Source organism: Talpa occidentalis, unplaced genomic scaffold (genome assembly GCF_014898055.3).
Source record: "Talpa occidentalis isolate TD23 unplaced genomic scaffold, MPIMG_talOcc4v2.1 talOcc4.6, whole genome shotgun sequence".
NCBI classification, from domain to species: domain Eukaryota; kingdom Metazoa; phylum Chordata; class Mammalia; order Eulipotyphla; family Talpidae; genus Talpa; species Talpa occidentalis.
Window position 1 is genome coordinate 100,278,607 of NW_023604972.1, and position 288,358 is coordinate 100,566,964.

Genomic DNA, 288,358 nt, shown 5'->3' on the forward strand with positions numbered 1-288,358 from the left:
CCCCACATTTCTGGCCTGTATCCCAGTTCTTGTATGCATAAATAATAATTTTTTTTTTTTTAAACAAGGGTAAGCTGTGGTTAGAAGCAGAATTACAAGTTGTGGGTAGCTAAAGTGGAGCATGAATTGGTCTTGAGTTCCACCCAATTCAGTGCTTTCCCAGGGACAGCTAAATGTGGATGATGTTCATGCTGGCACTCTCTCTCTCATACCTCTACCTCTCATACCTCTAAAAGAAACTTAAACATTTTGCCACTCTCCTCTGTGGTTTCTTTTTAAAATCTGAAATTAGAATTGTGAGAGATGTAGTGGAATGATATAAAGAGGGAACTGAAGTTCGGGAATAAAGATTACAAAGGAGCCAGTCCCCCAAAAGTTGCAGGTAATAATGCCAACATACAGAAAATTAAGCCATGTTTTAATGGAACTTCTTGGTTTATAACATTACTTTTAATTTTATTAGCTTTGATTTGGAGAATCTTTGTAATCAAGGATTTTTAAATTTTGAACTTAATTTATCTTTGTATTTAGTGGATCTGATTTAGAGCAAAAGAGATAAGATTATAAAGAGATTTATCCTCTATATATTATGACATATGATAATAAAGTAAATTTAAAATTTTTTAAATTAATGTGTCAAAATATGCATGTAAAGTATTCATCTGGGAGATTATGTACTTATTTGAATCAAATAACTTCCCACAATATAACTTAGATACTTTTTCTTCCCCCTTTTCCCTTTTGCTCCCCTATTTCTTTCTTATCATCCACCCGCTCCCTCCTTTTTTTCTTCTCTTCCATCCTATTGTCCTTGGAATCTATTCTTGGGACACATTAGAAAATGAACATCATTAGGTTGTTTTTTTTTTTTCAAATAGTCTTTTTGAAAAAAATATATAAAAGAAATATATCAAATTAAATATCATTTTTGTCTGCGGCAGGTATGCCTTGCTAAAGAAGGTCTTGTATGGTAGCTATTTTCTAAGATGTTGCTTTGTTGTTATAAATTTACCATTAATTTTTTTTTTTAATAGAGGCATGTTTTATTTATTTATCTATTTATTTATTTATTTATTTGTTTGTTTGTTTGTTTATACATGCACTGGGTACAGTCAGAAGCACGGGAGGGTGAGAGAATTCACCAGAGCCAGAGCGGGGAGCAGAGCAGGCAGAAGGACCGAAGCACACTGCTGAGGGGAGCAGCGGGCGGCAGGAGAGGTCTGCACGCCATGTGGGACCCTCCTCTGGTGGCCGGGGAGCAGCCGGGGATCGAACCGGCGCTGCAGAGGCTGCGGGCAGCTTCGCAACCCAGCGCTCAACCGCTGCGCCACCGGGGAGGCCCTTTACCATTAATTTAATGTTAAATTAAAATAGATGCTACCATAATATTAAATACTGACATTTCAAAGTTACCAGTTTGAGGTATTTGGCATTGCCATTTTTTAAAAAGATTTATTTATTTATGCATACAAGAACTGGGGTACAGGCCAGAGGTGTGGGGGTGAGAGGATTCACCAGAGACAGAGTGGGGAACAGAACAGGCAGATCTACTGAAATACACTGCTGAGGGAAGCAGCGGGTGAGTTAGGAGAGGTCTGCTGAGCCATGTGGGTAGCTCCCTGGCCGGCTAGGGATTGAACTCATGCTGCAGACTGTGGACAGTTTTATAGGTTGTGTCTTAACACCTTGCTTGGCATTGCCATTTTTTAAATTTAAATTTTATTTTTATATTCCCCATGCAATTACAACCCCCTTATTTTGACCCCAACCCTTCCTTTCCCCACCCCCCAGCCCCCATAGAGTGTCTCTGGTTTATAGTTGTTTGTTGATTTTGATATTTTCTTTCTTATAGTTATTCTTTTTCTGGTCCCTTATTTAACTTTTCTAGATTCCTGCTATGAGTGAGACCATCCGGTATTTTTCTTTTTCTTTCTGGCTTATTTTGCTGAGCATGATCCCTTCCAGCTCCATCCATGTTGCTGCAAATTGCATGTGTTTATCTTTTTTGAATGCTGAGTAATATTCCATGGTGTATATGTACCACATCTTCTTGATCCAGTCATCTATTTTTGGGCATTTATGTTGTTTCCAAAGCTTAGCTATTGTAAATAGTGCTGCTATAAACATAGGGGTGCAGGTGCTCTTTGGAACTGATGTTTCTGTGTCCTTTGGGTAAATACCTAGGAGTGGAATTGCTGGATCATAGTAGGTCAAGAAATTTCCACACAGCTCTCCATAGTGGTTGGACCAGTTTGCACTGCCACCAACAGTGCAGGAGAGTTCCTTTTTCTCCACAACCTCGCCAACATTTGTTGTTGCTAGTTTTTTTAATATGTGCCATTCTCACTGGTGTAAGATTGTATCTTGTTGTAGTTTTGATTTGCATTTCCCTGATTACAAGTGATGTTGAACATTTTTTCATGTGTCTGTTGGCCATTTGCATTTCCTCTTTAGAGAAGTTTCTTTTTAGTTCTTCTGCCCATTTTTTGACTGGATTATTTTCTTTGTTTTTGTTGAGTCTTATCAGCTCTTTGTAGATTTTTGTGATCAGTCCTTTATCATTAGTGTTGTGTGCAAAAATGTTCTCCCAGTCGGTGGGGTTTCTCTTTGTTTGGCATTGCCATTTTTAAAATAAAGGGAGGCACAAGATCTGGTAAGACAATTAGCAGTAGGCACAATCACAGCACACACACACAAGGGCCTTGAGTGTTGTCATAGCCTAGGAAAAAATGTTCATTTGCTTTGTAGTCTCACATATTATAGTACTGCAAGGAAGCATTTGTATTTTCATGTAAAAATATTCCTAGACTGCCTTTTGGGGTGGCTGAGATTTTGAGTGTAAAATAGTTTTGTCTTCATAAGTTACCATGTATTGAGTTTTTCCTGCTTTTCTCCTTCACCTACCAGACCTAGCTAGCTCTCTTGCCTTCTTCTAGTCTTTCAAAGTCCAGCTAGCTCTCTTTGCCTTTCTAGGTAACAATTGGTTCATATGCTAAAATGAATCCACATGAATGTGTTGATGATTGTAATATGTCAAGATCCAAACTAGGCCATAATCCCTGCAAATATCCCAGTTCAGATGTGAATTCTAATGAATGTTTTGGAGGGAATACTCTTGATTTTTTTATTTTTATTTTTTTTAATAATCGATTTTGTTGTCTAACTTCAAGTGGTGGCTGCATAGTTAACTGTATAGGCTCCTGCTCAGGCTGGCCTGGTTTCATGCTTAAATTCATAATGGCAATTTTGGAAAAAGCTCATTAGGGTAGGACCCAAATCATACATCTCTGGAGCCTAAGCCTGCTGAGTAAGAAAAATGTCAAAAAAAAAAAGTGAGGAGAGTTGGAAGACCAATTTCTAACTCTTAGACACTAATTTTTAAAAAAGATTTATTTATTTATGCACACAAGAACTGGGGTACCTACCAGAGGTGCGAGGGTGGGGCAGGGAATGGAGTCACTAGAAACAGAGTGGGGAGCAGAAAAGGCAGACTGACTGAATGAAATACACTGCTGAGGGGAGCAACGGGGGAGTCAGGAGAGTCTGCTGCACCATGTGGGTAGCTCCCTGGCCGGCAGGGGATAGTACTCGTGCTGCAGAGGTTGCAGATAGCTTCACAGTGCTGTGCTTAACCCTTTGTACCACCAGGGAGGCCCTTAGGCATTAATTTTAAGAGAATATTCAATGACAATTTAAACTTTGGGGCTTGTGTTATAAAAACTACTTTCCTCCTATGTCAAAACCACATTCATTTCATTTCTTTTCCCAGAACACTTTCCTCATAGCCTTTACAATCACTGTTCCTTATGCCTGGAGCACTTTTCCCAGAAATTCATATGACTACATCCTTCTCATTGCATTTTCAGGAAACATTCTTAGACCAAACTCACTATCCCATCAGTCTGCCTCTGAATATTTATATTTTAAAAATATAATCTACAATATTCTGAGGGAGTTGCTTCTATATCTGGTTATACTTTAGGGCACCTGCTTCTCCTTTACTAGTATAGACATTCCAAAAGGTCAGAGATTTTGCCCCCCTTTTTCCCCCATATGCCAGTTATTCAGTAAATATTGAAGGAATGGTTACATGCATGGGCTTACCTGTATTGTTGATCAGATTTTGGATAGCTCTATCATTAGCCAGCCTTCATTAGAATATGCACCCAAACTCCTTGTTCAGGCTTGCTTTTTTTTTTTTTAACATTTTTAAAAAAAGATTTATTTATTTATACATACAAGAACTGGGGTATAGGCCAGAGGTGGGGGTGAGAGGATTCACGAGAGAGAGTGGGGAGCAGAACAGGTGTATCTACACTGAAGAGAGCAGCGGGTGAGGCAGGAGAGGTCTGCTGTGCCATGTGGGTTGCTCCTTGACAGACTGGGGATTGAATTCGTGCTGCAGTGGGTGCTGATAGCTTGATAGCGCTGTCTTTAACCCCTGTGCCACAAGGGAGACCCCAGGTTTGCTTTTTGTAGAATACATACACATTCCCTGAACTAAAAATGCTTTTGGAGAAGGTAAACTTGGTTTAGAAATTAATGCTGAAGAATAACAAATTGGAAGAACACATTGCTATGAATGTGTTCAGAATGTCTTCAAAAGTCAATTTCCCAGGGCCTCTCCTAGTGGTGCAGCGGTTGAGCGCTGGGCTGCGAAGCTGCCGGTTGTATTCCAGGCCGCTGGCGAGGGTCCCACATGGCGTGCAGACCTCTCCTGCCGGCTTCTACCCTCAGCGGTGTCTTTTGTCCGTCTGCCTGTTCTGTTTCCCGCTCTATCTCTGGTGAATTCTCTCACCCTCCTGTGCTTCTGACTGTACCCAGTGCTTGCATAAACAAACAAACAAACAAACAAACAAATAAATCGTAAAAAAAAAAAAAGGGAATCATTAAAAAAAAAAAAAGAAGTCAATTTCCCAGAGGCAAAGGATCATGTTGGGTATGTAGATTATATAAAGTTTTAAGAACATATTAACTATTGAACACTTGCATTCATTATTCATTAATTCGGCACACATCCAGAAATTGGCTACTCTGTGGCTGCTGTTTGCATGCAGAGACAACTTACAAGGTTCCTTCCCAGCCGATTTAGAGCAGTGAGGTGCAATCACCACCCTTTCCTGCAAAACTACAAAGTCAGGGAAAACTAACTGCAGTGCATCAAATACTTATTTCATTTGCTTTCACTCCCCCTCCTTCTTCAGGTGCTCTATGTATCAGGTTCTACTTGTTCTTCAATCGTTTGTAGAAAAGAATATGATTAAGGTTCATACTAAAAGATAAGAATTACATTGGCTACCTCCTAGAGATATTTACATTTATTGAATTAGAAAGTAAAACACTCTCTGATGATGGATTTTCCAAACCAGAAATGAGAAAGTAGAATTAATTTTAAAGCCAGTGTCCTTGAAATCCTAGGAATATTTGGGAAACCTTGGCTTTTTCATAAACTTTAAGAACTTAACACTTAACAACAGAAGGATTTTCCTATGATATCTGATCTGTGAGCCTCCATGGATATATCTTAAGCCAAGTAAGAGTTTCCTCAATGCTTTTAACATTTGGATACAGGATACTTCTAGTTCACGCCCTTCCTTTTTTTGTTTTTCCTCTTTCTATTCCTCCCCTACCACCTCTCCTATTCTCCTTTATTCTTGTTCTCCCTGTCTCTTTCGGAAGCTACAGGAAATGTTTAACAACAAAGCTGCTTCTGCTAAAGCAAACACACCACAAAATAGACAATAAACAAATTTTTCTAAATATTTATGTAGCTTACCAGTTGCAGAGATATTTTATGGAGGATTAATAGCAAATTTTTGCTAAATTAATTTGTGCTCATTCAATTAAAAATGTCATATAAACACTTCATTAAGAATAATAAGAGGTGTGGAAACTTACCACTCAAATATATTGAAAATCATAAGCTTGAGTGTTGTCTTAGTTCCTTCAAGCTGCTGTAACAAAATGCCACAGACTGGGTACCTATAAACAATAAAAATTCCTTTCTCACAATTCCAGAGGCTGGGAATGCCAAGACCCAGACAAATTCAGTGTCTGGTGAGGATGCACTTCCTGGTTCATAGATTATAGTGTTTTCACTAGAGCCTCACAAAGCAGAAGGGACAAGGGATATCTCTTGGGTCTCTTTTATAAGGGCACTAATCTCATTCATGTGCGGTCTGCCCTCATGACCTAATGACCTCCTGGAGGCCTTGCCTCCATATTTCATCATTTTGAAGATTAAGTTTCAACTTTTAAGCTTTGGGTAGACGCTTTCAGCCAAGAGCAGTCCTATTTCCTTTTTCTTTAAATAATTACTCTTTTCCTTTGAAGGTGATATTCTGACATCTCTCATTTGGGAAGATTGGTGATAGTAACATCTCTGTTCCATTAATACCTTTGTCAATTTTAAAACATAATATCTATCACTGCACTCCTGGGCATTTTATTTTTCAGAATATGAGTTTGCAGAGAAATAGAATGAAATATCTTTCTGGGTACTGTGTTTCAATATTCAGACATTTCCTTGTGTGAATTTGCCAGAGGCAGATCTTGTATGTTTTCTTTCAAAGTCTTGCACATTCTATACACTAAACCTTTAAGCATTTGAAAACTTGGGGGTTATGAGCCATCTGTTTATTCAAACTTTGAAGGTGAGCAAGATGAACAAAAGGGGGTCTCCCCGGTGGCGCAGCGGTTGAGAGCTGGATTGCGAAGCTGCCTGAAGACTCTGCCGCACCAGTTCGATCCCTGGCCCCTGGGCGAGGGTCCCACATGGCGCGCAGACCTCTCCTGCCGCCTGCTGCTCCCCTCGGCAGTATGCTTTGGTCCTTCTGCCTATTCTGCTCCCTGCTCTGGCTCTGGTGAATTCTCTCACCCTCCCGCGCTTCTGACTGTACCCAGTGCTTGTATAAATAAATAAATAAATCTTAAAAAAAAAAAAAACTAAAAAAAAAAAAAAATGAACAAAAGGGAATGAAGACAAGTGGAGAGTGAGAGAGGGAAAGAGAGCCAGAGATATTCAAGCCTTCACCAGTCTAAGTAGGCAGAAAGTGACAATGAAGGAATTGCTTGTGGGGAGAGGTCATCCTGGGGAGCTATTCAGTTGCAGCTTCCTCCCTTTGGCCTGACTAGGAAACTAGTTAGTGACAACAGCAGGGCTGTCCTAAGCCTCAGGAGTTGAATTATTCATTAATCAAATGTAAATTACCATTTAGAGGCAGGTGACACACATGTTTTCTTGAACAATTATTATCACTAATCATCATTTTCTATAGTAATTTGTATGCTCTCATTATTAGTCCTTGATTTCTATGTAAATCCTTTTCATAAAACTGCCACAAGATGGAAGTTTTTTTATTGGCTCTCTTTACCTCTTGATGTGTTTCTTGGCATTTTTGCACTCCTCATCTGGCACTTGATGGTTGGGTTTTCAGATTAGGCTGACTGTTGACATGCCCAGATAAAACATTCTTTCATTGAGCATATTGCATTCATAGGGGAGGCCACCTTCTTTCACCTTCTGCCATATTGTACCCATATTTTTTTTATACCAATTGTCCAAACATTGACTCTCACATTTCCCCTTTTTGATTTTCATTGTGCACCATATTTGACACTTTAGCTACTTTTACTAGTTGTCCATGCCTTGTCATAAAGACCGAAACTGACACGGGCTTTGCCTAAACAGTGCCTTGAATAAGTACATTTGCCATACGGATTTCCCCTTCAAATCTTGTAGAACATCTTGGATATTTTCTGATTTGTCTTTTATTACAGATATATGGGTTCTGGAAGTTTACTTGGAGATAACTATCACTGTCCATAACATTTCCTACCTCCTAAGTTCAATTTTTAGGTGAACTTCCAAAAGAACATTGGAGATTAGCTAGTTTGTGGCAGCATGGGTCCTGACTGGTGCCTGAGCAAATGATGAAGATTTGCATATAATTCCACTGGTTTGTAAAGCTCCACCCTGATCTAATATAATACCTAAAATTCTTACATTTATTTATTTATTTATTTATTTATTTATGCATACAAGAGCTGGGGTGCCGGCCAGAGGTGTGGAGGGTGAGAGGATTCACCAGAGACAGAGCAGGGAACAGAACAGGCAAACTGACTGAAATACACTGCTGAGGGGAGCAGCTGGTGAGTCAGAAGAGGTCTGCTGTGCCATGTGGGTAACTCCCTGGCCTGGGATCGAACTTGTGCTACAGTGGCTGCAGACAGCTTCATAGGTTGCATCTTAACCCCTTGCACCACCAGAGAGGCCCCAATTCTTACTTTTTAAAGATTTATTTTTATTTATTTAGGCCAGAGGTGTGGGGGAGGGGTGAGAGGATTCACCAGAGAAAGAATGGGGGGCCGAACAGGCAGATCTACTGAAATACACTGCTGAGGGGAGCAGTGGGTAAGATAGGAGAGGTTTACTGTGCCATGTGGGTTGCTCCCTGGTAGGGATTCAACGCATGCTGCAGTGGCTGGCTATAGCTTAATAGCACTAAAAGTGTAACCCCTGCACTACCAGGGTGTCCCCAAAATTCTTAATTTTTAAAATGAACCTCATTGACGGGGTGGGCAGGACTCCTAGGAAGGGCCAGTACATTATTCCCAGCATTACAGGTTAAGGGCTACAGACTCAGACCATTTCATTCAAGTCTGGGCTTTTTTTTTTTTTTTAAGATTTATTTATTTATGCATGCAAGAACTGGGGTGTAATCCAGAGGTGTGGGGGTGAGAGGATTTACCAGAGACAGAGTGGGGAGCAGAACAGGCAGATCTACTGAAATACACTGCTGAGGGGAGCAGTGGGCAAGACAGGAGACGTTTGCTGCGCTATGTGGGTAACTCCCTGTCTAGCAGGGGAATCGAACTCGTGCTGCAGTGGCTGCCAATAGCTTGGTAGCGTTGTGTAGTGGTACCTCCCCGGTACCACTGGGGAGGCCCCCACGTCTAGACTTCTTGATTTACCAATCAGGTGACTGTGTGGCAAGTTTCTTAGCTCTTCTGTGCCTTAATGTTTCTCACCTTAATGTATAAAAGGTGTGGCAAGCATATGCTAGTGTTATCAGTCTGGAGGTCAAACTCAAAACTGAAATTGTATTTTTGAAAAGTAGGAAATTAACTGGAGATGTCCCAGAGGCACCATCATTCTTAAATCTTACTTAATGATGGTGCTTCCCTCGTAGTAGTGTGCTGTGAGGATTCAGTGAGTTAATATGTGTAAAAAACATATTGTCGGGCCTCCCCAGTGGCGCAGCGGTTGAGCGCTGGGTTGCGAAGCTGCCCGCAGCCTCCGTGGCGCCGGTTCGATCCCCAGCTGCTCCCCCGCCACCGGAGGAGGGTCCCACATGGCGCACAGACCTCTCCTGCCACCTGCTGCTCCCCTCAGCAGTGTACTTCGGTCCTTCTGCCTGCTCTGCTCCCCACTCTGGCTCTGGTGAATTCTCTCACCCTCCCGCGCTTCTGGCTGTACCCAGTGCATGTATAAAAACAAAACAAACAAACAAATAAATAAATAAATAAAACATGCCTCTTTAACAAAAAACAAAAAAAAGTATTGTCTGGAATCAGTAAGCACTTAGTAGTTATTATTGTTATAATATTAATTATATTAAGGTAATAATTATACGACTTCCTATGATTATACATCATATACTAATTATAGTAATTATTACTATTGTAACATGGATTTGTTTCTTGGAACAAATAGGTGAAATGGACAGAGATGTTTAGATGTTTACCCCCGGAAGTCTGATACGAATGGCCTGACGCACAAGTCTCGAGCAGGCATAGGTAGGGTGGCCAAGAGAAAGTGCTGGGTGGCCCCCAAATCCTTGTCAAATGCTATGTTGCGTGCCCTTCACAAGCATTCAGGACAAGTCTTCTGCCTAAGCTCTCCTAAGCACCATTGCCTAGTCAAAACGTGGAGGCGAGGGAAGTTTCATGAAGGCTTGACAACTTTTCACCTGGGGACATTTTGTGGTCATAATAAAGCCATGCTTTCCACTCCCCTTTCTGGAACCAATGCTAAGATTGCACATTATGTACATCTGGACAGCTCAGTTAATTTCCTACATTTAAAAAATACTGTCTCTGTTTTGAGTTTTAATTCAAGACTGGTTGCATCAGGCTCTTGCTTGCCATGTTTTTGATTCATTAAGGCTGGATTCCAGCTCGTTGTTGAGTCTTGTCATTTTGATCAGAAGATGTAACTGCAGTGTTACTACACAGTCCTGATGGTGTCTTAATTTAAAATACAATTTTCTTAAACAAGGAAGAGAAACAACTGTAAAACTAGTGATACCAAGACTGTAAAGTGAGGGTTTTAACTTCAAGACCTATCCAAACAGTTGTCTGTGTCACCACACACTTGTGTGTGCGTACACACAGACTTCAGAAACACAGGCAGGGAAAAACACAGGATAACATTCCACATTGTTACAGAGCTTCCAGAAACGTGTAGCCGAGTGACTCAATATTACATCAACGTAGACTAGTGTCACAATATCCAGCCTGCCCCTCCTCCTTTTGACATTTCTGAAGAAGAAAAGGAGCTCCTGCTGTTCACGGGTGCTGAATGAGAGGAACATGCACTAGATGTGCCCAAAGGGATTTGCAGAGCAAGCTGGGTTAAAATAACTTCGCTGCCTCCACTTGGCAAATTAATTTCTTTCTACATAAGATAAACACAACACAAAAATATGTCATTCTAGGAATGCAGTATTTCATAGACCCCTACATCATTGCCCTCATAATTTAAAACTCAGGGCCTCTCTGCTGGTGCAGGGGTTAAAGACAGTGCTTTCAAGCTATCGCCAGCCACTGCAGCACCTCCGAGGCCAGCTGGGGAGCTACCCACATGGCGCAGCAGACCTCTCCTATCTCGCCCACTGCTCCCCTCAGCAGTGTATTTCAGTAGATCTGCCTGTTCTGCTCCCCACTTTCTCCGGTGAATCTTCTCACTCCCCCAAGCCCTACCCCACACCTCTGGCTTACACCCCAGTTCTTATATACATACATAAATAAATCTTTTTAAAAAATAATTTAAAATTCAGTTCTAGCATGCTGAATTGAAACACACTGGAAATAACCAGTTAGGAGTAGTACAAAGATACAAAAGCAAAGCATAAGAAACAACAATGCAGTCATTAATATACAGCAGGTAAGATTTCCTTAGTCAGATACCTTTGTTTTTGGGAAACTATCACTCATTTAACTGAAGTAGAAGAAAATAACCTGTAGCATTTTGTACACTAAAAAGCTTAGTTTTCTTTGTAGTTATCACAGTTCCCTTTTTGTTTAACTTTAAGTATATACTTACATATTTAATTTTTTATTGAAGTAACATTGCATTATAACATTACGTAAATTCCATTATGTAAATTCTGCATCATTGTAAGTTAACATTTATATACAGTGTATTATATTCATCATCAAAAGTCCAATAATTTTATATTTATTTAGACCTCCACTTTGATGATATTAGTTCTGATACCACCCATGTGTTACCACTATTTGCTACCATACAAACTTAGTTGGTTCAGTTGGCAGAAGATGGGAGGAAACCAGCCAAGATGCTTCGTTGGATTCCTGTCCAGTAGAGACTGATTGCCTTGGCTCTTTGCCACACGCCAGATGAGATTTCTAATTCTTCATGACATTCCAGTTTCAAAATGCCTTGACAACAGGATATTTTATTTTCTAATGCACCTAAAATACTGGTGTTCTGCACCCAGGATTTGATAATTATGTGCTTATTGAGAAGAACAAAGACATAATCATCATAACCATTTCTCAGTCATGCCTGCAGGTCATGGTGACTGAAAAGACCATCTTTTTCTTGTTCAGTCATTGCCTCCCTCAATAAAGAAAAAACACAAAATAAAACCCGCTAGAAATCCTTATAACTACCATCCACTTTGGATATATTCTTTGCTTAATCTCTCTTAAAAGGAATAGGAAGTTATAAATAAGCTGTCCCTTCACCTTCAAACTGCTTCTCTTCTCCTTTCTTTCCAGAGGTAACCACTATTCAGAAATTTGGTTTTTATATATCCAGAAATTTGATTTTTCTCCGAAAATTATATTAAGATTTTTCTGTGTTGATACATGTAAACTGTGCAGCAGTAGAGAAAGTAAAAAACTAGTTTATTTTTACAACATGAATAAGCAAGATCTGAATGTGTCAATATACTAAACTATTTTGGGCCTCCCTGGTTGCGCAGTAGTTGAGCACTGGGCTACCAAGCTGCCCGCAGCCTCTGCAGTGCTGGTTCGATCCCCAGCTGCTGGCGAGGGTCCCACATGGCGCGTAGACCTCTCCTGCCGCGCCCGCTGCTTCCGTCAGCAGTGTATTTCATCAGTCTGCCTGTTCTGTTCCCCACTCTGGCTCTGGTGAATTCTCTCACCCTCTCGTGCTTCTGACTGTACCCAGTGCTTGTATAAATAAATAAATCTTAAAAAAAAAAAGAAACCTTAAACTATTTTAACCAATTTAAAGAACTAAGGTCATATGATACTTTATAGAACTCATATATTATTGACTCAATAATTAATATATCTTTGTTGAGAGTTGATTCTATGCCAGTCACTGTTCTAGTAGCTTAGCATGTCTCAGTGAACTTAACAGATAAAGCCCTGTTTTGGCTTGGTTGCCATTGGGAGCATGTAACTGGTAGGCCAGTCTATGGTTATTATTAGTGTAAAGAAAAAAGTATCATGCCCGGTAATAGGGTGGAGTTCTAAATTCTCAAAACAGTATATACATCCTCCCACTCTTTTCTGATCATCACCCAGAATCAGAAACCTTTTTGTGGGGAGCAACATTCAGTGACTCCTCTCTTACTAAGATGTGTTAGTAAGGTGGTAAAAGTTGTGGAGTCAAAAATCTTTTGTGTTGATTTTTGAAAAGGCTGTTCCAGGGCTCAACAGAATCAAATGTCTGTGAATGGTTTGGTGCATGGGCTATTCATTAAATACCTTGACTTTGGCCCATTGTTGTGTCATCATGGAGACATAAGGCCTACATTTCAGACTAAATGGTTTTGAAAGCTGAAAACTACAGTTTGATTCCAAGGGTCTCAATAATGTGATCAAATTATCTGGTTACCCTGGAATAGCAACTACACAATCGGAAAAGATATCAACTGTGGTCAAACATCAATAGTAATCTCAGGAGCAGGTCAAAGTCTAATGCAGCTAGTTTTCGAGGAACAGGTAAGGACACCTGTTGAGTACAGTGGTTTCCTTCACCAAAAGACAAATGGGCCAACTTTTGTCAGCAGGCACAAGTCTGGTATCTGCACCAAAAATATTTCATTCTTTAACTTGTATCCCATTCCATACAGTGGCAATGTTGCTGTATGTCAAATGCTCATGGATCCAGGTGACAATAGTAACTATCTGGAGAGTGCAGGCTTGATCAGAAGTTTGATTTAATCTCATAAGAAAATGGATCCTTACAAAGACATCTATCTGAGTGGCCCAGATTATTTGATTGACAGCCATAATTTGCTGTCCATAGTTAGCTGCCCCTAAAGAGGGCTGTCTTTGCAGTCTGTAGCCTCCAGGTGCCAGACCAGATGCTCAGGCCACTGCCTACACACCACATGGCAGTAAAAATAATACCTCCTCCTTGCTTCTTAGAAGCATTGCTTAGAGCAAAGATGATGGTTTTCAGTTCAGCTCAGTGGTGACAGGTCCTAGCCAGTCTTCCAGAGCTGGCCCTGAGCCTGGATAGTGGACATAATTAACTTTGAACTTAGCCAAATCACTGAGTTAGGCCCAAACACTTCAGGAAACTTCGATGAAGAAGACTTCATTGCGCTGTTGGTTTTGTTTCCTGCAGCAGCATGAGATAAGGGAGGCTCACAAAGGGGTAGCTGCCACTTTTCTTTCTCTTTTAAAGATTTTATTGATTTATTTTTGCATAGAAGAACTGGGGTGCAAGCCAGAGGTGCAGGGGGTGAGAGGATTCACCAGAGACAGAGTGGGGAGCAGAGCAGTTGGATCCATTGTAATGCACTGCTAAGGGGAGTAGCGGTCTAGACAGGAGAGGTCTGCTGCGCCATGTAGGCCAGGGATGAAACTCAGGCCATTGTGGTGGGCCCTCATGGTGTTAGTGCTGAGAATTTACCCCTAGGACACCAGGGAGTCTCCACTTTTCCATAGAAACCAAAATGCTACTAGAGCAGCATGGCCTCACTCTTGAATCTACCATTTCTTTTTTTTTTTTTTTTTAAAGGAGATACACTTACTACGCAGATCTTTATTTATTTATTTATTTATTTTTATTTATTTATTTTTTTTAGAATTTTTTTTTTATAGAGGCATGCTTTATTTATTTATTTGTTTGTTTGTTTGGTTGGTTGGTTGGTTATACATGCGCTGGGTACAGTCAGAAGTGCGGGAGGGTGAGAGAATTCACCAGAGCCAGAGCGGGGAGCAGAGCAGGCAGAAGGACCGAAGTACACTGCTGAGGGGAGCAGCGGGCGGCAGGAGAGGTCTGCGCGCCATGTGGGACCCTCCTCCGGTGGCCGGGGAGCAGCTGGGGATCGAACCGGCGATGCAGAGGCCGCGGGCAGCTTCGCAACCCCGCACTCAACCACTGCGCCACCGGGGAAGCCCTTTATTTATTTATTTTTTAAAAGATTTTATTTATTTATACAAGAGCTGGGGTACAGGTCAGATGTACGGGAGGGTGAGAAGATTCACCAGAGACAGAGCAGGGAGCAGAACAGCCAGATGGACCGAAGACACTGCTGAGGGGAGCAGCAGGTGAGGCCGGAGAGGTGTGTGGGAATCTCCCTGACTAGCCTGGAATGGAACCCGTGCTGCAGAGGCTGTGGACAGCTCACAGCATGGCGCTCAACCCGCTGTGCCACCGGGTAGGCCCTGAATCTACCATTTCTATTTGACTAGTGAGACGTGTGAAGAGCTTTCTCACCTTGACAGTGGTCAAGCTAGAATTGGCCCACCCCAAAGGGGTGATGACAGTCACAAGCTTGCAGGTCAGTCATTCAATTTCAGCAAGAGCTTAGTAGCAGGCTAATATCTTGTTTCTTTTAAAAGTAGTGTTTGCTGACTCTGTCAGGGAGGTTATGGTGTTGTCTTGAGAAATGATCTCTCTGAGTACCTGGTAGCTATTAAATTTTTAACTAAAACTGTGATTCTTTTTCTCTTTTTGCTATTTTATTGTTCTTGACCATGCTAAGGGAATAGTGCATGCAGCCATCACAGAAAAGATCTTGCTTATCACTTATGGGGCAGGGAATTGCAGGTATAAAGCACACTGATTCCATTTTTTTTTTTTTATTAAATTATTATTTTATTTTATTTTATTTTTTAAGATTTATTTATTTATTTATACAAGCACTGGGTACAGTCAGAAGCACGGGAGGGTGAGAGAATTCACCAGAGCCAGAGCGGGGAGCAGAGCAGGCAGAAGGACCGAAGTACACTGCTGAGGGGAGCAGCGGGCGGCAGGAGAGGTCTGCGCGCCATGTGGGACCCTCCTCCGGTGGCCGGGGAGCAGCCGGGGATCGAACCGGCACCACAGAGGCCGCGGGCAGCTTCGCAACCCAGCGCTCAACCGCTGCGCCACTGGGGAGGCCCCACACTGATTCCATTTGACATTTTACATGCAGATGTGGAAGCCACAGTAGTACTTATACCGGCCTAAAGATCCCATGCACAGGTCACTCTTCAGCTTATCTTCTCATTGTGAACACTGCCCATAACCCATCAGTTGAATTCAGATGCAGTTTTCCCCAAGGGAAACATAAACCAACGAGTCTAATATGTGTCCATCAGAGGGTATAGTGACAGTCGCTGGAAGATCCTGCTGTCCCCTGCAGAGAGTGTAGTCTAACCAAGAAGGTTAGCCCAGTAACATTGATAGGAATGGTGGGGAGAAAACTAACTCTCCATAGCCTTTTATTCCCCAGCCTGATTCTAGGACTCATGTTTAACTTTGCACCAGTGTTGCTCTTGCCTTGAGTACCTTTTGCTTTGGGGAAGAGTCTCTATCCAGGGACCTTGGCATGCCACTGCATTTTGTTTGCAATCTTCCAGCCACCCAGGATCCAATTCAGAAAGATCCCTGGAGGACTATCTCCCAATAATAATTCTTCATACAAGCCTTACTTTCCAATATTTTGGAAAACACTTAAAACTAAATCTCAAAATGCATAATTAATGTGCACTTACAATTACTTTAATATTTAGTTCATTATTCCTAGTAGTTGGTTGCAGGTAAAGAGAATATTCATTTACTATTCCCATTTACTTCCTGGAACCTTTTAGCTCAAATGGAGATATAGTTATTTTTCACTCAAATGCTGTGAATAAATATGCCATATAGTGCACTAAAATAGTCAAGTAAACACTGAGTCCCTGATTGATATACATGTTTGTACCTGCACTATAAACACATGTGTAAGATAGGCACATATAACTATATATAAATGATGTGTACACAGTTGTATATGTACATACACACATATATATAGGATATACAATTTTTCATATCTTTGTATTTTCAAATGTAGCTATTATTCCACTTATAGATGATGAAAACAACCTACAGAGGCTATAAAATTTTCACAGAGCTTGTAAAGGGGATATTCAAAGATTTTCTGGCTTCAACATTTGTAATCTTTTGTGATCATATCATGCTGCTGCTTTACCAATGTCCACACGCTGTGGATGAGACCGTAAGGATTTAAGATATTTCTAAATACATAATAAGTTACGTCATGTTCCTAGGACTTAAGACATTACTTGTTACATAATAAACATAGCACAAGACCAAGACTAGAGACCATTTTAATGTATATGACAATTTAACATAACACTACTTGGGCCTCCCTGGTCGCAGAGCCAGTAGAGCACAGCGCTGTGAAGCTGTTCATAACCTCTGCAGCATGGGTTCGATTCCCAGCCAGCCAGGGAGATACCCACATGGCGTGACAGACCTCTCCTGTCTTGCCCGCTGCTCCCCTCAGCAGTGTTTTTGGTCCATCTGCCTGTTATGCTCCCTGCTCTGTCTCTGGTGAATCCTCTCACTCTCCCGTGCCTCTGTCCTGTACCCCAGCTCTTGTATAAATAAATAAATCTTTAAAAATAAAATAAAATAACACAACTGTTAGTTATTTAGTATTTCTGTGGGCCCCTTGTTTGCTCTCCCTTTTTACTCTTGTAGTCATCTCTTCTTTAGTGTGAAGAAGCAGGATTTGTACAGCCTTTTAGTAGCAATAAGACAAAGGATGCAAAGGCCAACGCAGAAAGTATTTTGCTCTCTGAGAGCTTATGTCCTGAGTTAGATATTCAGCTGGACAAAATCAGGGCATCTTTTCTGCAGTCTTATTGTGTCAGTCTAATTCATGTTCATGGACTACATAATATACATTATTTTGATTCGCGTTCATGAACTATAGATACATTAATTATGTGTGTATGTATATAGGTGTGCGTAATGGATGAATATAGACATATATATACACACACATATATTTGGTTAGTGGCATAAAGTCTTTAATACTTTATGAAAATATTTTTATTTTAATGTTTTGGGATTTTTTTCTTAATAGTTAAGAGAAAAATGCAATGTCCCCTCTCTGGCAGCTTGTGTGTACTTAAGCAGATAGAACTTTGCACTTCATTTCACTAAGTGCACCTCGAAATGCACCTGAGCCCTTTATTTTCATCTGTACTGACCTTTATTGAACCTTCAAAGGATGGTAAATAGATGATCAACTTTATAGGAATGAAATTTATTATTATTGGTTGTATTGACTATTTTTTTTTTTAATACTACACATACTGCAGCTTGAAATTGTTTCCCTGGGTGAAATCAAAACTCTTTTTCAATAGTTTAAAGACAGAAGATAAGCATTCTAGCTTTCTTATTCTTTCCTCTTTCAAGATTTAGCATTATATTGAGAAAGTGTTGGTAAGCCTATAAAGATCTTTGATAGTAAAATAATCCAATTATTTAAGGTGTAGCAGTAAATAATGGCTTCATTTTTGAAGTAGACAATTCATTGAAGTCAATTTGTTGCATATCATCATCAGCTTCAGCATAATCACGTGAATTTCCTTCTGCTACCTTAGCTTTTGCCATCATTTGGTCAGGACTGAATGGAAGATTACCTACCATGAGCTATGAATGTTGGGGATATTTGCCAGTGAATATGAGAGAGTATGTTCAAAGGCAGAGAATGAATCATTTTGAGTGACTTATCTTGATTTGAATGATGGCTGATGGCAGTGTGACAGTTGCCTGTACCTATGCAGTACCTACTCTACCTCAACAGGAAGCATTGTGGTTAGCCTACTCACAGTTCTTATATACTGTTCTGAACTTGAGATTTTTCTTTACATAAGCATTTTTAAAATTTACAGAGTGAAATGCAGAGACCTTAGTTAGATGAATTTTGACAAGGTCTCCCAAATGAGTTATAGAACATATTTGTCACCTTAGAAAATCCCCTTTCCTCCTTCCAGTAAACCTCTACCCTCAAAAGTCAACCACTGTTCTGATTTTTATCACCATAGATTAGTTTTGTCTGTTCTTAGATTGCATATAAATGGAATGATATAGTATGCTCCTATTCTGGCTTGGCTCCTATTCTGGTTTATCTCATAACTAGTTGTACCTAGTTTTCTAAATGCAGAAATTCAATGCATCATGTCTCTTATTTCTTGATTCTGTATGTCTTAGTGACTTTCTTCAATTCTCAGATTTTACAAAATGCATTACTAAATGCATACTATTGTGTATGTTTTCATATTGTTGTCATTACCTTTAAAGAGGATCCTGAAGGGAACACACTATTTAAAAGTAACCATTTTTCCGAATCCTTTCTTAATCATTGAATTCAATGGAAAAATACCATCACTGAGAATTTAGGGATAGAGGTGGTGGTATTATCCTTTTATTATCAATAGAACTCTGAGGTAGATAATGACTTTTAATTTGGCCAAGTAATTTCATTAACTTTTTTTAGAGATTTATTTATTTATGCATATGAGAACTGGGGTGTAGGCCAGAGGTGTGGGAGATGAGAGGATTCATCAGAGTCAAAGTGGGGAGCAGAACAGGCAGATGGACTGAAATACACTGCTGAGGGGAGCAGCAGGTGAGACAGAAGAGGTCTGCTGTGCCATGTGGGTCAGCTCCCTGGTTGGGGATAGAACTTGTGCTGCAGTGGCTGAGGATAGCTTCACAGTGCTGATACTTAACCCCTTGTGCCACTAGGGAGCCCCCCAATTTCATTAACATGTTTTAAAGGTAGAATTTTTTGAATGCTGAGAACATAAACCAGTGTAATAAATACATAGGACAGGAGGTATGGAAAAAAAATCAGATTCCATATCTTACTTGGAATTTAGCAGTGAAATAGGAAGTATTAGAGTGACATCCTCTCCATGCCATTTCTGATTGTTGGGACACAGAGTTAGTAAGGATGACATGCTTTCCGTGTTCTAATGATATAGCTGGGTTGGTCACATGCGAGAGAAGTTTGCAATAACAACGAGCAAGGCAGCTGCAAGTTCGACAGAAATCCAGCCAAGATTCCTAGATTTTTCAGTCTTAAAATTGAATGGTTCAACAAGATGGATTCTTCATTAGGCACAGCAAATGAAATAGTAAGGGATGAATTCTGAAGTCAGATAAAAAATAGGCAGGTAAGTGACTGGAAAAATGGCACAGAAAACCATAATATTCTTAAAAAGTAATATTTGTGAATTATGGGAAACTGTTTTAGTAAGGCTTTTTGACCAGCTTGCCTATCTTGCATATTTTAAGGTTTTATTCCTTGTCATCCAGTGAAGTTGATAACTGAGGGCTTCTGTGTCTGGAGAATCCTTAAGGCAAGATCAACGGTCCTAAGGTTTGCCCTGTACACTGGCATTTTCCATTTCCATTTGCTTGAAAGATTTTTCTAAATTAAAACTTTTTTTGTTTTGAATAAGTGGCATGTTTGTATAGTGAAAAAAAATCATAGCACAATTAAAAGATAGTTCTTGTAATCTTGTTTCTTCTACCTGTTTACTACTTTATCCACCCTCTTATCACTTTGGTAACTACTCTGTTGGATTCTCTGTATATATTTCCAGTATTTCTTTATGATTTGCAATCTGTATATACTGTTCTATTATTGCTCTTAATCTAATAATATGTTCTGAAAATTTTCCGTATTAGTACATAGAGGTTTTTTAAGTGTTTCTTTGAAACGGTTGCATAATATTCTGTTGTGTCAATGTACCACAATTTATTTAAACTCTTTTATGACGGACACTTTTCCAATATTTTCATTCATAAATAGTACACTTACATACTTTCACACAAAAAATAGTTTTGCATTTTCTGTCAGAGCTCTCATATGAGAAACAAGTATACCACGTGGAAGTGCCATGAATGCTTGGAAAATATCATCTTCCTGTAACTATTGCTTCTAGAAAGTCTCTGATATTGATATATTTAGCACCACTTCTGGAAAGCTTTGGGATGGATATCTGAAAAGCAAAGTAGTGCTTTTTCCATAGGTAGAGAATATGTTTTAAGCATCAGCAAAGCAGAGTATAGCAAACAATCTTTGAGGAAAGAATGTGATAAAAAAATGTGAACAATTTAAAGACATATTGTTGTTATCATAGCAAAACCCCGAATTTTGTTGACTTCTTTTACCATTATTTTACAGAATAGGGTCACATTCATTTTGAGTAATCTGGGTGAGAGTAGGGATTCTGATCTTTGTGGTAATTAAAACCTAAGAAGATTTTTACTAGGCCTTAGAGCAAACCTGTGAATTAGCAACAAGGGAGAAAATCAGTGATTAGAGAGAAATAACGTGACAAATGCTACTTAACTTGTGAAAGGCAAAATGATCTGGTTTTCAAACAGGACACCAGATCACTTCTGAAAAAGCTGTACCCAGTGTTATCAAATAGGTTAAATAAAAGAATGTAGGCCAAGTTCACTACAGAGACAGTGTTCAATATATAAGTGTCTTGCCCTCAGTTTCTGTTTTCCCAGGCCTATGCTTATGCCATCACAACCATTGGACATAGGGGCTGTTTTTGTGGAGTGGGGTAGGATGTTCTAGTAAAGCACTTTCTTTTTTTTTTTTAAAGATTTATTTATTTATTTATTCATACAAGCACTGGGTACAGTCAGAAGCGCGGGAGGGTGAGAGAATTCACCAGAGCCAGAGCGGGGAGCAGAGCAGGCAGAAGGACCGAAGGACACTGCTGAGGGGAGCAGCGGGCGGCAGGAGAGGTCTGCGCGCCATGCGGGACCCTCCTCCAGTGGCCGGGGAGCAGCCGGGGATCGAACCGGCGCTGCAGAGGCTGCGGGCAGCTTCGCAACCCAGCGCTCAACCGCTGCGCCACCAGGGAGGCCCTAGTAAAGCACTTTCTTAACTGCTTTCTTTTCATTGTGGAATTGTTCCATGCTTTCCTTCTTGCAGCCTTATTTTTATATAAGTTACCATATGCAAAGTGGGACTGTCATCTCCATTTGGCTGAGAACAGAAATTGGCTGCTAAGAGTGGGCATTCAAGGTTCTTTCTCAAGGTTGAGTTGGTCAAAACTGGGGTTGTGATGGAGCTGAAGATCTGACAAAGCTGCCGTCAGAACCAGAAACTATTCTAGGGTTAGAAAATAGGAACATTTCCCTAAATGTTTTCCTAACTGGTATTCTTAAGCAAAAGACCCTTGGGAAGAAGCTGTGCCTGGGAGAGGATGAATTAAAGGAATAGCTTCATCTTTGGTGGTGGAGACATTTTTTCTTGTGAAAAAGAAATAGTGGCGGGCCTCCCCCGTGGCTCAGCGGTTGAGCGCTGGGTTGTGAAGCTGCCTGCAGCCTCTGCAGCACCGGTTCGATCCCTGGCTGCTCCCGGCCACCGGAGGAGGCTCCCACATGGCGCGGAGACCTCTCCTGCCTGCCACCCGCTGCTCCGCTCAGCAGTGTACCTCAGTCCTTCTGCCTGCTCTGCTCCCTGCTCTGGCTCTGGTGAATTCTCTTACCCTCTCGTGCTTCTGACTGTACCCAGGTGCTTGTATAAGTAAATAAATAAATAAATCTTAAAAAAAAAAAGAAATAGTGGCAATTCAAGGGAGATACACACAATAGGGAAGTGAACTTGAGGATTGTGTTTATAAATCAACCCATAAGGGTAATACATAAGAAAGATGCTGTAGAATTATGCAAAGTGGAAAATGGATTTCCTCAATTCACAAATGATAACTCAGATTCTCTTTTCCACATAGTTTTTCATTATCATATTGGAAACTCTTTAATTCAGATTCCCAAACATTACAGAAATAATGAGTCCAAGGGGACTAAACGTATAATGCCTTTGGTTAAGATGGTTCATGTTTGTGTTCTGCTTCCTTCTTAGGTCTTTCTGGCTCATAAATAAGCTCAGGTACCACCTAAACTTTTAACAAACTTTCCCTTGCTCCTGGACCCTGCTATCCCTCATACCAGCTTTTCTTTGAATCATCAAACACTGCAGAAGATTAATATATACTTGTTGCCTGAAATTTCACAAATCTTCAAGACAACCTCTTGTAAGATCTCTCCTCTTTCCCAGATATTTTTATTGAAATGACTCTCAGGATGTCACCCAAGGTCAACCCTCTTTGACCTCAATAAGGCATTTGATATTGTTGAATGCTTCCTCTTTTCCTTTAAACCTTTCTTGCTTTATCTTCGGTTTTCCTTCTGACTGAATAATCATTTAATCATTCTTGATATCATCACTGGTCCTTTCTCCTCTAAGTCTTCCTTTTTCTACATTCCCTTTGAAACCTACTTCTTCCTTCCCCTGACAAGCTTATTCACAGGCACGGCTTCCTGAATGATCATCTTGCTAGTAACACTCAAAATATCATCTTCATCTTTTAACTGGCATACTGAGTTCAAATCTGTATTTAACAACATTCTCACATTCTAGTTGGGTATAGTCAAACTCAACATGCTCAAAATGCTCACAATGCAGTGACCTCTCCATTTCCAACTTGGACATTACAATGTTAATAATTCAAGCTTTAACTGTAAACTTTAACAACTGCCACCTATTGTTACTCCTACCATTAGCCTAATTATTTGCAGAAGCTGAAAATTCCTCTGCTTAGTCTTTCAATTAATTGCTTAAACCACATACCTTTAACTTGCAATTATACAATCTGACTCCAACTAACATTTGTTGTCTCTTAGTGCTCCCCATACATTTGGCTACACTTTTTCTAAACAATGGTCCACCATTCCTGCAAATCTGTCTCATGATTTCCCAGCTCGGCGCCTTGGTATCTACTATTCCTCCTTGTTGAATGCCATCACCCAGGACTGGAGTCATAATTTTTTTTTTTAAAGATTTATTTATTTATTTACACATGCACTGGGTACAGTCGGAAGCATGGGAGGGTGAGAGAATTCACCAGAGCCAGAGCGGGGAGCAGAGCAGGCAGAAGGACCGAGGTACACTGCTGAGGGGAGCAGCGGGCGGCAGGAGAGGTCTGCGCGCCATGTGGGAGCCTCCTCTGGTGGCCGGGAGCAGCAGGGGATTGAACCAGCGCTGCAGAAGCTGCGGGCAACTTCGCAACCCAGCGCTCAACCGCTATGCCACCGGGGAGGCCCTGGAGTCATAATTTGTAGGGAAACATCTTTGTTCAAAAAGCAGGAGCCAGGCACAAGTAAAGGTACTAAAATGAAAGTTTTTCACATTTTCCTGTGTATCTCCTCTGCTTGCATGCATACTCTATCCTCTCATGGGACTTTCTTACAAAGCCAAAGCACAAAGATACAATTAAGAATATCAAAGGGTGACAGAAGAGGGTGAAATTAAGTGTGGGACCATGTCTGCCTGCAGAAGCACCATGTTCACAAATTAGCCCTGTTCTCATTCTTCTGAACCTTTCTCCATTCTACCTATCCCCTAAAGACAAGTCAAAAGTTTTTGTCCCTGGGCAGATTATGAAGGATCCTTACCCCAGGCTTCGGCTCCACACCAAAGAGACCAAAGTGGAGCCCTCCTAGTATTCTGTAGATAAATTGCAGGAGACTTTCTACTTCTTACTAGTTTACACATATTAAGAGCAAGGGCTACGAATTCACTCATTTCTACAGCCTGCCAGATAAATTACATATACCTAATTGCACAATAAATATATCTGTTAGATTAATCAAGAGAACAAAGAGAAGAGCACTGCTGTTTTGGAAGCCACATGCAACATTTCCCCAAGCTGCCCTCCTTTTTTCAGAGCAGGAATGACTACTCCTGCAAAAGTCCAACTTCTCCAGTGGGCTGGCCAGTGCCTTCTCCCTTTCAGCTTCTAAATTAGTCTTTAGGCTGATCTTAAGGATATTTCCTTTAGGAATTATCATGGAATTTTGGTAATGGATGTATTTTCTAAATTTTAAAAATGTATGAATTCACTAGTATTCTTATATTTAGATGTGGGCCTAAGTTTTCAACCATTTTTGGTTAAAAGAAACCACTGGTGAAGAAAAAATGATATAAATCTGTAACCTACACATTTTAGCTTGAAAAATAATTCAACTTAACACATTACCAGTAGTGTCTTTAACAATGACTTTGGAAAATTCTGTGTATTTAAAGTCTTCAAGGAATTGCTTTGATAAAGAAGCTGAAACCCTCAATAAAAACCTTGAACTTCTCACACTGCTTGGATACATACATCCCCCCTAAAGACAGGGACCTACTTCACACCTCCCTGTCTTCCAAAACACAAATATCCATTTTTTTGTGTGTGTGTTCCTAGTCGAAAACTGAGTAAACTCACTTGTGCTTGCGAGAGAAGCTGCTTTTAAAGAACACGATAAAGTAGAATAAATTTAAACAGCAAAACAGTAATTTAAAAAAAATGCACCACGGACACTGCATCACTAAGAAAGCCAGTAACTTTACTGAATTGTCTGCAAAATACAAATTATACCTTATTTCCAGCAGGAGAAACTTTTGAAAATTTCCCACTTTTATTCACTACAGACAGCTGAATGAAGTCCCTTGAGATACACAGATGTGGTTTAACTTAGTTATAACATCTTGTCATCTAGTGGCGACAAAGTCCAGCTTATGCCGCTGTGAGCCTCTATTTGATTATTTGTTGCAAATGCTTGTATGCCCTCATTTACAAGCTATTTTAATAACTGTCGTTTAATGGAAACAAGTCCCCAGAAAAAGATAAAGAAGAAAAATGATACAGCAAACCATCTGAAGCAATCCAAGTCCTATGCCTACAGTGACCCAGGTCTACTTTGCTCCAAGAAAACACTGGTACTGCATTCAAACCACAACAGAATCCATTACTTAGCTGACCTCTCTGAATTAAACTGAGGTATGAATCAATTTGAGGTATGACAAGGGAAGGCAAAATGCTATACCCGATTATTAAAATAACCAAATGGGCAAATTTAATGTAGAAGATATGTGGCTTGGATTGCTCCACATCTTTGGTTAAAACATAGGAAGAAAAGCCTTTAATTACATCTGTAGTCTGAAGCATTCTAACAGACACCAGTATTCCATCAATCTTCAAAAGATCTGTAGTGGCAGGAAATTAACGCCATATAAGTGACGACATCACAGCAGATGGCACACACAGAAACAGATGAAGTGTGCCTTGCTTAGGCAACAGCCTTTATTGAGGGTTCAAGTGACTGCTTCTTTTTTTTTTTTTTTAATCCTTTTTAAAGATAGAAATACAAAGCATTTACTCTGGAACAACAAAAGGATAAAGGGGGCAAAAATGCTATCTCTACGTGAAAAGATGGGTTATGTAAGAAAAACAAATACGGCAAAGTGTGAGAGGGCAGACATTCTTTTGAAAGTGTGTTGGAGTTTTTTCTCTAATTCTCACTTTAGTTGACCTTAAAATGATCTGAGGATGATAGATATTTTCGTATTCATCATTACAAAATGCTAAATTCCACTTTTGGGAAAAAATAAGCCATTTACTAAAAAACACAATTTTTAAAAAGGTTGAAATGAACAGCCTTCCACACACCAATGCGCATAATATACAGGTTGTGCTGTCTGTGTATATTGCATCAGTGTTACCAGGATTTTAGCTTAATATTACCAAAAATCTTTTAAAATAGGATTAGCTATAACAATACTAGTAGCTGTGAAAAATGCCACCTTTTACTGGAAATGAAGAATGTTGCCTAAAATGTTACTCTAGGATGGGTTATGTAAAATAATACTCCCTTAGGGCTCTGCCCTTAACTTCTGAATACAAAGGATTTACTGTGATAAAAGTCCAAAACCATATAACTTTGCAAATACAGTAAGTGGTAAATTACAGATAAGGTATAAGTGTAAAGATAGATAGCGATTGTTTACAGAAAGTGACTCATCACAATTAAAATTGTGCTTCTTTTCATTAAATCATCTTTAAAAAATTCTCAGATTATCCCTTCGCTATCTTACCACCACTTTACGTGAATTCAGTAGTGGGAACAAGAGATGACTGGCATCCATTTTCAAGTGATTCTGTTCTTTTCATGTTCTTATAAAACTATTGTCAGAACTGCTATAAATAGCCAAGGCTTCTGCTGGTACTTTAGCTTACTTTATCTTCAGCAGTAGAAATTCACTTTTTCTTTGTTGCTGAGGCAAATTGCAGGTAAAAAATTAATATGGCTATTTTTTTTTCATCTTTTCACATAATGACTCTTTCCCACCCAGGGGCAAGTTTCTACTGATATTGATAAGATGTTTTGAAATGACAAAGAACGTCCATGACATGTTTGCATATTTTATACATATCAAGTTTCAAGGATGGGTTATATAAGGATGGGATTGAGTCTATGGTGAGGAAAATGATTTTCTTTGTCCCCCCCCCCCAATGTGTGTGCATGTGTGCATTTCAGGGATGTTTTCTGTTGTATGATATCTGTTTTTCCTCTGCATAAATGTTTTTCTTTCATGTTCCATGGATACCTTGAGTAGTAGGATATATGAAATGGTTGCATTATTTTTTTTTTTTTTAGTATACAAAACGTTAGTACAAGGCAGGCTAGCATCCTATATGGATACAACCAAAGGTGCATTCTGTTCTAATTGTGGATTTCAGATCAAGTTAAGAAAAATATAGCCTAGCTAGTAAGGTTTCTTGGCTTTTGCCACCCAGCGGCAGCCTTTTACGAGAAACACTTAATCAATTACGCAAGTAAAAGAAAAAAATGGGTAAGAATGTCCTACATGTGATATAGCAGTGTCGACTTTACTGTCTATATCTTTTTGCTGTGAACGTCAATGCGTATGATTGGAGATGAATCGACAGATCTTCACATTCCAAGAGAAGGAAAATCATTCCTAGACTGATATCTCTTTTAAACACTATATCTCAACTTTTTTTTTTATGGCACTCACTTTTTAAAGGGTCTGAAAATTAATCCCTTATAGACAATTATTAGACAAGAGTCATACTTGTTGAAAAATTATAAAAAAAGGGACATAGAGAGGTTCTTTAATGGGATTTCTTGAAATGGCTATTAAATCTCTTTATTGAAGAAAAAAATAGATGACATACATGCTTTATGCAGAAGTGACATTTGGGGGTCCTGACACACCGGGATTGTTCAACAGTCCTATATTGCTGACAAGATTGTTAAGGGTCAGTATATAAAATAATTAAAAACAGATGACAAAGCAACTATCCCTTTACCTGCTTCCTTCTTGTCTAGCACCCAGGCTTTCACATTTTTCTTCTGTGGGAATTTATAACTTAAGCATCGAGTAAACTCCATATCACCTGTTTCTAGGGCCGTTATCTGCAGGACATGCGCCCCAACACAGCTTCTCTATTCTGGGCATGTTTCTAAAAAGCGTTATCAAACTTTAGGCTGAAAACCAACCAGATGACTTAGGGGACGGGCAAGTTAGGGTATGCACTTACTGAATTCCAAGATGCATGGTGAAATGGTGAGATCTGAAAGGGGCCCTGCATTTGATAAAAATGCAAAAACAAAAAAAATAGCATGAAAGAAACTAATTAGTATATACAATGGATGTCAGTTGACCCAATACATTGCCAATGTATTAAAAACAATTTAGGGTGCTGCAATGTGTTAATTCTAATCCCACAGGTTATCCTTTTGACAGCTGACCTTGAACTTTAAAAATGTATGCAGAGTAAAAGAAAACAGAAAGAAAATAGTTACTCAAATGTGCAACTGCACAAATATACCCCCTCCCACTATTAAGATAACAAAACTTCTGCTATTACCATAATATTATATATATTAGAAAGCTATACACAAGCATGTTAATTTCACAGATTTTTTAAAAGATTCTTAATATTTTATATAATTAGAAATACACATTTCAAAAACAAAACTTCTACAAAGAGAAAACAGTTATCTTGGTTAGCAAAGCATGGAGTTCCTCATGGCTTAGGGTAGTGCTTTCTATACAAAAAGTCCTTTTTGGTTTTTTACAGGACTGTTTAAAATATTAGCGAAGCTATCAAGGGGGAAAAACACATTTTGGCTTAATTTAACTACAAAAAGCCACAAATGCTTTGCAAACTCTGTCTTACCTTTTATATGAAAATAAGCAAAATGTAATGTACATATTTTTATATTTTTATTTAATAAGAGATGCAGACCCAGATTTATTTCTTTATTTAATTAAATACGTTAGCCCTCAAACTCCACTTTTTTTTTTTTAATAGGTATGGTCCTCTTTTAATGGTCATCGATCCTTTTTAATGAGTGCCATACGCCAATGATATGCCTGCAGGTTTGTGAGCGTTCTTGGGATGTTAGGTGACCTGGCGTGTTCCTAACATTTACCAGTGGCCACCCTTTGCCGGGTCTGTCCAAGACATCTATACATTTTTCTATATGTTGCATAACAGCTGCTCTCTCTTTCAGTAAAGATCTGCCGCTTTTGGCAAATGTTTCCTTTTGTCTATTTACATGTAAATAACGTTGAACCTGCAACATGACACTATCTATTGTAACATACATTTTGCAAAGGAGCACAACAGTGAAAAGAAGTTAGCCTTAAAATCTATTTTGTACAAGTGTTCTGTTGTACAACTCAAGTGCTAAGCTTATCTCAGCATTTCTGTTTATCTTTATACTGTATCACTGAGGCAATTTAAAAGTACTTTTACAAAACAGAGTACCTGACTTTTTTTTTCCACACACAGCACATATAATGCATATCGACCCCCCGTCCCCATTAAGGTATAGCACACACACACACTGCAAGAAAAAAAAAAAAACTATTAAGTAATAATCTGATCATGTTGCCCATCCTTCAGAGAGTCGCATGCGCTTGACTGAGGGACTTTCCCTTTCGTCCGGCGAAGGTCTGGTGAGTCCAATGGGGGAGTGGAATTCGTTCCGGTGATCCTCTCGGTCGCTCCCGTCGTACGAACTGCTACAGCTGCTCAAGCTGTCAACAGGAGATCTCCCCGCCTCGTGGCGCGTGTGTTGTGGGTATCTCGAAGGGGTGGTGGTACGGTCTCTAGGAGGAGAAACAGGTTCTGACTTGATGCTGAGGCTTTGAGTAGAAGGCAGGGAGAGATTTGAACTCTGAGATAAATGAGTGCTAGTGCAAGCTCTGTAGGAGGAAAGGAAACCCAGTTACAGATGGAGGAGGCCTGGAGCCCCCAGGAACTCACAATTACATAAAACATCATCTTAAAGACTCGCATAGACCCCCAGAGCATGCCCAGAGGGAAGGGGTGATCTTGGGGGCACTGTGGGACACTGTCTTGCTAGGCTGATTTGGGATGTCTTTGTTGACTGGCCGGGTGGTAGGTAATTACAGTATTTAACTGGTCCTAACTGGTCCAGGCCTCGAGAATCATATCGTTAGTCTCTGACAAGTTCCTTAAATGTCTAAGTTACCACCTGAGAAATGTTTAACAAGATGCACTGGAAAAAGCATTTTCCGTGTCTAGGGAATTTCTTCCTAGACTAATTCCAAAATATAATCTAAGGCTTATGATACTGTGTTTAGCTTTTGAATTGGACTTCTTTAAGAATGCCTGTTTGAAAATAATCATACAAAGCCTAATATGGACATAAATGTTTCCTGGATTTCATATGCATATACACTTTAAGTTGCCCAGTCCTCAGAGAAAGTGAAGAAAGTTCAAATTTCAAATGAAAAGAACGCATAAAAAGCTACCTATCACTCCAATGAGTGAAAAATCTGGGGGAAGGAATTTGAAAATTAGAGGCAGAAATTTTTTAAGCATCAACTTAAAAACTCTTAGACATTCTACCCCACTAAAACAGAATTTGACTTTCTTCATCCTTTCTCAGTTATAGAGGTTGAGAACTGCCATTTTCTGCAAAGTTCTCCACTTTCCCATTGCTAGTCACTCCCTACTGGGGCCGTTAGGGTGCCACTTCTCTCGGTTATAATTGGTATTAGTGGATGAGCCTGAATTTTCAGATGGAAGGGTGGTTGTAAAGAAAGATCCAGTGTGATTTTATTGTGTCTATAATCCTTAATCCTCACTTAATCCCGGAGAGCATAATTTGCCCTTCTTCCGAAATGTGGGAGAATTTAAAGACCTGAAATTCTGGAGGGAAAAGCATTAGCCCTTAAGTGTAGATTAGCAATTACATTGACTTTGATGAGGATAAACCAGAGTAACACTGCTGACATCAATTTAAGATGCTTGTATTTTCTTATATTCTAACTGTGCTGACACTGAAGGCCAGAGTCAGCGTTATTCGACCAGAGTATAGACAGCTCTTACTGAGGAAGAGTGTAGGAGAGAATTATGCATATAGAGACACACCCACTTTAAACAAAGGAAAGCAGAACTCCCCACTCATGTATGTGAGGAAGTTACTTTCCAGGGGAGAGAATTAGATGGTATTAAAAATGTCATAAGCTGTGAGAAAATGGGTCTATATTTCACAGGAAAAAGTGGAGTAACTTGGGCCTGGCTTTGGGGGAGATGACACACTGGCTCAAGATGTATAGATACATAAAATTAGTCAGGAATGAGTTTATCTTTGAGTGATGTTTTATACAAAAGCACCACCTACTGGCAAAAAATTACTTTCCTTCTCTTATTAATAGATGAACTAATGTAGAGAATAACATAAAGGAGAATTATTTGTTTCCCTAATAAGCCTTTCTTTCTCTGGCTTTTAAGATCTTAAAGATTCAAAGCAGTCTTAGCATTTGTATCAAGATATTAAATTGAATTATATAATTTTTTAGTCATCTATTTATACTTGGAGTTCTTTATTTGTAGTTTTTACTTTACAGTCTATATTAGCATACTGTTTTTCTAAAAAATTTAATTAAATACTTTTTTTAAATCAAAAAGATATGAAAATGAAGGGAGACACCTGCATTTCAAAACGGTGCATAAGGGTGGGCTATTTTATCTCAGTTCAAAGTTACTTAGTGATTGATTTTGGTGTCAGAGGAAATCATCTTTTGATATCTCAAAGAAAGAATTTTCCTGCTCTGGGCAAGAAAAACTATTTCACTAAAATTTAATTAAATGCTGCTACTATGAATCACACAACTGTTTAATAATGAATGTCAATTAAGAGTATGAAAATAAAACAGCATTATCAATAAATACTTTTGTCTACCCGTTGACATTTAGACTATGTCTTCACAGGTAGGGTGGCATGGAAAATTAGAAAAGGAAAAAAAAATTGCTGACCTGAGCCAGATTAAGTAGTCAATCTGGATAAGTTAAGCAAAAAAATAAAATCATCAAGATGCTATTTCTTTAACATAGCTTCTGGAAGCTCTACTACCTGCTTATTTGCTGCATCTCCCAATGTCAGTCAGTGTGTATAAGTTTTTGCATCTCTTTCTCAAAAAAAAAAAAAAAAAAAAAAGACACAGCACTCTTGTTTTGTCCCTTCTTGTAAGTGAATAGTTTGTCTTTTGGGGGTATTTTATTTGACACTGAAAGCACATATGAAGCATTTTGAGTAGTTCCGGGGACACGAGATCCACACAGTAACAAAATGTAAGTGCTCTCTTAGGTTGAACTCCATCATACTGTAGTATAAGATTTGAAATGGAAAGACATTTAATTGACTCATCTCTTATCCAAGAAGTATTTTCTTGAAAAGAAAAATCACTTAGCTGTATAGATGCTAGACTCATCCGTAAGCATGTTGGTCTACTTTTTCTTGAGAACAAAATTTTTACCAACACAGATAATCGTGAAATGCATATCTATGTGGGTGATAAAGAGGTGGGTGAGGAGATAAACACCACATACGTAAGCTCTGCTGCTTATTTCCATCCACTACCCGAGTCCTCCAACTGGGAAAACACCTACCAGGCCCTATAATTGTTCAGAACTGAAGCATGACTGGAGAGTTGTATTCAAATATCTTCCTGCCTTGCCTGGAAATTAGACTATCCAACTATATTTAACCTAACCTTTACTCAATTTTATCTCTCAGTACATACTGAACACCCACACCAACAAAGATGATTTATACAAATGCTTTCAGAAAACATGTCGCCTTTTTTTTATTAGGTGGTGGGAGCAAAACACCGGAAAGTTGAGGGTCATATTCTCAGATGTTAGTATTTGTATGACTTTCATTAACCCTGATGTCAAGTTCCTTCTGCAATAATTTTTGCACTCGACATCAAATCAGTTTATGCTGTTGATTTATTTTGGTTAGATAAAATCAGGTAATAGATAGGGTAGAAAGTATAGTTTTGAAGATGTAAAGATCTCTCCATGAACAAAATTTGAAGAGCTCTATTATACTGTTTTACTGCTGAGAAAGAATTGTGGTGACCACCTTGCGCTGCTGAGACTATCTACTCTAGTGGAACTGAAACATGTTTTACTTTGTTTTGAACACTCTAGCCAAAAGAATATGAAGTCACCACTCAAGTGTATGAGACTACCACGGCTGGGAAAAGATCAGTTTTTAAAGTGGATCTACACTGCAAGGAATTAGGGAAGCTCATATTACTTACGTAACATAAATATTACAATTTAGGATTAAAAACAGTTAACGTTTAATTGTGTAAGCAGGGGTTAGGTTATTTGGAGAAATTTACTTTTGAAAAGCTACTGTGTGTGTGTATATGTGAGAGAGAGAGAGAGAGAGAGAGAGAAAGAGAGAGAGAGAGAGAGCTGGGAATTCGTGGTTGATAGGGAGGGAGGGAGGGAGGAAGGAAGGAAAGAGCCAAAATTAGAAGGACTGGAAGGGGTATCCTATCTATTTGAGGGCTAAGGGAAGTGATTAAGTGCAATAACAACTCATAGACTAAATTCAGATTCAATTTATGCACCATGAAAACTGGTGTTGAAAGAAACCGGAACTAAACAAAATGCTTCATCCCTGGCTGTTGTAATTCAGCCCCTTGCTAGCCCAAGGCTATCACTCCTTTCTCATTTCCTGAAGTCTCTTTCTCAATTTTTTTTTTTTAATTGAGGTAGCATGGGTTTACAACACCGTATGTGATTCAGAGGTAAAGTATCACACCTCCTGAGGCCTCATTTAAGGCAACAGTTTTCCCCTTGTAATAGAAGATAACCTAAGAATTGTAGTGTAGTTAAAATATACAAAAATGCTTTATAAAGTAAAAGTGCTTTAAAAAGTAAAAATGCAAATTCTCAGGTGCACTGAAAACAAAGTCACATTTTGTAAAAAAAAAAAAAAAGGGGCCTTTGCCATCAATCATTTCTAAGGAAATTTAGTCCTCTAATTGATGAATTTTGTGAAAAATGAGAGAAGCAGTTACCTTTACATTTGACAAGAAGTCTGTATAGTGGATTCACTGCTAAGCCACAGCAGTCCAATGCCATATGTGTGTATTTTAAGACTGACTGAATGGTATGATGGAGTTAATGATAATTACCTAAAAAGTTATTGTGACTAATGTCTATTTGGACAGTTAACATTTCACAGAAAATGGAAATGCCATCTTAAAGAGAAATTCTACTGCTGAGCAATATTCAGTGTATCTTCAAAGTTAATATTCTTTCAAGAAAGTAGGGCAGCCATGTCCAGTGGATTTATTTTATTAATTACATGAAAGACTAGATTTTCAAGGATGGGTGAGTAGGGTGAGCATAAGTAGCTGGTAGAAAGGCAAAGATGCCATAACCAGCCCATTAGCTGGGCAGGGGTGGGTTAAAAGATGAGGTTGTGATAGCAATCAGTGAATTTTATTTTAACCAGTCCTTTAATCTCATTATCTTTTTTAGAAATATAAAGACAGAACTAGTTAACTATTCTAACTAAATGATCAGCAGAAAAGTAAAAGATAGCCATATGGAATGTTTCTAAAATACAAACGCTTTATATTTAAAAAAATGTTATAGCCACCTGAATTTTCCTTTAAAAATTCTTTTACGGTTTTGGAGTTATTAGTGAAACTTCAAGTAAGGTTGTTGATTATTGCTTTAAACCTTTTTTAAAAAAATTATTTGTCTTATAAGTGATGTTAATTGCAAATGTGGGACTTTTGAAAGATCCAAACATTTCCAGAGGTAAATGACAGGAGTCATTTCTATAAAAAAGACGTATCTCAAAGGTACCACAAGGGGGCAGAAATACACATCTTCTGATTTCAGAAAATGACAAAAATTATTTTTTGTACACCAATTTAGATAATTGGCAGTATGTACAGGTACTTATATATTTATACTCATACAATATATAAATATATACCTATACACTGAGTCCATTATAAATATATGAAAACTGTCCATGGACTGGTTGGCCTATGAGTATTAGGTTAACATTAGCACAGATTAAAGTGGTTTATGTTAAGTGAAAAGGATTCGTAAATATCTCAAAAATTTAAAGAACTTATAAATGTTTTATGCCCCATGTCAACTATATGAAAACAAAATAAAAATTTATCATTATAAAAGTGAAAGCAAATACAGCCTGAAAGATTAGGGAAGTAACTGATCTTATTGTTGCAGAGCTCCCTGTCCTCTCAAAGAATAAAGAGAGTGATACTTAAACTAGTTGCAAGGTATTGATCATGTAACTGCTTTTACATTTTGATAAAGCAACATTTCACCTTCTTTCACGAGACATTTGAGCACACATTTAGAGACCGTCAATTCAAAATACATTCTGAAAGCACATTATAAAATAAATAGCGTTGCTTACCCCAGCTGACTGAGGGCAGATGGCGGCATGTTATGTAGGTGTTGCTGTTGCCAACCAGTTACTGACCCAAGATGAAGAGCGCTGGCGGTGTTAAACCCAGACAAAGATGATAGGTCTGCACTGCTCAGAGAGTACTCTACATCAAAGAATAAGACAGTAATTGAAAACACTTAATTTTGCAAATTATCAAAGGACATACAGAATAAACATTTTCAATTTTTAAAATATCCTACTAGTATTATACAGCGATTTTTAGACTTTTTTATGTGGAAGTGAAGATAAAGCATCAGGGACAATTTTAAAAAGAGATATACTATATAACAGGATAAGTAACCCAAGAAAGCTTTGCAGGAGTACAGTCTGCATTTCTAGTTTATTAGAATTACAATCTGGTATTACAGTACACACATATTCCATGATGCAGATTTTTTTTTTAAACAATCCTCTGGAAATGAGTTTTCTTTATATCCAAGAAGTAACAGTTCAATTTCCTTGGAATTGTTCTTCTATTTTGAATAAAACTTTCAGTTACTAAGAAAGAAAAATGTGGATATTCACTTTGTGTTAGTAAGGAATATTGATGGTATAGTGTTCTGGATACCACAGGTCCCAAATAAAGCTTCCTACCAGATTCAAAGGTGTAATCTTTTTCACCTTGCTTTTTATTTATTTTTCAAGATTTATTCTTATTTATTTATGCATACAAGAGCTGGGGTACAGGCCAGAGGTTGGTGGGGGGGGGTGTGTGATAAGATCCACCAGAGACAGAGTGGGGAACAACAGGCAGACTGACTGAAATACACTGCTGAGGGGAACAGCAGGTGAGACAGGAGAGGTCTACTGCGTCCTGTGGGTTAGCTCACCCGGTCAGGTATCAAACTTGTGCTGCTGTAGCTGCTGGTAGCTTCACAGTGCTGAGACTTAACCCCTTGCACCAGCAGGGAGGCCCCTTTCACCTTGCTTTTTAATAAAAAGTATTTTGTCTACTATTTGAACATGGCAAAGCTACTCACCGGTACCATATGTTGTTGAAATGGCTGATGGATATCCTCCCATCCCTTGTCCTGGTAAAGTAGGAGTTGCTACGGAAACCACTGGGGTAGCCAATGACTGAGCAGACTGGGAGTTATTTATCCTTTGATTCTTTTAAAGTAAATAAAAAGACATTAGTGATGGGATTTTGTTAAAAGTTAAAAATATTAGATTTCAGTATTAGTTTTCCACATAAAGAGATAACTTGGTACAAATCTCATGAAATTAATCATTTAACATGTGTCTCTATGAACTCTGCCAACCCTATCATTTACAATCCTTCAAGAGACCAGTTGTTGCCATAGTAACCCATTACATCAGTATCTCCTAGGCAACTGAACTAGTAACAAGTACCATAGCTTTATTATGGGTAAAAACAGACTATGTTGAAAACTGATGAAATATGTATACTGTACTTCCATTGTTTCAGTTTTTATTCAAATGCAAATTTAAAAAAATTAAAATCAACCATGGTGGTTTCTATGCTCAGTTCTATATACAGGGGAGAGGGTCATGCTATATCCTCACCAGCAGGTGGTGCTCTGACCACTTTTTTTCAGATTGGTCTAAACTTCCCTCAAACTAGATGGCAAAGCAACTACCAGGCATTATTTAACTCCTTACAGCAAAGAGCTTAAAGACTCACATAAATGAGAGATCATGAGCCCTCAATTTTCAGAAAAAAGAAGTATCTTCATAGTTTTTAAAAACTAAGGAAAGTTTTTTGGTGTAACTGATTATAAATTAAGTCCTAAAATAAATTGAAAACATGACCTTCACTTACAGAGGTTGATGCAGAAAAATAAATCACTTGACATCCTTTTCACAAATGAGTGATATTTAAAATTAATGGTATTTAAGTATAACCGATATGACACACTATGGTAACTTGTGTGATCTTTCCGAGTGTTCCCGCTCCGCCTGGAAGTTGCCTGGGGTTTTTCGCGTGCCTGTAAGGGAGCACTCTCGCCACTTACCAAAAGCAGGTCGACATCCTCAGACTGAGAGCATGGGGAAGGAGTTTTATTAATTAGTGTCTGTAAATATTTATAATTGGGCAAAATCTTTTCAACAATAGAAAAAGCGTCTTCTGATAGACACAACAGTTTAAACAGTTTTAAAACCCAGACTCTAAAGATAACTCCTTACAAAGCCATTCTTTGTTTGCCTTAATGAGCTGTTTGTCTCAAATGTGAAGACAATCCACCCAGTTTTCAGCACAGGTCAGTGTCTCGACATTCATTATTTCACCACCACATTTTGAAGGGGAAAAAAGATTGTACTTTGAAAGCCCACTTGCTGGAGAAGAGGGGAAAACGATACCTGGCTGTCAGGGAGCGACCTAACGGACCACTCACAGCATCCCTGGGAAAGCATCAGTTTTAAGGGACTCGGAATAAATCTGCTGCCAGAGACAGCCTGCCACGCATGGCCCACACAGCTTGGCGATGGCCCTGTGGGAGGTTTTATTTATTAGACCCAGTCTTTTCCTAAGAGAATGCTGCATATTATGTGATTTTGGGGGGTTGATATTCAAAATTAATCTGCACTGTGCCATAATAAACTAATCAGCTTGCAGGACTGTTTTACCCTGAAGCTTGCCACAAAGCACAGAAAGAAAAAAAGAAATGTGTTTGCAGGATGATCTAAATTTGTCTACTGAATCTTGGTTTTAAATGTTCTCTCTCTTAAGCAAAGCTAATTTGGAGAACACTGATGTAAGTCTCTTTGTTGTGGAATTTGGTTCCAAAATATTATCTTCATCTTAGCCCTACAGATCCAGGAGAAAGAAAATGATAGAGTCCGGGGGTAATATTTATATTTTATATTTATTATTTTTCTTACAATTACCACAACTCGTTTTTGATGTGAAATACAACCTTTCGTCTCAAAATGCTTAGGATTTGAAAACAATTTGCTTTTGAGAGGTAGCTATTTGCGTGAAGCACGTAGATGGAAAGATGAATTGAGGCAGTGTGTAGGCATGCGATGTGTTAAATGCTCTCATTGCCATATACGTAAGAAAAGAATTGCCAATTAACAGGAGAAAGTTCATTTAGAAATTATGAAAAGATTTTTCATTGTCAGCACTTTGAGGATATAAATAGTTCAATATTATAAAAATCTATTATGAAATACCTCATTTCTGCGAGTTTGATTCTACTACTGGACAGACCATATGTCCCATATGCAGAATAAAAGGGAATGGCTTTTTTCTAACTATAAATTGGAGGTCTTAAAAATAAATGTTTTCTTTGCCCCAGAACACTATTCCTATAGTAGGGTTTATGAGATGTTGGTTCTTTTTTACACGGAGAAGGGAAACACAAACTAGTTACCTGCCATAATAACTAAATACTATCAGGGCTCCAGCAATAGTAGTGATGTATTAATTTTCAGGGAGCACTTAAACAATTCATACAGTTAGACAAGTACAAAATCAGCAAAACATACATAGCATTATCAACATTTATTTAAAATATAGTTTTGCATTACCACTGATGGCATCGTATTCTTGCTGCCTGGTGGAATAAGAACTCGGAGATCTGGTTTACGGTTATTCATCCCTAAATTCATGGGGGGAGGAGATTTTGCTTGCATATTCTTGTTCAAGTTACCAGGTGAGACCAGCAGACCTGGTGAGTTTCGGGGATTGCCATACCCGTTCCCTGTTAACACAAAACAGGAAAAAAATGAGACTTAAGTTATGTTTCTAGGGAACACACCGTATGAGATGAATAATAAAAGCTGAGCAGGATAAGACATAAAACAACGTATTTTGCTAAAAATCCATAAGATGACTGACTTAACTTCCACTGAAGGTGGAACTCAATCTCATTAAAAACTTTTTTTTAAAAAAAGATTTATTTATTTATTTATACAAGCACTGGGTACAGTCAGAAGTGCGGAAGGTTGAGAGAATTCACCAGAGCCAGAGTGGGGAACAGAACAGGCAGAAGGACTGAAGTACACTGCTGAGGGGAGCAGCAGGCGGCAGGAGAGGTCTGAGCGCCATGTGGGACCCTGGCCCGGAGGCCGGGGATAGAACCTGCACGACAAAGGCTGCGGGCAGCTTCGCAACCCAGCGCGCAACCGCTGGACCACCAGGGGAGGCCCTCATTAAAAACTTTTAACAGGAAGACAGAGTACACATCACCTTGGCTTGTAAATCAGCATATACTGTTGTTGATCTATTAAAAGGGTCTAAGAAAAGCGAAGAATTGGTCCCGCACTTTAATTGACGAGCTCAGCGGTGGCCTGGCTGGTATGACTCACTCTTTCAGTTCAATGGTTTGGGTTTTATTTTGTGCTTCTGTGTGTCCTTAAATGAAGAAAGGGCTTACCAGCAAGACTATAATTTCTAGGACGTGCAGGAGGTGCCTCTTACACATTTTGCCATTCACTTCCCCTTTTCTTTGGGTAATTTCTCCCTATAGTTTTCTTCCATCTGACTCGCCCTCTTTGCTAAGTTCAGAGTATGCTCTCAAGGCTTGCTGTCCCGCACACACACAGCTTCATAAAGCAGGACTCCTGCTCTGGGGCAGAAATGAGGAAAAGACTAGGCCACTACAGGGCTGATTCACTACTAACTAGTGAGGGATACGAAAAGGATTCACCAAGGTCTCTGGTGTTCAGCCCCTACAAAGAGAAAAATAGGCATCTATAGGTCTCCACTTGTCAAAATTCCAAATATACTGCTCATATTTGAAAGGAGCTGTGAACAAATTCCAAAACTTAACTTTGTACGGTGATGGCTGATAGGCTTATTGTGGTAATCATTTTACAATGTATACAAATGTGTGATTGTTATGTTGTACACCTGAAATTGATGAGCATATTGTATTTCAATTATAGCTCAATAAAAAGATAAATCTGTGTATATATACTCCTTTGTGACAGGAAGAGCTACGGAGTTGACATTAACCTGAGCTGACACAAAATCATCTGCCAGTTTCCTCCACTGCCTCTGACTGGAGAAAAAGAGAAAACAACTACCAATGATCCTTGTTGGAAAACTAGATATTTGTTTTCTGAAGCTCTAAAAAGAGATGCTCAGGCTTCATTATGGCAAAACACAAGTATCTGTTACCCCAGGACGAATGATACTCTGTACTATCCAGCAGGGATGCAAAGTCAAGGTCCTGGCCCCTAAAGGCCCTGTGATCCCTTTTGCTAATCCAGTGTAGACACAGGCAGTGTAAACATACATCCCAAGCCAAGGCAGCCCAGTCAGGTACCCACAGGGTAATTCAGATTAAGTGTTACTGAATTTCCAGGAGGGAATAGATTATCCAATAAAGATTCAGCAAAGAGGCAGGTATTGATGTGGTTCTTGAAAAAAAGAGAAGAGGTAGTAAGAGGCCTGGGACTTGGGGGCTGGTACTGGCTAAGGGCCAAGATGGGAATTTATAGGGTCCCATCAGAGACTGCGAGGAACCGGTGAAAAGTGAGCAGTGTCGAGACCCGCTGTGAAGGAATGTGGAGGCTGGGTGGTGTAGACCAAGAATTCAAAGCTAAGATGACCTGGTAAAGGGTGTGGTGAAGGGTATTTGAGGCAGTGTGACCATGTGTCACGGAATCACATACAGTGTTGTAAACTGTTACGTCAATAAAAAAATAAAAATGATGGAAATGCAGGCCCTTATAAAAGTTACAAAGCAGAGGTCCAAGACAGGGTCTAAGTGGACAGTGGTCCACTGGCATTGGAACACCCTGGAGTTAGTGAGGCTGGGGAGTGTGGAGCAGTCTGGAAACTTCTGTGAGGGCTGGAGCTACAGGCAATGAGGAATGAGGAAGCAAAAGGCATGGGTTTATTTCAGGAGATATTTATGGACACATCTTTTGAGCTAGAATATATTTGAGGCACACTGGTAGAGCACATTTGTTCTTCATATCCCATTCATTTACCTGTCTCATTTTATGCATGAATAAACAGACTGAACGTATAACAAATAACTCCAAGATTAAATCTGTCAATCGGATTATGCATAAAATTCTCCACGTTACATGGGAAAAAAATAAAACAAACGAGACACCCCAAAACCTGTGTCAAGTACACAGTAGCTGCTAAAGAAGTGTTGGCTGAATATGAATATAATTTTGAATATAAGTGACTCATCTATAAAAAAACTTCAAGAAAATTAGTCAAATTCTCTACTCACTTAAATATGTCAAGAGTCACATTGTTGTTTGTTTTTTTACAGTTAATTTGGACAGCTTCTAGTGACAGAATTTATAGGAAACAAATACATTTACCTTTTATCACTAGAAGAAAAACAAAGAATATATCCATTTAGAAAAATGCTCCAGTAAGATGGAGTGTTGAGGGGGGTTTCTATTTAACGTGAGTGATTACTGTTAGTATTTTAGGGCTTTAATTTTAATTACTAGATTCGATTGGATTAAAAGGAGAAAAGGAAACCAAGACAAAATTTGCACTCTGCTCTCCCCTGTCAGCTGAAGTTCAGACCCACACACTGAATACACATGTCACTTATCTATGAAGTCTGCGTGAGATCTGGTTTAAATAAACAATCAAATGGAAAATTAGCAGGGTAATTTCAAAAGAAAGGAGGGGGGGGGAAGTCAGTTAGCAGTGCAATGAAGCTTGAATAGATCAGAAGAAACTAAAACCCCGGCTTGGTAGATGCCGATACTGGTTTGCATGGAGGAGTTATTTTGCTAAGCGGAAGTAAAACCGCTTCGTGAAATGTGTTGTCCTGTGATATGACAAGCACTAGGCCAGTGTGCGAAAATGGAAAATGCTTCACCGAGGCTCTGAGAAAAGGCTTTTTTTTTTTTTTTTCTTTAACATTTTCTACAGTAAACTCTCTGAGAAAATGCAACAAAACCTACATCTTTTTGCCCATATTTTAAACAATGATTTGGGGCAGCTGTTGGGAACAAAAGTAAACATACATTATAGTTTTTCATCCAATAAATACCTGAAAACTAAAAAATTGATTTGCAAGGCATTCTATTTTTCTCTTGGAATACTCCCTGTTATTTGGAAATTATGCCATTTTAGAAGATTAGTCACATATTTGAAGATGTTTACATATTGAATGTAAAATGTTTTGAACCACGATGACACTTCTGAAATTCATATTTTTAGAGCATAAAGTTATTTTCAAGAACAAATAAATTCTGCCTTTTACCGGTGAATTTCTGCTGTTTTTAGCATATTGTGCCAGCTAGCATTTTGGAGCCGTATAATAACCATTTCTGTTTCCAGCCACCAAGTTGTTATTCTTTTGGCATAATATAGATTCAAGAAAGCAAGACTGTGGATCCTAAACCAGTGATATAGAAACCTATCATTTGAAAATCAATGATGAATACATGCGTGTGGTTTACTGCTAAGAAGAGCCTGCATTTAAACCAGCTCGGAAACCGCGGCCTCCTCCCTCCCTCAGAAGGCTGTGGCCTGTGTTTGAGGCTGTTGTCCTTCCTACCTTAAGATAAATTCACCAAAGAGAACCGTCTCATTTAAAGTCAGGGGTCGGGGAGGTGGGAAACGCCACCTCGCAATAACCTTCTAATATACAGAGTCAACCTTTCTTCATGCTATGTTTAAAAATTACCCTCCGCCTAGACAATTATCAATTTAGATGTGACTGTATGCAGATGTCACATTCCCCTCACCACTTAAAAGCACAAAAATTATAAAGCACGAGTGAATGGATTTCCTGATTATAGATTATAAGAAAATGAAGAACAGGCCAATTTTAGAGTCAGTTTGTTTCATAGTTTCATTTGATTAAAAATATTGTTTTACATTTAAGAAAACAAGCAGCGCATTCACGATATAATTTCTATAAAGAATAATAGAATCTACCTCAATTGGTTACAAGTTTCTAAACACTCTTATTAAAACTAGTGTAAATATACAGAACTTGAAATGTGGCATTAGGAGAAAAAAAAAATTTTTTTTCTCTCCAGTTAAGTTGAAAACACTTGCTGCCTTTTAAAATTGACTCCTATTTTAAGAAGTTGTAAATTTAAATAACATATTCCTGGCTTAAGATGTTGTGAGGAGGACATTTTGCCTTGTCTCACAGAGCTCGACTGAGCGTTCATTCTCCTAAATCCAAAGTTCTGAAACTTTCTCTTATTTAGATATTTAGACATTATGAGACTTTTTTCACTTGCTTTTTTTCCTTTCCTTTTCTGGGATTTTCAATTATAAATACAAGAAATGAATTATGAAACCAATAAGTTAAAAAAAAAAAAACAGTCTATGGACCAAGGCTAATTTTTTTCATTGGCACAATTTTTTCCCCAGTCTTTCAAATCATTGTTTTGGAATATTCCCTCTCTCTCTTCCAACTTCATATCTAATCAGAGACCAAAAGTTGTTAATTTTTCTTCAAAAATGCCTCTCTCTATCTCTACTGCCACGATCCTATTTTAGGTTTTCATTGACCTTTGACTAGGTCTTTCAATAACCCCTCATTCAGGTCCCTGTTCTATAGCTGATAAGTTTTTTTCCAGGTCTGGAGATGGGCTTCAGGGAGGATGTAAGCTCCTTAGAGCAGCATGCACACTTTTGGATTATGTATGATAAAAAATCTAATGTACTATCCCAACCCACCAGGGAAATCTTTCTGAAGTGCCCATTCCATCATGTTCCATTTCGAATCATGCTTGACACTGTAGCAGTGCCCTGTGTGGTTCTCAGAACTGTGCATAGTTTCACCCATGCTATGTATCTAACCTAATTTCCAACAGTCAAGACCAAGTTCAAGGTACTTGAATACGCCTGAGTCTTTAGTCTTGCAAGTCAATGACCAGCAAGATTTGCTTTCCCATTTAACTCAAATTCATCTTTTAAGGATCATTTAATGACCCAACTCTTTATGATGCCTTCAGTCCACCTCAAATTTGCTCTCCTCTAAACTTCTCTGCAATTAAAGGCAGCGACATGCTGCAGAGTACTAGTTCTGTAAGTGTTTCTTGTGGATGCAGAACAGATAAACAGAATATGTTGAGAAAATTAGTAATTATTAGGAAAGGCACTACGTTACTGAGGGAGTGGGAAATGAAAACTGAAAATGAAATGAGTAGCTTATTAATTTCAAAAATCAAGGGTCTCTCCTCTATGGTACTTGAGAATATTTTCTATTTTAGATACTGTTTACATACTGATGACCAAATACATCATTGAGACAAACTGCTTATCAACCATGTAATATGAAAGTGAGAGGAGGGAATCAAGGCAGTGCTCGCCTGCTAAATTTGTTTACAGAGAGGTAAGTGATGCTTCCTTCTCACCTGTTAATCATTTCATAGCACATTACCTTAGCTATCCACAAGTGGTAGAATCAAATAAAGTAAAATTTTCCTTAATAAAAAAGAAAACTCAGAGACACTGGGCCTTTTCTCCTAAATGACAAGAGCTAACTGCATAGGCTGTTTTTACATCAAGATGAATCCCAGTGATAATTTATTCATACAGAACTTTCCACCAAAAGATGGACTTCATGATATCCTAGGAAAAAGAATGATGGAAATGATGGAAAGGAGACAACTAGCATTTCATCTGATGACAGAGAGTGAGTTCCTGGTGAAAGGGTATTCATAAGCTCAGACTCACAACTGTATCTGAGGACTGGATGCCTATGACGATAACTTACCATGTATTTGAGAGTATGCAGCTTTCAGAAGATGGAAACATAGGTTTGACAAACATGAGTTTGTCAAATGGAGCTAACTTTACACTGTAGATTTATATTAAACTTTAGAAAATAAGTAGTCAAAGTTAGTTTGTGAGTGGTGTCATCATTACCTCTCTGTATTAGGGAAATAATTGTGGCAGGAGAAAGGATGGATTAAGAATTAGACTGCTCTGGGGAAGCTAGTTAGGATGCCCTGGCTATAGAATACATGAGGACTGAAGTCTGATGAGGAAGCAGGATCAGAGATTTACAAGGCAGATGGGAGTCAAGGACAAAGGAGGATAAAGTAGATAAATCCAGGTTCTAAGTTATGTCCTATTAGAGTTTCTTCTACCATATCGAGCCTTAGTTTTCTCAATGCTAATTCATGATTTCATTAATAAAAGAAGCAAAAAAAGGATTTGAATTAGAGATTTCCATCTACCTGTCTAGGGCAGCGATCATCCTGAACACGCAATAATGTTAACACAGCAAACACTCTTTAAGTTATTATGTACCAACAATATTAATGTTAATATCAATATTAATATCATGCACTTGGAATACTGAGAACACTACCAGGCACCTAGCAACCGCTTTTGGAGTATTGGCTATTAGATACAGATATAAAACACCTTTAGTTCTCACGATGACAACTCTGTGAAATCCTAATAGTATCCTCGTGTTACATGATGAGGAAAGTGAAGAACAGAGAGGTTCAGTAACTTGTCCGCTGTCAACCAGCTATCACCTGCAGGAGCTGTGATTTGAACTCAGCAGTGTGTCCCAAGTCCCTCCTCTGAAGGACTGCACTGCTGTTTGAGAACTGGTCATGCGTGAGACTTTGAGAAGTCTGTGTGATATCTAATTCTAAAATGACAGGAATCCAAAGAAATAGAGGAAATAAGTGAAGTGTGAGATTAGGGATATGAGACTCAAAGGCTCTTCTAAGTCAGAGGTGACATGGAAGCTTAAGGACACGTTACATGGTCGATGTGGCCATCATAAACAACAGTTCTGGTTGAGAAGACACATGTAACGCTGGTGTTCCAAACCACATTCTGGTATTCTTTTGGATAAATAAATATTTACAAATAGGAAATATTGGGTTTAGCTACACTAAATGCCAGAGCAGTTGTTTAACTTTCAGTGTGCTATTTTGAGTGGATAATTAAGTATGCGTTTAAAGGTAGATTTTGTAGATTTTATAATATTTTAGCCAATAATTTTCTCTTTGTAATGGAGGGTAAAGGTGTTTACCAATGAGATCAGCTTCTATTAGAACCAATCAACGTGATCATGAAATGTCCAGAATTTTATAGTATCCACCAACAGTTGTTATCTGATAGGCAATTTCTAATATTAAGGTATAGAAAAATTACTTTGTTTAGTAATTTGCTAGTGGCAGCTTATTTTTGCAAATTTGGAGCAAACTGCCACAAGAAAACATTAAGTGGGACATACAGCTGAATTGCCGCTGTTTTCCTTACTTTTTTTTTTCCTGTCATTAGAACAATTTTGAATACATTTATAATATTCTGCCTTGTTAAACTATGAAGATGTCACCCCCATCAATTAAGATTTTTTTTTAAGAATTTTTATTTTATATTTATTTATTTTTTAAAAGATTTATTTTATTTATATAAGCACTGGGTACAGTCAGAAGCACGGGAGGGTGAGAGAATTCACCAGAGCCAGAGCAGGGAGCAGAGCAGGCAGAAGGACCGAAGTACGCTGCTGAGGGGAGCAGAGGGCGGCAGGAGAGGTCTGCGCGCCATGCGGGACCCTCCTCTGGCTGCAGAGGCTGCAGGCAGCTTTGCAACCCAGCGCTCAACCGCTGTGCCACCGGGGAGGCCCCAATTAAGATTTTAACATGAGTTAGTTTCTGATATCAGGACGTTGTTTTGTGTCACAAATAAACATATGTGTGTTCACAAAAAATTATTTAAAATTGTACACACTGTAAACTTGCTCATACAGTTTACCACTCTGCTAGAAGTAACACTCTTATCAGAGGTTTTAGTGAAGAATTACTAAGACCTTCTAGACTAACCCCATACTACTTTGCCCTGAGTGACTGAATTCTGTTAAAAACACTAGGAACTGTAAGTTATTTAGTTGTTGTGACTCACGATTTTTTTTTTTTTTTTTGAGGGAAAGGGATATCTTTTTCATGGGGATGACTGTAAGAGAAAAGGCAACCACAAAACATTTGGAGGTTAGAAATTTGGGAATGATGAAAATTTCAATGTCTACAGTAGATTGGGGGCAAATCAGATTTCTGATTCTTATCCTGCTAAAGACTCCTGATTATAGATTCTTAAATTAAAAAAATCCAAGTTTCACTCTATCTGGGAGTTTCTTAGGGAAAAAAATATAATAATGCATAATGTTAGATGTGAAGTAAGTCCTGTGAAACCTCAGCACTTTTTGTGGTGTATTCTTAGAAAAATACCCCAAGAACACACCAAAGCCAAGACTATTCTTGGCTGTACCGGTTAGAGGGCAGCAGACATTCTAAAAAGAGATTTGTCTCTTCTGCTGGACCATGTCACCCTGATGTTGAACCAGATCTGCACGGATTTCACATCTACCCCCTTTGTCCTTGAGTTTCTTGGACATGTTTTCTTTAGTATCTTTTATGAAAATTAAAGGTCCATCTACCAACTAGATTCTTAACTGGAAACATTCAGCACATACAGTACACTCTGGGTTGTAAGGCAGAAGGGAAAACTTGTACTGATTACTAAATTGCTTTTCCAAAGACGAAGGGTCTGTGTCTTTAAGTAGGTTTATCTTGGCAAGCGACTCTCATTTATCCTGTCATGTGGGTCAGGCAGTATCATCCTAATTTCTGTCAGATGAGAAAACTGAGGTTCAGGGAGCTTCTGTGATTTGTCAATAAAGGGGGAGCTTTGATTTGAATCCAAAACACAAGCTGCTTCCACACATTATTACAAAAGACAGATGTTTCAGATTTAGAATGTATCCCTGTATTTTCCCTCTCTCTGAATATAGGCTTCATTTACAAATAAAGAAGAAATTGACAATCTGATCTTTCCAGTACAAAAAGGCACTCAAAATATCATTCAACTTTGAGTACTGATTTTCTGAAGGGATAGTTTTTAATTGCATTGTAAAAATTATATTGAACCTTGCTATCTTCAAAAAATTCCACTTAACAATGAATGATAGATTTATGACTCACTTAATTGTTCACTTCTTGCGATTTTGGGGCTGTCTCTTTGCTAAAAATGAGGGGGTGTCTTCATTATTGACACAATCGCTCATTCTTTCAGTCACTTTTATAAACAAAAATATTGAGACAGTATAAATTAGAGAGAACGTGACAGAAGAGAAAGAATAATTACTTGTGGTTTTAACATTAACACAACTGCTGCAAACACATCAGAAGATCATAATGTTCAAAGTGAAATGTGTTGCACTGAACTGTACTGCACTTCCAGTCTGCCTCAAATTTATTAACATACCCTCTTTACTCCCGCCCATGAGAGCAGGGCCCCACTCAAGGCACAGGAACCAGGATTATTGAACTGTATTAAGCTAAACTGTGCTTTGTTTAGGAAATCAAGATGACAGACAATGGCAATACTAACAATAACTAACATTTATTTTATTTATTTATTTTTTAAAGATTTATTTATTTATGCATACAAGAACTGGGGTACAAGCCAGAGGTGTGGGGGGAGAGAGGATTCATCAGAGACAGAGTGGGGAACTGAACAGACCAACTGACTGAAATATGCTGCTGAGGGGAGCAGTGGGTGAGACAGGAGAGGTCGGCTGCGCCATGTGGGTTAGCTCCCTGGCTGGGGATCGAACTAGTGCTGCAGTGGCTGCAGATTGCTTCATAGTGCTGGGAGGCCCCATAGCTAACATTTATTAACAATCACTTACTCTGGGGCCTCCCTGGTGGCGCAGCGGTTGAGCGCTGGGTTGCGAAGCTGCCCGCGGCCTCTGTAGCGCCGGTTCGATTCCCGGCTGCTCCCCGGCCACCGGAGGAGGGTCCCACATGGCCCGCAGACCTCTCCTGCCGCCCGCTGCTTCCCTCAGCAGTGTACCTCCGTCCCTCTGCCTGCTCTGCTCCCTGCTCTGGCTCTGGTGAATTCTCTCACCCTCCCACGCTTCTGACTGTACCCAGTGCATGTATAAACAAACAAACAAAAAACAAAATAAATAAATAAAAACATGCCTCTAAAAAAAAAAAAAAAAAAAAACAGTCACTTACTCTGGGGCAGAAACTGCCAGGTGCCTAGCATCATTGATGAGCTCATTTAATTTTCAGAACAATTCTGCAAAATGGGAATTCACACTTTTCAAGGGCAATAATGTCATCTCTAAAATAATTGTATATCATGTATTTTTCTCGGTTTGTTTATTTTCCTAATTCTCTTCCTCTGGCTATTTTCCCAAATTGTTCCTTAAGCAAAAATTTCACTTGAGTTGTATTTTCAGTTGATGATTTTGTAGTTTTTTCTCTGAGTTGCTAACCATTAAGAAACAGTTCCTTTTTCACCATTGTTATGTAAATTAACATGTTCAAATATGTAAATTGACCACAGATTTAGATGTTCTATTTTTACTCTATTTTTATAAACTATATGATCATAGCAGGGTTCCCCCCCACACACACTATAAATACAATGTAATTAGTTCTTTACCATAACTGGGGATCGTAAGTGGAGTCTGAGGTCAAAAAACTGTGAAAGGAGGGCCAGTGTTTAGTTAAGAAAATATTAAGTTCAGTTATAACAAACGAAATGGAGCAGTAAGAGGTAAACCCAGTGAATACCTATCCTGTGGTTACATCTGTAGCTCATAAAGTGGAATTGTTTAGGTGTTGGTACAACATTGTTTCCTTTAGTTTAATGTAAACTAAAGAATATATTTAATTTGATCTTTCAAATATGAGGCTGCTTCATGACTATATATTCTTTGAACTGAAATTCTAGTGAAGCATACTATGTAAGTCTCACTGTAACATTTAAATGACCAGCATAAGGTTTGTCTAAAAACAGCAAATTACACTCTTGGCCAACAGCCTTGAAGCCCAGAAAAGTCCCTGGTAGGTAAAAAAAAAAATGATTTCAAAAAGAGGGGTTTTTTAACCACATCCCTCCTTCAGCATCTACTGTCTATTGGTGCACAGTATCATCACTGATCTTTTCTTCAAGTTTTAGCTCCCCCCCAAAATCTTAGGGGATGCCAGAAACAGGGGAGAGAGAAAGAATAGTGTACAAGGAGAACTGCTAAGAGAAAATCACAAATGATGAATAAACTAATATTTTAGTTTAAAATGACCAAAGTTTTATCAGATTAAATGAAATGGGATATGAGTGGAGACCAAGTTTCACAGACCAAGTTATTGAATATATTAGAAGGGTTGGGAATCAAAAGGATGTAATTTGTGAGATTGGAAATCATGTAGAAAGGACTCTACAGGCTGTTGAAACAGCCAGAATTTATAATTTGGAATTTCATTTTTCCCTCCTGAAATCAAACTCCTTAAGAACCACGTCAAAACCAAGAGGTTGAAAGCAGATTCTGTAGCAGCCTGACTTGGCCCGTAACATTCTTCATTTGTCTTTGCTTTGACCTGCCTCTCTCACTTCAACAATAGCCCTTAGAGAAAGGTGTCCAGGCACTGCTTTATTTATAATTTTCTAGGTCTTGTATATGGGAAGTGGACACTGATTTTCCTGGCATTAGCTGTGATTACATGCTGTACATCCTCCAACTAGAAGACTATGTATTATTTTTCCTTTTATAAATCCAGATAACCTTGGTTTGGTTTAAAAATATCATTGTTACTTAATTTCACAGATAATAATAAAGCAATGCTTTATTTATAATTTGGGTGAACTCCCAAGGTAAAGCTGCAAGTAAATTCAGTGTTTTTATTCAGAATAATTCAAACTAACTAATACTTTCAAAACAAAAATCCAGTACCAACAGATTTTTTTACATGCCGCTTACTAATACTTAAAAAAGTAATATAAAATTATATTTTATATTAACAAAAATAGTGCTTTTTTTTTTTAATCTGAGAACAACGAAAAGATATCTTCCCCTTCCTTGAATACTGCAACTTAAATTTCTGTTGTGTTAGGCAACAAAAATGCAAACTTGTTATAGGCAATCCTTTTAGACTGAATTTTTAACCACTTCACTGGTATTTTAAATCACTGTGTTAAGAATTGCAGAGAAGTCCTTTTGGGTGATAAGAAAGTCAAGAATTTTTTGATAAGTATTCTCAAAAACAAATACTTGAACAATAATGGTATCAATACAGTCATTATACATGCCCTTCACTTCTCACTAAGTCCTATTTTAGAATGTGCTCTTTTTTTTTTTCAATGTTAAATGAATTACCAAAAAAGCCAACTAAATTTTATGTTTATATGACCATAAAACATTGAGTGTAAATGGACTCTCAAGATATCGATGTTTATTTCCTTATGTGAACACTAAATTCAAAGGTTCTAAGTCACAGCCTAAGGTCTCACTAGATGGAGACTTTACAGTGTGAAGTCAGCTCTCCTTATTCACCGCTCAGTGATTTATCCACAGCAGTACATTGCCACCAAGTCTCCATGTATTTAGCTGATATAAATTAAGCATTCCAGAAGTGACAATGCTTGACAACCAAATGCATAAAATAGTAAACAATTAACAATCAAAATAAGGAAACAGCTGTTAGTTTCTTTTTATATAAAATTATATCTAATTTACAATAAATGCCAATTAAAATTATTAACCAATATACATAAATCTCTTTTGCCTTATTGTCAAATAGCTCTGTAGACTGAAAATTCTTTTAAATTTTCAGAGATTCCTAAAGGCTTTCTCTCGCTGTCTTTTTCATCTCAATCATGAATCAGTAAATCTTTGAGCATACTGGTATCTCCTGCTCAATACGAAGCAAGAATGAGGAAGAGATGCATAAATCTGCCTGGAATAATTAGGAAAGGATTTTCTCAGTGACCGAGCTGAATTTTGAGGGTGGTAAGGCATGCTCACTTGGTAGCATGAAGCAGGAGAGTGGGAGGAACATGGACATGAGGGTCAGCAGCCTCAACATTGGGAGGCAGCAGCACAACGTCCTGGTGAAAAGCAGGGACTGCAGACCGACTGCCTGGGCTCGACCTTGGACAATAACTTCATCTCTCTATGCTTGCCCCTGGTGTAGTGCATGAGTTTCTACTTTAAAGCACTGCTGTGACAGTAAACAATTTACTTTTTGTAAAGTACATAGCAAGAGCAATTTAATGCTTGCTATTATTACAGTTGGAATACTAGGTTCTTGATAGTAGTAGCAGAAGTTAAGAGAGTTTTACTGGAGAGTAGGGGTGGGCCAGAGATGGGAGGTTTATGGTTCATTCTAATTGAACTGGGAAGCCACTGCTGGATTTTAGGTTATGTGGATGAAAATCTAGAACTTGTTTAAGTCTCTGAGAAAGGTTAATCAGATGGGAGTGGGATGCAGTGTGAGGTAGGATGATGAATTAGGGGGCTCTGGAAATGGTCTTGGGCGTGGTTATGAGCCTGAACAAGTGTAGTACACAGAAGTGGTAAGAAAGGGGTAAACTGAGGAAATACGTGGAGACAGAATTGGTATGATGTGGTGATTCACGGTGTGCTGGGATGAGGGAGAAGGAGGGCTTGGAGGCTGGATAGGAAAGGTGCAATCCAATTAGGAAGCTGAGCTGAAAAAGAGAATGCTTACCTGTTTGCTCTTTTGCTATTTATAGACACATAATAAATGTTAAATTTACTCCTTCCTTCATGAGACTATCCCTTTCTACAAGTTGAGATGATCTGATTTTTTAAAAAATGAGAAAGACTGAAAAATATTTAACTTAATTGCAAGACTTGCTACTTAACCTCAGAGTTTCTAACTTCATTTGAGACCCTGAATTGCAATGACAATATTCAAAATTTGGTCATTTTGCTTTAATTTTCTTTTCTGAACTATAGAGACATTCTGGCTGGTCTTATTTGCCCCCTGATGTTATGTGACTCTCTGACATCAGTACAGATATATTCAGCTTTGATGTATGATACTAGCCAGCATGAGAATGAAAGGGAAGATATCTGAGCTGGTCATCAGGACATGACAACCAAGCTCAAGACTTAGAAGCATCTGCAACAGGTGTTCCCTGGAATCAGAGTTAGAAAGGGCTTCTCCCTCTATTTTTAAAAAGTGGGGAATATCTCTGTCCCTATAAAAAGCATAGAAAGCATCACTATATATAGAAACTGTGAAAATTAAATATTTATGGATACAAGATTCAATGACCAAGATACAATACTTAATATCATGAGAGTGGAGCAACTGAGAATCTTTTTTTGTTTCTTTCAGTGTTTGAAGCTGAAATTCTCATGCCTATGGCAGAGGTCCTAAATTAGGAGGGTGAATTTGCTAAACTTGTAAGATGTTTTTAGTTCAATGATGCTATACCCTATTTGTGGTTAACTTTTATGCTTATAAGATTGAATGTCTTCTCGATCCCTGGAGAGTCATTAACTTAGTGGACTGTCTGGGAATTGACAATGACAGCATAATTGAGCAACCAAACACTTCTTATTTTCAATCTAGGATTCTAAAGCATTATAGCTATTAAGCAGTAACAAGGCCACTTCCATCAAGTGGAATAGCCCCCTCCCCCTACCACATACTTTTTCAGTACTTTTAATAATTTTCATCACCCTACTGGTTGTTACTATAAAAGCAAGCAAACTGGTAGTGAGATACTGAGAAAAATATTATAGTATTTTTCTTATATTATTTTTTTTCTTGGCCTTTGTGACAACCCAATTCTCAGTCCCAACCATTCCCTCTAATGATAGCGTTTGGCAGAGACCTGAATGCATGAAACAGTGGTCTGGTTTTGATCTGGTTTTGTAATTGTGAGACTACAATCTGGTCATAAAGTACTTTTAAAGGAAAAAAAAGCACTTTATTTCAATGTCAGCAAAATGATATAATGAGTTCACTCATTAATTCAACTCTACTTAACTTTTAAAAGATAAAATAGGAAGCACTGTCATCAATTCTGTTTGTTAATTCACTGTGTAGTGCTAACACTTTTCCTTTACTATTCACTGCATTAGTGAAGAGCCAAAATCAGAAGTGAGAAACATTACCCCCTCCATGGATCTCTCTCTCTCTTTCATCTATGTATGTATCAATGTTTTATATATTTTTCTTTATCTTCTTTCTTATAATTAACAGACTATTATATCTGACCCTGGCAAAATATTTTAATTAGGTTGTCCGTGGATATTTCAATATACTTGAATTTTTTTGACATTTCAAAAATAACCTTGTGTCATTCACGTCTGCCTCCTACCATTTTAAATGTATAGCATGTTTCAGCTTCAGGAATTACCATGGTTACTTGTTATGCCAATAGTGAGCTGCAGTTAGCATTGGAAAGTTCTGTGCTATCTTGCCTCTGCATTGAAAATGACATCAATATCTCAATAATCAAATAATCTGAATTAAAATGGAACCTTGGAGAGGTATGACTATGAGGCAATTGACCATTATGGAAGAAGTTCTTAAGAGCTGAAATATATCTGAGACTTTTTTGGGGCTCTCTATAGTCATATTCTCTGAGGGCTCACTTAGGTGCCAAATGTAGTTTTAAATTATTAACAATATTGTTGATGATTATAATCTCACATTTCCTTTTCTGTATGTATTTTTTCTTCAGGAGTTCAGTACTTTTTTGAATAGGAAGTGATTCGTATTTAGCATTATACAATTAACAGAACACTCAAATAGTATGGCTTGCTAAAGGTACTCTCGTGCCCAGCAATAGGATTCATTTGATTTGATCAGAGCCCTAAATTTTCTGATTATGTTCACTAGTTGAAATTTTTTAAGGAACGCTCTTCTAAGTTACTATCCAATCACTCCTGCTTCATTAAATTGATTTAGAAATTCTAGGGGCCATTTTCTCATGCCTCTTACAAATCTCTCTGCTTTGTTCAAAAGACTGAGTTCCTGAAAATAACCCAGTACAGAAATCCTGAACAATGAATCACAGTGCAGTATAGAAATCTCCACTCACCTGCACTGGTGCCTGCACCGGATGTGAGGTCTCCACCCATCAGACCACCTATGGATTAAAGAGAAGGTCAAAAGGAGGAAGGCTAAAGGCCCACAAATCAACATAACTTACCTTTGGCAACCTCAGTATTTTATCCTCTCGCTAGAGTCCTGAATTTGTAAAGTATTACCTAAGTCAGATGGCTGACATTTGTTTTATTGTGACATGCTGTGCTCAAACATTAAAAATACATTCACTCACTGACATTTTGCAGAATATTTTTTTCTAAGTTAGATTACATTTTAAAAATCCAGTCTTTGAGTGGTTTCTGAATTGTATTATTTCCAAGTCTAGTTTTACCTAGTTTTATAGAAAATTAAGAAAAGAGCAAGGTTTATTATATGCTTAAATAGCCATGTATTTGATGTTTAAGTCTTAGTAAATATATTTTATACACATAATTTTGTGTAATTTTGAGCACTTTATCTATGTACCCACAGCAAATGATTTAATTTATTCCCTGAATTTTACTTCCTGACACAGAAAAGATACATAAAACAAAATGTAATTCATTGTTAACTTAATGTGTATTTAAATTTGGCAATGTTTATTTAATAACTTGGGATTTCTCAATATGATATTGAATTTAATAATTACTTGTAGTTATTAAGGCAAAAAAGTTAGCCGAAAGAATAATATGAGATAAATTATCTTCTAATTGCTTGTAAGCTATCCTCTAGTTTTGGAATTAGAAGAAAATGCATTTTAAGAAAATGTTTATTATTTCCAAATAATTTTTTAAAATAAAATATGACCATTTTTGAGCATGAGCTCATCAAATAAGAAGTTCAACTGTAGGAATAAATTTTGTTATTGAAAATTCTTATGAAAAATTTCAATCATATTTAAAGGTATAGGGAATGGCATAAAGAATTTTTTTATACACACCTCTCAATTCAAGATTTATCAAGAACTTTTTATTTGACTGATTTTTTGACTGCATTTTCTATATGAAGTTTCTGTGCTAGAAAGTTATACATGTTTAGTTCTAAGGCAGATATTTAAGTGCTCTAAAGAAAAAGTTCTTCTGTGAATAAATTGCTTCTAGTACAGTTATGTGTGCTTAAGACATATTAAAAGTTGCTTTTAATACAGTTATGTGTGCCTTAGACATATTAAAAATTTTTAAAATTTCCTGAATTTTTTTTGAAAATAAAGTGTAAATATATAGTGATTTGTGGCATATGATTTAGAAATACAATTACTTTTGATGCTTCTTTTGGAAAAATGAAGGAGTTGTTTAATTATATCCAATACACATTTTCTTAGTTCCTACTGGGAGATTGGCAAATCAAGAGGGCATTCTTCCCTTGGAGATCCTTTAATTCTGGTGCAAATTAGATGTACATGGTTACATTAATTACAATGGATTTAAGTATGAAGAATGGCTGAACTTTCCCTGAGTAATAATGTCTTTTTTTCTGGGACATTGTGATTTGGACAACAGTAAGGTTATCCTAGAAGTTTAGAGATAAATTTGTGGGAGACGAACATGTCCTTGGAATACTCAACTTCATTTCTGAGTGAGCTTTATTTTTATTTCACACTTCTTTATAAATTATGCTATCCTATCACATTTCCTCTCTGCCTTAAATCTATTGTGCTGTAAAGGAAGTTACTGAATATATAAATAAAATGGCCCAAAATGGTAAATAACGAAATGGGATAAATGCTGTCAGAGAACTCAGGAGAAGGTTTCATGGGAGAGGTGCTATCTTAGGAGAAGGAAGAGGGAAAATGGCACTTTAGGCAGGAGAATATAGCAAAAACAAAAGCAAGCAGACAGGATATTCAACGTCCTATTTGAGAAAGTATGTGGTTAAAACATAGCCACATGAGTAGATTGGTGACAGATAGGCTGAAGAGATAAATTGCAGATTATGAAAGATTTTGAAGGTTACTAACAGGGCTAGGCTTTATCGTGTAGAAGACCTAGCAGGGTGTGTGTGGTAAGCAATGAAGGGAACTAACACATGGAAAACTGGAAAATTCAACACTTTGTTTAATAAAATTGCCTTTTGCTAAGATTGGCTCTTTGCAGTGATTAGTTAACCCCATACTCTTTGAAGGACATACCTGTGTTACCTGCACTCGGAGGTCGATGTGTTACGCCAGGAGACATGCTGTTTCTCTGCAGAGAAGGGTGGGCCAGTGGCAAAAGGTTGGGGTTTCCCAGTGAGCTGACAGGATTGCTGTATACCAAACTGTTGTGGCTGGACACTGGGATGGAGACCGGCATCTCAAAGTTTGGAGGTGGAACAGCCTGGAGAGCAAAGAAACAACGAAAGTAAAGGAAAAAAGCAAAAACCAGAAGTTCTCTAGTGCAGCCAGTCTTTATGTTTCCTAGAAAAAAATTCAAATTCCCAACTGCTCAGGGTCTAGAAGACCATTAGGAAGCGCTCTCAAGATATTCAGATCATAAATTGATTCCTTTAATGTGCTTGGAACTTTCTTTGCAACTATTAGAAAACGTTTCACTTTTGTTTAAAACAAAGCCCCATTTCATTAGACTTCATTGTCTTTGAATTCCATTCTATTAAGTAATAATTGTTCATTTGTGATATCTGAATCTGGTGCCAGAAATGACTGCAAGATCAAAGGTACATGATTGTGATGACTTCGTAGAGAAAAAGGATTAAAATGCAAACCGCAGCCTTTGGTTTAATTGCTTATTGAAGCATATTTATGCAGAAGTTTAATGATATAAAATCATCTCCAGGCATGTGAATAGCACATATACTTTAATTATTATTTTAAAAAGTCTGTCTTTTGAAAGTAACTCTAAAGATAATAGACATTTTAAGATATAAGGTTCAGCAGAGCATGTATCATTCCGTAATATATTTTAAAATGGTAGTTCAGAATATGTGCTACACTTCGCATTTGGAGATCTACTGAGAGAGACAAATGGCAAGACCTGTGTTTCAAATCACAGAATTGGCAAATATTTAGTGAACCAAAGCTCTGTGGATATCTAATTAAAGTAATTCAGGATCCGATTACTAATGTTTTGCTATTACTTTGGCAATTTAAAGAAAATCATGCTTATTTTTCCTCCTTGCACTAACTTGATAATCAACTCTCTCTTTTCTGTTTTTCACATAATAAATGAAAATGTCATTTGAATATATAGCTAGAGGATCCTGGTGTCAGAACATACAGTGTTTTTCACATGAAATGGATATGTGTATATGTGTATAAGATACATGTTATAGGGCCTCCACGGTGGCGCAGCGATTGAGTGCTGGGTTGAGAAGCTGCCCACAGCCTCTGTAGCGCTGGTTTGATCCTTGGCCGCTGGTCAAGGGTCCCACAAAGCACGCAGACCTCTCCTGCCGCCCGCTGCTCCCCTCAGCAGTGTACTTCATCAGTCTGCCTGCTCTGCTTTCCTCTCTGGCTCTGGTGAATTCTCTCACCCTCCCGTGCTTCTCACTGTACCCAGTTCTTGTATAAATAAATATATAAATCTTAAAAAAAGATACATATTATATAGCTCATATACATTAGGGATAAGGATTACATAGACATTTCTTTAAAAAAGGCATTGTGCAAGTTTAAATGCAAATGGGCATATGGCTTGAGATCGGTTTTTTACTTTTTTCTTCTTCTAATCCCATCATCCACTTTCTTTTACTGGTTGATTGGCTGGCCTGCATAAGTCATACTCTGCAGTATTTCTAAGTTCATCCTGCTGGTGTTTATGATTTTAGTGCCTGTGGTCCCTTGTTCTTTCTTTTTCTTTTCTTTCATGATCTGGACATGTTAATTATGACAAGAGTAAATGTTTCATAACATTTTTTCTTTCCTGTCTTTGATTGTTCATTGTTTCAGAGAGAATTAAAAATGTTCAGGTGCTATATTTTTATATATTCATCCTTTATTAGGCTTTATTTCTTGTAAATTGGGGCAACAAAAAATAATTTGGGATAAACATCATAATATAATGGAATACAAATGTTTGAGAAGATTATCAATGAATAAACATCTCCCCAAATATGCAGCGTTTTTTTATGACAAAATTTTTTAGTGTATGTTGTAAAATAAATGTAGACTGAACACTGTATTCCTTTATTAAAAAGCTAGATAAGATTGACTTTAATATGCCTAAGAAAACAAAAGAAAATAACCGTGGCAGCTCTCCTCCATTGCTTTTCCATATCCTTTCTCCACCTCTTTTCTGCTCTGGAACCAGGAGGCTGACTGTCCTCTGACCACCAGCCTCCCCCTGACCTCTAGTTTCAAATCTTGGCCAGTGGAAGTACCAGCAGAAGCAGAGAAAGCAGGAGGAGAGAGGCCAGATTATTATTCTACCGCAGCATACCACACCTGTGTTTGGGCTGCATTCTTCCATACGCAGATCTTGCTGTGCTCTGTTCCCCCTCTTGTTCCTTTGGGCCAATAGGTGGTAATACCTCATGGGTTGTAAACCCCAACATACTCCTCCTTTGGGTTTCCATGAATTTTACCCACATGTCAAAAGTTCTTTTACTAAACTCTTCTTTAATTACCCATTTGAGTGTATCATTTATTTCCCACTTGAGTCATAACGATAACTCTAGACCTAGAATAGCGGTACTTTCCATGTACAGTTATCTCCTTAGGGAATATATTGGAAATTTGTTGACTGTTTTTTGATGTCACAATGATTGGGGGGTCGGTTGGCATTTTCTGCATGGATAGGCAGGTATGTTGTACATATGGCTGTGAGGGACAGTTCTACATGGCAATGAATTATCTCTTACCCCATTCAACTTTCAAATGCCCCACTGGACATTCATATGTGTGTGGGAAAAAAAAAAGTTTATAATGATCTGAGTCAGAATGAACTTTGTTCTGCAAATATAACATATTTTTCAGACAATGAAACAAATTTTATTATAGACTGAAATTTCCAGAAAAGCAATTCCCTTATACTTTGGAGGAATACCCTACTGTGTTTTGTGTAGAACTTTACTAAGAATTGTTCACTATCTTGGAAAATTATGTTACCAATGGCAATTCTGCTCTGCAACTTGGGTTGTAAATGTAGCACATACCGGCTTCTCACAACCCACTCCATCAAAAATTTTCACTATTTCACTGAAAATGCTCTGAACATTCATTGGTAAGCTTCTGGTTGCTAAATCCAACAGTAGCTTGCTAGTCCTCAACTTGGATACTGCTATTCTCTCCTTGTAAACTTGCTTTTCTTCCTCCCCTTGGAACTTTTTTTCTGCCTCAATGGCTGCTATTCTCTGCCATGTTGATGGTTCTCTTCTCTTCAATCTGCTCTCTAAATCTAAGAGTACCATAGTCCATTTTCTAACTCAAGTTCAGATCTTTCTCTTGATTCTAGCCTTGCATATTATTCAGTTACATCCCCAATATTTCTGCTTGATGATCTAAGTAGACAGCTTAACACTAACTCCAATCTAGCCTACTCATTCCTTCCCCCATCTCTAGTTGATGACAGTTCAAAGTTTTACTACACAGAATAAAATTTCTATTTCCCATACCCAGTCAATTTAGATATCCTACTTCCTAATCCATCTAGTCTCCAACCACTTCTCATCTTCAAATACCTACCGCCCTGGTTCCAGCACCATCATCTCTTGCCTTCATCGCCTCCTAGTAGTTACCTTTTCATTTTTCTCTTAATTCTCCCAGTAGTCCATAAGGGCCTATAATTCTAACTTTTTGCTCACTTCCAGTGTCTTATTCCCTACTGTCCTCTTCCCTCCTTTATTCTTACCTCCTATTCATGGCTAGAAACCAGCTATTTCTAGTTTCTGCTCAAAATCTGGCCTTCCAAAGAAGCCCTCTCTGACCATTCTATTTAATCCTGCATCTTGCCCTGCCCCCACCCAACTCCTAATCTTTTTTCTTGGTTCTTTTTCCTCCTGTGTCACACAATCAATTATGTTGGCCAAATAATGTCCCCTTTCATCAAGGTGTGAAAGCTCTTTTACTATAATGTTATGCAGAATCTAAACTAATTTTTTTTTAATATGAGTTGACAGTTTTTTTCCAAAGGAGATTTTTTTCTAATGAAGTACTGTTGTTTTACATACTTGTTAATATTTTGACAGTATAGGAAATCTTCCCTTCAAATGAGAATTTTTAAGAAGACATTATACTAATAAAAACACACAAATTTACAATGTGTTTTATATTATTTATTGAGCAGGCACTGAACTGTGTATTTCACATGCATGGCATGATTTGAACCCTTTCAACATCCCTTCAATATAGATATAGTTCTTCCCTTTTTAAACTGTTGTGATTAAGGAAGTGGCCTAAGGTTTATCTAACTAGTAACTGTGTCTGTTGTCTTTGCTACTAAATCACTGTGTAACTCTACCCCTGGTGGAGAGCAGTCCCTGCCCACTGACTACCCAGAAAGGACTAAAACTGGGAGAAAAGAAACCAGAGAACGCCCTTCTTTCATCCTTATTCAGATTTGGTACTTTAAAGCTATCATTTGGTCTCAAATGTTTTGATTTGTATTCACTATTACTGCATTAAAATGTTTGCTATTACTAAATATCTAAGGATTAGCTGTACATTCATGTCTCTCCTGAATAGTCTATAGAATGTTGATTATGTCTCAGGAGAGAGCAAAATCTATTTATTCTCCACTCCTGGAGATCGTGTGCACATCCAAAATAAAGAGAATTACTAGTATTTGGTAGCTTTTGAGCCACTCAAATATCTAATTCACGGAAAGTTTCTCTACTTCTCCCTTCTTCTAAACACACTCCCCTCCCAGGGACTGAATAAAGACCTATTCAGTTTCCAGAGTCCTGGGTTGTAAATAATTTGATGATTATTGTAAAACCTCCTTGTAATTATTTAAACGACAGTCAGATATAAATCTGGTATCATAATATAGTTCAAAACTTCACAATTCACAAAATATACTGCTATCCTTTGCTTTCTCTTTTGCTTTGCTTTCCTGTTTCAGGAACTGAATATAGTAATTTTGTTTTTTTATTATTTTTATTATTTTTAAATTAATTTATATATATTTTACATCATTGTTCATTTTTAAACAATGTTTGCTCCCCCCTCCCCAGGTATAGTCCCCAAAGAATTTCCTCCAATTCAAAAATGACTACACTGAAGCGGTATCTCAGAGAATCAACAAGAACATCAGCATTTATAGCAGAATCTCATTAGCAATCCAGGTTGTGTAATAATTGCCATTAAATGAGGCAGGTCATTTAATTTCCATCAACCTGAGCTGAAACACCAAGTGATTGTATTCATAGAGAGATCAACCAACTTGAAATACTTTGGGGATGATTGTAATAATATACGAATGTTTGTAAGACTTTGACACTAGACTGTTTCTTGTTGACTTTTCAAAATTAGTAAACTTTCAAAGCATTTAAATTAAAACTTTTTTTGGTCTAAAAAATGGAAGATAACAAGTTAAAAATTCCAAAATCGTGATGATCTTAGGACCAGGCTGCAAATTTTAGAACAGTCAAGACAGGAAGGATGAGGGAATTTGGGGTGATTAAATAAAAGTGGGTAGAGCTGGTTATATACTTTTTAGGGCCCAGGAAAAAATGAATATGGGGTCTCTTGTTAAAAAAGTTATAAAGAAATTCAAGACGGCAATTGCCAGCACATTAACCCAATGTGGCCCCATGAGAGCTGGGCCCTATATAAATGCTCAACTCACTCACCCATGAAGCTGGCCCTGGCTTTAAGTGATATGAGCACGATAGCTAAAAAGCTTTCAGTTTCTGTCCCTGAACAAACTGGCCCTGTTACTCAAGACAGTCCTTGTGGTCAGAAAAGTATCTGAACTCTGATCCAAAACCCAGTATTTTCCCAAACTTACCGCAAGGAAAAGTCCAATAAAAAGTCAAATAAAATATTTTTAATAAAATATTTTTAGCTAATAGGCCCTGTTTTATTTAATGTGAATGATGGAACTGAATCCTTTTTTTTGGCCACTAATGACACCCATAATTTTTGATCGGTCGTTACCAGACTGCTGAACACACAACTCCTATACCTAGTGCCTAGGACTGTTGATACTCAAATTTCCTCAGGGCTCACTGACAACCTCAGCATGTACCTGTTCATTCCCTTGATACCCCCGGTTCCTGTCTACACCATCATCATTTGCAGCCCCTTTCAAGCATCTGCTACCCCACCTCAGGGTGTATAGATGCTAAACTCAATATATAAAAGAGATCATTAGGTGGCCATCCACTCAACTTCACTCTGGCCATCTAACACCCTAACTCACCCCCCTGGTTTAGATTCCATTCTCCCATCCTTCCTAGAGAAGCCTGCCTTTTATCCTCATTGCAACTATCTATTCTATCTTTCCCTCCCTCAAGCATTCCTCCTTTGCATATTCTAATCTCATATGTTTTTCCTTTTAATGTCTTCTTTCATCCTAGTTACAGTATTATTTATCTCTCTTCATAGTTAGTTAATAAAGCAAATATATACTTGCTTTCCACTTCCTTCCCATTCAATCTCAACCAATCTTGCTTCTGCCCCTCCTTCCTTAAGCCCATTTCCTAATTCCTGATTCCTCAAATGGAGCTGTTTTTTCTTGCTGTGAAGCCAAGCATGAACCACCATGGCAAACCCTGCATGAGGAAACACTGGTCAACAAGATTTCAAATCATCCATGAATTATTTCATGTAATTGAGGAATATGGACATAAATTATATTGTACCTACAGGTGATTGCAATATTAAATTTTCTATTTTAAAAGGGAAATGCTTCAAACTGGGTCTTTGAAATAGAAAAACAGTCCTGTAATGTTTTTAAAGAGGTGGAGACACTCTACATACAAAGGGCAGAGTGTCCTTGCCCTGCTGTAAATGTTTTAGCAGCTGTGGAAACTTTCAACAAAATTTACTTCCAGCAACTGAAGCAATGTGCGAAAACTGGGCTTTTCATCGTGGAGACTGAAGGAAGCACTTACTAAAGAGATGAGGACTCCCAGGCACAGCTAGGAGCGGCGTGGCTCCTTCTCACAGCTCTGCTTGTAAACGCCAATGTGGTTTTCCATCCCCTGCTTCGCCCCACTGCCCATCTTAAGAAATCATGTGTCCTGATTTTGAACTTTTTACATGACAGGGTGAAATACTGCGAGGGAATCCAGGTATGTATCACACCTCTTTCCCCCTAAAGCACGGAGAAAATGATCCAATGTACCAACACGGGCACTTTCCCAGAACTCTGGGGGCGAAAGCACCACACACAGTTAGGCTCACTGCCGTGGAGAGGGATCAGCGCTGCTGCTTGCTGCCCTTTTTCCAACTGTGCAGGGAACTCCATCTGCCTGAGACACTTAAGATGTTTCACCTTAAAATCTAACACTCACAAATCTTTTTGCACAGCAGCTCTAAACTACTGTGTTTAATAGCATTAAGACAAAGTCAGGCCATAAGAACTAAAAATTAGCCCAAAAGAAGTTATTTTTTTCCTCTTCTGGGAAAATCCAGTGGATAATTAAAATCCCAGTGGATATTTCATCATTTAAGAATTCTGAGTATAACAGATTCTGTTTCATTTGATAAAGTGTCCACTGTGGATGCACTGTAGGTAGCACTTTTTAATGAAACCTTTAAGAATTTACAGCTCTGAGCTTTCCTTCACAATACACATTATGAGTAATTCTGATGAAATACAAGATCTACTTTTGATATTATTTCAGCAAAATTATTTAACAAAAGAACATAACTTTTTATAGGATAAAAAATTTAATGTGAATGCACTTTATAGGTAAGTTTTAAGATGTTCAGTAGTGCACCCTAAGTGTTGGCTGGTCCCCTACTATGTGTAAAGCATTAATTTATCTTGTGAATACAGTCGTGAATTGGCTAGAGCTTTGTTCCTCAAATATCTGCACTTGAAATACTTCCACTGCTGTCTCTCAATCCTTATTTAGGCTGTTTTGCTAATAAATGTGCCTTTTGAGAAAGGAATTGTCTACTGACGAATTTGTATACAATGAGGTTTCAGATGCTAGTTATTCAGAAAGCTGTGAGCCTTGAGTTTTATCACCATGGACCAAAATTAACATCACTTGCTGATGACAGAACATAATAAAAGATATGTACTTCCCCCCTTTATATGTGGGCAAACAAAATAGTACATGCAGTTATTTCTCTTAAATATCTGACAAGGCATAGATGACTGATTGTTAGAAATCTTTTGATTTGGTTAAGACAAAATTTAGCCAAATGTTAAAGCATGGAAAATGTCGGTGTAGGCAAAGCAAATACTCTGATAAAGCTTTAAAATCACCCCGGCACACAAACATGTTGAAATCTTACCATTAGGTTTTCATGCAGTCTCTTTCCCTGCAGCGAGCATTAGCTTTAACCCTTCAGTGCTGCTGTGGGGTGGCATATTTAGGGAGGAGGTGGCGGGAGAAATGGGTTTTTATTTGGGTGATGATCATCAGTTTACACAGAGAACTGCAATCCCCCTTGTGGGTCTGGTCTCAGGACAATATATTACCATATGTTTCAGAGCAAAACTTCCAGGTTGCTCAGGGGATTCTAGAACTAGTTGTGCACTGTGATTTGTGTGGCGTGTGCGTTTAAAAGATTGTGTAAATTCAGGGTGTGTCTCCTGAGTCTTCCTCTTCCTCCTGTGAACTCCCTACCTCAGCAGGAACTTGGTGATGGCCATGCTCTGGGCTTACATAATTGAAGCACCCCCTCAGGGGTTGCTTTCTATGTGCCCTGCCCATGGTATAAGATGGCTACTAGATTGGTTTGACTTCCCAGTGCTTCATGGAGAAAGTCACCACTGAAAGGGTTAAGGTATGTTACTGCAGTAGCTATCAGCAGACCAGTCATGTACCTTTGGTACTTACAGGAATTTTATGACTCTTGATCATATTATCAAATTCTTCATTAATTTTTTTGTATTTTTCTTCAGTGCGTGGGGTGAGTGCATAAGAGGAGTCGGGATCGGGGCTTTCACAGCCTTTGTTTTCTTTCTTGTTCAAGGCCTGCCAGGTTCAGAGAAATATCAAGAGTAAAAAAAATGAAGGGTGTTCTGAGTACTTACACACAATCTTTGCCTGCTGATCATTAGATCAATATCTTCGTTAATTTTCCTGTACTTGTCCTCAGACTCAGGGCTGTGACCTACTGAATCGTCTGCATCAGGATCTGGGCTGTCACAACCATTAAGGCCCTTCTTTCTCAACGTCTGAAATACATAATTTGGAAAGTTCAAACCTAGATAAAGGCTGCAAGAGACATTCAGGGGTGTCACAGAAGTTCAAGCTGTCCACTCAAATTGTTATTACATAGGAAATATTACATGATGGTAAATAAACTGGAAAGAGAAACCAGTCAGTCATTGCAATCATGTGCCCATTAACAGTTAAACACATTGAAAGGTAAATACATACATATACATATAATTTTGCAAGTAAATTCAGTTAGTGAACAAAGACAGTATGTAGGTTGACGCTTCATGAAATGGGAATCACATGAGCTTCAATATCTGGTGAGAGACAATTACAGAAGACTACAAGCAAGATGACAAATTGCCAACACTATCTTCCCACAGAAAAATTCGAAGTCAGGACATTACACAATGATCTCAGAATCTGTGATCATAACAAAAGCAGAGATGTTAGAAACAGTCCCTAATTTGAATTTCAATTCAATTGAACTGAATTGGCACTAATGGTGTCCTACACCCCCATTTGGATATGCAGAGGATAGCAAAAGAGGTAAGGGGAGGTGGCTAATCCTCCAATCAAGCACCTATTAAGAATGTGATCATGAGGAGGATTACTCTTGTTTAGTCGGGTTAGGGTTTTATATATGGGAAAATCTGTATTGACATTGATAACACTGACAAGTTATCTGCTTGAACAAAGGATGAAAGAAAAGTTTAAGCAGCTGAGCTTAGGGCTTCATTACCATGAGCCACATAAGGGAGCTAAAGAACACTGGAACAGGTAACCAAGTCAATCACTATCAAACTAGCACAAGTTCCTACTGCTTTCAGCTGAGCAGGATCGCCGGAGACTGTCTCTGGACGCATGAAAGTGAAGTCAGTGCCTTATTTTGAACCTCCTGTCTCCTGAATGTAAGTGTGGTCTAGTCGTAGCTGTCACAGAGGGATAAATACTAGTGTAACATTGCAACAGCAAAAATACCAGAGTCCTCGGTTGTACGTTCCTTCTTTTTTTTTTTTTTGACTGATAGTTGTCAATTTACTTTATTAGAATCCAGTTTACAGAGATAATGTTATGTTTTTAGAGATCGCAAAACTTCTATTTATTTACACAGCTTGTCATGTTAATTATTAATAGACCAACAACATTTCTGAATTTTCCCAGTACTACCAAAATTGTTTGTAAAGAGATGTGTACCTAAGTGTCTCTCATTAATGGAAAGTTCAGCCGAGCTCATCTTTATTAAAGACAAAAGTCACATACAAATAAAGCAAAAGCTGTGACATCAAGCTAAGGAATTCAAAGCTGAGATAACACTCCATCTTTAATTCATGCAATTGGGAAAAATAAATAAAACAACATGAGTTAAAAAGTGGGTGCCAGTCTTAAAATTCTAAACTTCTTGGCTCTTAACAATGTGTAACAAATGTAACATTATTTAAAAATAGTTTCTGAGGCACTGAAGATTTTCACTTAAAATCAACTATGAGAGCTACCATTTCTAATCCATCTATGATACACTGTGGTTCTGTAAATATTTATTAATGTTATAGTGGTATAATATAACAAATAAGCATATGGTTACAGCTTATTATGTGGTATAATGTTTGAATATTAAAATGAATATTTTGACACAAGATGATAAAATATACATTTACAATCTTGGGGAATTTAAATTGGTTAGGGCCACCTGTCCCCATTAAGGACCTACAGCCATCTTTTATACCCAGAATAACTATTCGTAGATGGTCCCTATAATAACACGATAGAGGGTGTCACATATATTAGAATAATAATTTTATTTGCTAACTTGATTTCCTGAGTTTTAAAACTCTTTTGTCAACTTATCTCAACCAGAAGGACATTCTCCTGGGTGGTTGCTATTTGTTAGAGCATGATGTGTTTCTGCTTTGATCTCCACATATCCTTGAGCTTTTAAGAATAATTTCTCAGTGTCTTGCATCAGACTTCACTTATTTTTTATAAAAGTTCACTTATGTAGAGAAAAATATGTAAGATCAAGAAAATATTATCTGACATTTTCAAAATGTATCTATTTCTTTCTATAAGGCATGTTAATAACATTCTTATATAAATCTTTAATTTATATTCTTAGCTCATATGATGTTAATTTACACCCTTATCTGGACAGTAGACTTTTCAATGTGTGCCCGAATCTTTTTTATCTAATAAATCTTATTGTAAAAATCATAGTTGTTTTGATGTGTAGATTTTTGACAACAGAACGCAAGGGTTAGCGAGGCCTATCAACTGTCATTACAACCCATCTGGCACATACATGTGTGCTAAATATTCTTATGAAGCTTTCGGGGGTAGATATCATGTTTGGTTTATAAAAATTCAAACATCAATTACACTTTATTGAAAGATCTTTCCATAAATTAACTCATTCTCTCTCTCACAAGCTTCCATAAAGATGTAGGGAGACCTGTGTCAGGTCTCAAACCAGCGTGCTCAAGCCTGTTATCCGTGAGCGACCACTTCTCCTCCCAGGCTTTGGAGAAGTGAAGGACACAGAATAGATCACTCTCATGAGCAATCAGGGTGGTAAACAGAACACTGAAATAAATTTGGTGGACATTTTTAAAGGTTATGTTGTGGGAAAAATGAAAATATGGTTGAAATATTGATACTTTTTAGACATCCTATTTTAGGTGGAGTGGGGATGCTTACTGGCCAATAAACTCGTAAGTTTATGGATTAAAAAACTCAGTTAAATTAACAGCTCACTATGTACCTGCAGAATTATATCAACTATTAGGCAAACAAAGCAGGTGGCATGAAGTCACAAAGGAAAGAGCAGTTGTTGGTGAGGGGTAGGGGAAGTGGCTCATTTTCTCACAATAAATTCTTCTATCTGACAATACTTTTTATAATGAATATCACGAGAATAGCTTAGTAATGAAATATCTCTACAATTTAAAGCTACATTATAGTCTTATTTCAAGTTAAATTGTGTTATTTAAAAAAGGAGCATTTTGAGATACATAAACACAAAAGCCAAGAGCAAAATAATATTGAGCTCCAAATTCCCAGAGTCACATTATCAGAACCTTGAAAAAATTGCTCAAAAATATTACCCTCAGCTGAGAGCTTGTAGAACACATTTCTGCAAAGAACAAATGATTATGGTGAAATTATGAAACTGAAAATGGAAGTGATGGCACCAACTTAAATACTGTCAAGTGAATGTGGAACTGTAAGAAAAGTCTTACCTTCATTATACTAAAAATCTATAGCCGTATGGCAATGGAATTACTGATATTCAGTTATTACTTTACCACAGTAATAAATAGTTGGTATAAACTAAAGGCATCACTAAATAGATACAAAATTGTTATTCCACAGGTCTTTGTCTAGGTAATAAAAATGTCTCTTTCTGGCTTTCAAAGCTTCTGATCTTTGACAAATGTTACTGGTCAGGTAATTCAGGCATTTAAATCATTATTCTTTTTTCAGGGGCTAGAAATCCTGGATGTATACATTGCAAGTATCTTTAGGCCAATTATGTTTTGAAAACATTTATTCTGTATGCCAAGATAAGGCAAGAAATCTACTAAAATCATCAGCTTTTCTTGCTATGTATCTGAAGAAACTTCCCTTAGAGAACTCTGTAAATCCGTAGTGAGTCTGTACAGTGAAGTCAGCTTTCCATGTGAGAGTGACACTTTTGGGGTAGATCAATTGACTGCAGAGGCTTCTGGAATGTTTTCACAAGGCAGCAATTGTCATGCAGTGAGCTGAGAACAGCCGTGTCTTAGAGAAGTAATTAGATTGACAGAAGGTGACATGCTTCAAACAATAAATGGGAAAAGGAGTCCAGACAGGTAATGCAAAAACCACGTGGAATCTCTCCTCCCAGACATGCGGACATATGGCCTCTACGTTATTACATTTGTTCACGGGGAAATCTTGAAATACATATAAACTGCCAATGATAGGTGGCAGGTGCTTCAAAAATTCTAATGAAATAGAAGTAGAGAACAGATTCTATTTCATTAGTGAAAGGAATATAAATGAAAAGATGCCACATGGACCTCTCATTTCTTGTCTTAAGCATTCTGTTATCAAATTCCATCTGTATCCAATGGTGAAAGCTGGTTTTCCCTTCTTTATTATTTCTTGTTAGTAAAAAAAGAAATAACTAAATCACTGGCTTTTTTTTCAGTTATATGAGGTGCATATACTGTGCTCAGTAAAATCTCAGTAAAATTCAGCTTCTTTCAGAAAACTACCATCACCCCTGAAAAAATTCCAACCATCCAATTTCCTTCCATGTCTGCTTTCTTCATCCTCAAGAACATGTATTTTCATCACCTTTTTCTGTGCTTACCCAATGCACAAGAGATTGAAATCCCTTTGTGAATATCCCCCCAAACTCATTCTTTTTGTTAACATGCAACTAGTCACCCCTTTCCTCAGAGCTAGCATTACCTTGACTTCAGAGGGTTAGTGTCAAAAACATAGTTAGAAATTATTCCTATCAGTTGCATAAACGTCCTGCTCACACAAAAGCCAAGAGAAAAAAAGACTTCAACTGAGAAAAGGTAGCTTCCTTTTCTCTGATACTAAATCATTTTTGTGCTTGTCTTTCACAGCTTTGTGAAGATAAACTGCTCTTACCAAGCTGAGTAACCTCAGAAAGCAGTAATCCACCTAGGCACAGGAGGGGCAACTGAACTGGATGCTTCCTACACTGAAGTTTGTGGGAGTTGCTCATAAACATTGTCCCCTACCTGTGTGTTTGCTGAAATAACCCTGTGCTTTCATTCTCTTTAGCAAATCACTCTAAATGTGTCCAAAGACTGACTTCATTTAAGATGTGCTCCACAAACAATGATCAAAAACCAACCATACAGGGCCTCCCCAGTGGTGCAGGCAGTTAAGTGCAGCGCTGTGAAGCTGTCTGCAGCCTCTGCAGTGCGGGTTCAATACTGGCTGGCCAGGGAGATACTTACATGGCACGGCAGACCTCTCCTGTCTCACTCGCTACTCCCCTTCGCAGTGTATTTCAGTCAGTCTGCCTGTTCTCTTCCCTGCTCTGTCTCTGGTGAATCCTCTCACCCTCCTGCACATCTGGCCTATACCCCAGTTCTTGTATAAACAAATAAATTAAAAAAAAAACCTACCATACATCAGATATTCTTTTGTGCACTTGTTTCTTAGAGAATTAGGCAACACACATATTCAAACTATAAAACTCTGATCCAACCTACAATATTGTATGTCTCTTTTTTGTGTGTGATTTCTAGCACAGATTACTTAGGCTGAGGGAAGATCAGGTGCTAAGAAATTTCTCCATAGGCTTTAATAATCAAAACTGTAAGCATTGCCTGTTCTCTCTCCTTGTTCCATAGTTCTTCTTTGTTCTTAATATAGAAATGAAAAGACATTAAAATACTGTGAATTTAGTATAATCAGTAGGTAGACTTTAATTAGACAAGCAAATCACATCTAGTACACAGTATGAAAAAATTAAATTTTACCAAAAATTATTCATTTCTGGTAAAAATTTTAATAAAAATTGAAAAAATACTTAAGCAACACTGCATTTTTCTAGATTATTAATGTTCACTCTAACCCGATATTAATTCCTACTGGGGAAAGTTAGGGAAAAGCTGGAGATTTTCAGTGCTTTCATTTTTATTCCTTTCCTCAAAAGATAATCTTAATACTGGACTTGGAATTTTTTTCCAATGAATAATTTTTCATCTTCCATCAATGGGAATAAAAGGCACTAATTAAAGATTTGAAGGCTTTTAATGTATGGAACATAAAGAAACATCCTCCCACTCCTCCTAATGACCATACTTATACATTTTCAGAGAGTGAGAATTCTTAGAATCACTGGTACTTTCACCTTCTGGACAAGATCAACCAGGCTCATTTGGCCCTTCCTCACGCCTTCAGAAGGGGAAGTATACCCTCAAGTAAGCAGCTGTCTTTTCCACTTGCTGTCCTTACTCAAGGGGCGATTTCTTTCTGGAACGAGCCCACCAGTTCCCTTGGATGAGGACTTTCCTTTTTCAAGGTGGAGCTGACACATGATCTCCTCTCTGATCATCAGAATTAAATTAATTTCTCCTCATACAAGCACTCATTTTATTGTATGCTTCAGAGCCTTTATCACACATTACTGATTATTTGAGTGTCTGTCTCCTTTGCTCGATTGTAAGGGAATTAAAAAACACCTTCCTTTATTCACTTTTGGAGTTTCAATATAGAGCAGAGCCTGACACACAGGAGGTGCTCCATAAATGCTTGAACAAACAAAACACACATTTCAACCTTCATTTCAATGTTAATGTATGTAGAGGTCTCAATGGGACCCAGGTTGTTGTTTGACTGGTTGGAGGCAGAGGTGGGGGTGGGATCCACCCCTCTGCCCCTGCCCCCGTTAGACATTTAATAACTGCTCCTACGTGTCAGGCATTATCTGAGGTCCTCTGGATGCAAAGATCTTTTTCTGAATATATGATTAAGTGTTCATAATCATATTTGTATGCATGTTTTTCTTCCTGTGACTGTGAGCTGCTCGGGGTTAGGGATTATTAACTAATCATGTGTATCATAAAACTTGGCACTGTACCTGGCACAAAGGAGACACTGAGTAGTTGTCTGCAGCGTTAACGACAGACTGAACAGACAGATGAACGAACAGGGGAGAACATTCAGAAGCTGGAGAAAAAGTAGTTTCAGTATAGTATTTTTGCAACTGCATTTCATATTATTATTTCACATGCTAAAGCCAATTATTATCTTATTCTTTTTAAGTAACTTGTAAATTGGCTATTTTTTAATATATGCAGTTTTTAAGGCAGAAAGCAAATCAATGTAGCCATGATTTATACTTGGTATGAAACTATAACTCAAGAAATTTATTACCATTGAGTATATTAAAATTGGGGTATTGGTCTAAATATGGCATGTCAGAAAAACTGAGCAGTCATGGAATCCTTCAGGGAAAATAGTTCTGAGCACACACACTCAAAGTGGTCAAACTGGTAGCGGGAAAGAGGGCACAGAATTCAGGATGGGGAAAGAGGAAAAAACGTGTTGTTTAGGCAGAAGTATAAGGTCAGAAAAGGAAAACCAGATACTTTATAGGAAAGAGTGTGGAGAAATTTTTGTGAAGGTGAGTCAGATACTATAAATCTGAAATTAGCATGTTTTAAAACTCTTGGGCAAATTTCATCTTTTTCCCCATTTTTGGATGCTGGTATACTGCTCCACTCTTCTCCTGGGCTTTGACATCAGTCTGATACTGAGCCAATCTTAGCCTGGAAGATTCATGGAAAATCAGGGTGATGCAAGGGCCAATCAGATGATTCAGGCCTCTTTGGGATACATTAGTGCTTTGGCATTGTTCTTAAAGATTCTTCCACCACACCTCTTCTGGAACATGGGCCTGGGTGCATCATGAGGCTGTGCTAAATGGGATGGAGATGGGGGAGCTTGGCACACTTAGCAACGAAACGTTCTGAATCCAAGAGATATCTGAAGTAAAATACTGAAGTGGGAACATTTTACTATATAATGACTGAGATGCATGCTAATGTATGCAGTTAATGCTAATAATCACTAAAAAAGCAAGTTATGAAAATAAAAGACTAGATACAAAACATAAAGCTGAATAAAAAGGATCAAATTGTAGGAGGGTTTGAAAAACAGATATTAGTGATTTTTAACACAAGGAAGGAAGACAGACAGAGCTATAAATCAAACCAAGGTTGAGAAAGAGAGGAGTCAATGAACAACGAGCAGGAAGCAGGGGTTTTCAAAGTATAAAATGTGGAAATAAGTTCACACTCCAACCTTTTTAGGCTGTGGCATTTTATTTGCAAATAGATTATAGAGACAAATAAGCAGAAACTTGGGGGCACTGATTCTTTAAAAAAATAGCACATTGAAGCATCTTTTATGAATCAATACTGACTAATCATAATATATATATGATCTCTTGAATAAAGTCAAATCATTATTTTTCTCATTATTTTTGCACCACGTAGGCTATTCTCAAGCTGGATAAGCCTTTTTATTCAAGGTGTGTCAGTGAATGAGTTGGACAATGTAAGTCTAGGCCCATGAAATGGGGCCTGTCTACACTGCCTTATTAGTTGGCTCATGTCTTTAGGCTTACCAAAATTTCTTCCACTATATCATATATTTCATTTTGTTGTTGTTGTTTGTTTATATCCTTTCTCTCCTTTAATCATCCCTTCAGTTCCCGTTTTCTAGCAAACATCCCCTAAGTTGCTCAAGCTGGAAATCCAGAAACTCATCTCTCTCAACTCACCTATCATTATTTTTCTATTTGTTCTCCCATTCTGACCCCCTTTTCCATCAATTGTTCTTCCTACTTATGGCAGGATCTCAGCAAAATGTAAACTTAATTGTATTGTTGTTTTCTTATAAACCTAAACCGTGGCTATACCTGTCAGCTTTCTCAGGCTCTCTCTCCACCTACTTCTCCAGCCTCAAAAGGCAAGGAGTCTAAATTCTGGGAGGTGAAAACAAAATCTCTTTTCTCCTTTGGAACCTGGCTTCCAGCTAAGGGGTGCATCTTTGTACTATTTCCCATGTCAAACAGTCTCTTCACTAACATTATTTTGATATGTGTCATTGATTCCTGCCTAGAATATCCTTGTTTATCTCTCCTTTCTGCTGCATAAACCTTAGTCATCTTAAGACACCGAGTACCTAATGCCATCATTTCTGTGTGAAGCTTTTTCCAAACTTCCTAGACATCTACGGACTCTTTTCTTTGTATCTCTGCATTTCTTGACTTTTGTGTGTGTATATATAATATTATATATATTATATTGTAATTTAGCATATTATACTGTAATTTAGTACTTAAAATGTTAGGTAGTGAGTTGTAGAAGGACTGGTTATCTTTGGTCTACTTAACAGAGGGTCTGATTACTATTACAGGTTCACAGTGACTATTCACTGGATAAATGAATAAGTAAACAAACATGGAAGTCATACTTTTTAATAGACTAACTGAAATGAGTTGGGTGGCCTAATATGACAGCAATGTTTATTTGTTTAAATAAGACTATTATGTCAAAATGCAAGGAGTCTAAGTTCTTGTAGGTGAAAACAAATTCTACAATCACTTTCAGGTAGAGGACAGTATATCTCTGTGGGACAGGAGGGAACAGTGAAGGTGACACAGTGGGGTACAAATGGGGGATGTCTCTATGTTTATGACTGTTCAGATTCCTGGACATAAGGGCTGTTCCTTGCCAGCTCCTGAGCCTTCGTGGCTACTGGTGTTATGAGTAATCATCAGGAGGACACAAACAGATTGAGAACTGGAAGTGTTGCAAGAGATGGATGTTTTTGTGCATTCTATTCTTGATTTCTAGGTTTTCCCTCACAAACAAGGACATTACCTTGCAATTTGAAGAATTTGTTAGTTGGGATCTCTAGCCTATCACTAGCTTATCAGAAAAATGGAGTGTACACAGAACATTTAATAACACAATTGAAAAGATCTGAGGTTGGCACTGATTGACTTGTTTGACAATTTTGATCATACTTGAGAATGTTACTTAAAATACCAAAATCCTCACTTCTTAGACAGCCAAGGACTCGCAGATGAAGGCTGAACTGCTTTCCTTTCTAAACATCTCTCTAATGCCCTGGGCCTCTGCTCCAAGGGGCGTGACCCAGACCCACCTCTCTCCTGGGCTGAACCTTGACCTGATGGGGACACTCTCTCTTTACCATCTGTTCTTGGCGTTGTAGTTTCTGTGTCTTACCTCACAGTCCCAACATGCACCGAAGATAGATTTCAGTCTGGGATGTCGCTAAAAATACTACACCAAGTTCTTTTCTCTTCTTCAATTTCTTAAATGTCAGGGATAGATAGTTTCAAAGAGCAATTCTGAATTGTAAATATAGATTTTATTTATGCTAACCTCAACTTCCTCCGCCAATATCTGACTTCCAAACCTTCACTCTAATTGATTTTTCTCTCTTCCTAATAACACCAGCCTGCTTTCTCACAAGTGGTTAAGAGTCATTCTCTACTCTAGAAAACTTGGGGTTTGGATTATTCCATAGCGGCTTGGTAGCAGCTATCAGAAGAGATTCTTATATTCCCTCTTCCCAGTTGGTATACACTGGGAGTATGTCTGGTGAGGACCGAACTTGATGCTAATTCTGAGGGTTTTACCTTAGTATGATGTGCCATCTGAGAGACTGGTATTGACAACAGTGTTAGCCTGTTCTGCTCAATACCCATCAGAGGTGCAAGGAGTGCAGAGTATGGCTAAGACTGTGTGAGAACAATATGGAAGTCACACCTATTGAGGCTGCCAAGGGAGGAAAGAGTCTCAATGCATTAGGGTAAACTCCCAATAAGAGCAGAAACTATCTTACTACCTTTGTATTCACACCAACTTGAATGTGTCTCCATTATGGATGACACTCAATAAATACTTTTGTTGTTGAAAAATATATAAAAGAATCCAAGGCTGCAGTGACAGTGGTTCTTATTAAAAATGGAATCACATATATGACTCCTATGTTCACTGCAATCTATATATAGTAGTTAAGGTAGAGAAACAAGTGCACAATGACAGATGAGCTGATAAGGAATGTGATAATAGAACACAATGGAATAATGCTCAGCTATACAAAAAGATGGATCCTGCCATTGCAACAACTTAACTAGAATCAGAGAGGATTATGTTAAGCACAAAACATCACAAAGAGAAGGACAAACACCAGAAAAAGATTTCACTTATATGTGCAATATAAAGAAACAATACAAAGGAAAAGACAAAACTAAACTAAAACTAACCCTAGAAATATGACTATAATTAAGACTACAGGGAAGGGGTATCTCTTCTGATAGCTGCTATCAAGCAAAAGGGGGACGGAGCCCAGTGGACTGTGGTGGTGGATTATTGGTGGGTGTGGTGGTAACAAAAATCTGAGGAGGTGTGAATCTACATCTCTAAATCATATGCAGCATTGTAAACCAATGCTACCTCAATCAAAACATTTAATTAAAGTAATATGATAAAAAATAATAAAATGGAAATACAGTGGGATCTAAAACCAGAGCTACTAGGTTTATACTCATAGCATATGCTGCATCCACCCTTACAAACCCATCTCCCTAACTATTATCTCCCATCCTCATACATGAACTGAATTAGAAAAGGAAAGAATCATGTGGACTAGAGAGCTAATGGAACTGATATGTCTCTCTTATGCACTTCCTTGGAACTTTGTAATTAACATTTTAGCATAATGTTGCTCCAACTATTCTTGTTCCTGTAGATAGAAAGTGGCTCTTGACATCTTTCAATCCTTGTCAGCTAGTGCAGTGTCTGACAGTGGAATGCTGCAACAAACTGCAAACTGTGGACAGGTGTCTCACAGGTGAATACTACCCAGGAAAGCCTGATGATATGTAAAAAGGAGCTTCAAGAAAATTAAGCAAAAATTTGTGGGGATCAAAGATTTCCCCTTCCTTGAACCCTGAACCTTCTCACCTTCTCTCTCCTTTCAGCAAAGATAAAGTTTGCTAGGTCTGTCAAAGGCAAATGGTTGTGGTCTCTAGTCTTACTCTTATTGCTGGTCTCTTTCCATATAAAATCCCACCTGGGATTTGGTTAATGCAGTATGAATATTTCTTTTTATTGGTTGATACATTGCAATAATTTTTGCTTAACAGAAAGTGCCCAAGATAGAGTAGGGGGGGGGGTGGATGGTCACAGGCCAGGGGGCTGGCTGCTCAGCCAAGAGGTAGGCCACTCAGGGGTGTATTAACAGGAATGAGAACAAGAAATCATGCATTAAATGTCAGGTTGATGGGCTGTTGTCAACTAGTCAGGAAACAAGCACTACTCACACTTCCAATGGGTAATATTAAGGTAGCCCCTCACACCAAATCTCCAAAATGCACAGCAGCATATTTAACAAAGAAGAAGTTTATATTGGTTTACACCTTACCTCTTACATCACATTAAAACTATTTGTGGGGAAGGGCAGAGCTTATCTATTTCTCCTCTACAGTTGTTATGTTATTATTACAAGCCTAGTATGTGAATTAGTAATAGGTGGGGGATTTTACGTTTAATTCCCTTCCAAGAAAGTTTGATAGAACAGTATTTTTTTATAATCGAGGTGTTTCAGGTAAATAAAAGGTCCTTAAAAATAAAAATGCTTCAGAATCTTCTGGTGGATGCTTAGTTTCAGTCTTCCTTTCTAAGGTTTTTGCTGTATTTACAGAACACACTATCATCGTTCCAGTCAATTTTTTTTTTCAAACTAGCTGGGCCTGCAGTCCTATCCCAGCTGTTCTCTCTGCAGCGCCCTTGTGCCCGCCTCACACAGATCGAGTCCCTTGAAGGAAAAGGCTAGCCCTTTTACCTGATATCCCTAGGTCTTGGCAGAACACCAGCCCTGGAATTCTATGAATTAATGGGAATTTTGGTTTCATGAATCAAAGGGCCTCATCTGCTTTCCTAATAATGTAATTTTTCTCTGCTGGTATTAGAAAAATAACTAAACAGATTATCCATAGGACACTCATCAAAAGCATCAGGAGCATTTTAGATTAGGACTCTTTCCTTGATTTTCCAGAGATATGCATCTAGTCTTAGCTTTATTAATGGTGGTTGCTTATCTCCTGGACTCGTGCTCTAGTTCCTGCTATTTTATATAATTGATATGCTGGGTCCTTTCTCATTAGTGTAGGCAATTATGGATTGAATGTAATGATTAGAAATATATAAGACATAGGTCATCTACAAAGCAGATTCTAAAAATAACTAGTGCACATTTTGCTATGGCAAACTGGGATCTTACTTCTTGATTAAAAACATAAATAAAATGTAATTTATAAAAAATGGTATGAAAATTCCTGTATTATTAATATCAAGTTATGATCCAGGCCTACATGGCTGTTACCTTAATATTTTATGTGCAAGTTTGTTTTTCTAAATTTGTTTTTCAATTAAATTAACTAATAATTAAAAGCAAACCCCTTTTTTTGATTTATCTTCCTTACGCTATGAATGTTATCCAGGTATAAATCATGATCCATAATCTTGTGCCAACTCATAGTTCACAAAATCACATTTTCTGTGATTTCACACAAAGCTACAAAAGCTAGAAAGAGCACTGAGAATGAAAATAGAAAGGTGTAGAGAGTAAACGTTTAAGAAAAACAATGATAATAAGGGGGAGTGGGAGAGAGGGAGGGAGAAAGAAAGGACAGATGAGAGATGTACACAGAAAGGAGCAAAGAAAAGGGGGAAGGAGAAAGAGAGAAAAGGAAAGGAGGGAGGGAGGAAATAAGAATAAGTGTGAGAGGGAAGTTGAGGGTGTTGTGCAAGCAACAGGGAAAAAATAATGCAGTGAGCACACCAAGTGACTGCTCAGGATATAAGCTGGCCTCTCCCAGAGTCCGGGCTCAGCATTTAAGATTAGCATAACACTTTATCACAGGCCAGCCATAATTTTGCTCATCCTAACACCAGTCCCTTGAGTCAGCGTGGCCCCTATGTCTAACTCAGTGAGGCCACATGGTGGCTGCAGGCCCGACGGACCACCCTGTCCTCTGGTCCTAGGCAACCTTCACTGGCAAGTCCCTGTGGCCTTGGATTCTGGCCTCTGTGGCATTAGCTGCCGACTTGTGTGGTCTTGATGGCTTCAGTAATTTCAAGCATCATCATTGGAAATGTATACTGCAAACTTTTTTCAGCTTGGTGTTTCAATTTCCCTAACTTATGAATTCTCAGGGATTTTGTTAGTTCACTGGAGAATTCAGGTTTTTCATTTGCACAATAATTTCTTCTATATTAATTAATTAGATAATTATAAAAACATTTCCTCTTCTATGATATTAAGAGGAAAGTAAATCAGTTTTCTCACACTATTAAAAAATTAATTTTCCCATTAATTGAACCTAGCCTTCAGTAACAACACCTCCATTTATTGAGCATTTACTATGTAACAGGGACTGATGGATCCTGCAGTTTTTCATGGATCCTTTTTAAAAAGCCCCACAATCATTCTTCCATTATGGCTCCATTCTACAGATGCAAAGTGGTTTAACTTCCTGAGGTCCACAAAGCCAGTTAGTGATAGAAACAAATTAACAAACTTATTTATGTGAGTTTAGTCAGTTTACTCTCTCAGCTATTACACTATTCTATGTCTGTAAGTTCATCCAAGTTTAAAAACTGCCTCATTTCTACCTATGTGTTCTTTGATTTACTCTCAGTTGAAATTGGTGAACTGTTTGAAATTTTAATTTTTTTGTAAAGGGATATAACTGCAATAGAACTCTAAAATGTTTTTCTTATTGTTTTACTATAATATTCACTGAAGAGAGGGAAAGACCCCTTCAATAATATTTCAGTTGAAGCTACATGGTTAAAATGAAGAGTAGGTTGTTGAAAATGTAAGACAAACATAGGTTACTTCATTTTTCAACTCCTACATTTTTAAGATGAGGAAGGAAGTCCTGTCATTACGATTAGACTATCTACCCTGGTAAAATGAATGTAGGTTTTCTCTAAGATAATACTAGCAAGAACTTTTAACAATAGGCTAATGGGGGACTAACAATGGACTATCCATGCTTTGGCTATACCGAAAGAAAAACAATACATTTCTTTATAATAACTTTTAAGTCTCTACTACTAAGGAAAAAAAAAAACAAAACAAAACTCTGCTTTATATTTTTCGATACCTATATTCTTTAGATGCACAAGCTACCTGCTCAGCTCTTCACTTTAATTGGCTTAAGGAGATAAGAGCTGTCAAGGCCTGAAACAAGATAGTATTTTTTGCTGAGGGAAGGTTCGGAAAAGAAGAAGAAACATAATGCTCTTATGGAGAAACTATTCTTCTTTCTGGGCAAAGCTATGTGTTCACAGAGAATCCCTGTATGCCCTGTAAAATGTCTTTCAAAACATGGGTACGTTCGTTCTTCTTCCCTTTACTTTGTTTTCAAAGTGATCAGAATAACACAACACTGCTTCTTGAATGGATAGAAGGAAAAGTAAATGAAATGACTGAAAAAGTTCCCCCTTTTTTTCAACAGTTAAAAGACATTGTAAGACATGATCTTCTAAAGTGACAATTCCCCAAAGTCCCAAGGAAAAAGGGTCAAACTGCAGGACAGCTTCAGAAACCACAAGACTTGGGTTTTACATCTTGTCAGAAAATCTGCACTGCTAGTAAAAACCTGGGGAAGGACTGGTATGAACCTGAGTCAGCAGAGAAATGCCACCCACAGTCACCAACTCGCCTTGCCTTCCGCTGTGGCTCAGCTGCCCTGTTTTCTCTGGAGGATTCCCCAGTCAGGCCAATGCATGAGTCTCTCAGATGAGAAACTAGATTTTTTAAAAGTTAAAATTAAACAAAGTTGGATAACATTTTTAAAAAGTTTACAGTGATGATACTGGCTTTTACAGGACCTAAAGTCAATTTTCTGTTGAATAAATAATATTAACCACCTAATAGTTTTTAAATGCCTCAAACAGCCATCACAATCATTCTGAAAAGAATCCCAATTCTTTTTAAAGACCATTGTTAAAAGATGAGGGGAAACAGTACCATTAAAAGAGGAAGCAAAGCATGGTTCGAGGTCTGTTTCCATGAGGTAATGCACACTATTGACTAATAGAGGAATCCAATCTATACTGAGATGAAGTATGAAGTTAAAGCAGGTGGCTAAGAGAAGTGAGACACCTCCCCGCTCTGACTTATTGCATTACTTTATTGCTGAAGCCAAAGGGACAGAAAGAAATCAATGAAAGTTTTGATGATCTGACACAGGAACTTGTGCTCAGTGACAAAGAAGTTATGTTATCTGAATTCATCTGCTAGAAACTCCCAGTCTCACATTAACTGCACTAGTATGTGTGTGTGTGTGTGTGTATGTGTGTGTGCACAGCACAAAGCTAAGAATTTTGAAAGGATCTTCCGAATTATTTAAGTCAATGAATTTCTGCATAGCTATTTTCTTTCTTGGCTCCAAAAGGAGATATTTCATAATTTAGATCCTGGAACAGTTAGGTTATTTTATTGTATGTTTACAAACTGAACTTTATTTTCTAATGGAAAACAATTTTCTCCCCCTAATCATAGTATAACAAATAATTTGCTATCATATCATTTAGTATATATATTTGTGTGTGCATATATATACATATCTCTGTGTGTGTGTGTGTGTATAGAAAACCTCTCATATTTGAAGAAACTCAACTGTGGAAAACACTAAAATATTTCTTTTTTTTTTTTTTAAAGTATTCATTTCCTGTTCTTTTTTTTTTTTAAGATTTATTTATTTATTTATACAAGCACTGGGTACAGTCAGAAGCGCGGGAGGGTGAGAGAATTCACCAGAGCCAGAGCGGGGAGCAGAACAGGCAGAAGGACCGAAGCACACTGCTGAGGGGAGCAGCGGGCGGCAGGAGAGGTCTGCGCGCCATGTGGGACCCTCCTCCGGTGACAGGGGAGCAGCCGGGGATTGAACCGGCGCTGCAGAGGCTGCGGGCAGCTTCGCAACCCAGCACTCAACCACTGCGCCACCGGGGAGGCCCTAAAATATTTCAATATATCTTTCAAAGTTGATCAGCAAATGTTTTGATCTCAGCAGCCAGATATCTGGTACAGAGTTCAGAACTTTATATTTTTGCATTCTGTGTCAGTAGAAGTAGGGGCCATGATGTTGACCATTCCTCAAATCACAGCTCATCTTTGCTAAGTCTTTATAGAGCAAATAGGTGTGGTTCGTAACAGAGTGTTAACACCAGTGATTCAGAAATGATATCCTTTCCACAGTAGCAATATACATTGTGGCTATGTGACTAGAATATTTAAAACACCTGTTCACTTGGAACTAAGCCAAATATGTAATACATTAGAGTGTGCTTGGCTCAATTCCAAGAGCATGTATCATTACTGCCATCAAAATACTGAGGGAGTCACGGCAAATATGCACACTAGATGCAATGTAAGATATATATTTTTTATCGTTAGCAGTATCATCACACTAGATACTGTTGACTGGCTAGTATTTTTTTTATTTAAATTTTATTTTTATATTCCCCATACAATTACAACCCCCTTATTTTGACCCCAATCCCTCCTCCCCCCCCTGCCCCCCCATAGAGTGTCTCTGGTTCATAGTTGTTTGTTGATTTTGATATTTTCTTTCTTATAGTTATTCCTTCTCCTGGTCCCTTATTTAAGTTTTCTAAATTCCTGCTATAAGTGAGACCATCCGGTATTTTTCTTTTTCTTTCTGGCTTATTTCTCTGAGCATGATCCCTTCCAGCTCCATCCATGTTGCTGCAAATTGCATGTGTTTCTCTTTTTTGACTGGCTAGGAAAGAACTAGCAGTGTAGAGACACTCTTGTCTCTGCTTTGTTAACTGCTTCAAAATCTCAGTCAACTTCTCCCCATCTCTCCTTGTCAAACAGGCTCCTCCCTGGTTACATAGTAGTTCAAAGGGAATACCAAAGGATAAATTATATCCTAACTCTACCAGAGTTCACAAACAGAACTTAAGCAGACCTATTTGACAGGAATTTCTTTTTTTGTTCAATTCTGTTTTGACTTAGTAAATTTGTGACTCCTACTTTTTACCTTTCTCTACTTTCCCCTAGTTTTAATTTTTATTTATTTGTTCTTTTAAAAAGATTTTATTTATTTACCCATAGAAGAACTGGGGTATAGGGCAGAGGTGGGGGGGTGTAAGAGGATTCACCGGAGACAAAGTAGGGAGCCGAACAGGCAGATCTACTGAAATACACTGCTGAGGGGAGCAACCTGCAAGACAGGAGAGGTCTGCTGAGCCATGTGGGTCAGCAACCTGGCAAGAGATGCGACTCAGGCTGCCAGGGTTGAGGATAGCTTCATAGTGCTGAGACTTAACCCTATGTGCTACCACGGAGGCCCTTTTCCCCTAGTTTTAAATTCTTTACAGTGAAGATTTTATCTCTGAAGAATTTCAAAATCTTATTACACAAGAAAGTTATACATCATTATATTTAACAATTTAAAATATGTGAGTTTGTTTGAATGTACTACAGAATAGGCCTATATCAATGTCCAAAGGGAATGTGTAAAAGTGTAAAACAGTTAATTTTTGTGCCTAAATTTATTCACTCGGGAAGGAGTAGCAGAAAAGAAATAACATGTTATGAGTATTGTGTGCTAATAGCTATATAAGTACATTATATAATTTATATCTTACACAAAGATCAAAAGTGAGATTTATTATCTTTATTTGCATAAGAAGGTGAAATTTTGGGGACGTTTTGAAATTTGTCCCAGAGTTTGGAGTTTATGAAAGTGGTTGAAGCCAAGTTTTTCTGATTTTAAAGCTTGTATCCGCCTCTTCTCCTACATACTCTGTCTTAAAATTGTAAGACTGGCTTTCAGATTATAGACACGAAAATGTAAGGGAAGAGTTTTTATATTTGGCAGTACTGTATCTAGATCTTGACCTGCTTATGTGGTCATTTGAAGTGCACACACTTCACTAGAAACTTCTAAATTTATAGACTAAGTTCTTCTCAATTTGATCTAGAGTAGCTTATACAGCTTTGTTTTATTTTTGGACAATATATGATTTCTGCCTGTAGGTGTGGTCACCATAGTTCTCCTACCACAAAAGCACCTACAGTCCATTACCATATTCCCAGGTGCTCGTCCCCCACCTCCTGTTTTCACCCAACTCAGACAGTTTAAATACACATCTTAAGGTCTCTTTAAATTGCTCCTTTAACACACTATATACGACAGTCTTCAGTCACAGAATGCATGTCCATGTTATTAGTGCAAACTAAATTACATGCACATTTTGCAAATAACTCATTTTGTATTAGAATCATCAGTGTTTATAGGATGCTATAAATGATGTACAATATATAAGTGTAATGGATGAGCTTAAGCTTTTTAGCATACACATATACAGATGTGACTTTTAAAACTTAAAGTATTTCATACTTCCACTCTTTACAACTAAACTAATATCTAGTTACTTTCCAGCAGCATCTTCCTTCCTTAAGATTCAGGTGTCATCATGCTATTTCACTTCTTTAGACCATACAGTATTCTCATACCCTTTATATTCTGTTCAATTCTACAACAGATGTTTATAGCATTTGATTAACCTGTCTCCTCTTTCCCATTTACCTTGCCATCTTTCTTACAGCTCTCTCTGTATGTGAAGATCCCATTCACATTAAGTTAATATTTGTTATGTCCTTGCTCATTTCTTCTGGTGGATCTTCATTTATCTGGAATTTTGAAAGGCTTGCCCTCCTCCTCTTCATCTGTTCATATACATTTTTCTGTAGTTGACTTGAGTGAAGCTAAAAAATGACTATCATGACTGCTTCTACTGATGTTTAAAATATTTATGCTCTACGGCCTCCCCGGTGGCACAGCGGTTGAGCGCTGGGTTGCGAAGCCGCCCGCAGCCTCTGCAGTGCCGGTTCGATTCCGGCTGCTCCCTGGCCACCAGAGGAGAAGGGTCCCGCATGGCGCGCAGACCTCTCCTGCCGCCCGCTGCTCCCCTCAGCAGTGTACTTTGGTCCTTCTGCTGCTCTGCTCGCCGCTCTAGCTCTGGTGAATTCTCTCACCTCCCAGCACTTCTGACTGTACCCAGTGCTTGTATAAATAAATAAATCTTTAAAAAATAAATAAATAAAATAAAATAAAATACTTATGCTCTAGTAGTTATTGTTTGATTGTAAGATATGAAATCATCCTCATCACTGTTTTCATCATCATCATAAACTTTACTATGTGTCATATCCTGTTTCAAACATTTTATAAATGTTCAAACACTTAATTCTTGTAACCATGTACTAGGTACTATTATTAATCCTCATTTACAAATGAGAAAATTAAGACAGAGAGCCTATGTAACTTGCCTGGGACATATAACCAGTAAGTAGTCGGATTAGGGTAAGAACTCTGGCCATCTAACTCCAGAAAAACTGTAAGTTTTTCAAGGTCACAGACCATTCTAGGAAACTTAGATCACTGCCAGCATCCTATAAAGATCTGTACATCCTAGGAATTTCATAATTATTGCTTGATTAAAAATACCTACTGATAAAGTAGAAGTAAATTTCTACAATTCACATACTAGAAGATCACTTCTAATTTTGAATGTAACAATGGAATTAAAACTTTGCATGTATTAATATATTTATAAGTAAGTCTAATGTCATTTATTATCACTAAGGAAATGGCTTTATTAGTTTCTTGGTCATTATATTTAATAATTCTTTACTGACACTACAAACATCTAATGCACAGAATAAACATAACTTCTTTTGTTTAAACTCATCTACTTGTGTTATTTTGACTTCTATTACAGATAAATATGACTGTAGACATTTCATATCCCCAGTGATTAAGAGGTAGTCAAATCAATATTAGCTACATAATACATAAAGGATGGATGCAAATTTTATAGCAAAGAAATTAATTATTCATTTATGTCTGTTTACTGTAACAAAAACTTGTCAGCTTTTTCTGAAGTTTAACAATTCTTCAGCCAAGATCAATAAATTTTATATGAAAGTATCACTTATGGTAAAAATGCTACTAAAATAATTGTGTTACTTAATGTTTATGAATGTTATACAATCTGTTTTACATAGTAATTCATGCACTATTCTCCCCAACATGATAGTGTAACATAGTTACTATAACTCATCACTATTATATCTATCATTATTAAAATGATTTTTTAGCAATCAAAAGTAGCAAATATTTCCCACATTTCAAAGGTTTTGCTGGAGTCAGAAATGAATAAAATATCAAAGGTAATTATTTTCAAAACTGAGTTTATTCAGCACAGCACCCATGACTGAACAATGAAAATTTTGTTCAAAAAGTATGCATACAAAAGACTTTGTCCCTGGAATGTAGTTCTAAGTGGCTCACTATCTAGGTTGAAAATGGCTATGCAGGGTTGTATGTCCTATTTTTCCATGCCTGCAGTAAAGATACAATATGGGAATTCAGCTTGGTAATTACTAATACACCACACAGACACAATTACACCCTGTATGTGGCATGAAGGAATCACTTGTGGTCTGCATCCATTACAAAGAGCAGTAGGGGGCCACCATGCAAGCCGACAAAATGCTTTACAAGACGGAAGGAGACCAGAGGAGTCGACTACAGAGATACAAGGACTTTGATTCTTCTAGCAATGATTTAAGGCTCCTTCCATCAATTATCATCCTTTGTCTCAGGAGTCTTATCATCAGCCGCATTACAGGAACTGACACAACAATGAGCAACCCATGTAACCCCTGAACTGAGCTGACTTTCCACACCCTGTTGCTATGTTTGACCTGGTTATTCAGATTACTTCAGCAAAACAAGATGGGCGGGAAAAGTCGTCATTGGAAAACTGACCTATGTATTTTTTATGGCGTCTTCTGAATTCCATTTCTCTAAACTGAAAACTATCCTACTCCTGAACTATTATTTTAAAAGTAGCTTCTACTTCATTTAAAAAATTTATAGTGAAAATCTGCATGAAAATTGTAATTGTAGGAGAAGCTAAATATTGGTATATCAAGGGAAGATGTACTTTAACAAGAGAATTTTATATCTAGGGGAACTAAGCTGAAATAAATCAGCTGCTCTCTTTAGCTACAATGAGTCACAGGAATAATTTTCTTTCTGTGAAACTCTTTAAAGTTTTGAGTTTAATTGCAAGCAGTAAGCGGTTTTATTAGAACAGTTTCGTCTTAATTATTACACGATGTACATTATTTCGCCAAACTTTCATTTAAGATGCTCTTTTAAAATACATCTTACAATTACGAATTTTTAAGACCTTAGGAAAGTCAGTTAGTTATGGCAGTTTGTCAGGTTCTGTGAAACAAAGCCTTGTCTTTCAGAAAATGTTTACAACCTATGAGAAAAAAAATGTATCCCGGGGCTAAAATGTTTATTGGCACCTAGAAGTCTGAAGAGAGAGTCAGGCCTGTGGTTTTTTGAGGGCACTTTATCATCGGCTGCATTCTCAAAGGTTTCTCTGAATGAATAGAACTGGATTACTCAGCCTTCTATTCCACGCCTATTCCTCTCCATTTTCCTTGGCACGACAGAGAGCCAGGCTATTTTTAGTTAGGCAGTTTTCTATTTTTAGACAACTACCAGTTAGAAGACATTTGTTAGGAGAAAATTTAAAAACACACACACACACACACACAAAGGGAGGAGGGAAAGAAGCTTCCCTTCGCATATTGTAAAGCAGCCTTCAACCTGTAACTCCAGGCATTTCAGCTGCTTTCAATCTTGAAAAAATAAAGAAAAATTCAGAGTTCAGGGTTTTAAAAATAAACCTACCCTCTGGCAAACAGACCAAAATACAACAAGCTGTTACTATGTGAAACAGTGATTACAAAAACAAAGAACATTCTCCAATGATTAAACTGCGAGAAAGTTGTAGAAAGATTAGGTTATAAGAATGTTACACAGGCATGTAGCAATTTTCCAGCTTTTCAGCCAGATGTATCATGTTTTAGAATTTGGGGAGGGGAGCTGAGGGGTCCCTCCCATCTGTAAAGTTAAACCAAAGATGTGGTATATAACTTCAAGGTTTCCATTCTCAACAAGGAAGAAACTTCATCACATTTAAAGGCAATTCTATTTACTGCATTTTTCTAGCTTTCATAGTTTACAGAATTTCTCTATAAATTATAACCATGTTACAGAGAAATGATATATTAAAAAATCCAGTGCCAATGGGAAACCGAAATAAAGGCTGATACAAATACACATTACGTGTGTGTATGTGTATATGTGTGTGTGTCTTCATTTAGGTCTCTATATAACCTTTATTAGTTTGACTTATTTAATTTATTTTTTAAAGATTTATTTATTTATGCATACAAAAGCTGGGGTAAGGCCAGAGATGTGGGGGGTGAGGATTCACCGGAGACATAGTGGGTAACAGACCAGGCAGACTGACTGAAATACACTGCTGAGGGGAGCAGCAAGTGAGACAGGAGAGGTCTGCCGTGCCATGTAAGTATCTCCCTGGCCAGCCAGTATTGAACCTGCACTGCAGAGGCTGCAGATAGCTTCAGAGCGCTGCGCTTAACCACCTGCGCCACCGGGGAGGCCAAATTTGACTTATTTTAAAAGGAAACAAATGCTTTGCAAATTGATTTGGCATATCAATTTTTCTACTATCAACTACTTACCTACCATTCTAAGCCATACTTTCATTTATAATCTACTATAGTAAGTTTTCAGGTGTTCATGTGCTAACTACTTTCTTTTGCCTTCTAATCCCACTGTACTCTGTTAGGCTGTGGTTCACACCACTGGGTAGGATAGAGACAGAGGGATCACAATTAACTGGGACAATGTTTGGCATTTGCTCTTCATGTTCACATGAATATCTGCTGAATGAAAGAATAAACCCAGTATATGCTTTGGTTCATACTGGACTATAGGCCACGGAGGACAGTAGGCATGTCTTAATCACTGTCACATTCATCACACTCTAAGCCCAATGCCTTACTCATACAGAGCATGTCATAAATGCTTGTGGAAAAAGAAAAATCAATTTATTGGGCTTTTGCCAGATCTTGTTAATGTATGCAAAATATGATTATCTAGTAGCCCTGCTGCATTCATTCATCAAATGTTACACTTATTAATATAAAATGTTAAATAATTATGCTAAAATTAAGAATTTACTTCTTTCACTTTTAGGTGAATCGCCTTTATTACCTGGACTTCTCCCTTGATGCTGAAAATAAAAACACCTTCTATAATTGAGCAGTTTACAATGGGTTCTGCCATCTTTTATATCTTGTAATCATGCCAGAGCTATATCATGCTATAGCCATGTCATCATGCAGGGTTAGTTGACAGTACTAACTCAGAGGAGAAAGTTGGAGCCCAGGAAAGTTATGTACCTGATCCCATGTTACAGAACTACAACTCTCTCGATGTTGCTGTAACTAGAAGTTCACGTCTCTCCAAATCTCTGGGGCTTTCAAAGTTTTGTTTCCTAACGGTAAAATTGAAAAAGTGAACTCTCATGATAATGCTTTACCAATACTCTTTAGAAAACTTGCTGTATAGTTTTTTTTTCTCCTGACATGACGTTAATTCAGAACCAGCATATTTAAGGAGAACCCAGTCATGAAGCCTGCCTGAAGATAAAATTCCACACATACCTAATCAGGAAAAATCAGAAGCAACCATATACATGTGGGGCTCTTTTCCTTCCCATTGGAGATATGCAACATTGTCCTAGCTTGTTTCTGCTTTCCTGTGACTTTCTTACCTGTCCCTACTTTTTGCTTTTTTCCTCAAGGAAATACCAGTTTCAGTGTTCTCTCCATTCTCTTGTCTTGCTCCACAAAAGTCTCATTTACTTTAACCAGTATGCTGTTCCTGGGAGCAAATACTGACTGAGTGACTCAACTTCCTGCTTGGATTTCCTGGCCCTAGCACAAACCCTGTACCCACGCTTGCATGCCATGAAAGCCCGGGTAGAAATGAAAGGTGAAATGGCTACGTGCATCCTTTCCAGCTTTCATGCCCATTATTTCCAACTTGTACCCATCACCATCACTAGCTGCCTCAGTGACTAACAGCCTTGAATTCTTCTGTTTTATGCTTAAAGCAGCGCTTTTCCATGGGAGTTTCTGGGTTGATGGACATTCCTTTGCCTGACCAACATGGAAGCCACCAGTCACATGTGGCCACTAAGCACTTGAAATGTGGCTGAGACTTAAGAAATGAGCTTTAAGTTTTTTTTAAATTACATAGCCACATGTAGCTAGTGGCTACTTTACTGATTAGTGCAGAACTGTATCATTTCATCTGAACTCTGGTTATAGTGTCCAAAGAGAATCCACATGACAAACAGCTGGATTTTTTATTATCAGGGCATACTCACTAAATATAGCACTTATTTAAAAAATGTACAATTTACATTACATTACAATATGTAGGAACTTGAAAAGAGTTCATTTTTGGAACTAGAAAGTAACAGATGGAGTTAGCTTTACTTGAGTAGCTCATTCTTGGGATAATCCTGACCTCACTTTTTCTCCATCACTACGGTCATGGTGACGGCCTTCGGTTATGACTTCGGAGTAATTTGCACATTATTTTGAGAAATAAAGCATTTGATTAAAAAATTCTGGGGTAAGAGTTTCTACTATTATGTCACATATCAGGTTTTTGGTAATAATGTTTTCTTAGATCTGAGGAAAAACAGTCAAATATTCATTGTACAGTTTACTGTTTACAGAGTTTCTAATCCTAAAACAGTAGCTCTAAATAGTTACTGAGTTTATTTACCACAACATAAAGTTAAGAGATTTAATTGATATGAAGAGGTTTTCAGAATCTAATTAACCTCCCAGTTACTCATTAACTCTATGACCTTTAGATATAATTGACAGGGAATATTTTTCTTATTCAGAACTTCTATCAGGTGACTGTATTTCAGGATAAGATAGAATATACTAAATGCTGTTGAGACATGACTAAATAATTTGGCAAAGAGCTATTAGAAAAATGAGATATATTTCCAACAATGTAATCAATCCACCCAATCTGTTGTGTACACCATTTGCCTAATTACAGTCTTTTTAATGATTGAACTTTAGGTCTTTTCCCAGAATGGCCTATCAGTTATTTGACCACGAGGATGAGGCAGAAAACATAGCTGTCACTACTCTGCACCCACGGCACACTCCTAGTTCATCACATCATTCTTTCCCACTGAGTCTGATTTCAGATTTAGAATCTTCCTCAACAAGTGCTCCTGACAGACACTCCCAGCTGATGGCCACTCACCAGGGTGGGGACCAGGCCAGGAGGTAGAGTGCTCGCAACACAGTAACCTCATTGAATAATGACTAGCCTTTTATAGCATATATCAAGTAAAAAAGACATGTGCCTTTAAGAATTAGTTTCACTAAAAGTAAATTTAAAACATCTAATTTATAGTATGATTCTAACTCTCAATAAATCTATAACAAAGAAAGAATAGGGCCTCCCTGGTGGCGCTGTGGTTGAACACTGGGCTGCAAAGCTGCCTGCAGCCTCTGTAGCGCCGGTTCAATCCCTGGCCGACCGGCGAGGAACCCACATGGCATGCAGACCTCTTCTGCCATGCCCCCTGCTCCCCTCAGAAGTGTATTTCGTCAGTCTGCATGGTCTATTCCCCACTCTGGCTCTGGTGAATTCTCTCACCCTCCTGCGCTTCTGACTGTGCCCAGTGCTTGTATAAATAAATAAATAAATAAATCTTTAGGGGGAAAAAACCCAAAAAACAAAGAAAGAATAAATGTGTCTTCAAACTCCAAAATACATGTTTGCTAGATCCTTGCCATTCAAAGTTTGGTTTACAGACTACAAGCATCAACAACACCTGGGAGCTTATCAGAAATATAAACTTTGACACTGTTCCCAACCCTCCTACGCAGAACTAGGATTTCATCAAGATTCCCAGTGATTCAGATGTGGTCAGAGGCATTTCCTTTGATATCCCTTGATCCCTCTTGCCAAATCCTGGCCAAACGAGGAGCAGATTGCTTCTCTCATTCCCAGGAATCAAAGAATGTTGGTCTGAAAGTCTTTTATATCAACACCACAAGTAGTAGTTCTATATGATGTCCTGTTTCTGCTTTTTTCCCTACACTCAACAATCTTTACTCATCTCTGGTTCACTTGAAAGATTTTTACTTTTATTATTATTAGAATATATCTGACTTCAAAAAAGAAAATTTGGTAAATTTAAATTTTATTTATACTAAAATGTATGCTATAGTGATCCCTAGTAATTTGCTAATACACACAATTTTCTATCTATTCACACATTACAGGTATATATGTATTGTGTACATATATATATGACCTTTATTGATGATCATATAGGAAGCTGGTAGCTAGAGTTACAGAGATAAAGAATCATTTCCTTCAGGGGAGGGAAATTTACAATAAGAATTTTTTTAAAAATGCCGTGAGATAACTGAGATAATAAACACTCCTTTGATTAAAAGACTCATCATCTTTTATTCTGACTTCCACAAGACTCTGAAACTATTCCTAAAAGTTCATTTTTTAAAAAATATTTCATAGCGATAAATTCAGCAACCAGTCCCTGAGGAAGTGAAAATATTCTGCTCTTTGATATCTGATATGACACCTTTCAAAGGCAAATAATGTTGCTTTTACTTAGGTAGTATCAATAGCTAGAATGCAGTCTTTACTTCAAATATACTGTCCAACACCAAGTTCAACATGCATACAAACTGTGGATATTATTAAAAATTGAAATTATAGTTCAGGCTAAATATTTCATCTTCAGAAATGGTGAGATAAAAACACATGAGGACTTTGGTTTGCTCTAATTCAAGGTTCATGTAAAATGATGATAAGATGGTGATGATTAATAATGATAAAGAAGACACATTAACAAAAAGACTATATTTTGAAACCCATTGTCTTTTCTGCTTCTATTTATTATTAAATAATTTTTTGTTGACTCTGTTAGTACTGATGCTTAGAAGTCATTAGAGCTGTGCAATAACAGATGTAAGGAAATTCAGTCTTAATGCCTGTACATATAACTTAAGTAATCGAACATGCACTTTATTTGTTCAACAATGATTATTTTCTTAATAAATGAGATGTGAAACAGCTCTTCATGTTTACAAAACATATGCAAATTAAGCAAGAGCATTTATTTTTAAAAGAATGGGTCTTCGTAAAAATCCATTGTGTTACAAGTAAAGTGAATGCATTTTCACAGCCATTTTCTTCTTTTAGATTTTGGGGAACAAATATGAATATGATTTAGATGTACTGGTAAAAATATTTTAAAGCTATATAAACAAAAATGAATGTTACAATTCATGAAAAATACACAAATCATTTTTTTTTTTTTTTACAAAATCACTTTTTCCCTCTTTTCCTTGGAAGTCTAAACATTAAAGGTTTAAATTTTTATAGAATATATTAATCCTTTGTTCATTTTTCAATACTATTTATTGAAAATCAATTATATACTTGGTTTAACAGAGGACAAGACCAAGTTACTTGCAAAACAACTTCAATTATGTTTTATTGAAATCTCAGGGGGATTTTTATGTACCTCCAGAATATTATTTCTTGGGCCTCCCTGGTGGCTATTATGGCTACGGCCTGAGTCCAATCCCTGGCCAGGTTGCTAAACCACATATGGCACAGCAGACCTCGCCTGTCTCTCCCACTGCTCCCCTTAGCAGTGTATTTCAGTAGATCTGCCTGTTCTGTTCCCTGCTGTCTCTGGTGAATCCTTTCACTCCCCACACAGCTGGCCTACACCCCAGTTCTTCTAGGCAAAAATAAAAATAAAATAATAGTATTTCTTGAAGTTGTTCAAAAAGAAAAAAAAGACTGCTTTTCTGAAGAAAATAACTAAATAATTATTAAATACTGGTTCATGTTGCTTCAAGTAAATTTAAAAGAGAAGCAAGAAAGGACCTATCATCTTTCCATTCACAAGCTTCAAATAGAAAAATGAAAAAGTGCACATTTCCCAGCTCAGGTCACAGAGCTCCTGGCTAGTTTGGGCAACCTGGAGGCACTTGCTGACCACAGGTTTATGGATAAAATGTACTTTTAGTATTCTAGTGAGTGTTCAATTCCCAACTGGTGCCTCTCAAAGCGAACACTTATGCTCTGAATACTAAAATCTCAAGGCTACACAATTCTTTACTTCTGCAATGGATTCCTTTAATCTTATACCGAATAATTAAAATCTTGTTAATTTATGACAAAATTCTCTATTTTTGACACTTGAAATTTCTACCTATGCTGTTATTATTTGTCTTGAATTAGATGCCTTTTGCAAATACACTCTTTATGCCTTTTAATATTAAATCAAGAAATAATCTTTTTCAAGGCAACTTAGGAAACAATTAGGAGCCAAATTTATATATTTAAATATAAATACTGAGAACACAATTAGTTTAAATACCTAACTTTTCACATTTCACTCTAGATCAGTGCTAACCCATAGAACTTTTTGTGATTATCAACACATTCTATATCTTGTCTGCCTCATTCAGTAGCCACGAGCCACTTGTGGCTATTTAACACTTGAAGTGTGGTTAAGTGTAACCCAGGAACTGAACTGGACACGTTATCTAATTTAATTCTTTTAAATGTGAATAGCCACATATGATTAAAGATTACTATATTAAACAACACAGATGTAGATTATCTTTTTTTGATAGTGCTTTGATAAAATCGATCAAATTTTAACAAACTGTTTCACTGGAGCTATAAAAATATTTTCACACTTGAGTAACATTATGCTATGACAATCTCTTGAATATATGCTGTTATAACTGTCTCCTCCTGTTTTCTCTACAAATATATTCAGAGTGCTTAAAATTCTCTAGACCTCATAGGAAGCCCTAGAGATTATGATGGTAAACAGAATAGCACAGTCCCTGACCTCTAGAAGTTTAAAATCTAATGTGGAAAAGGCAATTGAAAGCAGATTCCACAGTGTTTTGAAAGAGGAAATAGAACATATTATGACTATAATATAGGAAAAGCACCTAAAACAAGTTATGGGCAGTTCAAGGATGGCTTCCCAAAGGAATAAATTTGGAACAGACTTGAATGAATGATAAAGAAAAGCCAAGGAAAAACGTAGTAAGTAATGCTGAGGACGAAACAAATAGGGCTTGAGGGAGTTGAGAGACATAAACATGTTAGGAGGCTTAAGCATAGGATGGATGTGGTAAGGGAAGTTTGGGAGGGAGGAATAATAAAGGTGAGGTTGAAGAGGAAGGGAAACAGTGGGACAGATCATGCAGGTCTTCTAAGCAAACTTAAAGACCAAGAGCCCTTGGGGGGTCTTGGCCATGTTGCTGTCTTGAGGAATTCCATGTTTCCTAACAGATGGTAGGAATCAGCAAATCTTTGCTTAGTGAGTGTAGGAGAAAAATGAAAATTCAACAAATAAATAAGTGAATATACCTTTTAAGAAATACATCTGTGTATAATACATATCTATAGAGCATGCACAAAAATAACTTCATGTATCTTTAGAAGTATAAAGTTGGAATCTATTTAATTGGTTTAGATATAAAAGTTCAAGTTAAATAGACATGTTTTCACATCTTATATCTATTTCCAAATTTTATAATACAGAGTCTTAAAAGAAGCTGAATCCTATTACTTGCAGCATTTCCTTTCAACAAAAATGGCACTCATCAGTTTTCACCAAACTGTGTAAAGGTAGTTAGCTTGTTGATAAATCTCCAGTAGCACTGTGAAGCAATAAAGTTTATTATAAGCGATTATAATAATTCAGGCCTAAATTATTACCATGGAAGGAAACATTTTACTGGAACTGTTCTTAGATGTCTGTAAATTCAAACAGAATTCAGATGACAGTAAATAACCTCTTCCTTCCCTGCCTCCCCACACTTAGGCACTCTGCTCTTGCCTATTCTTATGTCTAAAAAAAGAGCCAGTAATTCTCTACTGGGACAGTTTTGAATCAAAGGTTTCTTCTGCAGGAAACACATCCATCATTTTGATTTCCTAGGGAGTTACAGAGGGATAATTGTTCTACTCCCCTTCACACTTAGTCACTCAACTACTTGCTTAGACTAAAGTAGCAGCTCATGGAACCACCGAGTCACCAATGGGTGAGAGGTTCCTGTTTGGCCAGGAGCTAAGTGACACTCCCATCTTATTTTTGGGTGGTTAGAAACCATGCTGAATATGGAGGGAACATGTCCGGGACTGTCCTTATTCCTGCCGTCACCTGGAGTGATCTGTAAGAACATAAACACGACCTGTCCAAATGAAAGTTTTGGTAAATTGTTTAGGCGAGGCCTTTATTTCAGCAGTTTGAACTATACCAAATGACTGTTCCTTTGCCCTTCAACTGGTTCCACGTTGATTTATATGTGCATTTTATACCCTTAGGATGACTGCCTGTCTTCTGTTTCAGAATCCCTTGTACAATGCTAAGCATAAGCTTGTACTTGCCAAATCATGGCTAGATGATGGATGGCCTTGAACCATGTCCTGTGGAACCTGCGATCTTCAGGTTCCACAGCTGAAGTGCTCAACACCACACACGTCAGGAAGACAACTGTGAGGGTCAGAAGGCAACTAAGAGAGCCAGGAGTGGAGTAAGAGAGTTGGCAGAGACAAAGGGGGCAGCTCCTTAGTACCATCACAATCCCTACTGAATCTCAACAGCCTCATCAGTATTTTGGGTAAATATCTAGTACACATGTCACAGAGAAAAATGAAAAATGGACTTTCTTCAAAAGAAGTGCTTTTAATACAATAAATACAATAACTGTTTTTGTTATTTTTTTTAAACGAATGGATTAAAAATTTAACACATTTACTAAATCTGGCATATTTATATATTGTATCTAAACAGATATTGAAGCTGCATTATAATATAATAATAAAAAAACCCCATCTCACTCTGTCTGTTAAGTCTTTATAAGTCTTTGTGCTATTGTAACAGTAGTGCTAATTATCAAGCAAAGACATGATAATTACGCAGAGCTTTTTTGCTAAAAGAAGGAATCTTTGCAACACCCACGCGCTGCATGATTTCCTATGACCCTGTAACACTACTCTGGTATGGCCCAGAAATTTGTATTTCAGTCTACATGCTGGGAATCATATTATTTCTCTTTCCCCGCCAATCTTTTTTTTTTCTTGTGAGTAAACTGTTTTCAGAGGGTTAAGGGAGAGAGGTAATGGTACAAATGGGAAATATAAAACTAATGACCCTTCATGAAACATATTATGCTCCTCATTAAACTTACTCAGTTAAATGTATTCCATTAAATTAAAATAAATAGGATTTAAAATTTTACTCAGGAGTAGTAAACTACCTTAACTCTCAACTTTGTGTTAGCTCCATTCTAAGAACAGGTTCCTCAAGTCCCTGATGTATCTTGGGTTGTTAGCCTCCAGCACAATTTATGCGTTAGTGCTGGGGAGGTATTCAAACTTAGTGCTTAAAGAACTTCTTGGAAACCTTGTAATAAGTGCAGCTTCCCGCCCAGGTTTCCTTTTACCACCAAGGATCTCAAGTACACGGATTTCAACAAACTGCACTTTGAAAAAGAGTCCAGGTAAGGGTGATGTAAATTTTATCAATCTTAAGAATTCCACTTTATTCCTTTTTCCATCATCTCTGTTATGACTAAAGTGTGGAGAAGACAAATGTGTGAAGAATGTATGATTCACGTAGTTGAACAGGACAGACTCACAAGGGGTTCTTATTATCTAAAGAATTATTTTCATCGATCAAATCTCTAGATTTGACCCAAGAGCTCAGGATAACTTTTTTAAGAGATTCAGAACTTTAATCTGTTGATGTTAAAGGTAATATAATAGAGCTGCTGCTTTACTTAGCCTCTTTAATTCATTCAGTCGCTTAATGATTTACTTACTCATTCATTCCTTTGTTTAGTTATTCAATATGTATTGCTAGAGTGCCCCCACTACTGTCACTGAAAGATAAACCAGATGACAATTCTGCTTCTCAAGAAGCTTGGAATAACAGAGAATAGGAAAATATGTTATGAAGGACTTTCAGATTGATTATCTTCATTTTTAAGAAGAGAAAATTTCAGCCAGAGAAGTAGCTAACTTGTCATAGTCAGGCTGTGCAAGACAAGGTTCAAGCGCAAGCCTTTCTGGCTTTAAACCCAGCGCTCTTCTCCTGGCCTGCGGAGTTGATGAGCTCAGATGCCCATCTGTCCGAGAATATGAAAGCTTCACAGCATGTGAAGTTTTAAATCACTTTTAAATATATTCCCAAGCAAAGCTCTCAGAAAGTGAAAATTTTCTAGATTTTAAATTCCTTTGAGAAAACAAATGTTAAAAGTCCACAAATTTTCAACTCGTTTAATGTGGTTCTACTGCATGTCACATTTCACATCATGTTAAAAATTGAACTGTTCAAGTCCAATGATAAATTCAAATTCTTTTGTTGCCCTGTAACGTTTGTTGTAGTGGTTTTGGCAATGACTGGAGTTTTGAATATAGAGATATTTTGTGTCTGAAATTCATGTTAAATGTGTGTGAGCACACACGTACACACATACACATACACACGTGAAAGCACCTACAAGATTTAACAACTGACTAGTTCTATTCATAGTCAAGACTGTTATGCATTTCTACATTTATATGTGCACATGAATAAAATTCTATCTGAAATACGCAGCGGGTAAGTTTTATAACTCACCTTAGATTTCGAGATCAAGGTCAAGCACACAATTAAAATTATCAGTCAGTGAAAAACTAAAATGATGAGTAGTAATGCAAATCTGAAAAAATTTTTAAACAACACCACATAAAATCTATTCATCATTCACTTTTGTTTCTCTGAAAGTATTTGTTTGGCTTTGTCAGGCAAAAAACAAAAAACAAACAAACAAAAAACCCAAACAAACATGTTTTATCAGCCCCATACTTTTGAAAAACTTCCAAATAAAAGCAAAGGAATGAGAACTAGTTTTAGATAATTCTAACAGGTAAAGGGAAGGTGGGGGTGAGAGAAAGATTAATTTGATCAGGATTAGCACCAGTTTTTTTTCACGATTTGGAACTAATTGCAAGAATGACTCCTACTCTGGCAAAATAATTCTGAATACATTTGAAACATTTATCAATTTTCTCTCAACTTTGGGAAAGCAGTCACAGTCTAAGAAACCATGAGTATAGGTGAGGAAAACAGACAGAAGGATCAGGACAGCCATCTTTATGCCCCTTATTTTACAGTTTGGTATTCATTGCTAGGAAGGTACTGTAAAGCAATAGCATTTAAAGAGGATATACGCAGGAAGTGTTTAAAAAGCTTCATCTAAAATTATGTGGCAATGCTACTTATGGTACAAATCTAAAACATTTTTGAGCTTTAACACGATACTTTCTTATTTTTGGCACAATAAAACAATGTTTGAAATCTGACTGATGAAACACTAAGCTAACATTTAGAAATTCATTTTCACCAGATTTCAGATTCTGTGTGTATTAACAGTTTTCACTGCTATATTAAATGGTATAATTTGGTGGAAAAACATTTCTAGGAGAATAATTGCCTTTAACTCTTCCAGCAAAAATGCACTAGGAAGATACGAAGTTAAAATTGGGATGTAAGGTTGGAGTGAGCTCATTTAAAGGAAATTTTTTTTTTTCTCTTTGACTATGCTTGGAAACTAGTCTATACTCAGACCAACAGAACTTGTCTAAAATGTGGGTGTGACAGCCATCTGGTCACAGTTCCCAACTCTGGGGTCCTGATATGGAGGTGAACCAGGATGACTCATGAAGGATACGGTCAATAATTCGACACGGGTTCTCGATTTCTAGCAAGGACCACATGCAAGTCCTTCCTATTATTATTATCACTCTAATTTGCATTTTTGAAAGGCAAAGAAAGGGTGGAGTAATAGTTTAGGTGATATCCCTAGGTGTACCTGAGGGAATGTGAACAGAAGGAAAGAGGTGTGTGTGTGTGTGTGTGTGTGTGTGTATTGGGGGGCACTGGAGGGGGAACAAGAGAGCTCCAAACAGCTCAAGCTCAACTGAAAGGGGTAAGGGGTGGCGGAGGTGGTAGGACAGGGAGGGGGGGTTGTCACCAACCACTCATGCGCTCTCACCTCCACGATGTCTGAGTTTGTCCGGCTCTCGTGCGGCTCGTTGTACTCAGTGTACTTGAGCAGCACCTTGTCCATGTCAGTGCTGGCGTATTGGAACAGCTTGTTGGTGCTGTTGAAGATGATCAGCGCGATCTCACAGTCACACAGCACGCTCAGCTCGTATGCCTTCTTCATCAACCCAAATTTCCTCTTTGTAAATGTCACCTGGAAAATAGAAAGCAGATTTTTTTAAAGAAAACAAAATTGTGCATTTTTAACAGTACCTTTTTATTTCCTTTGTAAAGGATATCTTTGTCAGAACCCTTAGGCACGAACACTTTTGGAAAGAAAGCAAATAAATCCAAAAGTAATTTCTGCTTAGAATTTGAAAATGTGTGATTTCTAGCTTGTTGCTGAATGTGAAGTTGTAAATGCCAGATTTAATGCAGGGTACTTTAATGAAGGTGACCGGAGGCCTGTTCATATTTCTTTGAGCAACTGAAGATTTAAAAAAAAAATAATAATTTCGGCATGGTTGACATCTCCCCCAATTATAAGTTTGGAGCTTATATTTGACTACTTTAAAACTGGACACGAGATTATGAACATGACATTTTCGATTTGTGTTAAAAAATTCTTCAAATTGTTTTGTTTCATGCCATTTAATTGAAAACACTGGAGGGATATGACTGTGTTTTCAGACTGTGTTGTATTCTGTTTTCTAGAAATCCAGCAGGAAATTGAGAAGTACTTAAGCTATCACACTGGTTAGCATTTTGGTTTCATTCTTCTGTATATCTTTCTTCTCCCAGGCCAGAAACCGTTATCTTCGACTTTTTCTTCTTTTAATCTAATCTATTACCAAGGCCCCTAATTCCTTCCCTGAAAATGTTTCTCAGGTTCACACTTTCTTGTCTATTTCTCAGGCAGCTCCATCATTCATGTTCTTATCAGTCTCCTGTCCTAGATGATCTCCCTGTCTGGAATCATTCCCTCTTCAATTCATCCCAATCTTTAAAACTTCACTCTTCGTAATGCCTCTTCCTGATGAGCTGTCTACAACAGCTCCGTTCTGGTATTGAGTATTTCCTACTGGCCAATCCTACCTAATAGAAATATTGACTTCACTATTCCAATTTCAATCCTCCCTTGATTCAACTTGCATCTGTCCACCAAAAAACATGAGCATACTTAATTGTAAGTATTTATATGGCCCAGTGTTTCTCAGGAGGTCTTCTGTAGAGTTTCATTTCCATAAAATACTCCTTAAAAGTCAAATGGCCCAATGCATTTGGGAAACGAGGCACACTGGCATCAAAGGCAGAGAAACCTCTTAATCTTTAACTTGTTTCCCAAACCTATCATTGACATAAGGTTTCTTTGGCTATATACTTATTTTAAGGAGCACTTATTCTCTGGAACTTGGATTTTGAAGCATATACTCTTGAGAAATGATAACTAACTTAATTTAGCTATTATATTTTCAATAGGGTCTATTTATTTTTTCCCACCTTCAAATCTAGCTCATCTTGCTAAGGCCAGCTGAATTTTCCTACTACCTATTTGTGTGTAATTTCTAAATGTAGATTCCCACTCCTTATCTTTATATTTGTCTCCAGACAGCCAAGGGTACCTCTAGTCCTTGTCTATCTGAACATCCTAGGAATCTCAACCCCCCCCAGAGCTCAAACTCATTATTCTCACTTTTAAATCTGCTCCCAGTCCTGAATTCCCCATGTCATGGTAAATTCAGTCACCTGACCTAGAGAGCTAAGAGTGAACTTTGAACCCTCCTACTCCACATACTTAAAAAAGATGTGTCGACAGGAGCTGTAGACTAGCAGATACAAAACCTGGCCTCCCTCCTCATTCCTCCACACTTCTGTTAACAGTTAATGTTTTACCTAATACCCTTTATTTTTCCTTAATAGCACTTCTCACATTTTTATGATTTGTGTATTTTTGCATGTGATTATTTGTTTAATGTCTGTCTCTTCTATTACAATGTATGTTCCAGAAGTTTATATGTCAATTTGACTTTCCTCACTGCCATATCCCCAGAGCCTAGGACAGGAGACACATACTGGCATACCATAAAGATCTGCAGTATAAAAACTAAATAGGGAAAATTACAATATGAACCTTTTAGAAATAGTGAATTGGCATATGCTATATAAAATGTGATCACTTTTCCCACAAAATTATCTTACTGACTCATAAATAACATTTTTAAAGGAATGTATCCTTTACTTAATAATAATGAGATTGTTTTATCACATTTGCATTGAAGGCAGCATGGCAGAAAGAGAAGAAAGTGGGGTTTGGATTCAGAGGTCCCTGTATTTGAATGCTGAACTAACAAATTTACTAGCAATGAGAAATTCATTTAATTATTTTGAGTGATTTTTCTCCAAGTTTGTTTTTCATCTATAAAAATGGAGATAATTTCTACACTTAGGGTTGCTACAAGGTTGCTGCATAAAATACGTATATACAGTTATCAAGTACAGTGCTTAAATTTCAATAAACATTAGTTCTAATCCCTTTTTTACTTGACTTACAAGAAAAGAAGAATTTCTATATATATATCTGTCTTGTTGGCTTGAAGAATATACTGATTAAAGCATTCGGGAATCTTAGTACTCCTGATTGAAGGATAAAATTGAAGAATGGGGGCCTCCCCTGGTCGCGCAGGCAGTTGAGCGTCGTGCTGTGAAGCTGTCCGCAGCCTCTGCAGGGCTGGTTCGATCCCGGCCTGCTGGCAACAGTCCCACATGGTGCCACAGACCTCTCCTGTCACACCCACTGCTCCCCTCAGCAGTGTATTTCATCAGTGTGCCTGTTATGCTCCCGCTCTGTCTCTGGTGAATCCTCTCATCTCCCCAGCCTCTGGCCTGTATCCTGGTTCTTGTATAAATAAATAAATAAATCTTAAAAAAAAAAGCTAAAAAAATAACAAAAAAATTGAAGAATGGAATCCTCACTAATCAGTCTTTGGAATTATATCATTTAGGTATTTTATTGGCTCATATGAGCTAGTCAATATTTACTCAGCTATACTGCTATGTTTCAACTCCGACAACTGTTCTTTGTTATAATTGCCAATGTCTCACCTGTTTTACGTTTATTGATTGTCTTACTAAAGGACTTGTAATAAAGATGCTTTTTATTTTAATCTGTGATTATTATACTGCTTTAGAAATTTTGTTATTCTGTTTTATTTCTGTTTCAAGTGAGTTATAATTGGTATTAAGGAAGAGCTAAGTAAAGGCTATCCTTTTGGAATGGACAAAGAAGTATAGTCACTAATTACACAGATGTATACAAAATGTCTTTTAATATTTCAAAGCAATTTAGTTATGCAAATGTACCTGCACATTGGTATTTTATTTAGTGAAACTGACTACAGAGTAGGTTCAATACAGAAGGCACTGACCCAAAATACTTTCATATATCTAAAACCACTTTTAATCAGACTTTCATGACCACAAACTGTAGGTGGAATGTCTCAATACAGTATGGTTTCTGTTGTACTCAAACCTCAGAATTTAGCACGTTATAACACTCACCATCAAAGTATATTTCAGCACAAAAATATCATTAAAGCCACTATTTGTATTTACTTTTAGGTACTCAACTTTTGTGTAACCAAATAGGCTGCTGGATAATGCATACTTATTTAATAATACTTGTCATGAAAGTCAGAGTATATATTCTTTTTATTAAAACCGCAAACTGAAATGACGACTATATTCAAGCATTTAAGAGAATATCTTCAAAATCTACTCTTAATTGCTCTAAATTTAATTCTGTATTATGTTCATATTCTTCATAGCATACTCAAAATGTATTTTATAATGCTTTTTCTCATTGTTCATAGTTAGATAAAATTGTTTTTAAGCATTAAGCTTTCTAAAGAGACCTGGGATATTACACTTCGTTTAAAATATGCCACTCAGTGACAACGATTGCAATTCAGAGCTTTTATACTTAAATATAATAATGTATTGTAATGATTACATTTTTTGTAACTTGACAATAGTTTGTAATGGGGACAAGTCCATATTTCTGATACAATAACATATTTTGAGCTTTAGGTGAGATGGAAAACTGTTTTTACAGTCTGAGGAAAAGAGATGCATTTTTCCAGTGTTTACATCAGTCAAGGTACACTGAAAACAGATTAGAGCCAGTATTATTAAAGTGAGCACTATAATTCAACATTTACTTTTCAGAATTAAAAATACTTAATATGTTATAAATGCATGGAAGGCAAAATTACTCTGTAAATACTGTTTATGTTTTTTTCTTTATCTCTTCAAACAGTCCAGCATGTAATGATGATGTTATATTAAGATGTGTCAGTATTTTTATAGTAACCTTGAATTTTAAATTCTGACATAAGGGCAGGCATGACTTATCTTATGATGACAATTACTCTAGAACTCAATAGGTATTAATCAGAAATCGAAACTTCAAATTGAGAAAAGGTACATTCATTCAATTCAGTTCCACACATTTCGGTTATATAGATATTAGGAAAATCTATTCACAGAAACATAAAAATAATTCAATCAATTTTTATTGAGCATTTTTTATATGCCAGTTATTATGCTCAGCAGTATTTACTAAGCATTCTCCGTGTCAAATGGTTGTGTGAGGTGCTGAGGCTTCTATCACATATACATCTCCCTCATTCATGGAGAGAGAAAATAGTCACTTAATTTTTTAATGCTCAGAGGAATTTTCTTTATTTGAAAAAGAAACATAGCTTGGCCAATATAATTATATATCCAGTCATGTGTAAAGGTCTGAAACTGTACTTTTATTTAGCATTGGGTGAGTATATTTTTTTGTTTTCGGACTTTTTCTCTAGACTGAGTAAGAAAAATAAGAGATGTTAACCCAGTCAAGATGAATATGAAATGAAGTCTACCATATTGGTTAGTTCTTATCTGTGTTCAGTGAAAGCTGACTGTGGCATTATGCCCTCCCCCTTTCCATCTGGCCTCTGGCAGCCTCCCATCATTCTGCAAAGCTTAATTTAAATGCCAACTTCTATGAAGCTTTCATTGTCACTTTCAGAAGAAACTCAATCCTCCCTCATTGTCATCCCCAGAACTTTTTACAAACCTTTGTCACAAGACTTACATATAGAGCTGGTTGTCTGAATTTGCTTCTCTTGTTGGCTTTTGCGTTCCCCCAAAATGATACACCAGACTTTGATCAGTGGATACTCAATGTAACACTTGCTGACCAAGTGGATTAAGGAATGGAAATATTCTATTTTAAAGTCTGAATGTCTCAGTCTCAGTGTAATTTTTTGCTAGATGTAGGTATTTTTTCTTAGCTGCTTGTTTTTACTACTTAACCTAAAAAATTAGAGATGTAGGACTCATATAGGTGTGTATATACATGAATATGCACATATGAATATGTGTGTATAGAATCCATATTAATTCAAATATAAATGTTTTAAGCAAAATTTTAACATGTTAGTGACAGGAATCTTAAGAAACGGTAATTGAACCATCTTGGAATCTCTAAGGAAAGAGCTAGAGAATGCAGGAGAGAAGTGTCTATGTACATATGCTCCAGGCTTCAAGAAAAAAATATTTCAAAGGCTCAGGGAAAAGTGGTTTTCCTTTCTTGCTGGGTAACTCATCATGAAGAACGGAAAAGTCTGAATATTAAAGTTTTATTTCACAATTACAGAATAGAAATAGAGAGATGATCTCAAGAGTTTGAGATGTCTGCATTCACTGAACAAAAATTTACTGAACTTTCTAATGAGTTCAGAGTTTTTAAAGAACATGTATTTGGCAAAGTATTAGATGAAATCCTCATTCCAATATCACAGATTTGAGACCAGCTAGTAGAGATTTAGATGACTTAAATATGAATGAGTTATCAGCGTTAAGTTTAAAGGCAAGTCTCTAGTATACAGCCTCCATTTTCTGTAGCTTTCCTGTCCTAGACAAAAGTTTTTCTTTGAGCTTGATGAAGCTGGAGAGATATGCTTACTTACTATGTCTGCATATAACATAAATCTGGGTGATATCCTGATATATAGTAGAGTTTCTATATCCACAAGTCCCTCTACAGACTAGGTCACAAACAACAAGATGAAACAGACATAATTTCAAAGTCTGTCTTTATATTTTCAAAGACAATGACATAAGCTCAGGCTGAAGGAAAATTAATGCAGTAATTAATTTTAGGGAGAGGATCTAAAGTCATAGTGTTCCATAGTGGGTATTAATTTTGTTAGTCATAGTTAACTAGTCTTTCCTACTGTGTTCATTTCTGAGAACACACTGACAAAACTGAGCATCTATCGGTTTACAAATAAATTGAAATAGGGTCTGAGAACAATTTTTCCTAAGAAATCAGTGAGAGAATTTGAAATGTTTAACCCCAAGAAAATGGTTAAAAATGAAATGCCAAATACTTTCTGAGATGTGAACATCTGTGAGCACGGGAAGAGGCAGATGAGTGATTCTAAAGAGCAGGACTAGAAAGCACTGTTGAAAAATCATGAAGAGGTCCAAGATCGAAGAAAACCTAATAAATAAGAACTGTTCAAAAACAGACTTAGTCTCATGAAATAGGAAGCTATTCGTTCCTGAACATGTGAAGGAGAGCAGCATATCAAAGAACTACAGACGATATAACCTAAATTAAGCAGAAAGTATAGTAGAGACATTATTTATTCTATAATTTTGATGTTCAGACTCTATGCCCTGGTAGCATAGACTTGGATCAAGGAGAGGATTGGAGGCAATGGTAATACTATTCAAAACAAGACTATTTCTGACACTTCACTCTATAGACCATCTCATATTTTTACTCAATAGCATCAATACATTGTGTCATTAGCACTTCTAATTTCCACACTCTAAGAACTAAAATGTGGGCACCTTCTTTTTTAGTTAGAAGAGGCACAAAAGATCATAATGAACTTGAGTAGACAATGTTAAACTAGGCAGTATTGAAAATGGGCAGGGAAATAATTGTGCAGATTGGTAAAATAGGAAATTCACATTGTTAAAATGTTAAGGAAGAAGTATACATACATCATTACTGGGGCAGTATGGTACAGGAATAAAACACGGGAATAGAAAAATCAAGTTTGAGTTTGCTAATTATGAGCTCTGTGCCCTCAGTAAATTGTTTAACTTACCTGAATTCCAGTTTCCTCACCTGTAAAATGGAGGTAATAACAGATAGCTTACAGAGTTGTTAGGAGAATTTCACTAAGGGACTGGGTTGACTGTGAAACACTATATGAAGTAAGTAGCATCTTTTCTCTGCTGCATCAGGCCAGTAATTTCTTGCTATCTACTGAAAAAGACTGTTTTCTTAGGACCCACCTACTTGTGTTATCATTTTTACAGCTAGGTTAGAGTTTCTCTCTCAACTAGACCTTAAGCTTTTCTTGAAAACTGGGAACATCTCGTGTCTGTTCTTACAACCAGAAGTCCCAGGACAATACTTATCTAAATACTTGCTAAAGGAATGAATGGATATGTGGATGGAAGAATTATGCATTTTTTGGAGTCCAAAATGAATGGCTAAAAATATATATATATATTTTTTTTTTGCATTGCCTGACTATGTCCATAAGAAGTTTGCCACAGAGAAAGGAAAATTCTCTCGGTTTTTTTTTTGTCATTTTAATTTACATTAAAACTACATTTGCTTTTACATTGAATGGAAAATTTGTACTGTGTCAAATTTTATGTGTGTTGTGGGTTACTGGAGCATATAATATTTCTTATAATTCTGTTTTTATATAGCATATTGTCTTTGTTGATTTTTTATAGGAAGTTCATAGACTTTATGATGTTATTCACTACATTTGGCAATATGTCTTTGAACTTATTATTTGTTGCAGTTTATCATTCCCATTCCTCAGATAATAACTGAGACATAAATTGTGTTATCCAGGGTTACTGAACTAGTCCCTGGATAAACTAGAAAGAGAACCCTCTTCACATAAAACTCCTCAATCTTTATGGTCCTCCATCTTTTAAAAAATTGTGCATTTCAGGGGCTGAAGTTCGGCACAGCGTGGTCACCATTAACCATTCATCGAGCGGTCACCATTAACCATTCATCGAGCAGTGGGCAGCTAGTGTCCTTTGTATGGTTACACTAAGAATCGTCGTCAGCAATTCTGATGAGTATCACAGGATAGTACATAAGATATTAATTAATGTAAGGATAGCTTTCTAGGTTAAAGTAAAAAAATAACACTAACAACACTAAAATTGAGAAGTTGGTTTCTAGGTTTGGACAATAAGTCAAAGCTCCTTTTGTGTGGACCCTGCAGCCAGCTCTGCCCTCAGACCTCAAGCCATTCCCACTAAAGCGGATGAGAACCACATACATGCACTAGTGGGCACAAACTAGTTCTATATTTATGGATGTTTGTTTAAATTTCTCAAAATGAGAAGCATTTTGGTCAGTAGCAAACACAGGTCTGTTTGCAGTCGGAATAAAAAAGGTGGACCTCACCTCTGATTTACACACAGGCAATGTAAATAACAAGTTCTAAAAACAGAGGATAAGTTCTGTATCATTTCTTACAGGGTAGGGAAATTAGTTTGACTAGTGTATAACAAACAGAAAGGGCATTTCATCATGAGTCTCCGCGGCTCCTCCGCTGAACCTCCCCATCCAGTTTCATTCATAAAGTCACCTCAGAAGAACTTTCCTGCCATATTAACTGTGGAAGTCCCTGCATATCACAGGAAAAAGATCTGAATAAATGAAGGAAAAAGATGTCTGGAAACAGTAGTTACTCACATTCATAAGAAAAACTGAATCTTAGCTCCATGCGACTTTAGGAGCACCACTGTGGGAAGCAACATAATCTTATTTATAGGTCTCCGATACTTTCTAAAAAAATTGGCATATTTCTCATCCTATCTTAATCGAGCATTCGTCTGTTCATTGAGTGGAGAATTTTGTATTTATTTCTTTAACTCATTAATAGTAGTTGCTTTGTATTAGAATATATTTAAAACTAATACCATCAGATAATTCTATTTTCAAAGTTCATTTGAGGTTTTAGCCTTTTTGCTCCTAGTCATGATTACTATAAACCTCATCATATGAAAATATTTTTGATCCCTTTCTTCTCACTCCCAGTCTAGACTATCTCTCAGCTTCCTCCCAGTTAGGAAAACAGAGTGACTACAGAGTGACAAGATGGACAGCTCACGGGCACAATGCCCTCTCTAGTCCAGAACCAGGAGGTCCTCCTATGTGTTTAAAGGGTTAGGGATGGAGTCAGGAGTCTGCAACGACAATCTCTAATTGAAAAAAAAAAGGAAATGCCCTCTTAAATGCTCTTTTTCTTTCCCTGGCTTATTCCTGACAGTAAGTAATGGTACAACTGTTCTAAAGTATTTCTCTTCAATTTTATTTTGTTTAATTCAGTCTGTCATTAGAAAGGCTTGCGAGCTTTAGGCTTGATGATTACTCTCGGTGGGAGGAAGTAATGCCACTGCAGACTTGTGTTCTAGACAAGCGCCCCTTTATACAATGACGGGGCCTGCCATCGTAAATGAAAGGCTCTTTAAAGAGCAGTGAGGGACTCTTTTAAGCAGACTGCTACCATGTGCTGTAACCCTCCAGCATAACTTGCGAGGATGAGACAGCAGTGTGTTCTGCTGCAAAGAGGACTATTGTCCTCGTTAGCCTCAAGCAAATTGAGCCTGTTTCACTGCAATGCAGCAGGATTTCCAAAGGGTTTTTCAGCAGCAGTTCCTAAAATTCTGAACACGATAAAGGGATTAAAATAGGGAGCTTAGAGTGTGGAATTTGGACCGCTACCAACCCCTCATCCTATGTCAACACCCCAAATTCCAAAATGAAACTTCAAATCCTGTGCACTGGGCACTATTTTGAGGAAAAATAATATAAATGGGCTTGAGATCACAATGAAATAACTGAATCTATATTAATTAACTTGAGTTTATTGACAAACTCAGTGTAAAAATAAAATTCAAAACTTGTGATAGATGATTTCTGAGCGATCTGGCCACATGAAAAAAAGGAAAAAATATGATTTACAATTATTAAATTGCTCAGGAGTAAAAAGATTTTACTATGGTCCATTTTTCAGCCTAAGAATATTTTGGACATAAACAAGGACTATCACTTAATATTTTAAATTTTGATAGATGCTGTTCAGATGTGATTGATTTGTTAAAGAACTGATTAACATTTTTAAATCCAACCTGCAGATGCCCTCATAAGATAAAGACCTCTATTGCTCTATTCTTCATACATGAAAAATATATAATTTGGATCTGAGAGGAATCAAATAAACCAGATTAATATTTTGGGGGCAAAACATGTTTACTAGTTTAACAAAGCCAAAATGTACCTAAGGTAAAGGTCAAAGACGGCTTCATTCCCTGCTGAGCAAATGCTCAGGAAGCACATTTGTCTACATTTCCTGTCATAACAGGAAGAGTGTAACTTCTTCCTTTCCACAATGGCTTCAGCTTTACCTCCTAACTCCAATATTTTCTCCCTGAGGGCCTTCCAAATCAATCCTTGTAAGACAGACGGCAGGAGGCTGTCTCCTTTGTAGTTTCCAAACAGTTGCATTTGTTGAAATGTTATTTAAATGGTAGTGATTTCTTAAGTTAAACTGTTCCAACTTAAAATTAAAACTAAAATTTCCAAATATTTAGAGAAGTTCTCTTATTATGGTTGGTGGTTCAACATATTTTGAAAGAAAAACAAATACATATTCCTTATTTTGGAATTTCATTTATTTCAATTTAATTATGCTATTCATTTATTTCTTTGACCAAAGCCATTATTCCTTAGGGTGGGGGTGGGGAAGTTTTCAAACTGTCTTCAGTAAGAATAATTTGGGATGTAAATTTTAAAAATATTTTCACCATAATAACTTTTGAAGGAGCTCATTTTAAAGGAATAAATTACAATGTTAAAGGAAGTCTAGACTGCAAAGGATATGGCTTTTGAAACAATTAGCAACATGTTCTTTAATCTACAGTTTGGAAGAAACCTCTTGGTTTATGTGGTCTGTTTTAATGCTAATATTTTTAGTGTTGGTTTCTCAGTAATACAATGTCACACAGTTTGTGCATTTGCAAAGCAAAAGGTGACTTGCAGCAAACAGAATGATGTGTGCATGCATCCGCAGAGGGGGTCAGTGCCATTCAATGTCAGCTTTCTACATAAAATGATTGAGAGACAATACAAGCATCAGAACTTTCCTAAATTGCAATTTTAAATGGAAATCACATGAGCTACACAAATTAGAACTGAAACAACAACAAAATCTGAAGTCTTCAAGTGCAAAACAGCTCTGTCTTAAAGTGACAGAATTTGAGAGGAGATAGTTGTGTTTTTCCTTGTGAAAATGTTGACGCCTCTTGTATTTCCTATCGGAGGAAAGCTAAAATGAACGAGTTTGATGGCAATTAAGGCAATACATTGCTGTCAGTAAAGGAATAGAACTAGCTGACAAGAATTTAAAATGTTCCACACCATATGGGACAGAGTAAGTATGTGGTGCATATCACTATGAATCAAGGACACAGAGGAAACACTATTCGTGGATTGTTTCAAATTGCCAGAATAGAATAGAAATGAATAGTCTAATGTCAGAGCTATTAAGTACACCTCTGAACACTCTGGCTACTCCTTTTTTTGATCGTGAAACTCACAAAAGTACTCCCGATGTCATTTTTCCCTCTGGTTTTTTCAGTCTTTTCAATAACCAGTAATTCCAATGCTTTTGTACAAAAACTGTTCCCTTTGGTGATTTTAAGATTAATGAAAGAACGATTTAACTTACAGGCAAGGGGAACCTTTAAGTAGATAGCCAGAGTACGCACTAATGTACCCTGTAATTCAATTCTGAGATGTACTAAGTTCTAATATATTACTATGATACACGTTAATTTTATTTATATGAGAGTAATAAAAATTTTTATACAACCTCAGGGGAGGCAGTCAGTTCCTAAAAAATGATAATGAGGAAAAGAAGGCATAAGCATCGTCATTATAAGGTATTTGCTGCTTTATTTTGAAGTTAGAAATGAAAAAACAATACTTCTGTACCAACTGAACTTTTCATTTATTTGATTTGAAACAAAAGTTCATATCCTCATTGACACAGTTAACTCTCTTATAGTAAAGTATAATTTCCTCTCAAATAATATATACTTGCTGATATGCATGAGCATCTGACAAGTTTGGAAGTTCTGTTTGTGAGGATGGGAAAGGAAGATAGTTTGATTGGATTTCTCTGTCCTTTAACTCATGGCTAAAAATTCATCACAGCTATTTTCTTGAAGCAATTTATTTGTATTTCTAGATTATCCAGTCCTTCACATTTAAAGAGTGAATGCATCTCAATTTCAACAAATTTTATATTAGGTCGGAACGCTCAAGTTTAGAACAGAAATTAGCTTTTTCACTTTTGAGTCCTTTGAGACAATCAAAACATCTCTTTATTTTTCAGTTTCATTCAGAAAATACCAAATTTAGTTTACAAACATCAGCATGTATACACTGTCAGAGGTTGCATGTATACTGAACATGCTTATCCAGTGCCTCCCCCCACCCCAAACGCATTTAAAATAATTTATAAGACACATAAACTGATAGGAACATAAAAAAAAAAGTTAGAAAATTTAACAGCTATGAATTTTGAATTCTCTTTAGTCGTAAGGGGATTCTCCTGATATATTAACAGGAGTATGTTGCTAATTTTCTTTAATTTGTGCTCCAGTTATTGCACTGATAATTACATGAAGTTTTGTTTGCTGGCAAAAACTGTTAGCATGCTAGATCTGGTGGAAGTAAAGAACTTAAGATGTCTGAAAATCTTTTATCCTTAACTTACTCCAATTGGTCCTGCAATTTGGCAAGGATTTTCCCCTTAAAATTATTCAAATATTTAAATATCTTTTTATAACAAGTCATACAAATTCAGGTTTACCTCTCCTATCCTTTCAAAGTAGGAAAGCTGAATATTTTAAATACAAGCATAGAAATAAACAGGTTTTAAAATATTTCTTCCTTAAATTCTATTTGTAAGGCGAGTTATATAAGGACAAAACTCATTTAAAGACCTGACTGTTTCAGGAGCTTAGTAAAATCTAGTACCAGATGAAGGAGAAAAAGATTATTGCCTAATTGATAAAGGAACTTAAGTAGTAAAAAAAAATGCAGAAGTAGAGACTGAAATTGGTATTAGAATAAGCTGAAAGTTTTAAGTACTAAAAAAGGTAATAAGTAGTTAAAAATAATAGTAATGTGCATTTGAAAATAAGTCCACAAACATAGAATTTAGGAAACTACCTGGTCCCATCCTTGTCACAAGTCCTGCCTTGCAAATATTCTGTATGATTTTCCTTCCTGTTACGAGCCATTCTCTGCCAGCTGTTGTCCTGATACCATCTCTATCCCCGCCCCACCTTAGCTCCCAAGGTTCTTTTACGTTCCTGCTCTGCTCTAATCCATTTTCCCTTCTGTCTCTTAGATACCCCTTTACGGTTAAACCTTCTTGAAATGAAGGTTCAGGGAGCAATCTTTAGTGTGCTACCCAGTACAGGAGTTGTTGTGGTGGAAACCATATTCATAGTAACTACCGTAGAGCATGGTTCAAAGAGCACAAGTCTTAATAGGAAGAGCTAATAGGCAGATGTATTGAGCGCTTATTATACTACTAGGTGTTTTCCATTCATCTTCTCACTTAATTATCTCAATGACCTCATGAGGATAGTCCTATTTTTCAATCCCTACTCTATCGATGAAGGAACTGATAAGGCTCCAAGGGGTTAACTCACTTGCTGGAGGTTCATCCAGCTAGGAGGTGGCAGAACTAGAACCAGAACTAAGTGTGTGGGTCTCTAAAAATCATAGTCTTTGTCATTATTTTATACCGGATGCAGTATGATGTAATAGGGAAAGGCAATGACGTGACACCATGTTTTCAGCTTTTACATTATATAGGATGCAGCAGGACAAAATTGAGAAAAAGCGTGTTTTGTTTTGTCTTCTTAAGTCTGAAAGCTTTGAGTTCAAATCATGGCCATGTCCTAGTATTAACTATTGGACTTCAAAGTTTTCATGACCTATGCCCAGCCCAGTGTTTAATCTCCTTGCTTCCTTTTCTGAATTCCTCTATATCAGGCTGAAGCTCCACAGGCCTTGTTTGGCGCCTAAGCAAAATCCTTCCTATCTCAAGGATCTTTGCATATTCTGTTCTTTCTGGAATGTTGTCACCTGCCTAACTTTGAGATCTTTTACCATTTCCTCAGAGACCCTTTCTCCGACCCCCACCTCCTGTTATTTTTTCATAACACTCCATAGTTTCATTCATAACACATATGAATGAAATTTTTGTTATATGTTTGAGTATTTCAGGTCTGTTTCATCTCACTATGGATCCACATATTGGCCCACATTCCACATCCAGCTATCCCATTTTTGTCAGTAAAGTTTCATTAAAACATAGATATACCATTTGTTCACACACCATCTATGACTGCTTTCAAGACAAGGACACAGCTGAATAGTTAATAGTTGGCCTTGGCTTACAAGGCCAAAATATATTTACCTGGCTCTTTACAGAAAAAGCTTGCTGACTCTGTGGCAAATGATAAACTGATGAGATTCTTATCCACCCTGAATACTTACTGTTAGACACACTGTAGCTTAGTAATATTTGTTGATTTAAAAAATAAATGAGATTAATAAGAAGTAAGTGGAGTAATAAATATGTAGACCTTGGTACAAGTAGCTACTTTTATTAAGTTAACTGAACATTTCTGTAAGACACTGAAAATTCATGGTTTCAGTTATTTTTACATACTAGCTTAAGAAATCTATCTTGTTCAGGGTAGAAATTGAGAAAAAAGTAGTTTTCCTAACCTTGAAAACTCTGGGGAATTTTAACAAATAAAAGCTACTAATTTTCATTTCCCCAAAACTCTTTTATCTATATAATCAGAGATTTTGAAATTTAGCTGTTCTCTACTCTATTATGAAAGATAAAATAAGGGTGAAATTTGATTTGAGCAATTTGCCAATCTGATTCACCACAGTTTGCTTTCTTAGTGATACACAACTTATCATATCAGCTTTGTAATATTTCACTTCACACTCAAGTCAGTATTTCTTATTCTGGTAAAAGCACACCCTGTTCTCTGTATAGCCAAATAAACACCTGCAAAGGCAGATGGGGTCTTTTACTACCTGTAAGAAAAGATGACAGTGAGCCATTGTGTGAGGTTCTGTTACTTTATAGAATCTATGGTGGGGAAAGCTTCAAAAAGGCAAAGAAGCTAACATTTTTCTTTCAACATGTGAACACAGTTTAAAGGAAACTCAGGTTAAGGGTATTGCCACACTTCATATGCCATGCTGTTGCGGATTTGCTGTGTTGATTATTAGAAGTGACCTACAAGTCTTAGAGTCTTTCCCAAATGGCTCTCATAGCCATTCCTGTAAAAGGTGAGAGGCAGGCATTATAAACATTTGTAAGTAAGATGCCTGTTTAAAACTGCCAATAGTCATTTAAAATAATCACTGAAATATATATTTACACATGGCAGTTTCAATTTTACTAATTCCATTTAAGAGGACTGAGACTGGAGATAAGAATAAATGATCTAAAATTCTATAGAATGAAATCAAGGAATTCATCCTTGGGATTAAAGAAAAATAAGATAAACCAAGCTGAATTTAAATAAGTTTTCTTCTCCTAAAGTTATTATGACTTCTAACATGGGTGAGAGTAATAGCAATTGTAGATGCAACTATATTTAAATTAACAAAAGGTGTTTAATTATTAGCTCAGAAGTATGATGTTAAAATTCTTGTAATTCTCTGAGTTTTATATTCCTTTATAAAGCATAATAAAAACTTATGAATTCAAGCTGCAAAAATTTTCTTTTTCTTTGCAAGCAAAAGGAAGAGATAATGAATTTCATGAACCTAAAAATTACCTGGTATTATTAATGAAGAAGTATAGGTGCTAATTCATATAAATTTTGACTGTACCTAAAATAGACTGGAGTCCAGATAACAGGGTCCTAACAGTCAATGGTACATGATGTTTAATATTTCAGTCTTAATTTCACTTTCAAGCTATAAACCCATTTAAAAACACTGTGGTTTCATATTGACAGAATTATTGCTTTTTTGCTAGGCCCATAGGAAAATATTGAAGGAATCCATCATAAATCTTAGCATTATTCATTGTGTAGCTAATTTTTAGCCCAAAAGAGTTCAAGTCACATGTACATGAAATATAACTTAAAGGAATAAAATATGGAAATCTAAAAAGTTTCTTTACTTCTTAAAGGCATGCTGATTTTAATAAATAATAATAATAAATAATAATCTCACTCAGGTATAAATAATCTCACTCAGGCATAAATAATCTCACTCAGGTCTAAGAAGATAGGAAGGGACAACAGGGGAGATAAAGTATCTTTATTTTGGGAAATTAGAATCTTGTGGGCTCTCTCCAAGGCTGTCCTCTTATTGTTCCCCAGTGTGAATGGGCAACAGGCAAAGCTGTTTTGGAGCTTCCATGGTCAAGGAATGCCTGTTTTGCAGATTCCAATACCACGTGCAATGATATTGCATTGACAACATCATAATTTCTTTCAGGAATTATTATTTGATATTTAACATTAGGATGCATACAGATCACCCAGCTATCCTTACAAAGCCTAAGTAAACCCACTCTCGCCAAGTGTGAAGAAAAATAGAGCCAAATCACAATTCCTGATACATAAGTCTATAGCTGAATACAGCATTTGGATGCAGAAGTTCTTTGTAATAGATGAGTTGCATTACTCAGATATCATCATTGGAATTAGAAAAAAATTATATTATAACATCATCTGCCTCCATGTTTATAAAATTCAGGGTTTAAACAAAATGATGTGGTTGATGTCTTAACCATTCTTGCCGATGTCTTAAATTACTAGTATTTTGTATGGGTGTTTTCTTTGTTGTCAGCACAACATTAAATATTTTGGATGTATTTCCAAGTCTCTTACTGTGAATAGAATGAAAGACACTTTTATACAGAATATTTACCCTATATTATAAACTTTTAAATGGATGACCACAAAAGGCCTGGTTCCCATGAATATGAGAATATCTTTGTTTGATGATGCATGCAATGTAGCAATGTTATGCTTATTAACTCTTAATTATTGAGCGATTCATGTTACTCAGTACAGCTCCCTTTTAAAATGCATGTTGAAGTAAAAAGTGAATAGGAATGTGTAAACTATATTTCTAACAGATAAAGTGATTTTTCTCCTCTACATTTAAGAGACTACTAGCACTTAAGCTAGCCACATTTAATTCACTAAAATTTCTCTTAATGGATGTTTATACAAGTTCAAAATTTTTCAGAACCATTAACATGTCTGAGGAAAATACAATAAATAGCTAAAGTAAGAAATGACTCAAAAAAATTTACCCACTCACCTGTCTGTTACGTTCATCCATAATCCTCGTAATCTGAATCTTTTTTCTCCCCATAGTCCCCGTTTTTCTTCTCTCTCTCGTTCCTGAAATTATGTATTTTTTCCTTCCTTTTCTTTCTCTTTCCTGTTTCCTCCAAACAAATCTCCTTCTTCAGCACTTGTACTGCTCAGTTCCCAAATTCCTGCATTCGTTCCTGCTGAACCAAAAAGAAAAATTAAATACCACTTTAACAGCAAGCCAGTTTCATAAGAGCTATCACATTCTAATTTAAAAAAGAAAATAAACTCTATGGAAGAAAGCCAATAAAATGAACAAAAATAAGTGTTTATTAAAGGTATATGGTATATCACATGCAGGAGCATATAAAGTAAAAATGGTTTGTTTTTATAATTAAAATAATCTCATAAGTAATTTAACAAGTCATTTAAATGATGAAAACTATGCGTTAAAGCCCAATTCTGTAAATGTATCTTTTGCAAAGAGTTTCTTAATACTTTTTAATGAAATTAGGTGACTATTTTCACCCTAATGTTATGAAAAATTACCTAAATCAGAGAGTTAATGAACCTTTATGTACCTGTGTATGCTAAGTAGGGCAGCTAATTCATTTCTGAAGGGAAAACAATCTCGTGTTTTGACAGCAGAGGTGATAACGTCCCTCGTTATGCAAATAGGATGGACTATTATGAAAGTGCTATTTGATATATGTAAATGTCAACTAATTTAAATCTAAATCCTTTCATCTTATTTTTCAAAAGTCACTGCTCTGAGAACACTGTAAAAATAATATGGGGTATTTAATCTTGCATAACAAGCCGCTATCAGTAGTGAGATATTCTTTTTCTTTTGAAAGCCCTTAAGCTATATCTTGAATACAAGAATCAAAAAAGATAATCATTCATAGAAAAAAAAGAAATGTGCAAAAATTAGGGTATTATTCCATTTATAACTATACTTTTTATAAGAAGCCATCAGTCCTCTAAATTTAAATATTTTAAGAAGACATATATCTCTGGGGAATAAGATACAATATTACAGAAGTTTGCTGTTACTGGAGATCTGTAGACCATGAATTAAAATTAAAGAAATGATCATAAATAACATGATAAACCCAAAGTGCCCAGAATATTAAAAGTATATATTTCACTTTGTTTTAAATTATATCTGAAAATATTGAATGTAATGAAAGTAAACTGCAGAAAATCAACAAGAAAGTAGTCAACAATTCTTTTTTATGTGCCACCAACAGCTTCAATTCTTCTATCCTGTCTGATGGCAGAGAATGCAACTACTTTACACATCGCTCAGAATTTCCCTGTTGCTTTTAGTTGGTATCTGACAACGGACCTGATAAATTCACACGTGTATTATGCAAAGCTAAACCAATGTCCCAGCTATTTAATAGATTGTTTGGCTCCAATTCAAAGTTATTGGAACAGGAAAGATGTTATACAGTTGGGCTGATCTTTTGATTTCCTTACTTTCTAAATTCTTTATCACCTTGAGTAAATTTTTTTTAATTTAAAGTTTTCTGTGATTATCTAATTGCAAAAGCTATTATGATATAATTAGTTCTGGTGGGTTAAGTGCTGCTTAAATACTAAGACCATTCATTCTCCTTTGCCCAATGCTTTTCTATTAAACTGCAGCTCAGTTCTGCCTCTGAGAATATATACATTGAGTAACATCATGACCACACAGTGTTCATCAGAAACTACTACTCCAGTAATATTTTTAAATATTGGAAGTAGTTCAACAGTTTTAAAGAGTTACATAAATAACTCACACTTGACAAATACACATGAAAAATTAGCTATAATAAGATATACTAAATTCACATTAAAATATGAAAATTCACAAAGCACAATTGCATCATACAGTCACTGTTGCCAAACACTGTCCACCTATTTTTAGAAACAGCCTTAAATATCACTCAACTGGGCAATTTTCCTGTGTTTCCTATAGTCTTACCTTAGGAGCAAGCAGCACGTTAGAATGGTATTTCCCATGCATGTGCAAGACCCCAAAAGGACAAACAGGCTTCCTCTAGCACAGAAAAGCCAACCCAAGAAGCCACAGTAAATGCATATGGGACAATTGCCTTTCCTTTCATTTAGCTGAGGCCTGCCTGTGGCACTCTTGGCTTACAGGACGAGGTCAGCCCAAGCGCTTATTCACTTTAAGGTGGAAGGTCAGGGTGGACGGATGAAAGTGTGGTGACAAGGGGGGGGAGACAAAACCTCGCACCAATCCTGATTTCAAAACACAAATAACCAAAGAAGGAGAAAAACATCCCTGGAGAAAGATCTCCTCAGAAAGGCAGAATTCCTGATGAGCATTATTTAGAAGAGTTCCTCTCTAGCACCACCCCGTATTTCACAACTTTTTGAAGGAGAGACACTTTTTTAAAAAGAGCAGAGCTAGGATGGTTTTTAATTCTTAAAACACAATGGTAACAAAGTTGGAGGAAGATAACAGTTTATATACCAAAGTTGATAAAAAAGGCCATTGAATATATTTTCCTTCTGAAATATGCAAAGTGGAAAGAAGCACATTCAACTTAAATTATTTTCGTATTTTCTGGAAAAATAAGTAATTTCTTGAAGTGCTGCCATTTGAATATTTCAAAAATGCAAAATTTGATGTTACTACGTGCCTATGTCAAATACGATGCCGTGATGATGAGAAAAAGTAACTTCTCATGAAGTAAAATATAGCATGAAACACATCCCTTCAAACACTGGTTATGTGTCATCACATTTCAAGGCTCCTAGTAAATATTCAGAGTTAAGAAGGTCAACTTAGCATTCCTATATCTCTAACTTGATTTTTTATGCTAAAATGACAGTGTAAATCCGTTTCAAGTATTAATTTGTAGGAGGCCTAGAGAGACTGAAAAAGAGATTAGAGAACTTTAGTAATCTGTAAAATTGCTTTGTATGTATATGAAGAAAAGAATATAATAGCTGAACTACATGTAGAATTTCAAGTTATGTTGAGAACTTTCATTATGTACAATCAACCATAAGCTTAAAATAATTCCAGCAGCCTTGCCGCTACTTCTTTCCACATAAAAGCAGCATTCTTGGAAAATGACAGAGTTACATATAAACAATCAGTAATTAAAAAAAGAGAAGAAATGCTCTACCATAGTTACACTCTATAGAGTTATACTCTTGTGCATTCTTTTTTTTTTTATTTTTTGCCAACCTAAATATAAGAAAAATAAAATCAGGCTGCTTACTAAAAAGGGGAACTTCATTCTGGCAGGCTTCTGTTCACTTTGAGTTTGGCATAAGCAGACAGATGAAGGCAAAGTGGTTTGAGACCCAAGTAGAGAAGAATTTCTCGTGGACAGATGCTAAAGATCATTCTCCCACCCCACTCTGCTCTCTCATTTACAAACAAGTTCCCTTGAGTGACACACACCTCCTCTTCCCTGCCCCCTCTTTCCTCCCTCCCTTTTTCTTGCTTTCTCCCTTCCTCCCTCTCCTACAAATCCCTCCCAGTAACACAGAAGAATCTTGACAGAATGGCAGGAAACACGCACAGACTGGTCAGGGAAGGATATGATGTCAGCAACCACGAACAATAAAAGGTGTAAAGGTGCTTCCTTCCCTAAACTGTTCCAGAAGTGCAAAATGGGAACCAAAACTCTCCACTTCCTTCTCTGAGCAGAACTGTCTGAGTGTGCTATGCTGCACACCCCACACTGAGAGGCCTTGAGAGGTTCAGATAAGGGACAATAAGAGAAATCCAGACACAGGGACAAAATTTTTCATTTCTATTTTTGAAATACCTGAAAAAATCCATTTCAGCTCTAGGTTAGCATCTGGCATTATTGCTTTAAGAAATAAAAATAAGAAAGCTAACAAATTCACTTTGGTGAATCAGGAAATATACTGCAGTTGCCATTTATCGTGCCTCACAAAAATCATCTGACTTTGTTATTACAGTCGTATAATCTTAATTTATCCTTCAAGACAAATGAAGAGACTGATGGACATGTTATATATTTGGTATAAAATAGAATAACAAGAACTGGCAAAAACTCAACATTTGCTGGTAAAATATATTGATTAGTTCTTAACTGGCCCCCCAGTTAAAAAAAAAGATATATTGGGACCAAAATAGATTTCTATTTTATTAGAGCACTCAAACTTCTTTAAAAAAATTCACTCTAAGAACCCAAGTAACTATAACCTAAATTTTCAGTATCTAGTGAAATTACTTATTTTAATCTCATCACTATTAGGGTATTTCTAACGTGGAAATGGCAGTCTACCATAAGGTTTCTGTAGGAAGAAAACCACGTATCAAGTGGATTTGAGTCATCTTCAGATTTCAATCATCTTCCCACAACACTTTGATTTAGAAATTAAACATAACCTTCAGTTATGTGTTTTGATCTTAAGAGTAAGAGTGCCATGCCACATTAAAAGATGTGGGAAGAAATTAATTCTCTTCTGCTGCACTTATCTCTGCAAAGCATATATTTTGCTACAATAAGCACAATGCAGTCGCTTAAATAAAAACAGCCTATGAATAATGATAAAGCATTAAAATATTAGATGTCAATTTGCAAAGAAAGAATTCTGGTTTCCTTTTACCCATATTAACAAATAACTTTCATTACATTTTCATTAACACTAGTATCTTCATATAATGTTTGGGAAAAACTTGAGGCTGAAAATCAGCATACTGTATCAAATAACAAGATGGTATACCGGCAAACATATACAAGCTGGATATTTAGTAAGGCACAGAAATGAACATAAGCCCAGTTGCTGCAAGTCTGGTATTACTAATTCAAACAATTAAATGATTCATTATAATTTTAAGTAGAAAACTTTGTTCATTATGGTACACCTGAATACATATAACTCTCTATGAAATGTTTGAAAGACATATAAGGCATATAATTATATTTTGATTAAAAAGAACAAGTAGAAGTTAAGCATTTTTTTTCTCTTAAGAGATGTTCTGAACTTCAAAAGATAAAATAGTAATTATTATACCTTTTGGTACTTGACAAAATGATTTCTTATGAGTTAGGGGATATTTCCTCAGTCCTGAAAGTCACTCCCTCTAAGTTTACCAAATATACAGAATGCTATACTACCCAGTTATGAATGTAAGCTGAGTTCACTGCAAAGACACAGAGCCAAGATTTATCCTAGAACAGCAACCTTTTCCCACTGGATGAACCTCATCACGCCAAACATAAAGCTATTTTTCCATGTTATCCCACTTCAGTGTTAATATGGTCAATTTTGAGTCATCTGTAGGTCTCAGTAACATCATATCACACACACAAATAATAACATTGACTGTCTTTCAGCTCCTCACATAGGTCCTGATCTCTTCTACCACAAGGGCCTCTGCATAGATAATTCCCTCTGCCTGGAATGTTCCTCCTGTCCCCTTGTGTCACCTCAATACCATCCCTTCTTTTCAGACTCAGGTCTAGCTTCATCTTCTTAGGAAGCACATCATGCTCTCCTGATGGCATCAAATTTCCCTATAAGGACTCATGACCCCACTTACTCTTTGGTAGCACTTGCCACAGGTGAAACTGCACGTTTTGCCTGTCTTCCTCGCCATCTGTGGGTCAAGTCTGTACTGTCTTATTTTTTATTTCGCAGTATCTACCCAAGTGCCAGGCAGAGAGTAGGAGCTAATAACTATCCGTGAATTAACAGAATCCATTATTGTGTTTTCTTTCAGCTGAGGTATATTCTTCAGTTGCTATTTTTAATGACTACTGCAAGAACTTGTTTGTATTACCTATACCGAACCCGACTGATAACCTCACTTGGTCCTTTGTCATAGTTGCACAGCGTCTCATATGTGGAATAAGAATGATTTCTGCTGAGAAGTAGAAACTGACTGGAATTTGGTGTCAGGAAACTTAGGGCCCAAACTCCAGTTTGGTATGTAGCTGAGTGACTACAGACTGATTTCAGGACTTACTTTCCCTTGCCCTACAAAATGCTTGGTAGATACTTCTGATTCACATGGAGGATGTGATGGTCACTGAATGAGGTATTCTATGTGAAATGGTGGGTAGTAAGATGACAGGGGTCATGCCTTACTACTTGAAAGAGTGCTTTAATTTTGAGGCATAAATAGAAAGTTATATCATACAGACAGGTTATCAAGTGAATTGTAATCCTGAATAGACCATGAAACCCTCCCTTTGCAAAGGTAGTGATGAGCAACTTCTACCAGGTAATGCTTCATTTACCTCTTACCAATAGTCACTCTATGAAGAAAAACCTGTATGGTGTTATGAAAATTAAGAGTTTCTCTTAAGTAGCAGTCATGGAAGAGCTTCAGGCTGCAAAAGTAGAAATAACTAGGGAAATATATCAATTTTCCCAATGACCAAGGCTGCTGAAAACTCTACATTAATGCTTCTAGTCCTACTTTAATATCTTTCCCCAAGGACAAAAGGAGATGAAATGTATGTCAGAAATATAATAAGGCTAAAAAGGAGCTCGTTTTGAAAACCCCTGCAATTAATTTAATAAGTGTGCCTCACCTGCCATTATCACTGACATAAATCATTTTATTTACACAGTTCTAGAATTTAGAAGTCACATACCTTTAAACAACTGTATTGCATTATAAGCAATTTAATAAACACGAGGGAAGCAAAGCTTCCCGGTCATGGTTATTCATGCTATATTTTGTTTGGGACTTTTTATTCACACCGCAGCTTATACAGCATTCCCCATGCCAAAATAAACCCCCCAGAGGTCTAAACATGCTAAAAACCTCGTGCTATTCAACCACACCATGTTTTTTTTTTTTCTTTCCACATCATACTAAATAATTAATGCAGGGTGCTAGCATGTCTTTGCTTTTCTAATTTTTCTTTTATTTTCTAATTGTTCACAACAGTGCAGGCACCATGGTTTCTTCCATCAGTCACGGAATGATGTGGCAGGGCTTCACAAAGGTAAATTCCCTCACCATCCTCATCACAAAGCAAGAGCTACTATTCAGCATCGCAGACTATATTCTGCTCCCCAGCTGTAACCTCTCAATAAGCACACGCAGCTGGATTTTTGGTTGTAGTTATTGAACAAAGCAAGTTAAGCACTATACAATACCAATATCAGTGAAACAAAATTGTCAGCCTTCAAAGCATGCTAGACTTGAAGTAGGAGACGTTGTTATTATACATTTTCATCTTATTATGACAAAAATCTGAATTATCAGGCATCTCATGATATGGTTAGGAAAAAAATCTTATATTCATTTTTTCTCAATCTTTAATTTATCACATTTTGTTGTTTAAATAGAAAAGTTCTAAAGATTCAGAAGTCTGTATGTGTTGGCCAGTTTCTTGCCTTACTGATACATTTGGGGGTGTGTGTGTGTGTGGTGTCATACAAGCCTGTGTGTGTGTGTGTGTGTGGGCATGTGTATGCAGAAAGAACAAATCCATCCTGCACATGGTAAGAATAGATTTCAATCATTCAAAATGTACACATAAACAATGACAATACATGTTAATACACCCAAGTAGTCCTGAATATTATCACCAATATTATTAAGACTGTGATATGAGTGGTTAAAAGGGCATTCTAAGTAAAGGCTTTGTTTCATTCTCTATTCAAATACTATGTTAAATGATTGAAAATTATGTTCTTGAAAATAATCTGTCTCTGCTGTTATTTAATTTCCCAATTTATTTAACATTTAAAGACCTTGATATGGGAAGAAATACTATTGTCGTCATACCAATGTTTTCACTATATATTAAAGAGAATATACCTGATAAATCATCTGCCATTTGCACTGAACATCATTTATTTTTCCTGTGTGAGAAATTCACAAAATTTACATAAAAGCTTATATGTTAATATATAATATCCCAAGTGCCATAGTATCTCTCAAAATATAGATATTTGATCTTGCTATTACATCTGGCTCAACATGGAATCCAGTGATTCATCAATTTTTCTATTTCTCTTCATCTCTTTTACAGCATCCTAATCAACCTAATTAAGGCTTTGTTCATCTGAAACCTCCAATGACAATTTGTTTAACTCTATCCCACTGTGGTCTTCTTATAAGGAGAATTAAATCTGATCTTCTGACAGCAATCATTAAATGATCCCAACTGGCCCCAATTAAGCCACATGGCTCAGGGGCTTCCATACAGTCAAGTGCTAAGTTCTCGGTTTCATTTACACATCATTCTTTACCTTGGTTTATTTTCTTAAAGTCAATTAAGTATGTGTCTTATCAAGTGGAACTAAATTTCCTTGTGTACACTAGCTTGAGACACAGTGCATCCACTGGCTTTGCTCACACTGAAACACACAGGACTCCTGAAGCCATTCTCTCTACTGTGGTGCCATTAATGGAAAAAAAAAATTACATTTATTTACTCATGCTGAAATTGACCCACATGTACCATCTCAAAATAGTATACATGTTAAACAGTTTGGTTCACGTAAATCAATAATATCTTTTCATTTGGCTTATGTGCAATGATCTTTGCAGATTGGTATCTGCATTACCTTTTTTTAACATTTGAATTATCTCTTTAAGGCCCACTGAAAGAGCAGTATTAAAGTAGACTTCTGAAGTTAACCTTTCTTACCCTTAATTTCTGCTCTAATTTTTTCACATATGCTCAATTGTAAGTTTTATAATGATGTTCCCAGGCCTTCCTATGAGCTCAGGTAGCCTCAGGATTTAGAGCTCATTGATTGTGTGCTACTCCAGGGAAATGGCTGATTAAAAACAGCCTCCCGAGGAAGAGGAGCTCCTATGCACATCTGGCTCATCTTAGTGTAAGCTCTGATACCTGTGCAAATGTGACCCCTCGCTCTGGCACGGGAGAACTGCAGAGTCCTTTACCTTACCTATCAAGACACAAATAGTTAAATGAATCCCGATATGACTGGCATTAATCCCAGCATTAATCCCAATATAACAAACAATTGACACAGTTTCTGAAGGCCTCAATCAATTACCCTGACTGCTTTCCTGTGAATATAAACAAATGCATTGTATTTTTATATCTGTTCTAATTATAGCTAGCACTGATCATCTGCTGGTATCTGATGCAAGCTATCTGTCACAGTTCTCAGAGCAGATGGATTAGAACATATCTGTTCATCCTAATCATACATTAAAAACTGACATTAGGATAGAGAACTGGAATGGATGCTATGCATCTTACAGGACATTAACCTTGATGGAACACGTAATTCTTTTTAATACTTGACAAACAGATGTAACTGCAATAAAAAAAAGAAAATACACTGGAATCTTGAGCATACTGATGTTAGGCAATGTCAAGAAAACAGAGTATGTGCAATTTCTTTGTGACAGCTAAATACATGCATGATCAGCTACTTAATAAAGAAGTTTTTCTCAAAGGTAGAAAATTCAAAGTATTTATTACAAAATGTTGGTGAATTAGAAAATTCTTACCAACCTCAAGACTGGCTGACTTTTATAAATGTGTAATAAATGTACCTTTTAGTAAAGGAAAACAGACGCTGGGGTGTTGTATTATGAAATATTTCTCACTGTATTATAGTAATCTCCAATAAGATTTGATGTTAATTTTAGAGCATGCTTCTGCTAAAAAGGGCAAACCCAGCAACAGATTTAGTACAAAGAAGCTGAAAATATCCTGTGGAAAAAAAAATCTGTAGCGAAATCAGCCCAAATCCTGCCATTACTCAGCACTGCAGTGACGTGCGGATGTTTGTAGTGGTTTGAGGAGCCAGCAGGGGTGGAAACTCTACGTACTCGACTCCAACATGATTGCAATTGAACCTCATCAAAGTAAGAGCTCATAATTTGTCACAGAAAACAGCCAATTAACATATGTTAGAAAAAGGCTTCATAAAGATAATATATGATTAAAGACCCAGTGCAGCTGTTGAAAATCAAAACTATGCATTTAAAAAAGAAATCTCAGCCTGAGCTTCCGTATGGTTAAACTGATAATGGCTACTATGATTTTTTTTTTGTAAAGTGGAAAAATATAATTACAGTGCTCCTCATAAGTTTGGGGTTATGGCAAGGGAGAGCTGGGCACTGTGGCACTATTTACTACGCCTTACTTAGTTCTATAAATAGTTGAAGCCTTTGCCAAAACTCTGTAGTTACTTTGTTATAGTGCTATTTTAAAACACAGACCTTCATTGTGAGCTAAATGGCCTTCAGGATGCACTTTGTAGTTAGAGCATTCCTCTCAAAACTATATCCTCCCTTTATCTGTGCAAAACTCCAGGACAAGAGGGCTCTACATGACGGACCCCGTCACTGTAAAACACGCCGGGGCTGTGTACCACAGTTTTTACACTTCAGAACTTCTCTCCAAGTTGGCGGTCAGGAAGGGTGACAGTTCACTATCAGAAATGGGATTAGGTGCATGGCAGGGAGCAGAGTCTATAACAGGAGGCAATGTAGACTATCTGCACTGCAGCTAGCCGTTGGAGCAGGCGAACTACACGTCCTACTTGTATTTGGCGTATTCACATCACAGATTTCAAACTTTAACTGGAACCATCTGGGCAATCAAATCCTGGCTAAACTGCCTTCATTGGAGACTATGTGCCGAAATCAAGATGCTTTTTATTATAGGTATCACTGAAAAGGTCTAATCATTAGTCACAGGGGCGTAAATGTGTCAATCATGCTGCTAGGTGCCAGGGGCACCTGAGTGCATGAAACAGAAAAGGTCCCAAGCATCATGAAACTTACATGTTAAAGGGGGAATGAGGCAATAAACAAACTCACTAACATGATGACTTTAACAGAGGAGTGCTTAAGTAATTACACAGTACAAAAATCTAGGGTGACTGCACAGAGCAGAGGTAGACAGTGCTCAGATGTGACAAGAAAATATGCAAGAAAAGAGCTGAACCACAGATGGAGTCACACAGTATTTGTAGAAGGAATCCTCTAGCACTTTGCCTGTCACTGCTGATACAAACTTGACCCATTCATAAACCTCAGTTACCTCATCTATAGAATGGGCGTAATCCATTTTTTTTCCTGTGATACAGTTGACGCTCAAATATAAACAGAACTACAGTCAGCTGTAAAAATTCAGCAGGACACAGTACAATCTCATCAATTCACTATCAAACTTGTTTTTTTTTCTCTTTGATTTATATAATTTTTAAAAATTATAAAATCTTTGAGTACTAAGAATACAGTATAATGCAAAATGTTTCTAAATTGGTATTTAATCCAAAGATATATCTGTCTTTCCTTGAAATAGGAGTATTTCATGAAAGGAATGCCCCTGGTTGAAACAGCTCTTGGGGACAAATTCATTTTGCAGTGCTCAGTATTGACAGTGCCACTAACAATCTGACAAATAAAATGCAAAACATTGAATTGTATTTTTTAATTGCACTTTTCAATACTTAGAAACAAATAATCTTACAACATTACTAATGTAACTGAGTTATTGGGTTAGGTTGATTTACTTCCTCTCTCATAGGGCCCAACTCCCAAGCAATCAGCAGAGTTTTGATTAAGATCTCAGCGATATTTGAAAATCCCAGTGTCTCACTGTATGGGAAATATTCACATGTCTTTGGACATACCCATCTAATGAGAATAAGCTATGTAGCCTCAAGCCAAACAGATTAATTTCCATCTTAGAATGAATAGACAAATTGAATCACCTAGTATTTTTAAAATTAAAGCATTTTTAAGAGGGAAAATATGTTTAAGGATTATGAATTTTAATAAGTAGGAAATTAAAGGACAATAGACGCACTTTAATTTCAAAAGTTGTAAAATAGCAATGTTGAATGAAAAACTGATCTATTTTAAATAAAGGGAACGGTAAAAATTTCTATGCAAAATTTTAAGGAGTAACATGTGTATATTTTCAATTTTCTCTCCCTTGCCATTTTCTGGGGACAGAGGTATAAATTTGGTTCTTTATTCTAAACCATCTTCTTTCCAGCTCCTATTTGGTGAACAGTTTAACAATTTGAAATAGAATAAATTGCATAAATTACCATGAATCCTAATTAACACTAATCTGTATTTTCATTTACAGTTGATAATGTCCAAAGAAGAATCATAAATTTGAAATTTGCTTTTTTAAAAAAATCACAAGTCTTTCCTCCCCTAAGTGAATCACAGTGTAAATATTTATTACAATAAAAATTAATATAGTGTTCGATTTATTCTTAAATTTCACATCGCATTCGCACCTCTTTCCCTGCCTATCTTGAAAAATGACCTCTGGAGGACACTTATTTCATCCTCCAGAATCCAGTCATCATTGCTTACAAAACAGGCATGTAAATACGAGTTTCTCCTTTCCAGTTGCAGCATTCCCCACCCGTTTTTCATTTCATCGCCTTTCTTTATCTCTTTTTCCACAGGTTTAGAACTGGGGGGATATGGAAAGTGAAACTGTCAAAGAGCTAGGAATAGAGGTGTTCTCAGACAAGTAGAATGCTTCCTCTGTGCTATCCAGGCAGGATGGGGCAAGCGCGCTACGGCAATACAGGCAGGGGCTGCGGGTGAGCTGTGACCCTTCCAGGGCTGAGGTCTGGCTCCTTATCTCAGCATGTCTACACATTCTGTCCTGGGTTATTTTCAAGGATAGCCCAAGTCATCCTTGGCAGATAATAACACATGGAAAGTATTACAGTACTCCCCTGCCCTCTGTTAAAAAAAAGACCACACTACTATAGAGCGTAGTTAACAGAAATAGAGGGTATTTTATCCCAAATCTGCAAATTTAGGATTTTAAACTGGATTAGGTTCTAAAACCTGGATTTAAAAATACCTGTCAAACCTGTAATCTAAAAGCGTCTATCAACAGAGCATGCTCAAGTCTCCTTTGAATTTCCAAAGTGGATTCCTGTTTCCCAAAGATGCTAACAAGTTATTCCTCAAAAACAAACAAACAAAAAAATCAGAAAAGGAAATTGGAAAATTAGGAAAAAGATGTTTTTCTCTTTTGTGCAGGACTTCTCAAATTTGCTAGAATCTGGAATATCTCTTAATTTATCTGGACTACTCTTTGGGAAGTGCTAACTTTAAAGAAAGGAACAAACTTCTTCCCTCTGAAGACTGAATACACCTTACTGCTGAATTGTCCCAAATCAGCACTTAGTTCAGTGCCTGGCACAGGGAAAACACAACGGTATTGTTCAATAAGTGATGTTAAAAAATGAAAAATATTCTTTCAGTTTTCCTAAGAATTATAAACATGATATTAGCTGCAAACTTCTGCTCATTTAAATAAAAATATTAATAAATATTAGTATGCATTTTGTTTCCAAAGCCCAAAATACCAAAAAAGCAGCAGAGTGCAGTGGAGAGAAAGTTCTATTTGCAGTTAGACTTTCAGTTGGGTTCTGCCACCTGTGAGCATGTCTTTGGAAGGGTCAACTCCTCAAGCTCTATTTGCTCAGGCATTTAAAGGGAGCTTGGTTCAATTTGTAAAGATCCCTTTGAGATCCCTAGATGGTCTAAATTTAATAAAGATATAAAACAAAATGAGGATGAAATGCTTCCTCAAAGGAAATAGTCCTAGGGAAACAATAAACTGGAAAAGAGGTTTAATCACCTGGATAAAGAAAATTGTTTTTTTCCATATTTTTGCATCAGAAAGTTGATTCACTTCCATCTCAAGCAATATAAGCAGTTAAGACTAATGTAACATTATGTGCTTTGGGCCACTAATCATATTGATGTTTAATAAATAATAAGTAGGAATTATAAAATACTACAGCATTAAAGCTCTACATCTATCAGTTCTGGTTTTCACAACAGCCTGTGAAAAGGCATTTTTATAATTACCATTTTACAGAAAACAAAGCTGAAGCAAGAGGTTAAGTTGCCCAGATTCAGGCAGCTAGTTTGAGAGTTATAATTTAAAGCTCTGGAAGTCCAGTTCCAGATTTAGTACCAGAATCACGTACTCTACTTTTCCATGTTTTCAGACAATATATAAAGAACACTTAAAAATTAAAATTCTTGCAGAGAATGTGATGTTCAGAAGGATTTAGAATCTAAGAAGTACATTTAAAATCAGTGATCTTTCTGTGTCCTTTGGGTAAATACCTAGGAGTGGAATTGCTGGATCATATGGAAGCTCTATGTTTAGTAGGTCCAGAAATCTCCACACAGAAACATCAATTCCAAAGAGCACCTGCACTCCTATGTTTATAGCAGCACTGTTTACAATAGCTAAGCTTTGGAAACAGCCCAAATGCCCAAAAATAGATGACTGGATCAAGAAGATGTGGTACATATATACCATGGAATATTACTCAGCATTCAAAAAAGATAAACACATGCAATTTGCAGCAACATGGATGGCACTGGAAGGGATCATGCTCAGCGAAATAAGCCAAAAAGAAAAAGAAAAATACCGGATGGTCTCACTCATAGCAGGAATCTAGAAAACTTAAATAAGGGACCAGGAAAATGAATATAAGAAAGTGAAAATCAAAATCAACAAAAAACTATGAACCAGAGACACTTTTTGGGGGGTGGGGGGCGGGAGGGGAAGGATTGGGGTCAGAATGGGGCGTTTGCAATTGTATGGGGGAATATAAAAATAAAATTTAATAAAAAAAAAAAAAAAAAAAAAAAATAAAATCAGTGATCTTTTACTTATCCAACATCTCTTACTCTTAATGCCAAAAAATTTACTTCCCTCAAGGAATTAAAACTACCAACTTGAATTAGATAACTTGATTTTGAGAATTTATGAACTGATCAGCATCAGTGGTCCCTATCTCACACCCTCCTTCTACAAATTAATGTGGTTGCTCACAAGGAAACCGAGGTGAGTGTGTGTGTGTGTGTGTGTGTGTGTGTGAATCAGCACATATTCATCACAACTCCTGGGAAAAACCATTCACAACTGGTGTTTTCCTAAGGATGAATCAGGAAATTCACTTTCATTAATGACAGAGATGAGAATTACAGAGTATGATAGATATCTTGGCTTGAAGCATTCATCTTACTCTACTTCAAAGTACTTTGGGTAGGTTTCTAAACCAGATCTAATCAACTCTGGTATTATCCTGATCATTATCTTCTCCTTCCCCCTCAACTTCGCCTCTTGTTCCCTTTATGCTCTTTCTCTTCCTTCTTCATCTCTTCAAATTATTTTTCTATATGCAGTGGCACTTCCATTTTACAATTTTATATATTTAACTTCTTTAGAACTGTTGGTGTTTGAGACCTCTGGTAAAAATGTACATTCCAGACTTTAAATATATTATTTTAGAGTAATTTTATGATTGTCAGCTTTACAGGACACATACCTAATAAGATAGACCAATTAAACACATGAAAACAGTTGACAAAATTGGCAATATATTTGTAACAGTTAAAAAATCATACACTTTGGAACTCTATGGAATTTTACATCAGTTTTCTTCCACAATGCGTGGTGTAGGCTGGCTCTATCAACCTATAAAATGTGAGGAAGTAGTAGTTTGTATATTTTCAGCATGTATCAGATTTTCTCTAATTTTCATAGAACACTATGATGCACATAAATACATATATATTCACTATATATTTACAGATGTTATTCTACCATTTGATTGGCACCATGGGTCAAAGCCATTGAAAAATTCCATAAGCAATAATGGGACATTATATCTTAGCCTGGATTCAGCTGGTAGTTGAGTGTACAAAATGAAAGTTCAAAATGGCTGCTTTCGTATTCCATGCACTTTAAGAGGACTTTTGGTAAACAGGAAATCTCTTAGATTTCTAATTCAGTAATAACGGACAATAATAATAAAGGCAAAAACTTTCGTTCACAGTGAAGAAATCTCTGGAATAATTTTTCTATCAGTGTCTCTCATGCCACTCATGTCACTGAGGGTGGGGCAGTAACAAAATTGTTCTGAGAAGTGGAGAGGGAGTGTATTACTCTTAGTTGGCTAGAAATTGGACATCAAGCAACTTCTCAACACACCAAAATCATTATTTGGTCATATTCTCAAGGATTCTAAAATTCAAAATTACACATGAAAACATTCATCTCTAGTAACCATGCAGTGGAAAACAGTGAATATAGCACAATCTTTAAAAAAAATTTATTTGAGTAGTAAATAAATACTTCCCTAAACTTGTGGGAAATCTCAGGATCGGCTTGGATATTTCACTTGCCTTAAAATGGAAGATTGCAAAAAATGATCTATTTTGCCCCATTAGCAAAAAACATTTTTCTCGTTTGGTAGAAATTATGTATCTATATTTATTCTTAGTCAAGGTAAAAGGAGAAATGCTGGATATTCATACTGGCAGGGGCCATGCAAGGTCATATCATTTTTCCCTCCTTCAGATAATATCATACTGAAATTATTTCACAAAGATTCCACCTCTCCTATTTTTAAGGCCTTCCGGAAAAGGAGCAACACAACCTTCCTCAGCAACCTATTTTGATATTTCACAACTATCCCTCTCAGGAAATTCTTACTTATAGCTAATCCCTCACAGAATACTTTATTCAGTCCCTTGTTCTAGTCTCTGCACTCAGAACATTTGTTGACCAGTCCTCATTTCATATACTTCCAGACTTTGTACTGAATTATACCTACTTCTGTAATCCTTTGCTTCCTGTGTTTCACCCCATCTTTGTGGCTCTTCAAGTCATATTTGCCTATAGCTCTGCAGAGCAAAAATATACATAGTACCTCACACAGTACGAAGGCTTTTGCTGTACTTCTATCAAATAAATATTTTTAATTATCCACACACTGCATGAGCTTTAAAGTAAATATTTACCTTTGCATTTATTCTGATTTTGCATTGTTTCCCTTGGTAGATTTGTTTCTAGTCAACCCACCAGCTCTTCCATATTTTGTATCTAAAGAATTTATTTTTTTTTTCTCCTTGGCTTCATGATTTCTGACTGCTTCTCCAGATTACCAAGGTCATGCTGAGTTCCGATCCTATCTTTCAAGGGCCAGACCTCAAAGGCTCTCTTTGCACAGGACTTGCTAGCATTTTTAAATTTAATGAATAAATTGTTTATTTCATTATTCCTTCAGTTACCATTCAAATATGTGTGGTCTGGAGGATATTTTCCCAATTTGTGGATGGGGATGTCATACAGAACAAAATCAAAAGCCCTGGAGAGTTGAGATTATACCTATCCCTCTTCACACTCTATCAGGGAAGATTAAAATATTTTCACAGGAGCAGTTCTTTGATGATGCTGTGCTGGTTCACATTCAGACCCTGGGTATTACAGGATGTATAATAAATGTATAACACACATAACAAATCATTGTGATTTTTCCTTGTATGTTTTTAAGTAGGCAAATAAAGAGAGTTATTTCTGGTGCCCTGGATCAGCCTTCATTTTCCTTTAAAAATGTTATCATTGTGATAGTTACCTTCTAGCCATTATTCAAAAATTCTTAAAAGTACCAGCTTTGTGGCCCTGCAATGGCATTATATTACAGGGGTTCCGGCTACTAAAATTAACTTAGGCTTTAGCAAGAACAGCACAGGAATTCATTGAAAATCTCCTTTTAGCAAGAACTGCACAGGAATTCATTGAAAATTGCTTTGATCCTTAGTGTTACTTGATTCCATACATTTTTGTTTCATGTATGTGATTATATGCAAGAGTTTTGTTCACATCTTAATAAAAGGAAGCAAGGTTAAGGAGTATTTTGTTCATTCCATTCAGCAAAGTTTTTTTTTCCTTTTTTAATAGTTCTAGGTATATTCTAAGGGATCTATCAAGGAATAAAACAGATAAAAATTCATGCCTTTGTGGGACTTAGAATATTCCTTGCATTGTCTGTATTTCATTCCTGTCCACATGAAAAATGTACTATCTTTTACTTTGTTGTTTTTGGCCAAACTGAATGAACTTATAAATGCATTTTAATTTTGATTTTTCTTAGCAAACTTTTACCCTTCACCATTTCTTAAAACTTTTACTTTTATACTACTTTTAATTTCTCTTTTTCTCACAATGCTTTATTTCCATTCCTCATACAAATTTTTCTTTAGCCAGTCAGATACTTTCCTTCCTTTTTAATGTTTGTGATACAAGATGAAGTGGTCTTTGACCACTTGAGCAAATTGTCATCCCACATACTAAATTTTCTAATACCTTAAATATTTCTAAGTCCTTTGAAATCTGCTCCATTAAAATTCATCTTTTTTCTATCCTCTATCACTGAATTGTTCAAATCTTTAATTTCTGCCAATAACTGGATGCTAAAATATATTGTGAATCTTTGGCTAGCTCACCATATTTGAGATCATCTTAACTATATTAAAAAAAATACCAACTTACTTTCATTTTCCTGACTATGCATCTGGGTAATCTATGACTGTAACATTTAGATATTAGTATTAAGCTAGGACAATAGCAAGTGATCAATATCTCCCTATCACATAATAAAAGAGAGTAGATTAGAAATGGGGTGCAATTACAGGCATCAACTATAAAAATACGATGAGAGGTACAGAGTGAGAAAAATACTTTCACAATAACTTATGAACACATATCAATCATCAAAATTCAATAAATAAATCGGAAATGCTGTGGTGAATTCTTGGTCACAATTTGAGTTTCATTAAATATGTTGAAAAAACTTCTCAAGAGGAGAAAACATGAGAAAAAGGAGAACACACTCATATATAAACACCTCTATATAGTTAGATGTGTGCTAATATATCTGCTTCATAGGTAAACTTTTGATGTATTTATAAGAACCCAGATCATACGAATTTCTTAAGGGAGATTTTTACAGACAAGATCACAATGGTTTTTGAAGAAAGGTAACTTTCTCTTCCAGAAGGCTTGACCTTATGGATGGGCACTGTCCTACAGGGAAGTGTCTGAACACGCAAAGCCACGTACCCATAAGGACTTACACCTCCCCCCCAACCCTGCCTGAGAAAGTGAGGGGCCTGGTGCAGAGAGGTACACTGCTGGCAACTTGTGGGGAGACACAATAGACAGTAATTTTGGAAAATCCCAATATATGGGATGGTAATGCCTCCTCTACCTTAATGTTTTTCCTATCTCATTTCTGTTTTGGATTCAGGGTAGGGAAAAACATCTCTTATTTTATATTTTGTTTAGATACTTTGTCATTTTTAATTATGGCATGTAAAGGACTTCTATTTGGGTCTGTTGACTATTTGCCTTTTCCTAAAGACTTTAACTGCAGTCTATGTATAACACCCAAATATGCACATGTCCCATTACATACACACTTAAAATTTTGTGTGTATTTAAATTCTATTAAAAAAAAAAAAACACCAAGGGTTGAAAGTTGACTATAGAATCCGTCTAACTCTATGGAGGTGTTTATATATACGAGGTGTGTTCTGTAGTCCAGAGGTGGGGAGGGAAATGGAGTGTGAGGACAAAGAGGGAAAGGAGCACGTTGGACTATGGTGGTGAACAATGAGTGATTTGGTGGCTGGTGCACTAAGATGGTGATAGCTGGGGCGGGGGTGAGGAGTGGTGGGGGAGGGTCCTATATGTTCACACTACCAACAATAATGTAAGCCAATGTTACCAGAATTAAAAAATTGATCAATCAATCAAAAGGGGAGAAAACTCAAAGGTGAACCAGCAAATTGTTGGAATTAAGAAAGGAAAAAAAATCAAAGTTTATCTTTGGAATGCTATTTATACTTTGTGCTAAAATGAGACAGACCAATTATTAGGTAGACAATGCAAAAAAGCTGACAATACAAAAAAATTGATTTTTTTTATATTTCTGAAATTCAATTTTGGTATTTTACTCATTTCTAAGACTCACTTTTTATACAAGAAAGTAAGACTATTAACTAGATAATATACATGTTTCTTCTATTTCTCTATTGAAACTAATATCTATGATTATCTCTAATCCAAAAAATGATGTGAGAAGATTATATTTCATAATAGAAACATGAGGGGAAAAGAAGACTGTAAGAAAAAAAATTGAAATTTGGCAACCATCTTAATTTGTCTGATATTTTATTCCTGTGAAGCAATTTTTAATCATTCTAATGATAATGGTGACACTGATATGTCCCAGGAATATTATTTCTATGATTTCAATTAGAATAAAGTTTGTACTACCATGATTATTTTTCCATATTATATATCTGTTCAGAAAAATAACTGAGGCAAAGAAAAAATGCATAAAAATTCGTGACTTGCCTAATTTTATACTGCAAGTAAGTAGCAAAACTGGGTTTTGAGAAAAAAGAACTTGACTGCATGTTCCAAGCATTGCTCCTTTCACCTAGTGACACATGTGTTAGTCATCACAATTTTTTTTTTTTTAAGATTTATGTATTTATACAAGCACTGCGTACAGTAAGAAGCACATGAGGGTGAGAGAATTCACCAGAGCCAGAGCGGGGAACAGAGCAGCCAGAGTGACAAAATACACTGCTGAGGGGAGTAGTGGGTGTGGCAGGAGAGGTCTATTGCGCCATGTGGGACCCTCGCCCGTGGCCGGGGATCGAACAGGTGCTGCAGAGGCTGCGGGCAGCTTCGCCGCCCAGCGCTCAACCGCTGTGCCACCAGGGGAGGCCCAGTCCACACAAATTTCTAAGGAGCCATTTTCATAATATACTTTTTAAATGATGTCAAAGTCCTAAATCAGCCGACAATGAAGCAGATCAATTCAATACATCAGTGATAGAAGTTTTCATTTGAAGTAAACTTCAAATTTTAATTCTTACTAGATTAGAAAAAGTTGTTTCATTTTATTTCCGCTTGATTTCTTCACTTTGGCCTTTGAAAACTGGATTAAAATATTTGGCTATTTGTAGCTTGAATATAATACACCAAATATGATGAGTAACTTTTTCTCTGACTAAAATGTTACTTAATGTATTTCTATTCACAGTTATTTCATGGACAACTCTTTTCCATGAGTTTTATTTTAAGTATATAAAATCTTAAATTTTAAAATCTTAGTCTTTATTTCAAGAATAAAATATACTTAAAATTAACTATTGAAATAGTGTTATAGGAACTAAAAAACACTAATAACTTAGAGCTAGGGATACCTCTATTTTTCCATTTGGTGTATGCCATATTAATAACTTAAAGAAATTAGGAATTCTGATTAACTTGACAATAATTTGGAAATAGGTACTATTAAAGGTTAAATTTATAGGTGAATTGATTAGAAGTACATTATGCTGTAACAGTTTAAACATGCCTTACATAGGGCCTCCCGTGGTGGCGCAGCGGTTAAACGCTGGACTGTGAAGCTGCCCTCAGCCTCTGCAGCACCGGTTCAATCCCCGGCCACTGGCAAGGGTCCCACATGGCACGCAGACCTCTCCTGCCGCGCCCGCTGCTCCCCTCAGCAGTATGTTTCCTTGTCTGACTGTTCTGTCCCCCGCTTTGGCTCTGGTGAATTGTCTCACCCTCCTGCGCTTCTGACTGTACCTAGTGCTTGTATAAATAAATAAATCTTTAAACATGCCTTACATAATACATTTCTGTCTTTCTTATCAAATGATTCTTAACAGTACTATGTATAAAAATATTCACCTGTGCATTTAAAATGACCTTAGATTGGAAGCAGCTTTCTAATACTCTACATACATGTGATACTCAAAAATGTTAATGACCAGTGAATTTTCTTTAGTTCCAGAAATTAACTAATTTGAACCACTTGTACAAGTTTAATCTAGAATGAACATTACAAATAATGAACATGAACCAAAACTGTCATATCCTCTAGTGTCAATAGCCCCTTTATGTTGTTGTCAACAGATGGTTTAAATTGCTAAAAGACCTTAAAAACAATTCAGAAAGGAATCATTTTTAAATGAATCCATATTATGGAAAAAAATGTTCTTCCTTTATAGTCATTGTTCATTTCCTGTATTGAAATATGACGTAAAAGCAACTGTAAGAAATTCTAACTTGTTTAGAGGCTTTTTTACTAAGCCCAAGTTCCACTATGTTAAACTTCTTTATTATGGGCATTTCAGTAGAAATTATTACTAAGTATGAACTTACAAGGACAATATTTTAATAAAATTACAACTTTACTGTTTGCCATGATTTGTTCTATTCATTTACCCAGATCTTATATGCACAGTCATTCCCTTAATTGATACTCATCTAAATAGGAAATAATAATGCATTTGCATCTTTTACTACAAAACTTAAGAAGTTGTGGTTAAAATACATACCTAATCTAAGTAAATCCTACATGGTAGCAATAATTCTGATGCTGAGTTTTTATAAAGTATGTAATAAAGAAATTTCTTCAACATCAAGTTTTCAAACTATATTTTCTCTACTTATGCTTTCTGCTTTTTAGAACTTTGGTTATGAGTAGTATAAAAAAATCACTACTTATTTCTACCTATGATAAAAATGAAATCAACTTCAATCTTTCATGAAAGTGCTACCAAATTTATAGTTATTCCCTATAAAGATAGAAAAGAGATAGTAACAATACCTTGGAGCAAACTGTTATTCGAGAGAGCAAAGGGGAAAAAAAAATCATTGGGATCATCTAAAAACTATTTTTGTTAGGATAAAAGAAAATGAAGTGGTAAAGTTCTAAAGAGAACTCTCTTTGTGTTTAACATGGTAGAAGTATCATTCAAACAGTTCATTCCTGCAAGGAAAGAGATTACCTGTAATGCTGCCAAGGTCACTGCCAAGTTGTATTAATGGCCATGTTCAATATATGTCAGTCACATGAGTTAGAGCTGCCTTCTTCATAGTTTTCTACAGCATAATGACCTGCCTCTTAATGCACACTGACAAATTGAGGTGAGTAAATGTTTTTCCAAAATATAGATGGAAGAGTTCCATCCCACCACGCTTCTATTTTAATTGTAGCAAACATGTGGAATGTAAAGGCTGGCAGGAAAAAGGTTTTAAATATTCTATTCTGAAAATTGAGCCTTTTTTTGCAAAAGGTACTTTGAATTTTAAAGGGAATTATTTGTGGCTGCATTGTGAATTTTCTTTCAAATGCACATTTGCCTATATTGCTGCAAAAGCACAAAATATTTTTTAAGCGTAGGAATGACATTTTCTTTATCTAGAAAATGTCATTGGAACACACAGTTAGTAACAGAATGATTTAGTATTCAATAGTTAGGCTCTATTGCAGATTTGTAATTTTCATTTATCAATATTATTCATCATTTACAGAAGAAATGTGAGAGTGTAGGCATATTGGCTTCTGAATACATCTACTGACTAGAGTGTAGCAGACATATTTATGTACTTAGAGTAACACATCTCCTTTACAGGGCTTATATTTAAATAGAATAAATCACACCCTCAAAGAATAAATGATATTCTAGTATGTTATAATAAGGCTTGCTTGTAACAGACATCTCTATTAAAATTTTACCACTTCAGTCCTGGAATACCAATTTAGTCCTGGTCCTGAGATTAGTAATTTATTAAAAATATCTGGGGAATTAGCAATTTCAACTCTCAATTTGATATTAGAACTTGGCACTGATTTCTTTGTTTCACTTATATACTTTAATGCATCAAGACATTGCTGAAATGACTGGGAATGAAAGAAGGCATGAAGAAGCACTGCCCTGCTTACATCAGCTGACCTGAACAATACTTTATAACTATATTTAGAAAAAGATAAAAAGAGCTGAGTACAGCAACAATTCTCTATGCCAACTTCCTCTATTACCACTTTTTTTTTTTTCATTTAGTAACTCATCTATAAAACAATGACACTGAAGAAAAGAAAGACTATTCCAGGATCTCTACCTAGAATTTTAACAGGCTAACCAGGAACTTAATTATTTAAGAAACTAGATCAAATACCAATCTATAGATTTCACATAAGAACATTTATTTCTATTTTGTTTTTCTCACTTACATTTACACAATTTTCAGTAATGATTTAGATCACAAATGCATTAGAGTAGTTTCTCAAATTTGAAGTCGAACACAAACAACTATTATCTAAATTACAAAAATTAGATTCAAATAAACTGTATTTATAAAATACATGAATAAAAATTGGCAAAACATGGAGTGCAAATGAATTCTGCAAATTTAGGACTATAACTAGTCGTTGGGCACAGGGGAATATAAGTAACTAAAATTCATTATAATATTTTAGCTGAGATTTATAATAATCTTTTATAAAAGTTTTCTTTTACAAAGATGATGTAAAATAATCTGCTTTGTAAAAAAATTTCCCTAAAGGCAAGTAGCAGAAGGAGGTGATGGAAAGAATCTGCATGACTTTTAAACTTAATAATACCCTGTATTTCAAAGTCCAAAGCTACAGAGACTGAAAATATTTTAGCAGAAAATAATGAATCTACTTATAGAAGTTTGGTTAACTGGGTGCAACTTTCTAGATATGAAGTATCTCTTCCTTTATAGAATACTGTATATTACAACCACTTTAGATAAAAATTCACATTTTACACTTTTAAACTTTCTACATAGTAATAATAATAGGCCATGTGAAAAGTGCTTTAATAATTTTATTTAATTCTTACTGTAATTTCTTCAGTCATGCAGATAAACTGAGAAGTACTTGAAAAACTTAACTGGTCTCACCTTTCACTTCATGCAGTTAACTAGTGATTTGAAACTCAGATAAGCACATGTCATGAATTCATCTCACCTATACTGATGAATGGGGCACACTGATGAGAAAAAATAAAGTTTAGACTTTTGGTGGAAAGAGACATACTTGGAGAGAAAATTTCTGTTAACCAATGTAATGTCATTGTTGGCTGTGAAAGAGGTGACTAAAAAGTCCTTCTGTCAAGAGACTGGTTATTCTGACTCCCAGGGGAGTCATGTCGGAGTGTTTTGTTTTCTTAGATGGCACAAAAATTCTTGGATGCGGTAATTTATTTCTTAAAAGAATATAATTGAGCCAAGAAACTTAAAGTACTTTTATTCTACTTGTTTCTAAATCAGTTATTTTAAAAAACAAAAGCCGTAAATAAATTCACATACTCCAACTGTCTAAATCCTAAGATTCACATAGCTAGGAGTCAGTCATTCATGATCTGGCCTATTCTATTGAAGTCTATGGGAAATCTCACTTGTTTACTCACAAATATTGTGAAACCTGTTTGTTAATAAAAATAAATCATGAAAAATTATACTGGAAATTAATGCGATATTTGACTAGTATAAAATTTGCCTAAAGCTTAATTTAAAATATATAATAAAAATTTGAACACATTTGTCCTATTTGATTTGTGTCCAAATATTTAGCTTTATATCCTTGGGATTAATGATTGACCACTACTAAAATTCAGTTTTCTCTGATGTTTCAGGGAGGTTTTATCTATTGTTAATTCACATTTCAAAACTGAGAAACTTCCAGAAATTGGTAAATCTAGAATTCTACAAATCAAAACAAAATCAGATAGTATAGTCAGTCACCTTTAATGACTTCGGTTGGTAAGATAATATAAGTAACTATAAATTCTACTTCCTAGACTTTCTCTAGCAAAAGGACAAAACTAAAAACTTTCAATATGAAATTTCTTGACTGTAAAAGTAAAGAAAGGATAATGATTACAATTCATGTTTTGTACCTAGCACTGTTCTGTTAACTTTACTTACTTTAATTCATTTAACACTTGTAACAACTTTACGGTTGTATTATTACATCCCTTTATCTTTATCTATGAAGAAACTAAGGCAAAGAGGACTTCTCTTGCCCAAGTATGTGGTGGATCTGGGAATGGAACCTGCACAATCTAACTTCAACTTCTGTCCTTTAACTGTCATGCTAAAAGGAATCTAAAACTATAATGAAAAATGATAACAACTTTAATTGCTTTAGGAACACAACACATGAATGGTAACTGCCAAAGTAGATGAAAGAATGGAAAAATTTATAGTTGGAGCAGATCGTAAAGCCACTGCTGATCCATGCATGGTGGATGTTTAGAATGCCTTTTGCTTTAACAAAGAACAGTGAATAAAACTTCCAGATCTCATGTACTCATTCTGACTTTGGTGATCTCTTTGGGACACATACACACACATGAATATGTAAAATTCATAACAGAACTTACATAAAATGGATTTCTCGATGCAGCTTTACATTTATTATTTAATTTTACTATACTTATCCTATTAACTTTAGCTTTAATGAAGAACTTTGTTTCATTGTTAGAATAATGCCAAGATTTTGGGCTTCCCCGGTGGCGCAGCGGTTGAGCGCTGGGTTGCGAAGCTGCCCGCGGCCTCTGCCGCGCCGGTTCGATCCTCGGCTGCTCCCCGGCCACCGGAGGAGGGTCCCGCATGGCGAGCAGACCTCTCCTGCCGCCCACTGCTCCCCTCAGCAGTGTACTTTGGTCCTTCTGCCTGCTCTGCTCCCCGCTCTGGCTCTGGTGAATTCTCTCACCCTCCCGCACTTCTGACTGTACCCAGTGCATGTATAAACAAACAAACAAACAAATAAATAAATAAATAAAACATGCCTCTATTTAAAAAAAAAAAAAAGAATTAAAAAAAAAAAATAATGTCAAGATTTTGTTTTGCCATTCAGAGAACATTCATATATTTTGTTAACAGTCGACCTGTCTCAACAAGTATTGGACATAGATTTAGTGAATTCACTTATTTACCAGAATTTGGTGAATTTTTCTAACTTTTATTATTTATTTATTTATTTAAAAAAAAAGATTTATTTATTTATTTATACAAGCACTGGGTAAGGTCACAAGCATGGGAGGGTGAGAGAATTCACCAGAGCTAGAGCAGGGAGCAGAACAGGCAGAAGGACCGAAGTACACTGCTGAAGGTAGCAGCGGGCAGCAGGAGAGGTCTGCGCCCCGGGTGGTACCCTCACCGGTGGCCAGGGATCGAACCGGCACTGCAGAGGCTGTGGGCAGCTTCGCAACCCAGCGCTCAACCGCTGCGCCACTGGGGAGGCCCTCTACTAACTTTTAGTAGGTAGTTCTTATATGCTAACATCTATATACAACCATTGTTAATAATTTCACATACTTAACTGGCTAACTTTAAGTATGAAAATGTAATATTTAGTAATGTATACTTCTTTATGTTGTATTTTTAAATTAAAATATTTATGCATTTATAGTTTTGTGAACAGAGTACAGTATTTGTCATAGGTACTTGAAATTACAAAGTTTATTTTCAGCATCTCAAAAAAGATGAAAGCATTCAAACTATACTAATATGTACTGGGATGATGATCACTTAAAGCATTATAAAGTATCTCATACAGTCAGACAACTTGTAAGTGCTTTCAGATACCTAGAATATAAGCAAACTATCAAACTGTATTTGTATTTTAGGTTGAAAAATCTGTAACAGTAAATGGAAGTTGACATTAGCAAAAGTGACTGTAAAGGAAGTAATTTGTACAAAATTTTCTACATTCTTTAGTATTGCAGTAACAAAGAGAAACTGCGGTGACATTTATTCTTTAATTTTAAAAATAAAACTATTATTGATTTTTTTACCATTTTACAATACTATATGTATTTTGAGAGTACAGCTTCACACCTGGATATGTATGTATACTGCACTGCTTCTAGCAACATAATTCTAGTGTCATCACCATTATCAAACTGATTCAATCTACCCATTCCTCACCCCCTCCTTCCCCTGGCCCTCTGGTAAAACAATTTTATAACTGCATATTAAAATGTGAGTTCAATATTCATTAGTTAAAAATAGTCAAAATTTATATTTAAAAAATCACATTCTTTTACCATATATATCATATCTTATCTATATAATTAAAAAGTTACTATTAAAGCTATTTCTATTAATAAATATCAGTAAAAACACATATCTAAGGATACCAGTGAGAAGATAGCCAGGATCAGATTCTAAAGTCAGTTTCTGTAAAACAACATTTAAGGCAATGTTCATTTTATTTGAACACTGACTTCTGCTTTGGTTAATCATTGTATGAAATAAGCATACTGTTCAGCAAGAAAAAAATTGAATAAGGATCTTTATTATAATTAGTATATTTTCCAAATGATGATCAAAATGGTACTTATGCTGCCCTTAATATAGTGTTAAAATGTAGTTCCTGCTGAGATGGGTACCAAATGAATAATGAGTTACACCCTTATAAAAGAGTCAGTTATCAAACAGCTGTGTATGCTCGGTGACTAAATATGGGCCATTAGGACCACAGAGAAGAAATGCTTGGCTACTTACATAATACCTTGATGTTTAATAAATTGAAAACAGTAATAAGTCACTATAGGTAATTAAAAACTGCTTGAATATGTGAAATTTATATGAAATAAAAATGACTGTCATTTTAAATAATATTAAAACAAACACTATGAATAAAACGAAGGAAGAGTAAAACTTCATGATTTGATTATCCTTTTTACTTATTCCCATCGTATACTGATGCTAACTAGTAGTGGAATAGATTGAAAGACTCGAGTTAGCATTCCTTAGATGTCAGATAATGGGTTGATAAGGGATATAAACCCTTTTCAATGTGCTTGATTCTTCCTATATTTAAAGGAGTAAGAGATCAACCTAGACAGATACTTATTACCAAACAAAAAAGCTCAACTTCATGAGTGAGTAGGATAAAACTTAAATTCTAAACAGGGTCCACAAGATACACTAGGTCCTTTAGTGAGTCATTAGTGGGCCTTTCAACAGTTCAACAGATATAACAGATACAACAGTGTTGTCATGTCATGCCTTTCACTGATGGCATAAACAAGAACCTCAAAAGTTACATAGGAGGCAAAATCTAAGATAGAAATATAACCTAATTTAAGACAAATGCAGAATACTTATCTATTACCTGCATACAAAATAAAGACCACTGATAGCTGTGTTTAGTGACTATATAAAAACCAGGCTTTCTAATCAGACTAAAGTTTTACTCTATATAACTTTTAAACTTCAGTTTTCCCAGCTGTAGAATGTGAATTAGGATACAGTAAAGGGAGATTATTACCATGGGTTCACAGAAGAGTGAGCAATAGCATTTGGCAACAGGAACTGAACACCTACCTAAAGGAAGGATTTTTGGTTCTGCTCAACATTGTTCAGTCAGTTAGACAGTATAACAGATCTGCTGCAAAAAGTCATTTGCTAGGTAAGAGACTAGAAATCAATTAGACAGTGTATCCTAAATACAAAGATGGATAAAATTCAATTTCTCCCCCCAAAGAGCTTTATTTTTATAAATCGAGAAAGAAACTTTAAGTATTGATGTTAGTACAAGATGGAAATTAATAAATGTCATGAACAATATACATAATGTCCTCCAAAAGTGAGATATGGGAAAGATAACGTCAGGGGAAAAAAACATGGTGGAAGTACATAATTATCTTTCTTAGGTCTCTCTCATTTGACTAAGGGATAATTCCTTCTCTTCATTAACTTGCTTCAATTTAATTCAGCAAACATTTATGGGATCTATTATGTACAATAGATTCATTTATATCCTAGAGAAAGCAAAAATGAGTAAGATGCAGTTCCCTAAGCTCAAGGAATTTACAATCTGATATGAGTTAAGAATAACTCAAATTTGTACAGTATTTTCTCTTTAACATGTATTGTTCATATATCATTGCATTCAGTCCTTGAGAATCATGGTTACTGAAGACACAAAAGTTGACATTCTTCCTATTGTAACAAATGGGACTTCAGCAAATCATAATTGTCTCAGCATAGTATTTAGGATTTTACTTTCATATTTTTTGAGAACACGTTCTAATTTTAGTACTTAGGTAAATGGATGGACCCATTCTAAATAGCTGGTGTGTGGCTTTCTCTCCACTGTGGATTATGAGCAGGCAGGAGATGAGGGAGTGGGAGACACCCTGGAAGGGTATGAGTCCCAGCACTGCCCTAGCTGAAGAAACCTGAAGAGCAGACACACATTTGTAAAGGAATTTTGCAACTTTTTCAGACTTATATTCTGAAATCACTGTTATTCATTTTTGAGATATGAAAGATTATTGATAAATGCTAGCTATGACGCTTTGAGAAGTACTTAAGAAATATGCCCCATATGCAAGCATATTTTCCTAAGTAATCTGAAAATATTTTTATTCACAAACAAATGATTTCACTTCTTAGAAAAGCATCATTTAAGTTTTTAGGACAGGGCCTCCCCTGGTGGCACAGTGGTTAAGCGTTGGGCTACGAGGCTGCCTGCAGCCTCTGCAGTGCCGGTTCGTTCCCCGGCCGCCAGCGAGGATCCCACAAAAAAAAAAAAAAAAAAGTTTTTAGGACAGTCCCACGTATTGGATTAAGATGATATATTTCTTTTCAATAATTTTGGATAGTTTTCCTTAACTCTTCTTAGGTTCCTTTTGTAATACGGAAGAATAAAATACCTAGTGGAGATAATAAGCGGAGTAATTTAAGAGGCAGTGAGTAAAACAATGCACTTCATTTTGTCTGAATTTTCATTCCCTTCCTTCAGATTTCCTGTAAAGTAGGTGAATTTGTGCGGAGAAAAATCCCAAAGAGGATTTTAACAACAAGGTTAATAAAGCACCATCAACAGAAACTCTTTGAGTTAAATACATAGAGTATCATTTTTAGTATCATAAAGCCATGCAGCAAAGTACTCTCTTCCTATTAACTTAATTTCAACACATTTAGACAATTCCTGGTAATAGACATTTTGTGAATATCTATTTAAAAAAACTCAATGCATGCATGTCCACCTCACTACTCATACAAATCACCTGATGACCAGGGTTTAGAAGAGATTCTAAATTCAAGTTCCACCATTTCTTTTTTCTCAGTTCAATTATTCATGGATGGCATCTGTTTACAAAATATTTAAGGCACTTTCCCACCCTCGGTGAACCGCCCCCCCCCCATAAGACTTCACAGAGATTATAATTCAGAATGAAGACTTGGCAGATTTCATTTGTCGTTCATTAACAGTATGGATTAGTCATGAGCCTGGCAAAGTCTATTTTTGGGACACATGGACAATAAAACTCAAAGAAAGCTGGAACCTGGATGGACAGAGCAACCCAGTTTATCAGGGGCCTGTGTTCAGCAGCACAGCACAGACAACAAGGCATGGAGCCTGCAGCCAGTTCCCCAGTCTTGACACTGGTTAAGTCAAATCCTTCTTAGGTACTTTAATCCACACAGACATTCTTGCCAATCCTCTTTTCTTTTTTTTTTTTTTTCCATAGAGGCATGTTTTTATATTATTTATTTATTTATTTGTTTGTTTGTTTGTTTATACATGCACTGGGTACAGTCAGAAGCGCAGGAGGGTGAGAGAATTCACCAGAGCCAGAGCGGGGAGCAGAGCAGGCAGAAGGACCGAAGTACACTGCTGAGGGGAGCAGCGGGCGGCAGGAGAGGTCTGTGCGCCATGTGGGACCCTCCTCCAGTGGCCGGGGAGCAGCCGGGGATAGAACTGGCACCGCAGAGGCCGCGGGCAGCTTCGCAACCCAGCGCTCAACCGCTGTGCCACCGGGGAGGCCCCCAATCCTCTTTTCTTAGTGCTTGCTCAGTTTATTCTTTGGGGAATTCTTTTTCTCTTACGTTCCACAAGTTAGCTACAGATAAATAATAAGCAGTTAGGGTGATGCTTATTTTTAATCTTCATTAAGGAGAAAAAAGGGCTATTTTAAAAAGAAATTATAAAGAATACTTGAAATCTTTAAGCAGTAAACCCAAACTCCAATACAAATTCTAATCACCTAAATATGCTGAAAGGCTTCCCCAGGAATGTGGCGGGAAATCTACAATTTGAAGGAGCATTATATGATTCTGAAGCCGGGATGTGGTGTACTATTTTTGAAACCTATGAATTGTTTTCATTATTTCTACAAAAAATGCTTTGGCTAAGCATTACTGGTTAAGAAAAAACTTGGAAAATCAAATGCAGTTATTTGTATCACCATACCTGTATGGCTTTCTACTACTTTATGAACTTTTATTTTAAGTATATGCAATGAGTTTTTGTGGGCTCATGTGAGATTATTACATTCATTTGAACAAATCACATGAAAAATTCAGGGTTTGCCAATTTTAAAATGAATTTTTGGGAGACAAGTGATTGGTGAGTTGAAAATGTGACAGTATTATGGTGTACACAATGGCATACTAGAGTCCATTCTCAAAAGGGAAGGCACATTCAAACTCTTCCTTTAAGATTCAGCTCAAGCGCTTTCTCCTCTGTAAAGTATTTCCTGAAGCCTCATGCAGTACGAATTGGGCCTTTTATTTCCTGTATTATCAGAGAAGGTAGAGCCAGCATGCCAGAAAAATCAAGAAGAAAGTCCTTTAACACATGAAAGCTTCTATATTAAGTAATTGAAGAATGCAGTGTTCTATAATAGAAAGCATTTATTTTTTTCAGTCTCCTGCATAATATCCCAGTTCGGTTCACGGCAGATAAAATACCATATATCCACTGTTAACTCATCCTAAGAGATGACAATAATTTGGAAACTAGACTGACACAATTAATTGTACACATTCGAAAGTTGATCTGGAAGTTGCTCTTTTTGGCAGATAGGATACAGATGTAAAAGTAATAGCAACAAAGGCCTCAGCTGCTACTGCTCATCTAGGAACAAGTATGAAATCCTGAGTGTGTGTGTGTGTGTGTGTGTGTGTGTGAGAGAGAATGAATTCAGTAGTGTTCAACAAAAGATATGCTTTAACTTTTTTTCTTTAAGATCATGACAAATACATGGAATACTATGACAGTCATGAACACTTTTCCTTACACAATTAGATAAAGTTCTCTACTGCATTCCACAATAAAGTTTTCTAAGATATAGGCCTTATCATTTTATTAAACACTTTCTGTGAGTAAGAAAGAGTATAAATTTCCTTTATGTAATGGAAATAAGCTACATTTTTACAGCCAGTTGAACATTCAAATAATGAACAGAAACACCAATGAAACACTATATTCCACAGGTAGGAAAAAAAGCAGCACTTTCTTTTACATAATGGAAATATATCACATTTTACAGTGGATTCAATATTATAATGCTAAATGCCAATGAAATGAATGAATTCTAATTTTCTTCTACATCCCCAAGGTTGGAAAAAGAACAATCCCGCCATTTCTAATGTGAACAGGTGAATAACTGAATGAAGCTATTACTTTGTAAGTTTCTTTCCTTTTTTATGGTAAGGCAGTTCTTTGGCAACCTCTGCTTAATTACCAGGAAGCATGCCTGCTGGCCACGATGCTGGATTTGTCCATTCCTGTTTCCTTTAACATTTTACCCCTTTAAAATCATAAAATAAAGTGAACTGTTAAGTTGTTTTGTTTAAAAAAAAATTTGTTCACCTCAAAAAATGCCATATTCAAGAGCATATCTTTCGGACACATTAGATCACGCCTGCGTGCCTAGTGTGGTCCTATCGGGTGGTCAGACTCAGTGAACCAGCAGGTTGGCTGCTCATCACAGCCCAGCAGCCATGATCTGGAAGCGTGGGCCCCACCACGTGCGTGACATTAAGATGATCCACAGCAATCCTGCCGAATACATTTTAAGTAGAGCTTCCAATTTGCTGTGGTTGGCATGACCTAATTTTGGCTCAAAAGGTACATTTTTTCCCCGTGTGGGTTTTAGTGACTACACATTGGAGAAAAAAAAATTATGTTCTTAATTGTTACTCTTCCCTTTCTTAAGGAAACTTTGGGAATTTAACAACTGTTGGCCTCTGGCTAATACACAAACTGAAGTCTTTTTCCAGATTCGCCTACGTCTTGACCCCCATGCCAAATATTTTAGGCAGTCTATTTATAAAGTTTATCACTTCCCCTGTTACTTCATCTTTAGAAATGCCAATAATTTAGAAACTGGAATGATGCAGCTGGTCTCATAAACTGGGAAAGGGAAGATTCTATAGAAGGGATAATTTTCCTGTTGTCACTTAAGAAATAAATGCATTTGCTTCTCAATTTTACCGTTAGAAGGGAAGTAAAGCTAATGTTCTTTATTTACTTCACTGCAGTGTTCAAGGGTGATACAAAGTTCTCAAGACTTCAAATGGTAGCAGCAGTTCTTAATTCTGGCTGCACATTTGAATTAGTTGGGATGCTTTTTAAAAATATGGATACCTACACCCATCCCAGATCAATTACTGCAACTGGTACCCCATGTTAATTTTTAAAAGCTCCCCAAGAATTCAAATGTTAAAGCCGTATGTGGAATTCACTGATTTAAACTTCCTCAGAAAAGTAACAACCCCATACAATGCCATACCTCTATCTCACTTGGATATAGAATGTTCTTGAAATTTCTAAGTCTATCCACTTACAAACCAAGTGCAATCAGAGAGCTTCTCAGCTATTGTATGATATAAGAGAAAAACTCATATGGACAACCTCGCTGAAGCTCAGTAGATTTATAAGTTGCAATTAAGGAGAGCACTGCCTTTCTGAGATAGAATTGTACTGATAAATATGCCCCCTTTTCTGCAAAACCAGCACTTGGGACTTTCAAGGGCTTAAAATCACTCATTTTCACCTGGATCATACTGAATCTTTGGAGGGTTTCCAGTTTCATTAAAAAAAAATAAATTTCACCTTATGAAATTTACTCACTGGTAAATCTCTAATAATACGCTAATTGAATTCGTTGCTGTATACTTAATTTACTCAAGGTGATAATTTTCTAATTGCATGTGTGATGTTAATGTATTATCTATCTGAGATCAAATTACTACATTTTATGACTTCCAAAAAAGTCAACCCATTAGATCAAAGTTCTCAGTCTTTCATAACTAATTTAATTCTCTACTCCAGTCACTGGGAAATGATATAACAAGCAGAGCAGCCCAGTTCCCCCTCCTCCTTTTCAATATAAAATTGGGCTTATTTCATAAGGAATCTTATCAGTGGAGATAACACAATCTAGGACCTGTAACAAAAGACAGTTTACAGACTAGGAAATTTATTCCATGATATAACTTATATAACTAAGACCACCATCTAATGCCTTACGCGAATTGGATGTGGCTCATTTCACAGTCAGGTTTCCTATGAAAGGATGCAACATTTTTCTATGTAATTTATAGAATTAATATATTTATTTTCCTGTCATGTGTTGCCATTTCTGTCTTCTGATATATACACAAAAGGTGGTGTATGTGTAGATGTGTGTGTTTTATGGCAACATAGAAGGAACAAATCCAATTTCTTGGATTCTGTTTCATAAAAGGTCATGGTTTGCTGTATCTTAAAGACTTAATTCCCCTCTACTAGAATACTTTAAAAATACACAAAAGTTTTCCCCTAAAAATGTGATATTCCTTAAGTACTTTTATTTTTGCCTTTTTTCATTTTAGAACAAGAAAAAGAAAGGAGGAACAGCACTTAAAGCTTTCCTAATTACTGTTTGTAAGAGAGAAGTTGACACTCCACCACATAAAGTATTCTCATGGTGGCATCTCATTGTTAGTGCTCTTCTCCCTCATTCAGAACTGGTTCCACATGCTTTATCAAAACAGGGAATTGCAGGGGACGACCTGGATCAGGCTATCCCTTCCTTTCAGCTGTGTCTAGGAACTAGGGCATGCGTGGGCATGGAGGTGGAGCAAGTCGTCCCAGTACCTCTAGGTCCATGACTATGAGATTTTCTATCCCACCAGAGAATGGAAAGGGGATTAGTTAGGCCTCTCTTACTTCTGGTACAACCTTCAGAGTTTAACAGAACCTGAAGTCCTGTACAAGTCCTAGGCAGCTTCTCCAAATGGGGAGACAGCATTAAGAATATGACAGGTCATATAAAAATAACTTACATAAAAGTCTGTTATGCTTTCAGTAGTGAGGCTAATAAAAATTTCCCTTTTCTAGAATGCTGTCAGGATTTGACTCATCATTTAAGACTCACCTTGGGTGTGGTTTCTTCTACTGAAGACGGGCCTGAACTTTGAGCTCTGAAAAGTTGAATATTCCATCACTTAAGCATTCATTTTACCTTTAACACACCTGTAGGGCACTGTTTATAACATTATATCCATGGTGGCATATGGCAAGTTCATCTCCCTCAATAGGCTGAATTCCTTAGGGACAGAGATGCCATCTTTCTCTGTTAAACACTTTGTGAGTGAATTGAGTAATAAAAGTCATAATCAGTGTCCAAGAGGAATTGTGGGGAAATAGCAGTAGACATTTTATGGGCAGTGTCCAAGACAGTTTTTCAGTTTATATACTTGTTTGTTTCTTTAACTTTCAGAATGTGTGGTGTTGTGCAACCATTTTTATCTTCTATAGAGAGATCTCCACCCAGGCTTCACATTAAAATCACCCAGGTAGTTTTGATAAATAGCAGTGTCCAGCCAGCAGGCCAATTTAATCTGAATTTGGAAGGGGGGGCGCTCAGGCATTGGTATTTTTAAATAGCTTCCCATAGAGTCAGAATTGAGAAGCACTGCTCTAAAATAACTGTATGAAAGCTACCCATTGTTCTATACCTATGACCCTGTCATTTAACATGCACTCAGGATACATTACAGCACACAGTTTTTGAGTGGATTCTGTTTCTGAAAAACTCTAAGTTGACTTTATTTTTCTGATAATCAGAATTGTGGAAAAGAATTGCAATATTAACTATTTTACAGTCCTCTTCCAAAAATATTACTAATAACCTTATGTAATTGTCTTTTATAGAATTTAGCCAACAGCTCTGCCTTCCTCCTCAGTCTTTGGGTAAACCAGGCCCAAATAGTGAATACTTGTTTCTGTACATTTAGAACTCAAACAGATACTACATATAAGCTTGGTGATTTGTGGAGTCTTAAGAATGTCTTTCACATTTGGAAGTTCTACAGGGGGAATTCAAACAACTCTAGTCAAAATCAAGTTAGGAAGTAAACATAAGTAGCCTCAGAGATTTCATTAGGAAGAGAGGAATGAATACAACATTACCAGTGGTGCTTAGTAATGCAGAAGCAAGCAAAAATGCCTGCCAGTGGACACCACACAGAGCCATGGAGGCGACTTACCCCTGTAACCAATTAATTTCAAATTACACATCTAATTCCCAAATCTCCAATTCATATTTCTAATATAAGCATTTTTTAAATATGGGGAATACAGATTATTTTGGTGTTTGCTTGGTAATCCAAATGAGCATTTGATTCTCTTCAATAGTGAAATAAAGAGGAACCAACTGTAGTTAATAAAATTCACTGTGGAAATTTGGCAAGGAATCCATGACTTTAAAGGTATGGTAGCTATTAATTTTGAAATCCATAGCATAGACATTTGTTAATTCAGAAATATCTGAGTCCTGTATGACCTCTGACCAGCCTGTTATCATCACTGCTAGTCAAGAGCACAGTAATGCTTTTATAAAAAAACAAGGAAATTGTTTATTAGAAGAAAGTTCATATTTCCATAGTAAGAGTTCTAAATGTGATCCTTTTCCTTCAAGATCTTTTGCTTAACACAGAAATATCCAGTTAAAGGACAAAATTCATGCATTTGATGAATAAATGAATAAACTTGATACCCTAATTTTCAAATATAATGCAAGTTGTTTTAACTTGTCAGTATTTCACCTCCAACTCTTGTTTCAAAGTTTTGTAGCTTGTTTTCTTCTTTAAATTCAAAGAGAAAGTTAAAAGATGGGGTTGAATTCAAATTCTTCAGAATAGCCATTAATTGATTAACTTAATTATTCCTGATAATCATTTAATATCCATTTATAAATTCTGTTATATAGCTCACATTCTTAAGTTAAAACTATATAAATTACTATTATTTTTGAATGTAAAGGTTGAAAATTAAAACAGCTCAAAAAAGTGACACATAGAGTTAACTGAAGATATAAAACTAGATACATTTCAATTTAAAGCTAATATTAAAACTAAAAAATATATACTTTCATGAACAGCAAAAATATATTACTTGTGAAGAGATCTAAAGTATATATATTTTCCTTTTAGGTTAACAAATATGTAATGGTACCACAGACCAAGAATTCACTTGTCTTTTAACGCCATCTTTAGCATATCACACAAACATAGTGATAGTGTCATTCTTGGGCTACTAAGTACATTTCCCCAAGATGCCATGTGAAAGTAAGTTTGAACAGTTGAATCATTTCCTTTTTCTGGTTGAAATAACGTATGTGAGATTTTGGCATAATGGGTAAATGAGAGTGGAGACTGAATACCTGGTTGAGGTTCTGGCTCTACCATTAACAAAGTGCATAACTTTAAGAAAGTTGCTTACTTTTTTGTATCTTAATTTCTTCATCTATAAAATGGAGACAGAAACAACACTTATCTCCATTGGTTTTGAGGGTAAATAAGTTAATGTGTGCAAACCTTAGAACAGTGCCTAATTATGCAGTGAACTCTCAAAAAATGTTAGTTATGATTGTTATTATCTGCAAATAGTCAAAATTAACAATACTTTCAAATGAGCAATATAAATTTTTTACATATATCATGAAAGTTCTTAGACCTTTATTAGAGATTCTTGAGAAGTGATGCTGGATAAAAGTAAAAGTGGAATTCCTAAGTCATAGTTGAAAGTATCAATTATATTTATAGAAAATCAGTCTTACTTCCAACCACACCAAGCCAGCAAGAATTGAAAACCAACTGGTCAACATATGTTGATGCAGATGGAAAAAGGATACAACTGTCTTTAAATTCCCTAAAGAAAGCTGAGTGGAGAGCCTTCTGGTCACTGCAGTCCAACCTATCATTACATGTGCAGTGAGATGCTTTGATGGGTTTCTTAGTCTATGAATAATACATGTTTTAGGAACAGCTTTACAAAAATAATCTGTCTTTGCTCGAAAAAGACCTATGACTAAGCAAATGCAAAGAATTACCTCCCAAACCAGAAAGGAATGTGGTACACTCCTGTCCCATCCCCATCCATGTTGGAAACTAAGGCAACTAGCAAAATTCAGAAATTTTTTTTGAGGTAACATGACCTTAGTCCACATATGAGAGAACCAGAACATTTCAAATTTCAAAACTTTTTTCCCTATAACTTTAAAAAATAAAATTAAGAAAAGATTCTGATTATTTCTATATAAGGCAGTATTAAGTAAAGAGCCTACCTTTTTAGGAGATCTGATATTTTAAAATACTTATAAAGTATTTTAAAGGCTAAGAGGGATATGCCTTCTCCCCCCCCCCCCCCGCTTGCAATTTAGGACTGGATTTGTACTTTAAGAAATAAGATTATTCTTTCAGGATACATATAATTAAGTTTGCTTATAGAGCTTTGCCTTGAAATGATCCTGTATACATTCAAATCCTCAGAAAAGATTTTGGTTGTCTTCCAGTTCCTTTGGCTCCTCTCCCTAAACTGGTAGTAGTCAGAGAAGCTGAGTCCACCATCTTATCACCTACAATATCAACTCTCCTTTACCCCGGCTACTGATGGCCTAGAGGTTCCCACATTCCATGGGGTTCAACTGAACTTTCTATTCGGTTCACCACCTGTGATTCTTGGGGTAGAGTTGTCTTTTTTAGCCCAAGAGCAAATATTCAGGATCATTAAAAACTCAAGTCATTTGAGTACCTACAATTAATCTGATAGGTAAGTAATATTTAAGTAAGTAATCTGATACGTAAAGTTATAGATAAAATCCTAGCAAGAAAAAGTGAACTCCAGATCTGTCCTTTATCACTCTTCTAAATACATCAGCCTTGTTCATATCATCACAACATTACAAATCAACTTATGATAGACATATATAGTTATATTTGAAATATAATGAACAGGCCTTCCTTTTTTCAGGTATTAAGAAAACTCACTATCACAACTATGTGGTAAAACACCAGAAAGATAATTTAGTGATTAATCTTTATATTGGGACAACAGAGTCATAAGTTTCAAATTAATTACTTCCTTACTAATATGTGAAAGGTTGTTTTGAAAATTTATTCCATTTGTGTTGTTTATGTGACAATACATCAATTCCATAATCAGAAAATTTTGACAGAAAGCATGACTTAAATTTTATTTCATAAATTTTCTTTATATAGAAATGAGTTTTCCTATATGAATATATATAATTTATGCTTAATTTGTAGAAGTGATCATTATAGTTTCTGAATCTTCATTTTTTAGCTTATGTGAACTATAACTCTGATAAAAATGTTTAATTTTCCTGAATTTTGAGTCCCTTATCATAGAAAATTTATTTAAAAAATCTAAAATTAGCACTGAAGTACGATCTAAAACCTTCAATTCTAAGAAATATTTAAATATCCTTATCTGTATACAAAATGTATACATGTGTATTATTTATCTGCAGGAGCATATCTATCTATCTATCTATGTATTTATTGCATGTACTTACATGTAAAACTTCAAATTCTGCTAACAAGTTCATTATTTCAGGAATGAATGCAGGTTTTCATTGCTCAAATTTTTAAAATTTGCAGAAAACCAGAAAAATTTTTCTATGAAGACCACAAAAGCCTGAATTTTTACTAAGAAGAGTTGACAGGACTAGAGATACCTTAATAAATTAAAATTAAATTCCGAAATATTTACCTATTATGCTTTTAAAATGTGAACAAAAGAAAACTGTCACACTGTTTTGAGAGAGCACAGTTTATCAAGTGTCTCTAAGCTGGATCAGGTTGTGTTTGATAGTTTAATTGATTTTAGTTTAACTTGATGTCAGGGATTTACGGAAACCAAGATTATCAAGTCAAATAATTGATATTTATGATTATACCTTAGTCTATCACAATATTTTTTAAAATAAAGTCTTGATTTGAGTAGGAAAAAAGGACTGTGATATATCTTTTTGATATTTCTACATAAGGAAAATTTATAAAAGACACATGTCTGTGATTATGCAGTAAAATTTCCAAATTGTAAATTTGATTCCTGTGAAATCTGCTTTATTTTAAACATTTCTATACAAACCTACTTTTAAATTTAAATACAATACACTTTGTTCATCATTAAAGATATTTGTGAAATTTTAGAAAAATAAATATTTGGCCAAAAACATATATGGAAGAACGCTTTTGGTTTATGAATATTATAAAAGTTTCTTAGAAATCTCTTAAGGGCTGAGTACAATAAAACTAGGGCAATGCATATATTCTCAGTTACTCTTAAAAAAAACCTGTAAAAGTGACTATAGTGGCATGTTCTGACACATTCTTTTCATAAACCGAACCCTGTTAGTGACAGCAGAACAGATTGTGTGCATCTGCTGGGAATGAGCCAGATGACAGTGGAAAAACGCACATGGATACCTTGGCACAGCAAATAAAAAATGGAGAAAAAAAAGACCTGGAAGAGAAAGTGCTCAACTTTAATTGAAACATTCTTTCCAACATGTGAACTTCATCCAACCACCTCGCCTAGCCTGTCAATTTTACATATACGAATCCGTTTTAAAGGGATCTTTTGTAAATTAGAGCTGTTTTGTCCTCTCTCAGCACTAAATATTGACTAAGGTTTTGGATTATTTCTTCAATTTATAGCAAATGTAAGAAGCATTAGAGTAGTAAAACAGGCCAAACCCCTCTATCAGTCTGGTACAAGAATACTAAACTTCTAAAAACCCTTCAGGTTCAAGTCAAATTTTAAATATCTGGGATAAGATTTGAATTATGTGGGTATTATATTGCCAAGTGTTAAAAATGCCACAATTGAAATATTCTGCAAATGTGACTATTGTAAACGCTGCTTGCACTCAATAGTGCAACAATATTTTATTTTATGCTGATCAACCACAGTATTGTTTAAACAGTTGGCGCAATAGCACTAGAGAGGTCCATACATAAAAACAAATGCGCTTCTATAAATCCTATCAGGAAGTTCTCTTGGATGCTGTGATTACAATGAAAATTTATTCTATACAGTATACAATGCAAATTTTAAACTGGAGATGAAGTTGTTTAATAGATTAGTAGTCTGACTGAAGCAGCTGCAGTCAAAAAAAAAAATCTGGTGATTAACAGCCATTTTCCAGTAATCATAACCCTGGAAAGGGCTACTAAGCAGGGGGAGGGGGTTGCAGATGGGAATAATTCTCTAAGCCCATGTGCCTTAGAGGGCTCCATCATCTTCATGCAGACTTATTATTATTATTATTATTTTTAAATTAAAGCTTTTAGAGGCATCCTTGATTGCAGTGTTGGGAGCTGTCCATGCTGTTTTACCATAGGGAAGTCCACTCTGCAAGTATTCCTTGCACTGAGCACTCTTTAGCCAGGCATTAAAACAGGATGGAAAAGAGAGCTGGAATGCAAGGTGCACACTAGAGGGGCATTATTCAAGAGCATGAGAATAATTTCAGGGGTTGCAACGCCACAGGCCGTCTAAATTGGTCAGGTCTCGTCGACATTACCTGTCATCCAAAATATGAATTTCTTTCAGAAATTAAGTGAATATAACAGCTGAGCAAAACAGCGGTAAACAGACTGTGGGACTTGAAATATCCCCATTTTCATCCACATATTACCTAAATTTATTTATTTGTGCCATCAAAAGTCATAATTTTCAGGTTAAAATCTGCATTAGTCTCACATGAAGAAAAATACCCAAATTAAAATAAGTTCATTCATGCATCCACTTAAAGTTGACAAACTATAATTAAAATGAACAACCCTTTAAATTTGGGATAAAGGATAATAGGAATGCCATTTATTTATCTATTTAACTACTCAATTAAAAATGAATTTTATCTTTATGACTAAATACAATTCATCAATTTATTCAACATATATCTACAGAATACCTATTGTATTTAAGAGTGGTGGTGTAGAAATACGAAGATGAGTAAAATGAAACTCATTCTTTGTAAAATAATTCTATCTCCACATACAATTAGAATTTTGTTATGTTAAAAAATTAAGAATACTAATGTATTCTTCAATAATAGATAATAGTAATGCTAAGGGGAAAAAATCTTTAGTATTCTAGGTGAAGCTCTTTTCACTACAAAAACCAGCTATTGATAACTTTATCTACACCAAACATTTCCTCTAAACTGAACTTTTGGTAAAACAAAGCAATCATCAATCTGGAACTCAGCATTTTCAATAAATGATTTTTAAAACTCCTGGATGAAACTATTTTGTTTCTTTGGTTCCATTTCTGGTTCTAAAAATAATATATTTATTTAATAACATTTGATCTGTGAAAGGTTTTGATTTTCTTGAAAAAGACGTATACTGTACTTAGCAATCATCAGCATTGACCTAGCATTGCATCAGTTAGAAACTTGCCCTGAAATAGACCCAATTTTAAAGGTATGAAAGTATCACTAGGAAAAAAAGTTCAAAATAATCATCCCAACTAAGCATTTCTAGTGGTCACTATTGGCATCACAATGATTAAAATATGCTGTTGTGATAATTTACTAATTAATGATCACTGACACTGTGCTTTTATATGTGTTATCCCATTTAATCTTTACAGCTGTAAGAGTGGGTGACATATTATGATTCCCATTTTACAGATGCTGAAACTGAGACTTTCTGGCAGTTAAATAAACTGTTTAATAACACTAACCAGTAACTGAGGGGCTAGATTTTGAACCCAGTTTGTCTTTGCTTTTAATTATTACTCTCCAGGCCTCCCCAGTGGCACAGCGGCTTGAGCGCAGTGCTGTGGGGCTGTTTGCAGCCCCCACACTGCCGGTTCGATTTCCGGCCGCCCAGGGAGATACCCACATGGCACGACAGACCTCTCCTGTATTGCCCTCTGCTCCTCTCAGCAGTGTATTTTGGTCCGTCTGCCTGTTCTATTCCCCACTCTGTCTCTGGTGAATCTTCTCACCCTCCCGCGCCTCTGGCCTGTACCCCAGTGCTTGTATAAATAAATCAATCTATAAAAAATTAAAAAAATAATAATAATTATTACTCTCCATTGCTATGGACCTGTATGTCTAAAAGTACACACATATGTAATTAAATAAAGAGATCAAATATGGAAATGGGATCCTCAAGTTCTTTATGCTTGCAAATCAAAAGAACGGATTCTCTCTTTCTCTTGCATTCATCTCATTCTCTTATGCTTTTTGTCTCTTATTCTCTCTAATCTCTTCCAGCTTGCACCTGCTACAAACACCAACATGCACACACATACACACACACTTTGAAGTTTTGGCCCAACACTTTACAGAACATCAAGAATGCCATAATTTGGTTTAACTAATCCAATAACCATATCACCTCCTGAGACTTCAAGATGCTGTGAATTTTTGCCGTGGATGAACCATCCACTGACTCTAAAGCTGTCGGTGGTTCCTTACAAAGACACCATCCTGTAGCCTTTGCTGTTTCAAGATCAGTATCTAGAGCTCTTTCATGACATGGCATTGGGCTATAATGAACCACATCAATCTCTCAAGTATAGGGAGATAAATGAACACCTGAAACAATTCTATGATCTCACACATGTAGTCAAAACAAGTTGAAAGTACACTTGCTTTCACAATACCAGGTACTTTGAAGCAATAAGGGAACTCAGGAAAAAATCCAAAAACAAAAAAAATCCAAAAACAATAAAAACAATAAAAATGGGGGGGGTGAAGTCAAGAATTTTTGATTTTTGAAGCTATGAAAAAATATCACATAGTGCTCACTCTAAAACAAGAAAGAGCTAACAGTCCTAGAAGGGACATTGGTGATGCATTCCACCAAAAGGCTATAGGGAAACAAGTTAGGGGTCCAAGTATCTCAGCTGGCCCATTGCAAAGCTATTCATGCCATGCCGAGAACTGCTTTTTTGGTGTATGTAAGGGGAGAAAAACTCAAATGTTAAAGGAAAGAAAAATATATTCAAAATTATTTCTTTAATCTATAACCTACCCAGACAAAGTGGCCTTTCGATAAATACTAGACATGAACAAAATGGATACACCTTTTTTAGTAGCCAGGTTTGTTTATCCTCATTAAGGTAAGAAAAATAATCCTGATGGAATTAGTTCTGGTTTATACCCTTTTCACATATTAACTGTTAGTGTAGAAAGTTGGAAAGACTACTTTCTAGACCACAAAACCTTTACTTAAAGACCACCCAACAACTTAGTAAGACCCCTCAAATATGAATGGAAATGAGGTACCTTAAAAAAGTACTTGTATTGGCTAGCACAGTTTAAAATTGTATTTAATTCTTGCCCAGAGAATTACCTATTACAGGAAACTCTATGAGATTCATGTTTTAATCAAGTAGAGTTTTATAAGTTTTATATTATTTAGCAAAATTATCCATTTTCTAGTTAAAAAAATTCATCCAGAGCACATATTAAACCAACTGAAACTTTACAATGTGTCTAACAATATTTATCGAGGAATGGTGATTCAAATTATCCTACGGATCGGGAAAATTACGAGAAGATAAAGAAGTCCTAAACCATATTCTAAAGTAAAAATGTAGATTTAAGGTTTAATCTGAATTTTAAAATAGAATGTCTAATCTTGTAAGAAATATATGTCAAAAATTTACTGACTCCTATGTATATTAACATATGCAAAAAACAAGTTGAACATTTTCCCCCTTGCTAATGGGCATTGAAACTGTGCCAGATGTAGGGCCTTTGCTCATAACACCTATGGCAAGAACAGGCCATTGTGGTAAGACTCTTCTCAGCTACCTGATGCAATTTAAAATGTGTGCTGTATTAATTTCTAGACACTTTGTTAGGAAACATTTGCATCCACAAAAAATAGTTTGGGATACTTAAACATAATTAAAATTACCTTTCTTATCTAGTTTAGTTTAAAGAGATATAAAATTAAATTACATGGAACCATTGGTCTGATTTGGTAAATTTTATATAGGCAATTAATAGCTGATTTAGTGGGTTAATGACTAAACTAGCATGTATGCACTATTTTTACACTATAAAAATCAATAGTTTAAAAATAAAGTTGGAACAAATATTTATTATGTAGTAACACTTTCTACTTAGAGTTTCCATTTAATATATTCCTACAAGAGAAAGTTAGTTTTAGAAAGGTGTGCTGGCAATAATTTGACTACACTTCACACAAATGAGAATTCTGCTACTGATTGAAAGGACCCATGGAAGTTAGAAATTATTTTTTAATAGGATTTAAAAATAATCAAAATGGTAACAGTTGAAAATGTAACTGGTAATTAAAGATTGGTTTTAACCATTTTAAACTTTATTTTACAAGGAGAAATATGAGCTTTCAGTCTGCTCTATCAAATACAAAGAATATTATATACACAGTTAAGTTATTTTTCATGGTAATAAGCACATTCCTTCTACTGTTAACCTTTCAAATGAAGAGCATAATCCAACCTGAAAACTAAAGCCCATATTTTCTCTTTGTACTCTGTATTTTCACCTAGTAATCATTAAAATTGTGTTTATCAATAAAAATTACCATAGTCACATATTGTGGCAGATCATTGCTATTTCCCGAGATAAATAAAAAAAAAATTCAATGTTAATTTGCATCATAAAGTGACCTAACACATGTGGAATATGATGCACAGGCTTCATTGAAAAGAAAACATTATATTTTTCTTTCCAAAATAAAACAAAACAAAAATACAGACATTTGATTGGGCCTGCTTGTGTAGGGGTGGGGGGTGGGGGGAGAGGTCTCATTTTCTATCTTACACCTATCATTTCATGCATTCTAAACTGCTTTTATAGGGGAAAAAAGGGAAACGTACTGAATCCACTTTACAGTTATTGTCTTAGTGATTTAAGGCAGAATTTTCAAGTTAGAGAAGGGAAACATGCTTTTCCTTTCCCAAAGCAATTGCCCAGGAAGAAGGCCCTGTGCTCTCTAGCGTATGCAAGTGGAAAAAAGGACATTACTTGGGGCTGAAATCACTCGAGACAGAAGAGGGGAAGTTCACGATGTGGCAGTGTGCACTGGATCTGGTCTGCAGCCAGGAAGTTTTCATATTGTAGCTCAGCTGCAGTACCTGCTCTGCATATTCAGAAATAAAAATACACCATCGCGCTACCTCAGAGGCTGAGGATGTTCTAAAGAATTAAGAGAGTTTATTTTTCTTTCTTTATTCTGAGTGTAATTACTGTTTTTAAAAAGAAAGTGCTGAAACTATAGTAACTGGAGGGTTTTTTTTTTTTCCCTTTTTAAACTCCTCAAACTACCTTCCCACAAAGCCATTTAAGTTAAATGCTACATTTACAGACTCACCTACATGAAGGATATAACTTAAAACATCTGCTGAGACACGTATGTTCTGTTCGGATATAAAGAACGTGGCAATTTTTTTAAAATATTGGTCCTCCATTATAATCTTAAAATGTGTGTTCTTCTGTATGTGTATATGTTCATTCATTAAAGAGATTTTCGACTGCAATTAGGTAGTGGGCTCTATAAAGGCTTCCTTGTGTGACTATGATTTCTAAAAATAAATGCTCCAGTGGATATTTCTGCTAAATAATCACATCTTCAAAATTAAAGAAATCCCAACCTCTCCTATTACATTAAATAATAATACCAACTTGCCATGATAACCAATGGTTGTACACCTTATGCATGGTCAACAATTAATTAGATGGTTTTAAAAAGTCATGTTTACTCTCTTAAGGAGTCATCTAATTTCCTTGTCTGTTCCCACTTATTTACATTAGCGGGTCTATTTTCTAACTTTGTAATTAAATGAGCACATCTAAAACCAAAGCTGCCCACCTTCAGGGTTCCAGGAAACGTGTATTCTCTTGCTGTCTTTCTAACTTGCTGAAAGAATCGCAGACATGTGAAAAAAAGAGAGGGGTAGTTTTTAGCTGTTTGGGGGGAAAAAAACCTACTATCCTTCAATCAAAAAAAATGTAATCCAATATGCTAGAAATCCACAGTATCTGAGAATAATCTGTATGAATTCTTTACATGCATCTTATCTATGACAATAAGATACAAGAGGAAAACCAGACCACACTCAGGATGCTATTTAGGAAAAGGAGGTTTTCACCAGGGACTGCTTCACAGATCAGTTTCTCCAGATTCTAAAAACAAGTTCAAGGTACATTATTTAAATCATTATTTGAAGATTTGCACTGTCATTCTACATGAATCGCAACCAGTTGCAGGATGAACAACAGTGCTTCATTCATTTCAAATTTACAGCATTAAGAATTAATAAAGTCTCTACAACATCTGCATTATTAAAGAGTAATGATTCCTGCAGAAATCTGCCCATAATAGGCTTACTCTTTTTATGGCTTGTAATGTCACCAGTTTCCTTTATAATGTGCTCAAAAGATTCTCTCCATGTGTACTTGAACTTTGTTTACACAGGTTATAGTTAAAAGATAAATGCAGAGATTTAACTTAGGCAGTGGAATGACAATATACAACAAATGCATTATGATGATGACACATGTTACTCATATTATCATCTGAAACCAGAAGATGAATTTATGTAATGGGTTATCACATGATTTCCCTAATTAATAGGAATATGACTTTTCTTTTTGCAGTTAAAATTAAAATAATATCAAAGAAATGTGAGGTAATATTACATTGGATAATCTCTTTTATAATCTTAGTTTTTCACAATGGTATTCTTTGTTATACAATTTTTTTTAAATTATTTTCCTTGCATACACAAAAACAACCGACAAAAACACTGATGCTATCTACTTAAGAGAAAGAAGTGGGTAGGGTGGGTGTTTCTCACTCCTTTTATTTCTTTATATCTCAATATATCTGCAAAACAAAATAGTTATCTTTGAATTCTTGTTTTGAGCAAAACCCAAACAAATTCTAATCCACTTTAGAGACGGTAAATGATATTAAAATTGCAAAACTTTCAGACATTTTCCAGCATTCAGTGTGAGAAAGGCTATTAATAAGAACTGCTTAAAAAAAAAAAAAAAAAACAAAACCTGACGGTTTCCTTTGCTCACTAACTATAGCAGACCATTAGAAATTGTTTTTTCTCATGCTGTTATTCACTTACATACTGCATATTTGCTTCAATTCTCCAAGGGAAGAAATGTGGCTCTTGTGGGAAAGGTCCACCCCTTTCTACATGTTTGCTTCCTTGAACGAAAGGAACACACCCCCTTACATTCTTTGAAATGTGTCCAACATGCAAGAATTGTAATAGTACCGTATTGACCAAATGGGAAAATCTGAAATACGAGTCAAATACTGTGAAAATGCTGTGTGTTTAGACTCAGGAGGACGTAAGGATGGAAACAGTAATAGACATGAACTACATCTAGTCTAGTATCGTTGTTTACATGCTCAGAACACTTGTTAAGTGTTAGAAGAAATTAGTGGAAGAAATTTGTCAATTTTTTGTGCACCTGTGTGTTGTCTGACAACTCAGGAAGAGGCCCAGAAATGTTAGGAATTTTTGAGTGCATCCCTTGAATTTTAGACCCATCAAGGGAATGTCTGCTCCTTTTCTAAAGATTTTAAAGAGAAAGAATCAGAAACTAAAGTATCCATCTTTGAAATAGAATCAGAAAGCTATTTGAAATCACCCAAGTACAAAGATATCGAAAGTCTATGCTCATTCTGTCCTAAGACAGAAGACTCACAGCAAAATTGGTATCCACTAATTTCTACTCATTAAGACAATATTCTGGGCATGAGAAGTTATATCTTTTACAAATCTGCCTTCTATTATGTCGGATAATATACTCCCAAGACAAGTTTTTTGTTGTTGTCTTCTAATAAAGTGATACACTCCATATTCGTGGGAATTTGTACATTAATCTTTACTTTTATCTTTTCTAAAGCCCTTTTCTTTATTCCAACTTTACAGAGAAATTTGCAAGTATGAAGACGCAAAATTTTCTCTCTTAAGATAGTTTAGTGTTTAAATGAAATGGTTAGTCCCACTGCAATTTGTTCATCAGGCATTCACAGATGAACTGAGCTATGTAATTTTCAGGCCTACAAAATGGAAGCTCAGCTCTTCTGCCTATGTCTTTTGCCTTAGAATAAGAGTAAGTATAAACAGTGACTCTATAAACTGGAACTGACGGTGATAAACTTATTAAAACTTAGTAAGATATTGTTATGGTCAAAGAAAATCTGGAAGTTTATGCCACAAAACCAATTTGATGAAACATCTCATTCACTAGAATTTCCTACCTTGTGATAATAATGCACAGAAAATTAAACACATAAATATTAATTTTATGTATCACGGAAGATATAGGCAATGAAAATGCAATGTTTACATTTATGGGTGACTCATTAGTGTTTTATTGTGTGAAACACTAGGAGGCATCAGTTGGGTAAAAAAGGACTTCAATTTTCAAAGAAGTAAGAAATTATTGTGGTGTTAGATGTGTAAGAAGTTAGGCTTTTCAAATGTCAATATGTAACCCAAAACTTTATTCTCTGAAATAAACTCTCAAAACATCATATTCTCTTGTGAAGAATGATCTTTATATAACGCTCATGAAATATATATTATTTAACCAATAAACATCTATCAAGATGTACTTCAAATGCATGCTTTCATAACTATGTAATTACATGTTTTTATAAAGAATATATCTGGTAGCAGAATAACATAATGCCTATTGACTACTGTGCATTTTCGACCCAGTTTCTCAATACCATGAAGGATACATTTCATTTCTGTCATATACTGTTCGGTGCTCTCTGCAGCACCTCTGAAAATGTCTAACACAATTAAGCCTTATCAAAACTGCTTCACATAAGCAGCCAGAATTCAGTGTCTGTTCATAAAGAAGTGGTAGAACTTAAAAATTTAAGCAATGAAGGTATTGTTTAAAAGGACACGTTTTCTCTTACTTCACTACTGAAAGCCTGTCATTTGAAAACGGAGTTTTCCACTGTTTGAATGACTCTTCCTAGCGATGAAGCAACAGGGTTGTGGTATACTTATCTAACAATCATTTGAAATTGGAGTGTCTTGCCATTCCTCAACAATCAGCTTTTATCTTTGACCTATCAAAATAACATGTGAACTGCGTAATCCGCCTTTTGTAAGGTGCACAGACTGTGTTGTCGCTTCTAGTTTTGTGAATCGCCCCTGTAATCTGGTTTGATTTCCTAAAGATGACAGATTTCAGTGAACACTCAGGCTTTACAGAGTGCAGGGCAGTCCACGCACCCATGAGATTAAGGTACAGTGCAGAGGACGGGGATTTTAATCACCTATCCTTCTACATGCAGCACACCGACTGAACACCAGTGATTAAATCTTTCCTTTGTGTCCAGGCAATCACTATATTCATAAAAGGAGCATATGTCTTTGGTAAGTTTTAGATATTAATTAGCATGGTATTTTCTCAGAGGATGTGCTTTTGCAAAAAAAAAAAAAAAAAAGTAGAACTTTGTCAATAAAGTCTACTCTGTGACCCCTAATTGCAAGTGAAATTCTACCATGTTGTTTTGAATTATGTCCCTGAAACCAAGGTTCTTGGGTTAATAAATATATTTTTGTTATTATGTAGCACAAATGTTGATGCAATGATATTTCCCCATTTTTGTCACTTTCTGAGATTTCACAGGCTCAAAATATACCGCATCTAGAGTTGGGAAGTAAAACCAAATATACTACAATAAACAAAAGAAAGTTTTGAAATACAATGTTCACATATGCCAGGGAGTTATTTAGCTCAGTTTTTTATAGAAGAAATTTAAATACAATAAATCATGTATTAGAAAGGTCTGACTGTAGTGTTATGCAATTTATTGATTCGATAAAGTGAGGGCCAAGGTTAAAAAACATAGACATCTGAAAAATATAAAACATAATGCTTTTTCAGGATTCAATTTTGAATCATCAGATAACCCTTTTCTCTATTGGTATGGATCATTTTCCCTAAATTTTGAAAATTGCTTATGCTTACAAAGAAGAAAACAGGCAAGGTGCAGCAAATTCTTGTTATTTAAATTGTATGTAATTAATGTTAAAGTGCTTCTATTTTGAAAAGTTTATATATCTGACTGCATACTTTTACAGTATGAACAGCCCAGAAAAAATGGAAAATTGGCTTTTTACTAAAAAGTGCTCATATGTCATTTAAACCTAAGAAACAAATGAATATTTTAAAAGTTGCAGCTTTAATATTGTCTTTCAATGTATTCCATATACATACGCAGCAATCAGAACGTGACTAGCGTAACTAATGAATGAAGTAAAATACTGGAAGTCTGGAAAATATGACACAAATATTCAAAGATGTGTGAATGACATTAGTAAAAACAGTCACTTTTATAAAGTTTTGTAAAACTCAAAGTAAAGATAACTGCCAACTATTGTCTCTTTAACTTGACTGGGGGACCGTATTTTAAACAAACTGAATTTAAAGTCTGTTTGGATGAACACCTTTATAATTGAGTTAGTAGTGGAATATATATCCAAATGTGCTTTCCTACAAATAGAATGAGACATAAGAGATTTTTTCTCCTCTTGAGGTAGGATATTAGATTAGATACATCTCATTTTACCTGTCAAGTTCTGAATCCACTTGCTTTAGAGCTACTTCTTTTAACTTAATAATTTCATGAATACACTGGAAGACAATAATATGGCATATTAACTGCATTGCATTTAACCAAAACTGATGATGGAGAAACAAACAAAAAAAAAAATACTGTTTGTGCCGTTTTGGTGCATATGGAGCATTTTCAAAGACTAACCCAAACTCATTATTTTAAAAATTAATTAAGATGGGTAAGTCTCAAATCAGAGATTACTAATCTATTTAAAGTTAAAATTAGTATGCAATCCAGAGGTTAAATGGGGTTCACAGGTGGTCACATTTCCATGTCCTTCCAAGTCTCTAAGGATTGGAGTTATTATACGCCACATAAACATCTTTACTCTGCAACCACAATTCCACTGCAAGGTGCCAGTGCAAGAGAGGTTGGTCACTTTTTTTGACTGCCATAATGAGGTGGCTAGAGTTCCCTTTATAGCACTTAGAAAATATATGCAGTCACTAACTATTTTACAAGACAATTACTATTAGAGTTAGTATCAGATTTACAATAGTAAAACGCACATTGTGTCAAAGCAATTCTCTACTGAGAACCAGTTAAAGAACTGGCAGAGAGCCTGATTGGACTTATTATACTGTCAGCATTTACATATAAAGGTATTTTATACCCAAGACACATTCCTAAAATATGAAGAAAAAAGGCTTTTCCCCGAAATGCTAACTACTGGACCTAGAATGGTCAGAAATGTTTCCGATAGAGTTCCCTTTAAGAAATCAATAACCATATGCTGGAGATTAACAGTATTAAATTTAATAAATTCTTGCATAATATTCAATAACACAATAAACAAAGTGCCATGTCTAGATAGACTTCCTTTGTGCCAAACTTTATCACTGAGTTTGGTAACTTTCATCCAAAGTCCAAAGAGAAGGCAATTGAAGCGACTTAACCTTGTTTGTTTTTAAACAGCTATGGATTTGACTTGACCTAAACAGCAATGCATACATATCCAGAAATCCCAACACCAACTGTGAAATGTATGGACTACCATGGCCAGGGTTCTATTTTTTGTCCAAACCAATTAAGTAAGAAGCCCTCTATCAAGGCAGTATTTTGGAGAGGGAAGGAGATGCACAAAGGTATCCTGACAGCCAAGCTTTCGCTCAAACTAATCCCAAGAATTAGTGGCTCAGAAGCATAACCCAGAGCAAATCAGTCTTTGGGGGGACTCAGAGGAGCATCTTCCCACAGTGAACTCACTGCTAAATCTTCCAGCATGTACTTCAAGGTCACAGAACATTCTGTGAAATATTAAAATCCACCAGTCTCCACATGCTCCACCATATCAAACATGCTAATGACGTGAACTAACTTCATGAAACTTTAAACACACTGGTGTGACAAGAACAAGTCAGGAGTGATTTCAATAGCTGATGGCGAACGGATACGACTATCTAAAAAGTTACTTTTAGCAACAAACAAGGAAATCATGGAATCTAACGAAAAGAATGAACAACAAGCCCCGATTTCAGTTTTCAAAAAGGCACAAGGGATAGACCCAGTGCCGCTGGAATATACTGATGCAGATTTCTGAGACAATACCCCGGCTACTTCTATTTCCTCGAGAAATGTCAGAGGTACTTACATGAAGGAAGACCGGATCAGATTAGTCCTTGGAATATTTTCCTTTCTTAAGAGAGGGGGAAAAAAAATAACAATAATCTTTACTTCGTCCAGCCTTGACGTGCTTGTCCACCTGATTCAAACATGCAGCCACGGCGACCCACACAGAACCTTCAAAGTCAATCCAATAGCAGCCCGAAGATGTCTGGGTGTACGCGTGTGCTCAAGTGTCTGTGACTGCGAGCAGAGCGAGCAGAGAGCTGGAGACGAGGTGTGTGCGCGCGCGCGCGGGTGGGGGGAGCGCGCGCGGGGGAGGCGCGCTCGGGACCGCGCATTCGCGCGCCCCGAAACCTCTCGGAGATGGAGGAGGAGGAGGAGAAAGTGGCTCTCAGTGGCCGGCCGGATTAAAAGTAACCAGACTCGTCCAGAAAACTGCGTCCAGGAAGGAAGTGACAGAAGACGAATGGGAAAAGGAGAGCCGCTCGCAGCCTTTGAAACATCGCGTAAAAAAGGCGGCGGGCGGGGCGGGGTGGGGGAGTGGTGGGGGGGTATTGGAAGAGGAGGCGGGAGTGGGGGGGTGGCAGGGAAAACCGAGCCCACGGGCGGGGGTGCTAAACAGCACGTCCGACCAAGTGCCTCGTGCCTTTCCCCCCTTTATTGGATCTTGTCCTTGCCTTTGCCTCGCGCTGCCTTTTTCTCTCCGTGCCTCTCTCTCTCCCTTGCAATCCCAGACCGTGGACTCTCCTCGAGCTGGAGAAATCATCAGTTTCACTCTTGCAAAAGGGGGGCGGGACTAGACCTCGGAGCATTTTAATAAAACAAACATACAGCCGTTCCTCCTCACCCCTCCAGTCTCAACTAGATTGATAAATTACTCCACTACACTACTTTAATTATGTATATGGTATGCAGAATAAATCACTGAACATCAGTACCTCAATCAAGCACTTTTAAATGATAATTGCATCTTGGTGAATCAATCTTTCCATGCCTGACATTTTGCTAATTTTAGTTTTACGGTGGGGTAATGGCACATGCCATACGCAAACCTAATGACAATTCTTTATTGCACGAAATCAAGACAACACGGCGAGCAGCGGCTCCCAGCTCTCCTGGCGCCGCCGGGGAGGACGGTCGGGGAGCCGGGGCTCCGGCAGCCGCGCGCTCGCTCGCTCCCCGGGGGCGCCAGGAGCCAGCCAGCAGGAAAGTCCTTAAAGTCGGGATCTTTCCTCTGACCAATAGGAGCGCGACCCTAATAGCTGCTGTGGTGACTTTTCCCCGGTTTGAAGACGAGTTAACCACTTCATTCTTCCACCGGTTCGAGCGCTTCTCAGTTACTCACGCGTAAAAGCCACCGTCCAGGATGTCTGCAGCCCTCGATTCCAGCGCGCTTTTCCAGCACGCCCAGAAAATGCGGCTTTCGACGCTGGGAGGTTGCAGAGTGAGAAAGCGAGGCCGAACCGTTCCCCGAGTGTTAGTAGTGCCCAGAGTGAAAAATGAGCAGTATTGAAATCTCCACTTCATCGCGGGGCCATGAACTTTCTAATCAGTTTGGAGATATTTACCGAGGCGGCAGCTTCCTCGGAGATGTCGCCCTCCCTCCTCCCACTGTATCGCTTCCACACCTTACTGGATTTTAGCCAAGGCATTAACATGTAAACCAAACCAACTTCCCAAATGCATTAGGCTTCCCTATCCGAGAGCTCATGACTTCACTCATCCTGAAGAGTTTCAGCTGCACATGAAGCAGAAATGGAGACTGATAAGGAAGATACTTAGGTTAAGGTTTAAGCGTAGTAAATACTTTCCTTACCAAAAAATAGGTTAATAATATTCAAGATTTAGGAAGGGCTATTAGAGTTTGGGCACCGCCCCCTCCTTGGCCAATTATGCCACGCCCAATAAAGCCAAAGATAAAATATACCATGAAATGACAAGATTGTATGCCAGCAGAGACAGATGATGTAAAATGTTTAAACTAAATTAATTTTTTTAATATCGTGAAAGGGAAAATACATTGGGGAAATAAAAATATTGAATGCACAAGACTAGACAATAGATATATACTGAAATATCTAGCTAATTAAAGATATTTCCTCACTTAAAAAAATTCCTTTCGGCACCATGTGTTTAACCCAATGACTAGTTGCATTTCCTGTTAAGTTCTGCACTGTGCCTCTAGACTATTTTAATCCACAGGGACAGTGTGATTCAAAAAGCCTCCTGCTTCATTGTAGGGTCTATTTGATGGTGAGTAGCTTTTCTCAGAAGAGTGGGCTCAACATTTAGGTATCTGCCCCAAGGCTTCACTTGAAAGGGGAAGGTTGATTTTATAGACAAGTCAACTAGAGCTGAACATTCTTCAAGCTTTTGGCTCATCAGTATTGTGACTATCAGCACAGTTAAGCGGAATCTCTATTATAGGAAAGCATAGCAAACTGTCACAAAGCAAAAGTCATCTGAAATAGTATTATTTCTTGTAGATTACTATCTAAAATATGTTTGCCTATGAACTTGCTACTACCATAGATTCATTGAAATAAAATGGTAGAGAGAACCTACATCAGGTTTTCACTCAAGCTATAATTAAAAAAAAAAATCCCCCTAATTAAAATGCATACACATTTTCAATGCTAAGACTTGTCCATCTATGGTGGCAGAGAGAAAATTAATATTAATATTTCTCTAGATTCACAAATGTCCCCACCAAGTAAGCCATTTGTAGGAACATCTGAGTTTTTTTGTCATAATGTCTGAAGTTAATGTAACGAACTGTAACAGCCTATATTACATGTCCAAAAAGACACAGACTACATGATTTTCAAACATGCTATTTTTGATGGATAATAGAGTATTTATACTTACCACAGTACACTTTATTTTTAAATAATCATCCTTCAAAAAGAAATTATCATTTAACATTTTAAAGAAGTCGTTCCTAGTAAACATGTTAATAAACTTACAATTATCAATGATAGTACTAGCATTCAAAAAGTATGTATAACCCCACACCGGATAATTTGAAAATAATTTGGATCTGCATTGTATCGCAGTTGGCCTTTTAAAATGTAAGATTTTCCTCTCAGCAGATTTAGCCTCTTAATTAAGTGTAACCTAAGTTAATATTAGCATTAGTTTCTTTCCCATGAGCCTTTATAGTTGAAGCGGAAAAGAAGAGGCGGTACAGAGATATACAATAGAGTCACCTGAGATTTAAAATTAGTCATTGTAATCCACAAGGTGGTTAATCCAAAGTGTATTTTGTATCCTTTTTTAAATACTTCTGGACTTTTTTTTTCCCTTCCAAACAAAATTATACTGGTCCTTGAACCCTAGCATTACTTGGCTCAGATGACAATAGTTTCTGTTAGAGATAGCAGCTAGTAGTACGAGTGTTAAGAGGCCTGTATTCTCTGTCTGGATCAGAATTTGTGCCTAAATAATGAGGGTGTCCTTTCTGAACCTTTGTTTGCTTAAATTGTTAAGTGACTTTTCCAATGTATCCTGGTTCTATGATTGGAAGTAGAAGACTCAAAATATTTAAACCAACTGGAATCTAGTAGCCTATCCTATTAAGAAAAAGGGGACACTTTTAGGGGAAAATGACATCGGGGATTGATGTACTATTAAATCTGTCTCCTCCCCACCCCTATCACCAAATATTCTCTTTATGAAATAATTATTGTAAATGCTTTTTTATAAATGCAAATACATATATATGTGTTCTCCCCCCCCCGAAAAAAAAAAAAGAATTGTTCAGCAGTATATTTAATTAAAATGACACAGAAGTTACAGAGAGCATTATCCTTCAGATTTTAACTATAGGGAGAGCTCATTTCCAAGTTCTATTTAGAGCTGCATACCATTTGACTCCACCCTCTTCTCTTTACGGCTTCCCTACATTAAGTCAGCAGTCTACTAAAACCCTGTACACTGGGTCTGCCTGCTTTTAAGCTTGGCCCACGCTGGGTGTAGCTCTTGAAGTGAGCTTTAAAAAATTATTTTAAAGTAAGCTGGGGTGGTTGCTACAGCAACCCACCCTGAGATGAACAAAGGCTATAGATTAATCTTGAGGGGCTACCCCTCAAGATTACTCAACTATACAGTATTTGTTCTGTAGTCAGAATACTTGCAACACAAACATGACCATGGAATGTAGAAGTTCAGAAAAATAGAAAAAGTAGTAAGATACAGATTCCAGTAACATTAAAAATACATTATTTTTTTGTAGATACAGTATAGGTGGTGTGTGTGTGTGTGTGTCTGAAATGGATTAATTGTAAAAGATTTGTATAGGTAGGCTCTGAATGGTAGTGTGAGCTTTAAGCAAAATGCTATGGCACTGCTTACCATATAAAGTATATAATGGCTATATAACTATCATTTTCATGTCTACATTATAAATACCTAATGTCGAAGAGTTTGCAGTTTTACCTTTATGAATGAACTTTGTGGACAATGATATAACAAATGTTAAGTACTCACCACATACACTTTACTGCCAGAGTCATTTGCCTTCCATTCTTTACTTCATCTCTTCATAGAAGTTACTTCACAGTTTGCAACTCTTCTTTGGCACCTTAAAAGGTGTAAGTGCAAAAAGGTATATAATTTTTGTTTTTTTAAAGAATGCTGACATATGTTAAAGTGCATTTAAGTAAGTTTTTTCTTAAACATTTAATCTGAATTAACGCTTAATTCTAACTTGAAACCAAACCAATATACTGCATATATAATAATTTAAATGGTCACTACTTATCATGTTTATAAACTTTTATGTAAGTAGTGACAATTATCTAATTTTAAAAAAATTTTTAGGTACAGCTTTAGCCATGCACAGGATATATCTTACAGACTGTGACTGAGAATCCATAATATACAAAGGGTTTATTATTCCAGCTCAACATTTAATCACATCCTTTATCTCACATGTAAGTAACCTTGCTTTATATTTCTTTTTGTACTTTAAATTTTATATCTGATTTAGAATTACATGGAAGAACAGCAAACCCCACCACATCCCAAGTTAACAAAACTTGTCAAGTTGGGAAATGTTTGCAGTGCAAGTGAAATTGCTGAAAGGACTTACTTTATATGTTGCCTAAAGGCCAATTTTAAATCCTTTGGGATTAATGATGTGGACTTAGTACTGTTTATGAATTCTATTACCAATAATACCTTATCTTTCCAAGCAGTATTTAACTGTACTTAACATAGACAAATGCTCCTGTATTCTAATCTCTGTTTGAAACTAGCTTTCTGTGTTTTGAAAATGCAGATGAACCTTTCCTTGGCTTCCCCCTTGGGCCTAGTTCTCATGAGCTTGAGACCTATCAGCCTATAATGGACAGTAATCATCTTCCCATTTGTATCAGTGAGAACACTTTAAGATTTATTAAAGCCTCTATATTTGGTTTGACATCCTTAAGATTTATTTTTATTTTTAAGTTGCTTCGGATTCAAGGAGAAATGAAGAATTTTGGCCACTTTTATTTTAACGTTGTAGCTCAGTGTTTTAGGGTATGACCACAGCTAGTCTAAATTTGGTGACTGGTAGTACCAGGTGACCCACTGAGTTTCCTTTTTTCCAGCTCATCTTGGTTTTACAGTCTGCTAAGTGGGAATCATAATACACATCTCCCAGGGCCTTTTCACCTTACAGAAATGCAATCTCTGTGAAATAATGTCTGAAAGATATGTTAAGGCTTTTTAAAATGCCACTACAAATTATGATACATTTCTTCCTTTTCCTGTATCAGCATGCCCAAATAAGGCTTGATCAGTAATTTGCTTGCGAATGTGTGGCTGTTTAAAAAGTACCCACATGCATGGCTAAATTTAATGGACTTTACCTTTACTTACAAAATTGTGAAATGTTCATTGGAACATTGATTCTATTCCATTTCTCGAAATAGCACAGAAACCTTCAATTCAAAGAATGGATTTTCACACTTCCCCCTTTAACTATTTCTTCCAGATACTTCTATGTGTGCCCTTTAATTTTTAAAGATCTTTATCCAGGATTGGGTTGGGGGTGGGTGTTAAAACTCTTGTCTTGCGTTTTGGTGCCCACTTCTTTGTCTGGAAAGCAGAGGGCTGGTATTCAATCTGGACAGCCCCTTAAAGACCCAGACAGGGGACGCCTCTGGTTTCAGCAGCTCACTCTGCTGAGTTATTGATCGCAGGCAGCAACAATCTCTCCGGGTGATTGGTGTGGAAAGTGATTCTGCGCTGGCGGGGCATTCAGAAGAGGCGCAACAACCGCAACGCCATCCAATTATTGCCGGTCCTCCCCTAGAACACGGCTCTCCTCGCCACCTATGTACTCCTTTTTCTGCCTGTCTCCACTACCCCCTAAGCGCTCCCCCCACCCCGCACCCACTTTACTCCGAGCCGACGGTGCTGAGGGGGCGGGGGCTCCCTCCCGGGAGTGTTTCTAGAGCTCCGAGGCAGCTAGTAGGGGGTGAGTGCGCCACGTGCGTGCGCCACGGGCTAGCAGGAGGCGGGCAAAGGCCTTCTTTGGGGGCCTCCAGGCCTGGGTGCGCGGAGGAGGGGCCTAACAATCTGAGCACGGGGCGGGAGGGGATGTTCCAGGTCTAGAAGGGGAATGTCACGGTTTGGGGGAAAACGGCCGCGGTTTGGCTGAGAGGCCGCAACGTGGCCTCTGGGGGATGGAGCAGGGCGCAACGGCAAAGGGTGGGCTTTGGAAACGGGCGGTTGGCGGCGCCAGGGGAGTTGCCCCGCTGGCCGGGTGTGGGGATCTTGGGGATATTTCCCTTAGGTTGGCGAAAGACAACCCCAGAAAAGCTGGGGATGAGATCCGAGTCACGCACAGTGCACAAAGCGCTGGCACACGGTGCGCGTCCAGTGGCGCAGGCTGCCAGGGTTGCTCTGAGCATTTTTGCCAGCCTCGGAGAGCGAGAGTGGTTCACGCTGGTCCAGCCGCCGCCCCTGTCTAGAGCCTACTGGCCTGTATTTTTCACCTGACAGACCTATGGGAGAGGACGGGGTCCCGAAATGGATTTTATAGCTCAAGCGCGCAGATCTACCGAATTATTTTCAAAAGTAAAAGCCAACCACTGGCTTTAGTACTTAAGCTGCCTCGGTGGATTTGTGCGCGTTTTAGCAAGTAAAGGCCACAAAACTCCAAGGAGAAATGGAATACTAAGCAGAGAACAGACATACAAAAAACTTCCTTTCTACGTTCACCTCCTTTAATTTGTTAGCTCGCAAAAGCAGTGCAGAGATCTCTTGCAAAAATGCCGTCACGAGATGCAAATGCCTGTGCTGTTGTTTGATCTGTCTGTGGCGCTGTACCAAGTGCACAGTGCCTGGTGGAAAGAGCGGTGCTTCAAAGACATTGTGGAGTACTTGGCTGAATAAAACAAAGGTGTAAAATGTTTCTCTTATCATGTTTTCGAGGTACGCAGTTAGTAATGTGGTAGTGAAGCCGCATATGTCTTTTTTTTTTTAAGTTAATTAAAGTTAAAGAAAATTTAAAAATTAGTTCCTCAGACTAGCCACATTCCAGGTACTCAGTAGCCACCAGCGGCTGGTGTCTACCTGATCTGACAGGGAGATGCTGAGCGTTGGCTTCCTTACCCAGAGTTCTATTGAAACGTGCAGCTCTAGAGTTATAAATGAATACTAGTTAAAAAGAAAGAAAACCTGCTTTATGATTGATATAGGATTGATTTTAGGATCTCTTGGCACTGGCATTTTTTGGTAGCCCTTGTGAAAAGCTTTAAAGTCAGAATTTTAGTATCTGCCTGCTGAAAAAGGTCTTGCAGAAAACTTAGGACAAGCGCCTAATCTTTCAAAGGGAAGGAAAGGCTCAGAAAAGTTAGGACTATCTCTCATCCCCCCACCCCTCAAGTCTTGCCATAAATCTGGAAAGATAGGGTCTATATAGAACTTGTGCCAGATTTGAGCACCTTGTCTGGCATCACCTACGCAAATTAACTCTACAAAAAGATGACCTGCCAGATTTTAGACAGCAGTACACTTTTGCAGGAGGAAATACTTCTAAACGTTCCTCCAGGAAATTCTATTCAGTAAAGAGTAAGGTATATGGGGGAATAATACAAACCCCAAAGTAAAAACATATATTAGTAGTGCATATATATATATAATATATATATAGTATCTTTTAAAAGAGACTAATTGGTACTTATTTATGCTTATAAAATTCAGAGGAAATGAGATTATCCTTTTAAAGTAAAGCTAAAAAGCACTTTTTAGGTATGGAGCAAAAGGGTTATTAAAATATGTAAGTGTTGCTAGTGAAGCATAATCTTTTTTAAATTGGATAAAGATATTCTCAGATACACTGAATATACCTTAGACTGATATCAGAAATGTCAAAAACCTGAACAGAACTTAATTACAAATTATACTGTTTGAGACATACAAGGCAACAGAACACATCATAAAGATTTAAAGGCAAAGCATAAACTTTCTAATTTTGATACCTTTTCCTCTGGTCATGATTATCCCTTATATTGCTTACTATTTGGGGGAGTAAAATGTTAGTATGAATTCTGGTCATTAATGGTAATTAACTTTTAACTTAACCCTTAATGAAAGACCTCTAAGTGTTCAGGTAAAAGTACTCATGAATGATAATTCTAAAACAATACAACAAATTGTTTTTAAAAAGTATGGACTTCTGAACTGATCCATATTTGATTGTTTTTATTTCTTTTATTAATTTATCATTTACATGTGGTTCATGGTAGAAAGAGTTCTTCCCATTCTCTCTGAAATTTAATAACCTAATAGGAAAACTTCCAGTTCTTCAAATACCTGCAGACATGCTTCAAGCCCTCAACCTCTCTATAACTGACTACTTACTGAAAAGGCTCATCTGACTTGGAAGAGGTTAGGTGACCAAATGCTGGCTGGCCCTTTTATCTGGTAACTATATGATCACTTAAGTTATTGAACATCTCATGCCTCAGTTTCCTCATCTTTAAATGTGTAACATGATGTGCTAACCTTCAAACTTTGCTCTCAGAATTAAATGAGCTACCCAGTATATAGTATAGGGCTGGAAAAGTGGTAAATTACAGTGAAAATTAGCCATTCTTAGTCTCATACAAAAATTCCTTTTATACAATTTATTTCTATATTTACTCATACTAGGATTTTCACAGCTGGAAAAGTAGACGTAGGTAGTCAGAGAAGTGGGAATTATTTCAGGATGAGAACTGTTCTTGAGTTTTGAGTTTGACCTTTAAAAAGTACAGATCTTTTCAATTCTAAAATTTCCCAGCTTAAGGGTTTACCTTGTTTTCTGTTCATAGATCACATGTATGGTATCCCTAGGATACTTTCAGGTTTCCTTTGTCTTTTTTCCGCCTCCCCCCCGCCCTTTTTTTCCCCCAGAAACGCTTCCTTATACTATCTGCTTAGTTGTGAAAAAGCCTTGGAAACCAACCCCAAGTTCATCCTTTTTTCACCCTGGTTGACCCTTGGAATGCTCTTGTCAGCCAAGAAGACATGGATAACTTCAGTCTCCTGCTAGTTGAATTCTTTAGAGCAGAGCCTGCTCAGATTATCTCCTGATGTCATTTCTAAATGCCTGATGTCTGCAGAGTGGGCAGAGGTCTGTTGTGAAGGGGGAGCCTGTGGACCATTCTAGGCTAGACATGGTCCTGTGTTGAACAAGTACTCAGCATTACAAGCTAAATCTAGAGGACTATTTGCCATTTCTTGAAAAATAAAAGCCATAGACATCTTCATTTTGTGTTTGGTTTTAATAAAACCAAATATTAAAAATATTAAAAATATTCCACATGCATGGAATATTTATGAATCCTATGGATTTCACAATTGATATAGCATATATTATAGAAAAGAGACAGATTCAGAGAATACACAATTTATACTGATACTCTTGATAACTCTCCTTCTTAAGAATGTCAAGTTAAGACAAAGGAGTCTAGAAGAGAGAAAATAAAGTGATTACAATGTAAATATACCTTGTTTTCTCTATTTTTTCCTAGGTAAATTCCCAAATAGAAGAGAACTAACAAAATTATTTCTAAAATATTTTACTTTTAACCTAAAATTTTAAGCCAAAAAAGAAAATATAATTTTTTTTCTAAAAGGCAGCATCAAGCATACATTTATATGATTTCAATGTAACTAGATTTAAAAGGAGGCAAATAATTATATCTATATTCCGATTCACTGGCAAGAGCAAAAATTAATTTTTATTATTTAGGATGAAGTCATTATAAGTCATTTTGGAATATGGGGAGGAATAAAAGTAAAAGGCAATAAAACTTTAAAATTTAAGTCTGTGATTAAAATCAATTTATTACCAGTGTATCATAATTCATTGAGTCAGAGATCTAAACTAGCAGGCCTGATTTCCTACGGATTTTTTAAAACTAAATTTATAGTTAAATATATTTATGTCAGTAATATTAATATTTATAATACAACAATATTTGCCCAGAGCAAAAGTAGTGTTATCTTATTAGAATGTGAGTTGAAAAAAGTAAATTCAAAGTGCTAATATTTAACGATCACTTATCATTTGTCAGAATTGTAGTAGTAGCTTTCATTTATTTAATTATATTGTATTAGCTTGTTATAAACTTTACTTCTTTTTATCCAAACAACAATCTTCAGACAGGTACTACTGTTCCCCCATTTTCACAGATTTTAAAATCTGTAAAGAGAGGTGACATTACCTGCTCAGGGTTATATAGGTTGTGAGTGCCAAAGAACATGAAACGAGGTTTATTTATTTGCAATATATGTCCTTAGCTACAATGCTGTTCTGTTTCCAATACATACACCTTGTAGTCACATCTAAGGAATATGGAATCAGAAGATGATATGATTGATATCTTCTCCCCACCAGAAAACATTTCAGAAATACATGTTTAAAGGTGTGCTATCCTCTAAGTACACATACTTCAAGAGGCTCATTGCTGATTTCAGTAATATTGTCTTTGCATAAATCTCTATAGAAATCTTAGGAATTTGCTATGCAGTTTTCAGAACAGTCTGATTGTCCTTAATGCAAATCATTAGCATTAAGGATGAACTTGCTTCCCAAAGTAAATGTAAATGTAATGTACAAGGTTCTTGATGAAACTGTAATGTGATTATAAGCAACAAATTATTGATATCTGGCTTCTAAATTGACACTAATCACAGATACAAAAGAAAAATTTCAAGGGTATCCCTGATGTGAATGTGCAGCCTTGAGGGAGACATTTTAGTGTAGTAGCACTCACAAAAGTTCTGAAATTTTTTTTTTAAGACAGCTTTACTAATTAGTAGTTACACATTATGTATGAATAGGAATGTCATTTCAAAGAATGTACAACAGGCAGGAAAGGGGTAAATGGGAGACCCTGGATTACAATCCAGATTCAGACACATAATAACTATTTGACATTAATTTTCTAAATGCTCTTATTGTAAATTGTGGAAAGAAATGTACCTACTTATGATGACCATTTTGTTGAGAAGAGAGTATAAAACTGTACTTCCATATACCATTTTAGTGCTCGGTGTTTAAACAAGCTTAGCTTAATAAATTTCAGCTATCCTTATATTATTTTACTTTCAAGGACAATCCCAGATTCCTGAAAAACATCTCATAATAATATTTTAGGAGATATGTTCTATCAGGTTCCATGCTTCAAAGCCATTTTTATTGCATAATAGAGCATTTTGTATTTGAAATTAATATAAAGTATTAGTGATCCTTTGTTGGTTAAACCAATATATATTATACCAAGAAGTTACCTTTTTGACATTGCCAATTTATTATATTTATTAATATAAAGTATTAGTGATCCTTTGTTGGTTAAACCAATATATATTATACCAAGAAGTTACCTTTTTGACATTGCCAATTTATTATTAGTGTTCATATACAGGTGTCCCCTGCTTTTTGAAAGTTTCTCATGCCACTTTCCTTTATGAAAGACCTGCACTTGTACCTGTCGTCATGAACCAAAAGAAATTTGGAAAGGGTTTTCAAATTCAACAAAAGGTGAAAATGGAAATAGTGTTCAGCATTTGTTTTGTGGCAGTCCATTCTAGAGGCAGATGGAAACTGGATCAGTGAGGTCGTACCTTCAAGTTCCTTCCCTGGGAACTATTTTATAAAGCCAGTGTAGATATCATTTCATTCCTACTTTTACTATATGTTAGTGTGATTTTAGGTTTTATGTGTTATTTTGAAGGTTATTTTTGGGTCCAGGAGTGCTCAAAATTTTTTCCATGTAAATTAATAGCATTTGCTTCTTTACTTTTTGCCCCTTCTTTACTTTGTGCTCACAAAAGTTCATAGGAATGTTCTACTTTGGAAGGGGCACTGGGGATGGTGGTAGAAACTGTAATATTCTTTTCAAAGACACTTTTTCTACATTCATACATAATTTTTTTGACCTATGAAAATAAGTATATATCTATTTGCTCAGAGTAAGGCTCCAAGATTTTATTTTTTAGTTATATCAGACAAGTTCTAAATTGCTTATTGATTACATAATCTTACACTTAAATTTAAGGAACCTCAGCATAACCATATAGAATTAGTGTGGCTTCCTATTAAGTCTGAGGTTTTAAATTCTTTTCAATCAATATTATCTGTGTGGTATAGGTAAAATTGTGAGGTTGCTGAGGCTGGCATCTCTATCACCTCCTTCCCTACACTCACCTTCAACATGTCCTTCTTTCACTCTGGCACAAGCCACTCACCCAGCTGCAATTTTAAAAATCAATAGTAGTGCTTTATTGAGTGCCTCTGTCTCCTCCTGGTCTTTCACTGATGTGACCTACAAGGTCCTTTCATGCCTCAGCAGCCTCTTTATGTCCAGAAGTCTCTCGACTATGTTCTATCAGGCCATCTGGCCACTCCAACAACTTACTCCAAGACACAGTATCAACGTGTTACTTCTTTAAATGAACTTCTTTTCTAAGGTTTTCTGAAAGAAGTTCATAATCCAAAGTACGATATGAAATTACACAAATTTCACAAATTCCCTGCTGTACTGGTCAAGGAGAAACACGCCAGCATGTCTCTGGTCTCTGGCCATCCACTGCCACTTCATTGGCTGACATATCTAGGTAAGCCCTGGTTCAAGTCAATGGGAAACCTGGCTCATCCAGAAGAAATTTGACTGTTTTTGAAAAGTTCAGGATTGGAAGAAGATTCTGTATGAGTCAAATATTGTGATGCTCCTTGAAAATTGTGTACTTACCATTTTAAAAACTATTTGTAGTACATGTTAGTGCCTGTAATCTGAGTCCTTTTTTTCGAGTTCCTCTTTGCATGGGAGCACATAGTTGGCCTGTCTTTTGTACTATAGCGACCAGTTATCCACCGGACTCACCCTGTCTGTACACCTGTCTGCCTCCCCCAAATCATCAGAGATGTGATTAGTGATTTTTTCTCCAGAAACATCTTGAAGAGTATGTAAGAACTTTGTGATAACAATATTTGTCGCTTCCTCCACAAGGGTAAGAATTTGGAAGGGTTGTCAGTGGCTGAAGGTCGGAGGGCAAGATGCCTTCTACCAACTCTCTCCCCTATGAAATCACTGATAAAGCAACTTATGTTCAAAGATGGGCACATGAATCTTGCCTAACATTGTATTATACCTGTAAATATGGAATACCCATATCAAATAGAATTCATTTTATATTAAAATTATTCACACTGAAGCAATTCAGAAATGAGGAAATAATCTAAATAGAAGAGTTTGAACAGTAAAGATGTTAGGGGGAAAAGGATGTCCCAAAGCTATTTCCATATAGGCTTTGTGGACTCCACCCCCACCCCAGGTCAAAGCCAAAGACACTGGGAACTCCAAATCCCATCACCACCAAAGGGAAGGTGGCTGGGACCTGAGGGTGGGGTTAAGCAGCCAGGTGGATAGAAAAGGCAGACACGTGGGCTTTGGGGGACCCATTTTTGGGCTCTCCACCAGCTCGCAGCGTCTGGCCAGCTCTGAGAGTGCCTTTGGGTTTCCAGGTCGTCGGATCGGGTAGGACGCATTAAAGACTTTGTTTCCCTATTTTTCTCCCTGAGTTGTACATTTTCCTTATTTCCTTTCCTCTTGTAAATAAACCTTTTATTAACCTTTTTTGTGTGTGTCTGTAGTAGAGTATTCATAAGTCCCTCTAAAGCGCGCGGGTGAGGACCCACAGCCAGGAACCCGTTTAATATCGGGGTTGCTCGATAACAGCTTGGCGCCTAACATGCTTTGCAAGTTTCACCCGTGGTTGACCAGCCCAAAGTAATTTTTCTTGCGTTGGTCACCATAACAAAGAGGGGCGAGTCAGAAACAATGCAGTTTCTTGTTCCATTTGACCCTTTAGTGATAATGAAACAGCCAGTTGAAAGGTTTACTTCATCTTTTCCATTTCCTTCCTTTTTTCCATTTTTTTCCTCTCCTAGCTTTCCTTCCATCTTTTGTCATTTCTGCTCCATCTCTTGAAATTCATTTATGAATTTTTTATTTTCAATTCTAAGCCCAGTAAGCCACGTGCATGTGAGTGTATACACACAGGCACACAACTGGTTATTAGCAAGATTTTTAAAAATTGCTTTGGAAAGTTACATTTTCTGTTTCAGACTCATAGGATATTATTAATCTTTTCTATTGATCTGATTCACATCAAAATAAACTACTGCTAACATCAGAGCTTATTAACAAGCCATTGTGATATATGTTATAGACATTAGGGTCATAAATGTTTCTGTGATTATTTTTGTTATTAATTACCATAATTGCTCTTTGATTATAATGCTGTTTAGCTTACAACAAATAAAGCATGTGCTTGTACTGTTTCTCCAGTATGTAGGAAGGATTTATGTTCATCCATCCACATTCTTCCCTCACCCAAATGTAGCTGTGAGATGGTTGTCTGTAAAGTCTATGGCCACAAAATAACTCAAACACTTGAGGATAAAGCCTGTGGTTTCCTTACATTATTACTAGCTTGTCACCTTTTACATTTCCTAAGTCAGAGATGATTAACTGAATATTCTAAAATTGAATGTATGTGCATATATACTTCTCATAATTAGCATTTTTTATGACATTCCTGAAAAGTCTGTTCCAGTTCCTTTTCATATATAAAATTATTATTTAGCGCCTTAAACTCGAGTAGAACTTGAAAATAATTTTTGACTAGTCAGTAGCATTGGATGAAACTTATCACTTACCAACACAAAAATAATGAAAATAAATGAACTACTTAAACACAATTGTATAAGATGATAATTAAAAATGGGCAAATAATGTCTGTGGTTGTATCCATATGCTTCCTTTGTTCTCTCCGGATCTAGGATCACTAAGCGCTCACTAAGTGCTCATTTTCTTGCTACTGTAGAATGAGAGAACCAACACACTTGAAAAAGAGAAGGCTCTTAAGAGGAGGTGAACAGTATAGAGCAGAAAACAGTTCATCAGGTTATCTCAGAATCACTCAGGTTCCTGAACCCAACCTTAGGCCCACTGAGCCTCAGGAATTTGCATTTTAATTGTTAGTAGCTCTTCCAGTATTTCTTTTTCCCTATTGTTGCAAACCACAGCCTTAGGTAAGGGTAAGAATAAGATCTACAAAATCTTTTAACCTTATCTTTCTCCCTTATTCATTCCTGTTCTCTTGACTAATCTTAACAAGCTGGAACCTTTCAATTAGTGGATACCTTTCAAAACAGTAAGAATGAGAGATTAACAATGATGTAATTTAAATTTAAAAATTAAGAAAAATTAAAAAATTAAAAAAGAAACAAGTAAGAATATTTCCATTGCCTGATTTGGTTTAAAGTGTTAACAAACAGGGCTTCCCCTGGTGGCGCAGACTGTTGAGCACAGTGCTGTGAAGCTGTCCACAGCCTCTGCAGTGCCAGTTTGATCCCAACCTGCTGGCGAGGGTCCCCCATGGCATGGCAGACCTCTCCTGTTGTGCCCACTGCTCCCCTCAGCAGTGTATTTCAGTCAGTCTGCCTGTTCTCTTCCCCGCTCTGTCTCTGGTGAATCCTCTCACCCTCCTGCGAATCTGGCCTCTACCCTGGTTCGTGTGTAAATAAATAAATAAAAATCTGGAAAAAAAAAAAAGAAGAAAAAAAAATATGATAACAAACAACAAAGACGCCACCAATATTCTTGCCTATCGTCATTTGAGAACTGTTCAAGCTATATGGTAACCTAATTCAAATTTCTATACAATTCTTCACCTGTACTCATCTAAAAGGTAATGCTTATAGTTTTTCAGATGGGGTATGTTTTTTGCATCCTAATATGGCAACAAAACCTGTAAAATGGGTTTCAGATGCTGGAACTCTGTTGTGACTAACTGACCCACAGACACAGCTGTGCTTCAGTGACTGCCAGCAACTTGTGGGCCTAGTTTCTAGCAACTAGCACTGGCACTATTCATGATCACTTGAGAAATGCAGCTTCTTACTGCAGAAACTTTCAATCGATATAAATGCTCCTTATGACATTGGTAATTACCTCTGTCTGCCTGCCGAGCAATCATAAGGGGGGGCCCTTCACAACATTATCATTCCAGGTAACACAATGATCCTTATTCCCAGTCCTTTCACCTCCCTCCATACCCAGCTGCTGCCATTAACCTCTCTTAATTCCACATATTTTTAATGTTTTTGATTAGGGGTGCTCTGGTGTGCCTATTTTCTGTTCCATTGTTTTTTTCTGATATGAACCAGCATGTTTGCATGTTGACATAGAGAAGTATCTGGTGAATACTTTTTTCCCTTTAATTTTTTTCACCCATTCTATAAAAGAAACCATTTTAAATGATTTATTTCAACTTAGCCTTATAGTACATATGGAAAAGTTCAAGGCTACATGTGATACTGTACTTTGGGAAGTGAGATCTTTCATGTTTTCTTACCAAGATAGCCAGTTGGGAAAAAATATGACCAGTTAGTCAGCAGGGGATCCCAAAGTGATTTTGGCTTACCCCCTGATTTCCCTGGCTAGAATTTTGTGTCAGTTTTGATTATCTGGAATGCTTATATGGTGGACTTTGTATAACAATAAGGACTGGGCACGGCATGCCAGCAATATGGTCCAGTACTCCTCTGGGAATTCACAGGAGGCAGGGGGAACACCTATTTGAAAAACCAAACTTTCTTTCCTATGATTTAAACAGTCCAGCAGAAACTCAGCCTCACAGGGGTTACATGACTTGTTTCTAGTCACAAAATGACTAAGCACTGAAACAGAGACTATCATTCAGAGCTTCCCACTTCTGCTTGGGTGCTCAGCTCTCTTCTGCTTTAAAGAGAAAACACTTATAACCCTTCAAAACCAGATAAAGCACAAGTCACTTTTATTTGCTAAAACTTGCAAAGCAGGGAGATGATTGGATTTATTTGAAAGTCTTGTGATTTTGCATATTTACTTTGACACCCCTGTCTTTTACAATTGTTAAAATGGATATTATTTACTGATTATTTTGCTTGCAATTGATTTGCATAGTTATTGCATATTGTTAAATGGTTTGCTGATTAATGACTAATGTTGATTTGAACTAAATGTAATGGAATAAGGAAATACATTTGTAAATTTAGATATATAATTTAGTAGCTGAATGGTGTCTTGAACTGTTGGATATTATTTTAGGCGAATCCCTTGCAAGGAAACCTTGTTTGCAATTTCCTACATATCTCATACTAATATATTAGGCCTCCCATTTCTTTTTTTTTCCTTTCTCCCCGTGCATTTCTTTTTTATTTATTTCTATGTTTAGGTTTAAAGCAAATGGTTCTACAGGCAAATAATGCTTCAAAATCCAGAGTTGAGATAAATTATTTTAAATTCTAGATTGGGTAGATTTCACCAAAACAATTATTTTTCTGCAGGCCCAAATGAGAGTTTAGTATTTAGTGTCTCATTTGAATATGTTTTAATGACTCTGACTGAATCAGTATGTTGTATAGCAGTATCAACAAATTGCATAGCAATATGAAGTATTGATATAAATAATTATTTGAATAGATATCAGATACTTATATTTATATAGGATTAAGTCATAGAACTTCCCAGCTTTAGGAAACATTCACTGATAAGGCCTCTAGGATCCAGAGAGGTTTGTTAATTTATACAAACATGTACATACACATAAGCTAGTTAGTTGTTGAGCCAGTCATATGAACTATTTAATATGTTTAGGACCCGTGTTATATATAGGTTTATGCTTTGATATATTCAGTATTTTTAATTATTCCCTAATATTAAAAAAGAAAATCTAAACTTTTGATTTTTACATTTAGCTTCAAAATATGTAATTGGTATTGATGACTGTGTATTTCTGCTGTTATATGCATCATTAAGTTTTTCAGGTTTAAGTCACTTTAAATGGTAAAGAAAACTTAAAAAATAATTTACACCACAGTTTTAAAAGTGTGTTTACGTTCTTCTTTTAAAGCTACTTTTAAATATGCTCTGATTAATATGTGTATTACTCCAAGTAAGGTGTTAAGTTTGGTGACTGAAAGCAATTCTCCAAAGGAATGTAGCTCACATGAATGTTCCATGTGCTTTTTTGAAAAAAAAAAAACTTGTATTTGATAGTCTGCTTGTTTAAAATAACAGAAAAGCTATCACTGGATATGAAGTTGAAAGATGGACCCAAGTCTTAATCTACATTCTCATGTTAGTAACCTTGAATGAGTTTCATTTTTGTGTTTCCATTTCATTTTCTTTAAAATGAGTGGTTGAAACTTCAAAGACTCCTTCCCACAACTCAAAGATTTCATAAGCTCAAAAGAGTTGATTGAAAGAAATTTGTGAACTTCATTGCCTCACTGCCAAGTATTCTCATGGACACCTCTTGTTAGGTACATCTGAAGTTCTTTTAGGAAATTTACTCCTTACGTCTATGAGATATGGACTTCAAGAGATTTGAGATAATCAAGAAAAAGAAGGGGAAATAAATTAATCACAAAGAAGGATGGTAGATGGTTGAAATGATTCCCCATTTACTTCCTTATATCTATGGTCTAGTTATTCCTATTTGAAAAGCTCTTGGCACCAGGTATTATCAGCAGGGATGAGTAATACGTAATTTTTATCTTTATTGGGTTACATTTGGCCCACAGACAGTTGACAGCTGTCAGTCAGGTGACAGGTCAATGAGGCGATATATGTAAAGCTGCCAAAATATTTTTGTTTCTTTAAATACTTACAAGTAAATCATTTTAGCTGGAGACTTTGTTGTCCTGAAATTAAATAAATTGATATTCACAATATAATTTATTGAATTAGTTGCCAGGAGAATCAAGTTTTTTCTGATTAATATATAAGGTAAACAAAATATTTTTCATGTCTTTGTGAAATAGGATAATTTTTATCCAGTATAAATAAGCTGTCCTCAAGATTTATGAAGATATATTAAAAAGCATATATTTTAAAACTAATGTTTTTGGGCACATATAAACCATTGCAACTTTAAGCCAGTTTCTAAGTCTTATCAAAAGGAAACTTCTCCAAACACTGAGGGCACTGGCATAGGTAATTTCATGACATGAAAGTTAGAGGTTTATTAGAAAGGATAAATATGTTGCTGCATATCAAACTAGTAATTAAAGTTTCTTCTAAAAATTCAAAGAAAAATATCACAAAATTTTAGATTAAGTCCACAATTCAGGTAATGACTAAAACTGTAAATTTTAGTTATTTAGAAATATTTAGGCCATACTTACATTGCTTCTAATAGGTTCAATTATACTTAATAATACACAAGAACAATAAAAAGCAGTTTGGGAGAAACTTTCGCATTACTTATTTTGAGTGTTAGTGACAAACAGTATAATAATTATTGCCAATAGTCATACACATAAAAACTTAACAAATATAATATTGAAGTTGAGTTTAGAGTGTGTATGTTCAGCTTTATGGTACTGAGTCATCATCTTTAAAAGTAAGTGTTCTGACTGTTCAAGAATATAGTATTTAACCAACCAAATAAATTTAAAATATTGTCAAATGCATGGACTACATACTCATTGCTTAAGAGACTAATGAAGTTACTTAAAGGATTTTTAGTGGCTACTCTTACCTAATTGCCAGGGTCAATATAATAAAGTATGACAAAATAGCATATGAAAGTAGTTGTATGAATCATAATAGATTCCTTTAAAAATAAAATTTGCTTTATTTAAGTCATGTAATAATTTATAATGAAAATCAGTCTGGGGTTTAAGTTTAAAAAATGTGGATTCATTAAAATATTGATAAGATTATGTTTTTAAAATGCTAAACACTTTTGTTGGGTGGACAATTTCTGGTAATACTTTAAGTCATAAATATTTCATAATTCTAAAAATAATTAAATCAGTCTAAAAGAATATGATAATTTTACATATGTGGCATATCTGTGTCATCATTCATTCGAAAATTGTTTTTTATATAGTGGTTTTTAAAGAAGAGTCAGATCTTATTTTTTCCCTCTATACGACTATGTATTAAGTATGTAGATTGAAAATTATTTATGGGATCATCAGAATAAAACAATTGCCTCATAGAATTAGTAATTTATATTGGTAAGAGCCTTACTTTTCATAAGTACCCATTCTACCCCCCACAGCCCAGTAAATTGATTTTATGCATAATAATTTATAGCAGTCTTGATCAATGTATGCTGTGTGTCTTTTACATTCATTAGCCCATGTTGCTTGTGAATATGGAATTTGGTTATTAAAATGGTTTCATATGTTTACTATCTATAGTCTCTAGCTTTGAGCTCCTTACTTGCTTAAATAAATGTTTTCAATTTGCTATAATACAACAATTTGTAGAGAAATGCTGTGAAGCATAGTGAAAAAAATGAGTCCTTGAAATAGAATCACTTTTTTAAAAATATGCCCTAACATGTGGTCTCATTTTTCAATGTTTTGCATTAATTAAAATCCTATTCTGAAAAAAATATTTTTGCCCAAACTTTTGAATTCACAAAATAAAAATACCAAATATATAAATGTACTAATTTTGGAAAGCAGTGACGTAAAAACATGCTTTTGTATTGTCCTTGTTGTTTATTCCAAAGATTATTGTCTAAAGTAACTCTTTGTGAAGTAATGAGAAAAGATTGTTAATATTTTATTATTAAGTATTCTGACACATACTTTAAAATGTATTTAAAATAAAATTAATGTCTCTTTCATATTCCCGTAACATGCACACACACAAACTATAACACATGAAACATTTTGAAAGAGCATGTACCACTTCACATATTAATTTGGAGACTTATTGAAAAATAGCATTTTATTCAGACTTATGACAGAATTAAAAAGTGGTAACATGATCATTATGTGTTTAAATAGTCTATTATATATGTAATTAAGTCTTCATCTTTCATATGTTGAAACTAGTAATGGAGAAGATGAAGAACAAAAATATAAAGTATTTTCTTAAAAAAAAAAAACCTTTTTAATATATTAAAAAAAATGTCAGATGGTAACAGCTCTCCATTCTACACCAGGCAGACCCGCTGTTGAGTTAGTTGGCTCTGATTCCAATGGTCTCATCAGCTTTCTGAAAGTAGGTACCTCAGCAATGCCTCTTCCAATATAACAAAATCAACTTTTAGAGATTAAAAAAATATATTTTGGCCATTGAAACTCACCAGTGCCTTTCTGCTTCTCCAGGAAGTTGTACCCGTCAGCACCTGCTGAGGGCTTTGTTGTCCAAACTCTGACAGGTAAAAAAATTCCTGTAGAATAAAGCCAGACCAGCTGGCTTTGAAGAGAAACCCCCCAGTTTGGGCTGCGTTTGCCTCCTCTCCTTTTCTATGAAGACCCAGGCTTTCCCCCCTTGATCGTCAAGCCGTAAGATGCGTGATCCCTGTGCACAAGTGTCTGGCAGGCCGAGGTGCACCTGTTCCTGTCACTCTGGAGTAAATTTAGCTGTAAAGGTATCACTGACAACCAGACCTTTGTCAGTGCTGGCAAAAGAACACAGAATTGCTTCCCTCCTCCCCCTTCCCAAGCCCCTAAGCTGCTAGTTCAAATGGAAAATATCAAATCGGAAGTCTATCCAAATATCATTCCTAAAAAATGAAATTGCTTTCATATGGCCAAAAAGTAAGTTTCTGCATTTTCACACAAACTTTAAAATTACATTTCCAAGAATAATCTTGGAACAAGACAAATTTTTGTTCAATTAATTGTGAGTGGAAACTTCTTAATGGAAACATTACACGCACTTCATTTCAGGTTCTTAAATTGTGTTAAGCATTCAAGTTAGTTGCCATTCTTTGCTGTAACTCACTTGTTCTTCTTGATCCGAAGAAATATTAGAAGGTTAAAACTTATCACAGAGGAGGGATTAATCATGATACCAAAATTAGAAGGCATGTTTTTCTGAGAGTCTGAATGTCAAAAGTGTATGCTCATAGTACAAACGAATGGGAATCTAGGATACCACTACAACATTTATAAAGCTAGTGTTTTCTTATCCTTTGGTTCAGGTAAGGACATTTATCCTTTATTTGAATTTTTTAGATTGATTTCTTTATGATGATTTGAGAAAAATTCCTTTTGAAGGAAAATAGGAAGGTAGTATTTATTGATAAAATATTTACATCAATATTTACTTTATTGATATAACTATAGTAGTCAAGATAATATAAAGTCACTCAAGGAGTAATGTACTTAACCAAAGCATCCTGAACTTCTGCTTTAACAATTAAGATTTAAGTGGAAAAAAAAAAAAAACAGTTGTGCTAAGACCTGTTCTACCATATTATTGTTGCTTATAAGAAAAAAAATCTAGGTCAAAATAAAAAAAAATGTTTTGTAAAATAAACAAAAGTTCCTATTTACTTACTATGTATAAACAGCCACTCACCAAACCTCATTTCTCCACAGGGCACCACTTTCAGATAAAAACATAGACCTGAATGGCATCATCCAGTATCCAAGGAAACCATGTAAGTACCTCTTTCACTGTGTACTTCTCTTATTCAGAGTTTAAAAGCTAGCTGAGTACTGAATAAGTGTACTGAATAAGTGAGTGTTTTTATTTAATAATTATACAGGAAGTACATTTTAGGAGCTTGCTAAAAAGAAACAGGTTCTTGATTGTTACGTGCGCCATAACAAAACCCTTATGTTTTCATCATATTTCATAAAATTGTGTGTTTAGTCCCAGTCTCTCCATCAATTCTCATTCCTAGGTACAAAACAGTTACTCAAAGTCCTAATGAATTGGGAGTTTTAAACTTTTCCAAGACCATTAGTGTCTGAGAAACAATGTTCCAGAAGTCTTGTGCCAGGAGTAGTTTCCAAATTGTAATAAAACTTTAAAATTTTAAAAATTAAGGAAAAAATTGCTTGGAAAATATTATTTTATTGGTAAGCATTTACAGCAACTTGTTTGGTTTTAGACTTGCTTGGGGAATCAGCAAGTGAACAAAGAAATAAGGTTATATTTTCAAACACTGCAAAGTATCTTGAAAACAAGTATGATTACCAAGATGCAAAAATCTGTTTGTAGAAAAGATTGGGATATACAGGTAGTCTTTCCTTTCCTTTGGCCCCAAGTGAATGTACATTTCTATAACTAGTTTCAAGTTTCTAATGAATTTTTAGGAACTATAGAATCTACTGTGGTAATCTATTCTGGAGAAAGATCCATTTCTAAAATATTTGGAATATTCTATTAACTACCTAAATGTCATTTTTTTCATATTTGAACAGCTTTTATTAATTAATAATAATAATTATTATTATTTTTGTAGAAGAACAGGGGAGTAGGCCAGAGGTGCAAGGTGAGAGGATTCACCAAAGACAGAGTGAGAAGCAGAACAGGCAGGTTTACTGAAATACACTGCTGAGGAGTGTAGTGGGGGAGATAGGAGAGGTCTGCTGCACCATGTGGGTTAGCTCCCTGGCTGGGGATGGAATTCAAGCCTTCTGTCTGAGAGCACTGAGACTTAACCCCTAGGCCACCAGGGAGGCCCCAAACAGCTTTTAAAGTGAAATCATTTTCAAAACTGAATGATTATTATTATTTATTTTTTTATAAAAATACTTTCAACTCTGAGTTGCTTTTTTTTTCCTAAAGATTTATTGGTTTATACATGAACTGGGGTACAGACCGGATTTGTGGGCGGGTGAGAATTCATCAGAGACAGAGTGGAGAGCAGAACAGGCAGACGGACCAAAGACACTGCTGAGGGGAGCAGCGGGCGTGACAGGAGAGGTCTGCCACACAATGTGGGTTTCTCCCTGGCTGGCCAGGAATCAAACCCACGCTGCAGAGGCTGCGGACAGCTTCACAGGCCAGCTTCACAGGCCACCAGGGAGGCCCAGCAGGAGTTGCTTTTATTTTATTTTTTTAAAGATTTATTTATTTATTTATACAAGCACTGGGTACTGTCAGAAGTGCGGGAGGGTGAAAGAATTCACCAGAGCCAGAGCAGGGAGCAGAGCAGGCAGACTGATGAAGTACACTGCTGAGGGGAGCAGCGGACGGCAGGAGAGGTCTGCGCTCCATGTGGGACCCTCACCCAGTGGTCGGGGAGCAGCCGGGGATCAAACTGGCACTGCAGAGGCTGCGGGCAGCTTCGCAACCCAGCGCTCAACCACTGCGCCACCGGGGAGGCCCAGGAGTTGCTTTTAAATGCAACTTTTTTAGGCCTGTATTTGGGAGTCATTCCATCTTATTTTCATTTTCTTTTGTTACTCATATATGTCTTTTCCTCTACGGCATGGTTTCTCGCTAAGAACAAATGGAAGTGATTATCTCACTCACAGTTTCTGTGTTGAATGATACAAATCCTCTATAGTCAATGTATGAGTATTTTACTTTCTCACATGACTATGTGACCCTACATTGTTTTGTATTTCCATGTTTGTCTTTTTATATGTTACAAAATGCCTCTTTCTAAATTGAGAAACGAGAAGTTGTGTTAAACTTGGGAATTCTGAAAATTTGGAGGAGTGTTAAGAACTTCCTTGTCTAGTAGGAGGACCTGAGTAGGAAGTTAGTTTTTATGCTTGTTACAAATTTCAGAAGTGTGAAGTTTGAGGTCTTAGGTATTATTCTCTGAAATAGGAATTCCTTGCTACAAAATAAAGGTTAGGCTTCTGCTGGGTAAACTTGGAAGCAACGTAGTGTTAGAATAGGTATTTATTTAAAAAAAAAAAGTGAACTGATGGGGAAGTATGGTCAATATTGTAGTTTCTATCTTGAGGAAGTGGAATCAAAACTTGATTCTCCTGGTAGGGCGAAGGAAAAAGATCTATACTGCAATGTTTGTGACACAATTTTAATTACTTATATTAGAATATAGCTACTTCAGAAAAATCATTTAAATTAGATATGTGACTTGATAGAAATAAGCTGATATATGGACATATATTCATCAGTAATAACCTAACGTAGATTATCATTGTTCCCTAGAACTTTCCGTGATAATAGACATGTTCTGTATCTTCATTGCCTAATATGGTAGCCAGTATCTAAATATACATATTTAGCACTTGAAAAGTGGCTAGTATAGTGGAAAAAATTAACTTTGATTTATTTAACTTTAATTGATTTAAATTTATAGATACCACATGTACTAGTGCATAATATAAAGGGTTGCCATTTAGAAATGTGGAGACATCCAAATATGTACAGATTTTCAATTATTTTTATATGCATATCAACTATAATTGACAATAACTAAAATCATTCCTATAGAAAAAAAAATGTGCTTTAAAGGGCCCAGGTGGAAAAGAGAGAGAAATAAGATAAAAAAGAAGCATTTTGAGAACTAGCAGTTTCTATTATAAAATTTAACAAAAAATAATGGGTATCTCTGGAGGGAAGGAGGGGGTGTCACAAAAAATGTATTTGAAGAAATAACATAGGAAAACTTTCCATACCTGGGTAGAGGAAATAAACATACAAGTACATAAAGGTAAATGATCACCTGGTTATCTAAATTCAATAAGACTTACATCAAGACACAGTGAAACGACCAAGAATTCAAAAGAAGGGAAAGAATACTAAAAGTAGCTAGGAGGGATAAAACAGGTAAATTCTGAAACTATCACCTTTAGGCTTTCCTCAGATGTTTCAGCAGAAACTGCACATACAGGCAAGAAGAGAATAGAATGACATCTTTAAAATAATCAAAGAAAAAAAATTCTAGTCAACAATACTATGTCTTGCAAGAATATCTTTCAAATATGAGGGAGAAATAAAAGCATTCCCAAACAAACAAAAACTGAAGGAGTGTTCCCCTAAAATGGGAAGAATTTCTAAATAGATAATTCTCCAAAGAAGATATACAGATAGTGAACAGGCACATGAAATGCTGCTTATCATAATTTATTTCAGGGAAATACAAATTAAAACCCAAATGGGATCTGACTCAGACCAATGAGAATGCTCTTTATCAAAAACACCAGAAACAATAAGTGTTGGTGAGGGTGTGAATATAAAGAAAACTTTTATGCTACTGGTGGAATTTTTTATTTATTTTTAAAATTTTTTAAAAAAGGTTGATTTATTTATGCATACAAGAGCTAGGGAAAGGATGCGGGGAGGAGAAGGGGGGCAGTGAGAGGATTCACCAGAGACAGAGTGGGGAACAGAACAGGCAGACTGAAATACACTGCTGAGGGGAGCAGTGGGTGAGTCAGGAGAGGTCTGCTGCACCATGTGGGTTGCTCCCTGGCAGGCTGGGGATTGAACTGGTGCTGCAGAGGCTTCGGATTGCTTCATAGTGCAGTGCTTAACCCCTAGCGCCACCAGAGAGACCCCTATTGGTAGAAATTTAGATTGGCCCAGCCCCTATGGAAAACATTATGAAAATTTCTCAAAATATTAAAACATTTCTACCATATAATCCAGTAATTCCATTCCAAAACATCTTCCTAGAAAATGCAAAATACTAACTGGAAGGGATATATGTATACCTGTGTTCATTGTAGCTCTATTTGCAATAATGAATTTATGAAAACCACCTAAGTGTCCAATAACAGATTAGTAGATAAAGAAGATTTGTGTATATATATATATATACACAATGGAGTAATATTCAGCTATTAAAAAATGTGAAATTTTGCCATTTACAGCAAAGTAAGTAGAACTGGAGGGGATTAATAATAATTCAGAGGGAGAAAGAAAAATAGGGATGATTTCACACAATATGAAATATAGAGAAACAAAACAAAGGAACAAATAAAAGTGAACCAAAGCAAGCTTTACAAATGTGGCTGGATTCAAAAAAGATAAACACATGCAATTTGCAGCAACATGGATGGCACTGGAAGGGATCATGCTCAGTGAAATAAGCCAAAAAGAAAAAGAAAAATACCGGATGGTCTCACTCATAGCAGGAATCTAGAAAACTTAAATAAGGGACCAGGAAAATGAATAACTGTAAGAAAGTGAAAATCAAAATCAACAAAAAACTATGAACCAGAGACACTTTTAGGGGGGGGGGCGGGAGGGGAGGGATTGGGGTCAGAATGGGGGGGCTGCAATTGTATGGGGAATATAAAAATAAAATTTATTATAAAAAATAAAAATAAAATAAAAAGCAAAAAAAAACAAAAAAAAAACAAAAAAAAATGTGGCTGGAGAAGTGAGGCTATCAGAGAAAGAAGTTGGATCCAAGGATCCAACGGACTGTGGTTGGTGATTATGGGCTCTTTGTTGGTGGATGTGGTCTTGTCCATATATCTGATAAGGTATGAACCTATGAATCTAAAGCATGTATAGTTCATAAAACAACATTACCTCTATGAAAAATAATTTAATAAAATATGTGTTCCCACATTTATGCAGTAATACTTTAAGAAATATTGTCATAGTGATTGGCTAAATTTCAAAGATTAGTATTTTGCTTTTCTCAGAAATTAAAAGACCATCTTGCATAGCTATTTTAATACTTTTTCTTCTATCATACCACATCAATTTTTAAAAATATTTACTTATTTACTTTAATATTTGATTTATCATTGCAGTGGAATTTCCTTATGCTATTTTCCCAGAAATGAATGTTTTTAATATTATTGATGGAAGACATTATAACATTGTCTTATGAAACCAGGGGTAACTTTCAAAATGACCATTACAAACAAGACTGTGTCAAAAAGCGAAATTATGAAAGCTTTAACTATGGTGATAAGTATTTTGAAAAGTTCATTTACAATTAATTACTGAACTACAGCCTTTCAAATAATTCTCAAAATGTAACCAGCCTACAAAAGACTAACTAACTTTGATTTTCCAAAGTTGATTCTTCCACCAAAGCTCACATTTAATATTAACTCTGTTCCTATGAAATTTTTAGGCACTTAGTGAAAATGAACACTAAGGATGCATGGTTATATTTTTGGAATATTATACATTACATCATATATTGTTGTTATATAGATAATTCTAATACACTAACTATAATGTAGACAGAATAGTTACCTAAAAGGTAACTGAGAATTTAAAATTTAAATGGATTTTTTTAAAGGTAACATTGCACTATAGCATTATGAGTTTCAGGTGTGTATAATTGAAAATCAATGTGTGTATATACTGTATTAACGGAAAGATTTTTAAAAATTTAGTAAATCAACTCTTTTCTTATTTAAGAAATTAGCTACATATAGTGTGTTGGTTAATTGCAGGATATATTATGGAAGAGTATCAAGAATTTAAAAAATGGAAGCTATTCCACTTCTTAGGAATGTCATATATTGATTTTGGTTGAATGGATGCGATTGACAGAAGTAGGAAGAGAGGAGACTTCTTTGGTAAGCTATTCAAAGTTCCCCTTCTGTAAAATAACTAGATACTAGATAAAACTTAATTTCTGGTGAATATGTGATTTGACAAAACAATTTGGACATTTCCAAAGATCTCTTGCCCTTAATTAAAAAAAAAAAAAAGTATGAGCCAAAAGTCAAATTGAGAGCAATAAGTAACAAGTAATCAGGAAATGTGGAGATGGCAAGATGGAATTAGATGAATTGTATTGCAAGGATGTTGCTGGAAAGCCAGAAGCTTGATGTTCTATTACATTTCTCATAAATCTAGTTTTATTGAAGAACAGGAAAATGTAACAACCACATTTCTAGAGCCATTTTTTGTCTCCTCTGGAAATCTTTAGGTGTCTTCACTAGGTAGTTAGCCTTGCGTACTGGCAGATCTATTTTCAGAAAAAGGTGTATCCTTTTCTTAGAAGCCAGTTTTCTGTCTGGGGAAAACATTAGGGATTCCTACAAATCACAGCCTTCAATGATCTCATAAAATGTCTTCCTGCCTGAGAAATTGTTTTCATTCAGAAACATGGACCATGACCTTTGAATTCTTAACCACCACCTGTGTGTTTTTTAGTATATTTTAAGTGTATTTATCTCAAATTTTATTATGAAATTTCCAAACATATTAAAAAAGGAGGAAAATAATATAATGAACTTCCGTACAACTACATCTACCCTCAAAAACTGTGACCTTATGGACAATTTTGTTTTATTATATCTCCTTTTCGACTTCCAACTGCCACCCCAAATTATTTTGAAGCCAGTCCCAGAGATTACTTTATTTAATCCATTAATATTTCCATTGGTATATTTAAAAGATTAGGACATTTTTTTTAGCTGAAAAAATGTACCACAGCTAAAAAGTATTTAATTATCATGATCGAATATTTTCAATCAACATATTACTAACCCAATTGATTTTTGTATTTACTTATTTTTGTTCAACATAGAATATAAATAAGATCCATATATTGCAATTAGTTGAATTTTCCTCTTTCTTTTAATCTATAGTTTTTCTCGCCATCCTTCTTTGTTTTTCCTTATTCGTTGCAGGAACTGACTATGCAGTAGAGCTTCCATGGTATCTGTTTGCTGAGGCACATCTATGGAGTTTTTTAATGAACTTTTCATCCCATTCCTTTCCTGTTAATTGGGAATTAAGACTAGGAATTTGTCCAAAATTCATTTGGAAGAGGGTGGGCAAGACTAGTGTTTCTCTCTGGTTTTGTGACATTACCGGTTTCAGTGATCATTACCTATATCTGTTTATTCTTTGGGTTTGCAAAATAGTGATTTCTTTCTTTGTTTTGATGTCTAGTTCTTTTCTGAGGAAAGAGCTATGAAACATGTTTTCTTCTTTTTAAGCTAAAATACAGGAGTTCATAGCAATACTACTTTGATCCATTTTCAGGCCAGTAGGTTTTAACTTAATCACATCAATCATATCTGAATGTCCTTTCTTCCAAACAATCCCAATTCATATTTATTATTAGAATAATAATATCAAGAATACCCTGCCAATAGAGATGTTCATATCCTGGGTATACCGGGCATATAGTTCCCCTGTGGGGATGCACACATTACTGAAGTTTCAAAGCACCTGACATTGTTCCTTTTTGTGTGATTATACTATCATCTGGATATACAGTTAGATTCATTTGGGTTTTTCTTTTTTTTTTCTTTCAATTTTTAGGGATTACAATATTAATTAGGTGAGACCAGAGCAGTGCATAGTCTAGGGTGAATTATTTCCCACTACTGAGATTCTATCTAATTGTATGTGAGTTATGAGATTTTCCGTTTCGACTGGTGGGAAAAGGTCTATTCCCAGCCCTATGCGAGTGCCAGGCACTGCTCCCTCTATAATCCTTTCAGAGGTTTTTTTCCCCACCTTAGGTAATTTTCTCACACATTTGCCCAGATCTGTACTCTGCTAAGCTGTTGAAGAGGCTCCATGCCGATCTCAGAAGCTCCTTTTCTGTGTTTTCTCTGTCCTGTGAAATCTAGCCACTTTTTTTCTCCCAAACTTTGAAGCTCTGTTTTCTTAACTCAGGAAGTTTGCCTCCATTGAGTTACCCTTCCTGTGCCACTGTGGAAGTCCTCAAGCCGGTAAACAGGGTAATGATAAGATCCACCCCCTTGGCTGCTGAACTCTCAGGGATAACTGTTCTTTGTTGCCAGATGTCCTATGTCTTGAAAATCACTGTTTCATGTAATTTTTTAGGGGTTTGTCGCTGCTGCTGATTTTGCGACTGTTTTAGAAAGAGGGCATATCCAGCCCCTCTTAGTTCTTGGTTAGAGTAGAAGTTATCCCAATTGTTTCTAAAAACAAACAAACAAAAACTTTATTAATCTAAACAATATCTTGTTATGAAGCTCAATATTTAAAACAAACTGAAAAATGTTCCAAGTGAAGCATGTGCTGTGTGTCTAGGAAATTCTTTGGGAATAGTGTTAGAGTCTCAAAATTGCCAGTGCAACTTCTAGGACTTCTTGCTGACATTTTCTCTCAACCAGTTGTGCTTTTCCCACATGATGAAACCTACTTTATTTTCTGCCATTTAGAGGCAATTTTGTGATTCTTTCATTCATTCCTTCAAAAACCATTTTTGAATTTTTGCTAAGTGTTGTGTAATGAATAAGACACTATCTCCTTACAAATATCACAATTTCATTTTCACATTGAAACTTATACATGAATGTTCATAACAGACTTTTTTAGTAATAGCCAAAACTGTAAATACCCAAATGTCCATTATGGATAAATGGATAAACAGACAGTAATATAGTCATAGAATGGGATACACCAATAAAGAATAACGAACTATTGATATGGGTAGCAGCTTTGATGAAAGTAGTTTATTTTACTAGGATACAGTGTCGCTTTTATCCCATTTATACAACATTCTTGAAGTAAAGTAATTGTAGAAATGGAGGACAGGTTAGTGGTTGTCAAGGGTTACAGGGGAGGGGAAGGAGTAGATATGAAAATAAAGAATAGCTCTAGGGAATTTTGTGACAGTTCAGTGAAGTGCTATAATTGTGGGTACACAAAGCAGCACATATGATAAAATTGCCTAGAGCTACACACACACACACACACAAACACACACACACACAAATAATTGCATGTGTAATTGGTGAAATATGAATAAGCTATATGGGTTGTACCAATAGCAAATACCTGGTTTTGATATTATATTTATGAAAAATTCTAACACTGGGAGGTAGTGACAGAAGGACTGTATGAAGTGTGTATGGCACAATATACTTCTTTGCACCATTTTGTGAATTTTTTTAATTATTTCAAAATAAAATATTTTTTTCTCAAAAATCTTTTAGTTTCATGGAGGATACAAAAAGCTACATAACCAGTTATAACATATTGTATTAATAATAATTTAAGGGAGTTACTACGAAGCATATGTATTCCTATGGAGGAAAATTTTATTTCATTCCAAGTCAAAAGACATTTTTCAACTATTCCTTTGTCCCCGAAAACTCCGACCCCTCCACACACAGTGAGGGGCTGTACTCATTAAGGCCTCAGTAAAATACCTTAATCATATAAAGCAAACATTTTATAAGAATGAGTGTGTCTGAAGTAACAGGAGGCTCACAACCTTTTCAAATATAAGTTCGAAGACCCATCCCAAATCTAAATATCAATGAGTTTTAGACCACATACAGCTTTGGTTCTTCTCTGGCCTATCCCACCATCGGCACCATTAGCCAAAACCTGCCTCTGACCTGCTGGAAACAGCCCTGCCTATGAAGACTTGCACAGCTGCAGTGGTTTTTGTACATACATTGTCACTTGTTCCTGCAGCTTATTTTAATTCAGTGACAGATTGTCACTTATTTTGAGTTTTCTTAGGTTATAAAAGTTTTTTTCCCCTGAAACTAAGTAGAAAACATATTATTGCTGATATGTTGGGGGACGTATTTTGGTTTTGTTGGTATTTAGTAGAAAGCCTAGAGAAATGATTCGATATGAATGCATGTTCTTGTCACATGCTGACAACTCAGTTGTCTTAGAATTTTGATTTGGCTATACCTAAGTTTCACAAATCCATGAAGAGGTAGGCTTACAACATTTAAGCTGTATTTTTAAAAATATACTGATGTAACATTGGTTTACAACTACATATAGGTTTCAGGGGTACAGTATTGTGCTTGGTCATCGGAATATACTACATTATGTTTCACCAGTTTGCATCTACCTCTTTCACCAATTTGCCTACCTTCCATCCTCTTTATAATTACTACCAAAAATTATAGTTTCCATTGATTTTTCCTCCCTGGTGTTGCAGAAACTCACCAGTCCTGCGTGTTGTCTCAGGAAGATGTCCTTGGAGTTGTTCTTGGGGCAAGGAGGGTGCCTGAGTCTGTACTTACTTGTGTTAATACCATATTCACTGGGGAGAAAACATACTTAGAGTTTTTGATCTGAGCTGAGTCTCTCCATAATGCAATGTTTGGGTATTGGCAGCTTTGGTTTGTGTCCTTTGCCTTTATCAACATAGTAGTCAACTTGAAATCACCTACATATACTTTGTGAAATTCACACTTAGTCCGACCGTTTGGACTCAGTTTTTTAATCAAGTGGTTCGGTCATGACTATCTCTTTGAATTTTGCTGTCATAGCAATAATGTATTTTAGATTTAACAGGATCTTTTTTATTCTTCAAATCCCAAGACTTCTGCAGGTTTTTGCTGCTATGGCCAATTGGGTACTACTTTTCATTTTACCATTTCACTAATTTTGATTTTCTGAAATATGAACTTGTTAATTCTATGCCAAATCTTTAAAACCATGTTAAGAAAACATGTAAGACTATATCAATAGTATAGCTGACTTAGAATATTTCTTTCTAGTATTCTGGTAATTTGTGGTGACTGTATGTTCTTGATTTTTATAGACATGCTCATTTGTGTATCCTATCCTATCTCTGTACAACTGAGTAAATTATGAGTTATTTCTTTTTCTTATTTATTTATTTAAAATTGCTGTTCTAAACATTGTTAAGGTTATCTAACAATACACATATTCTATATTTTTCTCCAACCTTAAGATTGTACCTGAAATAGGCTAGATGTATAATATAATTAAACACTATTATAAGCGTTCTTTGCGGAGAAATGGGAATTAGTCAGATACAATGACTTTTTCATGGATTTGAGAAGGTACTGAAATACTTTTATTTTTGGTCTTCTAAAGATCCTTGAAACATTAACAGTGGATTAAGAGCTGCCTAGTCACCAATATAATCCTTTCCCTTTAAATGAGACAGGCACTGCTCCCCTCTCCTGTCTTTGCTTTGCATCTGCCTGAGTAAAGCAATGTACTGATGCTACTACCTGCAGCCAAGCCCATCAGCCCTTGAACCAAAACCATTTAGAAACTTTGGTTTTTTCTTTTTCCTTAGTTTATCTAATGTTACACCCACAATGGGTGGCTCTCACATTATAGCTCATCCTCAACTTGACTCCATAGTCCACTGTCTGAGAGGTCACACTCTGAATCTACTCCCAGGGCCTATGTGGCCCTGTAGTCACAGAAATTACCTCCTTTCCACTCTTTATGGGACTGGGCCTCTGCTAGGTCTCCTTGGATCCTTCGATACTATCTCTATGTCTCCCATTAGCTCTTCTTATTTTCAAAGAGCTTTTAAGTATTTTATAATAAAATCACTAAAATAAGGGACAGGAACCTCCCTGGTGGAGCAAAGGGTTAAACAACACCATGAAGCTATCTGCAGCCTCTGCAGCACGAGTTCGATCCCCAGCCAGGGAGCTACCCACATGGTGTAGCAGACCTCTCCTGTCTCACCCACTGCTCCCCTCAGCAGTGTATTCCAGTCAGTCTGCCTGTTCTGTTCCCCACTCTGTCTCTGGTGAATCCTCTCAGCACCCCCCTCACCCGTACCCCAGTTCTTCTATGCATAGATAAATAAATCTTTAAAAAAATAAACTAAGGGACAGAGCCAAGGCAAGTAATAAAGAAGGGGTGGGGTAAAACAATCATTAAACCAAGGCCTTCCCCCCAAATTTACCCAAATTGAATTTTAGGCTCAACTATTCCATTAGTCAGAGGTAAATAAAGGCATAAAAAATGATGCTAATTGCTGTTAGACTGGGACAGGAGAGTCAGTTCATCAGGAGAACTATTCTTGTTTTCCTAAGTGTGCAGTTTTTGGAGGAATGTGTTGAGTGGCTCATTATAAAAAGTTTTTATATCAGATAGCCATTAAAATACCAGTGCATGTTGCTGAATATGATCCTTCCTTTCTAGCATGAACTACTTAAAATAAGTCTTCTTCAAAATGCATTTAGACTACCACTGCGCAATATTTTTTTAGTATCTATAGTAAAAAAATAAAAAGATACATAGAAAGTAATAATGTATGTATTATGCTCAGTACATACAAAATATCTCAACAGGTAGCTGATCTAAAAATTTATTGTGACATTTGGCATTATTTTTTCTTTTTTGATGAAAATTCTTCAATGTTCTTTGTGTTGGGTAGTCATTGATGCAGCAGTTACTCATTTTTATATGTCACCAAAACTAATTTGATGAGAACAAATACATTCAAAAAGTAACTTATTCTGAAAATTTCAAATCCTTACTTTTAATTTCCTCAGCACTAGTGGATGCACAAATTTATATTATATGGGAAATTATCTTATGCTACCCTCTTCCTTAAGATGTCCATGATTTCACCAGCTTCTTTCTTGGGGTTCCAATGGGAATTAGTTTGCAACTTTTTAATGACATTCATGACTTTGTGGGGATACAGTTACTGGTTAATTTCTCTGTTGGTCTCTCGTTGAGGACTGACACTTGTTGCCTGTCCTACTCTGTTTTAGCACATTGTGTGGAATAAATTGTAGTTAGTAGTACTGTTGAATGAACATAAATGCATTTTTTTCCTATGATTTACTGCCTGGAAGACAAGGTAAGCTTTTTATTTTTTTTTGGATATATTTCTAGTTACTAACATAGTATGACATGTGCCATTGGTGCTTAATGAATGCTTGCTGATGGATCCAGGACTTGTAATTCACATTTTCATGTTTCACCCAAATTTTTATCCATCAAACTATGAAATGCCATACTTGAGAAGGAAATCATCTTTTTACTTGGAGGGACAAATACAAACATATACATTCGCCAACCTTCTTCATGGTGCCTACTAAATGTATGTAAAAAAGAAAGGATGAACAGAGGCTACTACCTTAGCACCAATAAAGTATAATATGCAGGTTTTACCAGAAGAAAAAGTGTGATTATTATTATAGGTCCCACATATGGATATTTGAATGATTCTTTCTTTCATTCAATACTTACTGAACACTTAAGAGCTTAAGACTTTGTGTTGGGTACAGGATAGAAAAGATAATTATTTTTTTGTCTTTGTCGCTAATAAATTAATTTCTTTTATTTATTTATTTATTACACTTTCTTACATCATTGTTAATTTTTATACAATAATTGACTTCTCCCCTCAGGTGTAGACCCCCTAATTTTCCCACCACGACAACACCTGTAAACTATCACCACAGTCCCGTGTGTTCTTTCCTCTCCTTCCCCAGCTGTATGCCTCAGATTTATGGTCTGCCTGCAAGTTTTGTCTTTTCCCTGACCGAAAAAGGTAATTTTTGACCCTTAAGTTGTTCACATTTTAGTTGGAAAGTCAGATAATGCCAAAGACCTCTTTGAAAAATCTATAGATTTAGAACAAGCTATGAATGGGAAAAGATTCAGTAAAGACTAATTTGCACTCTGTTTTTCATTCAATGGAGTGGGCTGGCAAGTATTTTTAGAATAAATGTGCAGATAGCGGTTTGTTTTTTAAAAGGTTATATTATTTGGCATTTATTACATTTATTTATTCCCTTGATTGATTAATTGCAGTTAAATTACCTTAGCATACTAGAACAGATTTTACAGATTTTGACATATGATTAAACAGCATAAAGCATAACTAATGTGGTTTTAGTGGCATGGTATGTATTAAAGCATAAAATTTAAGCACACACTTCATCAGGAATTTTCGCAGTTACAGTGAATTAGAAAGATTCAAATATTGGAACTCCCCTCCTCCTTGCTAGGGAGGGGCAGGGATTTTATAATTGAGATTATTATAGAAGAGTGTCCTGACATAACTGATTGACTTTAGTGATGTGCCTTGAAAGTTCAAATTCAAGGTGTGCACTATTTCAGTCAGCTTATTCTGAATGTTTAAATAAGAAATACTATTTCTGGGTATTCTGAATAACTCGTTGTACATTTATTCCTAATAGTAAGCATTTGGACTAATGATGGATTACTAATGAGCATGTAAATGTACCACCTGATTACATTAATATATGATCTTCCATGACGAGGTCTGAAATGAACATTTCTAATATGTATTTCTTTCCCCCAAATGGCACTGTGGTGTATATTGAGCAGGGCCGAGACAAGGGTGTTTTTCTTAAGAGCCACTGATTTAGTCAATTATCAAAAATCACATTATAATAAATGCTGTTCTAAGAATTTTGATTAACCTTTAAATAAATGTTACTTTCGAAAAAAATCTGCCAAATGTGTTAATGATAAATTGTGAAGTGGTAGTAATTGCAAGTATGGCTTTGTAGATAATATAGTTAATTGATACCACCCTCTCAAACATATATAGCACATCAGCTGCTATGAGGCTGGGTGATCGTAATGGTATCAACAGCATTTTTGATGCATTGAGGATGACATGAGTAAAATAGCAACTTAGAGTGCTCACCAGGGTCATTCTCTCATGGACATCTGATGCCCATGGTCAAGTAAATTTTTAATGACACATAGTCACTACACACCTTTCAGCCTTCTGGAGAGGTAAGTGTACATTGATCTGTCCTAATTAGCCTTGCAGAGTACTTCAGACATCCCTGCATGAACACTATTATTTAATAAAATGGGAGCTGTTTTTTTTTTTTTCACAAGCTCAGCACTTGCTTCTTGGATGGCTGTATTGTTGTTATTTTTTTTTAAACTCAAGTCTCATGTTCATTCTTGTCTTTGTCTGGCAATGTAGTATTAATGCAGCTGCATAAAAAAAAAAGTAAGCAAAATTAAGGAATGGGTCTGATTATGAAGGTTCATTGCTATTATAAGAAACCCATAGAGCACACATCCATTCCTTTCCTAATGTATAGGGTGCTGACTGCATAAAATTGCTGGAAAAGACATTAAGGATACACAGCAATTCTGTTGAGGTGTGCAGTGGGATGCTTTTATCCTTGGCAATAAAGGTGGCTCTGGAATATCTGGTTGACAAAATAAAAGGTAACAAAAACCATTTGTTTGCTCTAGATTAGAACATTTAATTTGGGTCATCTAGTTTTATTTAGTTTTCCTCTGATAATGAAGAATCCTGAATTTGCTCATCATTGGAGTAAATCAAGTATTGTTTATTATTAGTTGATAGGATTTGGAGGTAGCAGTATTTCTTTTTTTTTTTTTTTTAAAGCTTTATTTATTTATTTATTTGTTTATTTATTACAAGCACTGGGTACAGTCAGAAGCGCAGGAGGGTGAGAGAATTCACCAGAGCAGGGAGCAGAGCAGGCAGAAGGACTGAAGTACACTGCTGAGGGGAGCAGCGGGAGGCAGGAGAGGTCTGCGGCCATGTGGGACCCTCCTCCGGAGGCCGGGGAGCAGCCTGGGAGCAGCTGGGGATCGAACCGGCGCTGCAGAGGCAGCTGCGGGGCAGCTTCGCAACCCAGTGCTCAACCGCTGCGCCACCAGGGAGGCCCAGCAGTATTTCTAATGTAGATGCTTCTTTACAATTGTGAAGTTACTCAGCTCCAAATGGGATACATGGACCGGATGGTGTCTAATCCCATCCCAGGGATAGGTGACAACCAGAACTTCTCAGAGACACAAATACCATTTGGTGGATGTGGTACACTGGTTATTGGATTTACTTGTATTTAAGAAAATGAAACAGGAGTGAGTTCCTTTTGAGTCATAGCACTGGCTATTGGTATCAATGTCCAGAGTTGCTCTTATGTACAAGGAGATCAATCATTTCTCCCAAGGTTTCATGGTCACAGAGTTGGCTATCAAACTCCACAAATGCCTCCTTTACCAGCTTGCAACCTAAAGTTGCAGAACTAGAGATTAAAATCTGGAGTTCGCAGATATCCTTAGAAATGACAATGCTTTGCGGGGCCTCCCCTGGTGGTGCAGGTGGTTGAGCGCAGAGCTGTGAAGCTGTCCACAGCCTCTGCAGTGCTGGTTTGATCCCGGCCAGCCACCGAGGGTCCCACATGGCGCAGCAGACCTCTCCTGTCATGCCCGCTTCTCCCCTCAGCAGTATATTTCGTCAGTCTGCCTGTTCTGTTTCCCGCTGTCTCTGGTGAATCCTCTCACCCTCCCGTGGATCTGGCCTATACACTGGTTCTTGTATAAATAAATAAATCTTTTTTAAAAAAAGAAATGATAATGCTTTGTTGAAGTCAGATCTATAGAACTCAGTATGAGTGGGCTTGCCATCTCTTCCTAGAGAACAGGTTTTGAAAATTGGTGTGGATAGGGAAATATGAAGACAATAGGTTACTGGAGTAAAAAGTAATCAACTTATTGGTATGAAGAGAACAGTATGAATTGTATACAATTCATAGTTTCATCATTATCAGATATTTTCTTTGAATTACATAGTTCAATTATTGAAAGAATATTTAATGAGCAACTACTATGAGCTAAATAGTGTGTTGGATACTAAGGAAAAAAGACATGATTCCCAGTCATAATGTTTTATTGGTCACTATACCTTTAGTTATAGGTATCAAAAACTCAACTCCAAAAGGCTTTAGTCATAAGGAAACTTAATGACTCACACCACTGGAAGTCCAGAGGTATGAAGGAATCCAGAGACATTTTAATCCAGTAATTTCCCCATTCTCTTTCCTCATACTGTCTGTGGATCAGCTTCATCAGTGACTAGTAGCAAGATAGCTAGGAAGTGAAAGGGCTATTTTAGAGGCTTTCTAAAAGTGACAGAAAAGGAAGCCTCATCTTGGATCTTATTTGTCCAAGAGACAAGATTATACAGGACTTGTGGATACAAATATATACAGGTTCAGTGACTGATATTGAAAGCGGGGGCTTCCCGTCTAAACTGGTAGAAATAGGGGATTCGGAGAAAGATTCCTTGAAGAGGTACTATGCAAACTGACTTGTCTTTGTGTAAGAGGATGAGAAGGAATGAGAGGTGTGTAGGGCATTGTAGGGACTGAGGGATGTGTGGGCAAAGATGCTGAAGTGAGCAGGTACTCTGCAGAAAAGCAGCCTCCCTTACTCCTTCTTCAGGTCTCAGCTCACCTTGTCTTCTCTAGAGGGTTTGGCAGAGGCTGCGTGGTCTCAAATGTCCCCGTCTTAGCAATCACCACACTTCATTGGTATTCATTCAACTGTCTGCTATTCCCTAGACTGCATGTGGTCAGTGTCCATGACTGTCTAATTGCCCTTCTATTCCTGGTGCCTAACATGGTGCTCAGCATCGTAGACACTTAGTACATTTATACTAAATGTATGAATGAATGAGGGATTTATTATTTTTTAATTGAGTGAGAGAATTTGTATCTGTTCATTATTACCTTGGTATGAATTATAACTTTGATGGCCCTGAACATACTTCTTATAAATGGAATATGAGCCATAAAACTTACTCTGAGGATTTTGAGCCCTTTTTTTGACTCTGATAGTTCAACTATTTTGAACAGAATTTTCTTGAGCATATTTATGTGTTTTCATGTACTATAGAATCCCAAAACATAATGAGACCCTAAAGATCATCAGGACTCTTGGTTGGTCAATGAATTTTTTTTTTGGAAGAGTGAATGTTTGCTTAGCACATTCAAAAGATTTGTCCCATATGAGTAAAGCTCTAGCCAAGGTTATTCACTGATGTTTCTTCTTTTCATGATTTTTGAAAATACTCATTAAATAGTATGTGATTTTATTGACATTAGTCAGAAATTACCTTTCTATGTACTCTGTTATGTGTAGTATACTAATCATAGATCATGGGAATTGGGAAATTATTTTGTTAGAATCCACTGCAATACATTTTCCACTTGAAGTTTTAAATTAAGTCTCAAGTATTGAATTAATGAAAAGATATTTTGGGGTAGAGATGTGTATAGTACCTGTTCTTTTTTTTTTTTTTTTTTTTTTTTTTTTTTTATAGAGGCATGTTTATTTATTTATTTATCTGTTTGTTTGTTTGTTTATACATGCACTGGGTACAGTCAGAAGCGCGGGAGGGTGAGAGAATTCACCAGAGCCAGAGCGGGGAGCAGAGCAGGCAGAAGGACCGAAGTACACTGCTGAGGGGAGCAGCGGGCGGCAGGAGAGGTCTGCGCGCCATGCGGGACCCTCCTCCGGTGGCCGGGGAGCAGCCGGGGATAGAACCGGCGCCGCAGAGGCCGCGGGCAGGTTCGCAACCCAGCGCTCAACCGCTGCGCCACCGGGGAGGCCCTAGATGTGTATAGTACCTGTTATTCATTATCATCAGTATCATAATTTGCAAATATGAAACACACCAAATATTGAACATAAGGAAAATAATATATAAATGGAAACAAATATGATGATATCTCATGGTGAAATCAAGTCCAAAATTCTATTTGCATATTAAGGATATTTGTGGGGCAGCACTGTTGTCTAATGAGTCTCAAAAATATCAAAGACATATCTTGATGGTTTCCCATAGGATGTCACAAGACTGCTTTATGCAGTTTTCTGAATATTTTAAAAATTTATTTACACTTAAAGTTTTAATTCTCTTACTTTAATGTATTCCTTACGATGCCATCTAGACAGAATATTTTATTGGCTAATAACTCTTGCAAACTTTATTTAGCTTTGTCCAAATTGCAAAAAAAAAAAGTATTTAAGAACTAGAAATCTCCGTTTCATTAATTATATATAATTTTTATACATTTTAATGCCACCTGTAATATATTTGGGGCACTTCCCACTGAAAGATATTTTTTATGAGTTTATGTAGCATTACACAGATTAGAGACTTAGAATTCTGCTTCCTGGAAGAATTATGGGGCAATGTAGACAAGATAGTAATAAGAATTGCAAAAATGTTACCAATTCATTTTTCATTTAAGATCATCATTGAAGAAACTCTTTCCCTTATATAAAGAAATGTCATATTCCTGTAATAGCTTCTTTGTTGTTATTAAGAGTGGACTTTAAAGATAAGTTTGTGATGATGCAGTTACATTTAAGAAATAGAAAGATCTTCACAATTAACCAGAAGCTCAAATAATTTAATATTCCCCATGAAATCATCTTATATTAAAGGTAGAAGGTATCTTTCTCTTTAGTTTAAGGGAACAAAGTAGATGAGTGATTTGAACCACTACAAAGTATGATTGGTTGCAATAGCTCTTGCTTTAGAAGTCTGGGAAGGAGACAAAAATAACCTTTGTTGAGAAGTATGAGAGGTTCTGCTGCTGGAACCTTTTAAATCATGCGATTGAAAAAAATCTTTAGAAAGTATCTGGTCCACGTTCTCCTTCTTCTTTGGACTTGCCCAGAGTTGTGCATGGGCATGCGGAAGAGACAGAAAGGTGCTTCTGCCTCTTGATTCTCAGGCTTCGGAAAGGAGGTGCTTAGCAGAGTGTCTTCCTGCTCTCCAGGGCACTTTGATCTTGAAATTTAAATAGGGATGAGAAGTGAAATCCTTTTGTGTGAATTTTGAACTTACTGAAAAAAAAATTACCCCTGTTTTGCAGTTTTTATAGGGTGGAGACTTACTGATTTCAGAAAGTTTTAAGGAGTAAAGCTCCCTACACTCCTAACTTCAGTCTACTCATAATTTCAAAAAAAAAAAAAAAAAACAAGCAAAACTTCTTTAGGAAACTTTTCCTGTCTAAGTTCAGCAGAGGCCCAGGCTCCTTTTGGAAAGAAAGCAGGTCGAGGCTGTTCAGTTCGGCTGTGCATTGTGTTTTTCTTCTCAGAGAGCTCGGGAGATTGGCACTACTCCGCAGTAGTGTCACAGCCCGCAGTCATTTAATGCCTCTTCTTGTGAGGCCAGGATTCCACGCCCAAGTGCATTTAGTAGGTCAGTACAGTAATTTTAAATGTCTTTCTTTCAATCTTTTGCCATCTTCAATTATACCTTTCCACCCTACTATTTGTGTAATTTTCTTCTGTCTGAAGTCTCTTTACTGTTGTTCTCTATTGCACAGCATGACAAATTACCCATCAAGCCATATCTTTTCAGCCCAGAAATGCGCAATAACACGGAGTCATGGCATTATCGCATGTTGTGCACTTTATTTCCTCACAGTTCATTCAAGTGTGTCACTTTATTTTCCTGGCTTCCTTTTGTCATCATGGAGATTAACCATTTTATCCTTCCTAAACTTTAGAGACAATTAGAATTTCATTATAGTGGAAGCTGAGAGTGAATGCTTGCTCAGTTCTACATGGAGTATACTTTTCATATTATCAGTGGCAAAATTAAAGCCATGAATCCTGAGTCCTTTTCGAAGGAGAGACTTTAGAGGTTATTATACAGCTGAGTAACCCTGGCTCTGGGCAAGAGAGTTATTTGAGCCTGTGGCCACCAAACACATTAACCGTAAGAAACCATTTAGTTTGACATTGAGTACCTGATTCTTCTGTTCTCCTGGGAATTACCAAACTCTCTGGGGTATTCTGTGCACAAAATCTTTCCCCCCCTCTTAGCTTTAGCTAAATTCCAATAGTGTACAGTGTACAATGAGATACAATAGACATTGCAAGTATGTGTTAGAAAATCAATTGGTATTGATGCTCTAATCAGCAGGGCTGCAGCTGGTATATAGACACATCACTGGAAATGATGATTAAGATGGTATTCAAAATCATTTAAAAAAATGCACAATGTTTAGATCACTGTTCAGATAGATGGCTGTTTTACTGGGAGATTGACGAGTTGGGTAGCCAGACATACTTCTAGATTTTTCTGTGTGAATTTATAAGATGTTTCATAACTTTGTATATTTTATGCTAAATTTATAATTATTTGTAAGTTACAGTTTTATAAGATACATGATAGTGGTTGTTGATAAACAAAAGTTCAAAGCTCTTTTGCTACAGTCGGTCTACAGTCTCCCAGATATGAACACAGGCTGCTCTGGAAGAAGATAAAGGAAGGAAAGAGATGGAGTTACAATTTAACTTTAGTTTGAAAACACATTTCGTGAGGAGACTGAGAGGGCAGCAGGAAGAGATAGAGTGTGTGAGACAGAGATGGAGATGGAGGGAGGCAATGAGGGATGGAAGGGTGGAGGGAGGGAGAGGATAGTAATGAAGGTGAAGTAATCTGCAGGAGAAATTCAGGAAGAATAATGGTATGACAAAGAGATTAAAAGAATTGAAAAAAAGTGGAACAGAGAGTATGACCCAAGTATTTCCTATCCATGAGCAAATAACAAGCTAAAAACTATTAGCTAAAAAGTTCTTTCAGAAAACTTAAGGAGAAAAAGAAATTTGAACTAGAAAGGGTGGTAGTTTTCATGAAACTCATTTTTTAATCTAGATCCACATTTTCCTATGGACACCTTTAGGTTGTACCAGAAAATTAGCCATTGAAAACTTGACTGTATACATGATTTTTATGTATTTTTGTAAATGGAGAATAATGTGGATGGTAAAATAAATCTAGGTACAGATAACCTGCCTTTTTATCTCTACATTGTCTTTGATACTCAGCTAAGCTCCAGTCCAGAGTTATCAAAGCACAAATAGAATATGCAAGAGAAGATGCTTCACCAAAACAATGGAATAGCTTTCTGAGATAGTGACCATTGCAGAAAAGGCAAACTGCAAGGAGAAAAAGGCTGGTACTTTAATCATTTGATAGTCATTTTTTTTTTTAAGATTTATTTATTTATATATACAAGAACTGTGATGTAGGTCAGATTTATTTATTTATGCATACAAGAGCTGTGATGTATGGGGGGAGGTGTGTGTGAAAGTATTCACCAGAGACAGAGTTGGGAGCAGAACAGGCAGGTTGACTGAAATACAATGCTGTGGGGAGCAGCAGGGTAGACAGGAGAGGTCTGCTGTGCCATGTGCATCACCTCCCTGGTCAGGAATCGAACTTGTGCTACAGTAGTTGCAGATAGCTTCACAGTGCTGATGCTTAACCCCTTGCACCACCAGGCAGGCCCCTGATAGTAGTTTTTTAAAGCATAAAACACATTGAGATTTCTTGTATATGATCTTACCTAACAGGCAGTAAGTTAAAAGGAAAAGTAGGAAAGTGAAGGAATTCTAGGGAATGAAAGAAAAAAATAGCAATAGAATATGAAAACTGTGGGGCATTCTAGTTTTCAATTTACTTTTAAAATGTATTTTTCCAATTTTAATCACAAACTAAATGTGAGCTAAAATAGGAGAGAAATTATTAAGCACTGTTAATAGTTGAAGAAAATTGCCCTCAATAGAAAAGTGACTTATATGAAGTCACATAAGTAGTCAAAGATGCGCTAGAACACTCTAGAACTCTGCTGTTCAATGTGGCAGTCACTTGCCACCTCGGGCTATTGAGCACTTGCAAAGTGCCTATGTAGTTCTATTTGAGATGCGCTGTAAGGCTGTAAGTATAAAATACCTACCAGATTTCAGAAACTTACTACAAAGAAAATATAATAGTTTTATTATATTATGGATATATTGGGTTAGAGAAATGTCATTAAGATTAATTTTATCGGGCCTCCCCTGGTGGCGCAGCAGTTGAGCATTGGGCTGCGAAGCTGCCCACAGCGTCTGCCGCACTGGTTCGATCCCTGGCCGCTGGCGAGGGTCCCACATGGCGCACAGACCTCTCCTGCCATGCCTGCTGCTCCCCTCAGCAGTGTATTTCGTCAGTCTGCCTGTTCCGCTCTGGTGAATTCTCTCACCTTCCCGTGCTTCTGACTGTACCCAGTGCTTTTTTTTTTTTTTTTTTTTTTTAGATTTATTTATTTTTACAAGCACTGGGCAGAGTCAGAAGCACGGGAGGGTGAGAGAATTTACCAGAGCCAGAGCAGGGAGCAGAACAGGCAGAATGACGAAGAAGTACACTGCTGAGGGGAGCAGCGGGCAGCAGGAGAGGTCTGCACGCCATGTGGGACCGTTGCCTGGCGGCCGGGGATCGAACCAGCGCTGCAGAGGCTGTGGGCAGCTTTGCAGCCCAGCGCTCAACCTCTGCGCCACCAGGGGAGGCCCTAAATAAATAAATCTTAAAAAAAAATTAATTTTATCACTTTATATTTACTCTTTATTATGGCTACTAAAATTTTTAAATTATTTAAGTGACTTATATATTTCTATTGCTACTCTAGGCTCCTCATCAAGAACTCTTCCAGAAAAATGAAAGAATAAAAGAAGGGAGGATTGAGTATGGAGTTAGAAGCAGAGCATTCATTCTTCATTGATAAAAGTGTATCTCTGTTTTATCTGTTATTTCAATTCAATATTAAAAAAAATTCAATACCTAATACATTTAAATATGGTTCTAAGCATTATGTTCAGCATATTGAGGACAGAGGAAAAAGGATCATAACAGAGACAAAGAACATCTCTTCTGGAATTATCTAACCAGAGTCACAAGAGAGGAAGCATAAAAAAGAAAGATTCTCTTGCTAGACATTGTCAAATCTGTTATAAAAGGACTGTAACACTAGTGTAGACTTGAAGAACCTGAGATTCCTTGGCTGGGTTAATACTCAGGTCTTGCGCACACAGGGACATTTTGCAAGGGCCATGGTGGCTGACTATGTGGTCTGTCACATAACGTGTCTGAGCAGACTTTACCCACGCAGAGGAGGACCTTGGCTGAGGACAAACGAGTGACGCTCATTAACGCATAACTGTATGAAAAACGCGGCTCAGAGTAGAAATAAAGGAAATGTTGAAAAACTAATGAACCATGAGATCTCTACAATCTTCTGTTAATAGGTACATTGTTGAGTAATACTGGTTTGTGCTAGGTTGGTTATAACTTGTTAGATCTGGTTTCATGGGTTGTATGGCAACGTGAACCTAATTCTGGAAGGAAGGACTGAACCTACTGTTGTTACTTAGAACACACCCTAGTAATTACTGCTACTGATTCGAGTTTCAGAAAATATATTTTTACAGTAACAGTTTTCAAAACCCAGAGTGTAGAAAAGGAAAATCGGGCAACTATCGTAATATTTCAACATTTGAGTGGAAGGGGGAAATACATTTGTGTGATATTTTAAATGAAATTCCACTTTTAAAATTCTAGATCTATTTGAAATCTGTCATTTTAAAATTAATAAGTGTTTTCCTTTAACGCAGTCTGTGTAAAGAAACCAAATGCACTTCTGAACAGTTCTTCTCCTGCCTTCCCAGATACATGGAAATTCGCTACTGTTGCTGACAAACAAAATGCCACAAGATTTGTCATACAAATCACATTATAAGAGGTTCCAAAAACTTGACAACGTTGACAGTTGTTTTCAGCAAATGGCTGCTTTACTCTGTACTGTCAATGTTGATGTCCTTGTGCACATGTAAAAGAGCAATGTGATTAAGGCAAGCTTGTCCACGCTATATCTGAGCCAAGTTTTCCGTCTCCGCGTGGCACTGAAAGATTGCTCAGCTGTTGTAGATAAGGCAGGAATAGCTAGCAGATTTCTGCCATTTAAAAAAAAAAAAAAAACATTCTCTGGGCATGCATTTCTGTAGGAATTTACCAACATCTGCTGCTGACCTAAAGTTTTCTATAGAAGTGGCATATTTAATTTATATAAGTAATTCATAATGGTATTGGTCAGGACTGATTTTTGTAGGAAATAATGAGTTGTGTTCACCAAGAAGAGATGGGTTGAAGTTTAATATCGTTTATATGCTCTGAATTGTCATTGGAGATTCAGGCCTCATACTTTTTTGGCCCATCTTACATTTATTTTCTGCATGTTCTCTAAATTATATTTCAGCAGAGAAACTTTTTAGAAAGAAGAATAAAGAGCTAAGAGATTTCGGTGATTCCACAGAAGGCCTACACTTCACACTTATCTTTTTTTATAGGCTCTCTGAAAATGTTTGATTTTAGGAAGCTAATTTATTCTGGGAGAATTTTGTAGTTGAATTTTAGTGTGATTTAAAATTGTCACATGTGCTATCCTCAAAAGAACATATAAGATTTAGGTACTTCCCATTATCAAGGTAACTTTTGAAAACCTCTTGTTTCTTTGATTTTTGAACATCAGATTATTTACCATTTTATTTACAACTGTTCATTTTTGAAATTTGTTCTCTGTATGTTTATATTATTCTTACATTCAATTTATTTTGAACTATGAATGCTCTTCAGGTAAAAATACAAAATGCATGTTAGTCCTAGCAATTCAAACCTGGTTCGTAAACATTTGTTATTTGATTCATCTATTCTTATTCTTGGTCACCTTCTAGTACAGCTGCATGCTTTAACTGTCTGACTTGTCTTTGAAAATCTTAAGCCACATTCTTTGGAACAGTTGCTTCATGTTGGTTGAAATTCTCTGTGGCACTTTTTTCCATTCACAGGAGCCAACAGCCACCATAGCAGACACATAGTTTCCAAGAACTTAGGCATGGTTCATGATTCCTGAATCCCAACAATTTCTCATAGGAGTTGGAATATCGTGTATAGTGTCCAGAACCTCTGTGTTGTAAATTACAGTAAAAATTTACCTTTATGCTATAAAGTTAAATTAGCATACATAATTTAAAAATATTTTAATTTTTTTAGTTAGCTCAGGGATGCAATTTGAAAACCTACTAATAAAATAAAATGAATTCAGTGGCCATGAGAAAGTAATTAGTTAAAAATATTAGCTAAAAAATTCTTTTAGGAAAAAATTACACATGAAAAGAGTTTTGAATTAGAAAGGAAAGTAGTGGTTTTCATAAAACACTCTTTACTTCCTAATCTAGATCCACATTTTCCTGTGAACTCCTTTAGGTTGTACTAAAAATACAGCATTTGAAAGTTCAAATTTTAAGTCCCAAATTACTGCCTTTCAGATCCATTGAGGCAGCTAAAAAATGGGTCAAGGTAGCAAAGTGTAATTTGCAAAGTTAACCAAAAGTTGCTAATAGAAAAAAAAAAAAAAAGAAAATCAACATACTTTTGGTAACCTTTAATACCAGTCTTTATTTCTATTGTCAAATATTTTAAGGAGCAGAAATCCTTGTGAACTACTTTCCACAGCAAGCATCTTTATTTTCATGTAGCCAAGGGAGAAGAAAAGAGAAATTACCCATAATGTTTAGCTCCTCTGATTAAGCAACTGATTAAAAAAACATGAGTGTTTATAAAAAAAAAAAAGAGTTGGAGCAAATGCAGAAAAGCAAAATGTGTATCAATAGGGAAGGGTATGCAGGAAGGAAAAGCATGGACATGCTTTTATTTTTTTTTTTTTTTGGTGCTGATTTTCTTTTCCACAAATTTTTATTTTGTGAACTTTCATTGGGATTACATTGATACTGACTTTTTGTACTTTAATGACATCTATCACTGGAAACTTGATAACTGTCTCATTTATGAGATTTATGAAGTTCTGGTCTTAGGCTCTTCTTTAATTTTGATTTTATTTTTAATTCCAGAAGCTCATCATCTGTCTGGAACTCAGATTGTCTCACTGATTCCAAGGCTTTGGTTCAAACCATGTATAGTTATGTCCTTGATAGACAAAAGCAAAGATTCTGGGGAAATATAATACCATTATTTGCAGATACAGTTTAAAAAGAAATTTCTTTCTCTGAGTAAACATTTATAATCATGCTCTTCAGTACACATTTTGAGTTTACTTCATGACACAATCATTATCAGAGAAAAGTGAGGATAAGTTGTTCTTCACAGGGCTTCTGTAAGGTATCAGAAAAATATCACATAAGTAGTTCCAACAATTACATTTCCCATTATTCTGTCACTTCTCAAGGCCCCAAAATGCTGATTTACAAGGTGACTTTTTTTTCTGGCAGATAAACAAGGATGTGATGGTTTCCCTTTTGCTCTTGGACTTTCTCATGATACTGAGAATTTCATGAGACAAAAGTGATGTTATCAATCATTCTATAAATACTTATATGAAAGTTTTATTATGTTTTTCTGGGGTGCATAAGATAAAAGCCCTTTAACTGTATATTCCTAGGGTCAGGAAATAATTTACTGCTGGGTTGGAGTCGATGTCATTTGGGTATACTGCAAAATATTAACTGGGGTTTGGGAATAAAATTAAGATTAAAGTAAACGGCAGCCTGAGGATCGAAGAATCTTTCTCTAGGGCCCAAATCTTCAATGAGGAGCCCAGGGCCACTCTACTCTGGTTGTATTTCCAGGGAGTGATAATATGCAGGGTCTTGTGAAGGAGGTGAGGATGAAGGGCAACAAGTACATCACAAAAATTTTAAATTGTATATTTAGTTCTTTTGACAAGATTATCAAACATGATTAAAAAGCTCTCATGGCCTGTTTTTACCTACAGGAAAGTCTAGTTTCAGTGTGGCAAGGGAAGACTTTAGGCATTGTCTGCTTTTCAGATTCATCTACACAACTTCTTCATAGCTACATTAAGCAATGAATGACTAAATGTTAATCATGTTCTGACCAGAACTGGAATGTCTTTTGCCAACAAGACATTTCAGTTTTATCCACTTTTGGAAAGTGGATACATTCACTCTTTTAAGAGATGGTTCAAATGACAACTCCTTGGTGAAACATCCCCTGACTCTCCATGGAAGTCAGTAGGTCCTTCTCTTTTATCTCTACTTCTGGCATTCATTTCTACTATTTCACACTGTACAATGCATGAGGATATGTTTATTTCTCAAGCTAGACTGTGAGCCTTTAAGCGTAGGGATTATGTTGATTCATTTTTGTATGCCTTGGATCTTGCATAGTACCTGGGCTGTGATAGGTGCTATATAAATAGTTGTTGAAGGAGATGTAGCTTTGCACAATATCGGTGACCCAATTTGATCATTAGTGAGAGTTCACCTAGTATCAGAATTTCTCATATCAGACATGTTGGGAAATCTGTCTACAAATAAAAACATTCTCCATGCATATCATTGATATTCAAGAGCCCTTACAAGGTCCATTTACCTTAAATAATGTGTTTGTTTTCCTGTGCAGTTCATTTTTGTTAAGCCGGCATAATTGCTTAGCATCACACTTCATATAGAAGAACCAACTCATTACAGTGAAACTCATGAAGAAGTAACACCTGCCCACCATTTTTATTTAAAAGTATTGCAATTTAGAACTCAAGTTGGTAGAGAAAATGTACTATTAAAAGCTGAGTTGCTAATACCTCGCCTAACAACAGGTTGACAGTTCAAACATTCAGACCATAACTAGGAATTAATAATCAAACAGGCATAGAAACATACAGGGAAAAAAATTTGCAATGTCAATAATGGTAATGCAATTTCTAATGCAATGTCATTTTTCTACTCAGATACAGCCTACTTATTCTTATTTTATAAACCTTTTCTTGTTTCCATGCTCTTAGGAGATTAGAAGGGACAATTCAAATTTGGGATACTGGTATTTCTGATTCAGGCAAATGAAAGAACAAACTGACAATCTGATTCTGCAATATCAGAGAAAGGAATGTAAAGAAAGTAAAAGATAAAAAGCTTAACCACTGGGACATTTCAGTACTGTTCTAGCTAATCCTGCATTACCTCTGAATCAAGGACCAATCTTATTAGGTATTCCTTGCCTCCTTTGCCACTCTCCCACACTCCTAGTCATTTCTCCCCTTCTCGTCTCACATGATCCTTTGTCCAGCTTTTGTTCTATTACATATACATCATCCAATTCCCAAAGACCTTAGTGTGAGACTTTAGGGGTGAGCACAGACGAAGATACAGGCATGCGGTTAATATGTGAACTAAGCCTCTCAGTATTTCACTATCAAGTCTCTCTCATTCATTTTCTCTCTGTTCATACAAAAACTTCTACTTCTGAATCCCTGCAACTCCCAGTAGTTCCCCAAAGAGCTCCCCATTATCCCTAACTTTCATCTGGCTTCTCACTATACCTGCTGCTTAGGTGCCTCCAAACTGTGCTCCTGACCAGTGGTTTGTCTGGTCTCAGATATGGCTCATCCTATCTGGGAATGCTAATCAATTCTAGACAATCTGACAATAAAAGTTTGGACTTTGTAGCTGACTGACTAGAAATTTCTAAGGGAATATACAATGACGATGGTTATACAAGCTCAAGGGAATAGTAAACATATTCTCAGAAACCATGGAATTTTCACAGCAGTATTGTCCTTTAGGCCAGGAACTACAATGGAGACAATCTCTCCTATCCAAAGCATGACTCTCCTTTGAAAAATGAGTTTCTTTGCTTGTCTTGTTGGCTGTCACTAACCTCTACAGACAGAATTCTTCAGTGTGGAGTATGTGGTTCTGTACCACGATACCACCCAAGTGAAGAGAATGCCTGAGGCTTTAATTTGTGTAGCATTACTTTGCTGACTATGAATTTTGAACTACTAGTATTACCACCTTCCACTTAGTGATAATTTACTATTCTATTCCACGCTTGTGTTTTAGATCAAGTTCTTATGGTACAATTTAGGGGCTTTTATGTGCATTTCTGCTTGCTTAGATAAAATTACAACACATGGCTTAATTAGTAAGATGTGTATGTTCATGAGGGAAGGCACATTTCCCACCGATCTCTTTCTCCTTTCAGAGCAAACTGCATCATGCAAATGTTTTGGAGAAGGAATGGGGATATTCTGCAAGTGGTATTTATGACTATTTGGCTGTCTATGCAGTGGACAATTAATAATTGAGTAACTCTTAACAAAACTGTGCCATTCATCTTGGTTGCAAATGTCATCTCCATAATCCAGTTAACTTCTATCTTCAGGACTGTCATAGGTATGAAATGAGATGACAAACCCTGTGGACAAATTTGAAGCCTTTTTAGGGAACTTAAACTATTTTCATCTTGTATTTTGTATTTTCTTGAATGCTCATTTTATGCTTGTCCCTTGAGGTTTTGGGAACTTGTAGTCATCAGTGAAAATACTTGTTTCAGGAGAAATATGCTAACCTGCACTAGTTAATACTTGGAATGGTTGGTCAGGTGGGAAAAATAGGCCTCAGGAAATAGGATATGTTGGTATTGCCTGAAAGAGACAATGAAAGAGGGAGAGAGGTTCTGACAGGGAGAGCTGGAAACTATAACTTTATCTATTATCCATTTTATCTAAGTCACAAAAATTGCTAACCCCTAGTTATGTAATGAACTTACTGAATCAAACTGGAATAAGCTTTTTTTTTTTTTAAGGACCTGTATTTTCAGCATACTTTATATGATCTTATATATTCATTGCTTTTTTCAATAATAAAAAAACTGTGTTTTTTTCAACATATTATATTCCATGCAAACTGGTGATTTCATCACCAATGACATCTAAAGTTCCTTTTACCCACAACTTCCTCTGAGTCTTTCTTTTTCTTTTTTTTTTCTTAGGAAGTTTGGTTCTGGTTTTCATTTGGGTAGTGGTGCCAAAGTGGAGGCTTATCTCTCTGAGGTCAATTTGGGCACAATCTTGATGGAGGGGACTGATCCCACAGATAACTAGTCAGTAATTTCTTTTTTTGGCATTCGTCTGAGATTTCTTAATTATAGTTGGCTCAGCATATGGTATTGTACATAGATTTTCTTGCCTTTTTCTCTATTGTACTTCTAAATCTTTAGAGGTAAAAGGAAGCATTGACACCTTTAAGAGGGACTTTAATACTTTCACTGATATTTCTTATTATATTTCTTAAAATATGTATCAGAAAATACACTGCCTAGAACTAGAACTTGGAGATACTTAATTTTAAAAATCTAACGAATAAATATTGGTAGATATTCAGAATGTGTTCTCATATTAGAGTAACTCAGAATTTCTCAAAAGCGTGTGCAACTTCCAATAATGCAAATTCAATATTTAGCATGAAAGTTTTTGGAAAAATTCAGATAAAAATGGATTTGCTTTATGAAAGCTATTTATTTTATGGTCATACAGTGAAATGTGTCATAAATAGTATTTTTTATAGATTTAAATAGGGATATAGTGTGAGAAACAAACCCATCAGATTTAGGTACTTCACAAATAGAAATCATATAACTTGCATTTCTTAAAGACTTAACACTTAAGTATAATCAGTGTGACTTCTAAGTATTAAAGGACAACTGTCAAAGATGTAAGAAATTGTGGATATTTACTTTTTAAAAATAAGTGTGCTTTGACTAAATGCACAGAATCAACTGTGCTATTTTGCAGAATAGTTGTGTATGAAAAACAATTCATAAGAAATGTCCACTGAGTCAAACATTGGCACTTTTAACTGATATTTAAAATATTTTGGTGTAAACTCTTTCTATGGGTCTTCTGCTTTAATTCTATGATGAAAGTCAGTAAGAAAATATAATTTTATTTAAAAGCATTAATATGAAACAAAACTTTTTCAGATTATGTTTGGTGCATAAATTGATAAATTGAAGTAAAGCCACATGTTTTCCAATCATAAGCCAGTAATACAGTTTCCCTAGAAGGAAGACAGGGAACAAGTTTTCAAACAAGTGAGCTTTTGCCTACAGTGGCTTCGATGACTCACTTTCTTCAAGGAGTAATTTCACTGTGACCATTGAGTTTTTTGTTATTTTCCTTCTGAGAGAAAGAATAGATGGGTTTATTTTAAGGATAGGGCAAAGGGATTGTTAGTGGGAATTTTGCATGAAACTACCCAAGATATGTGCTGGACAAGAATCATTCACATTCTTAAGACAAGTTCCTTCAAAATATGAGTATAATTACCTTTGAAATGTTACCTTTGCGTGTTTGTCTAAACAAACTGCCCCCTCCTTTTCTTTCTTTGAGGGTAAAGGAAACACTTAAAATAATGACTGGGGTTAGTGGTATTTATAGTCTAGAATTGTCTGGCAGTCCTTTTCATCTTCAAATAAACAAATGACCGTATGTAAAGTAAACATTATATACTGTGAGCATTTAAAATCTGACTTTCATGTTTGGAAAACTCCTGCCATCAGCTACAAAGAGTAGTCTGCTAGCCTTAAGTTTCTTTTTTTTTGACTACTCACAGAGGTTGTATGAAATGAGATTTCTTTCTTTACTCCTGCCTTGGGTTCAACAAACCCCCCTTAGGCTAATGAACGTAGAGACAGATAGTTATGACTCTAGATTGTCAGCCCACACCTTGGGATCATTTGGGGGCCCTACTGGGCATCTCTGGGTTTACAGCCCCAGACTATCTTGGACCATGTTTGTTTTGTGACCTCTGACCTGTTGCTAAGCAGCTCGCTTTACGTGGGGAGGGGGGGTGCTGATTTGCAGAGTTAGTGGCAAGTTCTCCTTTCCTATGACCATAGTGCTGCTTGGGTTTGCTTTCCAGAAAAACGCATGGGTACACTTGCAGCTGGTGGGGGCACTCCGTATTGCCCATTGTGGAATGCATTCCAAATAAAAACAACTGCGATTTGTAATAGGCAATCTTATATGCTTTTCGGGTTACTAAGATGTTCAAACACGCATAACCAACCATCAATATAAAGAAATTCTCCTCCAAACTGTTGGCATATTACAGTCTGTGACTTTTCAACTCAGGCAATGATACTCATTTCTCTATCTGTCCCATTCAGAACAACTTCTCCTTTATTGCATTTAGAACAGTGTAACTGAAAGGCAATAAGGAAAGGCAATATCACAGAGTGGTTCACATTACGCTGAATTTTATTGTAGTCTGACATTGTAAGTGAACCTTTGGAATCCTTGAAAGCAGCATAAAGGCAAAACCTGCTTCTAATGGACTGAAGAAAAATATTCTGACATAGTGATAAGTGGGGTGACTTCTAGAAATCATGACTTGAAAATATTTCAGAACAAGTGTTATTTCTGTTGTTCCAATTCACAGAATGATTTTAAAACAGTCAGCCATTGTCTGGATCTACTAATTTTTTTCACCTAAGGGCAGAGCTTCATTCTCAAAGATATAAAGTGTTCTACAATTCTCCAAACTCCAGCTAAAAGAATACTTGTCTGCCATTCTTTTACATGATTATGCCAACAATATTAGAACTTAGATTGCATGATAGTATTCAATTTATTTTCCAATTATAAAATATACATGTTAGCCATATTTATAATTATTTTTATTTTTTAAATAAAATATTTGTGTAATTTTTGCTATCTTCATTATTCTTTTCCCTTGGAATATATAGAGGGATAAGTTCCTTCAAACCCAAAGTTTATTCTTTGAGTTTGACTTATTTCAGAGAGCCAGTATAGATGCATTTTTCTATACTGTGGGAGTCTGGGTAAGGATAATACCGAAGGACCCATTAACAGGGTGCCCTTTCTCCAGAATCTAGGAAAAATGGAATCTTAATTAATATGACCGACAAGTCAGAATGAGAGTCAAAGATTTTTCCAGAATGTCAGGAAAAGAATCTCCCCTTTTATTAGACAAACACAAACTATTTTTTCCTCTTTCCTTCTCTCTACCAATGCCATGTCCCTGTTCTTCACTTTTCCCCAATTAACCTCCTCTGTTGTTGTGCCTGGCACATAGTAGGTGCAGAGTAAATATTTGTGTGTGTGAATGAATGAAGGATGTTCAGGATACAAGAGCTTCTTGGTTCATTTGAGTCAGCTGGCTCTTTGCAGTGTTCAGTGTATAAACTGGACGTGTTGTTGACAACTTTCTTTGCTCTTTGTGTGCATAAGCTAAGAATAAACAGCACAGAAGGGAAGGGAGTGCTTCATTCATCGGAGGATTACACCATCATAAACTCACCAAAGTGTAACACACAGAGCCAGTGATCACAGAAGACAGGCAACCCAGGGCCCGTCATTAAATATAGAAGCCTGTCTTCACTGTTTTTATCCAAACAGACTCTGTATTTTGGAAATTTCCACCACACTTCCTTTTGAGTCGCTCCTTTTTTCAAGATACCAAGACTGGGGATTTATAAAAGTAGACTTGGTCAGGGAAGCTGGTAAAATGATGGCTATACTTTCCCTTGTGTCCCTGAGGAGATGGTGGTGTTACTGTTTCTTGGCTAACTTTTCTGTCTTTGACCAATTTCTATCTTTTGGTTGAGATTGTTTGTCTGTGAAAAGTGGTCTCTCCTAAGTGAAAGCACCTCGTGTAAGAGAGTGCTCAGTTTGTAATCAAGACAAAAAGCAGATTGGAAACTCTGACTTCCCAAGGACTGAGCATCAAGAAATAAATGATTCCTCTTCCTTCAAACCAAATAAAAGTGATAACTTTTCAAATTAATATCTTTAATTGTATACCAACCATATAAAAAAACACAAATAGAATTGGTAAAGTGATCTTTGGCTTACCAGAAATATTTTACTCCCAAGCTCAATATTTTTTCACTAGTGAATCATTGTGTGTGTGTGTGTTTTAAGTATTGTCTTTATTTTTGGTTACTTAAAAGATGTAGCATCCAATCCTTTATATGATATTGAAAATGTTTTTATAGTTGTTGCTAAATGGTACTTTTTTTTTTAAAGATTTATTTTATTTTTATACAAGAGCTAGGGTACAGGCCAGAGGCACGGGAGGGTGAGAGGATTCACCAGAGACAGATCGGGATGCAGAACAGGCAGACGGACCGAAATACACTACTGAGGGGAGCAGTGAGCACGACAGGAGAGTTCTGCTGCGCCATGTGGGATTCTCGCTGGCTGGGATCGAACCCACAGAGGCTGCGGACAGCTTCACAGCCCTGTGCTCAACTTACTGTGCCACCGGGGAGGCCCCGCTAAATGGTACTTGATACAGTACCTTTTTTATTGAAAAGGTATTTTATTTTTTATCTATTTTATTTTTTTTAAAGATTTATTTATTTATTTATACAAGCACTCGGTACAGTCAGAAGTGCAGGAGGGTGAGAGAATTCACCAGAGCAAGAGCAGGGAGCAGAACAGGCAGGCTGACAAGTACACTGTTGAGGGGAGCAGCGGGCAGCAGGAGAGGTCTGTGCACAATGTGGGACCCTCGCCCGGCGGCTGGGGATCAAACCAGCACTGCAGAGGCTGTGGGCAGCTTCGCTCAAACGCTGCACAACGGGGAGGCCCTGAAAGGTATTTTAAGTAGTAAAATATTTTTAAAATATTTTATTAAGTAGTTTCAAATATTACTGAGAATTTACTAAAATAAGGCAATATGTGAGATACTGGCAAAGTATTCTCAGTAATGGGAGAAGTATGTTCTTTCTGCTGAGATGACAAAGTGATAACCAGATTGTATGGATTCGCTGTGCCTGGAAAATGCTCCTTTCACTGAATGATATCCAGTGTCCATTTGGCTTGTCTCAGAGATGGTTGTGTTCCTTATTTTCCTGTAGTGCCTTGTACTAATGTAAGATAACTTGACTATATTTCAATTCCTGTTGCCTAAAGAAGCCAAACAAACTCTTTAAAGAAGGTAAATGGGATAGAACATTATGTGGACATTATTTGTAATCTGTAAGCTAATGTTCAAATATGAGATAGGATTGGAGAGGCTTAGGATATCAATTAGTCTCAAAACTTAAATGCTTGTTAAGGAAAAATTCACTTGGCAGTCAACTCCAATTTCCATTGTACATGTATTCATGACTTTTTGAAGTAGTCTAGAGGTCATCAGGACTTGTATATGACAGTAACTCCTTACTTGCCTGGCTACTGATCTTTTAACAGCTTTAGTTTTTTGGCAGAGAATGCTGTTGCAAAAACTGTAGGAAATATATATATATATATATATATATATATATATATATAGTTGGTTTTACATTCAGAGTCATATTGATTATTATTTAACATAAATTAACAAATCTACATCTCTTTTTCTCTCTCAGAACAGATTGGAAAGAAGAAGGTGAAATGCCATTAGACATAGGTACAGCAGTGGAAAAGCTTCAATTGAGAGCCTGGAACAAGGGAGAAAGCAGTCAATAATAAGGGTGAACATGGCACAGTAGAATTCACAATGATGACATAAGACAAAAAAATTTTAATTTGCATTCTAAATTTTTTTTCTTATGGAGGCAAGGGATTTTGGAAAACATTTTGTAATCTATTTAATAAAAGTAGTTAACACTGAAGTGTTTAGGTTGTATAATCAGTAAATATTTATTTGCAAAGTGCGTCTCATATATGAGATAGTACTGTGTTGAGAATCGAAGGCCAGGTGACTCTGGAATGTGCTGCAAAGCTCATTGGACTTCCCTAGAAATGAAGGCCATGCCCATCCATCTCTCAAAAGGTGGGCTTCTTTATCTCTGATATGACCCCCTTCAGACTTAATTCTCAGAGTTTGTGACATAAATCAAAACATCCTTTAGTAGCTCTTAATATCTTAAAATCCTCATCAAAAGCACAAAAATAAATATATGAGATATCTGGAAAAATGTATAATAAAACATGTACTTCTGCACTCTTTGATGTTGATGTACTTACTATTATCCTGATGTTAGCTATGTAGGTAAAATTTTATTTTATTTTTTAAAAGATTTATTTACTTATGCATACAAGAACTGGGTACAGGCCAGAGGTGTGGGGGGGGGGTGAGAGGACTCACCAGAGACAGAGCGGGGAACAAAACAGGCAGACTGACTGAAATACACTGCTATGAGGAGCAGCAGGCGAGACAGGAGAGGTCTGCTGTGCCATGTGGGTATCTCCCCAGCTGGGGGGGGGATCGAACTCATGCTGCAGAGGCTGCGGACGGCTTCATAGGTTGCGTCTCAACCCCTTGTGCCATCAGGGAGTCCCATAAAATTTTATTAAAACCAATGGCATCTGAAGAGAGTATGGAGAGTCAGCAAATATGACAGAAAACAAACAGGTTTGCGATATTCTACTGAATAAAAACGAATTCAATATGTAAATACAGGGCACCCTTGAACAACACTGGTTTAAACTTCATGGGTCCACTTATACACATATTTTCTTGGTAACAGATGATATAAATTTACAGTATTGATAAATACAGTATAGTTCTGTAAATGTATTTTCTCTTCCTCATGATTTTCTTAATGACATTTCATTTTCTCTTTTTCATTCTAAGAACATAGTATATAAAATATTTAATTTACAAAATATGTGCTATTTGACTGCTTATGCAATTGGTACTTCTGTTCAACAGCAAGTCATATTAGTAATTAAGATTTCGGGGAGTCAAAATTTATATGCAGTTTTTCACTGTGTATGTGATCAAAGCCCCTAACGCCAGCAATGTTCAAGGATCAACTCTAATGTTTTAAGTTCATGTTTAAGTTCATGCTTCATTTTATTCCTTCCATGTCACAACTTCCCTGTAACAATAATGCTTGTTTATTTAGTATTTAAAGGTTGAGAAAGGAACTAGAATGATCTAAGGAGTCCCCAGCTGCTCATCATGCTACTGTTTGACCAGGAAGGCATGCTTACTCTCTGCTCTCACCCTGACACGCCAGCCATGTTCTCTTGGGAAATCTACTTCCCACATAAAATTATTCCTGAAAACAAAATAATGCCACAGTACACAAAGGCAAAATAATGCCTACACAGAGGCAGCAGGCCTCTAGGAAGAGAGGATGAACTTGATGCCCACATGGTCTCCTCCATTTCCCTTTTCTTAGTCAGGACCTGGGTTTTTGGCTGCCAATTAGAGAGGCTTGATGTAAACCACTTTGTTTTCTGGTTTCAACTTGGGAATTTGTTTTTGATGGAGATGATCCTTTTCACAGAATGCAAATGTATTATAGCAAAAATTTGGCTGAATCATGAAGAAAATTGTAAGGAGAATCTACCAATGATCCTGTAAAACTCTAGACCTCTGTATATTCATTTCCATGATCCTATAACCTTAACAGGCTCTTCCAAGTGACAAATCACCACTGTGACTGACTAGAGAGAAATTGGCCACCAAGATGCCTGCCTCCAGCAAAATTGATGCTGTTAGTTCTTGTTATCCAGCTTGGGCTTAGAAAGGAAAGGCCAAAAATCATGTAATTTTTATGGTAAAAAGTGCATCAGGAGGGCAGCTACAGACTAGGTTAGCCTCTCTGTTTGACCCCTGTCCTTAGGTTTTTATTGCCTAAACTGGCACCAAAGAAACTCCTTGAAAATAACACATTCCTTGTCCATTCAGTGGTTAATGATGCTTAAAAAAATCACAGTTTGTGACTGTGACCTAAATTATGCCAGAAGCTGTAAAACCAGGGTTTCTTTAAATTCAAATATGACCCACATGCTTTAAAACCACTACACTGACCCTATAGTACTGTTGCTGAGTGTGCATGTCCTCATATAAACACACGCACACACACACACACACTCACACACAAAAAACACTTGGCATTAAATGACTCGATAAAAGAAATGGTATTTTTCAGACTTCCATGTTAAAGAAAAGGCTCATGAAAGGGATGTAAGTGAGCTTTAAGCCAAACATTTGTTTGGCTTTGCTGCAGCAGGCTGCAGGAATGTAAACTTTTTTTTTTTCAATGACTTCAGCTCCTAATTTGAAAGCTAGGATTTTTAGGAGTGAGCAAGAGACTATATTTGGCCAAAAAATTCTGCTGGCTTTACTTAGCCACTCTGCACATTCAAAACAATACTTCTTTATCAAAAAAACAATAGTCTGTTTTATTCACAGCACATGTAGAAGTTGGAACATCGACTAAATTCCACTTTCTTCTCTTGCAGTGTGTCTGTAACCAGCTAATGAGCTGCAACAGAGCCTGGCCTTCATTTTCAGCAAATTAAGTTCATCCCTCATAGGAATTGTGGTCTGGCTGTGGCACCGCTCCTAGGTATGGGTGGGATTTGTTTCTTCTACCAGTTGTAGGTTAGCCACATGGGTACGTGCTGTCGCACCACACAACAAAATCTTCTCTATAATAACCAGTCTAAGTAGCCTTTTACCCCACAAAAGTAGATCCTATTTAATTTACTTTGTGTTTATAGCACTCCCTCTCAAACCACATCATTGGCACAGGCTGATATTTATACAACTTTTTATTTTAAACTATTTATTTAGAGTTGAGACTTCAGTAGCACTCTCTGTCAAATTCATTGAGCATGCTTAAATTCTGGATACTGAAAATGTAAATTGGGAAGAGTGATGTGTGTTCGTGGGATGCTTTTCTGCAGCGCAGGGACACCCACACAACTCTCACTGAAGTAAAGGGTGGTTACACATGTGTTGGTAACATTTGTGATACAAATTGCTGGTAGGAAACGTTATCTTGATGGGTTATTAAAAATAATTGCTTTTGCCAATTTTTTTAAGCAATATAGCTGATCAAATCAGTTATGTAACATGCATCTAAAAATTTCTAATTCAAAAGGAGAAGTGTCATTAGGAAGCTCTTTTTATCCACAATGTAGTATTTGGTTACTCAATTATTCTAATGGAAGCCTACAGTAAATATGCACTTGTCACAGAAAGAAAGGAAAATTGAGTTCTTAATTTTCTATCTGACCTCTCCTTTAGGACCTTACCCAAGTTATATTTTTCTTAAATAAAGATTTTTGGTTTTTAAATATATGAAGTAAAGGAAGGATGTGAATCTCAAATAGACACTCAGCCATGTAAAATAAAGTGGTATGTGGCAAATTTTTCTCCTCTTGGTGCACATTTTACATTATTAATGACACCGAATCTTTATTTCCTATGAGCTTCTGCATGTTGTTCTTAAATCCTATACCATTTCATGATTTAATATTACAATTAAAGTCTTGTTGGCATTTATTTCTTCTCTTGGTGAACACCTACTTATTTTCAAAGACCTATTTAATTTCATGTTATTGTCTCTTCAGTGAAAAATGCCCCCTCTTTTCAAAGAGGAACATAGCTTGATTATACTGGCACAGTGTTTTAAAGATATTAACCAATGTGTCTGTCTACTTAGCAGTTACTATAATGCTAAGAGTACCTCCATTTTCAGGAGGCTGGGCTACTTCAGGAAAGGAACTAAAAATAAAACAATTGTCACTAAGGGCGTCAACTTCTTTGCTTTTGTAGTTTGTAATTAAGGTCCCAATATAGAAAACAGAGTTGAAAATGTAAGGGGTCAGTTTCTGTGGTGCCTTCCTGGGTCCAAGGTAGGTAAGGATTTTCTGTGTCCAGGGAAGGGGAGCTAATTGAGAAGGGAAAAGAGGGACAAAGGTGCTGCATGATCAATACCTGCAATTGTCAGGAAGCAGAAAAATGGGAGGGAGGAGTAAAAGGGTAGCTGTGAGAGACCCAGAAGACGGGGATCTCCGGTCTTCTGGAATGCGGAGAAGGCCCTACTACCAGCACTGACCAGAAGAGGCTTTCGCATAGACTCCAGTGAGGTGGGACAGTGAGCACTGGATTCCTCAAATGACACTGCTCTCCGTGCTCCCTGGCACTTTTTACTCCCCTTGGAAGTTAGAGGTCGCGCAGAGCAGAGTGGTCTAGAAGAAGCCTTATTTCTGCCGTTGTGTGAACGGTGGCTTCAAATAAAAAATAAATTGTTATAAAAAAGCAAATTTTTTTTGCACCTTCAATTCTGGCGATTCCAGGTCCGTATGCATGTGAGGAAGGAAATATGCCTTCTTCACAGTCCTACTCCAGTGTCAGAGTGCGTGACACGTAGTAGGCACAAAATTTTCATGCTGCTGTTAACAGAATGAGTCAATACTGGAGAGTCGGGGTTGGGTTGCATGCCAACAGCTCCATATCTTTGATCTGGTTTCTCTGTCGGGTCAGAAAAAAAGTTCTGCCTTATTTTTGCCTGCTGCATGCCAGCTTGGCCTGTTTACTCCTGTGGTTTCCCGAATTCCAAAACAATGCGGCATTGCCTGAAATTACACTTCAGCTCTTTCTGGAGCTTTTCTTCTGCCCACCCTACATGCAGTGACTCCACTTCAGTTCCTTGTACGCCAGCTGCTGCGATGGCTGCCTGTCACTAGCCCTCTGCGGAGTCCACCCCAGAGGAGTTAAGTGGGACCACATCAATGCTGGGGAACTGGCTGTCTTCCAGAACTGCACTGTGGGTCATTCTGTCTTGTGCTTTGGTGAGGGCTATTTTCTCCCTAGCTCTTCACTGGGGAGAGGGGCCTGGGATAGGGCACAGCCCAGAAAATAGAAACAGAATGCCCAGCGTGGGTAGAAAAAGTTCCCTTTCCCTTTTGTGGAAAGGAGATCCGTTGAGAGGATGTTCCACTTCTATTCCCTTCTCATCTAATTTTTCCTGCAGCATTTTTTGTTTCTGGCACCTGTAAACCATATGGGATATCCACTGACATACTGAGTTGTGTAGGCTGAGGGGGGCTGTTCTGTTTCCTCCTCCAGCCCTTTTAAAGGCATCTGCTGTTTCCCTCCCGCACTGCTTAGACCTCAGTAGCCACTTCTTCTCAGTCTTGTATGTGTGATTCAAAAGGTTCTCAAGCACTTTCAACCTTTAATGTATGAAGCACTAATATCACTTTGATGACTTTTACATGTGAGTCTGAAATATGTAACAGTGTAAACGGTCCTTCATTCTTCTGTCTTCTGTCAGTTCATTTATTTTTGGTTATAAGCAGTAGAAGCCCCAATTCAAACTGGCTTAATAGGAATTTAAGGGTCTCTTATCTGGAAGGTGGTATAGTCAGCCCAGGGGGTCCATTTTGTCAGGAAAACTTAACTTTTTCCTTTCTCCCCACTCTGTCTTCCAGAACCTCCCTCAGGGTCACAAGGTGACTCTTAGCAGCTGACACCAGGGCTTCTGTTTCCTGTTCATGTCCTGCAGAGACATGGGAGTTACCAAGTAGCCTCCTTTTCCAGAAGACCTCAGCAAATATTTATCCTTAAATGATTTCTTTTCAGTGTTGAAACACACATCATACATGCAACGTGTCACTCTGCTCTTTCTCTTCATTTATCACCTCTACCATCTATTTGGATCAAGTAGATGAAAGAGAATGAGGACAATATGACATATCAAACTGGGCCTGGATGAGACTGCAATGAAGACTCTACTCCCAGTGACACAGGCTCCAGCTGCTTGCAATTAATCACTCTCACTTAATTAATCAATTAATTGAAGCTGATTGGGGCTGTGATAAGAGTTTAGTGAAGCTGTATTCAAGCTCCAGCATTGCTATTTACTAGATGTGTAATCCTAGCCAATTTGTTTCACCTCTTAGAAACCCAGCTTTCTTGGGAGGATCAAATGAGATGCTTGTAAAACAATGATGATAATGAGTACATTCTCTAAATGCCAGGTATTGTTATTATTATAACTCCTGCTTAAATAAAATAAGGAGACTGTTCTTCATTATGAGGCTAAGAAGGGTATCCAGTATCCGGATGTATAGTGAAAACTTTTACAAAGGTTCAGGATTGCAAGCTGATTACAGATCTGAGGCATACAGCAGGGGAGGAGGAAAAAGAGGGGTTACAATAGGGGAGGGAAGGGCACAGGGACTATGGTGATGATTCGCAGATGCTATGGTGGTGGGAGAACTATAGGATCTACACCTGGGGGGAGAAATCAAATACTGCCCCCAAATTAACAATGATGTAAGAAAATAAATAAATTTAATTAAATGAGAAGTTTTATAGCATATCAGAGTCTTCATTCATTGAAAAATAAAAGTTTATGGGCAATTGGCAATGGGTAAAGCACAGTGCTAGATGCTAGGAATATGGTCTATGTAATTAGGTATACTAATCTTTTTTATAGAGAAAATTAATATAAAATGACACAGGAAATTGACTTGTATTTTCCAGGGCATGCCTAAAAAAATAATTTTTTTATCTCTTTGAGTAATCACCTCTTATTTGTTTGATTTTTCTGCCTCTATTTTCTTTTCCCAGTATTGAGTTTAAAAAGGAAAATTTAGTTAGTAGGGATTTAAGTCAACTAGATTCTAATTAACTGAGTTTCTGATACATATATATATATCTCACACACATAGATAAAATGTTAACATAATCCAGTATTTTTTTGATTTATAGATAATGTTGCAATGTGTATTACTAATCTTTCAATTTGTAAAAAATTAGAAAATTTTAGTCCTTCCTTAGTGAATATTATTCTGTGACTAATTTCAAGTTTTTTGAAACATAAATATGAAATGTAAAATTAATTGTTTTAAAATTTTGAGTTCACAACCACCACAGACAATACTTCCTTCTCAATTTGAATTGCCATAAAGCTGGAATTAAATTTAGAACTTAGCTGGGGGGTGGCTATTTCAGGTTTTTCTAATATTTCTTCTAATATTTTCCTTCTTTTGATTTGTCTTTATTTGACTTGATTTTCATTTGGTTTATGCTATATATTTTAAATTTTAAGTTTTTGCGTGTTCTTTATGGAAGTTCCAAAAAAGAAATAGAAAATTAAGGAGGGAGGGAGAAAAGGAATGAAAGAAGAAGAGAAGAAAATAGAGAGGATCTTGGAGAAAGGAATGACCAGCTGTCAGCTGTGCAGTGCTTTGCAAACAAGGGACAGGTGGTGGGTTAGGAGGTACCAAGGAGAAGAAATGAGATCCGAACTGAAGGTCAAGGCAATGAGAAAAGAGGTGAGGGCTAAAGCATAAGAACTATTTCAGGTGAAGAACAAAGACTTGCCCACTCAGTGATCAATGGCGATGATAAGTAGAATGTCAGTGATGCTGAAGATTTGAACTTGGCTGATCTCAGAAAAGCATAACTATGAAAATGGGAGCGGGAAGAGATGGGGTGATGGTGTCAGACATTTTGCCAACCAATTTACAGACAGCCTTTAACTTCACATAAGTCATCTTATTTAATTCACCAGATAACCAGGCCAACTTAGTATTCCCTTTCTACAGAAGAGTAAACTAAGAGTGTATTTTTAAAATATACACTGAAAAACCAAAATGTAACCCAAGAGGCTATTTGGTCAGTTAAATTAACACAGTCATCCAGAGCAAACAATTCAGGTTAAGAAAGGCCACCCCACTGTCCTCACCAAATATCACACTGAGATCTTACATACACACTTCGTGTGTGTCTGTGTGTGTGTTGTGTGCACGTGCACGTACATGTGCATGTGTGTGTTTAAAGAACAAATTATTTTTACTACAGAAACTTTCTCCTTTGTGTTGGATATATAACACTGACTTCACACAGCAATTTGAATGTTCTTGGAAAATGTAGTTCCATTATTTTGTCTATAACTACTCTGGTTGGCTTATAAATTTAAAGTCCTCTGCAGTTTGAAATTCTGTCTACTCTGATAATTAAAACCATCTCTTTAGGTAATGCTGCCTCTTTAAGAAAATGGACTTAGTCTCCCAGATTTCCCAAGCTTTTTGTCCACTCCAAGGATACCCTTCCATTTGGTGTCCGGGGGTACAGTGGAAGAGCAAGGCTTTCACATCCAGGAGAGTTGGGGAAGAGTCGGAGTCTTTGGGTACGGTGTTCTCTGACCCTCTGGCTTTTGGAATAATGTCCCTTGTCCCCTGTCTTCCTGGCACTCACAGCTGATGTGGGCACCTTGCCTGCTAGCTCTCAACTCAGCTTCCTGTCAGTTCCCCCACGAGATTAGGGCGGGTGCTGTGGGAACTGCCTTCCATCCAGCCCACACCAAAGCCAAGAGGAGCCTAGGAAAGTCATTCCTCAAAGCTAATAAATTACTTTCAGAAGGTTGCTGTGGGGCAACCCTGGGGTGTGAGGGAAGTTGCATTCTAGAGTCAGATATGGAATTTGGAGTTGCTCTTCCCTTGGGCTTTCCACATCTTACCACTAACAAGAGTGAAAACCAGAAAGGGAACTGGGAGGCAGTCTCAGGCTGCTTTCCACTCTTCCATCCTCAAACCCCTCCCCCCTACAAAGGGAGTGAGTTGGCTTTGCTCCCCTTTCTCTTTGGTCTAAGCCCATTTGCCATAAAGCTGCCAGCTGCAGGGCCTGCAAGAGTTCATAGGTGGAAGGTATCCTCTCTTCATAATGAGAATTCTTCCACTGAGTGCTTCAGGCTTAGTGCTTGAAATATTAACTAGGAACTAAAAGAATTTAGCAAATCCATTTACTCTCCACAAAGCCATGCTCTCAAACTAAATTCTGATCCTTTCCTGACCTAGGGCAGTCAGTTTTCTGGCTCTGGTTGAAGGTGAGAGACTTCAAAGAAACATGATTTGTGGAAAGTCCTAACACACATAGGTTTAATACTTGCAAAACACTATCCTGGGTGCAGTGACACAGACACAATCAAAAGTCCAAAAATCTGTGGAGCTGAATACGCAGGTTGCAATGTCTAGCTTCTGGTAAAATTAACATGAGAATCACTTTCTAATCCAGTTTGTCTAGCAAGTAGAGAAGGAGGAGAGCTGGTTTTATTGTGAGCTAAAAGTGGGTAAAAGCTAGTAGATTATATTTAGAATACAGACTAAAAAAAATGAATTACAGCCATTGTGACAAAAAAACAGGCAAACACTTCTGTTATCAATAAATAACGAATTAACAAAAAGGTGACTTTTACAGTGTAATGTTCCTCAGCTGTTTTTAAACTGACATTTTTAGAGATTGTTTTCTAAGTGTTTTGTCAGAAAAAAAGCTTCAGTAAATCTTATTTTATGAATGCTACAGCTTAGAGTTCTGTTTTATGTGATAGCAAAATAAACTCACTTCTTTTATACTTTTTCCCCCATTAGATTTCACTATTTGTAACAGGCCTTGTCAAATAGAGGTGAAAATTAAATTATAGTAACATGAAAAGTATACCAGGAAAATTGTGTGAATTCTCTAACGAAGGCTGTATATTGGCTTTACTCAAAGGAATATTTCCTTCATGGTGCAAACTGATAATTGGAAATATTGGATTAGATATTTGTAAAAGAATAGTGGGAATTACTCAGTATTGCACTGTTATATCTTTCAGTCTTGGCATTCTATTCTAATTATGAATCAAATATTTCCAAAATTCCAAATTCATTAAAACTATGTCAAGGTCATGTTTTCTAAAAATCTTCTCTGAATTTATGGACACATTCATTCATGTTCATGAGAGCTTTGCTTTTTAATTTAGATGATGGCTTTGTGGATTGCTTTTCTGAATAGCATGTTTTATGGACAGTTTGTAAGTACAGATAACACTAATACGAGTATAACATGAACTCTTCACTTCTGTATGCATGGAATGGAACTTCTTTATTTTGCTTGTCAAAGCTTAATGTTTAAAAGTTTTTTTATTCTAATATACATGATTTTTATATACACATATAAAATAACACATAATGGATGGAAGAGTTATGGAAGTACTCTTTATGTCCTCCTTTTCAATAATATGTATTTTTTATCACTCAGTAAACTGTGGATCTATAACTGTTTTAGTGTTATTTCTTGAGAGATGCCAGTTCCTCTCTTATTCTAGAACTTAGAAACATAGATGGAATGTAATATTCTTACTCATGTAAATTATTATAGGCTGTTTTTCCTATTGTTTTAGTGATGTGATCATAAAAATAAAATTTTGAAGATAATTTAAACAATTTCTCCCTCTGCATGCAGTAATTTAGGTAGACAACATCTCTGAAATGTAATTTGACTTGAATTCAATATATACTTTTATAGTGGGATTATCACTTTTGTCATAATGTCAGGATTATCTTTTGTCATAACTTCTATAAATTTTCCTTATATTTGGAAACAAGAAACTAGTTGACTTCACACTCTAATAATTATTGTTTTTAATGGAAGATGTCTTAAAGCTGAGTTTTTTAGCAGCCATGCCCCGGTACCGATGATGTTCGTTAACTCTATCTCTGCGAGGTAATATACAATTTAGTATCTAAAAAAACTATAGCTATGTTATCATTGTTAAAATTTTTTTCTTAAATGTATGAAAAGCAACACAATTTCAAAGTGAAGTTATGCCCTCACTTAGAGTTTTTTTTTTTTTTTTTAAATCTTAAAAGCAATACTAACGAAAATGTGAAAATGCAGATCTATTTTTTTCAGCGTATTATCCTTTTGGGGACCTAACAAGGAATTAGCTAACATGTTTTGTAATTTGTCGCAAGCCCTGTGGAAAGAAACTGGTTTTCTAGAATGTACATGGCTGAGCATCGTACAGAAATAAATATCTCCCCCTTGGAATTTAAATTGTATCTAGTAGTACTATTTTTATACCTCTTACTAGGAAACGAAATACCTCTAAATTTAGTGCTTTGGAATTTTATTTCCACTAAAAATTTCTTCAGATATGTGAGCACCATAGTAACAGCTTTGCAAGCTGATTCTTCATTACAGTTCCCCGATAAGAGCTTCACTCAAGACAGTTCCTTTGGGATGACTGAGACTAAAAATCAATTCTGATAACATTAGAACAAATTTAAAGATGGAAAAAAAAACAATCTGAGAAACCATGCATACTGTGGATAAACACAGCTTCTCTCAACATTTTTGGATCAAAAGCTAAAACGCAGTTTTTTCAAAACTTTTCATTTTTTTGGTATTATTTTATACCTGGGCTGAGTATTCAACCCTTTGGGAAAAAATAAATCTTTTACCAGAGATATGAGAATTTCAGCTGAACTTATTTATGGCACAGGTAAAGGTCTTTTGCATGCTTTACAACGACAAGATTTCATGGAACCCACAGGTAAGTATATGGGGTGTGAAAAGATGAATGCAATGAATCTATTTTAATAAAAAGTTAATAATCAATTCATTATTTTCAGGAAAAATCATTGCATTTTTAAAAAGTGTAGTACACTAGATTGAGCTCTGATCATCTTAGAAAGAAGTCTGTCAAAATAAATCAAATGATAACTGATTAGCAGAACGTGTAGTCTGTCATTTTTAAATACGTGCCCAATTTCTTCACATAAATCTTACCTTTAAAATCTTCAAGGGGAAAATTTATTTTGGGCATACTGGTCATGAATATCAGTTGACATTTATACAGTGCACAGAATTTATACTGTGGGTTAGGATGTCGGCCATAATTCTAGGCTGATAGTTTGTAAAGGGAAGATTCCATTTTGTACTGTTTATAAAATGTTACTCTGCAGTTCCAAGCTCCAAGACTAACAAAGTCTCTCCAAGTATAGTCAAGCACTGCAGTTTAACTTATTGCATTCATTAAACTAGGCTTAGATTGTCCTAATTATATGTTATCAACAATTAAGAAATGGATCACATGCCACAGACTGGCTAAAACATTCTGTATTCTTGGCTGGATGCCAGTGGAGGTGCCAAGTTCCATTCTACCTTGTCATCAGCTGCATCTCTGCTTTTGCAGTACAAGCAGCAGCTGTGCTAGACAAAATAATCTGAATTCTCACATGTACTTTTCCTTTAGGAAATAGCTCACACTGAATTGCATTTCTGGTGTGAATAGTGCTACACCTGAGTGAGTTAGTGCTGAAAACGTATTTTATGCAAATATAATTTTTAACTGATATAATCTTTCATGACTTTCAAATGCATTTGTCCTATCAAAATAATGGTCTTACTTTCCATGCTGAAATTATTACCAAATGGATTGTGTGGGCAGCAAAGTACTCTTTGCTCGTTCGACAATGATTTTCCTATACCTCAAATTACATAATTTTATAGGTGCTCTGTTTCAAAGGAAAACAATCTTTATTGATCCAGGCAGTCAGAATTAATCATGGATCTCTGATCTCAAAACTCTTGGCAAAATCCTTTTATTCAGAACACCCGTATGCCAGACGCTCAACACTACACAAATCCTTGTGGGATGATGGGTTTTTCAAACACTCTGATTGTTCAATATAGTGTGGCTTTTGAAAGCAGAGATTCAGCAAGGCTTTCCCCTGAGCAGAGGCAGGCCCAGCCAATTTTATGAAGAGCAAAATTTTGAACCAGCTTTGTTTCAAATTGTCATCTTTGTTCTCAGTAACATAAAAATGGATGTGAGTAGTTGTTTTCCTTTTCACGTGTTTCGTAGAGAGAAGGTCCTGGAATAGCAGGTGTGCATTGCAGCAGGAGTCGAAGGTGCTGGTGCCAGGGTGCCATGATAGTGAAATAAATCCCAACAGCCTAAAATCCTTTGCTCCTTGAACAGATTCTGTAATAGACAATCATGGAAAGCTAAGAAGACGAAATACCTTTAAAGTTCCCCACAGAGCTCTCATAGAAGTTGACATGCATTATCAATTACCAACTGAGCTGGTTATGAAAAGCATATTGCATCCAGTGTGAATCAGGCTACCTGTAGGGTAGTGCTAAGTCCCTAATTAGAAAGAAAAGATAGCAAAGAGATGCAAAAGACTCAGCCAAGGTCTCTAATTTACATACAACTGGATCACCTTTCTGTAAAGGCATCTGCTGAGACCATATCTTACTGAGCATTTGAAGTTTTCAAATTTTACTTCACACTAGGAAATTCTTTATAGTTTGCAGGAATATGCCAAGAAATTCTTTTACTAAAACCAACTTCCTGAAATAATAACTTCCTTTGATTTCACAAAAGTCCAACCCCTCTCCCCCTTTTTTAACATTTAGTAGATGATCTATCTATGGATTCTGGTGAGTGCCCTCTGGAAGAATTTATTTTGTTTGATTTGGATAACATATTATCCCTCTCTGCTCAAAAGCCAACCAATCAAATAGTCCCATCAGCTGTATATATCCTTTCCCTGTCTCTGATTTTGGTTTAATACATGCACCAGGCTATAAGATAAGAAATGCAAGTCTAAGCAATATTCAGATTTTCTCTTCTGGCCACTGGGTAACAGAATCTTGGCGAGATAACCTATTGGTAATGGGTTTGCCTGTTTTAGTCATTATGGGATCCCTGGGACTGAAAGAATGTCTGCCCCAATAGGGTCTTAGTGACTGTTTGCTGACTGAGACTTACATTTGATTGATTCTCTTTTCGTACAACCTGTCATCTAGGTACATCTTACACTCTGCTTGTGATTTTTGACTCTTGGGTGATTTCTCCCAAAGATGTCCAGCTTTTTTTTTTTTTTTTTTGAGTGTTTAAAATTCTTTCTTTTATAGATTTATTTGCCTTTTGCTCTTTTGTTAGAAACAACTCCTCCCCACCCCCCATGTACGTCTTTATTATCTATTGCTTATTTTCCACCAGCTTCTCTTTTGAAATAGACTTTTTTTTTTTGCTTTCTTTGTCAGATATGCTTTCTCCTTTTACTCTCTTTCATGTTACCATTTAGGTTGAGGCTGCATTTCTGGGACAGCTGCTGTCTTCGACCTCCTCCAGCCTGCTGACCACATCACCAACTGGCAGGGTGTGGCACTTTAAGATCTTCCGGGAGACTAGCTTCCCAATGGAAATAATGGAGTAACATTTTTGAGTTATAATTTGTGATTGACATAAGAGAATGCCAGTTATCTTAAGCATTTTGAAGCACATTCCCTATATTATGGAAATGATTATTAAAATTCCGAGTCCTAAAATTCCGAGTCCATCCCATATTGAAATTGCATGTGAATATGACAGTTTCAGCAAGAAGCCTTGATAAATTGTCCAATATATCTTCTGCCAGGAAGCTTTTCTTGGTATCTTTTCTTTAAAAACTCAAAGAATTTTTATTATATTCTTGTCTAGTATGGCTTATATGACTACTCACAGCTCATAAGACTACTAAATTATTTGAGCTAAACATTGTACTTTCACTAGCTTATTCCTTCTCAAATACATATACTCAGAAATAAATGCCATGCTCACACTATCGTGGGAAAAATACCTGTATCATTAGGAGGAAATCTATTTTTCCTATCATTGGAATAGAGGTTATTTTGGTTTTGCTTCAAAATACCTAGAACTAGATACAAAGTACAATTGGTAAGTGCTGAGAAACATTTCTTTCTTTTTGATTCAAGAGTCCACTAGGTCATTTTTGTCACTTCCTTTCTTTCCCAGCTACTGTGTAGTAAAAATGTATGGGAGTAGAATCTGGTACTTCCATGGTGGAAGCCTCACTGCTTGAATGCATGGGACAAAGGGAGGTCTTTTATACTCTGTAGCCAGCAGGACATATCACTGAAATCCTCTTCGATATTAGAGGGGAATATCCTGAGCCATTCTGAAATCTCAAAAGGACTAACAAAGTGCATTCCATTTGTCATTGAAATGTGACAGTGATATAGAACAAAACCTTTCCGCAGTGGGGGCTGGCTGCACCGAATTCCTTTTGCAACAAGGAAATTAGGTCAGAAGAAATTTAGGTCAACACCTTACAGAAATGCCCCCATGCCTGAAAGGAGCTGGGAGAACTTACAATGTTACAAACAGAAAGGTTATTGTTTTTATATTTAATTTGAAAAATGGTACCTTCCAAACCTTAGTGTGATATAAACTCAGTTATGATTCAGCAAAGAAAATTACCTCTTGCATCACGAGCAATGCTTCTGATAAATCAAGGGATGATCCTGAGGCACTTCTAACCGAGCCCAGCCCTGCCGACCCAGTTTAATCACTGCAATTCAAGAAATATTTACTAAGCCTTCATTATGTGCAATGAACCTATTAGATAATCTAAAGGTTATAAAGATTAATAAGCACCTTCCTCTCACCAACTCCATCTTTGCCATTAAGATGCTTACAAGGTAAGGAGGAGGAGAAAGTGAGGAGTTTGATGAAAGTGCACTGTAATCTGTAATTCATTGATTTACGCACTCATCATACAGTAAATTAATGCCTATTTGCCAAAAACTATGAAAAGAGATATGCACAAGTTAAAGTGATTCCAAATGGAGCATTAAAAGAGATTGGGTCAATTTTGGGTGGGTAGGAAAGAATAATTTTTGAAAAAAGTGCAGTTGAATTGCTTTTGAGTATAAATTCACTAGAGGGTGATCTGTAAGAGGTGACTGTTTGAAAGTGTTGTAAAGAAGTGAATAGCAGACCAGGTGCTTCTGGAGGGGGGTCTTTAGCAGTACCAACTGAGAACTTTAGGAGAGAAGAGTAAGTACAAACAAATGAGTTATATTTGGGGAGCAAGTCATGATCCATTTTGACTATACTGAGCATAGAAAACAAAAATTGAAGTCATTGGAAAATAACTGGAATCTTATTTATACAAATCTTGAGTGCCAGGTTGAGGAGAGACATGCTCAGAGCTGACCATTCCCTGCCCCCTGGATTTTGGTGAGGAGTATGACTTTCCTGACCAACTAGATGACTGAATCAGGTTTAGCAATGTTAAACCTGATGTTATAAGTCTAGATCCATTATTCTAGAATGTCCATAGATGTAAGAATACTTGATTAACACCCCACACCCATCCTATGACTTTAGAATAGATATTTTCTAAAAGAAAAAAAAAAAGCAGAACTTTATTAGATCCACTTTTTAAAGTCTCTTAACTTAAGTCTAATTTGATGTTTGGCCAGTTTAAACAAACAAAAAAAAAGTGAATGAGAAATATAAAAAATGATCATGGTTTTTATTTTCGTTTGGTTATGTGACCACCTTCTCACTACATATATCAGTTAGCAAAGTCTGCTTTCAGCAGTGGAAATTTCATTATCACATCTAATTCTGGTTTGGTAGCACATTAAACTTTCAAACAGTTAATGACTCTGGTTTTCTTTCTGTTCAGCTTTACCTTTCATAAAAGTACCGGCAAGAGGAAAGAAATGACAGTAAGACTGAATTATGAACTTTAAAAAGTTGAGAACAAGTAACTACTTGTACTGTGAATGCTGCTCTCTCTGTTCTTGATTAACTGTCTGCTATAGGTCAGTGGTGAGCACTGGGGACCCTGCAAAGATGTGGGAGCAGATAGGCAGGTGGGGGACCCAGAGGGCTTCTTTTAGGCTCCTATTTAGCTCAGAGATGACACAAACTCTGATTTAGTAAAAATGAATTATTTCCTCACTTCCATTATCTTCGTGTATCATAATTTTAACAAAAAACAAAGCAGTATTTGTGATGAATGTTAGATTAATCTCAATGTTCTTTGGAAATTGGTGAATGGACACTTTCTAAATAAGGTTTTGAGCCCAGAAATCAGCTTTTTGTGACGATGGTGGAAGGAATGAGGCAGAGAGCTTGTGTATATGTGTATATGTAAAATGTTTGTGTGATAACTGTCTATGGATATATGAGACATATCTAGACACACACATACACACATGATTTAGATGTTGATGGGAATATTAGGAAGGAAAGAAGAAACTAACATTAATTGATTTGTGAGAGCATTTTCTCCCCCATTTCAGATGAATTTGAGATTCAGAAAAGTTAAGTAAATTACAAGTTAAAGAACAGGCTTAAAGTAATAAGGGTAGAAACTAGTGGGATTGCATTCTGGGTCTGACTGAACCCCAAACCCAGAACACACACTCACTCTCTTTTTTTTAGCCCTTTTTCTCTATCTTCATCTCCTCTTTCCCCTTCTTGCCTTCTGCTGAAATGAATCAAAATGGTTTACAAAGGAAAATACCATACAATTATTAAAAATGATTTAAACCCACTAAAAAAAGATATCATGTAGCCAAAGGAAAGATGAAAATAAAAAAAAAATGATGCTAGATGTGAATTTAATGAAGAGGTGACTGATTTTCTTAGCAGCCCAGCTAAAGAAAGAAATGCACCCAACCATTCAACTCAAACGAGTTTTTCAGAAGGTACAAAAATCAACGTCATAGTCAGTTCTATGCAGCTTACTCTCTGCGATGTCCTGAGGGTAAGCTATGTGGTGCAAGTTTCTGATAACTTGGCTTAGTTTTTTGAGATATCATTACAAGCTCATGCTGCCCCCACTGATGCTTAGGCACAAAGAACAAAACAATGAGGAACAGGTCCCCACCTCTGGCTGATATTTACAATCATGGGAGGGACATTTAACTCTAAGCAATAGCTGCTCTAACAGAGGGTGTGAAGAATACTCTACCACAGCCACAGGCAAGAGGAAATGCAGGCATGCATCTCAGAACACTGCTCCCTGTCTTTCATTTTGCCTGCTATGGTTTGCTTATTAGTCTTCTTATTATTGTTCATGAAAAATCCTTTCTACTTACAGTTATTTCACAATTCTTTACATCTAGAACTTTGCACTTCTGGAATGGTATATATGAGTTGGGAACATTTGTAATCACAACTAAATGCCATTTTGTATCTTGGTTGATAGGAAGACTGATAGAGCTGTGTATTTTTGAGAAGACTTTGTAGACTAAAAACCTGCTGTAGGGAGCAGAATACTAAGACCTGATGCTGCTCTAGAAGTCAGCAGGCTTGCTTTTAGTAAAGAAAAATGTGGATGTCAAGTTAATTTTGTATGATAGTTTGCAATAGTGTTTTAAGACAATGTGATAAGATGATTTTCTCTCTTGTCTGCCTTTTATATATATACTCTATAGGGAATAATAATTATAAAAAATGGCTTTTCCTCTTTATTAAATCCAATTTAATAAAAACTTGCTGTTTAGAGAAAATACTAAAAATGAGTTTGACTGGCCTGATTTGTTTTTACAAAAATACTGTCAATCCAACAGAACAAAAAGCGAGATCAAAACATTCCCACAACCATTCTGAATCTAACCTTCTCCAGTAAATCAGAGAATCAGGCTCCATAAAAACCACTATGCAAACTAGGTCAGAGATAACAAGGTAGCAATTAAAATGACTATATCAATTATTTGGTTAAGTTATTTCCTAATATTTCACTCTGTAGGATATTTTATATAGGACCCCATTTAATACTCTATTTTAAAGAGAAAACTATTTTTTAACATAAAAACTATTTATAGAATCATTTAAAATACGATGAATAGAAAAAGAGCATTCATTTAAAAAGAGGTGGGGAAATGAGTAGAGAACTCTCATTTAGATATCTCTTCAACTAAAATCACTGAATTATAGCTGATGTGATAAAGAACAAATTTAATATGTTGCCAGAAGGACAGCATTTGGAACGTTCTAGTTTTCCTTATCACTGTTCTAGGAAATATGCTCCCCCCAAGAGTTGATTTCTGCCGCTTTTTCTGCCTGAGTACTTTTTCCATTGTTGTATCTCCCTTTCTTAAGCCTGGATTAACCTATTAATTTGAAAATCCCTATCTTTCACAGTGTGATAGGAAACCAAGCCTGAGTAACCAGAGACTTGCATAAATGATTTTATCCAGTGTGTTTTGTTTATTTAACTGACCTTATTTGTTCCTTATAATTTGCTTCTTAAACCTCCCCCCACCAAAAAAAAGCAAGACCATGTACATCTGATGGCACTACCATACATTAAAGTGGGTATTTACAACTTTTCCATATTACCAAACCTCTCTGTGTCTTTTTGAGCTACTTCTACTGAGCTTATAGATATCTGTTTGGCTGTGAGATGGAAGTCAACAAGAGAAAGATTTCAAAATATGTTGAAGAGCTGAGTGAAATGTCACTGATGCAGCATTTGTCCTCATTGTACGAGGGTTCATTGGCATGTTCTGTTTTGTTTTTTTAAAGAGTATCAGGAAAAGATGATTCTGCCAGATCCCATGCTACATGCTGGGGATACAGGTATGGCCTTTGCCTGAGGAGAGTTTGCTTTCTTTTGGGAAAGACACATTCAGATCATGATGATCAGAGATGAGTGTGGCGATGGTGATAAGCACAGACCGTTGCCCTGGTGCAGGGTGGACCCATTGTCCATTGGGGCATGGGAAAACCATGGGGAGTTTTCTGGGTGAGAACAAGAAGCTGGGGCTTAAAGGCTGAGTCACGGTTACCCAGGTTAAAGGAAAGGGCAGTTACTCATGGGGGAAGGAAGGAGGAAGGGCATCCTAGTTTGAGGGTTTGGTCAAGATAAGAGACAATGATACAGAATGCCAAAAAAGCAGTAGAAGTCCTTTCCTTTTCCACTACTTCAAGTTCTTTTGTTTGAGAAAGAATGCAATGAATAGTAAATAGTTAAGACATTCACTTAAGCCCCTCTTGCTTGCCTTTTTAAAATTTTTTTTTTGGTCCTTCCCATTGAAAAATGAGAGGATGTGCTAGAAAATCATCAAGATTTCTTCTGGGTTCTGATATTATGTGATTTATATATTTAATTAAGATAAGGGAACAAACCCTTACAGTGTTTGCTATTAATAAATGGATATAATCTTTGGGAAAACAATAAAGCTGTGTTTCTTTAAAGACACAATTTATAAATCAGAATATTGGACTAGTACTTCCCTTTATGGAATCTGATTAAAATCAGTTTTACTGCACAGAAATTTATTTTCATAGAAATTTCCCAGGAAAGCATTTTACCACTTATCAGGCAAAAGTTATGGTCCTAATGTCACAATCAAAATTTGAGATTCTTTTTTAAAATGGGGGTAGAAGATTCAAACTATGTTACTACTAACGAGTGATAAATTTCTATGGACAGTTATTACTATGCCAATTTTAAACTCTGGAAGAAATTGAAGATGGTTTACCATATGTTTTAAAATTTTTTTAACTATAATTTTTTTCAAGGTAACGTTGGTTTATAACACTGTATATGATTTAGAGGTACAGGTTCACACCTCTTCAGATGTATGTTAACACACCACACCCACCACTAAAGCACCAATAACCCTCCACTACAGTACCATATGTTTTTGTACCAAGGTGTAGGATTGTGATTTTTGTACCAAAGGAAGGATTGTAATTAACAATAACTAGCTGAGTGGGAAGCCCAAGGCTCCATGGCTAGAGTGCTAGTTCCTTGTGGTCACACATGCCTCAGGATCCTGCCAGCTTTTTGCTCCACAGCTGTGACAATGGAAGTTCTGTATAAAAAGTAACCATTTTAGACAGAATGGATAGGGAGGGGGCATAGAGAAATTTGTGTAGAAGCTAAATTGGCCCCACCTAGCAGCTTCTGCTTGCATTTTATTGGCAGAAATTAGTCATAGGGCCACCCACCTGCAAGGGAGGCTGGTAAATATAGTCTCCAGCTGATTATGTTGCAATCCTCAACTAAATTGGTTTCTGTAAGTAATGAATAAAGAGTAAATGAATATTGTGTAGGTAGCTGATCATCTCCTTTACAAGTCTTAAGATTGAAAGGGGAAAGCTGGCTGAGTTTCAAAATAAAATGAAAGTCTAAATGGACAAAAGAATAGAGTGTCTAAGAGGAAAGACAGCCTTATTACCCAACTGTGCTAAGTTGTGACAATCTCTTCCATATTTGAATTATTTGAGTTACCATGAGGTGGATAACAAAACCTGGATGAACCATTAAGAGAAAAGGGCTCTACTCTCAAATTTGCTTCTTTATTATTTACAGTAAATCTATCTGAGTTCAGACTAGATTGGTTACTTTAAGATAGTTCTCCAAGTTATGGAATCCTTGTTCAAATAGATAGTACCTGTAGGTAGTTGTGAGTAGCATTACCTGGCTTGAATATGTGTGATGGCAGTAGATCAGGAATGTGACTTGCTTTTCCTTCCAAAGTCACCATGTAAAGATGGTTTCTGAGTCCCTTCGTGGCTTAAAATGCCATGTGCCCTCTGTAAGCAGAGACAGAACCCTCCTTGCCCTAAGAGATTTGCTGCACTGCTTGGCATACATCTAATCATTGTTCTGACTATACATAAAAAGTATTTTTCAAAAGATTATCTTTTTCTGTTTTTATAAAATGAATTACATTTCCCTGCCTTTTGACTATTTATTTCCTCAGTCTCTGTTTTGTGAAACTTCTTACTACATTCTTTCTAAAATGTGGAAATGATGTGAAGCTCCTGGGAAATTCTCAGAAGTTTGCAATTTAGATTTTTGCATTTTTCCCCAATTTGTTTGGCCTCCTACATAGAGTCTTAGCTTTTCTTTTTTTTAAAACCCATCTGCCCCATACTTAACTTACATTTACAACATCATATGTAGCCCTTGGGGGGAGTAGTAATGTTTTTGCTTCAAAGGTCACCATAACAGGAGGTCAGTGAAAAATCAAACATGACTTTAAAAACACAAGAAGAGAAAGACACCCACAAAACTAGGCATGTGGATTGAGTGCTAGATGGGTGGTCAACCCCAGCCAGACATGCCAGCAATAGTCCAACCACATAACAGACGGGGAAACTCCAAAGTTGCTAACTAAGAAGCCAGTTTTATGTTATTTAATTTTTTTTTTCAAGAATTCTATTTCCAGTCACTACTATCAAGGGGTAGAAAAAGTGCTGATTTCTTATATTACTTCATATTGGCCTTTTATATAAGATGATTTTATGAAGATATAAATTACATTTATATTTTGGAGTTTTATGAACAGAAAGCAATACTTAAGAACTCAGCATTTTTGCAATATACTACTTGAAATTACCATAAACAATCCTTAATTTTTGTACAATACACATTTAGAAATTAAAATAAAACTTTTAAGGAAATGATGGCTAGTATAGTTTTGTAAGTTTAATTCTTTTTTTTTTCTTTCATAAGTTTAATTCTTAAGGGTAAAAACTTATAAATGTTTTCACTTTAAATTTGCCTACTAAACCAAGGTTTAATTAACTTCTTTTGTGGAGGACTCACAAGTTTTGGAATTAACGGCATTTACAACATTTCAAAGTTTTCAAAATTAATTTGGAAATTGGGATTAATAAAGTGTCTGAAATAGTGAAAGTTTTTACATTCATTCACATAAGAAAATATACCAGAGGGAATGAGGAGGGGTTGGCGGAGGGAAACACAGGGGGAATTAGCCGTGGGGCTTGGTGGAGGGTGAAAGGAACTTGTGCACATATTGAAGATCAAAAACTAAAATTAAAATTAAAAAACAAAGAATTTGTGTACTTTCTGTGTATATGTCACAGTCACTAAAAATAAGATAAAATAAACATAAAAAGAGAAAAATGTTGCACAGTGACAGTGTGACTTTTGGTCCTTAAATAAAATCCCCAACATGCTTGTTTAATTACTAGATCTCATTATTTGGAATATTTGGTACTCATGCCTATTTATTAACGTTGCTCATTCACCTTTAAGAAAGGTGAGAGATAACATCTCTTTCTTAAGCAAGAGTTAGGGTATGGTATAAAAAAATAACCTTTATTTTGTTTTGCTTTTTTAAAAAGTATAATTGAATATCTCCAGCTTAGATCTTTTCCCTTATTTTCAGAAACATATATAGTAACTCTTTGACATATGTGATGGAATTATTGTTGGAGAGGCATGAGTAATCCAAAAATGCATTTATCAAAACTGATTTTCCCATAAGAAATTATGGCAGGGCGTCCCTGGTGGCGCAGGCAGTTGAGCACAGTGCTGTGAAGCTGTCCGCAGCCTCTGCAGTGACCGTTCAATACCCACTGGCTGCGGAGCAACCCACATGGTGCGGCAGATCTCTCCTGTCTCACCCACTGCTCCCCTCAGCAGTGTATTTCATCAGTCTGCCTGTTCTGTTCCCTGCTCTGTCTCTGGTGAATCCTCTCACCCCCCCACATCTCTGGCCTGTACCCCAGTTCTTGTATGCATAAATAAATAAATCTTTTAAAAAAAAGAAATTATGGCAAAGGACTTTGTGACACAATTTTCAAAACTATAGCTGCCTGTCAGTTTTCTATATACGCGGGCAGATGGAACCAAAACACCAGGTACCAGCCCTTCACCTCTGTGTACCCCCAGAAGAGATGATGAGCTTCCCTCCACCCCTGCTTATCCATAGCCTGTTCCTGTTGAGCCTGAGCCAATAAGCAGAACCCCAGGGAACTATTTCCATGATTTTTTTTTCTTGTTTTCCCACCAGACTTCCCAGGAAGCAAGAATAAGTAGGACATAGTTTTTCTGCTGTGATTCAAGGCTAAATCAAAAGTGAATGAAATTCCTAAAGCAAAATTTTTTTGGGGTGGATAATTCAAACAGAGTACAAACTCCTTCAGTCCATTATATTACTGCAAAACCACAAAATGAAGTCTGGAATTAAATGCAGGTACACAGTACCCTGGTTAGTTAACTTGTAATGAGAGCATGCAGTTTAGACTGAAAGTAGAAGGGGTGGACTAGATAACTACAGAAACTAGAATGCTAAAAGGTAAACTGTATAACTATAGAATTGAGAAGTGTGCTCTAGTCAATTTCCTAGCAGTCATGTCAGCTTGCCCCAAACTGATCTCAACAACTTCCCTGCCAAACAGGCTCATTTCTTAGGATTCCCTATTGCACCTGAATTACCACAATAAACCTCTAACTATTTCTCCTGTCTGCTTTATACTTCAGTGGAATGATTTTTCTAAACACCAATGTGACCCAGCTCCTCATCTGCTAAACTTTCTGAAGTGGCTCCTTGTCACCTCAGGGTAAAGTCTAAATATGGCTTAAGAGGCTATTGACCATCCACGTCCTGCTTGCTTGTCTGACTTCATCACTTGCTACACCTTCATGCACAGCCCAGGCTCCAGCTACATCTAAAGTCTGACATTCTCTAAAAGCACTTCCAGGCTCATGTTTTCATGCTCCAACATTGGTGGTCCCTGCTGTGTGGAATTCCTTTCCCATTATTTGGCTAAATTCTTACGTATCCTATACTAATTCAAAGGGATATATGTATTTCTCTGTTCATGCAGCACCATTTACAAAAGTATGGAAACAACTGAAGTACCCAATGACAGATGAGTGAATTAAGGTGTGGTATACATACACAATGGAATACTATTCAGCTCTAAAAAAAGTTGAACTCCTGCATGTGCAACAACATAGGTGGTACTGGAGTGGATTATGCTAAATGCAAAAAACCAGAAGGAGAAAGACAAATAATATTGGATGGTTTTACTCATATGTGAAATATAGAGAAACAAAAGTCAGACAAAAATCAAACAAAAAACACCTTAGAAGTCTGACTGTAAAATTTGATCTAGCGATATTCAGGGGCAGGAGGCCCAATGGACTATGGTGGAGGACAATAGGTGCCTTGGTGGTAGGAGTGGCATGGTAACATACATATGCAGAGTTGTGAACCTACACTCCCAAATCATATATAGTGTTGTACGCCAATGTTACCTCAATAAAAAAAAACAAAACAAAACAACAAAAAAGCAGGTAGGTATAACCTCTCTTGGAGGCCTTCTGATCATCTTCCTAGGAGGTCCTCTTAGTTCTCTCAGCACCTTCTAACACAGTGCCTGCCTCAGTTATTCCTCACTGTCTTGAATTCACTGTGGAACTCCCTGAAGGTAATAGTGATCTTTGTGTATTAGTGTTTATAGTGCCTAGACTAGTGCTTAACCCTCAGTAGAAGATCACTAAGGGTCGATTGAAGGCGTAAATCATTAGCAACCATGCAGTTCGGCTTCAGTTAGCTTGGAATAGTTTGTTTAGTAGCTTCTCTCTTGGGACATGGATAGCCAAGGTCACAATCTATATTCTGAACTAGATTTCTTGTTGTCTATGGGTTCTTTAAAACTAAGTAGGACATGTACAAACCAACTTAAACTGATCTCTGGTGTAAACAAAACATTCAGCTCTAAGGTTAGTGATGGTGGTGGGGAGGGGGAGCCATTAATTACAATGATGAATGTTAAAAATGAAGATAGGGTTGTGTTGTTATGGAAAATTAAATATTTCCCACTCAGTTATATACAGGAATAAAAATCCATAAGAATAAATCCAAATCTTTCTCCCTTCTTTCGTCATCTTCTTTTTTCAATGATCAAGTGTGAAAAGAAAGATTCTAAGTAATTAGGTGGAAGGTATTTGGCTAATGATTCTTTTGGACATTCATGCATTTATATAACTTGTGTGAATTTCCAATAAGTGGAAAGCAGTCATGTTATTGTTTATATAATCTTTTTATTGCAGTTTCTCTAAATATGAGTACGCCTTTGGGGGAAGATCGAGGGAACATGAAATCTGTATAAAAAACAAACAGAATCTAAAGTCTGAACAAGGTTCTAATGAGTGCCATGCAGGTTATAGTGATCATTTGTTTGATTTCTCAGTGGTGCTCGTTATTATTTCTTCACATTCCCAAGTCCTTCATAGGACTTGACTCTCTGAACCTCTCAGAACTTTGCAGTTTGCACCCCAGAAGTCCTGTACTGGACTCACAATGGCAAACCAATCTGCCTTATCTGTGTTTTCTTCAGATTCAACTTGAAGACCCTTTGAACATCTTTCCACTGGAGTCCCAAGAAATGACACCTGATTATGAACTTTAAATATTATCATACAACTGAACCAAATTTATCTTGTTAAATTATTCCATTTATTCATTTACTATAATTTCCAGTCACCATACCAGATACTTAGTAGTCCAGAGGTAGAGATGAGGTTCTAGGTAAATAGTTTTAAGACCTTAACATATGTGCCATTAGAGAGGTATAGTCAAGACATGGAATTGATGTGAATGAGGATGTTATTCACTCATAAAAGAGAGGTAAGGATACAGGACCTCACAAAAAAGGTGACTACCTCAGCAGGATTTCATAGAATGAACTGGTTTAATATATGGATGAGAAAGGGAAGAACTTCCAGGGAGAAAGAACAGCATGCACAAAGACTCAAACTTCAGATGTGAAACAATGTGGGAGTTTGAGAAACTGGAATGCAAGCTTAACAAAAGAAGAGCGTTTACAGAAACATTAATTCCAAAGAGCACCTGCACCCCTATGTTTATAGCAGCACTATTTACAATAACTAAGCTTTGGAAACAACCCAAATGCCCAAAAACAGATGACTGGATCAAGAAGATGTGGTACATATACACAATGGAATATTATTCAGCATTCAAAAAAGATAAACACATGCAATTTGCAGCAACATGGATGGAGCTGGAAGGGATCATGCTCAGCAAAATAATCCAGAAAGGAAAAGAAAAATACCGGATGGTCACACTCATAGCAGGAATCTAGAAAACCTAAATAAGGGACCGGGAAGAATAGCTATAAGAAAGAAAAAATCAAAATCAACAAACAACTATGAACCAGAGGCACATTATGGGGGGGCGGGGAAAGGAGGGATTGGGGTCAAAATAAGAGGGTTGCAATTGTATGGGGAATGTAAAAATAAAATTAAAAAAAAGAAGAGTGTTTATTTATTTTAAATGAAGTACTATTATTTTACTATCTTGTTGCTTACAATAGAGTATTTCTCCCCACAGGTGTGGTCACCACAGTTCTCTCACCATTAAAACACCCATAGTCCTCATGTTCTCCACACTCCCCAATTTTCTTACATCCCTGTCTCTCTCCCACTCCTTCTCTTCTCCTGAATGCCTCATATCTATAGCCGGTTTTCAAGGGTCAGTTTTAAAGTTTGTTTTTGTCTGATCATTTGTTTGGTTTCTCTATAGTCCACATATAAGTGAAACCATCCAGTATTTATCTTTCTCCTTCTGACTTATTTCACTTAGGATAACCTTCCAGGTCCATCATGTTGCCTCAAATCAAATGTGTTTATCTTTTTTGGTCTCTGAGTAGTACTCCATTGTGTGTGTATGTGTGTGTTTCTAGACAGTAGCAATAAATGTGTACAAATTAATTCATATTTCTCATTCTATTCTTCTTGTGTTGTATAAAATAGCATGAGCAACTTTATTAGTTTGGTTCTAGTTTTAGTTTGTTTGAAACAGCTAGAAACTTCTTGTGGATTAGCTCTTACTCCAACTCTGGTTGAAATCTTAGGTGAATTTATGGGGCTTCCCTGGTGGCGCAAGGGGTTAAGACTCAGCAGTATGAAGCTATCCACAGTTACCGCAGCACAAGTTTGAATTTCTGGTCGGTCAGGTAGGTGACCCACATGGTGCAGCAAGCCTCTCCCGTCTTGTTTGCTGCTCCCCTCAGCAGTGTATTTCAGCCAGTCCACCTGTTCTGATTCCCACTCTGTCTCACGTGAATCCTCTCACTCCTGTGCACCTCTGGCCTGTACCCCAGTTCTTGTATGCATAAATAAATAAATCTTAAAAAAAAAGAAATCTTAGGTGAATGTTGTAGCTTTTTAAATTCACTACCATACAATAAAGGAATTATTATACTCAGGTATAATACCATGTCAGTAATTAATAGGAACTCCCAATTTCATGTAAAGTTAAAAACTTCTCTCGTCCCCACTTTGCTTTGTCCTGCTACAGATGAGGAAACATCTTGCCATCAAGCTCTGGGTTATACCTTTCTTAGGAGAGGCAGAGGCAGGTATGCTAACACTCTGTATTGTCTTGTAAATATTCATACCATCTATCGGACACTCTTGTCTTTAGAACCATCAAACCACCTATCTTCTAAATACCTAAAGTTTGAATGTTTTAACTGCTCCTTGGCTTCTGCATCAGTTGGGACCCAGTAGCTTCTTTAAAGCATGATTGACTCATCTTTAGAAAAATCCTTTTAAAAACCTCCTTAGCTAGATTTTAATCACCCACAGAACTGAACCACAGATTTGATCCATAGAAATATCTACCATGGACATGTTGTCAGAAGTATAGCTACCTCCCCATACAGCCCTATCACATTGCTCTGCCCCCAAGCAGGACATTTCACTACTCAGTCTTTGGCTGACTGTTCTCAAAGGTGGGCCAAATGCTGGCCTCTCTGTCCTTCAATCTTTAAGGAGAACACACCAACCTCTTTGACAGGTTCTCTGAAGAACTCTCTTAGAGGTGAGGGACAAAGGAAACGTTACAGTCTCCAACACTATCCAAAGAATTTTTTTAAAATTATTTATTTATGCATACAAGAACTGGGGTACAGGCCAGAGGTGTAGGTGGTGAGAAGATTCACCGGAGACAGAGCAGGGAACAGAACAGGCGGACTGACTGAAGTACACTGCTGAGGGGAGCAGTGGGTGAGTCAGGAGAGGTTTGCTGCACCATGTGGGCTGCTCCCCTGGCCGGTGGGATAGAACTCATGCTGCAGTGGCTGCAGATAGTTTCATAGGTTGCATCTTAACTTAAATTCTTTTGTCTGTTTCAGATTGCTCATTTTTAAGTTTTTTATAGTCTTCAGGTAGATGTCGACTCACCAACCGGTTTCAAGTTTTGCACAGAAGTTCTAGGCTTCATTTCGGAATGTGGGAGAATATGTCATCTAACATTTTGTTTTGCTTTTTAGGGGATCTCTCAAACTTGTTGTGTAACAGTCTTTCTCCTTAACGCTTTGTTACACAGCAAGTATGAGATGTATATAAATCATATCTATTAACCAGAATAAAATCAATCCATTTAAGGGTATTATGTGCTTAAACTTGACACACAATAAGCAAACGATTTTGTGCATCACTTAAAAAATTTAAATCATGCAGAAATTAAACACTCAATTAATTTGACATAAAAAAGTTTACCACCTCCCAAATATCAGTGTGACCATAGGTGCTGGAGGAACAAAAATGAAACATATGGTTCCTTTCCTCCTGGAAGTAACCATCCAGTGAGAGAATGAGATGCTGAAATATCTCTAAAAGTAACCGCAATACAATTTAGCATCACAATGGAAGGATCTACAAAGACCTGAGGAAACACAGAAAGGGAGTATCTAAATTTAAGTAAGACTTCACAGGGGACATTTGAACTGGTTCTTGAATGAAGACAGAGCTTCCCTAGGGAGAAAAGAAGAAAGGGCTTCCAGGTGCACATGGCTGTGAAAGGTAAGAAAGGGGGGGTTAGAATGGTGTGTGGGTGTGGGAGCAATGAAGTGCAGCTGGTGCAGAGCCTGGTGTGATATGAATTTGGGGATTGGAAAGATTCTGTTTTATTCCAAAAAGTTTCAACTTCTTAGAGACAATGGGAAGTTTTTTTTTTCTTTCTAAGTATATTTAAAAAAACTGCACACATATTACATATCGATATATATAAAGATAATCACATATCTATTGTTCTCTACTACTCCCTTTGAATTAGTCTCCAACCCTCCTCTCACCTCTCCATTTTCTTCCACTTCCCTATTCACATCTCTCCTCCTCAACTCATGTTAACACTTTTGTTTTCTCTTTGCATATATAACCATCTTCAAGTATACAGTGTGTGAATAGATGTGTGTGTATGTGTGGATTCAGTATCCATACAAACAGTTTTTATTTGACTATTGTTTGCTTTACAAAAGAATACTTTGCATATTTTTCTGCATCTTGTTTTTCTTACTCAACTATTCTTTGAGGAAATGCGTCCAATCCCTTAGGACTAGCTCCTTGTAGGTTTTTAAATAGGGACTGATATGATCAGAATTTTATATCAGAGATAGGATGTTGGGGCATACAATGAGTTAAGAGGGACGTGGGAACTAGAGGAGCAGGTAAATTGTGAGATAATTCAGGTAACAATTGATAGGTCTGACTCAATGTAGTCACAGTTATGGAATGATGTACTTTTCGTACATAAAAAAACACAAATGTAAATTGAATTAGCAAATAACACATCTCCATAAAATGCCAGTTATCATTTTATAATTCCATTTATTTATTTTTATTTAATGAATTACCATTGTTTTATATCCTTGTTAATGTTTTGACAGTATAGGGTTTCTCCCCTCAGGTGTGATCACTGTTGCTTTCCCACCACCAAATCACCCATAGTTCTCCACCATAGCCCATTGTACGCTCTCCCCCAACTCCACTGCTCACCTCCTTCATTTCTACTCTCCCTCTGGTTGTTTGAGATATACAGTCAGCTTTCAAGTAATGGTATTAATGTTTGTCTTTGTCTGACCTTTGCTTTGGTTTCTCTGTACTCCACATATAAGTGGCTTGTTTCACTTAGGATAATCCCTTCCAGCAACATGCATGTTGCCTCAAATGGCATGAGTTTATCTTTTTTGATCACTGAGTAGTATTCCATTGTGTGTATATACATCTTCTTGATCCACTCATGTGTTTTAGCACTTTGGTTGTTTCCCTATCTTGGATATTGTAAATAGTGCAGCAATAAACATGGGAGTGCAGGTTTCCTTTCAAATTAGTGTTGCTGTATTCTTTGGGTAAATATCTAGAAGTGGAATTTCTGGGTCATATGGCAGGTCCATTTTTAGTCTTCTGAGAAACTTCCCACTCTGCTTTTTATGGGGCTGGCTAAGTCTATATTCTCATCCATTTTCTAATTCTGACATTAGAGATCATAGCCTCCTAGTATGCTGTATAGAAGTATAGGTTCAGTATCTCCAGTTTAGCTAGAGTTTTTAGAAAGGTGCATTATTCCTAAACATAAATCCATATTTCTAAATTTCTGCAAAATATCTCTCATAGCACACTTGTTTTGAAACTCAGATGGCTAAATGTATTGGTGGCTTAGTTTCAAATTCATGTCTATATTGTCTGAATAACTGCAACATTTTTCATCTTCCAAACACTATACACTTTCCTTAGGTTGTTCAGTATTGGATGTGACTACACTGTTTTTTTACTCACATAACAATGAGTACAATCATGTAACACGTTGGTAATGCCAACTAGTGGTCTTAGCACAATGTAGTATAAATTGTGATGAGTTTTTTATTTTGTAAATGTCTTGCCAACATCCAAACTTGATAAATAGTTCATTGGAACATCCAATATATAATTACCAGTCCTGTTAAACAACTCTGGTTATTCTGCAAATATAAGCCCCATTTATCATAATCATGATACAGATAACACAACTTCCTGTACCCTGGTATAGTTAGTAATATATTACTAATCATGCAATACCTAGGATTTTAATAAATGAATTGTTTTAAAAATTAATTCTAAAAATGTAAATATTTCAGAAAAATACACAGTATAATAGAACACCCATTGCCATAATTATCAATCATTAGAATTTTATCATATTTGTTTCCCATCCTTCACCAGTATCAGTCTCCTACTCTTATGTTCCCAAGGGAAATCTTCATTTTGAGTTTGGAGTACATCTTTTGAATTCATCTTTATCTTATGTACATATATGTATCATAGATTGATTTATTGTTTTTTGTTTTAAAATGTTTACATTAATTGCATTGTTGCATTTATAATTTCTTATCTTCCTTTTTTATTCAGTATTATTTTTTAAGGGCCATTAATATAAACTAAATTTATTTCAGTGGTACCATCAATAGTACAGAGACATGTGTGTTCTTGACTCCACAGGCTCGGATTCAAAAGTTGTCACTCCCAGTGTTGTAGCCTGAATGTTTGTAGTCTGTTGCTTGAAAATTCATCTGTTGATGTCCTAACACCTAATGTGATATTATTAGGAGGTATGGCCTTTTGAGATGGGATAAAATTTATGTTCAGTCATGAAGGTGAGGCACTCATGATAGGATTAGTCCCTCATAAGGAGAGACAGAAACTTAGGAGTGCTTGTCTGCCCAGAGAACACAAATAAGTACATGCAAGTACCCAACATTGGAAGGAGAACAGGACTCTCACCAAGAACTGAACCTGTGAGCACCTTCATCTTGAACTTCCCAGCTTCCAGAATTGTGAGAAACAAATGTCTGTTGTTTAACCTATCCAGGCTATGACATTAGTTATAGCAGCCAGACATGGCTAAGACAACTGAGAAGTGGCATCACGTGATCATAACTAATGCCCATTCTCCATTAGAAATTTGATTATATATCACCAAATTTCTCCCCAAAGTGACTGCACCATTTTATGTTTTGTTTTTAAGAATACCTATTGTTTGATATTTTCATTAATGGTATGGATAAAAATGGTATCTATTTTTCCAGACTTATTGAGATATAATTCATATAAAGCACTGTGCAAATTTAAAGTGTAGAATATGTTGATTTGATATACTTATATACTGAGAAATGATTACCACAGTGGCATTAGTTACATCTCCATCACCTTACATAAATATGGCTTCTCATTATTGTTTAATTTGCATTTTTGTGATTACTGATTAATATATGTGTGTATATATATATGTACACACATATATTTATGTATATGGATTTATATATGAATTTAAAATACAAATAGAAACTTTGATGTGAAGTGATGTTATGTGATAACATGAAAATTGAAATTTACCAGGGAATGAACCCACAAAGTTGGTATGCCATTATTTATCCTCATATCATTTAAGTTTCTCAGTTGATAGAGTAAGTATTATGAAGTCACATTCTTACAGTTAAGATTTATTACAGCAATAATATTTCAGAACTCAACTTGGGTTAGAAGGGAATCTGCACTTAAGGCAGAGAAATGTTTGGCTATGAAATAGCAAAATCATAGTTAATTTTAATGATCATTGAGATAGAGGCATAAAGAAATAATTAATTATTTCTTCTTTTAAACAATTTGTTTGGATTTATAGAAATTCTCGAGCATTCATGCCTTCTAAATTTGAATAACTATTTTTGTGGTTATAAAGGAGAATTGAAACAAGAATGCATAATAATTGTTTCAAGTGATAAAGGGGTACATCTACAATAAATATTTGCTTTTCTCCTACTGCACAACTGACTGAAACATGGACTAGAAAAAAATGGCTATTTGAAAAATAGTCTACAGTCTATGTAGAGTGCTTGGATGAAAAGGAATAGGCTATGACTTGAAATGGCATTTACATTGCCCTTTAAATGATAATTAATTTTTCTTTTAAATGAGGCTTTTGTTTTAAAAAGAAAAATTTATTTCTTCCATGCAGAAAGAGTCTGGGGAGGCTATAGAACGTGCAGGGTGGTCTGATAAAATAATGGAAAAACTGTAATGTGAAATGGAGCCCATTTTTATTGGGACCTGCACCATTGTTGTTGATTCCCGAAATAGGAGTATTTCCCCTATAATAGAAAATTAAACCACGCTGAGGAGACTGGTGATATTTGATTGATTTTGAATTTTAGGGGGGCATCAGAAATGACAAAAAAGGAAAGAATGGAAGGGAGGAAGAATGGGAAAAAAAATACTGGGATTTTTGACACTGTAATGATGTGGGTCCAAACTTGGTACCATTCATTATTTTTCTGACTGTCACTTAAACTCCTAATTTTTTCTTTATATAAAATGTGGAGACAATAAATACATATCTTATGACTTTTATGAAAAGGAAATGGGCTTTATAAATGGAAAATTATGGCTGCCACACAGAGTAGTTCATTCCCTTCCAAATTTCCCATCATTAGGAGTTTAAAAATACTTATTTTTCCACACCTATAGAAATAGAAATAAAATGAGTAACTTTTCATTGAAAATTTAATTTGTATAAATTTTGATATCATATCTAACTTGCCTAAAGGACCAGTGCTTAATCAAGTCATTAATAAAACTTTCTTGCAAAATATATTCTTTTCTATACTGCTTAAACTTGGCAGTATTCTCTAGTGTGTGTTAGTCTCATGAACTCTCTCTTATAAATTTTATCCTATTTCCAGGCATTTGGAAAATGATGCACTCTATGTTATTCCCTATTGAGAAGTCCTCCAGTCCAGAAATCTATTTAAATTGATTTTAATCCGTGTTTTCCTACTTTATTTGGCCATAGAAATTATTTTTAGGTAAAATCTATTTATAGACCATAGAATACATTTTGTGAAATTTTCATATATTATCATGTGATTTGCTCAACCAACCCTATATAAAAATATTGTATACTTTTTATCTAAAAATATTTGAAGACTTAATTTGCAATGATTAGCACGAACTCTTTTGTGTTTGGTCAACATCTTCATCATTTCCCACCCTTTCCCCATTCTTTTGAGTTGTCTAAGAACTCTGATATTTACTGAGGCTGAAGGGAGATTTTTCTCCTTCTAGATCCAGTTCAGAGTGTGAGCTACAAGCCTGACATCCTTTTGCTGATTGCTGGCTTTGCCCAGTACAATAGAAACTGGATGGTATACCTTTCTTAGTAGCCCTGACTTTGATCACTGGTACCCCATGCTGGGGCAATAATTTAGGATGATTACTCAGTCACTGCTGCCCAAGACACAGCACAGTTTAGAGTCCCTGGATTAGAGTAAGACTTGCTTCCTACACATATAAAACTAATGTCAAATCTGGCACTCCAACTCGACTTTTCTTGTCATCTTGTTGGATTTCATCTTGGGGTCTAAATGATTTTTTTTGGACCAAAGGACCATGGATGAGTCAGTTTCATCTGTTTTAACAGTTTATCTAATCTCCAGTTTTGGGGAACATGTGGTGGAGTCTTGGTAGCTTTCTTCCCTGAATGCCCTAATGTCCTGACTCAAATTGATGGGAACTTTCCCTAAAGTTCTGAATGCACAAAGTGTCAGTGCAAAGCAGACTTACTAAATCAGACCAAGATCCTAGTATAACTCTTCCTGGGATAGTGGTTTCTTTTTACCATATATTTTCATAATTGAGAGTGTTCATTCAGCTGATTCAATAGATATTTACTAAGCATCAACTCTGTGCTAGGAAATTTCACAGTACTGGAATGCAGAAATACATAGCAGATAATGTTTCTGCTTTCTTAGAGCATCTATTCTGAAGTGGAGAAAATGACAATAAACAATTAACATGCATTACTTAGTGATAAATTCTAGGAAAGAAAAATAAAGGAATATAGATTGATGAGGTAGGACATTACCTTAGATAGAATGGTCAATAAGATCTTAACTTGAATACCATTTGAACACAAAACTTGAAGAAGCGATGGAACAAGTGATGTAGACATTTTAAGGGAACTTATTTTTAGGCAAAGGATTATTTAGTTGCAATGAGGTAGGAGATTAATTGAGATATTTGAGGACTATCCAGGAGTCCAGTGTTACTACATCAGAATTAGTAGGATAAAAATAGGAGATGAAATCAGAGAATTTGGAGTGTGTGTCAGAGGATATGATCTAGTGTCTTGAATGCTGTGGAAGACTAGGTGTCATTCTAATGATATGAGTAGCTATGGAGAATTTTCAATAAGGTTTTGACAGGATTTAATTTATTTTTCATGGAGATTTTTGAATGTTGTGTGGAAAGTAGACTGTAACATAGTTTGGAAAGAAACACAGAGACTTACTTAGGAACCAATTGAAGTAGTATAGGTAACAGATGATAATGTTTTCAACTAGAATGTTAAACTATTATAAAGTAATTGGTTAGGTATATGTTAAAGAGCTTACAGTATTTATTGATGGACTGAATGTAGAGTTGAGAGAAAAAAGAGAAACCTATGATGACATTAAATTTTGTGGCATACATTATCATCAAAACTGCATGGTATTGGAACAAGAACAGACATACAGACCAATGGAATCGAATAGAAAATCCAGAAATAAACCCACAGATTTATGGTCAACTAATCTTTTACAAAGGAGCAAAGACTATGCATTGGAGCAAAGAAAGTTTGTTCAATAAATGGTGCTGGGAAAACTGGGTCACTACATTCAAAAGAATGAAGCTTGACCACTACCTCACACCATACACAAAAATCAACTCAAAATGGATTAAAGAACTAGACATAAGACCTGAAACCATAAAATACATAGAAGGAAATGTAGGTGAAACACTACGTGATATGCACATCAAAGACATCTTTACAGACACATCACCCAAAGCAGTGATAGTGAAGGCAAAGATAAACAGCTGGGACTACATCAAATTAAAGAGCTTCTGCACAGCAAAAGAGACAATAGCAAAAACAAAGAGAAACCCCACCAACTGGGAGAACATTTTTGCAGCCAACACTAATGATAAAGGACTGATCAAAAAATCTGCAAAGAGCTGATGAGACTCAACAACAACAAAGAAAATAATCCAGTGAAAAAATGGGCAGAAGAGCTAAAAAGAAACTTCTCTGAAGAGGAAATGCAAATGGCCAACAGGCATATGAAAAAATGTTCAACATCACTTGTAATCAGGGAAATGCAAATCAAAACTACCATGAGATACCATCTTACACCAGTGAGAATGGCACATATTAAAAAAACTAGCAACAACAAATGTTGGCGAGGTTGTGGAGAAAAAGGAACTCTCCTGCACTGTTGGTGGGAGTGCAAACTGGTCCAACCACTGTGGAGAGCTGTGTGGAGATTTCTGGACCTACTAAACATAGAGCTTCCATATGATCCAGCAATTCCACTCCTAGGTATTTACCCAAAGGACACAGAAACATCAATTCCAAAGAGCACCTGCACCCCTATGTTTATAGCAGCACTGTTTACAATAGCTAAGCTTTGGAAACAACCCAAATGCCCAAAAGTAGATGACTGGATCAAGAAGATGTGGTACATATATACCATGGAATATTACTCAGCATTCAAAAAAGATAAACACATGCAATTTGCAGCAACATGGATGGCGCTGGAAGGGATCATGCTCAGCGAAATAAGCCAGAAAGAAAAAGAAAAATACCGGATGGTCTCACTCATAGCAGGAATCTAGAAAACTTAAATAAGGGACCAGGAAAATGAATAACTACAAGAAAGTGAAAATCAAAATCAACAAAAAACTATGAACCAGAGACACTTTTTGGGGGGTGGGGGCGGGAGGGGAGGGATTGGGGTCAGAATGTGGGGGGCTGCAATTGTAAGGGGAATATAAAAATAAAATTTATTATTTAAAAAAAAAGAACCAGTAAAAAAAAAATAAATTTTGTGGCATAAACAACTGAAATAATGGAGATGTCATTTATTGAAATGAACATTGGTACAGATTTTGGGGGAGAGGAAGGAATGAAGAGTTTTCATTTGGGCATGATAATTTTGATATGCTTTATCCACATGAACAAGTCGAATAGACATTGACTATACGAATCTGGACCAAGAGAGTGATTACTGGTAAGACTAAAATTTGAGTCATTAGCGTATAGATGATTTTTAAAGCCACAACTTTAGAGGTGAGTGTGTATAGAGAATGGAAACAGAGATCATTGAAGAGTCCTAGGATTTTTCAGTGATTCAAGTTCAGAAAGATGAGTATGCACCAGTGTGAATGGAGAAGAATCAAAGTTAAATGGTATCTCAAGAGTCAAGTAAAGAAAGTGTTTTGTTGTGCATTGGCTTTAATAACACAGGGATTATTGATGACATTAACAAAAACAGTTTTAGAGGTATATGTTTTAGAGGTATATGTCAAGATACAATGGAAAGAGTAAGGGATTCAGGAAGTAATGATAACTGTTTTAAAATGATTCATGTAAAGGGAGCAGACAAAGGAGGATATAGCTGGAGGAAAATATAGGGTTAAGGTATCTTTCTCAAATTGTTAGATATTAGTGCATAATTGTATGTGGATGGAAAGCATTTAGTAAAATAGTATGATCCATTGACTATGTACCTGAAATTAGAGAAAACTGTACCTTAAATAGGTGAGAAAGGATGATATAATGCAAAAATGGTTGCATTAGCAGTAGATGGGCATTTATTTCCCCATCTAAGGTATGGGTAGAAGTCAGAATAGAAAAGTACAAAAAAGTAAGGGAATGTATTTGATTAAGGGATGCTTTCGTTCACTTATCTTACAAGTAGTTATTAAATACTAAAGCCTTAGGCAGTTTTTTTAGGCATTTCAAATATAGTAGGGACTGTAGTAGTTATAAATTCCTGATTTTATTTCTAACGAGGGGGTGACAGAAAAAAGGAAATAAATACACAAACTAGTATGGTATGGTATATTGTACTAAGTGACTTGGATAAATTCTAGCTTAAAAATCTCTTTGATTGAATGTATGAATAAATTTGTAGGCATGTACTTTACCAACTTATTGAAATGTAGTTTTTGAGACAAGTGTCCAGGCAACATTCAATCCATGGATGACTTAAACTTAATGTGGCCTCCTTATTCCTGCATTTTTAGCATCATGGGACACAGCTGGAATCTTAGAGAGAAAATAAAGCCTATATTTTTTCAGTTAAGAAGTGAAATAAAGGAAGGATTTGAGAAAAGTAGGAACAGTTCAGGAGAACTTGGGACAGACTTTCAAAGAGCAGACATGAAGTATTTGACCTGAACTGCTATTTGACCTTTTGTTTTTTCTTCAATTTTTTGTATGCCTGAATCAAATAAATGTTAGTTTGGGTTATAAATGGAAATAAATCATGTATATCAGTGAGATGAAAAGACCCAGCAAAAGGTAGGCAAAATTAAAATATCGAGTATTTGAACAGATTTATCTTTAAATCAGAAGCTACAAATCTTGGAATTCTTTATGTCAGGAACCAGAATTCTTGGAATCTGTTGTTATCTTTGATGTGACTTTACAAATCTCTTAAATTTATTGAAACTTTATTTCCCTATCTATACATGTAGGTAAAAGCACCTGCCTTGTCTAACTTAAAAGTTTGTTAACTTCTTTTAACCACAAAGATCAGTACGTTACGCAAATTTAAAAGCATCTGAGGAAATTGAGTCTTAGGTCAAAAACTTACTGAAGACCACACAGAACATGCAGTAAGACAAATGTTGAAACCAAGATTCTTTGATTCTAAAACCTAAGTTACTAATATTTTCTGCAGCATCCAACAAGCACAGACACTCAACTGAGATCAAGAGGACATGAAAATGCGTGGTATATAGCTTTAATTCTCATGTCTGCTTTAGCATTCACTGTTGGTTGGTTTCAAAGAGGGGTAAAAAAAAATCTCTTCAAACAACCTAACCATGTGGCCAATAGTTCATTTTCCTCTGGAAACTCCCTGTTTGAATTGCTCCATTCACCTGCTTTGCAGGTCACATATATAGCAGGGGACTAACATCCAGTGGTTGATTACCAATTTTCGGTAAGTCTGGGTAATAAATATTTTTTTCTCCTTCTCTATTATGTAAACATCCATGAGTTGTACAGGGTATAAATTAGGGCATAGCAGTGCACTTCAAATTTGCAAATATGCATTTACAAATTAGCTTGCAGCTAAAGTCGCTTGTATTTGTAACACATCTAATGCTCTTCTGCTCAGCAGCAGTGTTACAGATGAACTTGAAAGACAGAAGTGGTATTTTTATGCAAATATGCCATAAAATGTCTTTGCTAAGCAAGCAATTCCTTCTGAAGCAAGGTTTATTGTAGTGATATAATTTAGAAACGTCCCTGATGACAACCTTTCGAGCCATATTAGTTAAATGATAGAACATCTACAGTGTTAAGTCTACAGCAATATATTATAATGGGAAAAATGTCTGAGCAGCAGGGAGCCTTTAATACAAAAAGCCATAAGGCCACTTAAATAGTGTAATCTGGCTTTCAAGTGGAGCATTCGAAAGAATCTCTATGAACCTTGCTTTGGGGTTTCAGAGAATCGGAATGATATTGAGGACAAAGCTCTGTACTGGATCTACCTGTCACTGAAACGCTCATGCTGCTCTTCTACAAAGCCAGGTGGGATCATTTTTCTAGGAAACATCAATTACTTCTGCTTTTGCTCAGAAATGGCACAGTTATTTTTAGATATATTTTCCACTGGTCTACAAAGTATTACAATTGCCATAATATATTGGGTAGTATCATAATGGTGTAAGGATCCCTGAGCAAAATGTGCCTCCCCATGATGATGCCTTACTCATCTTTGAAAAACAGCAGGATTATATATTTTATAACTCACGGTGCAGCTAGAAAGGTGTCAATATGTATGATAAATGAATGAGTTAGGATTTTATAGATTTCTAACATACCTAAATCCACAGAATTTTTTTCCTTCTGAGGGTCATTTTGTGAAATTTAGGATTTGAAGTAGCTTTATCTGAACAGAATGAACCAGATTCTTCTAAGAGACTAATCAAATCTGGGATAGTAAATGGGCAACCTTTGGAAGATGCATTAACACAGCAGTAGTTTAATAAATTGTACTCTGCTGATTTGACTTCCACTGGTACTTAATTTACAGCTGGAGATGGTTCTGGTGTAAGGAGAGAACCTAGCTTACCATAAACTAGCTACATGTTCTGATATACACACACATATACATTTACATACATATATATATATATATATATATATATATATATCTCCAGTTAAGATGTTTTGTAACAATATAAATAAATGCAGTCTTATGAGGGTAAACTGCTTGACTGAAGAATTAATACCTAGAACTATGACATCTTTTTCTTGGAATCTCCTCAATTTATTTTCCCTGATAATATTTATGAGATACAGAAAACGGATTGTTCTGTCATTATAGGCAATGACAGAAAACTTGCCCCAGTTGCCTCCTCAGCTGTCTTCAATGTACTGGGTATGATTTCAAATCAGATATTATAAGGAAAAACTAAAACATTTTGGTCTCTTATTTAAATAAAAACTACTGGGCCTCCTCTGGTGGCTCAGCGGTTGAATGCTAGTCTGCGGAGCTGCCCGCAGCCTCTTCAGCTCCTGTTTGAGCTCTGGCTGCCAGCCGAGGGTCTCACGTGGTGTGCAGACCTCTCCTGCCTCGCCCGCTGCTCCCCTCAGCAGTGTATTTCATCAATCTGCCTGTTCTGTTCTCCGCTCTGGCTCTGGTGAATTCTCTCACCCTCCCGCACTTCTGACTGTACCCAGTGCTTGCATAAATAAATAAATAAATAAATATTTAAAAAAATAAAAACTACTATAAATTGCCATTTTGAAAAGCTTGTCTACCCATCCATCTATATATTCAGCCATCCAACAATCTATTAATAAATTTATTTTATTCATTCTATCTATAAAAATGTCTCCCTTTAACAGTTTTATAATTTTGTAGGCTTTGAAAAAGTTCAAACAAAAGTTCAAACAAAAAGGAGATATACACCATAAAAACTACTGCATCTCATCTTTGGCAGAATATTTGCTCATAATAACTTAACATTAGTCAGTTAGACTTTCTCAACTGTCTCCGCCGCATGGCCAGCTAAGGTGGGTATTGCATTATTTTTCTACCCTAAATATTGTCATTGGTAAGCTCATACAGGTACTCTACATTTCTATTGTGGAGGAATGCACTATACTAACCTTTGGATAAACAGAAGATATTGGTTTCCAACCTGTCATTGCTTGTGTGCACATATCATCGCTTTCAGAAAACTGTAGAATTCATGTTCAGAATTCAACACCAACAAACAACTACAGAGAATTTTTAAGTCAAACTAAAAGCATCACTTAGGCATTTTGATAGGGAGATGCTAATATATGTTACATTTCCTTAGTCTTTTCAGTGGGGCCTTCTAACATCTCTCCCTAACTTAGTCTGTCCCCCTTGGTGTCTCCAGTTTTAATAGATAGTCATTTTAATAAATGCAAAATTAATTCTAATTCTTCAAATTAAGTGATGAAATGCATTTAATTAAGTATATGGATGCAATTTACTAAATTAATTCACTTATTTACTTTAATTCACTGAGTGGAAGATTTAAAAGTCTTTTTAGTTTTATTCAAGTGCTTCAGGATGCATGCACCAAAGTTCTGAATCCAAAATTCTAAAGATGGCGCCTGGAAAGAGCAAGTGTTAATATCATTTGCACTTTAGTTTCAGCAGACAGTTTTCCTGTCAGAGGCAGCTCATGTTCACAAATGGGTCTGGCCTATACCCTCCCATAGATGTTTATAATCATTGTCTGGACTTAAGAATGACTTAAGATACTTTATTTGGTAGCTCCATCAAGTTATCATGGTGCATCGTTACTAGTGTCTATTTGATTATATGGTTATTTCAGGCAAAGGACAAAAAAAGTGAAAAAAAAAAGGATTATATCTCATCTACCCATGTGACATATGAACTTCAACTTGTAATACATTTTATTCCTTATGATATACTGAATTGTGATCCTTCAGTGACTTTTGCATACTTTGCAAAGTGTTTTAATTCAGGAGACCTCAGGGAGATATATTCTTTGATTTGCAAATTGGTTGAACAGATACTGAATGAGAATCATGGAACTCTTTTGGATATTTTATATGCTTAAGAGTGATTATACAGAGATGTAGATGATACAAGCCAGCTGGTTTAGTGTGGAATAGTGGCATTCTGTATTTGGCATGGAACTTCATGTGTCAGTTTTTGGCAAAATTCCAGGTTATCCACCAAAGATGGTCAATAACCCATTGCTTCTGGAGGCCGAATAATTTTACAGAGGATTAATACCTCAGATAGCTTAAATTGGTGACTTAGACTATTTAGGGATGTAGACATTATTTCTATTAGCTGTTGATTTTCAAAGGTATGTTCTTTCTGGCTTTGGCAATTCCTTAATAACAAGGAAGACTTGCACATCATCATCAGGAAGTTGGTCTGTTTAGAACCATGATCATTTGCATGTTTTGGAAAGCTTAACCCCTAAATCATTGTTCTTCAGAGAGAAGGGCTTTGGGATTTATGATTTTTTTTTTCTTTTCCCTGAAAACTGAAACATACTTGTTTTTAGCATATAGCTTCTAAGGTAATGAAGAACATACCAGTACATTAAAGCAAATGTGTGTCAAATCCCCAGGGAAAACAGATGTCATGCATACAGTATTTCCTCCAGACATCTGAAATTCAGCATCATTGTTCTTTCAATCTGGTTTTTAAACAAATTAAACAATGGGGAGTATACATAAATCCTACTGTATTAGAATTTAGGAACTACTTCAATGGGAGAAATTCAAAGTTTGCACTTGATAAAGAAAGTTAAAAAGGGCTTAAAATTATGAAACCAAGAATTGGAAGTGTATATAATCCTACTGGTTATTCCAAACTCTACATTTCCCCCACAAATTTTCATAATCTTTTATGAAATATAAGCCTGAAGCTCATCTTTAAGTAAAGTTCATCATTTTATGCACATTTAAAACAATATGTCCAAATGGGAAAGATCATAAACTTAATGTGGTTTTCTATTTCTTAAGTAAGATTTACTGTTGTCATAAATTGAGAAGACTTGGCAGTCAGCAATAAATTTGAACCATTAAAAAGTCCAATCTTAAGAAAATCATTCATATTATATTAAAGTGTTAGTGTATGTGAATATGTATATGCAGAGAACTCAGCATTTATTGTGTAGAAAAAATATTAAGTGACCACTTTAAGTTAGATTCACAACTTCTCTGACTTCATCTAACCTTAAATATTGCAAACCTTTCACGTGTAGGCTTGTTTCTGCCCAGTTTTGAGCCAGTGATAACTGAGGCTGAAAGAGAAATATGAGTTGTATCTACCAGTGGGGAACAAAGCACACGTCTTGCTGTTTTGAGTCTGCCCCAAGTATGAACTGGCTTGGCCCTGAACTCTCCACAGCCTACCAGGCTGCAACTTCCTATCTGGTCATGTCCTTCCAATGACTGTGCTTGCCTCCCAATGGTCCATTTCTATTTGCTCTAATTACGGCCCTGCCATAGTCTCCAGGCCACTTGGATATACACTTACATTTTGGGTAACCCTAACTGTTCCTCTACCAGTCTCTCCTGCTAAGCATAAGGTATGACATGCTCCCCAGCTCTGTGCCCCCCCTGCATGTGAACACAGTCGGGATTATTATCTGAGATTGTGACGCTTTCTTAGGAATAACATTTTGATTCCTTGAGGGCAGAATCTACAATTAAATTAATTTTCTTAGACTTGGATCAATACAATTCCTGTTTACTTCACTTTTCATGGTTGCCTACATTGAGATCTCAGTGTGTCTTGTGGCAAGGCTACACACAGGTATGACAAAAAATACATTAAGTAGGAAAGCTCACAAAAATTTTGCTTCCAAAGTAAAACCATTATTAGGGTTATTATCATCATTGCTCCATCAAGCTATTGTTCTATGCATAAAGTTTACTTGAGATACGCTACCCAGAAATTCATTTGATATTGAATGATAGCTCTCCACTATTTGGGCACAGATAAGATCAAAAAATAGGGAAAAGCAGGTGTTTTTCCACAGCAGGAAAAAAAGCAAATAGTAAGTATTTCATGATACCACATCTCTAATTAAAACAGCAGAGATTTAACAAGTTTTTGCTATTTTTCTCTCTCAAGTTAAGTCAGGTGTTATCTAATCTAAAAAGCCTAGACCTGCATGTCTTCTACATGTCTCTTATCTGGCCAAAGACCAATTAGGTAACTAATTAATTCTCATCACTAACCTGCTTACATTTTAGTAGAATCACTACATATTATAAGGAACCAATAATGTACAGTGGTTATAATGTTCCATTTTCGTTTTGGATATATGTGAAAGAATGAATCATATGAATGCTATAAAATTATTTCCTTTTAATAAAAATTGCTAGTACTCAGCACATTTATTCAAATGGAGACATATCCCTTTCTCTGTAGAAATTCATGCCATTTTATGTTCTATGTAAAACCCAGCAAAAAGGAAAAAAAGCATATACAATGATGTTATAAATGAAAAATACTTTTGAAACTTATTTATGTGGGTCTTCAAAAAATAAACACAGAAATGCTAGCTTAGGGATAATACTTTTATTTCAGTGAAACAGATCATAGTTATAAAATAATTCTTTTATTTTGGGGTGAGGTAATTGACATCTCTGATCAAGGCTATTGGACAGTACTTGATTGACTCAAGTCCTCAAATACACTATCTAATCAGCATTGAAAATAATTTAATTTTGGTTTTCCTCCGGAAGTGTTAGAAACTTGTCACCAGTCCAGAACAGTGGAATTATGTGCTCTTTTAAGTGTGGAAAAAAATGAATCAGGTAGAATAAGAGCCCAAAGAGCAATCAGTTCTCTAAAACTCAAATGATGACATTCACTTGAAAAAACCTGTACCATATAAGTTTTAGGCTGTTGTTTTCTTTTCTTTTCTCTTTTTTTATAATTTGTTTCTTTTTACACTAATTCAATGTTGGAATTTTGTCATATTCTTTTTGCCACTGATTGATGTTGGGGATCTGACTGTTGCTATTGTGGAAAGATGCAATTTTTTGATTCTATTGGTATTCTGATGATTTTTAATTCTTACTGATTGCTTGTAAATTTCACCTATATTTTACTTTGAACTCTTACTCTCTGTATAGCTATGTTGCTAGTGTAGATAGATATGACGTATTAACATTATGGTTTTCTGTGCTAATACTGTAAGTAGGTTTCATATTCTAGCAAAGACTGATAAGAAAAAGTGAATTTATTTCCCCTAAACAAACCCCCAAGGGTGTACCCCCCCATCCTGTTCTTTATCTCCAGTCATAGGAAGCTGAATGGGCTTAAGCATTGTGGAGAGGAAGGTGACAGGAGCCCTCTGATTATTCAGTTATTTCTCTATGTTGTATGACTTCTAGTTCTACTCAGTTTTCCATAGCTATAGAGAAGTCATACCCAGTTTTGTTTTATTACATATTTTTTATTGTCAGCATTGCTTATTTTAATTCTTCCCTGAAGGACACCCAAGACACACAGAACAATGGAATCTCCTTTCATTTTTTCTATAGTTATGTTTGTACCAGTGGCCTTGGGGGATGGCCTAGCTCAACTGAGGAAAACTTTCTAAGAGGTTTTATGTAGACAGAAGAATGGGATAAAGAGTGGGGAGAGCTAAAGCAGAATCAAACTCCCTATTTTTTTCTTCTCGCTGTTGTTACTCCATCTTGACAATCTCTCCTGCCTGGGTTGTATCTGCACAACAGCCAGACACCAGCCCCCTACAGATGTGTTTCTGTTGGGGGTTTGTTGTAGAGGGAGATGGAGGAGTATATGAACATATGAGAGCTGTGTGTAAAATGAGGATTTTTTTTTTTACATGTAGATTGTTGGAATGTTAGCATGCTGGCTTTCTTGGCTTTACTGAATTTTCCAGTTAGCAAGTACATCAGGGAAAAAAATATAGCAATTTCATCACTACAAGTATTTTTTTTTTCATTGCCTCTGGATTGAGTAAACTACACTATAACATGGAAGGAAAAGCTTAGTACTTCTATTGAGGTTTGGAAATACTTTCAAAGTTACAGCTTAGAATTGTACCTACATAAAGCTAATGAATTAAATATTTAATTTGGTTGCCTTTCTTCACTATTTGTTATTTAAACATAGTATGCAAAGTTATGTTGCGTGTGTGTATGTGTGTGTGTATATATATATATAAATATAATAACCTAATATGTGTGTTATAATAGTTTATGTGAAAAACATATAGATATTTCAATGCTCCAAACAAAGTCATCTTCAAAGTATCATTGTTCTCTAAAATAAGGCAAAAATGTACCCAAACAAGTTGTAAAACATATATTTCTTTCATACTTATTTAATTACATTTTAGTTGGGAATCACTTAAGGCAACAGCAGAATTAGGCAGAAGAAGAAAGAGCACTGTAGTTAGAACAAGTGTTTGAAATTTTATGGTGACTTCAAAAGCCAGAAATCTTGGAAGTTTGATTTTAAATTTCTTGAACACATTATCACATTGATTTAATGTGCCAATGCTTTGTACTATTTTCATTGGGTAGTTTAGCATGGTTAAATGGTATAATTTAATGAATACATCTACTACAAGTTCTCATTTCCAATACAAATTAAATCTTTGTCATTATCATGGTTCTACACTTGTAGAAGAGTCTCATGATTCACCTACTACTTAGGAAAGGTTTTGTTTTCAGACTTTTGGCTGCTTACCTAAGAACTATCCACTCTTGTTGATATCTTAGCAAAACACACCCTGTTGGGTCTTATTGCTTAAATATTCCCACTTCTAAAATTACCACTACACCACTGGGGGTGAATGAATACACGATTACAATTTCAATTTGACAGTTTTAAAGGAAATGGCATAGGGATTTAATTAGCCCCTCTCCATGTGCTTCATTGATTCTCAGATGGGTTTTCATTCTAGCATAAGCAGATGTGGATTCTAACACAGAAGTTAGATTTTCTTATACCTTAGTTAGGTTGTTCAAACCAGTAAAACAGCCTACTTTTAGTTGCCTGAATATGTGAAATCCAGAAGCAAACTGGTTTGGGATTGCCAAGTAGTTCTATCCTACTTGCTTTCTTTTATGAAATAGGAAGAATGAAATCATCAAGAAAATGATTATTTTTTCTGCTGTATAATGAAGAGATAACATTCTGGCAAAATATTTCATTTTGGGCAACAGCAGAAACTTCCTGATATTATTAGGAGAAAAATGTAATAGTTCTGTCTGTCTTTCTTGACAGTAGCACGAATTAGCAGTAGCACGAATATAAAGTTAACCAATGATGTCTAAGATGCCCCAATTGTCTTGCTGGCTGCACTGTTAAAAATGACCTAATAAGCCCCATAGTGTATCAGACAGGAAGAAGGATGCGGGTAAGTCTCCAGTTCCTTCAAGTCATGAGGATCTTCACGCCAGCACCGGCATAAGCAATGATGGTGACTCTCCCTTTTCTGGGCTTGAATCCATATTACCTCTTGTGGTCTTCATCCTTCCGCTGGTGATTTTATATTTTTATCTTCTCCATATTGAAACCCATTGCCATTTTGTTGATCTTTTTGAAACAATCCCCTTCCCTTAAAACTTTTCTTCTTTTCCTCTGGTCTTGCCGATAGGTAACCTGGGTTCTGTCAGACTCTAGACCATTAACAACTTGATGTAATTTCTCAGTCAAGGTGTCCCACAGAGTTTGTTCATTAGTTTTATTCCTTGAGAGGAATGGAGTGAGAAAGTGGTGCCATTTGTTTTTTTCTGTAGGAAATATTGTAGAGTGTTGTGCTGAGATGGAAAAGACACAAAGATGAGACAAAATTATCAGTTAGAAATGATGTCTATTTCCCAACAAGATGTATGTGTACATCTATGTCACCTTTAGTTAATAGTTATACTATTTAGATGCTTAAACTTCTCTCTCCTTTTGTTATACATGCATGCAATAATTGACTTTATTTAAATAATTGACTTTTATAGGAAAAACTTAAAACAACAATACTTAAAATGAGATGTCTAATTTTAAACTATTTGCTTCTTATCCACCCATTAGTGCTATGGTGTACTTTCTGAAATATTACAAGAATCCTGTCTCTTTCCTTTGTGTTCTTTTTTCTAAAAAGCTGAACAATAACCACTGAAGTAACTTCTTGCTGGTACCTTGCAATCTATGTAGCATTTATTACCTTTAAATTAAATATGTATGTGTAAAATCTGTGTGTATGTATAAAGTATGTGTAAAGAATATGAAACATATTCATAGACTAGATGTTCATTTTTTCTTTTTTTAAGATTTATTGTATTTATTTATGCATACAAAAGCTGGGGTGCAAGCCACAGAGGCAGGGGTGGGGGATGAGAGGATTCACGACAGAGTGGGTAGCAGAACAGGCAAATGGACTGAAATACACTGCTGAGGGGAACAGTGGGTGAGACAGGAGAGGTCTGCCATGCCATGTGGGTCACCTCCCTGGCTGGGGATCAAACTTGTGCTGCAGAGGCTGCGGATAGCTTTATAGGTTGCGTCTTAACCCCTTGCGCCACCAAGGAGGCCTGAGAGCATATTTTAATAGAGAGAGGGGAGCCCATGAGGGAGGGTACTGACCACTGAGAAAGGCAAGGTTAGTGGATGTGGACAGGTCTGAGGACAAGTATAATCTGTATCATTGTGTGGTCCCAGAAATCTCTCATAGGGAAGTTGTCATAGGTTCTTTCACCTTTGCATCTTTCCATTTCCTGGCTATAAATCATGATGGTGTCATACTAAAACAGGGACAGGAAGTTAGAAAATTTGTGTTCCAGACCTGACCCTGCACTGACCAGCATCACAGGGCATTTTTACTTTCCCAGATAGATATTATCTTCCAGCTCTATAAATTTAGAGAATGAAATGAAATGTATTGCACAAGACTCTTGCAATTCCAAAATGATATATGATTCTAATTTATTAAAGACTTCCTTGACTGCTCCAAATACTGTGTTATGATGCAACCATTCTCAGGTCTGTTATAAAAAGCTATCCAGATGTTGTATCTCTGCACAGTGGCTCGAGGAGCACAGAGACCAGCTTGAAATATTGTGGTGGAACTCTGCTCTCAAAAAGTCTCTGAGAAGTGAGCTCAATTTGCAGGTACTGGCAAAGCTGCCAAAACCACAGTATTATATCACATGTAAGGAGGGCATAGTCTTTTCTTCTCCACTGAAACAGCATTACAGGAGTACTGGGTTCTACCCATGATTCTGTCACTGATAAGGCAAACTTGGGCAGAGTAAATGACTCTCTCCTTTGGACCTCATTTTTCTTGTTTTTAAAATGAGCCAGATGTTCTAGATAATCTTTAAATCTCCTTGCATTGCTAGAATGCTCAATTACAACCCCAGTTTGATTGACTCATGAGTTAAGAGAAAGGTTTAGGTTGGAAGATTTCCCTTAATGTGTCAAAACAGGTCAAATTACATCTTTTCAATGAAAAAAAAATCCATTTGTTAACATCACTCTTAACCACATGTTATCATTTCTCTTTCATGAAAACAGTAATTGTCATATTGTAGATATGGTCTTAAGGTCTCTAATGTGCTTTGAATTACTTGGAAACCACACACACACACACACACACAATATGTTATTATAAATAACAAGTAAATTCTCTCCCCCACAAGGATACTAAATTTAGTCTGGAGAAGCATTCCACATGCTTTTAAACATAGATGTAGTGTCTAATAACTAAGATCACTACGGTGGTACAGAATTTTTTCTTTACCGTTCTCCCTCATTTGGTAAGATTTTATAATATCAGGGTGAATACTGTTCTTCTCATAAGGTTTTATTCATCTTACATTTGACCCTGTATTTATTTATTGGGATACGTTATTTTCTCAAGTCTAAAGAAACCATTCATCACTTAAGATTAAACAAGAAGTTTGCAAAAAAGAAAGATTACCATATTAAATGTATATGTTGATTAGATGTTGCTTCCTGATTTTGGAAACCATAATTGTGAAAAATGGGTATCTTGAATCAAGGATGTTTGATCAGTTATTCAGTAAGGAGTAGGCATATTTGAAATGTTATCCAGAAGTTGCTGACTTTTCTGGGAAGCTCTTTATAGTGGATCTTCCCTTTGAACTCTGCATATCTGGGATACCAACCAGCAGCTCTGCATCATAGGCAATGTCTCAGCCTTAATAACCTGAGCTTCTGTGATAAGTTCCTCTGATTAAATGCAGTTGTATGATCCTACCCTCTGAAAACTGCTGGAGGAAATATTGAAACAATTGTTCAGTTTCCCATGATATAAATCCCCAGATCTTCTTGTATTATACAAACAAGCTTCTTCTCTCCCACAAGAAATAAAAACAGAGCTTTTAGAAACAGAGCTGGATTGAAAAGTTATTGAGAGGCAAAAAATAAATTATGAAAAATCATCATTTTGCCAATTCACTGGCAGATACATTGTTGGGGAAAATTAAATGATAATATTTGTAAGTGCAAAATTAAACTTGGATCTTGGATATCATCTTGGATAACATGGTCAGATAGTGAAATAATGATGCATTCGCCTTTGAAGACTTTATGATAGATTTGAATTCAAGCTCTGGCCAATTTGGAAGTAATATTATAAATCTGAAAAGTGCAAAATTGGCTTACTTTAATAGATGGTGATGATTGATCCAGCTACTAACCAAAAGCTCTCGTTTTTATCACAGGTAAATTGTCCTGTGGATTTAAGATACAAACTGGGAAAGTTTTATTATTTTTTTCTCAAATGATATGAAAATTATACTTGCAAGCTCCCTAGATATATGAAATATCTTCTGTAAAATTTTGTTTGAATTCCAGAGGTCAGTTTCTCTCTTATGGGCTTCTAAAATGAATTATCAGCTAAATAGGAAGAGATTAAATTTTGTATTGTGGGAAGAAAGGCATATCTCTGGGTAGTAGTCACACAACATCTATTTCCTCACTTTTTTTTTTTTTTTTAACTCAGGCATGAATGTGGCTACTCTTTTTTCCAATTTCTGCTCTCTAACTGTTCATTTTCTTTCCCTTGAGCCTAAAACTTTCCCTTGTGATCTAGCTACATAAAGCATTACCCTCTGACAGGGTCCCAGAGGTAAAGTCTGGTGCTCTGTTCAAGTTGATTCAATTCAACAGATACTCACTGGATGATTATTATGGCTGGGGTATTTTAGTAGATGACTTTTCTTTTCCCTATCCTCTTCAAATCTAAGTGTTCTGGCTCCTATTCTACTAGGTACTCATTAGAAGACCACAATTTATCTTTCAGAACTAATCTTACATGATAATGACTTTACGTATTACCTCTGCCAGATAACTTCTACCTTTAAATGGTGGTTGCCAATGCTTTTAAACTGAAGTCTTGAAGTCTTAGTCACCAAGATCAAGGCAAGGCCAGTTGAAGGTGCTCAGTGCTACTCAAATTATACCAAGTAGAGATTTCTTTATTCACCCAATAGGAATGAAGAATTAGATCAGTAGCTAAAGTTAGGTTTGTTTTTATTTTTAAATGTAATAAAGACCAAGCAAGAATGCACTTTTAAAGATGAGCTTTCTTTTTTGTGATTACTAATTCCAATTTCTGTCTAGTCTTTGAAATTTGTTTTAGTCAAATGGTCATAATAAAGTTGTCATACATTCATGTAAAAAATCCCATTGGCACAATCAAAAAGTGCCCAGAAATATATTTTTTATTACATTAAGTTCCCAAGTTAGGATTACTGTTGTGTAAAACTATTATTAGAACAAGATTGAGGGGTACCAAGGTAAACTAAATTTTAAGGGTGCATGCTATAAAAAGGAATTTGGCCATCTATGGGCATAAACACAAAAGAAACACACTCCAGGTGAGATGGACTTTTAATAGAATAGGTGTGCATAGAGAGAGAGACAAAGGATTTCAGACAACAGTTTCTCAGTGAAATTCCCCAAACTCCTCATCCCTCATGGGCAAATGCCTAGCCAAACAGCCTTGGTCCAACGCAAGATTGCTAGGACCCAAAAGCTTACCACAAGTCTGAGTCACCTTCTGGTAGGGAACCACAAGAAAGTGGTTAGGCTGGTCCCAAAAAGATGGGGCAGAGGGAGAGTCTCAACATTCAAATTATACCATGTCAAGATGACAGCTGCCATTTTCTCTGCTGAAGGCCAGGGACAGTCTTCCCACATGTCCCTTACCCACATATCTTTTCCAAATCTCTCTCATCCAAGTAGCAGGGTATAAGTCAAAGCTGGAAAAGCCAGAGCCCAAGCATGCATGTGTTCAGTTATAAGCCAAGTATGGCTACTTAACTCTGTCCCTAGTTCTCAGCAGCCCCCATTCAGGAAGTTAGGTTCCTGGTATGCTGGGAGTTGTGTTTTTCAACCTCTGAAATCATTTCAGCCTGGAGATGAGGGTGGAGTCTGTATAATGTCAGGGAGTGGATTGTTCCTCTATCATTGTTCCTCTATCAATCTTCCCAAGTTGCAAATAATATCTATGGGAACATTTCTCTTTTCTTTTGGATAAGAGAAAAAGTCATGTAGAAGGTTAATTGTAGCATGTATACCTCCTATATATGTGGGAGAGACCCAGCATGATTAACTCTTTCACATAGCTTTAGATGCCATCTTATATCGCTTCGCTAGGAGAAGGGAGGTTATGGAGAAGAAAGGGAAAATTCAGTGAGGGTGTTTGCTGGGGAAAGCAAAGATATTTTTGCTTTCTCCTTTGCATAGAAATAAGGAAGTTAGGTCTTCCTGGAATGAACATTTACAGAGACATGATTAGATATAAATATCAACAACAATTTCCACTCAATTGTCAGAACCCCTCCCTTGAAATAAACCTCTTGCCAAAGACATGTTATGGGGTGACAGATTTTCACCCCACTTTGGTTCCATCTTTGGAATTTCTCACAAAGTCCTACAATTCAGTAGTTGAGTTGTTCAGTTATTTCATAGAACCAGTCTCTCAGACCTGAGCATAGAACCAATTAAATAGTCATGTCCTATGTTGTATTTCTCTGGACACAAAAGAAAAAGAGTTTAAATATCATAGTAAACCACAAGTCCAGTTGGGAGTCCTGAGGGAAACCAGCTGAGAAGAAGATTTCTAGATATTGGGGCTTAAGGCCTCCTCAGATGGGACTAGGGCAGGCTGTGGTTTCCTCTTTTGTAGTTTGATGTCATGAGGGGTTTAGGAAAACAGCAACAGTCACATTTAGGCACAGCTATGTGGTGATCTCTCTGACATTCACAAAGTTTCCATTTTTAGTTGTGAAACAATCCAAGCAAAAAATATTGGGAGGGAAAACTGGAAATATTAATTTGGAAAGAGGCAGTTATTAGAAAAATTCAGAATTCACATCAGTTAACAGGTAAAAAACTCCAAAGCCTCAAAAATGATTAAGCAGACCAAAATCTAATGTCCAAAAAAAAAAAAGAGCGAGATTATGGAAACATAAGTCTTTCCCTACTTTCACTCTAATTTTATCAAATAATTATAGTAAAAATCATTTGAAAATTTTGTCTAGTTTCATTTAACTTGGCCAGTGAGGTTTTTTCCTAAACACAATAAGAACAAAATATAGCTATATAGGTCTTTAAAATCAGAAAAATTTTTCTATTTTTCTATAAGTACTTATTAATTTGTTGTGTTGAAAATGAGATGGGGTAAAATGGTTGAATAGCTCTAATAAATCTACGTACTATTAAAGAGTATATCAATTCACCTGTAGCCATTTTGTTCTAATTTTTAAAATGGAAATGAATGGTTCATCAATAAGAACTAGAAAAGTACAAAATAATTCTAAGCAAAGTTTTCATTCATCTGGTTGAAGATTTGATTAAGGAGAATATTTTGGAAAATTCTTTTCCATGCATGAATGTAAGGACAGGAATGGCACAGTGCAGGTTTTCTATGATCCAGCAGACCGGGTAAAGGAGGAATCAGAGTCCTCAGTGGTTTTGCAGGTCTTTATTGGGATTACCAGGTACACAGTAGGCTGGGGCGCTGGGGGGCCGGTAGGCTGGCAGGCCTCCCAGCCCCCAGCAGGTCCTCACTCTGGGCTCTCCGGCCTTCTCTTGGCTTCTGCTTCTCTTGCTTCTCTCTCGGCTTCTACTGGCGTCCCCATGATGCTGCCCTTAAAAAGCACAGTCTTAGCCCAGGTGAATCCCATCTACCTATGTCCACACCCTACTCCAGGTACCCGCCATCAGGCATGTATTTCGGATGGCAAGGATCCATCATCTATCATGATGGCGGGAGGGCAGAAAAGCCTGACATTTTTCCTTACCCTACAATGAAGCAAGCAGATATTTTGTAATAGAGGTATTTACATCAAAGGGGAAAGCACCATATTCCCTGCCCTCATTTACATGCAGACTTGTATTAGCTAATCCCAACCAGGGCGCAGCACTCAGTGGCCAGGTGAAGCTATGCAACATGGAAGCAGGTGGGATCTATAGCTTGCTTCTCAGCTTGTGCTATGACTTGCTTCTTGGCTTTGGCCTTGCACCAGAGACTTGAGGGACTTGGAGGAGATATGTGGGGGAGAGACACATTGAGACACTTGGGAGAGACACATGGGTGAGAAATAGGTGGGGAGGCTGAAAATGACAGGACTTTACTTTGAGTTGCACTTTGATTTTGCTCTTTTTGTCCCAGGTTTTGGGGACCTGCCTCAGAACCCCTTTCTTATGGTCCCTGTAGGGTAAGGAAAAAATATCAGGCTTTTCTGCCCTCCCGCCATCAGGATAGATGAGGGAACCCTGTGATCCTGAATGCATGCCTGATGGCGGGCACCTGAAGTGGGTACACCTGCGCTAAGACTGTGCTTTTAAGGACAGCGTCACGGAGATGCCAGTAGAAGCCAAAAGAGCAGCAGCAGAAGCCGAACGAGAAGCCGAGAGAGAAGCAGAGAAGAAGCAGAAGCAGAGAATGCCAGAGAGCCCAGATAGAGTGAGGATTTGCTGGGGGCTGGGAGGCCTGCCAGCCTTCTGGCCCCCCAGCACCCCTGCCTGCCATATGCCTGGTGAACCCCAATAAAAGACCTGCAAAAACCCACTAAGGACTCTGATTCCTCCTTTACGTGGTCTGCATGGGATCAGAAAACCTGCACTGTGTCCTGTCCCACCCCTTACAGTCCCTCACCAGAAGGTACCAAAGCAAACTTTCAGGCCTCAGCAGTTCCACTTCAGGTCAACATTGTTTGGCTGGGCATTTACCCCAAAGTGAGTGGGAAATTTGGGGTGTTTTATTAGGACACTAATATCCTTTCTTCTCTTCTGTCCCTATGAACATTAATTCTATTAAAGTTTTTTCACACTGAGAGTGTTCTTTTTACTCGTGCACACAGATGGCCTTGACTTCTTTAGAGCATATAAATTTGGGGACCTAGGGTACCTCTGGGTCACATGCTAACAGTTTGAACTTTTACTGCTAAAAGAGTAGTTAAGCAGCATAATACTTTTTTCTTAAATCATGAATATTGTATTATGATTTGTAAACTCTAAAATAATATGATTACTTTTTAAAATTGTGATGCATTGCTTTTTAGTGTCAAGCAAGAAATGAGACAACTGGGACTGATTTGTTTTTATTTACTTTCTAGCAGAATCTGGGGACATCATTGATTTTGTTGATAGGATTTACTTGTTTTTAAATTAAAAACTGAAATCCTGTAGATTGATTTTTTTCTCTCTAAACTTAAATATTTCTAGTAGTTTGCCCTTAAAAATGATATAAAAGATTGTTATAGGCAAAGAAGCAAACAAGCTGAAAAGAAACCCCAGAAAACTCCTCAAAGCATTTTCCTTTCATTGTGGGAACTGACTTTACCTTGCAATTGCCTGAGTAAATGCTTGAAGATTTTCCTAAATCAATATGGTTATGAGTTGTCTTACTGAGAATAATAGCACTTTGTATTACTCTTATTTTTTAAATCCCTTTACATTTTGCAGTAAATTTTAACTTCTTGGTAAAAGGTATTTTCATTGGAATAAAATGGGACTTTCAGATGCCTGTCATTTTCTAAAATGCTTTGAAGTTTGAATTTTCCATGTACATCAAGAGAGTCCCTCTGAATAGAGTGTACTAATGATAAATTTAGGATTTCAAGAATCAACCTACATTACAGTTACAAAAACTATACCTGTTATTGACATCACAGTCAGCTTTTGTGCAAATTTCATATGTGACAACTATTTATTATACTTATCAAATGGCAGAAAAAAAGGCTCCAACACTGAAGTTTTTAAAATAGTGACAGGCACTGAATGTAGATGGCATTGAACCAATCAGATAGTGTGATCAGATATGCTAAGAGGCCAGAGCAGTTGTAGAAAACAAAGGCAAGCTAAAGCAATCTGGGCTTTTTAGCAGTGCATTTTTTTAGAGCTGTTCTTCTGTAGGATGCCTGAGAAATCATGCTTTAGTACAGAGAATTCCAAATTGCAACAAAATTCCCTTTCCTTGGTGTATAATCTCCTCCCGTTGCATAGGCATCAGACTTGTGAATATTATGGGGTATCACTCTGGTAAGTATGTTACATTATATGGCTGAAGGGATTTTGCAGAAGTAGATAAGGCCTTGAAACAGTTCACTTTGATTTAATCGAAAGGGAGATAATCCTGAATGAACCTGATCTGCTCAGGTGAGCTCTTAAAAGAGGTCAGAGAGATT

General features: G+C 36.5%; 1 protein-coding gene across 14 annotated transcripts; it reads right to left on the minus strand.

Annotated features, from left to right (window-relative positions):
* Positions 1-23,623: 23,623 nt before the first annotated feature.
* MEF2C (myocyte enhancer factor 2C) lies at positions 23,624-173,825 on the minus strand. Of its 14 annotated transcripts, none has more exons than XM_037529264.2 (11): positions 172,348-172,634; positions 118,373-118,568; positions 100,880-101,083; positions 66,100-66,159; positions 65,819-65,956; positions 57,051-57,237; positions 54,936-54,983; positions 38,675-38,847; positions 36,160-36,289; positions 35,147-35,282; positions 23,624-29,615 (listed from the first exon to the last, which is right to left on the minus strand). In XM_037529264.2, the coding sequence occupies exons 2-11, from the start codon at positions 118,424-118,426 to the stop codon at positions 29,294-29,296; spliced, it is 1,452 nt and encodes a 483-aa protein (XP_037385161.1). In that variant the 5' UTR covers positions 118,427-118,568; positions 172,348-172,634; the 3' UTR covers positions 23,624-29,293. The 14 variants fall into 14 exon arrangements, with proteins under 14 accessions (XP_037385161.1, XP_054544142.1, XP_054544145.1 ...); XM_054688167.1 differs by lacking the exon at positions 65,819-65,956 and adding an exon at positions 165,954-166,001 and having other exon boundaries at positions 23,634-29,615; positions 66,016-66,159; positions 118,373-118,565; positions 172,348-172,632; XM_054688170.1 differs by lacking the exons at positions 65,819-65,956; positions 172,348-172,634 and adding an exon at positions 173,668-173,825 and having other exon boundaries at positions 23,634-29,615; positions 66,016-66,159; positions 118,373-118,565.
* Positions 173,826-288,358: the final 114,533 nt, after the last annotated feature.

What these genes read in the sequence shown, in the direction of transcription:
- MEF2C (XM_037529264.2), bottom strand. Translation starts at nt 118,426, where the DNA reads ATGGGGAGAAAAAAGATTCAGATTACGAGGATTATGGATGAACGTAAC. An exon ending in ATCCTGATGCAGACGATTCA is followed by an intron (nt 65,957 to 66,099) that starts GTAGGTCACAGC and finishes TGAACCTGGCAG; the next exon opens with GCCTTGAACAAGAAAGAAAA. An exon ending in CGGTGCAGGCACCAGTGCAG is followed by an intron (nt 38,848 to 54,935) that starts GTGAGTGGAGAT and finishes TTGTGTTAACAG; the next exon opens with GGAACGGGTATGGCAATCCC.